General features: G+C 52.6%; 10 protein-coding genes, 2 long non-coding RNA genes and 1 pseudogene across 33 annotated transcripts in view; 7 read left to right on the top strand and 6 right to left on the bottom strand.

Moving 5' to 3' along the window:
• Nucleotides 1-50,738: 50,738 nt before the first annotated feature.
• Nucleotides 50,739-59,875, bottom strand: RIPK3 (receptor interacting serine/threonine kinase 3). Of its 5 annotated transcripts, none has more exons than XM_048820294.2 (13): nucleotides 59,785-59,875; nucleotides 58,805-58,952; nucleotides 57,960-58,290; nucleotides 57,590-57,750; nucleotides 57,329-57,378; nucleotides 55,262-55,432; nucleotides 54,965-55,047; nucleotides 54,186-54,351; nucleotides 53,305-53,396; nucleotides 52,740-52,809; nucleotides 52,054-52,145; nucleotides 51,653-51,680; nucleotides 50,739-51,112 (listed from the first exon to the last, which is right to left on the bottom strand). In XM_048820294.2, the coding sequence occupies exons 2-13, from the start codon at nucleotides 58,948-58,950 to the stop codon at nucleotides 51,009-51,011; spliced, it is 1,494 nt and encodes a 497-aa protein (XP_048676251.2). In that variant the 5' UTR covers nucleotides 58,951-58,952; nucleotides 59,785-59,875; the 3' UTR covers nucleotides 50,739-51,008. The 5 variants fall into 5 exon arrangements, with proteins under 5 accessions (XP_048676251.2, XP_048676249.2, XP_074975026.1 ...); XM_048820292.2 differs by having other exon boundaries at nucleotides 58,805-58,957; nucleotides 59,785-59,848; XM_075118925.1 differs by lacking the exon at nucleotides 51,653-51,680.
• Nucleotides 59,876-61,509: 1,634 nt separating this feature from the next.
• NFATC4 (nuclear factor of activated T cells 4) lies at nucleotides 61,510-85,277 on the bottom strand. Of its 4 annotated transcripts, none has more exons than XM_075118923.1 (10): nucleotides 84,847-85,277; nucleotides 68,874-69,804; nucleotides 67,798-67,960; nucleotides 65,974-66,173; nucleotides 65,064-65,236; nucleotides 64,486-64,626; nucleotides 64,152-64,207; nucleotides 63,752-63,878; nucleotides 62,905-63,450; nucleotides 61,510-62,437 (listed from the first exon to the last, which is right to left on the bottom strand). In XM_075118923.1, the coding sequence occupies exons 2-10, from the start codon at nucleotides 69,683-69,685 to the stop codon at nucleotides 62,370-62,372; spliced, it is 2,286 nt and encodes a 761-aa protein (XP_074975024.1). In that variant the 5' UTR covers nucleotides 69,686-69,804; nucleotides 84,847-85,277; the 3' UTR covers nucleotides 61,510-62,369. The 4 variants fall into 4 exon arrangements, with proteins under 4 accessions (XP_074975024.1, XP_074975025.1, XP_048676481.1 ...); XM_075118924.1 differs by lacking the exon at nucleotides 84,847-85,277 and adding an exon at nucleotides 79,855-79,938; XM_048820524.2 differs by lacking the exon at nucleotides 84,847-85,277 and adding an exon at nucleotides 72,358-72,638.
• On the top strand, nucleotides 75,747-85,873 carry LOC125622328 (ubiquitin carboxyl-terminal hydrolase CYLD-like). 3 transcript variants are annotated; one of them, XM_048820301.2, is made up of 15 exons: nucleotides 75,747-76,119; nucleotides 76,712-77,144; nucleotides 77,392-77,724; nucleotides 77,831-77,936; nucleotides 78,399-78,718; nucleotides 78,954-79,122; nucleotides 79,297-79,438; nucleotides 79,872-79,994; nucleotides 80,696-80,787; nucleotides 81,029-81,092; nucleotides 81,424-81,565; nucleotides 81,675-81,783; nucleotides 82,292-82,410; nucleotides 82,601-82,817; nucleotides 83,942-85,873. In XM_048820301.2, the coding sequence occupies exons 1-15, from the start codon at nucleotides 76,106-76,108 to the stop codon at nucleotides 84,124-84,126; spliced, it is 2,568 nt and encodes an 855-aa protein (XP_048676258.1). In that variant the 5' UTR covers nucleotides 75,747-76,105; the 3' UTR covers nucleotides 84,127-85,873. The 3 variants fall into 3 exon arrangements, with proteins under 3 accessions (XP_048676258.1, XP_048676261.1, XP_048676262.1); XM_048820304.2 differs by lacking the exon at nucleotides 77,392-77,724; XM_048820305.2 differs by lacking the exon at nucleotides 82,601-82,817 and having other exon boundaries at nucleotides 83,942-84,134.
• A 10,152-nt stretch (nucleotides 85,874-96,025) lies between these two features.
• On the top strand, nucleotides 96,026-123,285 carry KHNYN (KH and NYN domain containing). 8 transcript variants are annotated; one of them, XM_048819594.2, is made up of 9 exons: nucleotides 96,026-96,085; nucleotides 101,347-101,391; nucleotides 101,998-102,262; nucleotides 112,793-114,366; nucleotides 115,672-115,802; nucleotides 116,101-116,197; nucleotides 116,814-116,921; nucleotides 117,258-117,359; nucleotides 117,626-123,285. In XM_048819594.2, the coding sequence occupies exons 3-9, from the start codon at nucleotides 102,035-102,037 to the stop codon at nucleotides 117,945-117,947; spliced, it is 2,562 nt and encodes an 853-aa protein (XP_048675551.1). In that variant the 5' UTR covers nucleotides 96,026-96,085; nucleotides 101,347-101,391; nucleotides 101,998-102,034; the 3' UTR covers nucleotides 117,948-123,285. The 8 variants fall into 8 exon arrangements, with proteins under 8 accessions (XP_048675551.1, XP_048675545.1, XP_074975021.1 ...); XM_048819588.2 differs by having other exon boundaries at nucleotides 96,041-96,085; nucleotides 102,002-102,262; XM_075118920.1 differs by having other exon boundaries at nucleotides 96,048-96,085; nucleotides 101,344-101,391.
• Nucleotides 123,286-124,687: 1,402 nt separating this feature from the next.
• On the bottom strand, nucleotides 124,688-126,425 carry LOC125622053 (uncharacterized). Its single transcript, XM_048819615.2, has 2 exons — nucleotides 126,224-126,425; nucleotides 124,688-125,808 (listed from the first exon to the last, which is right to left on the bottom strand). The coding sequence occupies exon 2, from the start codon at nucleotides 125,791-125,793 to the stop codon at nucleotides 124,762-124,764; it is 1,032 nt and encodes a 343-aa protein (XP_048675572.2). The 5' UTR covers nucleotides 125,794-125,808; nucleotides 126,224-126,425; the 3' UTR covers nucleotides 124,688-124,761.
• A 43-nt stretch (nucleotides 126,426-126,468) lies between these two features.
• On the top strand, nucleotides 126,469-130,604 carry LOC142068845 (uncharacterized). 2 transcript variants are annotated; one of them, XR_012664766.1, is made up of 3 exons: nucleotides 126,469-126,927; nucleotides 127,989-128,647; nucleotides 128,783-130,604. It is a non-coding gene; the product is annotated as an uncharacterized LOC142068845 (long non-coding RNA). The 2 variants fall into 2 exon arrangements; XR_012664767.1 differs by lacking the exon at nucleotides 126,469-126,927 and adding an exon at nucleotides 126,940-127,230.
• Nucleotides 130,605-140,792: 10,188 nt separating this feature from the next.
• Nucleotides 140,793-145,108, top strand: LOC142068844 (uncharacterized). 2 transcript variants are annotated; one of them, XM_075118917.1, is made up of 3 exons: nucleotides 140,793-141,017; nucleotides 142,875-143,064; nucleotides 143,555-145,108. In XM_075118917.1, the coding sequence occupies exons 2-3, from the start codon at nucleotides 142,894-142,896 to the stop codon at nucleotides 144,593-144,595; spliced, it is 1,212 nt and encodes a 403-aa protein (XP_074975018.1). In that variant the 5' UTR covers nucleotides 140,793-141,017; nucleotides 142,875-142,893; the 3' UTR covers nucleotides 144,596-145,108. The 2 variants fall into 2 exon arrangements, with proteins under 2 accessions (XP_074975018.1, XP_074975017.1); XM_075118916.1 differs by lacking the exon at nucleotides 140,793-141,017 and having other exon boundaries at nucleotides 142,676-143,064.
• Nucleotides 145,109-157,350: 12,242 nt separating this feature from the next.
• On the top strand, nucleotides 157,351-161,171 carry LOC125622035 (rano class II histocompatibility antigen, A beta chain-like). The gene is made up of 6 exons (XM_048819596.2): nucleotides 157,351-157,606; nucleotides 158,220-158,486; nucleotides 158,805-159,074; nucleotides 159,168-159,455; nucleotides 159,909-160,013; nucleotides 160,354-161,171. The coding sequence occupies exons 1-6, from the start codon at nucleotides 157,537-157,539 to the stop codon at nucleotides 160,479-160,481; spliced, it is 1,128 nt and encodes a 375-aa protein (XP_048675553.2). The 5' UTR covers nucleotides 157,351-157,536; the 3' UTR covers nucleotides 160,482-161,171.
• Nucleotides 161,172-165,456: 4,285 nt separating this feature from the next.
• Nucleotides 165,457-171,498, top strand: LOC125622560 (HLA class I histocompatibility antigen, alpha chain F-like). Its single transcript, XM_075118534.1, is given in 7 exon segments — nucleotides 165,457-165,733; nucleotides 166,685-166,912; nucleotides 167,317-167,580; nucleotides 167,831-167,875; nucleotides 167,878-168,402; nucleotides 168,909-169,034; nucleotides 169,406-171,498. Coding segments are annotated over 7 exon segments (1,593 nt in total). The 3' UTR covers nucleotides 169,534-171,498.
• Nucleotides 171,499-176,180: 4,682 nt separating this feature from the next.
• Nucleotides 176,181-189,681, top strand: LOC142068842 (uncharacterized). Of its 3 annotated transcripts, XM_075118914.1 has the most exons (5): nucleotides 176,181-176,345; nucleotides 176,494-176,696; nucleotides 179,733-183,928; nucleotides 185,006-185,070; nucleotides 185,694-189,681. In XM_075118914.1, the coding sequence occupies exons 4-5, from the start codon at nucleotides 185,044-185,046 to the stop codon at nucleotides 186,741-186,743; spliced, it is 1,077 nt and encodes a 358-aa protein (XP_074975015.1). In that variant the 5' UTR covers nucleotides 176,181-176,345; nucleotides 176,494-176,696; nucleotides 179,733-183,928; nucleotides 185,006-185,043; the 3' UTR covers nucleotides 186,744-189,681. The 3 variants fall into 3 exon arrangements, with proteins under 3 accessions (XP_074975015.1, XP_074975016.1, XP_074975014.1); XM_075118915.1 differs by lacking the exon at nucleotides 179,733-183,928; XM_075118913.1 differs by having other exon boundaries at nucleotides 176,494-183,928.
• Nucleotides 188,982-197,617, bottom strand: LOC142068843 (uncharacterized). 2 transcript variants are annotated; one of them, XR_012664765.1, is made up of 3 exons: nucleotides 195,553-197,617; nucleotides 190,431-190,581; nucleotides 188,982-189,067 (listed from the first exon to the last, which is right to left on the bottom strand). It is a non-coding gene; the product is annotated as an uncharacterized LOC142068843 (long non-coding RNA). The 2 variants fall into 2 exon arrangements; XR_012664764.1 differs by lacking the exon at nucleotides 188,982-189,067 and adding an exon at nucleotides 189,143-189,224.
• Nucleotides 197,618-232,481: 34,864 nt separating this feature from the next.
• Nucleotides 232,482-239,404, bottom strand: LOC125622559 (mast cell protease 3-like; annotated as a pseudogene).
• Nucleotides 239,405-246,654: 7,250 nt separating this feature from the next.
• Nucleotides 246,655-251,626, bottom strand: part of LOC125622045 (duodenase-1-like) — a 6,457-nt gene continuing 1,485 nt past the window's right edge. Inside the window, exons 2-4 of the mRNA XM_048819608.2 lie at nucleotides 250,747-250,882; nucleotides 250,208-250,462; nucleotides 246,655-247,964 (exon numbers count right to left, since the gene is read on the bottom strand). Coding sequence (XP_048675565.2) covers nucleotides 247,818-247,964; nucleotides 250,208-250,462; nucleotides 250,747-250,882 — 538 coding nt within the window. The 3' untranslated portion in view covers nucleotides 246,655-247,817. The remainder of the gene's footprint in view (nucleotides 247,965-250,207; nucleotides 250,463-250,746; nucleotides 250,883-251,626) is intronic.

Genomic DNA, 251,626 nt, shown 5'->3' with positions numbered 1-251,626 from the left:
CACCTGCATCCCCCTTGTGTTTCACAGCACCATCACCGTGCTGCGGGGCCCCCACAACATTGCAATAGATGAACTGGGGAGGCGGAAGATCTGGGTTTGTCGCTGAGTCCCCCACTGAGAACACAATGATGAGACATTTCAAAATGACCTCACACTGCTGCAGGTACCACCCCCATCCCATCACCCCGCCCCCTGTGACCTCACACTGCTGCAGGTACCTCCCCCCTCCCATCACCCCGCCCCCTGTGACCTCACACTGCTGCAGGTACCACCCCCATCCCAACAACCCACCCACAGTGACCTCACGCTGCTGCAGGTACCTCCCCCCTCCCATCACCCCGCCCCCTGTGACCTCACACTGCTGCAGGTACCACCCCCATCCCAACAACCCACCCACAGTGACCTCACGCTGCTGCAGGTACCTCCCCCCTCCCATCACCCCGCCCCCTGTGACCTCACACTGCTGCAGGTACCACCCCCATCCCAACAACCCACCCACAGTGACCTCACGCTGCTGCAGGTACCTCCCCCCTCCCATCACCCCGCCCCCTGTGACCTCACACTGCTGCAGGTACCACCCCCATCCCAACAACCCACCCACAGTGACCTCACGCTGCTGCAGGTACCTCCCCCCTCCCATCACCCCATCCCAGTGAGCACGTGGCATCACAGTGTTGCACAGTTGTCATGGGGATGCCCCATCTAGTCCCATCTGGCCCCATCCCCTTGGGGCAGATCCATCCCCCAAGAGGAGTTTGATTTCCCTTCTCTATCTCCCCTATCAAAGCTGAGGCACAAGGCCGAGCTGACACAGGCTGTGGGCACCATCCCCCTGCCCCAGCGAAGGTGAGGAGGGGGCTGTGTGCTGCATGGTCTGCTGGGGCTGACTAGTACCAAGGCATTGCAGAAGGGTGGAGGGACGGATGATGGACATTGCAGAAGGGTGGAGGGATGGATGGAGGGATGATGGACATTGCAGAAGGGTGGAGGGATGGATGGAGGGATGATGGACATTGCAGAAGGGTGGACGGATGGATGGAGGGATGATGGACATTGCAGAAGGGTGGACGGATGGATGGAGGGAGGGATGGACATTGCAGAAGGGTGGACGGATGGAGGGAGGGAGGGATGATCTGGAGGATGGTGTGGATTGCACTCTCAGCAAATTTGCGGATGATACTAAACTGGGAGGAGTGCTAGATACGCTGGAGGGGAGGGATAGGATACAGAAGGACCTAGACAAATTGGAGGATTGGGCCAAAAGAAATCTGATGAGGTTCAATAAGGACAAGTGCAGGGTCCTGCACTTAGGATGGAAGAATCCAATGCACCGCTACAGACTAGGGACCGAATGGCTAGGCAGCAGTTCTGCGGAAAAGGACCTAGGGGTGACAGTGGACGAGAAGCTGGATATGAGTCAGCAGTGTGCCCTTGTTGCCAAGAAGGCCAATGGCATTTTGGGATGTATAAGTAGGGGCATAGCGAGCAGATCGAGGGACGTGATCGTTCCCCTCTATTCGACATTGGTGAGGCCTCATCTGGAGTACTGTGTCCAGTTTTGGGCCCCACACTTCAAGAAGGATGTGGATAAATTGGAGAGAGTCCAGCGAAGGGCAACAAAAATGATTAGGGGTCTGGAACACATGAGTTATGAGGAGAGGCTGAGGGAGCTGGGATTGTTTAGCCTGCAGAAGAGAAGAATGAGGGGGGATTTGATAGCTGCTTTCAACTACCTGAAAGGGGGTTCCAAAGAGGATGGCTCTAGACTGTTCTCAATGGTAGCAGATGACAGAACGAGGAGTAATGGTCTCAAGTTGCAGTGGGGGAGGTTTAGGTTGGATATTAGGAAAAACTTTTTCACTAAGAGGGTGGTGAAACACTGGAATGCGTTACCTAGGGAGGTGGTAGAATCTCCTTCCTTAGAGGTTTTTAAGGTCAGGCTTGACAAAGCCCTGGCTGGGATGATTTAACTGGGAATTGGTCCTGCTTTGAGCAGGGGGTTGGACTAGATGACCTTCAGGGGTCCCTTCCAACCCTGATATTCTATGATTCTATGATTCTATGACATTGCAGAAGGGTGGACAGATGGAGGGAGGGAGGGATGGATGGACATTGCAGAAGGGTGGAGTGATGGAGGGATGGATGATGGACATTGCACAAGGGTGGAGGGATGGAGGGAGGGATGGACATGGCAGAAGGGTGGACAGATGGATGGTGGACATTGCAGAAGGGTGGATGGATGGATGGACGGACATTGCAGAATGGTGGACAGATGGATTGATGGATGGAGGGATGGACATTGCAGAAGGGTGGACGGAGAGATGGATGGACATTGAAGAAGTGTGGATGGAGGGATGGATGTGGCAGATAAGAAGACAGACAGCTGGATATTGCAGACGAAAGTCGGACAGAGAGCTACTGATGTTCCAGAGAAATGAACAAACAGCAAGTTGAGCCTGCTGTGAGATCTCTCCCCCCCCCGTCAGAACTGTACTTGTCCCATCACCTGTCTGCCCCGCCGTGTTTGCTGGTTCATTCCATGCCCTGCTTTGTATGACCTCACAGAAAGTTACACAATTAATGTGTCACCTTCCCAGGCACGGAATGAACTTGCCAAGCCTTGAAACTGGGAGCTGTTGCTGTGGCGAGAGAGGATGGGTGGGCTTGTCCATAAGGCACTGGCAATGGGGCACAGTACCCCTGTGTTCCAGCCCCAGCTCTGTCACTTGGCCTGGGCTTTGCAAAGAGGTTGAAGCGTTAGATGCCTAAATCCCATTGGATTGAGTGAAGTGCCCAAATCCCTTGGGTGTCTGTGAAAATCCAGCTTCCACTGGGCTTGTTTCCCCATCAGTACAATGGGGATAAGACTCCATTGTGCGTTTGTCTCGGCTATGAATTGTGTGAGCTCTTGGGGCTAGGGACTGGCTCTCACAAAGTGACTGCCGCATCAGCACAATGGGGACCTGATCTCGGTCGGGGCTGGGCAGTGCCCAGCCCCAATCTCAGTTAGGGCCTCTAGGTGCTCTGTGTTGAAAATATGGCTAATAAAAATAACCATAACCTCCACTAGGTGGCTCTGGTGCCCTGGAAGTGACAGAACCAGAGATCGAAATGAAACAGGAAAATTAACGTTGAAAATATCAACTGTACAGGGCTCCTGGGTTCTATCCCAGCTTGGGGAGGGAAGTGGTGTCTAGTGGTTAGAGCAGGGGAGGCTGGGAGCCAGGATTCCTGTGTTTTCTTCTCAGTACGGGACAACATTTTTCTCTTGATTGTCAATGGCTTTTCCTTATGTCCAGGATGCTGGTCTGCGCTGCTGGGTCAAACCAAGATCCCTCTGAACTCTGTGAGATTCCTCTGTGTAGCTGAGAGTGAAAGGAGATTGAGAAGTATCCCAGCCAAGTTGTTGGAGTGCCCTAAACAATGGTGGCTGGGAGCCAGGACTCCTGGGTTCTATCCCAGATCTGGGAGGGGAATTCGGTCTAGTAGGTTAGAGGAGGGGGGCTGGGAGCCAGGACTCCTGGGTTCTATCCCAGATCTGGGAGGGGAGCAGGGTCTAGTGCCGGGGTGGCCAACCTGAGCCTAAGAAGGAGCCAGAATTTACCAATGTCCATTGTCAAAGAGCCACAGTAATACATCAGCAGCCCCCCATCAGCTCCCCGGCACCGGCAGCTCTGCCGATCAGCACCTCCCCCACCCTCCCCGCACCTCCCGATCAGCTGTTTCCTGGCGTGCAGGAGGCTCTGGGGCGAGGGGGAGGAGCAAGGGCACCACAGGCTCAGGGGAGGGGGCGGGAAGGGGTGGACTGGGGGCGGGGCCTGTGGCAGAGCCAGGGGTTGAGCAGTGAGCACCCCCCCGACACGTTGGGAAGTTGGCTCCTGTAGCTCCAGCCCTGGAGTCGGTGCCTGGACAAGGAGCCGCAGATTAACTTCTGAAGAGCCGCATGTGGCTCCGGAGCCCCAGGTTGGCCACCCCTGGGCTAGTGCTTAGAGCAGGGAGGCTGGGAGCCAGGACTCCTGGGTTCTACCCCAGCTCTAGGAGGGGAGGAGGGTCCAGTGGGTTAGAGCAGAAAGGTCTCAATCCCTGCTGCGCCCGTGTGATGGGGGCTGGGATGGGGCAGTATCTCCTCCCCTTTCCAGCACTGAGGGGGCAGACGGGCAGAGAGCTCCAGGCAGGGTGGTCACAGGCCAATCCAGACTTCTTACCCCCACAAGCAAGCAGAGGCTGCTGCATCAGGTGTGTTATTGCATTCCAAGCAGTATGTGGCCCATGGGAACAAGATTTCCATGAGGAACCAACATGAAACAATGAGGCTGGTCCAGCAAATCAGGCTATGTGGGAATTTTAAATGATGGGGCCCGGGGCCTTGGCCCTCCACGGGGCACTGGCTCCCAGCTGGCCCCAGGGCAGGGGACTGGCTGGCTCAGGGGTGTGGGGAATGGGACATGGGGCCAAGGCTGGAAGCGAGGAGGGCATCTGTGAGGTGCTCAGTGGGGTCTCTGCTGCCTTACCCACCACCTTCGACGTTTGGGCGGTGCAGGGTGTCCTTGGGGCTGAGCGGGTCGTCCTGCTGCCAGAGGGCCAGCAGCTGCGCCAAAACAAACCCTGGAGAACAGCTGCCCCAACCTGCCCATGTCCCTGAGGGATGTCCCATCCTGAGGGTCTGGGCCAGGGGGGCTGGACCCCTTTGAACCCCTGGCTGCACCCCAGAGGTCTTGCTGTTCTGGGGTCACCTCATTGAGAGCCTCCCCTCTGAGATCTTCCATTTTGGGGGTCATCCCACTGAAAGCCTCCCCCCTCCAGAGATCTCCTTGTTTTAGGGGTCACACCATTGGGGGCCCCCATCTCTGGCTCCCGCAGCCCATCTTTGGGGGCAATATAACCCAATGCTGAGCCTCCTGGCTCTCTTAGCTTGTATTCAGAGGGTTCCCTTCTGAGTCCTCCAAATCCTCCTCTCCCTTGACACCCCCAACTCCTCCCTAGGGGTCATCATCCCATGCTTACTTCGATCTCCAGCTATACCCCAGGTTCCCTAGCCCCACTCTGGGAGGAGTCACCCCAATTTCAGACCCTCTCCCTCCATTCTCAGATCCCTCCCCAAAATCCTGGCTCTGGGGGGGTATCACCCCATTCTTAGTGTGCTCCTGTCATAAATATAAAGGGAAGGGTAAACCCCTTTGAAATCCCTCCTGGCCAGGGGAAAGCTCCTCTCACCTGTAAAGGGTTAAGAAGCTAAAGGTAACCTCGCTGGCACCTGACCAAAATGACCAATGAGGAGACAAGATACTTTCAAAAGCTGGGAGGAGGGAGACAAACAAAGGGTCTGTGTCTGTCTGTGTGCTGCTCTTGCCAGGGACAGAACAGGAATGGAGTCTTAGAACTTTTAGTAAGTAATCTAGCTAGGTATGTGTTAGATTATGATTTCTTTAAATGGCTGAGAAAAGAATTGTGCTGAATAGAATAACTATTTCTGTCTGTGTATCTTTTTTGTAACTTAAGGTTTTGCCTAGAGGGGTTCTCTATGTTTTTGAATCTAATTACCCTGTAAGATATCTACCATCCTGATTTTACAGGGGGGATTTCTTTATTTCTATTTACTGCTATTTTTATTAAAAGTCTTCTTGTAAAACACTGAATGCTTTTTCATTGTTCTCAGATCCAAGGGTTTGGGTCTGTGGTCACCTATGCAAATTGGTGAGGCTTTTTATCCAACATTTCCCAAAAAAGGGGGGGTGCAAGTGTTGGGAGGATTGTTGATTGTTCTTAAGATCCAAGGGTCTGGGTCTGTAGTCACCTAGGCAAATTGGTGAGGCTTTTTACCAAACCTTGTCCAGGAAGTGGGGTGCAAGGTTTTGGGAAGTATTTTGGGGGGAAAGACGCGTCCAAACAGCTCTTCCCCAGTAACCAGTATTAGTTTGGTGGTGGTAGCGGCCATTCCAAGGATAACGGGTGTAATATTTTGTACCTTGGGGAAGTTTTGACCTAAGCTGGTAAAGATAAACTTAGGGGGTTTTTTCATGCAGGTCCCCACATCTGTACCCTAGAGTTCAGAGTGGGGGAGGAACCTTGACATGGTGGCACAGTGGTGGGATTAACCTGAAATCATTTGAGATCCAGTTGAGATTTTTTGAACTAGAAATACAGATTTTAAAAAGGAAATTTTTTTTTCTTTGGAAAGAAAGTCCAGAAAGCAGCTTTGAAACTGAAAGCAGCTTGGTTTCTCTCTGCTTTGTGGCCAAGCAGAGACAAAAGGGGATTATCTTGTGAATTGCAGGGTTTTTTTTGCCTGGAGGCAGGGTACTTAACTCCTGCAGGGAAATCTTCCAATCCAGAGGTTTTTTTTTCTTTTCTTCCTAAAAGTAAATAGGGGGTGTGTGTTCTACCCATTTGCTTTTTCTTTGGGCTGGGTAAGCAGGTTTCCAAGTAGTTGGAGGTTTTTTGCTTTAATTTGGGCCCAGAGCAGAGACAAGGGAATTGTCTTTTTCTGTAGGCTGACAATCACTATCAGAGAATAGGTATTCTATTGCAGCACAGCAAAATTTTACAGCCAAGTTTTGTTTGTTTATTTCTAAACCTCAGGTGTAAAGTTAGTTAAAAACAGAGAGGTTAGAATGACCAAATCCTCAGCTCGACTACAGCTGGAATTAGCCAAATTTCAGGCTGAGGAAAGACAAAGGGAACATGAAAGACAGATAGAACTCATGCGGCTGGAGAAGGAGGTACAGGAGGCTGCCCACAAGAGGGAAATGGAGGCAAGGAAGCATGTGGAGGAGGAGAAGGAAAAAGAGAGGAAGCATGTGGAGGAGGAGAAGGAAAAAGAGAGGAAGCATGTGGAGGAGGTGGAGAGGATAAAGGCCCAGCAGAATATACCAACAAACCCTAGCAATCCTTCTCCAGGTACCACTTCCCATCCCAGAAAGTTCCCCACCTACAAGGCAGGTGATGATACTGAGGCCTTCTTAGAAAACTTTGAAAGGGCCTGCCTTGGGTACAACATCTCTACTGACCAATACATGGTAGAGCTGAGGCCGCAGCTCAGTGGACCCTTAGCTGAGGTGGCAGCTGAAATGCCTAAAGAACACATGAACAAGTATGAACTGTTTAAATCCAAGGCGAGAGTCAGAATGGGGATAACACCCGAGCAGTCTCGTCGGAGGTTCAGAGCCCTAAGGTGGAAACCAGACATGTCATTTACCCGACATGCCTACCACATTGTGAAACATTGGGATGCCTGGATATCAGGAGCAAGTGTTGAATCTCCAGTAAATTTGCCCTTCCTAATGCAAATGGAACAATTCTTAGAGGGTGTTCCTGAGGAAATAGAAAGATACATCCTAGATGGGAAACCCAAAACTGTAATTGAGGCAGGAGAGATTGGAGCCAGATGGGTGGAGGTGGCAGAGAAGAAGAAAACTGGTCGCAGTTGGAGCGGAGACCAGAAGGGACCACCCCAGACCACACCCTATTACCGGGGGCCGCCCAAAGCCCCACCTACCTCCCAAAGAACCCTCCAGACCCCTTATCGTCCCACCACCCCGTTCTCCAGCAGCCCTCCTCGCCCCAGTGACCCGTCAGCTGGACGATGTTTTAAATGTAACGAGCTGGGGCATGTAAAGGCCAACTGCCCCAAGAACCCCAACAGATTACAGTTCATTGCACCGGAATCACACCAGAGGTCCACAGGCCCAGATACCTCCCAGATACCCTTGGAGCGGAGGGAAACTGTGAGTGTGGGCGGGAAGAAGGTCACCGCGTGGAGGGACACCGGAGCACAAGTGTCAGCTATCCATGCTTCCTTAGTGGACCCCAATTGAATCAACCCAGAGATCCAAGTGACGATTCAACCCTTCAAGTCCAACTCTTTCAATTTGCCTACAGCCAAGTTGCCTGTCCAGTACAAGGGCTGGTCAGGAATGTGGACTTTTGCAGTCTATGATGATTATCCCATCCCCATGCTGTTGGGGGAAGACTTGGCCAATCATGTGAAGCAGGCCAAGAGGGTGGGAATGGTCACCCGCAGCCAGGCTAAACAAGCCGTGAGGCCTAGCTCTGTTCCAGAAACTTCTATCAGGACCCAGTCAGAGGTGATGGACCTGGACCCCAGGCCAATGTCTGCAACAGCAGTAGTGGATCCAGTCCCAGAGACCCAGACGGAACCAGTCCCAGAACCGGAACCAGCCGAACAACCAACACCAGACCCCGTGTCAGCACTGAATCCAGTACTTGCAACCTCAACAACAGAGGGCCCCACCGAACCTGAACTGGCAGCAGCCGATAACCCGACCCAAGAGGCTCAGCCGGAGCCTGAATCCCAACATAGTGCACCAGCGGAGAGCGGTTCACAGTCAACAGAAACAGCTCCATCCCCTATATCGCTTCCAGAGGGACCAAGCCTAGGTCCACAATCCCATGAGGAACTGATGTCTCCAGCATCAAGGGAACAGTTCCAGACCGAACAGGAAGCAGATGAAAGCCTCCAGAGAGCTTGGACGGCGGCACGGAGCAACCCACCGCCTCTCAGCTCTTCTAATCGATCCAGGTTTGTTATAGAAAGAGGACTTTTATACAAGGAAACTCTTTCTGGTGGACACCAGGAAGACTGGCATCCTCAGAGACAGTTGGTAGTTCCAACTAAATACCGGGCCAAGCTCTTGAGCTTAGCCCATGATCACCCTAGTGGCCATGCTGGGGTGAACAGGACCAAAGACCGTTTGGGGGGGTCATTCCACTGGGAGGGAATGGGCAAGGATGTTTCTACCTATGTCCAGTCTTGTGAGGTGTGCCAAAGAGTGGGAAAACCCCAAGACCAGGTCAAAGCCCCTCTACAGCCACTCCCCATCATTGAAGTTCCATTTCAGCGAGTAGCTGTGGATATTCTGGGTCCTTTTCCGAAAAAGACACCCAGAGGAAAGCAGTACATACTGACTTTCATGGATTTTGCCACCCGATGGCCGGAAGCAGTAGCTCTGAGCAACACCAGGGCTATAAGTGTGTGCCAGGCACTAGCAGACATTTTTGCCAGGGTAGGTTGGCCCTCCGACATCCTCACAGATGCAGGGACTAATTTCCTGGCAGGAACTATGAAAAACCTTTGGGAAGCTCATGGGGTAAATCACTTGGTTGCCACTCCTTACCACCATCAAACAAATGGCATGGTGGAGAAGTTTAATGGAACTTTGGGGGCCATGATACGTAAATTTGTAAATGAGCACTCCAATGATTGGGACCTAGTGTTGCAGCAGTTGCTCTTTGCCTACAGAGCTGTACCACATCCCAGTTTAGGGTTTTCCCCATTTGAACTTGTATATGGCCGTGAGGTTAAGGGGCCATTGCAGTTGGTGAAGCAGCAATGGGAGGGATTTACACCTTCTCCAGGAACTAACATTCTGGACTTCGTAACCAACCTACAAAACACCCTCCGAACCTCTTTAGCCCTTGCTAGAGAAAACTTACAGGATGCTCAAAAAGAGCAAAAAGCCTGGTATGATAAGCATGCCAGAGAGCGTTCCTTCAAAGTAGGAGACCAGGTCATGGTCTTAAAGGCGCTCCAGGCCCATAAAATGGAAGCATCGTGGGAAGGGCCATTCATGGTCCAGGAGCGCCTGGGAGCTGTTAATTATCTCATAGCATTCCCCACCTCCAACCGAAAGCCTAAGGTGTACCATATTAATTCTCTAAAGCCCTTTTATTCCAGAGAATTAAAGGTTTGTCAGTTTACAGCCCAGGGAGGAGATGACGCTGAGTGGCCCAAAGGTGTTTACTACGAAGGGAAATGTGCTGGTGGTGTGGAAGAGGTGAACCTCTCCATGACCCTTGGGCGTATGCAGCGACAGCAGATCCAGGAGCTGTGCACTAGCTACGCGCCAACGTTCTCAGCCACCCCAGGACTGACTGAACGGGCATACCACTCCATTGACACAGGTAATGCTCACCCAATTAGGGTCCAACCTTACCGGGTGTCTCCTCAAGCTAAAACTGCTATAGAACGGGAGATCCAGGATATGTTACAGATGGGGGTAATCCGCCCCTCTGAAAGTGCATGGGCATCTCCAGTGGTTCTAGTTCCCAAACCAGATGGGGAAATACGTTTTTGCGTGGACTACCGTAAGCTAAATGCTGTAACTCGCCCAGACAACTATCCAATGCCACGCACAGATGAACTATTAGAGAAACTGGGACGGGCCCAGTTCATCTCTACCTTGGACTTAACCAAGGGGTACTGGCAGATACCGCTAGATGAATCTGCCAAGGAAAGGTCAGCCTTCATCACACATCTCGGGCTGTATGAATTTAATGTACTCCCTTTCGGGCTGCGAAATGCACCCGCCACTTTCCAAAGACTTGTAGATGGTCTCCTAGCAGGATTAGGAGAATATGCAGTCGCCTACCTTGACGACGTGGCCATATTTTCGGATTCCTGGGCAGACCACCTGGAACATCTACAAAAAGTCCTTGAGCGCATAAGGGAGGCAGGACTAACTGTTAAGGCTAAGAAGTGTCAAATAGGCCTAAACAGAGTGACTTACCTTGGACACCAGGTGGGTCAAGGAACTATCAGCCCCCTACAGGCCAAAGTGGATGCTATCCAAAAGTGGCCTGTCCCAAAGTCAAAGAAACAGGTTCAATCCTTCTTAGGCTTGGCCGGTTATTACAGACGCTTTGTACCGCACTACAGCCAAATCGCTGCCCCACTGACAGACCTAACCAAAAAGAAACAGCCAAATGCTGTTCAGTGGACCGGAAAGTGTCAGAAGGCCTTTAACAAGCTTAAAGCGACACTCATGTCTGACCCTGTACTAAGGGCCCCAGACTTTGACAAACCGTTCCTAGTAACCACAGATGCGTCCAAGCATGGTGTGGGAGCAGTTTTAATGCAGAAAGGACCTGATCAAGAATTCCACCCTGTAGTGTTTCTCAGCAAAAAACTGTCTGAGAGGGAAAGCAACTGGTCAGTCACTGAAAAAGAATGTTACGCCATTGTCTACGCTCTGGAAAAGCTACGCCCATATGTTTGGGGACGGCGTTTCCACCTGCAAACCGACCATGCTGCACTGAAGTGGCTTCACACCGTCAAAGAAACTAACAAAAAACTTCTTCGGTGGAGTTTAGCTCTCCAAGATTTTGATTTCGACATCCAACACATCTCAGGAGCTTCTAACAAAGTGGCTGATGCACTCTCCCGTGAAAGTTTCCCAGAGTCAACTGGTTAAAATCGTCCTTGAGATGTGGAAAATATTGTTAGTCTTTATGTACTTGGTAGTATATTTAGAGATGCATGTGTCCTATTAACTCTGTTTTTCCTAGAGCTCCAGGAAGAAATCCCAGCCAGTGTTTCACCCTAGCTGAGATTTGGGGGGCGTGTCATAAATATAAAGGGAAGGGTAAACCCCTTTGAAATCCCTCCTGGCCAGGGGAAAGCTCCTCTCACCTGTAAAGGGTTAAGAAGCTAAAGGTAACCTCGCTGGCACCTGACCAAAATGACCAATGAGGAGACAAGATACTTTCAAAAGCTGGGAGGAGGGAGACAAACAAAGGGTTTGTGTCTGTCTGTATGCTGCTCTTGCCAGAGACAGACCAGGAATGGAGTCTTAGAACTTTTAGTAAGTAATCTAGCTAGGTATGTGTTAGATTATGATTTCTTTAAATGGCTGAGAAAAGAATTGTGCTGAATAGAATAACTATTTCTGTCTGTGTATCTTTTTTGTAACTTAAGGTTTTGCCTAGAGGGGTTCTCTATGTTTTTGAATCTAATTACCCTGTAAGATATCTACCATCCTGATTTTACAGGGGGGATTTCTTTATTTCTATTTACTGCTATTTTTATTAAAAGTCTTCTTGTAAAACACTGAATGCTTTTTCATTGTTCTCAGATCCAAGGGTTTGGGTCTGTGGTCACCTATGCAAATTGGTGAGGCTTTTTATCCAACATTTCCCAAAAAAGGGGGGGTGCAAGTGTTGGGAGGATTGTTCATTGTTCTTAAGATCCAAGGGTCTGGGTCTGTAGTCACCTAGGCAAATTGGTGAGGCTTTTTACCAAACCTTGTCCAGGAAGTGGGGTGCAAGGTTTTGGGAAGTATTTTGGGGGGAAAGACGCGTCCAAACAGCTCTTCCCCAGTAACCAGTATTAGTTTGGTGGTGGTAGCGGCCATTCCAAGGATAACGGGTGTAATATTTTGTACCTTGGGGAAGTTTTGACCTAAGCTGGTAAAGATAAACTTAGGGGGTTTTTTCATGCAGGTCCCCACATCTGTACCCTAGAGTTCAGAGTGGGGGAGGAACCTTGACAGCTCCCTTATTTCCCCAGATCCTCCCCCTCTCTGTGCGGGGATGCCAGGAAACTTTTAAGATTCATGAGCCGGCCAGCGATGCTGCGGGAACATGACCAAGCCTTTAAACAGAAGCGAGCACTAGAAGTATTCGATCCATTACATGAGCAAGGCTTTCAGCCCGAATTAACACCGAAAGCATCGTATTCTGAAAAGCAACAAAGCAAAACCGTTATCAATGAAAGGCTGTTAATGGTTTTGTATCCATACAACATTGCAAATGTTTTTAAATGTACAAAATATGATTATTTTCCTACCATGACTGGCAAAAAGCTAAAACAATGCCATGGGCTCTCCCCACATCTGCAGACTCCAGAGCTGCACAGAGGAAGTCATGGGTAGCACCCGAGAAAACCGAGGCCACGACGTGGATCCGATAAAAAAACTTTGTGAAGTGAGATTTATATTGATGGGTAAGGCTAAGATTTTGTCATGGATATTTTTAGTAAAAGGCAGGAACAGGTCACGGACCTCTGTGAATTTTTCTCTATTGCCCGTGACTTTTACTAAAAATATCCGTGATCAAATGGGAAGGAACTGGGCAGCTGCAGGGTGGCTGGGAGCTCTGGGGCCCCCACCATGCATGGGGGCTCAGAGCTCCAGGGTCCTCCTGGCACCCGCAGCGGAGGGGAGCTGAAGAATCCCCCTGACCCCTCCCCAGCCGTGGGGAGTTGCGGGAGTCCCCCTGAACCCTCATGGTGCCCAGGGCTCTGGGGGTCTCCGTGCTTCTCCACAGCAGAGGGGAGCTGAGGGGATCACCCTGCCCTTCCCCCGTGGCGGTGGGCAGCTGCAGGGATCTGCCTGCCGCCACTGCGGTGTGGAGCTGCAGGCATTCCCCTGCCCGGCTGCGGCCGCAGTGAGCTGCGGAGCTCCCCCTGCCCCGCTGTGGTGGCCAGGGAGCTGTGGGGTTCCCTCTGCCCCACGACGGTGGCCAGGGGCTGCTAGGATCTCCCTACCCCATGGGGGTGACCGGGGAGCTGACGGGTACCCCTGCTGCCCATGGCAGCTGAGAGCTTGGGGGCCTGCTCCCTCAGGCAGCGGGGGTACCTTATAGCCCCCTGTCACTGCAGGAGGTGGTGGGACCCTGCAGCTCCCAGCCACTGGGGCTGAAGTCATGGAGATCTTTGGAAGTCATGGAGCCTGTGACTTCTGTGACCTCCATGACAAAATCGAAGCCTTATTGATGGGTCATGCCTCAAAAAGTGCCACAAATCGAGGGGCTGCCTGGGTGGGGACAGAAAATGGAAACCGGGGGAGGTTTTATGGCAGGCCGGGAGCTGTTTGGTTCAGGGATGGTTGAAGGGTTGGGGTGGAGCATGGGGTGGAGGTTCTGCCGCTCCTTGCATCCCTTTGCCAGGGGTGATCCATGTGTCTCCAGCCTAAGCGGGTGGTCCTGGGACAGCTGGTCGCCGGATCCACCTCTGGTCACTTGGTGGCTTCTGAGCAAGAACGTGCTGTGGATGAGGTGCCTCCTACTTGCTCGGCCATGCTAGAAGATCCTGGAGGCTGGAGAGCCTGGCTTACATTCGCACATTGAGCCAGCTCTGCAGAACGACTACCAGAGGTGGATGATGGAAGAGCCATGCGACAGCAATTTACAACTCCCTTCTGCTTATTCACAGGATGCTTTGTGATAACAGGGCCTACAAATTTACCCCAATTGTGAGCTTAACTGTGAAAAGTCAGTGGAAGTTCATAAGACGTCACAATAACATAGAACAGGTGGTTTCTGCGATTGGTAATAGAATTGGAGGTTCAATGACAGGTATTTTTAAGGGAAAAAAACTTGTAAAAACCAAGTGTTTTAAATTGTTGAAGGTTAAGTGGCTGAAACAGACTTCCACTGAAATGACTTCTTGGGTAACCCCCTCTTGTTAAGAGAATATCAGCTGAATTCAGGCTGAATCTCAAATCAACGGAACCAAGGGCTGTTGCAACATCTGGCTTTTTGAGATAGTATCCAATAGTTTCTGTAGTTGTTCGCTGCGTGTCGGACGGCACTGTGCTTGGGGTGGCCAAGTGTCTGGTTTTTGACCGGAATGCCCAGTCGAAAAGGGACCCTGGCGGCTCTGGTCAGCACCGCTGACCGGGCTGTTAAAAGTCCAGTTGGCGGCACAGCAGGGCTCAGGCAGGCTCCCTGCCTGCCCTGGCTCCGTGCATCTCCCGGAAGTGACCGGCATGTCCCTGCAGACCCTAGGCACGTGTGTGATAAGGGAAGCTCTGCGTGCTGCCCCTGCCCTGAGCGCCACCTCCGCAGCTCCCATTGGCCAGACATGCTGGCCGCTTCTGGGAGGAGCACGGAGCCAGGGCAGGCAGGGAGCCTGCCTTAGCCCTGCTGTGCCGCCACCCAGGAGCTGCCTGAGGTAAGCGCCACCTGGCGGGAGCCCGCACTCAGAACCCCCTGCACCAGGTCAGAACCCCCTTCTGCACCTTAACTCTCTCCCAGAGCTCGCACCCCCTCCTGCACCTCAACCCCCTGCCCCGTCCCTGAGCCCCCTCCCACACCCAGACTCCCTCCTGGAGCCTGCACCCAGACTTCCTCCTGCACCCCAACCCCCTGCCCCATCCCTGAGCCCCCTCCCACACCCAGACTCCCTCCTGGAGCCTTCACCCCTACCCCCTCCTGCACCCCAAACCCCTGCTCCATCTCTGAGACCCCTCCCACACCCAGACTCCCTCCTGGAGCCTGCACCCAGACTTCCTCCTGCACCCCAACCCCCTGCCCCATCCCTGAGCCCCCTCCCACACCCAGACTCCCTCCTGGAGCCTGCACCCACACCCCCTCCTGCACCCCAACCCCCTGCTCCATCTCTGAGACCCCTCCCACACCCAAACTCCCTCCTGGAGCTTGCACCCACCCCCACATGCCAACCCGCTACGCCAACCCAGAGCCCCCTTCTGTACCCTGAACCCCACATTTCTGGCCTCACCCTAGAGCCCATACCCCCAGCTGGAGCCTTCACCCCCTCCCACATCCCAACCCCCTGCCCCAGCCCAGTGAAAGTAAGTGAGCTTGGGGGAGAGTGAGCGATGGAGGCATGGGGGCTGGAGTGAGTGGGGGGCAGGGCCGCAAAGAAGGGTCATGGAAGGGGCAGGGCCTTGGGGAAGGGGCGGGGCAAGGGTGTTCAGTTTTGTGCAATTAGAAAGTCGGCAAGTCTAACAGCGCTAGGGACGCAGGTGAGATCCCGTGATGGGCCAAGTTGTCACAGTGGCCGAGTTGTCTTTACAAATGGTGGTGGTGAAACAGGTGGGCAGGGTCTACCATAGACTAAAAAAGTCTGGGATGTTTTACCATCTTTGGGTGTTGCAACGGGTTCATGCCAGCAAAAGCGATTCCAAAAGATCACCGGCTTGTTGCTTCTCTTTGAACAGCGGCCACACGCTTGAGGAAGAATGCGCCCAGGGCAGACAGTTTTCTCCAAGTCAGCAAGCTTACCCACTAGTGGGTTCAACTTCCATCCTCTGTGTGAATGCCCCACTTTAATTGTGTCAATGGTAAAGAGGGGGCGGGGGGACTTTTTCCATCTTTGCCCATTCTGGGCATACAGCCAAGGCAGGGATAACAGCTGGTTTGTTCTTAAATCTCTTACAACTATAGAAAAGCCGCAGTTTTCCATTTCATTTTAGCTACAAGGGAAGTGAGTTGTAAGTTCGTAAACTTTGTTCACATTTGAAAGGTTTAACTGTCATTTTTCTGTAATGTTGGATCAAGTTAAGATTTGTAAATCCCAATTTTAGGATAAGGAATTTGCCACCCTTAAAATATAGTCAAGTATTTTTCTCACCTTCCTCTAAATACTTCAACTGAAATCAGATTTTGGCTTTTGTAATTGTGGTTTTATGAACAAATTTCTGATCCTAGGGGGAACAGGTTCATAAAAGAGAGGGGTTGTATTGCGCTAACAGGGCCTACAAAGTTACCCGAATTGGGAGCTGAATTGGGAGAAGTGAGTGAAAGCTCATAAGATGTCGCAATAACCAATAGTAGCAAATGTTGATGGGGAAGGCACAAGGAAACCAGACTGAGAAACAGGATCAGTCTAAACCAAAAAGGCCACTTTGAGATAATCCAAGGACCTTGCTGAAATCATGCTTGTTAAAAAACAGATGACGTGAAGCCATAAATTAATGACCCAAAATTGGTCTGTTGGAGTTTAGGCCTAATTGGTGGACAACATTATAAGGGGATGGGCCATTCCACCCAACACTGCCCTTTTTGGGTCCTTAAAGAAAAAGATCTTTTGGGAGGAAAGCAGGAAAAGAAAGAACAAAAAAGGAAGAAGGAAAGAACAAATGGAGGTTACTGGAGTGAGCCTCACCATCATGGCTGCCACCCCACCCCACCCCACCCATCTCCTGGGACCCTAGATCTTCATTATCCTGAGAGACGTCCTGAGACCGGACCAGGCAGAGAGAGGGACCCAGATCATATCACCCCTCCCAGCTCCAGCTGAATCCCAAACCCCACCTGGGATCAAACGGGATCAGACTTTAACAACAGCAGCTCCAGCCAGTCTCAGCTCACTTCTCTTTCCCCCAAAGGACAGTTACTACCATAGAATCACAGAATATCAGGGTTGGAAGGGACCCCAGAAGGTCATCTAGTCCAACCCCCTGCTCGAAGCAGGACCAATTCCCAGTTAAATCATCCCAGCCAGGGCTTTGTCAAGCCTGACCTTAAAAACCTCTAAGGAAGGAGATTCTACCACCTCCCTAGGGAACGCATTCCAGTGTTTCACCACCCTCTTAGTGAAAAAGTTTTTCCTAATATCCAATCTAAACCTCCCCCACTGCAGCTTGAGACCATTACTCCTCGTTCTGTCATCTGATACCATTGAGAACAGTCTAGAGCCATCCTCTTTGGAACCCCCTTTCAGGTAGTTGAAAGCAGCTATCAAATCCCCCCTCATTCTTCTCTTCTGCAGGCTAAACAATCCCAGCTCCCTCAGCCTCTCCTCATAACTCATGTGTTCCAGACCCCTAATCATTTTTGTTGCCCTTCGCTGGACTCTCTCCAATTTATCCACATCCTTCTTGAAGTGTGGGGCCCAAAACTGGACACAGTACTCCAGATGAGGCCTCACCAATGTCGAATAGAGGGGAACGATCACGTCCCTCGATCTGCTCGCTATGCCCCTACTTATACATCCCAAAATGCCATTGGCCTTCTTGGCAACAAGGGCACACTGCTGACTCATATCCAGCTTCTCGTCCACTGTCACCCCTAGGTCCTTTTCCGCAGAACTGCTGCCTAGCCATTCGGTCCCTAGTCTGTAGCTGTGCATTGGGTTCTTCCGTACCAGCTTTGATGTTGTCTAAGAGTCTGTCAGACAAGGGGTTTTTCCTTCTGAAATCTCTCTCCAGCTACAGGGACAGGGAACAAGGGATGTTGTTATAATGAGAGCCTCACTTAATACTTTACATTTCAAAGGCTTTAACTGGTTTTCCTTATTTCTCTATCTTTAATCAAAGGTGAAAAGGATGTTCAATGGTGTGTTTGCCATGGTCCTAAGCAGGCTGAGATCTCTGTACACCAAACTCTGGACCTTACAAACACTGTTTAATGTTGGACAGTGGCTGAGTTATGCTAAAACTTTGGCTCATATAGTCCATCTAAATTAATACAACAGCTCCCAGCCCCATGCTGGAGCTAGGCAGGCGGACACGATCCTTGAGTGTATAAGCCAGGGGATATCAAGTTGGAACAGGGAGGTGGGGTCATCTTGGGATATTGTCTTGGTTGACCTATGACTGGAGACTGTGTCCCACTCTGATGTCCACATCTCCAACAGGAAGTTGGCAAATTGGAAAGAGCTACAAGAACAAGCTGCTATCTGGAGACCCTGCCTGGTGTGGGGAGCTCCAAGGAGATCGATCTCCTGAGGTTTTAGTAGGTTGCAGTGAGGCAGAGTGGCCTCCCTCCAAGCCTGAGAGAGAGGGACCATTACACATTCCTTGGTGGGCAGAGCCAAGCTCCCCCGAACCCCTGCTCTGGAAGCAAAGGGGCAGGAAAGGAAGTATAAAGAGAGGGCCGCCAGCTCAGGTGGTGCTGGGCTAAGGAAGGAGGTGGACGTCTCAAGCCCTCTGCAGGATCCCGGACCAGGCACCGAGCTGCACAATGCCCTGCCACTGGAGACGGCTGGGAGCCGCAAGGAATTGCTGGAGCTACTGTTGGCCAACAGGGAGCTTGAGCAGTGGGCCACCCTCCTGGCCCCCTATCTGATGTGGCCAGCCCAAGCGGTGTACTGTGGGCTCCAGGTTGAGGGGATCCAACACTACGGGCAGGTGAAAGTGATGACTCTTGATGTGCTCAACATCATGCCCAAAACCTTTTGACAGTGATTCCGGGGAAGGACCTACCCACCTGGCGCCCAGCCAAGGAGACGTCTGCAGCCTGAGTGGTGCTCTGCCGCCAAAGTTACAGAGCAAGTGGCCCTCGAACAATTTACCCACGTTCTCCCACCCCGGGGCAGGGCCTGGATCCTCTGCCACTGCCTGGCAATGATGAGTGTGGCAGTTTCCCTTATGGAGGATATTTTGGCCACAGAGACCCCTCTCAGGTCTAGAACCAGGACTGCAACACCGGGGATGATCCTCCCATAGGAAGAGAAGACTCGCAGTCAAAAGAACATCTCCTGGCCTGAGACAGCCCAAAGGGCGAGATATTGTCAAGCCTTGTCATGCAGCACCAGCATTTTGAGGAGCATTTGGAGGCCTTGACCTAGTTGGGATGTCCCCAAACCTGGGCCAGCCAGCGCAGTCTGAAAATTGGCCTGCACGCTCGGAACTTGGTCCCTGTTTCACCTGTGGCTGTTTCAGACACCTGCAACATGACTGTCCCATGGTGGACTGCAGCTTTGGAGAGGTCTGGATTGGGGAATCTCATGCCCCAAAACAACCCAACGGTAAGGTGACAATTCCCGTGGACATGGGCGGGCTACAGGTTGCCACCCTTGTCAACTCTGGCTGTGGGCAGAGTCTCGTCCATCAAGGGTTCGTCACTTCTGACCTGGCCCCTGGGGTTATTCGGCTCCTGTGCATTCACGAGGAAGTGAAGCCCTATTCCAGCACCCAGGTCACTATGATGATGAATGGGGTGATCCAGGCCATGTCGCTGGGCTTGGCACCAAGGTTGGCATACCTCGTCATCCTAGGGCGGGACTGGGGGGAGTTCACAGAAGTCCTGAGTGCTGCAAACGTTGGGACCCTCCCTGCTGGAGGGTGGCCTTCAAGGGAGATCCCCTCTACAGAGTGGAAAAGCTGCGTAAAGCCTCTGACCTGAATAACCTGCCAACCCACGTGACTGACCGCAACTTCCCTGATGAAGGGGTCACCCCCACGTCACCGGCTTGTGAAGGGGCCCCAGCTTTGGGAACTGACTTCAGCCAGGCTCAGCAGGAAGACACCACACTTAGCTGGGTGTACAAGCAGTTGGCCTGTGTCAACAAGGAAGTGACAGAACCCCAGTGGGTGACCCAGTACTCCCTTTTTGAATTGACAGGTGACCGCTTCTATCGCATCGACCATGACCCCCAGACCCAAGACACTCAGACCCAGTTGGTCATATTGCGGTGCCACCGACACCCAGGCCTAAAATTTCCCTATGATACCCCTGTGATGGCACATCTAGCGCACGAAAAGACCTTGGTCCAGGTCTTGACACGGTTCTCCTGGCTGGGGATACACTGGGACATAAAGGACTATAGCAACTCATGCCCTAAGTGTTAACTCACGGCACTGAGGGAAGTGCCAAAAGCCCTCCTCATCTCATTGCCGGTGATCAGGGTCCCATTCAGGAGGGTCGCTATGGATCTCATGGGGTCTCTCACAAAGAGTACCATGGGGTCCAAATATATCCTCATCATCCTTGATTATGCCACCTGGTTCCTGGAAGCAATCCCTCTGAAATATCACAGCCTGAACCATTGCTGGGAAACAAATTAAAGTCTTTCCCCAGGTGGGCCTCCCCAGGGAAATACTAAGGGATCATGGTGCAAATTTTACCTCAAGGCTGCTCCAACAGGTCTGTGATCTCTTACAGATGAAGAAGTTGCAGACATCTATTTACCACCCTGTCAGGGTTCTCTCCCCACTCTGAATTCTAGGGTACAGATGTGGGGACCCACATGAAAGACCCCCTAAGCTTATTCCTACCAGCTTAGGTTAAAACTTCCCAAAGGCAAAAATTCTTTGCCCTTGGGGGGTATGCTGCCACCACCAAGTGATTTAACAAAGAATCAGGGAAAGGACCACTTGGAGTTCCTATTTCCCCAAAATATCCCCTCAAGCCCTTACACCCCCTTTCCAGGGGAGGCTTGAGAATAATATCCTAACTAATTGGTTACAAAGTGATCACAGACCCAAACCCCTGCGTTTTAGGACAATAGAGAAATCAGTCAGGTTCTTAAAAGAAGGATTTTATTTTAAAAAAAAAGGTAAAAAAATCACCTTTGTAAAATCAGGATGGAAAATAACTTTACAGGGTAACAAAAGATTCAAACACACAGCAGAACGTCCTCTAGGCTCAGTTTCAAAGTTACAAAAAACAGGAATAAACCTCCCTCCAGCAAAGGAAAAATTCACAAGCAGAACAAAAGATAATCTAACACGCCTTGCCTGGCTTTTACTTACAATTTTTGTAATATGAGAGACTTTTAGGATGGTTTATAGGAGAAAGAGTTTTCTGACCTGATGCTTCTCTGCTTCACAAGAGAACACACAAAAAAGAAGCCCCCCGCGCCCCCCCCAGGTATGAAAGAATCTTCTTTCCCCATTGGTCCTTTTGGTCAGGTGCCAACCAGGTTATTTGAGCTTCTTAACCCCTTACAGGTAAGGAGGAATTCTAGGCTACCTTTAGCTGTATAATTATGACACACCCTGAGCCTGACAGGCTGGTAGAGTGGTTCAACCGAACCCTCAAAGACACGCTATGGAAGTTCACCCCAGGGGAACTTCGCCAGGGGTATCCGCTTATCCCACCCCTGTTGCTAGCCATTTGGGAGGTTCCACAGTCCTCGACCAAATTCCTTCCGTTTGAATTACCATGTGGTCACCAGCCACCTCGGTTGGGCATGTCCCTGCCTGTGGATGGCTGTGTAAGTGCAGGGCCTGCCAGAGGCTTGTAGCCTGACATCAGCATCACAGGGTGAGAGGCAGCCCAGGCTGGTGGGTTTGGAGGGCTCAGAGGTCCCACAGTCCAGGCTGCACCCTGTGGACCCTGTCACACCTCCCTCTGAGCCTGAGAGCAAGGGACCGCTCTGCCCTGGTGGGTGGAGTCAAGCAACCCCCATCATCCACGTGGGAAGCACAGGGGGCAGGACAGGAAGTATAGAGAGGCCCACCAGCTCAGGTGGTGCTGGGCTAAGGAAGGAGGTGGACGTCTCAAGCCCTCTGCAGGATCCCGGACCCGATGCCGAGCTGCACAGCGCCCTGCCTCTGGAGGCGGCTGGGAGTCATGAGGAATTGCTGGAGCTACCATTGGCTGACTGGGAGCTCGCTTCCAACAGAGCCGTGCAAAAGAGGCGGCAGGAAGCGGCCCACGGGAATCAGACTTTGGTCAGGTTATGTTGCTGGGAAGCAAGCGGCAGATTTCAGTTTCCCGGCTGACCCCGTGGCGGGACCACCTGCCACGAACAAGGCCCTGGGTTGGGATCCTGCAGTGGAGTAGAGTAGGGCCAGGTCCCCCTACCCACTTCTCCGCCAACCCCACAGCTGGGACTGATGACCACTCAGCTGGGCCCTGAAGGCCTGTCCCTAGACTGTTGGCTGCTGTCTGCTGAAGCCAGAAGGCTCTGAGCTCATTGCTTTGCCCTGCCCAGAGAGCCAGGAACTGGGCGCTCGCTATTGGCTGTGAAGAGACAGAGTGGCCTTCCTCTGGGCCCGAGAGGGAGGCAACCAGAAGTGACAGTAAGCTGGTACGCCCTGGTGCTGCATACTGGCAAGAGCCGGTGCACCGTAGCGGGGTGGATCGGCTTCCACAGGCGCAATTTAAAGGGCCTGCGGCTCCCACCAGCGGCTGGAGCCCCCGGCCCTTTAAATTGCTGCCAGAGCCCTGGGGTAGCGGCAGCGGGGCTGGGGTGATGATTTAAAGGGCCCTGGGTGGTAGCGGTGGCCAAGCCCTGGGCCCTTTAAATCGTCCCCGGAGCCCTGCCGCCACTTCCCCAGGGCTCCGGTGGGCTCTGGGGACGATTGAAAGGGCCCGGGGCGATAGTGGCGGGTGGAGTCCTGGGGAAGCAGCGGCGGGGCTCCGGGGATGATTGAAAGGGCCCGGGGCGGTGGTGGCGGGTGGAGTCCTGGGGAAGCGGCGGCGGGGCTCCGGGGACGATTGAAAGGCCCTGGGGCGGTAGAGGCGGCTGGAGCCCTGGGGAAGCGGCGGCAGGGCTCCGGGGACGATTGAAAGGGCCCGGGGCGGTAGTGGCGGCTGGAGTCCTGGGGAAGCGGCAGCATGGCTCCGGGGACGATTGAAAGGGCCCGGGGCGATAGTGGCGGCCGGAGTCCTGGGGAAGCGGCAGCGGGGCTCTGGGGACGATTGAAAGGGCCCGGGGCGGTCGTGGCGGGTGGAGTCCTGGGGAAGCGGCGGCGGGGCTCCGGGGATGATTGAAAGGGCCCGGGGCGGTAGTGGCGGCCGGAGTCCTGGGGAAGCGGTGGCGGGGCTCCTGGGACGATTGAAAGGGCCCGGGGCGATAGTGGTGGCCGGAGTCCTGGGGAAGCGCCGGCGGGGCTCCGGGGACGATTGAAAGGGCCCGGGGCGGTAGAGGCGCCCGGAGTCCTGGGGAAGCGCCGGCGGGGCTCTGGGGACAATTGAAAGGGTCCGGGGCGGTGGTGGCGGCCGGAGTCCTGGGGAAGCGCCGGCGGGGCTCCGGGGACGATTGAAAGGGCCCGGGGCGGTCGTGGCGGCCGGAGTCCTGGGGAAGCGGGGGGGGGGGGCTCCGGGGATGATTGAAAGGGCCCGGGGCGGTGGTGGTGGCCGGAGTCCTGGGGAAGCGGCGGCGGGGCTCTGGGGACAATTGAAAGGGCCCGGGGCGGTTGTGGCGGCCGGAGTCCTGGGGAAGCGGTGGCTGGGCTCCTGGGACGATTGAAAGGGCCTGGGGCGGTAGAGGCGGCCGGAGTCCTGGGGAAGCGGTGGCGGGGCTCCGGGGACGATTGAAAGGGCCCGGGGCGGTCGTGGGGGCCGGAGTCCTGGGGAAGCGGCGGCGGGGCTCCGGGGACGATTGAAAGGGCCCGGGGCGGTCGTGGCGGGTGGAGTCCTGGGGAAGCGGTGGCGGGGCTCCGGGGACGATTGAAAGGGCCCGGGGCGGTCGTGGCGGCCGGAGTCCTGGGGAAGCGGCAGCATGGCTCCGGGGACGATTGAAAGGGCCCGGGGCGGTGGTGGTGCCGGAGTCCTGGGGAAGCAGCAGCATGGCTCCGGGGACGATTGAAAGGGCCCGGGGCGGTGGTGGCGGGTGGAGTCCTGGGGAAGCGGTGGCGGGGCTCCGGGGACGATTGAAAGGGCCCGGGGCGGTTGTGGCGGCCGGAGTCCTGGGGAAGCGGTGGCTGGGCTCCTGGGACGATTGAAAGGGCCTGGGGCGGTAGAGGCGGCCGGAGTCCTGGGGAAGCGGTGGCGGGGCTCCGGGGACGATTGAAAGGGCCCGGGGCGGTCGTGGGGGCCGGAGTCCTGGGGAAGCGGCGGCGGGGCTCCGGGGACGATTGAAAGGGCCCGGGGCGGTCGTGGCGGGTGGAGTCCTGGGGAAGCGGCGGCGGGGCTCCGGGGACGATTGAAAGGGCCCGGGGCGGTCGTGGCGGCCGGAGTCCTGGGGAAGCGGCAGCATGGCTCCGGGGACGATTGAAAGGGCCCGGGGCGGTGGTGGCGGCCGGAGTCCTGGGGAAGCGGCAGCATGGCTCCGGGGACGATTGAAAGGGCCCGGGGCGGTGGTGGCGGGTGGAGTCCTGGGGAAGCGGCGGCGGGGCTCCGGGGACGATTGAAAGGGCCTGGGGCGGTCGTGGCGGGTGGAGTCCTGGGGAAGCGGCGGCGGGGCTCCGGGGACGATTGAAGGGGCCCGGGGCGGTCGTGGCGGCCGGAGTCCTGGGGAAGCGGCGGCCGGGCTCCGTGGACGATTGAAGGGTCCCGGGGCGGTCGTGGCGGCCGGAGTCCTGGGGAAGCGGCGGCGGGGCTCCAGGGACGATTGAAGGGGCCCGGGGCGGTAGTGGTGGCCGGAGTCCTGGGGAGGCGTGGTGGGGGCTCCGGGGACGATTGAAAGGGCCCGGGGCGGTGGTGGTGGCTGGAGTCCTGGGGAAGCGGCGGCAGGGCTCCGGGGACGATTGAAAGGGCCCGGGGCGGTCGTGGCGGCCGGAGTCCTGGGGAAGCGGCGGCGGGGCTCCGGGGACAATTGAAAGGGCCCGGGGTGGTCGTGGCGGCTGGAGTCCTGGGGAAGCGGCAGCATGGCTCCGGGGACGATTGAAAGGGCCCGGGGCGGTGGTGGCGGGTGGAGTCCTGGGGAAGCGGCGGCGGGGCTCCGGGGACGATTGAAAGGGCCTGGGGCGGTCGTGGCGGGTGGAGTCCTGGGGAAGCGCCGGCGGGGCTCCGGGGACGATTGAAGGGGCCTGGGGCGGTCGTGGCGGGTGGAGTCCTGGGGAAGCGGCGGCGGGGCTCCGGGGACGATTGAAGGGGCCCGGGGCGGTCGTGGCGGCCGGAGTCCTGGGGAAGCGGCGGCGGGGCTCCGTGGACGATTGAAGGGTCCCGGGGCGGTCGTGGCGGCCGGAGTCCTGGGGAAGCGGCGGCGGGGCTCCGGGGACGATTGAAGGGGCCCGGGGCGGTGGTGGCGGCCGGAGTCCTGGGGAAGCGGCGGCGGGGCTCCAGGGACGATTGAAGGGGCCCGGGGCGGTAGTGGTGGCCGGAGTCCTGGGGAGGCGTGGTGGGGGCTCCGGGGACGATTGAAAGGGCCCGGGGCGGTGGTGGCGGCTGGAATCCTGGGGAAGCGGCGGCAGGGCTCCGGGGACGATTGAAAGGGCCCGGGGCGGTCGTGGCGGCCGGAGTCCTGGGGAAGCGGCGGCAGGGCTCCGGGGACAATTGAAAGGGCCCGGGGTGGTTGTGGCGGCTGGAGTCCTGGGGAAGCGGTGGCGGGGCTCCGGGGACTATTGAAAGGGCCCGGGGCGGTGGTGGCGGGTGGAGTCCTGGGGAAGCGGCGTCGGGGCTCCGGGGACGATTGAAAGGGCCCGGGGCGGTCGTGGCAGGTGGAGTCCTGGGGAAGCGGCGTTGGGGCTCCGGGGACGATTGAAAGGGCCCGGGGCGGTGGTGGCGGCCGGAGTCCTGGGGAAGCGCTGGCGGGGCTCTGGGGACGATTGAAAGGGCCCGGGGCGGTCGTGGCGGGTGGAGTCCTGGGGAAGCGGGGCGGGGGCTCCGGGGACAATTGAAAGGGCCCGGGGCGGTGGTGGCGGCTGGAGTCCTGGGGAAGCGGCGGCGGCGCTCCTGGGACGATTGGAAGGGCCCGGGGCGGTCGTGGCGGGTGGAGTCCTGGGGAAGCGGCGGCAGGGCTCCGGGGACGATTGAAAGGGCCCGGGGCGGTGGTGGCGGCCGGAGTCCTGGGGAAGCGGGGGGGGGTCTCCTGGGACAATTGAAAGGGCCCGGGGCGGTGGTGGCGGCCGGAGTCCTGGGGAAGCGGGGGGGGTCTCCGGGGACAATTGAAAGGGCCCGGGGCGGTGGTGGCGGCCGGAGTCCTGGGGAAGCGGGGGGGGGGGGGGAGCTCCGGGGATGATTGAAAGGGCCCAAGGCGGTGGTGGTGGCCGGAGTCCTGGGGAAGCGGGGGGGGGACTCCGGGGACGATTGAAAGGGCCGAAGGCGGTGGTGGTGGCCGGAGTCCTGGGGAAGCGGGGCGGGGGCTCCGGGGACGATTGAAAGGGCCGAAGGCGGTGGTGGTGGCCGGAGTCCTGGGGAAGCGGGGCGGGGGCTCCGGGGACGATTGAAAGGGCTCAGGGCGGTGGTGGCGGCCGGAGTCCTGGGGAAGCGGGGGGGGGACTCCGGGGACGATTGAAAGGGCCGAAGGCGGTGGTGGTGGCCGGAGTCCTGGGGAAGCGGGGCGGGGGCTCCGGGGACGATTGAAAGGGCTCAGGGCGGTGGTGGCGGCCGGAGTCCTGGGGAAGCGGGGCGGGGGCTCCGGGGACGATTGAAAGGGCCCGGGGCGGTGGTGGCGGGTGGAGTCCTGGGTAAGCGGGGGGTGGGGGCTCCGGGGACGATTGAAAGGGCCCGGGGCGGTGGTGGTGGCCGGAGTCCTGGGGAAGCGGTGGCGGGGCTCCGGGAACGATTGAAAGGGCCCGGGGCGGTGGTGGTGGCCGGAGTCCTGGGGAAGCGGCAGCAGGGCTCCGGGAACGATTGAAAGGGCCCAGGGCGGTGGTGGCGGTCGGAGTCCTGGGGAAGCGGCGGCAGGGCTCCGGGGACGATTGAAGGGGCCCGGGGTGGTCGTGGTGGCCGGAGTCCTGGGGAAGCGGGTGGGGGGGCTCCGGGGACGATTGAAAGGGCCCAGGGCGGTGGTGGCGGTCGGAGTCCTGGGGAAGCGGCGGCAGGGCTCCGGGGACGATTGAAGGGGCCCGGGGTGGTCGTGGTGGCCGGAGTCCTGGGGAAGCGGGTGGGGGGGCTCCGGGGACGATTGAAAGGGCCCGGGGCGATAGTGGCGGCCGGAGTCCTGGGGAAGCGGGGCGGGGGCTCCGGGGACGATTGAAAGGGCCCGGGGCGGTGGTGGTGGCCGGAGTCCTGGGGAAGCGGCAGCAGGGCTCCGGGAACGATTGAAAGGGCCCAGGGCGGTGGTGGCGGTCGGAGTCCTGGGGAAGCGGCGGCAGGGCTCCGGGGACGATTGAAGGGGCCCGGGGTGGTCGTGGTGGCCGGAGTCCTGGGGAAGCGGGTGGGGGGGCTCCGGGGACGATTGAAAGGGCCCAGGTCTTCGGCCGCCGCTACCGCCCAGGGCCCTTTAAACCGCTGCCAGAGCCCCCAGCTGCCACTGTTACCCCGGGGAGGGGGAAAGAGGCACTTGCCGGTACAGGGGGGCCGGGGCTGGCTCTGACCTCCCCCAGCCCCACCCCTTCCGCCCGAGGCCCTGCCCCTTCCAGGGGCCAGAGCCGACCCCAGCCCGGCCCCAGCCCAGCCCCGTACCGGTAAGTCCCTAGACTTACTTTCACCCCTGGAGGCACCATTACATAGTCAAAGAGGGGACTCAACTCCCATCTGTAGCAACCTCCATGGGGAGGGAGTTTCTGAGAGCAGGGGGCTGTTCAACCTCGCTGGCCAAGGCAGGACAAGACCCGACGGCTGGGAGCTGCAGTCAGCAAAGTTCCAGCTGGGGCTAAGGTGCAAACTTTAAACACGGAGCCAGGGGACCAATTGACCGGAAGCTGTGGTGGAGACTCCATCCCGTGGAGACTTTCCGTCGCTCTAGACACCCCTAGCTCCGGCTGCAGTGTGGGGCTGGAGGCCAGTTGCTGGGTGGGTTCTGTGCTTTGCCGTGTTCAGGGCTCAAGCTGGAAGGTCACAATGTTCCCTCCCGGCCTTGAAATCTATGGGTCTGGAGAAGGTGCAGAATAGTACAGGGGCATTTCTGACACTGTTAGTTGTGGGGTGGGAGAGAAGCATTAGCCATGTCCCCCGCCAGGCTGGGTTGACTCCAGTGCTGGGAGGAACCCACTCCAATGTGGGGGCGGCTGTGCCCTGAAGATTCCCCTGGGGGCATGTTGGCTGCTGGCCCATCCAGGGTGGGGGTTCCTGGGCAGCAGGGCACGTGCTTCTGTGGTTCCCAGGCCCTACCCCCACTTGCCCTGCCTGGTCCCTATAACCCAGAGGCTCCGTGCCCATCCCTGGATGGCTCTGATGAGGCAGTTCTTGATCCTGGTCCTGCTCCCCATGGCCTATCTCCTGCCCCCCGGGTCTCGGGCTGGTGAGTGGGAAGCGGAGTCCTCACCCGGCAGGGGGAGTTGGGACAGCAGTGAGGGTCTCCACCCCGATCCTGCAGGGGCCAAGCAGCTGTAGGGAACCCTGCAGCCTCCCCAAGTGCGGCCGGGGCTCTCCCAGAGGCTCCTTTGTTCCACAGGCTCCTTTGGGACCCCACTGCCAAGCTGTGCCCCAGACAGGGAGGCTGGGCTCCTGGCAAAATCTCTGGCTGAGCCCTAGGGCCCTGATCTTGGTCAGGGTCTGTGCAGCGCCCATGCACTGCTGATCTATACACTGACTTGCATTGATTTAGTGACACCGATTTAAAACCCCCTATTTACTTAAACTGGTACACCTCTTTGTGTGGACACCCTGATGTGAACTGAAACATGGTTTATAGTATGAGGACTGGCTAACTCCACAGGGCCAGCTTTATATCAATATAAGTACATCCACATGGGGGTTTGAAGGGGTTTAAGTTAAATCTTGCCATCTGGCAGTCCCTATCTTCCTAGTCTGATTGTCCAGCATGGTTTTACCACCGTGACCAACCTGGATAGGAGCACTGGGTAGAGTGGGTGGGAAGTGATTTCTTATTTGACCATGGGAGATGTCAATTTGAAGTTGAAAATCCCAAACTGGATTATTTTCAGAGACTGAAAATCCCGACCCACAGGCCCCTGCTATTCCAGCCTGGGCTCCAATCCCCCGCAGCTCTGTCGGTGCCCCTCAATCCCGACTCGCAGACCCTGCTATCCGAGTCCTGAGCTACCCCACCCCCACAGCTCCAGCTGACATTCCCACCTGGTAGATGTCCTTGGTACTGATGTCAGCCCCCTATGGGGAAGGGAGCGAGTCCCTGGGCCATACCGAGATAGATGGGACCTTAGAAAAGAGCAAAACCAGCCCTGCAATGTCTACAGCACTTTGTGCATTTCCCATGGGCAGAGCAGGACTTAACCACTTGGGGCTGAAGACTCTACAGTTTGTGAGAGGGTTGGTAAATGTGTCACAAGTCGTTTCCCCTCTAGGGGGTACTGGTTCTGATCTGGCCCCAGGGTATGGGGGTTGGTGGCACAGGGAGGTGGGAATGGGACATGGGGCCTTTCCCTGCTAGATGAACTGGGGGAAGGGAATATAAGAATCTAAATCACTGCAACTCAAAATGGTCCTAACACTTGCAGCGCTGTATGAGGACAATTATTAGAATCCAATCTCATGCTTCAGGGCGTCCCCTGCAGGGGTCAGGCAGGAAGAGTTACCCTGTTGCCCCATTGGCTCCCTGTATTCTGGAATATTTTCACCTTCCTTTGAAGCATCAGGAATCATCCACAGCTGGAGATAGAATGGGGTGGACTAGGACTGTGAGGTGGGACTGAGAAACCTCTGTCCAGGTGCTGGGCCAGTGGGTCAGGCTGGCACACTCCGGGTCCAATGGATCATCATGTTTGACATGGGGAAGGAATTTTCCCCTCAGGTCAGATTGGCAGGGGACCTGAGTGGGTCACCTTCCTCTGTAGCATGCGGGGGCAAGTCACCTACTGGGATCATCTCTGACCAAATCAGTCCCCTGCTATTGTAGAGGGCTTGGGCATTGGTGCCCCTCAGGACCCCCTGTTCTCTGCTGGTGACCACAAGAGCTCAGCTAACTAACTAACTAAAACTATATATAAAAGGGCTGACACAAAGGTGTTATTGTGAGGCAAGGACCTCTGGATGCCAACTGGCAGAGGGCCCAGGAGTACAGAGATCTCCCCAAAATGTCATGAAAAGCCTAGCGCACTTATAATCATAACCCTTCTGAGATATAGAAAATAGGGGAAGAATTATGTAAATATGCAGAAAACTATGTCATGTCAGTCTGTAGCTAAAAACAGGTTAGTCAAAGGGAGTCTGTCTTGAGACAAACTCCTCCAGAAGGGGTCAGAGACCATGGGGAGACCATGTCATGCAGTCGGAGTCAGTTAGATATAGAAGATCTGCCTTATAGGGACAGACTCAAGGAGCTCAACCTATTTAACTTAACGGTTATGGGGAGACTTGATCACAGTCTATAAGCACCTACCTGGGGAATGAATATTTGATAACGGGCTCTTCAGTCTAGCAGCAAAAGGTCTAACACGAGCAGATGGCTGGAAGCTAAAGCTAGAGAAATTCAGACTGGAAATAAGGTGTACATTTTTAGCAGTTGAAACTAATTAATTAAGGGAACAATTTACTAAGGGTCATGGTGGATTCTCTATCACTGACAATTTCCAAATCAGGTTTGGATGTTTTTTTTAAAAGATCTGCTCAAGGAATTATTTTGGGGATGTTCTCTGACCTGAGTTATGGTCAACACGAGATGATCACAATGGTCCCTTGGAATTGGTGAATTCGCGTTGCTAATGAAGAGTGGGTGGAGACTTGAGAAGGAAACTAACAGAAGAGGTCAACAGCGCTGGTAGGGCTGCCTTGGGGTGAAGATCAAAGGTTGGTCTGATACATTGGGGGGTAGAGAGACACGCTGGCATCCTTCACCTGGGAAGTAAGCAGACAGCAAATTTGTGTCATGAAAAAGGTATTTCAAACGGGCCTGGTTGAAAATGCTGGAGATGATGTCGGGTGCGATAAGTGTCTCTACCCAGGAGGAGAACTTGTGAGTGAATGAGTGAAATGTGGTCTCTAGAAAGCATGTGATGATGTTTGTTTGACATATAGCCATTTGTCCCCGTCTCTCACGCTGCTTATTTGACTCTCTAGTCTTTCTTGAACACATTTCCTTCTGTTTTGTAATTGAACTCAACTGGTGTGCGTGACACAGGAGTGGGGGACTCAGGTAAAACAGGTGAACTGGGGATACACCATTCCTTTGGGTGCCCAAAGACTGACATTTCCGTGGGAATCCCATCATCAGGGGTTGGCGGTGGTAGGGAGCCAACAGGCAGTTGGTACAGGCAAGACCCCCTCTCTCCAGAGACGGGGGTAATGGGGTGACACACAGGCCTAAGCAACCCGAGAACCATCACATCTTAACATCTGTGCCCGATGAGGCCAGAAGGAACCATTATGACCAGTCTGAGCCCCACATAGCACAAGCTGGCGAATCCCCTGACCACCTGGGGTTCCATGCTCAACCCTGGAGCTAAATCTCTCCCCACTGGAGCCGGTTGAACATTTCCAATGAAAACATTGTCCCCAAAGGGAAACTACCCACCGTCGTCTCCACAGAGATCCCAACTCACAGGCCCTTCGTCACTCCCTCCTGCTTTCCTTCTTTTGCCTCCATTTTTTACCCTTCTACAGACCCCAGATCAAGGAGAAAACAAAAGAAATTCAATGCCAACAACTTGGTGAATGTTGAAAAAGCAGGTCTTTATTTATGCTTGACAAATGCATTGCATTTCGACAGCAGATTCAACCCCTCAATGATCCCAAAGCAGAATTCAGGCTGCAGATTATAATGAGAAAAGACAGATGAAGAAGAAGATGAAATGAAATCAGCTGCATTGCTAACTAGATTTGGAGAGAAGCAGGAGAACGGGAAGCAGATGAGCTGGGTTTGCAAGCTGGGAGGAGGGCACTGAGAAGTGGTAAGCATGGATTTTAAGGGACTGATTTGATCCTATCGATTTCCAGGAGGTCAATGCAAGACTCAACCCAAGAATCTCTCGCTCCTGCAGACACCCATTAAATCTCCACTAGGCACCACCCTACTCCTACAGGCACCTAAACACCTTTTAAAAGCTGGCCCCGTGTCTGCTATGTTTAGAAGAACTATACAAGATTTTGTCTGTTTTCTTTCAGACTGATTGGTGCCTCCTGGAATTGATAGGGATTGTCTGGCACGGGAAGGAAAATGAATATTGAAAAGCAGACGAACCCGACGTATGTGTGACTTTGAAACATTCAAAGAAATTGCTTTAAAAGGGGGGGACCCAATTAATTGGCTGTTTTAATTCAGGAATGCAGTGTTAAAAAGAAGAAAACCAAGAGCCTCAGATAAGCAAAGAATGAGAGAAAACATGGCTGTGCCATCTCGATGGAAGCAGCAGAGAAAGTAACAGACCAGAAATCTGAGAGCTGCAGCAAGTGTCCAGTAGAAAAGAAGAAGATTGTCCTCCAGTGAACCCCAACACCGGGTGTATAAACTGGGGTCGTCTTGGTGGACCTCAGAGCTTTGCTGAACTCACCAATGAAGCCCTGCCAGACATTTGGACAGACCATGTGTCCCGCATTCTCCTGGGCCAGGCTTACCAGGCTGGGAAGAAGCGGCGAGACTTCCTTTCGGAGGCTGTATCACTTGCTGTCTCTTTCATATCAGTGTCTGAAAGTTGCCCTGCTGTGTCTGCTCTTTTCATAGCACATCCTTGAGGAAATATGTCTTGAATTTTAACTACGCAATGCCATTAGCATGTTTCTCCTTCCTCAGCCCAAGTCAATGGCCTCAGAAAACCTCCCACAATAACTTTAAACAACTGCTTTTGTTAGTTTATACTTGTCCCTTTCAAACCCCACACTAGAAAGCCCGGGACCAAGTTAGTAGGACGCCTTCAGACCAAGTGCTTCAAGTCTTAAAGTCTGACAAATATATTGGAGAGACTGAAGAACGGATGATTATGAAAAAGGCTTGGTTGACACTACATAACGTGCTTTAGTATAACGACATCATTAAGCTGACTAAGTGTTTGGTCTATAGTATAAGTCTTGGGCCCCAACACTGGTCTGGCCATGGAGTGCCAGACTGCGTGTGCATTTTGGGTTCAGTACAACCCTAGGACATTTGGTGTATCTAAGCTTTGGTCTTTAAAGCTGATGATTATAACCCTTGTTGACTTTAGAAGTACTTTCCAGGGTGAAAATAGATCTGAGAAGAATTAAGCATTAAAATGAGAAAGCTAACGCTCCCTGGACTCAATAATACAGGGTAATCCTAATTAAATTTCATTCAGACATGGAAGGCAAATGCAGTTTGCTATATTTCAGGTTTCAAATCTACTCTGGCACCAGGGCAAATCCGTGGTATTGACCCCCGTTCTCACTTACAACACTGCAGGGATTATGCTGGTTTCCACTGAACTCTTGACTCTGAGGGAGCTCAAAGCAATTCTACGCTCTGAGTAACAATAACAATTGGAGAGAGAACATGCCATTCAATCACTGACATTACAGACGATACTTGGAAGAAGGTTTGGGAAAGGCTGTGAAGGAGGTGGATGAATGAGAATGGAGATGTGGCAGGGGGAGAAGTTTGGGCTGGCCATGTGTCCTCATCATTAAAGCTGGTTGAGATATTAGTTTTGAGGGAAAATTGCATTGTTTTGCAAAAGGAAAATATTCCCAGCAAGTGCTTTCCTTGAAAACAGGGTCATTTTTTTGGTCAGAAAATGAAAATGCTTGGCTACAAATAAAACATTTTTCAGTTTTCAGCAAATATATTTTTGGTTTTTTTGGCAGCTTTTTGCCAATAATTTTTCAGTTTGGGCATGTTTTTGCCAAATTTTTCACGTTTCAGCTCTTTTCTGTCCAATTTTCTGAGGTTTCAGCAGCTTTTAGTCAATTTTGTTGTTGTTTTGGTTTTCCAAGAGAGAATCCAAATTTTTCACAGGAAAATCAAACCCCATTTGCAGGCCAGCTGTAATAATAATAATAGGAAGGAAAAGACATTTAAAGAAACTGTCTACATTGCAAAGAAGATTTGGGTAAAGCTCGGAACACGAGGAAAAACAGGAGGAGGAACGGCAGGGATTCTGGGAGAAATTTTGGGCAGCTCGGGGAAAGATCTGAAGGGGCAGTACCAGGGCAAAGAAGCTCACATGCACGCATCCAGAATATCTTCATGGTGCCAGCATCCTCCATCCCCACAGATGCTCAAGCAGCCAGAGACAGAGGGATGTTGTCGGGTGGGTTCTTTCCTTTGGTGAACTGGGTGTTCCTGCAGAACAAGACTGGCTCCTGGCCTATGCCGAGGCGGTACTGCCAGATGTAGATGTTCTGCTTGCGCTCCAGGTTCACCTGGACTGACGCCTCTTCTCCTCGGGCTTCAGTGCAGTCCTCCTGCCATGTGTGGACATTTCTCCCACCATGCTTGAACTTGAGGGAGAACTGGAACTGGGCGATGAGCTTGGTGAGCTCCCCAGCCCCGCAGGAGAACTCAACGGAGATGCTCCATTTGTGCTTGATGCTGGACATGTACTGCGTGGTGAAGCCCACCTTGTGGGTGATCTTGTCAGACCAGGTGATGGGGGTGTCGGAGTTGCTCTGCAGGATCTTGATGCACTCCCAGCCAGCAGAGGAGATGCCCTTGGTGAGGGTCACCCTCCTGGGGAAGAAGTTCAGCACGTCAGGGTGGATGGAGTAGAAGGAATTCAGGCTGGCAGATCTCATCTCATTGTACAAGTAGAACTGAGCCCTCCACTTCTCGTCCACCTTGATCAGGGTTAGGAGGTTACCGATCCCAAAGTAGTAGAGCCCCTTTGTGCATTCGGGGTGCAGGACGATGTTTCTTTCACCTTCAGCTGTTCCCAAATCAGTCACCCACTGCATTTCACCCTGGTTTTGGAAAACCAGTCCTCCCATAGTGGTCCCCGTCGCAGCACCTGGGATGCAAGTCGAAGACCTGGGGTTTCTCATCTACGCTCAGGTCCTTCACCACCAGGTAGGAGCCGCCTTTGAGAATGTAGATATTAGGGTCCCCCACACAACCCATGTAGTGATCCCCACTCTGGCATGCAAGGTGCAGTCTCTGGATCTTGATGTTGTGCCTGTTCTCGAGGAACTCCTTCCGCAGGTAGCAGCCCAGGTCGGAGCAGATGATGTCTCCATTGTCATTGTCATTGCAGAAGATGTCTGTGCCTGGGGAGTCCTTCCAAGGGACCAGTGATCCAGTGACTGGCCTGGAGCCCTGGGGTGGGGACAAAGCGGAGGGAAGGGAGGGGAGCAGTTGGCAAAAGGATCAAGGCAATTTGAGAAGATCATGTGCACATGGGGTTGGACTAGGAGACATCAGGGAACTTCTTTGTGTCTATCAAGGGAAAAACTTTTCAGTGACACCAGGAGAGAATCCCTCAGGGCAACAATGACCTCTCTTCATTCACCCCAGTGGAGCTACGGCCGATATACACCAGCTGGGATCTGGCCTATTGATACCAATGGAGCTGTGGCCCATTCACACCAGCTGGAGGCTGGCCCAATGATACCAACGGAGCTAGGGACATTTGATATTAGCTCATCTGATCTTTTATGAATCTTTCATGCTTGAAGACCCCACAGTTGCAACAGCAACCAGGCACCTGGGACAGGAATGGGGAGATCTGGGAGGTGCCTGCAGTGATGTTTCCTAGATGTGCCCTGCAGCGCTATCTCCAGGGGGTGGCGTTGTCTTGAGGGAGGGAGGGAGAGGAGGGGAAAGCCCAGGGTCCTGCCCCGGGAGGATCCTGCCTCACACAGGATCCTAATTACCATTGTTGGTATATCTACCTTCAGCACATCTCCTCCGTCTCACCCCGTAAGGATGAAGGGCTGCCCTGTATGGAGATAAAGAGGTGAGGAAGTATCAATAGTTATCCTGATGCATAACTCTGTGCCCAGTAAGGGGTCCACGAATAAAGCTGAAAAGAAAACAATGCACCAAAGTTCCCTCAATCTGACCTGCAATCCCCTCAATACCAGCCCTGTGCCCACCCTCCCACTCTCCTCAGATGGTGCCCCTCATTCCAGACCTGCAGCCCCTGCTAGCCCAGCCCTGGGTTCCCCGACAGCTCTGCTGGTGCCCCTCACTTCTGACCCTCAGCTCCCTGCTAGCCAAGCCTGCCCCCCCACCCCACAGCTCTGCCAGTGCCCCTCAATCCTCACCTGCAGCCCCCTGCTAGCCCAGCCCCAGGCTGGCTGGTCATGGGGAAAATACTCACTGCTAGGAGTTGTGTTTGCAGTCACTGTCTCTGTCTGAGTATCTCCTGCTGGGGTGGATGGAGCTGGGGATTTCTGTATAAAGAGCAGTACAAAGAAATCATTGTATGAAATTGTAGTTTGTACTGACCTCACTCGTGGTTTTTATGTACCCTGAAAACTAGGCAAATATCTAGATGAGTTGATCTACCCCCTGCTGGAAGACCCCTGCGAATCCTCAGGGGTACACATACTTCTGGTTGAGAACTGCTGGGCTATATCAGTGGTTCTCAACCTTTCTTCATTTGTGGGCCCTTTGTCTGTATATACAGCGAAATTCTGGTCAGTCACTTTTTAGTCTGAGGCTTCTGTGGGCCCCCTTTGACATAGTTTGTCAACCACCAGGCCTCTGCAGACCACATGTTGAGAACCACTGGTCTACCTTGACCTGGGAAACAAGAGTCCCAACTCGGCCTCATACAAGCCGTGTTGTCAACTCTCATGATGTTGTCATGTGTCTCATGCAAATTAGTGTTTTCCTTAAAGCCCCAGCTCCTGGAGTCAAGTGGATCTGTGATGATTTCAGCCTTCATTCTTAAAGGAAAAGTAAGTTTCTAGCCCTTGCGGTTGTGGAGAAAGATTCAGAATGTGACCCCAGTGCACCCTAACGGCTCAAAAAGCAGAAGGCAAAGAAAAACCCCAGATCTATTATTTTTACATAATCTCATGTTTTTTGAATGTTTGGGGTAGGCAATATCGAATTGCTAAGTGTTCGAGGGCTTTCTCTTCACCCTCCCACTTCCCTGGTTCTTGTCACGCAGACAGCAAGCAGCAAAAGACCAGAAATCAGAAGCGCAGACAATGCGATGTTTCTTGGGGTTAGTTTCCAAGCAAGCATATTCCGAAGCCCTTCACACCAGTCAGACTTATCTCTATACGTGGATAGAGTCTATTCCCCAGAGTTTCCTTCCCAGGTCCGAGGCCACAGAGCATTTACCCCTTCCCGGCTCTGACGCTGCAGGCATTTACCCTGCATCCCCCTTCCCGGCTCTGATGCTGCAGAGTGTTTACCCTGCGTCCCCCTTCCCATCTCCAACGCTGCAGAGCATTTACCCCGCATCCCCCTTCCTGGCTCTGACACTGCAGAGCATTTACCCCGCATCCCTGTCATGGAGTCCCCGGGCGATGCTCTGGAACTGCTCCCCATGAAGCCAGTCAGGACTCTGGGGAAGTCTCCTTTCTGTGAGCAGACTGTCTGCAGGACACATGGCTCACACAGCTTCCACCTTCCTGGGTCTGACCTCGGAGCATTCAGCATCCTCTCTGCCCCTCCGTGCACTTCCCATAGCGAGTCTGCTCAGGCGGGGCTCCTGGGGAAGCCAGAGGATCCTGCCCCCCAACTTCGCAGTCAGACGTGACTCTCAGCCAGCCAGTAACACAGAGGTTTTTATTAGACGACAGGAACATGGTCTAAACCAGAGCTTATAGGTGCAGAGAAACCGGACCCCTCAGCTGGGTCCATTTTGGGGGGCAGTGAGCCAGACAACCACGTCTGCCCTTCACTCCATGTCTCCAGCCAGCCCCAAACTGAAACTCTCTCCAGCCCCTCCTCCCCTTGGATTTTGTCCCTTTCCCGGGCCAGGAGGTCACCTGACTCCTTTGTTCTCCAACCCTTTAGCTCTCATCTTGCAGGGGGGAAGGGCCCAGGCCATCCGTTGCCAGGAAACAGGGTGTCGGCCATTCTCTGTGTCCAGACCCCTGCACACACCTGCCCTCTAGGGCTCTGCAATGACCATACACCCTTACCCCACCACCTAGATACTTAAGAACTGCACAGGGGAAACTGAGGCACCCCCCCACTATTCAGAGGAAACATTAAGAACAGTCCCACTTCGTCACAGTCCTTCCCGGCTCCGATGCTGCAGAGTGTTTACCCTGCATCCCCCTTCCCGGCTCTGACTCCGCAGAGCATTCACCCCGTGTCCCCTTTCCCAGCTCCGACACTACAGAGTGTTTACCCTGCATCCCCCTTCCTGGCTCTGACTCCGCAGAGCATTTACCCCGCGTCCCCCTTCCCGGCTCCGATGCCACAGAGCCTTGTCTGTGTCCCTGTTCCCATGTCCCCCCCGTAACAAACATGATTCCAATTTCCTTTCCCCCCACTTCCTGTTTGACCCCAGTTTATATCGTAATATTCTCAGCTATACCTCAGTCAATCATTTTACTGAAATTTAACTAACTGTAAGAGTCAGAATGAGCTCTACCCTGACATCTGGTGGTGAGCTGTGGAAAAGGACATCAGGGGCTGATCTCGTTTGCTTGGGCACACCCACCCTGCCTAGCATGATGGGACTGCTTGCCCAAATGGTCACGTTGACTGCTGTGGGATCCCCAGTCTCTTTGTTATTGGGGCAGGAGTAATAAAGCTTTGCTATCCTGGTTATGTGAATCAAGGACAGTAGAACTGTACTTGGTATTTTATGACAGAGGGACTTGCCCTCAACTAAGTAGCACTCGCTAGGCAAGAGACATGGGTTCCAAAGACCTGTGACTTAAGAGAGGGTGGGATTAGGACTAGGCAGTGTGGGCTGTAAATGCCATGTTGATATGATAACTTCGTCTATTCTATGGTATAATAATAGAGCTAATTTTGACTCTATTAGGAGTCTTGTTATATGCTGTAGAGCTGGCATAATTGATTCCTAGTGCTAAGTATTAGACTTAGACTAGTGGTTCCCATGCTAACAGTGAAATCACTGAGAGCTGTGTTGGGAGGGGTCTGAAGATGTATTGATGAGTGGCTGGGGGCAAAGATTGCAGCAGAACCCCACAGAGAGGTATGGCATGGCAATTGGCTGTTGACCTGAGCAGTGGAGCATGTAAGATGCCCCTATATCTCCTTTCCCCCCCTTCTACCCAGGCTCGGAGGTTGTCATAAATATGAAGGGAAGGGTAACCACCTTTCTGTATACAGTGGTATAAAATCCCTCCTGGCCAGAGGCAACGTCCTGTTACCTGGAAAGGGTTAAGAAGCTCAGCTAACCTGGCTGGCAGCTGACCCAAAGGACCAATAAGGGGACAAGATACTTTCAAATCTTGGCGGGGGAGGGAAGGCTTTTGTTTGTGCTCTTTGTTTACGTGGTTGTTCTCTCTTGGGACTGAGAGAGGTCAGACAGAAATCCATCTTCTCCAACCCATCCTAATCCAAGTCTCCAATATTGCAACCAGTATAGGTAAACCAGGCAAGGCGGATTAGTTTGTCTTTTGTTTTATGTGAATTTTCCCTGTGTTAAGAAGGAGGTTTATTCCTGTTTTCTGTAACTTTAAGGTTTTGCCCAGAAGGGGATCCTCTGTGTTTTGAATCTGAATACCCTGTAAAGTATTTTCTCTCCTGATTTTACAGAGATGATTTTTACCTTTCTTTTTTTAAATAAAATCCTTCTTTTAAGAACCTGACTGATTTTTCCATTGTTCCAAGACCCAGGGGTTTGGGTCTTTGACCAGTTGGTTAGGATATTATTCTCAACCCTCCCCAGGAAAGGGGGTGTAGGGCTTGGGGGGATATTTTGGGGGACGATGTCTCCAAGTGGTCTCTTTCCCTGTTCTTCGTTTAAAACGCTTGGTGGTGTCAGCATACGGTTCAAGGACAAGGCAAAGTTTGTACCTTGGGGAAGTTTTTAACCTAAGCTGGAAAGAATAAGCTCAGAATTCAGAGTGAAGGAACCCTGACAGAGGTAAACTCTGCAGATGAACTTCTGAACTCTGGGGGTTGCACTGACCAAGGACAGAAACTGTGTGTGGGGGGGGGGGGGAGGGACTGTTGGGTTGCTGGACTTAAGACCCTAAGGGGAAAAGGACACTGCCAAGCTTACTTGGGGATGGGTCTTTTGCTCATGGTTTGTGTTATGAATCCTGTTTGTGGTGTTTCCCCACATAATGCCATATTGTTTCCCTCCTTTATTAAGAGGCTTTTGCTACACTCAGATACTGTGCTTGTGAGAGGGGAAGTATTGCCTCTTAGCCCTGGTCTACACTATGAGTTTAGGTCAAATTTAACAGTGTTAGGTCGATTTAACCCTGCACCCACCCGCACAATCAAGCCAGTTTAAAGGGCTCTTAAAATTGATTTCTTACTCCTCCCCAGTGAGGGGTTTAGCACTAAAATCGACCTTGCTGGGTCGAATTTGGTGTAGTGTGGATGCAATTTGACGGTATTGGCCTCTGGGAGCTATCCCAGAGTGCTCCATTGTGACTGCTCTGGGCAGCATTCTCAACTCAGATGCACTGGCCAGGTAGACAGGAAAAGCCCCAGGAACTTTTGAATTTCATTTCCTGTTTGGCCAGCATGGTGAGCTGATCATCACAGATGACCACGCAGAGCTCATCAGCACAGGTGACCATGGAGTCCCAGAATTGCAAAAGAGGTCCAGCATGGACCGAACGAGAGGTACTGGATCTGATCGCTGTATGGGGAGATGAATCCATGCAGGCAGAACTCCGTTCCAAAAGATGAAATGCCAATATATATGCCAAAATCTCCAAGGGCATGATGGACAGAGGCTACAACAATGCCAAATGAAAATTAAGGAGCTCAGGCAAGCCTACCAAAAAACAAAGGAGGCAAATGGTTGCTCCAGGTGAGAGCCCGATACCTGCTACTTCCATGATGAGCTGCATGCAATTCTAGGGGGGGACCCTACCACTACCCCACCACTGTCCATGGACACCTGTAAAGGGGGAGTCTCATGCAACAGGGATGAGGATTTTATGGATGATAATGAGGAGGAGGTTGAGGATAGCGCACGGCAGGCAAGCCGAGAATCCCTTCTCCCCGGCAGCCAGGAACTGTTCACCACCCTGGAGCCAATACCCTCCCAAGGTGGGCTCCCAGACCATGAAGCTGGAGAAGGCATCTCTGGTGAGTGTACCTTTGTAAATATAATACAGGGTTTAAAAGCAAGTGTGTTTAATGATTAATTTGCCCTGAAGACTTGGGATGCATTTGCGGCCAGTATAGCTGCTGGAAAAGTCTGTTAACATGTCTGGGGATGAAGCAGAAATCCTCCAGGGAGATCTCCATGAAGCTCTCCTGGAGGTACTCTAAAAGCCTTTGCAGAAGGTTTCTGGGGAGGGCAGCCTTATTCCGTCCTCCATGGTAGGACATTTTACCATGCCAAGCCAGTAGCAAGTAGTTTGGAATCATAGATTCATAGATTCATAGATATTTAGGCCAGAAGGGACCATTATGATCATCTAGTCTGACCTCCTGCACAATGCAGGCCACAGAATTTCACCCACCACTCCTAAAAAAGACCTCACATCTATATCTGTGCTATTGAAGTCCCCAAATTGTAGTTTGAAGACCTCAAGGAGCAGAGAATCCTCCAGCAAGTGACCCGTGCCCCATGCTACAGAGGAAGGCGAAAAACCTCCAGGGCCTTCCAATCTGCCCTGGAGGAAAATTCCTTCCCGACCCCAAATATGGCGATCAGCTAAACCCTGAGCATATGGGCAAGATTCATCAGCCAGATACTACAGAAAATTCCTTCCCGGGTAACTTGGATCTTACCATTGCAGAACAAAACATTGCAATGAATGGGCCTGGGCTTTGGTGGCATTCAAGCAACATCTGTTCTTTATCTCTCTGTGTTAGCCTCAGGAGAGTGATATCATTCATCATCACCTAGTAGAAATATGAGAAATTTGTTTAAGGGGACATTCAGAGATGCCTGTTCCTGCTGGGCTGTTTGCCTTTGGCTGAAAAGAAATCATCCCTGCTGTTAGCCATGTGGTGGGGGGAGGCCCATTCATGCTGAGCTGTTCGCATTTGGCTGACAGGGATCTTCCCTGATACTAGCCACGAGGTGGGTGGGGGAGGGAGGAGGGTGAAGCAATCATCCCAGAGAATTGGGTGGTGGGGGGGTAGGGTTGTGCTGCATATTCACCCTAAGACCACAGCCCCTCCTTTTAAATGGCCAACCCAACGGGCTTTGCTTGGTATGGGAAAGGAAAGTGCTGCTGTTTGAAACCATTCCCACATGTTATGAAGGTTGAAGAAGCCGAAAGCCTTTGCCTTACCCTGGCTGCCTGCAAGCAGAATTCTGTTGCCCAGCCAAACGTGTGTGATGTCTCACACCAAACCAGCAGGCACTCGATATAAGAGGCAAAATGTGACCCTGTACCAATGTGAATCGCTTGATTCAGTGTGAAATAGTCTTCCCTTTGTTCTCTAAAATGTATCTTTTTAAAATACTACTCTCCCTTTTTTTCCTCCCGCCGCTGAAAATGTTTCTACGCTCCCCCTATCATCTCCGTCCCAGAGGCTACCGCAGATAAGAAGGCGAAAAAAATGCACTCGTGATGACATGCTCTCAGAGCTCATGCAGTCCTCCCGCACTGAAATATCTCAGCAGAATGCATTGAGGCAAACAATGGCAGAGTCCAGGAAAGCGTTAAATGAACGCGATGAGAGGAGGGAGGAGTGCGATGAGAGGAGGCAGGATGCAATGCTGAGGCTACTGGGGGACCAAACTGACATGCTTAGGCATCTGGTGGAGCTGCAGAAAAGGCAGCAGGAGCATAGACCACCGCTGCAGCCCCTGTATAACTACCTGCCCTCCTCCCCAAGTTCCATATCCTCCTCATTCAGATGCCCAAGAACACGGGTGGGGGCGGGGGTAGGCTACGGGCACCCAGCCACTGCACCCCAGAGGATTGCCCAAGCAACAGAAGGCTGGCATTCAATAAGTTTTGAACTGTAGTGTGGCCTTGTCCTTCCTGCCGCCCCTCATCCACCACCCTACCTGGTGCTTCCCTCCTCACACTCCCCTCCTGGGCTACCTTGTGAGTTTTCCCCCTATTTGTGTGATAAATTAATAAAGAATGCATGATTTTGAAACAATAATGACTTTATTGCCTCTGAAAGTGGTGATCAAAGTGGGGAGGGCAGTTGACTTACAGGGAAGTGGAGTCAACCAAGGGGGTGGGTTTTCATCAAGGAGAAACAAACAGAACTGTCATACCACAGCCTGGCCAGTCATGAAACTGGTTTTCAAAGCTTCTCTGATATGCAGGGCGCCCAGCTGTGCTCTTCTAATCACCTTGGTGTCTGGATGTGTGGAATCGGCAGCCAGGCGATTTGCCTCAACCTCTCACCCCGTCATAAACGTCTCCCCCTTACTCTCACAGATATTATGGAGCACACAGCAAGCAGCAATAACATTGGTTTATTGGTTTCGCTGAGGTCTAAGCAAGTCAGTAAACTCGAGTCAGTAAACCGAGTCAGTAAACTGCGCCAGCGTGCTTTTAAACCTCCAAAGGCACATTCTACCACCATTCTGCACTTGCTCAGCCTGTAGTTGAACTGCTCCTTACTGCTGTCCAGGGTGCCTGTGTACGGCTTCATGAGCCATGGCATTAAGGGGTAAGCTGGGTCCCCAAGGATAACTATAAGCATTGCAACATCCCCAACAGTAATTTTCTGGTCTGGGAAGTAAGGAAGTAAGTCCCTTGCTGCAGCTGTTCAAACAGACCAGAGTTCCTGAAGATGCGAGCATCATGCACCTTTCCCAGCCATCCCATGTTGATGTTGGTGAAATGTCCCTTGTCATCCACCAGTGCTTGCAGCACCATGGAAAAGTACCCCTTGCGGTTTACGTACTGGATGCCAAGGTGGTCTGGTCCCAAGATAGGGATATGGGTTCCGTCTATGGCGCCACCACAGTTAGGGAATCCCGTTGCAGCAAAGCCATCCACTATGACCTGCACATTTCCCAGGGTCACTGCCCTTGGAAGCAGCAGCTCAGTGATTGTGCTGGCTGCTTGCATCACAGCAGCCCCCACAGTAGATTTACCCAGTGATGAGCTGCCAAAATCTTAACAACCGGTTCCCTCCTCACCCCACGAAGGGGTTGTGGACCGCCCCCACCCCCCCAGGACTCCTGCCACATCCAACCCCCTCCCCAGTCCCCTGACTACCCCCAGAACTGGCCAGGAGGGTCTCGTGGGCCACCGTAGTCGGTGCCCACTGTGCCCCACCCTTGCTAATAGCCATTGATGGACCTATCCTCCATTAACTTATCTAGTTCTTTTTTTTATAATTTTGGTCTTCACAACATCCTCTGGCAAAGAGTTCCACAGGTGTTGTGTGAAGAAATACTTCCTTCTGTTTGTTTTAAACCTGCTGCCTATTAATTTCATTTGGTGACCCCTAGTGTGATGTTATCTGATTAAAATATGACCATATAGATTATTGTTGCAACCACTGTTCTATATTTGCAGCAAATCTTGTACAAAGGTTGTTGAGTGAGGTATCTATGAAAAGTTATGATCTGCTGGTTATGAGTATGCTAGCTGTCTGCATGTATCATTTTTGTACGAGAAGTTATAAGTATTGGCTCTATACCTGGATTTCAAATGTTTGCTCCTGGGGTACCGCCCACAAGGTAGTGGCCATCTAGGAGGGACTGTTCAATTTAAGTGGTTCATCAAGAAACACTTGGTTGACAATGGACCATGGCAGATGCCCATCTACGTTGAGTGGACTGTCATGCAAACGTGCTGTCTGGAGTGTAGGTAATGGCTTCCTGCAATGACTGAGGGAAATTGGGCATGACCATGTGACTTGCCCACGTGACTCCAAACTCCATCTTGTTGCTGTAATTTCCCACAGTAAGAACAATGGGATGGCCTCCAAATGGCAAAAGCTATAAAAGGCCCTGGAACCACCTCCATTTTGTCTTCAATCCTACTTCTTACCTCTGGAGGAACTTTGCTACAAACTGAAGCTCTGAACAAAGGACTGAATGACCCATCCCAGCTGTGGATGTGTTCCAGAGACTTGACTTAGGCCAGCAGTTTATTCCATCACTGATACAAGCCTGAACCAAGAACTTTGCCATTACTGGATGTAATTGATTCCTTCAACCAACTTTAACTCTCACCTTTCTTTCTTTCTTTTTATAAATAAACCTTTAGATTTTAGAAACTAAAGGATTCTCATCAGCGTGATTTTTTTATAAGATCTAAGTTATAGATTGACCTGGGTGTGTGGCTGGTACTTTGGGATCAGAAGAACCTATTATTTGATGAGACTGGTTGTAAAGAACCACTCATCTCTGAATCCAGCGGTTCTGGTGGTGATAGAAGAACTAGAATGCCTGAGGAAACAGCCTTTATGTTTTCTTGTTAGCCAGTGCGGTGAAACAGTTTACTTTTGTGGCTGGTCTGGTCTATCTTATAAAAGAATAACCACCAGTTTTGGGTTGTGTTGGCCTTATTTCTCAGCAGTTCATCCTGAATTTGGCATCCTCAGTTGTGCCCCACTAAGACATGGTTACACCTAGTTCTTGTGTTATGAGAAGGAGTAAATAACACTTCCTTATTTACTTTCTCCTCACCAGTCATGATTTTATAGCCCTCTATCAGATCCCCACTTAGTCCTCTCTTTTCCAAGCTGAAATGTCCCAGTCTTATTAATCTCTTCTCATATGGCAGCTGTTCCATCCCCCTCATCATTTTTGTTGATAAACTTTTGTGATAAAGAACTACCAAATGTAAAAGGAACACAGTGTGACTCACAGTAAGAGATAGTCCTTGTCCCAAGCAGCTTACATGTTGAACAGACAAAAAAAAGGGAATGGTAGCAGGATTCAACATAAGGCAAAGTAGTCATCCCATGTGAAGATGGGCCCACCTGTTAACTCCATGAATTATTGTTTGCCTTCAGTCAAGGAACACCATGGTATTTAAAATGCAGCCAATTCTAGGCTGGAGTTCATCTGACTCTTCTAAAACAGGATGTGTGCAAAATGCATAACTGAATTTCCTGTTTAAAGCCAGTGATTCTCCTGATGATGCAGCTCTTGGAGAGAAAATCGAGACAACCTGCATCGCTCTGTGACTGTGCAATTAACAGCAAATTCCCAAGTGAGCTCTCCTCAGAATCAGAGAGATGCTGTTATGGCTCATTATTGCATCCTTTCTAGTGGTTCTCACATATACCTGTAATTTAATTCCTGCAGCCATGAGAGATGCCCAAGTATTCTTAGAGAAGTCTTAATGTCTCCTTTTTACTATCCAGGGATCCAGTCACAATTTGAACTTGTGGCATCTGATGGAGAAGTTAAAATGCTGAGGGACTCTCTCCGGATTTCCTGCAAAACCTCTGGATTCAGTTTAGGTGTTTATGGGATGACCTGGTACAGAAACATGCCTGGAAAGGGACTGGAGTGGCTCTCAACCATTAATCATTGGGCCGGAGGTACACAAAATTACACTGCTTCAGTGAAAGGCCAATTCACCATCTCCAGGGACAGTCCCAACAACCTGCTGTATTTGCACATGACTAACCGTAGACCTGAAGACACTGCTGAGTATTGCTGCATGTTGGACGCATTAAGCAGAAGGCAGTCGGCGCTTAGACAAGAATGGTTTTTACTGCAGAAGATTTCTGCTGGGGAAGCTGAAAGCCTGAACCATAGAAAATCCCAAAGGAAACCAGCTCAGAGAATCCACTCAGCTTCAACAATAGGAACAGGTTACCTGCTTCCATCCACTTCTTTCCCTGACTCTGGATCCTGGGATTCCTTCCCCTAGTGCCAGCGTTCCCCATTCCTCTTGTGGCAACCCTCATTCCTCCCACTCTATCCACTCTAAGTCTCCAAGAGACAACAGAAACCAAGGCCTCTCACCAGGCCTTGTAGGGACTCCTTCCAAAGGAGCTGATCTGTGCTTTAAAATAGGGGCAGAGGGAGGTCTTGGAAGATGCATGGGGATGTGTCCAACATGGGAGAGGGGATAGAGAGAACATGCAATGTGTTAGTGGGTTTCCTAAACCAGAGGGCAAGGACTGGGGGGCTTAGACATATTGGATGTGACCTGTGCAGGCATGCAGGCCTCGGTCTACCTAGTTACCCTCCATGGACTCACGTCCACGCTCTGCCCGGGTGGTGCTGCCTCACACCAGCTCCGATCCCTGGGCTGATCCAGGTCCATTCTCTCTCTCGCCCGGGGCAGATGTGGCATGGTGCAGCGCTGACCGAGTGGGTGGGGCCCATCCCCCTGCTGGAGGCTGAGCATCCTGTCAGGCTGGGCTCCAAGTGCAGCGTGGCCAGGTGGGGTCCGACTGGAGCGAATGCCACCACCGACAGGCTGCAGGAGGCGGTGAGGGACGGCACATGCAGAAAGCGGTGCCGGCATTACAATTAGGGCTGCCAATTTTGGTTGGACATATTTCTGGAGGTTTCATCTTCTGATATAATCTTTAATTCAAGATTAATCTTTAATTTCTGGTGACTCCAGGACAATCCTGGAGGGCTCGCAACCCTAATTATGACCCCACCACCATGCCGTGCGCCAGCAACCCCCATGAAATCAGCGTTCCAGGTAAATATCCCCCCCCCCCCCCCCCCCAGAGCCACCAGCCACAAGCTGCTCCAGGGCAAGGAGCTGATGGAAACCACCACGGCCGTGCCCCTCCCTTGCAGTACTGCCTCAAGAGGGGAGCCCCTGGTGCATCATGGGAGATGCAGCCTAGCCAGGGAGCCCAGCATCTAGGACGTCTCCAGAGAGGTATCTCCGGTGTTAGTGCCCTTGTGCAAGGCGTTGGTGGAAACGGGATGAAATTTAACATGGGCTCATGCACATAGGGATAAGAAACAAGAAAATTGCTGCTCTGAGCCGGGGGCTCATCAGCAGGAAGTGACAGAGGAGGAGGGAGACTTGGGTGTGTCAGTGGATTGCACAGTGTCCATGGGCCACAGATGGGATGTGGGCAGGAGAAAGGCCCATGTGATCCTGGGATGGAACAGTTCAGGTGTCTCCAGTAGAGAGAGGGACATATTAATGCCAGTGGAGAAGGCACCGGGCAGAGCTCAGCTGGAATCCGGTGCAGAGTTCTGGGCAGCCCTGTCCCAGAAAGAGGGATCCCGGCTGGAGCAGGTGCCAAGAAGGGCTGGTGGGACAATCGGGGAAATGGAGAGCTGGTCTCACGAGAGGGGAATTAAACACCTGGGCTAGATTAGCCTAAACCACAGGCTGAGTGGGGTCTGATTGCTCTATAAATATATCATGGGGGGAGCGGGGAGAACACCAGGGAGGGAGACGAGCTGTTGAAGCTAAAGGACAAATCAAATGGGGATAAATGGGGCAGGAATCAATGGAGGAGAAGGTTTGTAACCATCAGAGGGGGGAGGTTCTGGAACAACCTCCAATGGGAGCAGTTGGGGTGGGAGGGGAACAACCTAAGCAGGATACAGATGGAGCCTGATAAGTTTATGGATGGGATGATACAATGGGATAGCGAGAACTGGACTCCATGTCCCAGTAGGAGCCTCCCAGTGCTGTGTTCCCACAACAAGGAATAGGGGCATGAGGCACCCAAATTACAACTCCCATGATGCACTATGACCAGAAATGTTTCGGCTTTGATACTTGACATGTTTCAGGGAAAACGCTGAAAATGGAGAAAAGCCCCACGCCCACGTTTTATGAGCATTTCTACTGTTCGCCTTCCCTGGAGGGTCTTCAGGTGAACTCAACCCGAGGCTACCCAACGGACAGGACCCTGGGTGAAATCCTAGCCCCCTCCGTGTGGATGGGAGCTTTGCCTTTGACATTCATAGGGCCAGGGTCTCACTGGAGCTGAGGGAGAGTCCACGTTCCCGTCCCGCAGGAAATGGCAACATTTCAATCTTTGTTTTTGAAGAAAAGTTCATATTTCATCATTTTTGGCAGAATGGAAATTCCAAAGGCAGGTTTGACTCAGAAATGTCAAAACGTTTCATTGCAACATTTTCAATCGAAATGAAGCATGCTGAGATGTGAATAGATTGAAACATTTCCTTCCATGTGAACAAACTGGAGAGCAGCCAGAGGAGGGAAACAAGAACAAAAATTTGATCAGAGGTTTAGAACAGCGGACCTTGGGAGGAAAGGCGGAAAGAACTGGTCTAGAAAAGATGAAGCTGAAGGGGGGACATGATAACTGTCTTCCAATATGTTAAGGGCTGTTCTAAAGAGGACAGTGATCAAATGTTCTCCATGTTCACTGAAGACAGAACAAGAAGTAATGGGCTTAATCTGCAGCAAGGAAGATAAAACTTTCTAATTGTAAGGACAGTTAAGCTCTGGAACAGATTAACTCAGGAGGTCGTGGAGTTCCTGTCATTGGAGGTGTTCACACCCAGGTTGGACATAAACCTAGACTGTCCCTGACAGGTGTATTTGGTCCAGCCTCAGCGCAGAGGGTTAGACGACCTCTCAAGATCCCTTTCAGCCCGACATTTTTGATTCTAGGATTTTAGTTTCTTGAATTTACCCAAAATGCTTCATTTCAAGCAAGTTCAACATTAAGCTGCAGTTCCTTATCAGCGCATTGCCTTCTGGCAGGGGCATGCGCAGAAATTTAACTTTGACCCTTTTTGCGGGGGCACGGTCTGTATCCCCACTCCCCCGGCTCTGGCAGGAGCTCGCTGTCCTCCCCACAGCCCCGGGGCTAGGAGGATCTCACTCTCCCTGCCACCGTGGCCTGGGCCTGGAAGAGTTCTGTGCCTCCGATGATTGGAGGGCGGGGGGGAGGCGTGCCCCTGCTTGACCCTCTTGTGCACACCCCTGCCTTTTGGGAGTTGTACTTCAGGCCTCTATTTTCCCTTCTGTAGTCCCTGCCTGGACGCCATCTCCCACAATGCACTGAGTCTTGTGATTCCCATGGTGCTCCAAACAGCTCAATCAGAAGCAAATCCAAGTTGCGTTATAGGAGAAAAAAAAAACCAACTATTTCCCATGTTTATTCCCCCCACTGTTCCTTAGACGTTCTTGTCAACTGCTGGAAATGGCCCACCTTGATTATCACTACAAAACTCCCCCCCCCCGGCCCCCGCTCTTCTACTGGTATTAGCTCATCTTAAGTGATCACTCTCGTTACAGTGTGTATGGTAACACCCATTGTTTCATGTTCTCTATGGATATAAATCTCCCCACTGTATTTTCCACTGAATACATCCGATGAAGTGAGCTGTAGCTCACGAAAGCTTATGCTCAAATAAATTGGTTAGTCTCTAAGGTGCCACAAGTCCTCCTTTCCTTTTTGCAAATACAGACTAAGACGGCTGCTACTCTGAAACCTGTGACAGGAGATGTAGCCCTTCAGGGAGCCAAGTCCAGAGGAGAGAATTGACACTCGAACTACAACTCCCATAAACCAATGCACAGGTAGGAAAAAGCAGTTTAACATTTTGTTGAGCTGATTCCAAAGGAAATGTTTCAGATCATTTTTTAAAAAATGAAATATTCTGATTTGGGTGGAACAGACCCGAGATTAAATACTCCATTTTAATTTTCCCGATGGAAAATTAAAAATTTATGGCAAAATCAAAATTTTTCTGTGGAAAATTTCAATTTGGTGTAAACTGCCTTTTCCACAGGTACATCATTTTGCCCAGCTCTAGATTTCACTCTCCATTTCCAGGATGGTTCTGTTTGGCGGCCACGCCTGGGCCTTCGACAGCAGAGAGCATCTGTCCCACAGGCACTCTGAGATCTCCAGAGGACAGGCTGGGCTGGGCAAAGTCAGTCACTGCTGGGCTGGCATCATCCAGCTGCCTTCCTTCCTCCACTCACGACTCTCAGAAACCAGACGACTCATCCCAAAGCTGGGCTTGTTTTAGTCTCATTGTTGCTTTAATGCAGCAGCTACAAAAGTCCTCCGTGGCCAGAGATTCCAGCTCCCAGGGCTGTAATCCCCCCTGCCCCCCACTGCAAGGGGGGGTGGGGAGCTGGGAATGGGGAAGAGGACGGTGTGGGGCCGAGTTTCACAGTGCCCCTGCAGAGGGAAGTGGTGCGTACCGGGGGGAGGGGGTCCTCTGCTGGGGGCAGGGAGGGCTGGGGTGCTCCACACACATATCTAGAGATCAGAGATGAAGGAGCCATTATTTCTTCCTCCTCTTCTCTACTTGCACCTTGTTCACTTTCATGCTGTTGTTGTGGCCAATCTGTATTCCTGAGCAAGGACCAATGATATGTATGCAGCTACCTGTGGGAGAGAGGGAGACACAATAAAGTGAAGGGTAAGAAAGAAAGAAAAGCATTTGTGTGGAGAGAGAAGAGGGGGGCGTATGGGGGTGGATATGTAGAGACAGAGGGTGCACATAAGGATAGATAGTCAGATGAGATGGATGGATGGACGTGTATGGGGAAGGATGGATGGACAGATAAGATGGATGGATGCACGGATGGATGTGTAAGGGGATGGATGGATACACAAATGGATGGATGAGTGTGGATGGGGACGGATGGATAGATGCACAGATGGATGGGTGTGGATGGGGACGGATGGATCAGATGGATCGATGTGTGTGTGTGTATGGGGAAGGATGGACGGATGTATTCTCTCTTTCACTCTCTCAGAGGCTTAAAACCAAAGAATTGTTCTGGGGGCAACAAATAGAAGGGACCCCCACCCCTACCCCAAATATCTGGGGCCACCAGAGCCTTAGTGCTCATTTATGAGGGAGCAGGTTCCCCCTGGGGGCCAGCCAAGTACATTGCCGCTGTCCCGAGTGCGGGGGCTCACCTGAGAACCCATAGGCAGGTGGCTGAGACTGAAAGACAGATGGGGGAGGGGAATGGGTTAGTCAGCTGGGACGGGAACAAAGACCCTGCTCTTTCCCTCTGTGCCATTATCCCCATGATCCATTCTTTCCATTCCACAGTTCCCATCCCTTATACCCCTCCTCCTCCCCTTCATCTGCCCATAGCTCCCTCCCCCCCACACCATCCTCTTACATCCCCTCCCCTGCTCTCCCCATCTGTAGATCCCCCTCCCTCATTCCCTTCCAGCACCACCTCAGCTCCACCCCAACCTCCCGGCTCCCATCCTGATCCCATAATCCCCTATATTCCCATCCCCCTCTTCTCTCTATTGCCCTGCATCCCTAACCTCTCCCCCTTCCCCGGGTGGGGGCACCCCCTCACCGGTTGCTGGAATGAGAACATGGGTTGCTCCGGCCCCTGGGTGGGGAGAGGTGGTTGGGACTGGATGGAAAAGAAGGGCCTCGGCTCATTGTCTGGTAGGAAAGAAAAATTAGGGTTCACGAGCACTTCCCCTTTAAGGTTGGGATTTTTCACTGCCAGACTCTATCCCCACCAAGATGCATCCTCTTAGCCATCCCTGATGCACGCCCACTTGTTCACTGCCCTTGTGAACACTTTCTCTTTAAGGGAGGAGTTTCTCTCTGCCGGAGTTGGTTCCTCATAAAAACTTCCCCTTTAAGAGCAGAGTTCTTCACTGCCAGACTTTGGTCCTCATGAACACTTTTCCTTTTACTTTCTCTTAAAGGGGAGTTTCTCATTGTCAAACACAGGGACCCATTCCGCACTGTGGAACTTTCCCTTTAAGGGTGAAGTTTCTCACTGCCAGATGCCAAATGTCATGCACACTTTTCCTTCAAGTGGGCTTTTAAAGGGGAGTTTCTTAGTATTGGTCTCTGTCCCTCATCCTGTATTAATGGTAGTGAAAAGCTGCCACTTCGCAGTGAAATGAGGGTACTGCAATGGGGGGGGGGGGTAACATCCCATCTTAGGCCTGACCCCCTCCTCCTGGATTGCCCCCTCAGTCCTCCAGCCCGGCCTCCCCTCTCCCTGGATCTGCCCCATGGTACCTGGGGGTCTCAACTGTGATGAGATTGTCTTAGGGGAGCCAAATTCTCCATTATTGGGTCCTTCTGCTCCCTTGAAAGAGAAGAGAGAATCACATGGATCCTGCATGCTACGTCTCACTAGATCCCTACAGATATAAATTACAGGGACCCCTTGCCCGGCACTGAGACGCAGCCCTTCTGGGGTGGGGCATGGGAGCTGTTCATATGGGAACCCCTCGCCCAGTGCAGAGATGGGGCCCCTGTGCGGAGGGGTACAGGGGCTGGTTCTATGGGAACCCCTCACCTGGCACTGAGATGCAGCCCCTCTGGGGTGGGGTGCACCGGCTGCATAACAGCCACAGAGCAGCCCTGCCTGGGGATTGCTCACCCAGTGTTGAGGTGTAGCCAGCCCTGGGCATTAGGACTAGCACTGACTGCAAGGGGTGGTGCCCCCACATGGCTCCCTGCGGCACTGTGCCCCCTGATGCCACCCTTGGGCGCTGGGTGCCAGCACTGACTGCGAAAGGAGAACACGGGCACTCCTTGCTGAGCCCACCCCAGGGAGGGAGCGATGGCAGACATTTACCTGCCTGGGACCCATGCTGACACTGCAGGGCTGAGGGGTACCAGGTTCTTGCTGATGCTCCGTCTCCCTCATGCTTCTCCTGGGCACAGCTTCTGAGGGATATAAAACACCCCTCCGGGTCAGCTTACGGGAGCCCGTGCGCCCCTCTCCCCTTCTGCAAACATCCCAGACCCTCAGGCAGGGAAATTAGCCGCAACAGCCAGCTCAGGAAGTCGCACCACTCTGGAGGCGGGACTTCCTGTATTGGCACTCTGGGAATGGAATTTCCTCTATTGCCACCTGTTTTGGGTGGGACTTCCTGTGTTGACATTCTAGAGGCAGGACTTCTTGTGTTGGCACTTCCTGTCCTGCTACCTTGGAGGCAGGATTTTCTGTCATGTCACTCTGGAGGCGGGACTTTCTCCATTGTCACCATTTAGCATGTCAAAGCCTATCCTGTTACACTGGAAACACAACTTCCTGCCCAGTAACTCGGGAGGCAGGATTTCCCCTAATGCCACCATTTTGGGTGGAATTTCCTGTCCTGTGACACAGGAAGCAACACTTCCTGCCTTGCCACACTGGAGGTGAATCTTCCCCACAGCCACCTTGTTGGGCAGGACTTCCTATGTTGCCTCATGCCACATCAGAGACAGGACTTCTGGTTGCCACTCTTGAGCTGGGACTTCCTGCTCTGTCACATCAGAGGTGGGAATTCTCACACAGTCATAGCCGATGTGGAAGTCCATCTATGGACCTGTTGGAGGCGGGAATTCCTGCCCTTTTATCTTGGAGGTGGGATTTCCTGTCATGACACCAGAGTAGACTCCCTTGATACCCAGAATTTCACCAGCTGGTGCCTGATGCAGATAGTTTGGAAGGGGGACGGAAACCCCACTTACCGTTTTCTCTGGATGGATGATCCTCATAGCGAAGTGTGTGGAATTTCTCTGAGACCCCAAGGGAAGATGGAGGAGAGGCATGGAGATGGGAGCTCTCAGCCGCAGCGGGTGTAGGGACACTTACTGATGGTCTGGACTCATAGCTGGGAGAACTGGCCATCATCATCTGGGGTGACAATTTTGGGGTCAGGACTGGATAGACAGACAGATGGGTGCGTATGGGGATAGATGGATACATAGATAGATGGGTGCGTATGGGGATAGATGGATACATAGATAGATGGGTGCGTATGGGGATATCTATCTATCCCCATATACACCCATCTGCCTGTCTGTCTAATCTATCTATCCCCCAAACACTCCATCATCCATCCATCCATCTATCTCCAGGCACATCCATTCATCCATCCATTTATAGATATCCCCATACACACCCATCTATCTATCTATCTATCTAGATGGATGGATGGATGATGGGGTGTATGAGGGATAGATAGGATTAGACAGGCAGACAGATGTGTATGGAGATAGTGAGATAGTCTGATTTCTCTTCTGGTGCAGCACCACCCCCTTGTGGCAGGTGCTGAGAATATCAGGGATTGAATTACTTAAATCATGTGTTGGGAGATGGGAGATTTATCCTCAGCCCCTGGGTCTGGCTTGGAATTGGGGCTATTTAAGCCCTGGACGTCATATTCTGCTAGGATGGTGCTGCCACCTCGTGGCCAGCTGTGGTGATGCAGAGGATGGACTCAGAACCACAGCCGGCTGCGCCTCACCAGCACATCCTGGACCTGACGCACAGCCGGCACGATCCGGGACTTGTGGCAGGAGAAAATCTTCTCTGTCTTGTTGCTGCAGTCTGCAGGAGAAAGACAGGAGGGGTGAGGGATTCCACTGCAGTATGACACCCCCTAATGGTGGGGCATTGGGGCCAGCACAGACTGCCAGGGGAGAGCGCCCCCTCTTGAGCCCCTGACCCACTCCCTGCAGCCTGGTACCCCGTACTGAGCCCCGAGCCACCCCCTGCAGCACAGTGCCCCCATCAGCACTGACCGCACGGGAATGGACTTTACCTTTAAACGTGGGTCTTTCCCAGCTGTCATTGTGCCAACATCTCTTCATTAACTCTTTCATGTCCTCCAGGCCCTCCACTCCTGTGACCTCCTCCAGCTCCTCCAGGTCAGGTCTCTGGCCCCGGGGGATGTGCATTCGGAGCAGGGAGCTCATGCATTTTGGGAGGAGATCTGGACCGCGAAGACAAGGGGAACATAAGGGTCATACATAAACACTGCCCCCCAGTGGTGAGTCAGAGACATAACAGCTGTCACAGACACTGCCCCCCTGTGGTGAGTCAGAGACATAACAGCTGTCACAGACACTGCCCCCCTGTGCTGAGTCAGAGATATGATTATTAAGGCTACAATAGTGTCACCGAATCTGAGACTTCCATTGACCTCCGTAACATTTTTTGCCCTCAGGTTGGAGCTCCCAGCCAGCTCCGCCCTCGCAGCTCCCAGTCCCCAACCTGGTGCGGGGACCCCGCAGCTGCCCAGCCATGGCAGGGGGCTGGTGGGCCCTGCAGCTGCCCAGACGCCACGGGCGGCGGGGGGACCCCACGCAGCTGCCCAGCTGCAGCCACGGTGGCCACAGCTTGAGGACCCGGCAGCTACCAGCTGCGCAGGGCGAGGGGACCCCGCAGCAGCCCAGCCCCGCGGCAGAGGGACACCGAAGCTCCCATGCACCACATCGGTGGGGGACCCAGGAGCCCCAGCAGCCATGGGTGCTGAATCCACCTACCCTTTTGTCAGGGATATTTTTAGTGAAAGTCAGGGACAGGTCATGGGCTGCTGGGAATATTTGTTTATTATTGACCTGTCCCTGACTTTTAATAAAAATATCCGTGACAAAAACTTAGCCCTAATGATTATTTACTACAGGGGTCAGGAGTGGGGTAGGTCAGCTGGAATTTACCAGGAGCTTAAGGGAATTACCCTGAATCGCCTTTGATTTCAGGTGCCTAAATGTCACTGAGCTCCCAGCCATGTTTCGTAAAGCATCTCGCCACTGAGATCCCCTAGCCACACCCCCTCAGAGCCTCTGGGATTTGAACTCCCAGAGGTGGGCAGAGATTTTCAAATGGGCATAACTGGGCCTCTTCCCCCACTCTTTATAAGGAGCCTGTAAGAGGTAGTCCCTGTCGCAAAGATTTTACAGCCAAGAGAGACCAATTAAATCCCGTTTCATGGCTGGGGAAACTGAGGCAATAGATGGCTGAAGTAATTTGCCCCAGGCCGCACAGTTTAGCTGTGGATAGAACCCAGGAGTCCTGGGTCCCATCCCCCCTTGCTCCACTAGGCTCCACTCCTCTCCCAGAGCTGGGGATAGAATCCAGGAGTCCTGGCTCCCAACACCCCTGCTCTAACCCTCTAGGCCCCGTTCCCTTCCCTGAACTGGGGATAGAACCCAGGAGTCCTGCCCCCAGCACCCCCCTGCTTTAACCACTGGGCCCCCCTGCCCTCCCGGAACTCAGGATAGAAAACAGAATTGAACACCAGACTTTGAGGGAACAGCCCCCCCTACTGAGCCTCCTGCCCTGCTCCCTATACCACGGATTCCCCAGGTGGCACACTGTGGGTAGTGGGGCCAGCACTGCCTGCAAGGGGAGTGCCCTTCACATTAATGATAATTTCTTTTGAAATTCTTTGATGGAAAATATCATTTTCCCACTAACCCTATTATTCACCTACCCATCCAACTTCAGTCCTGTCTGTCCACCCCCATATTCTCCCCCCATCCCTTCCGTTCTAATAAACTATCCTTCTATCCAGCTATGTCTCTAGCCAACTACCCTTCCTTTTTCACACTTCTCCTCTCTTTTTATCCCACTGATACAGGGTTTATGGGTTATACCAACACAGGGTTTATGGCTATCACAGCTCACTGTCCTCTAGTGGACAGATTGAAAACTGCACCTGTATGAACCGTAAATCCTGTGCTGCTGGGATAGAAGGGATTCCCCTTCAGTTCAGAGGTGGTGTTTGTTTTGTTTCTATTCCCAGGAAACCCTGAGTAGCCCCTGAATCCCAAGACAAGCTTGGCTCAAAAGAAAGGTATAGTTAAAAGACAGGAATAGGACTCACTTGGGTAAGGCTGTTGACCGGTTAACACGGACCAGGTGAGGATGGCATAACTGCAGAGGCGAAAGAGGAGGCAGGTTGGGATCATGGGATGGGAGAGCGTGCCCTACACAGCTCCCTGCAGCACAGCGCCCCCTAATGTCGCTATGGGTCTTTGTGGTCAGGACTGACTGAAAGGGGAGAGCACCCCCTACTGAACCTCCTGCCTTGTTCCCTGCAGCACAGCACCCCCAGTGCCTCACTGGGGCATTGGGGTTCCTTTACCTGTATATGTCTGTGGCTGGCGTTGGCCTGTAGTTGATGTCTATGAGGGATTCGGGGGGCATGTACTCCAGGGTACCCCCATAGTCATCCTCATCCCTGGATCTGTCCGTTCCCTGCTTGGTCGTCAGTCGCTTGAACTTCGATAGTCCAAAGTCTGCCAACTGGTGGGGAAGAGAAAAAAGCATAGCTGGGGGGCAGGGAATGGGACACATGGCCTTTCTCCTCTAGGGGGCGCTAGCTGCTACGCAGCCCTAGGGCAAGGGAGTGGCTGGATCAGTGGGGTGGGGAATGGGACGCAGGGCCTTTCCCTTGTAGGGGTTGCCGGCTCTGACCCAGGATTGGCTGATGAGGAGGGGAGGGGTTTTCTCACCCGGACGTGCAGCTCCAAATTCAACAGGACATTGCTGGGTTTGAGGTCCAGGTGCAGTAATGGTGGGTGAAGCCCATGCAGGTAATTCATGCCCAGCGCCACCTGGTGGAGGAGGCGGAAGCGCAGGGGCCAGGGGACTGGCTGGACTCTCTCCAGCAAACTGGCCAGGCTGCCATTCTCCATGTACTCCATGACGATGCCCAGCCGGGGGCCACAGTCCCAGCCCTCCTCTTCCTCCTCATAGAGGCCGAAGAGCCGCAGGATGTAGATGAAGCGAGCTTTGTCCATGGCCCGGGCTTCTTCCAGGAGCTCTTCACGGCTGCAGGTATCACTGCGGGGTGGGTGGGGGGGTGGAGAGATGAACGAAGGATGGGGAAAGTTGAGAGTGGAGGAAGGAGGGAGGAAGTGAAAAGAAAGAAAGAAGGAGAAACAGAAGAAAATGGAGAGATGGGAGGAGGGAATGGGGGAGTGGAGGGACAGAGACTACAGAGGGCAGGAGGAAATGGAGGTATGGAAGGACAGAGATAGTGGAGAGAGGGAGATAATAGAGATGGAAGGATAGGAAGAGATAATGGGCTCCACTCCATGCAGGGAAGAGGAATAGGGAGGTATGGAAGGATAGAAAGAGGGAATGGAGAGATGGAAGGACAATAAGAGAGGAATGGACAGAAGGGTGAAGGAGAGATGGACAAAGAAACATGGTGAAAGGAACAGGAGAGAAGGGGGAATGAAGGGGAGAGGGGATGGGGAAAAGTAAAAAGAAGCACAGGAAGGAAGAGAAAAAAGAGAAAGAGAGTGAAGGAAAAAAGGCTAGAGAGAGATAGAGAGCGCCCCACCCCTCTTACCGGCTCAGTTTCTTCACGGCAATGGGGATGCGCCAGTCACGGTGCTGAGCCCGGTAGATGGTGCCGAACCCACCGGCGGCGATGAACTGCATCCCCTCCAGGCACTCCCGGGGGATCCGCTCCCGGAACTCCACCCACTCGGCCATCCCTGCGCTGGGACAGCGTGAGAGAACGCCCCTCCATCCCGACCCGCAGCCCCCCCATGCCCAGCCCGGGACCCCCCCCGCCCTGCTGGTGCCCCTCCCTCCCGACCCGCAGCCCCCCCATGCCCAGCCCGGGACCCCCCCCGCCCTGCTGGTGCCCCTCCCTCCCGACCCGCAGCCCCCCCATGCCCAGCCCGGGACCCCCCCCGCCCTGCTGGTGCCCCTCCATCCCGACCCGCAGCCCCCCCATGCCCAGCCCGGGACCCCCCCCGCCCTGCTGGTGCCCCTCCATCCCGACCCGCAGCCCCCCCATGCCCAGCCCGGGACCCCCCCCGCCCTGCTGGTGCCCCTCCCTCCGAACCCGCAGCCCCCCCCGCCCAGCCCGGGACCCCCCTGCCCTGCCGGTGCCCTCCCTCCCGACCCGCAGCCCCCCCATGCCCAGCCCCGGGACCCCCCCGCCCTGCCGGTGCCCTCCCTCCCGACCCGCAGCCCCCCCATGCCCAGCCCGGGGACCCCCCCCGCCCTGCCGCTGCCCCTCCCTCCCGACCCGCAGCCCCCCCATGCCCAGCCCGGGGACCCCCCTGCCCTCCCGGTGCCCCTCCCTCCCGACCCGCAGCCCCCCCATGCCCAGCCCCGGGACCCCCCGCCCTGCCGGTGCCCTCCCTCCCGACCCGCAGCCCCCCCATACCCAGCCCCGGGACCCCCCCGCCCTGCCGGTGCCCCTCCCTCCCGACCCGCAGCCCCTGCTAGCCCAGCCCTGCCCCGCATTCACTGGACCTCTCCCCTCCCTTCATTCCCGGTGCCTGCACGGGGGGACTCGCGCCCCTGTCCTCAGACCTGCAGCCCCCAGCACCGCTCCGAGCTTCCGCCTCCAGCCGCGGCGCGTTTCCCTTCGCCTGCGAGCTCGTCACTTCCCCCTCGGGCCTCCCACACCGCCCCTTGCCCCCCCCCGGCCCGTCCCGTCCCCTCCCCTCCCCCGCCTGCGGCGGGGCTGGCAGCGCTGCGGGAGGGGAAGAAAAGCCTAGGAGAGAGATTGGGAGGGAGGGAAGGTGTGTAGGGACAGACAGGCAGAGATTGGGAGGGAGGGAAGAAGGGAAGGTGTGTAGGGACACACCGGCCGAGATTGGGAGGGAGGGAAGGTGTGTTGGGACACACAGGTAGAGATTGGGAGGGAGGGAAGGTGTGTAGGGACAGACAGGTAGAGATTGGGAGGGAGGGAAGAAGGGAAGGTGTGTAGGGACACACAGGTAGTGATTGGGAGGGAGGGAAGGAAGGTGTGTAGGGACACACCGGCCGAGATTGGGAGGGAGGGAAGGTGTGTAGGGACAGACAGGCAGAGATTGGGAGGGAGGGAAGAAGGGAAGGTGTGTTGGGACACACAGGTAGTGATTGGGAGGGAGGGGAGGAAGGTGTGTAGGGACACAGGCAGATAAATGTGCTGTGCATGGGTGCAGAGAGACGAATTTGATCAATCAATTGATATTCTTTCCTTCTCCCTGTGTCCGGTCCTTCCTTCTAACTTGTCCCCACCCCATTTGTCCTGCCCCCCGACTCTGTTCCCAGTCTGGGATCCTAGTTGCACACATTAGTCACCCACCCAGACAGATCAGCCAGGAGCCCTGCTCAGACCCTGAGCCCCTGTCACCCTTGCACACACGTCGTCGTGTGTCGGTGATAAATTACTTCTTCCACCAGGCGCCAGGAGGGTCTCTCTGCTCCTGTATCGAACCGCCCCGCGTCCAGAGCAACCCACAGCAGCTAACCCCAAACAGGCCAGCAGTAATTATCCCGTGACTGTTATTCCGTATAATGGGCACTGGGGCAGCAGAGGGTGGGGGTGGAGAAGGGGCGGCTGTACTGTATAAGGGGCACTAGGGGGCAGCAGAGGGTGGGGGCGGGGAAGGGGAGGCTGTACTGTATAAGGGGCACTAGGGGGCAGCAGAGGGTGGGGATGGGGAAGGGGCGGCTGTACTGTATAAGGGGCACTAGGGGGCAGCAGAGGGTGGGGGTGGAGAAGGGGCGACTGTACTGTATAAGGGGCACTAGGGGGCAGCAGAGGGTGGGGGCGGGGAAGGGGAGGCTGTACTGTATAAGGGGCACTAGGGGGCAGCAGAGGGTGGGGATGGGGAAGGGGCGGCTGTACTGTATAAGGGGCACTAGGGGGCAGCAGAGGGTGGGGGTGGAGAAGGGGCGACTGTACTGTATAAGGGGCACTAGGGGGCAGCAGAGGGTGGGGGCGGGGAAGGGGAGGCTGTACTGTATAAGGGGCACTAGGGGGCAGCAGAGGGTGGGGATGGGGAAGGGGCGGCTGTACTGTATAAGGGGCACTAGGGGGCAGCAGAGGGTGGGGGTGGAGAAGGGGCGACTGTACTGTATAAGGGGCACTAGGGGGCAGCAGAGGGTGGGGACGGAGAAGGGGCGGCTGTACTGTATAATGGCCACTAGGGGCAGTATTGTCACCCCACTCCACCTTCCATCCCCCTTCCCCCCTTTCCCTCTCCCTCCCATCCCCACTTGCCCAGCCTGTGCCTTTACTCCCGCCCCCCCCCGAATCAGACACGCTTTTATTGTATTGAGCTGTTGTTTTTTTAATCAATTCATTTCATTACAAAACAAACCAAGATTCAAAGAAAAGGAGAAAAAATAAATGGTATAAAACTGGATATTATCACAGATACCCCTCTCCCCGTGCCCCCCAACAATACCACTGTAGTCATTAATGCCTTCTTGTCCCCATGGGGTGGGGGAGGGAAATTTAGGGAAGGGGCTTCCATGTGACACCATGGGGTGGAACCTCCTCCCCCACTCTATTGGAGAGTTACTTTACCCCATGGGGTGTGTGTGTGTGTGTTTCGTATACCCTGCAAAATCTGATGGCTCAAACTCCCCCCCACTTCCCCACCATTAGCCACATCTGCCCCCCACCCCCATTGCTGAATTGATGGGGCTGGGCTCACACAAAGGGGATAGGAATATCCCCCTTCCCCTGGTTGGGTATTTTTGCCTGATAGGAAAATAGCTCCAGGAGGGAGGCGGAGAATGGGGGTGTTATAGGCCGGGGGCCCCCTCACTCTGCATCTGGCATATGCTGTGAAGCCCAGATGGTAGGGGCATTTGGGGGAGGAGACCAGGGGGTAGGAGTGGGGACTTCAGAGTCATCCTTCCTGGATGTAGAAAGAAAGAGAACTAGGACAGGCGGTCAGAGAGCTAGGATGGATGGACGGAGCTGTGATCGACGGACAGAGAGCTTGGACAGACGGACAGAGAACTTGGATGGATGGATGATTGGAGGTGTGACTGATGGACATAGAGCTTGGACAGACAGACAGACGGACGGACAGAGAGTTTGGACAGATGGATGAACAGAAATGAGATGGACAGAGCTTGGATAGGCCAGGAAGGACCCAGGAGCAGCCAGGGTCTCAGCTCCCTCTGCCCTCACAGAGCGGCTCCGGGAAGTCACTCAGGTCCCGGCCAATGATCTCGGTCACTAGGAGAAAAGAGAGGGGAAACCAGAGTGAGGGCCAGACAGACCCTGAGCCAGACAGACCCTCGCCCTGGGGCTGGATCAGAGCCAGTGCACCCTGGAGGGGAAAGGCCCCGTGTCCCATTCCCTAGCCCATGAGCCAGGCTGTCCCTCGCCCTGGGGTAGGATCAGGGCCAGCGCCCCATAGAGGGGAAAGACCCTGATTCCCATTCTACATCCTGTGATCAAGCCAGGGGAGGGATAGCTCAGTGGTTTGAGCATTGGCCTGCTAAACCCGGGGTTGTGAGTTCAATCGTTGAGGGGGCCATTTGGGATCAGGGCAAAAATTGGGGATTTGTCCTGCTCTGAGCAGGGGGTTGGACTAGATGACCTCCTGAGGTCCCTTCCAACCCTGGTATTCTATAATTCAGTCATTCAGCTTTAGAGCCGGGTGGGAGCCAGCGCCCCCTAGAGGGGAAAAGTCCCGTTACCTTCCTCCAGCGTGATCCCCTGGACAGGCAGGCTGTCACGGAAAGCCGCCCGGTATCCGCTGCCCCTGGGTTTCTCCACCTCCTCAGTCTCCCCCGACTCTGGATCCCCCCAGTTGGGGGGCCCGGCTCCCTCTGACAGTGGTGGGGGGGTGAGCTGGGCAGAGGCTTGGAAGTGTGGGGGCCGGTAGCCCAACGGATGGAAGTGGGAGGGCACCGTCAGCCCAGCCCCCCCATACTGCTCCGTGTGTGGGTAGTGGTGGGAGGGCTCAGTGGCCAGGCAGCGGTGATAAGGGGGTGTCAAAGGGAGCAGTGGGGGCCCATCAGGGTATGGGGAGGGGCTCCCAAAGGCCGCAGGGGAGGGAGAGTAGCCAGCCCTGTAGGGGGAGTCATCACGGTAGCAGGGGAAGTGAGGGCGACTGGGAGAAATGTCCATGTCCCCAGGGCCCTCGGGGGGATAGGGGGGACTGCAAGGGGGCACTGGGGAGGAGGGGCCAGGGGGGAAGCTGCGGAGTGGGGAGGAGGGGGGTGGCTCCTCCTTGAAGATCACTGTGGGGATGGGGGGGAGGGGGAGAGGGAGGGAGAGAGAGAGAGAGAGTCAGAGACTGTGGGGGGAGGGAACTGCCCCAAATCCTTCCCATCAAACAGCATCCCTCCCCTCTTCTCCTGCTCTCTGCCTCCTGCTCCTTGTCTATTTGCCATCTTTGCCCCTCCCCCCAGCCCCCACTAACCATGAGACCAGGTGGGAATCACGCCCCCAATCGCTGCCTCCCCAACCTCTTCTCCTTCCTCCTCCCCCATCTCGTGCCCCTCTCCCCATTTACACGACTCCTCCCCCCGCCCCACTCACCAGGCAGGTATTTAAAGGTCTGCGTTGGGCTCCGTTTCCGCCGCCCATTGGAGACGTAGAAATAGACTTGGACAGGCCGGGCCACCTGTGGGTTGCTGTATTCTGGGACTGTGAGGGTCAGCGTGGTCTGGAGGGGGGGGGAGAGGGATTTCGGGTGAGGGGGGGCATCAAAATTCCCTCATCCTGGATGGGGCTGGAATTTGGAATCTGTTCCAGGAATCCAGATCCAGGGTCGATCCACTCCTGGATTTACTGCACCCCCACTCCACTCCCCCAGGGTCGATCCACTCCAGGATTTTCCCCATTCCCCACCCCGCTTCCACATGGGTGATCAGCTCCAGGACTTCCCCTGTCCCCCACCCTGTTCCCCCAGGGTGGATCCGCTCTGGGATTTTCTCACCTCGTTGCTCTTGAGCCGGTTGATACAGGCCTCCTCCTCCCATTGGAGCTTCCCATCTGAAAGGAGAGAGGTTATTGGAGAAGAGGCCATGGAGGAGTGGAGCAAGGGGGAAGGGAGGGGGGTAGGGAAGGTCCTGGGGGGGATCTCTCCAAGTGCAGGGAGCGGAGGCATTGTAGGTCCAAGCGTCTCTGGGCATAAGGGTGCACAGAAGGGACGGTGGAGAAGAGGGGATTGGGAGGGTACCAGTGGGGTGGGGGGAGGGATTGTGGCTCCCAGGGGGCTTCCCAAGTGCAGGGGGCAGGGAGGAGATGGTGGGGGTGGGGCTCACACTTACCGGGACCCCTCTCAATGAAGACGACCTTGGAGTCGGGCAGGAAGTTGGCGCCAGATAGCACCATCTCCTCGCCCCCACGCCCCGACCCCGTGCTGAGGCTGCATCTCTCCACCAGGGGGAGCTCCTGCGCCGAGCGCTGGGCTGGGGGCAGGAGAGGGTCAATGGTGAGTGCCCAGCCCCACGGACGGACACCCCCCACCCCACCCCGTGACCTCTAGTGGGGCCTGTAGTGGGCATGGACCGCATAGTCCTAGTTCGACCCACCACAGCCCCCAGCGGGGCCCATAGGTGGCACCAACCAATCGCCCTGGGCTGACCCACCACGGCCCCCAGCGGGGCCCATAGGTGGCACCAACCAATCGCCCTGGGCTGACCCACCACGGCCCCCAGCGGGGCCCATAGGTGGCATCAACCCCATAGCCCTGGGCTGACCCACCACGGCCCCCAGCGGGGCCCATAGGTGGCACCAACCAATCGCCCTGGGCTGACCCACCACGGCCCCCAGCGGGGCCCATAGGTGGCACCAACCCCATAGCCCTGGGCTAGCCCACAGCGCCCCTTGGCACCTGGGCACTCACAGCACTCGATGGGCACGGAGGCAGCTTGGATGGAGACGACCTTCCCATTGCCCTGTGGGACGTGGACCCTGAACACGAGCCGGACCCGGGTGTTCTTGCGCCCTATATCGGTCTCGCCCTTCCGCAGCTCGATGTCCGAGTTCCGCAGCTTCAGGATCCCCGCGCAATCAATGCTGGGGAAGGGAGGCAGGGTTAGGGGGCCCCCTGGAGTGTGGGGGGCAGGTCAGACCCTGGAATGGGGCCCTTGGGTCTGGAAAACCTAGAACCGGGTCCCTGTGTTGTTCGGATTGGACTCTGGGGTGCAGGTCAACCAGGAGAGGGAGAAAGCCCAGAGCTGGATCCCAGAGCTCCCTGGATTGGCCTTTGGGGTGCAGCTGCTGGATTCCCCACCCCACCCCCTGCCTCCCCGGACTGGACTCTGGGCCACAGCCTTTGGGGAAGGGAAAGGCCTGGAAGTGGATCTCTGTGCCCATCCGAACGGGTTCTGCTGTGTAGCCCCTGTGGAGATAGGAAGATTGGGAGCAGGATCCCTTTATACCCTGGAATGATCTCTGGAGGCACCTCCCATGCCCTGGAGGACGAGAAGACCTGGGCCTGGATCTCTGCATCCCCTGGATTAGACTTTGGGATGCTGCCTCCCCTGGGAATGAGGGGAAGATCTCGAACCAGATCCCCTGTGTCCCTGCAGTGGACTCCTGGTCCAATCTTCCCGGGGCAGGGTGGGGTGGGGGACACCAGAATTGGATTCCTTTGCCATTGGCATGGATTCTGGGTGGAGTCTAGAAGTGGCACTGCCCTGGGATGGGGAAAAAAATCCAGAAGGGGATCTCTGCTCCTTGTGGAATGGACTCTGGGTGGCACCGCCCTGGGATGGGGAGAAAATCTTGAAGCAGCTCCCCAGGGAACTCACTTGGCCGCCATGTTGTTCTCGGGCAGCAGGGACATCTCCAGCACCTTGGTGCTGCTGAGGATGGTCTCGTAGCTGGCGGTGGCCACCATCTTGCCGGTGATGCGGTGCACCTGGTAGAAGGCATGAGGCCGCAGGTTGCGCTCATCGGCTGTGCCGATGAACATCTGCAGGGTCAGTGGCTTCTCGTCATAGCCCAGGAGCTTGCCAGGAGGGAGGGGGAGAAGGGGAAGGACAGTCAGGAATCAGGGGCCCGATCTGCTCAGCCTGTGATCCACCAGCCAGGATTTCCCAAGGAGAAGTATGGGAGGGTGACATGAAAATCCTGGCCTGGATCCGTCCATGCAGAATAGAGAGGGGGGTTGGGGAAACCTGGACTGGATTAACCCCCCAGGGAATGGGGAGAGAGGGTGGGGGAAACACACACCAGGTGCCCCCTCCATGGGGAATAGGGAAGGAGTCTGGGGGAACCCAGACCGGATTCCTTTTGCTGTCGAGACAGGGATTTGGCTTTCCTGCCAAGGACCATGCCTGGACTGGATCCCAGGCAAATGCCCCTACCCCATGACTCAGTTTCCCACCCCTGAGGGAGCTTGGGTTCTCTCAGAGCCCCATCGTGTGCCTCGTCCCCCCCACAGCTCTCGGAGTCTGGATGCCAGCCCAGCCAGGGTGGGGCGACGCCAGCGGTTTGGTGGTCTCCCCCAGGGCGGGCCCAGCTGTTTCCAATCAGCAGACGGGATGCACAGCTGGACTCGATTTGGGTTGGAACAGAAACAAGGGGGAAAAATCCTTTCCCCCCCAGACCTGGGTGAAATGGAATGTTTGGGGGGGGGGAGGACTCATGGGGCAAGCTCCCCTGCACGAGTCCGAGATGGGAGGTGCTAACTGGGGTGAGGTTCCAGGATACAGGGGATCTCCCTTGCCTCCAGCCCCCAACACCCCCTCCACTCCCCTACCACCCTACCTCCTCCAGCCCCCACCCCTAAAGCCCCCCCACAAAATCACTCCCCTCCAACTTCTTCAAACCCCAGAGCCCCTCCTCTAAAAACCCTTCCCTTCCATCCCCAGAGCCGCTCCCCCACACGCCCCCACCCTCAACCCCTCCATCCTCCCCAACCCCTCCCCCACACTCTGTTTCTCTTTTGCATACTCTGCCTTTCACAAATTAAGACTGATCTTTGTGGGTGTGGGTGTGCGCGCACACCTGCTGCCCCCTGCTGGAAGGGCTGAGCCCTGCTGGGTGTGAGTGTGTGTCTGTGTACCCACACACGCATGCGCGGCCTGTCCCTGGTCTGGAGCGTGGGAAAGGGCACCCTTGCATGTGCACTCCCACCCCACCCCCGCAGCTCCAGCCGGCAGGCCGGGGGGGGGGGGCGGCCTGCAATGAGAGGGGGATGTGACCCCCTCCAGCCCTCCCCGCCCCCTGCAGATCCACTGTCACACAGAGCCCCTCACAAGCAGGCCGGTCTGGTGGGACCCAGCCGGAGCAGAGCCAGGACAGTGAAGGAGTGGAGCAGAAGGAAACGAAAAGGCGAAGGGCGCAGAGCAAGCGGCGAAGGACGCTAGCGGCTGAGGAGGCCGCTGTCCCCACCCATCCTGTCTCTGTCACCCCCATCCTGCTCCCCCCATCCCTGGGACCCACCTGCCATGGAACCCATTGCTCCGTAACCACCCACGCCACCATCCATAGTCATGAGAAACTTGGGGTCACAGCTTGGGGGATCCAATCCCTGTCACCCCCCACCCCAGCCCAGGGGCCACTGGAGACGCCTGGAGATGGGGCTAATGGGGTGAAATCCAGGGATGCCTCCAAGGAAGCTCAGGTACCTTCACCACAGGGTGACCTCCTGGGGCGGCCTTCACGGCACCCCGGCTGCCCTCGGTCTCGTAATGGGCCCGGTGGTGGGTCCGGGGCTGGACTTCGATCTTCAGCTCGTATTGTTCATACTGGCTGGGCAGGGGCCAGTCTAAGGGAGGCAGAGCGGATGACCTAGGGCAGAGAAGAAGACAGGTGTCCAAGGATGGCACCTTGGCCTCTAGGAGGCGCCGTGCTGCAGGAAGTGTGTGTGGTGGGGGGCTCGGCAGGGGGCCTCTGCCCTGGCCATCAGTGCTGGCACTAGGGGGCGCTGTGCCACAGAGAATAGGGGTTGGGGCTCCCCCCCCATTAAGTGCTGGCCCCAGTGCTGCAGGGGCTCAATAAGGGGGTGTGCTCCCCTCACTGTCAATGCTGGCCCCAATGCAGCGCTAGGGGGTGCCGTGTTGCTAGGGGTGGGGCAGGGGACATTGCACTGCAAAGAATAGGGTTGGGGACTCAGTAGGGGGCACCCTCCTCTCACTGCCAGTGCGAGGGGGCGGGCTGTGTTGTAGGGGCAGGGGGTAGGTCTAGGGTGGCTCAGCAGGGGACATTGTGCTGCAGGGAATGAGGCCGGGGGCTCCGTAGCGGGCGCTCTCCCCTCCCCGCACAGTGCGAGGGGGTGCTGTGCCACAGGGGCTCCCTAGGGGGCGCTCCCTACGCAGCCCAGGCTGCAGCATCCTGGGGTTTACCTTAAGAGGGAAGGTGCGGTGCCGCCAGGAGCCGTGTTTACGGCAGCTGCCACCGGGCGTGCTGAGCCGGGCTCTGGGATCTATAACAGGAGACATGGGCCCGTCTGCCGCGGGGCCAGCTTGACAGCTTGTTATTATACAATGGAACCGCTGCCAGCCGCAGCTGCAGCCCGGGGAGCAGCTGGCAAAATGGGACTGGCTGGCGCAGCAGGGTGGGGAATGGGGCCTTTCCCCTGTAGGGGGCGCCGGCTGGGATCCTGCCTGAGGGTGGGGACTGGCTGGGGCAGGCGAGTGGGGCCTTTCTCCTCTAGGGGGCACTGGCCGCACTGCAGTGGGCGGGGTCCTTCAGTAGCTGGTACCTGAAGATGGGGCTGTGGCCCCCGATCCTGGCCTTGGACCAGCCCAGTGGGGAGGGCACGGCCAGATAGTCCATCCCTTCCTTGCGGGCCGCCCCAAACCCCCCGTCGTCACCATTGCAGCATCCCTCCTCCTTCCGCGTCAGCGCCACCGTCTGCTCAGTGGAGGTCTTGCGGGCCTTCTGCGGGATGCTCTCAGCTGGGGGGTGCTGCCCGGCAGCCTCGTAGGGCGGCCCCTCCCCACCTGCCCCCTCCGCCCCCTCCCCGCCCCCCTCGTCGCCCAGGCTGCCGCGGCGGGAGAGGCAGGGCGAGGCCGAGGAGTGGGTCTCCGAGCTGGAGTAGCGCCGCTTGCCGCAGGGCGAGGCCGGGCGGGGTGCCAGGGCCACCCAGCCATCCTCAGCCCCCCGCCCGGCAGGGTACAGGCCCCAGGGCTCCTCCAGCCCGGCCCAGGGCTTGGGCGAACCACAGGGGGAGCTGAGGGCAAAGCGGGCGGCAGCTTCGTTCAGCTCCCGCTCCACGTCGTCACCGCCTGCCCCGTCATCGTCCGAGAAGAAGCTCCAGGGGGAGGCGCTGCCACTGCTGGCGGGGCTGGGGGTGAAGAAGCCGGAGGCCGGTGGGGCCTCCCGGTAGCTGCCGTGGGCTTCCAGGGGCAGGTAGTCGCGTGGGGAGCAGTCCCACTCGGCGCTGGGCGAAATGGTGGTGATCTGGATGCTGGGGCACTCCAGGACGCGGGCGTCAGCCCCCAGGCGCACCCACCGCGCCGGCTGGCTCTCGAAGGTGTCATCCCGTGCCGGGCGGGGCGGGGGGGAGTGCATGCCGGCCCGGGGGCCCCCGACCAGGCGGGGCGGGCAGGGGATGCCCAAGGGGGAGGCATAGGCCGGTGGGTCACCCAAGGCCAGGGTGCAACACGGAGGGAGGTCTTCAGCGTCAAGGTCTGTGGGGGGAGAGAGGAGGAGAGATGGACAGGGATGGTGGCAGGGCTCCTCCTGTCCACCAGGGGGCAGCAGACACACACACAGCAGGGCTCATCCTCTCCACCAGGGGGCAGCAGGGACACACACACAGCAGGGCTCATCCTCTCCACCAGGGGGCAGCAGACACACACACAGCAGGGCTCATCCTCTCCACCAGGGGGCAGCAGGGACACACACACAGCAGGGCTCATCCTCTCCACCAGGGGGCAGCAGGGACACACACACAGCAGGGCTCATCCTCTCCACCATGGGGGCAGCAGACACACACACACAGCAGGGCTCATCCTCTCCACCAGGGGGCAGCAAGGACGCGCACACAGCAGGGCTCATCCTCTCCACCAGGGGGCAGCAGGGACACACACACAGCAGGGCTCATCCTCTCCACCAGGGGGGCAGCAGGGACTTGCACACAGCAGGGCTCCTCCTCTCCACCAGGGGGCAGCAGGGACACACACACAGCAGGGCTCATCCTCTCCACCAGGGGGCAGCAGGGACACACACACAGCAGGGCTCATCCTCTCCACCAGGGGGCAGCAGGGACACACACACAGCAGGGCTCATCCTCTCCACCAGGGGGGCAGCAGGGACACGCAAACAGCAGGGCTCATCCTCTCCACCAGGGGGCAGCAGGGACGCGCACACAGCAGGGCTCATCCTCTCCACCAGGGGGCAGCAGGGACACACACACAGCAGGGCTCATCCTCTCCACCAGGGGGGCAGCAGGGACTTGCACACAGCAGGGCTCCTCCTCTCCACCAGGGGGCAGCAGGGACGCGCACACAGCAGGGCTCCTCCTCTCCACCAGGGGGCAGCAGGGACACGCAAACAGCAGGGTTCCTCCTGTCCACCAGGGGGCAGCAGGGACGCGCACACAGCAGGGCTCATCCTCTCCACCAGGGGGCAGCAGGGACACACACACAGCAGTAGTAAATTGTTGTCTCTCTCTCTAACACACCCACACAAACCAGCAGTAGTAGGCTGGGGTCTGTCTCTCTCTCTCTCCAGTAGAGGGCAGCAGCAACATAGTTTATCACACCACAAATGCCCTAGCGCAGCGGCAGTGACCCCTGTTCCCCCCTTGACAAGGCTGCACCCTGGAGGACGCCAGGTTCCCGTCCGGCCCAGGGCCGTGGCATTTCCATGGGGCCCCAGACAAGAGGGCCAGGAATCTTGCGGGCAGAAACGTCTGTGCTGAAAACCACCGGCAGGAAAGCCGCCTTCCCACGAAAACACAAAGAGTTGGAGAGACACAAAGCAACGTGATCTCAACCCAATTGCCAGCTCCGACACACACCTGCTTCTCATTTAAGGCCCCATCTCTGCCCCTTTCCTCGGGTGGGCCCTTGGCCGGGGGAGGGGTTCTGGGGCTGTGATGTCAGACACCTTCGCCCCAGCCATGTGTCCAGCAACACGGGAACCCCAAGAGCCCTGAGGCTGGGCTGCCTGGGACCTCCCCTGCACCCACAGCGCCCCCTGCTGGGGCTGGAGTAGCTAGGAGCTCCCCCCCAAAGCCAGCCCTCCTGCCCCACTCCCCAGAGCGCCCCCTGCTGGGACTGGAGTAGCTAGGAGCTCCCCCCCAAAGCCAGCCCTCCTGCCCTGCTCCCCACAGCGCCCCCTGCTGGGACTGGAGTAGCCAGGAGCCCCTCCCACTCCTCACATCACCCCCTGCTGGAAGGGTCTGGGGTCAGGGGGCTGCAGACCCCCCCCCCCCCAATGATCGGGGTCTGGAAACTTGATAAACTGGGCACCAGCTCTGGGGCCTGAGACTCTCCCCCACCCTGTGGAGTGGGGCAGCCTGGCCTGGGATGGGAGGGGGCCGACACATGAACCCAATTAAAGGCGCACTCGCCTCCACTGGCAAGGCCTGGGTCGCCATGGGAACGTGGGGCACAGGGCCAGGAATGGGGGCGGGGGGAGTACGAGTCTGAGGGCGCTAGTTAAAACTGTGTGTCAGACAGACGGATGGTGGGGCAGGACACACAGACAAACCACCATGTTCCTCACAGCCTGGGGGGATCTGTGTGTGTGTATGTTGCAGGACAGGGTTGGAGAGCATGGGACCTGATGGACAGACACCCGAGGGAATTCTCTTCCCACCCCCCATGGCTGGGCTGTTCCGGGGCTGCGAGCTTCCCCAGAGCAGTGCCCCAGCTGGATGGGACGTGCATGGGGGGGGGGGGTACTCTGGGGCTGCAAGCTTCCCCAGAGCAGTGCCCTGGCAGAACGGTCCGGGGCTGGGGCCGGCAGAGAGGCCACCCGTAGCCCTTGCCAGGCTCTTAGCATCCATCCCAGGGAGCTGCTCTTCCCATAACGTGAGAAACCAGAAGGGGTGTGTGTGTGTGTGTGTGTGTGTGTGGAAACCGAGCCCCCCCCTCCCCCTCATCCTTAATAGGACAAAACTTTCCATGCTCTTCCAGCCAGGGAAGAGCAGAAATCCTGCTGGCCCTTTAATACTCTCTCCCAGCCCACGCTGGCCCTTTAAGAGCAGCCCCCCCAAACCCCACATCCCTCACCTTCCAGAGACACCCCCATTCCCGGGGGGTCCTTCTCCTCTTCTCCAAAGATCAGCTTGAATTCCAGATCCTCGTCTTCGCAGCTGGCCGCCCCCATGAGAGAGGCTGGGTCGACTGGGGGGAGGGGAGCGTCCCCCAATAGGGTGGGATATATGGGAGGTCCTAGGGGGCGCCCCAATAAACCTTCACCCCCTTATTCCACCGGGGGGGGCAAGATCTTCCTTCTCTCCCTCCTTCCCTCGCCTCAATTTTCGACCTTTATTATAACGTCCCCAAAAAAAAAAAAGTTGTCCCAAACTTTTCCCCAAGCCCCGCCCACATTCCCCCTCCAAGCCCCGCCCCCCACTCCCGCCTTCCTGTGATTGGTCCCAGCCCCGCCCCCTCAGCCTGTCATATTTAAGGCCCCGCCCACAAACCTATTAAAGCTGGAAAAATAATAAATCCATTCCTGTCGTCCCTCCACCCCGTCTCCCTCCGGATGGAACAACCCGCCCCGTGCCGATTGGATGGTTGCCCGCAGAGCCCCGCCCTCCCCGGTAGAATGCATTTGGGTCGGGTCTCCCCCATCTGGAGATTTAAAGAGACAGAGTCTGATTTTGAAAAGGGAAGGAGAAGCCAAGTGCGATGGAAACCTTTCCCCTCTAGGGGGCGCCGGCTCCGTGCCGGCCCCAGAGCGGGGACTGGCTGGTTCCAGGGGGTGAGGAATAGAGCATGGGGCCTTTCCCCTCTGGGGGGCGCTGGTGACTGGCTGGCTAAGGGGGTGAGTAATGGGTCCTTTCCCCTCTAGGGGGCGCCAGCTCCGAGCCGGCCCCAGGGTCAGCAGGCGGCTGAAATCTCTGCAACCCATTCCCGTTCAGTCGGAGGATCCGCTCTGGTTTCTGCTCTGACCTGTGGCTGGGTGAAGCTGTCCAAAGAGGGGTGGTGGCCAAGTCCCCCCCCCCCTCCCCACCGTCGCCTGTGCAGACCTCGGGGTGGGCTGCTTGGAAAACCGGGAGCAACTTCCCCGTTGCAACTGGAATGGGCTTGCTGCAGCCCCCTCCCTTTGCCCCTGGAAATAGCCAGTGGGATGGAAGACCTCTGGTCTAGGAGGGTCCCCACCCAGATCTCCTGGTGCCCCTCACTCCTGACCCGCAGCCCCTGCGAGCTCAGCCCCGGAGGGGTTAATGTTTTCAGGTTCCCTTTGCCATGACCAGCGAGTAAATGACGTGGTTAAGAAAATCCAGAACAGCCCTGGTCTCCCTCGTTCTCATTAAACTAATGGAAACCAGGCCAAGCTTGGGGGGCTGGGATCGGGGCCAAACGTCGGGCCTGGCCCAGCCTGAATCGATATCCCAGCGTCTGGGCCGGCTGGGGCCCCTGGGGGGGATCAAAGGCCTCGCCCCCGAGCTGGGTGGGCAGTGCTGCCCTTGAACCCCACCCTTCACCAGCCCTGCATCTCAGAGATCCCCAACCCCTCCCCTGGCCCCTCTGCACCCCAACCCTGCAGCCCCCCCCGTCTTGCCAAACCCTGGCCCTCCAGCCCCACACTGTCCTTCCAGAACCCGACCTGAGCCTCTCCCCTACTTCCCACTCTGCCCCCACCATGCCCCCTTTCCGCTCCAGCTCTGTCCCCCAGCCTCCCCTCCCTTATAGCCCCGGCCTGAGCCTCTCTCCCCATCTCACCACCCCTTCTAGTACAGGTGCCTCGACCCCCCATTTCCTTTCAGACCCCTCCCCCAACTCCCTACTCTCCAACCCCCCACGTGCTCCTTCACTTCCCCTCCAGCTTCCCTTCCAGGCTCCCCTCCTGCCCCCACTTCTCCTCTACCCCCCCCCCCACCGCAGCTCTTCTCCCATCTGACTAACCCTCTCTAATCCAGTGGCCCCAACACCCCCACCCATTTCCCTGCAGACCCCCCCTCCCTTCCGCGCCCCGAACTCTCCCTCCTTACTCCTCCCCCAGTTCCTTTACCACCCCCCCGACCCCCCCCAGATGATTCGCACTCCCCCAGCCCTTCCCCCATGTCTGTGTGTCCCATTGACGTGGGTCTGGCTCCGCTCTCCAGTAGAAATCACGCTCCTGAGAGCTGGACTCTGACCCGAGACTGCGGAGACCCCCCCCCCCCCCCCCGCGGCCGGGTTCGCAGCCCGCCCGCGCCGATCCGTCCGCTTCCCCAGGGTGTGTCGGAGAAAGAAAGAAAAGGGGAAAGGACCAGAAAGGACAAATCTCAGCCTCAGAATGTCACCTGCCAACTTAGGTCCCCCATGTCCAGCAGGGGGCAGAGTGACAAACTCTCCCCCCCCCCCCCCCCCCCGCCACAAGCCTGCATGGAGTTATCAGCACCTGCCCCCCCACAGTGCCCATTGTACTGTACAGCCGCCCCCACCCTCTGCTGCCCCCTAGTGCCCATTATACAGTATAGCCGCCCCTTCCCCACCCCCATCCTCTGCTGCCCCCTAGTGCCCATTATACAGTACAGCCGCCCCTTCCCCGTCCCCACCCTCTGCTGCCCCCTAGTGCCCATTATACAGTACAGCCGCCCCTTCCCCGCCCCCACCCTCTGCTGCCCCAGGACAAAGCTTCCAGCTGGAGACCAAAGGGTTGTGTGGCGGGGTGAAGACCGGGGCATTTGGAGACCTGGACCACTGGCACTAAGGGGAGAGGGACAGAGCCAGGGCCAGCCAAGGGGACTTCAGGGTCCGCGCGGCTCCCAGGAGCCTTTATCTCAACCCTGGCCTTTGTGGGGGACCCAAGGTCAGGCCGACAAGGCGTGCCATGCGAAGCAGGGAGTATGTCTGCCATCGCTGCCGGTACCCCCTGGGTGTCCTGGGCTCACAAGGATCCCAGCCATGGTTCATCTGGGCTGGATCAGCTGAGCTGAGCCCCGCAGAGGAGAGGGGTGGCTGGTACTAAAGTTCCTGTCTCAGAGGCCATGGGGGTCCTGCTGGGGCCCCGGCCCAGTGAAGGGGTCACTCCCAGGAGACGGGTGCCTGGCAGGGTACAGTGCAGCCCTGTGGCTGGGCGACAGGGACAGGGGTGATACTGGGATTGGGAACGGGAGTTGTGGCTGCCATGGGATAGTCTGCGTCACCCGCAGGACCACCCAGTGCAGCTCCACGTCAGTGGGGCACAGGCGTGTGGGTCAGAGACTGTACATGGTCCATCAACTTGAGCCAGATCCACCCCCTGCCTTCTGTCATACACAGAGCAGGGCTGCTGCCCCCCAGAAGTGGGTGGAACAGACAGACAGAAACCCCCTTTTCGTAGTGTCAAACACTAGACCCCACTGCCATAAAGCCAGCCTGCTCTTTCTTTCTTTCTTTCTTTCTTTCCCCACCCCTCTCCACCCTCATTGGCTCCTCTCCCCTTCATCACACCCCTTTGATTCACACCCCCTTTCTCTCCAGCCCCACCCCCAGCCTCTGCCACTTCCTCTTTTGTTGTTTTCAGGGTTCCCACACGAGTCCCCCAAGGGGTGGGGGAGAGCTGGGACGCTCCTCGCCCACTCTCCCTGGCCCCACGGCCCCTGTTCTGGCAAGGCAGGGAGCGGGGGAACGAAGAAGACTTCCTGGAGGACGAGTGGCGAAGGAGGGGGAGGGCAGTTGCGGGCTTGAGGTTCTTCCCACCCGGCTGACTCTGTCTCCTTCCCTCTCTTTCTGAACTTTCTTTTCTCTCTCTCTCTCACTATCTCTCTCTCTCTCTTCCTCCATCCCTTGTGCTCCAGCTCGTCGGGGAAACCCCACCACGACTGATGATATCCGGACGGGGATGACGGGCGACAGGCGAGTCTCCGTCGGGTACCAGGGACATCCTTTCCCCCAGAGCAGGATGGGCCCCCGTGGCCCTTGCCCCCAGAGCAGGATGGGTCCCCGCAGCCCGTCCCCCTAGCAGGATCATAGACTCCCTTGGTGTTGGGGTCCTGAGTTTCCCCCATCCCAATGTTCCCCTCAGCCTGCCTGGTCTCTCCCACTCCCCGTCTCCTAGATCAACCTCCCCCCCGCGCCCGCCTGGTTCCCCCACTCCTGTTCCTATCCACGGGCTGCTCAGCCTGGTCTCTCCCCCCACCCATCGACCTCCCCCCACAGTCTGTTTTCCCCTGCCTCCCAGATGGGATTGACCCCTCAGCCCTGGCTGCCCCCAATTATCCCCTAAACCTGGTCTCCCCCACTGATATCCCCGCCCGCTTGGTCTCCCCCCTCCCCTCCAGGATACTGGTTTCTCCGGATCAGCTCCCCAGCTTGGTGTCCCCCATCCCCTCCTAATGCCCCCCTAACCTGCTATCCCTCTCTCCTGGGTGTGCCCCTCAGCCCAGTCTCCCCCGCTCTCCTCACGCAGCAGTCAGCCCCTCTCTGATCTCCTCTCTCCCACCTCCAGGTCTCACCCCCCCATCACCATGCGGCCACGCCGGTTCTTCATCTTGGTGCAGGATTTCTCTGGGGAAGGTGGGGGGCAGGTGCCCCGGGGCAGCCTCCTGAGCCAGGCGGGCGAGCCCCCCGCTCTGGACTGCCCCTTCTGGGCCAAGCTGCTGGACACGGAGGCCATGGTGCAGCTGCCGGCTCGGGCTGCACGGGAGCTGAGCAAAGAGCAAGCCGGGATGCTGCAGGCCGTGACCAATGGGGACGAGCGACTGGGGCTCTTCAGACAGGAGGGGCTGCTGCGCAGGCGGGGGGCCCTGCGCCCAGGGGACCGGGTCCGGGTCCAGATCACCTCGGCCTCCGGGGAAAAGGTCCGGGGTGTCCTGCGCTACCGGGGACCCATGGGAGACAGCAAGGAGCAGGCTGGAGTCATCTTTGGGGTGGAGCTGGTGGTGAGTGAAGGGGGAGCCTCTAGGGGGCACCAGCTCCAGTCAAGGATTGGCTGGACTGGGGGGAATGGAACATGACGTCTTACCCCCCTAGGGGGCACCAGCTCTGACCCGGGCCTGGTGGGCTAAAGGGGGTGGGGGATAGGACATGGGGCCTTTCCCCTCTAGGGCGCACCAGCTCCAATCTGGCCTCATGGTAGGGGACTGTATCAGGCATCCATGTCAACCCCCCTATTCTGTTCCTCTCCAGGGATCAGCGGCTGGGAAGGGTTTTACCGACGGCTCCTTCAGAGGCCAGAAGTTCTTCTCATGCCGGGAGAACTGCGGGGTTTTTGTGCCTGTGAGCCGGATTGAGCCGGATGAGGGGGCCGAGTGCAGCCCCCTGATAGCTCCCCGGGGCAGCCGCCGGGCATGCACCAGGCTCCAGCTGGCCACAGGGGACCCCCTCAAATCTTCTCCACCCCTGGAGCTCGGAGATCGGGTCTTCTTCAAGATGGGTGACAGCGCCCCTGGGGGCACTGTGTTTTTCTGCGACTATCTGCCCAAGAAGGAGATGGCTGGGGTCTTCGTGGGGATCTGCCTGGTGAGAGGGTGTTGACCCCCAACTTCCAGGGTGGGATCAGACAGCAAGATCCTTATTGAGAGGATCATAATTGGGGGCCCCTTTCCTGAATCCCCTTATTTTCCAGGATCAGCCTGTTGGCTCATGGGATGGCAAATTCAGTGGCCAATCGCTCTGCCACTTCCCCTCTCCGGAGCACGGGATCCTCCTGCCAATCACCAAAGTCCATAAAGGTAGGACCTACAGTAAACAGCAGGGGCGGGAGGCCCTCTGGGCTCGGCTTCATTGTACGGGGCGTTGGCCCTGCCCATGTCATGCGGTCGCTGAGATACAACAGCATTTCTTGGCCAACAAGATGGCTGCCCTCATGGCCTCTCTCCCAGCCATGCAATGGGACATAATGACATCCCTTCCAGACCCTCCGACTAGCTGTCCAAGATGGCTACCCTAATGGCGGTCACTTTCTGCCAGCCAAAATGGCCACCCCCCTGTAGCGGTCAATGCCTGTTGGCCAAGATGATCACCCCAGTGCCAGTCAGTGATCACTGGCCAAGCTGGCCTCCCCAGGGGTGGTCAAAGCCTGACAGCCAAGATGGCCATCCCAGTGGTGGTCAATACCTGATGGCCAAGATGGCCATCCAACAGGCCCCATCTGCTTAATGTCTGCCATGTTGTTTTGGTTCCTTTCCCTACAGAAAAGGCTGATGAAGGCCCCAAGGCCTTGAGTGATGACCCCTCCCTAAGGCTCCTCGATGACCCCCCATCCCCCTCCTCCATTCGGTATCCACCCAGGCCGGAATGGGGGTCCCCTCATGGCTCTCCCTCCTCCCTGTTGATGGGGGGCACTGAGGAGCAGGGGGAAGGGGAGAAGGAGGAAGGAGAGGAGGAGGAGCTGGCTTTTCCTCTGCTGGAAATCAACTCAATGGTGGAGGTGCACGACCCCCCCATCTACGGGGTGATCCGCTGGATTGGGGCGCCGCCGGATGTGGGGGAGACCATTGCAGGGCTGGAGCTGGTGAGACAATGGCAGACATCTTGCAGGGGACAGACATGGGGGTTTATGGGACCCCAACCCTGTCCTGAGTGGGGTCACCCCCATGGGGCAGGGTATGGGACTCCCATCCCATCTTTAGTAGGGTCAATCCATGGGAGGATTATAGGGCCCCCCAGCTGCCTCCCTCCTGGGGTCATCCCATGGGGAGCAATGGGACCCCTGGCCCCCTTGACACAGTCCCTGCCCCTCTCTCCAGGAGGAGCCGCTGCCCTCAGGCTGCACGGACGGGATCTACCGAGGGATGCGGTACTTCCAGTGCCCGCCCGGCAAGGCCCTCTTCGTCAAGCTACGCCACTGCCGGCCCGATGCCCGCTTCGGGGCTCCCCAGCCCCCTGAGAACCCCGTGCTGCGCTGCAACTCACTGGGTAAGTCCCTGGGGGCCTGGCAGGGGAGAGATGGAAGGTGGGGGGGCACGCCACTGCGGGGGGGCGGGCATTGGAGGGGGTGGGGACAGAGCTGAGGGGGGTGTCTCCCTATAGGGATGGGAGGGGCGGGCTAGTGATAGCGATCCCAGTCCAGGTCTGCCTCCCCTCCCACAGCTTTCAGGGTCTATGCCAGCGAGCGGGTGCCAGAGGACACCCCCCCAGGGCTGGGTGAAGAGGGGGGGCAGCGCCTGATGGGCTGGAAGAAAGGGATCCAGGGCCATTGCAACTCCTGCTACCTCGATGCCACCCTCTTCTGGTGAGTGACTTCCCCCCCACCCCCCGCCCTAACCACTAAGCCCCACTCCCCTCCCAGAGCCAGGGAGAGAACCCAGGAGTCCTGGCTCCCAGTCCCCGCCCCGGCTTTATTCCCTAGCCCCCACTCCCCTCCCAGAGCCAAGGAGAGAACCCAAGAGTCCTGGCTCCCAGCCCCCACCCACCTGCCTGCCTGTTCGTTGGCCGCTCTAACCACTGGGCCCCCTTCCCTCCCCTCCCAGAGCCAGGAATAGAACCCAAGAGTCCTGGCTCCCACCTCCCCCGCCCTCTAACCACTAGCCCCCATTCCCCTCCCCGCACTGTGGAGAGACCCCAGGAGTCCTGGCTCCCAGCCCCCTGCTCTAACCACTAGCCCCCACTCCCCTCCCAGAGCCAAAGAGAGAACCCAGGAGTCCTGACCTTCCTTGCCCCCACAGCATGTTTGCCTTCAGCTCCGTGCTGGACTCGCTGCTGCTGCGCCCCGCGGACAAGAACGATGGGGCGTCTTACGAGGAGACCCGGGACCTGCTGAGAACTGAGATCGTTAACCCCCTGCGCAAGTGCGAGCATGGGGGGCGGGTGTCTCTCCAGGGGGTGAGGGGTCCATGGAGGGGTGAGGGGGGGTCTCTCCAGGAGGCAGGTGGGTCTCTGGGGGTGAGGGGTCTATGGAGGGGTGAGGAGGGGTCTCTGGGGTTGAAGGGGGGTCTCTCCAGGATCCAGGGGGAGTCTCTGGGGGTGAACAGGGGTCTTTCCAAGGGCAGGGGGGTCTCTGGGGGTGAAGGGTCTGTGGAAGGGTGAGGGGGGTCTCTGGGGATGAAGGGGGTGTCTCTCCAGGGTGCAGGGGAGTCTCTGGGAGAGACAGGTCTATGGAAGGGTGTGTGGGGGTCTCTGGAGATGAAGGGGGTCTCTCCAGGGTGCAGGAGGGGTCTCTGGGGGTGAAAGGTCTGTGGAGAGGTTGGGGGGTCTCTGGGGGATGAGGGGGGTCTCTCCAGGGGGCAGGGGCTCTCTGGGGGTGGGGGTCTATGAAGGGGTGAGGGGGTCTCTGGGGGATGTGGGGGGTCTCTCCAGGGGGTAAGGGGGGTCTCTGTGGGTGAGGAGGTGTTTGGGGGAGGGAGGAAGGGAGGGGGTGTCTCTGGGAGAGGCTGGGGGTGTGGCAGGTTCTGTCCAGGGGGAGGGAGTCCCAGCGGGAGGGGGCTGAGGGGGAGGTATGTAGGCAGATTGCCAGTGGGGTAACCCCCCACCCCCCACCCCCCACCCCCAGACACGGCTACGTCTGCGCCACCAAGGTGATGTCCCTGCGGCGGGTCCTGGAGGCAGCTGGACACTCCCCAGGCTTCACCAGCGAGGAGAAAGGTGGGGTGGGGAGGGGAATGGGACAGGAGGAGCCGGGGTGCAGGGAAGGAGGTGGGGGAGAGTGGCGGGGGGAGGGGCAGGGTATATGGGGCGAAGAGGTTGGGGTGCAGAGGGAGGGGATGTGGGGAAGGGGCCACAGGGGAGGTTTGGGGGTGCAGGGGAAAGGGGTGGAGGGGCTGGGGGAGGGGGGCTGGGGGAGCAGGGGGTCCCCGCTCTCACCCATGCATTCCCCCCCCCCCAGACCCCGAGGAGTTCCTCACCCTGCTGTTCCGGGTGCTGAAGATGGAGCCCCTCTTTAAGATCCGGTAAGACTCCCCCAGCCCCTCATTCCCCTGTCTGGCCGGCTCCTCCCCCTCCCCATCTGCCTGACTGGCAGGGTCTCCCCTCCCTCCACCCCCCCCACCACTGTCTGCCAAACACCCGCTACCCCACTACCCCGCTTATCCCCCCCTACAATTCCTTCCAAAGTCCCCCTCCCAACCCCCCTTCCTCACACCCTCTCCATCTCCCCGCTACACATTCCCCTTCTACTCCTCCTCTGCCCCCCTCCTAACACCCCCCAGCTCCCCCCTTTCCCCCTCCACTCCCCCCGCTCTCTGCCCCCCACTAACCCCATCTATCTCTCCCCCCACCCAGGTCAGCGGACAAGGACCCCCAGGGCTGCATCTTCTACCAGATCTTCATGGAGGGTGGTGCAGGGGGGGCAGGCCGGGGGGTCCCCACAGTGCAGCAGCTGCTGGAGGGGTCACTGGTCGCCGGTGACCTCAAGTTCACTGAGGTGAGAGGTGGGGGACAGGGGGAGGAGCTGGGTGCTGGGGGGGGACTGGAGCCCCTATCCCCCCTTCCTGCCCCCCCCACTAACCCCTTCTTGCCCCTACCCCCGTCAGGCTCCCTCCTGCCTCATCCTGCAGATGCCCCGCAATGGCAAGGACTACAAGGCCTTCGCCACCATCCTGCCCAGCCTGGAGCTGGACCTCACTGACCTGCTGGAGGACAGTAAGGGGGGGGGCAGGGGGAGGGCTGGGGGGCGGTGGGTAGCGAGAGAAGGAGGGGACAGCCAGGAGGTGGGCAGGGGGCAGGAGATGTGAGGAATGTGGCAAGACGGGGGTGGATGGGGGGCAGTGAGGAAGGGGGAGGTTTGCGGGGAAGGGGAGGGGTCAGCAAGGAGGAGGGTGGCGGGGGGTGCGAGAGGGTTGGGGTCAGAAGAAGGTAATGGGGGAGGGGCACAGAAAGATGGACGGAGGGGCGGAAATGGGGGAGGGGCACAGAAAGATGGACGGAGGGGCGGAAGGGTCACAGGGAGGTGGGGGGAGTGGAGGGGTCAGAAGGAGGGGGTGTGGGAGGAGATGGTGGAGGAGGGGCAGGCAGCCGATGGGGGTGTTGGGGAGGGGGTAGCGGGAGGGGGCAGGGTGCAGGGAGGTGGTGGGGGAGGGGAAGCAGTGCGGAGGGGGTTTGGCCCTGGGGTGCTGGTGCTGTGACTGACCACCCCCCTCTGCTTTGACAGCCCCCCGGGAGTGCTGTATCTGCCAGGATCTGGCGCGGAGCGAATGCCCCGAGTGCTACGGGGACCCCAGCATCGGGGCAGGGAGCACCCGTCAGTACTGCACTGTCTGCTGGCAGCAGGTACTGCCTGCTGGCCACCAGGGGGAGACACGGCTATGGGGGTGGGGGGGCACTGGGGGCCAGAGGGGAGAAGGGGATGGAGGATGCAGGGAGTATTGGGGGGTGGGGGAGGCAGAGGTGGGTGTCTGGGGGAGGTGGGGGGGGTTCTGGGACATGCTGTTCCCTGTAATCACCCCCTCCCCCCACCCAGGTTCACCGTCACCGTGCCCGGCGCTCCCACCACCCCCGCGCCCTGCGCCTACCCCCAGAGCTGGAGCACCTGCCACCCCCACCAGGCCCCCTGCCCCGCCAGACTATGCAGCTCTACGCCGCCCTCTGCATCCAGACCAGCCACTATGTGGCCTTCGCCCGCCACGGTCCGCACCGCGGCCAATGGCTCTTCTTTGACAGCATGGCCGACCGCCAGGGTGAGCTGTGCGCCGGCCCTTTAAGGGCGGCGGGGGGGGAGGGGGGCGGTGTCGCTGCAGGGGGCGTGGCTGGGGGCTGCCCCTGGTGGGCACCCCAGGAATTGCAGCAGGGAGACTCCCGTCTTCCTTCCTTCTTTCCATCCATTTTCTCTCTCTCCCTTTTCTCCTTCCCTCTTTTTTTCTTTTCTCTCCTTTCTGTCCTTACCTCCATTTTCCTCCAGCTCTTCCCTCTTTTCCTTCTCTCATTTTCTCCTTCCTTCTTTTCTTCCATTCTCACCATTCTTTCCCCTTTTCCTTCTCTATTTCCATCTGTTTTTTCCTTCTCTCCCTTTTCTCCTTCCTGCTTTCCTCCACCTATTTTTTTGCTCTCTTCTCCTTCCCTCTTTCTCTCCATTTGCTCCTTCTCTTTTCAACTTCTCCTTCCTTTTCTTTTTTCTTTCTCTCATTTCCCTTTCCTCCTCTCTCTCCATTTTTTCCTTTTCCTTTTGTCTCTTTTTTCTTTTCTGTCTCATTTCTTCCCCCTTCCCCCTTATGAGTCCCTCTCCATTTTCTCTTCTCTTTCCCATTCTCCCTCTCTCCCCTTTATATTCTTCTCTCTCTCCATTTTCTCTTTCCCGTTCTTTCCTTTTCTATATTCTCTCCACTTTCTCCTTTTTCTGTTTTGCACTTGTCTTTCCCCTTCACTTTCCCCTTTTTCCGCTCCTTTTTCTTCCCCCCAATTTCTCCTCCTTTATATCCATCCTTCTCTTCACTTTTTCCTTCTCTCTCTTTCTAGCTTTTGTCACTCCTTATTTCTCCCTCTTTTGTTTCCAATTTTGTTTTTCCTCTCTCTCCTTTTTCTTATTCTCATCTTCTCTCTCCATTTCTCCATTCTCCTCTTCCCATTTTCTTTATCCATTCCTCTTGTCCCTCTTTCTCTGTTAATTTTCTCATTCCCTTTTTTGCTCCATTTTCTCATTCCCTTCTTCCTCTCTCCATTTTCTTGTTCCCATCTTCTCCCCCTTTCCATACCTTCCCTCCCTCCCTCCCGCCTCTATTTTATTCATTCTTTTTCTCTCCTTTTCCTCCTTCTCTCTTTCCCTCTCTCCTTTTTAACCCCTTCCTTCCCCCTTCTTCCTTTCCAGGTGGCCAGAATGGCTTCAACATCCCACGGGTCACACCTTGCCCGGAGGTGGCCGACTACCTGGAGATGAGCCCGGAGGAGCTCCAGGTGCTGGACCCCAAGTCCCTGCCCCCCTGCGCCCGACGCCTGCTCTGTGATGCCTACATGTGCCTCTACCACAGCCCCACCCTTGGGCTCTACAAATAGTCTCTCCCCTGGGGTAGAGGGATACGGTGACTGGGGAGAGGGCAACGAGACTCCATCAGCCCCAGGACTGCAGCCCAGTGAGGGGACTTTATTTGCACCATGAATGGGACACCTGTGCCTTTAAGAAGCGGCTGGGAACTACTTGGACCTATAGCTCAACCTTGGTATCCTTATGCCCCTTAAAGGGGCTGGATCAGAGCTGACGCCCCCTAAAGGGGAGAGGCCCTGTGCCCCATTCCCCTCCCTCCGAGCCAGCCGGTCCTCCATCCTGGGGCAAGATGGGAGCTGGCGCCCCCTAGAGGGGAAAGGCTCCATGTCCCGTTCCCCACCCCCTGAGCCAGCCAGTCCCACATCCTGGGTCCAGATGGGAGCCCCCCTATTCACCCACCTCCAGACAGGTGGTCTAATTTCTGGAGCAAGAGCAAGCACACGAGCTCTGAGTTTTTCTACACCCTGCTGGGGGGACAAGAGGGCCTGAACTCATGGGCCTCAGGGGCTGTCCCTGGTCCCCACTTCTTCTGCTGCTTCCCCCTGCCCCGCCCCCCGTGGCCTGTAGGTGGTGATGGCCCCATTGTGACACCTCCATTAAAAGCGGACAGGACTGAAAAATCCCATTGCCGCAGGCCTGAACCAAACCAGATTTAAGACTCATCCTTTGCAAACCTGCCTGAGTAAACTGGTGACGTATAGGATCACGGCGCCGAGGAGAACCGGACCTACCCGATCTTTATCTCAGCAGCTGGGCTGTGATGCCACTGTGCTGTAGAGGCTTGCCGCACCAAGCAGCCGCTGCAGACATCCTGGAGGGCTTCCAGGAGAGACGGGGGGCAGTGAGGACATCCCTGGACAAGGCCAGGGCTCTGCTGGAATCCGGGGTGCAATCCTGGGCCCCAACCGTTCCAGAAGGAGGGATTTAAACTGGAGCAGGCACTGAGAAGGGACGACCAGGGGAACGGAGAGTCGGGCTTACGCGAGGGGAGTGAAAGAGCTGGGCTTGTTTAGTCTACCAAAAAGCCAGCTGAGAGGAGATCTGTCTGCCGTCTATAAATACACCAGGCCGGGGGCGGGCTAAATACCAGGGAGGGTGAAGAGCTATTGAAGCTAAAGGACAATGTTGGCATGAGAACAAATGGCTGCAAACAGACCATCAACCAACTCCAGCTGGAAAGGAGGAGGAGGTTTCTCAGCACCAGAGGGGTGAGGGGCTGGAATGACCTCCAATAGGGGGTGTGGGGGCAAATAATCAAGTAGATTTAAGGTTGAGCTGGGGAAATGGATTAATGCAATTGTATGACGGGGAGGGAGCCTTGGAGCCAATCGTCCTCTGTTCCTAATGGTCATGCTTCAGTGTTCCAGACGGCCACTGGCAGGGGTCAGGAAGGGATTCCCCACCCGGTGTATGCTGGGAAGTTATTTTTGAATCACCTTCCTCGGAAGCCCCAGGGATGTCCACTTCTGGAGAGGGGCCATTGGACAGGGAGGGCAGAGGTCTGAGGTCTCCAAGCATCCTCTCTCTCAGGTGCTCTGGCTGGTTCTTGCTCCTGGGCCCAGAGTCTCGCTGGTCGCCGTATGTGGGGCAGGCAAGCAATTTTCCCCCAGCGCAGTTTGGCAGGGACCTGGGCGGGTTGCCTCCCTCTGCAGCATGTGGGTACAGGTAACTTGCCAAGATTAGCTGGATTCCATGGGGTGAGCGTTGGCATTGGACACTAATTGGATTAAACTCCCACTCTGGGTAGGCAAGCCCGAAGAGCGACTGACTTTGTGCCGATTCTGTTCCCAGAGTGGAATGTGATTCACCCCCCAGAGCTACTAGCTTCCCCGGCGTAGACCAGCCCTTAGTGATAAGGAAGGTCACGAGGAGTGGTAGCAAGTTTCACTACCCCCTGCCAGATTGATCCTGCCACGCCCCAAAAGACCTTCACTTTGTGTGGGCCTGCTACCGTCTCTGTGTCACGCCGAGGGTTTGGGATGTCAGGGCTGGTGCCAGAGAGAGCCCAGACCTTAGGCTGGGATCTAAGAGCGATATCCTGAGCTGGGGACCAGGATCAGGGTCCCAGTGCTGATGCCAGGGGCAAAGCTGGTGGCAAGGCCCAAGTACCGATGCTAGGGGTTGGGACTGGAGTCGCCCTTCCAGGCCCGGGCTGGGGTCAGCAGACTGAACCGAGAGACGGGTCCATCTCTGGCTGGCCTCCTTGCACAGCCACTTTCTGGAATGCCTCCTGGGTTCAAATAGGGCATCTGGGCCAATCAGGGACCAGGAGGAAGCTGTCACGCAGTCCGGCCCTCTGAGGCGGTACTTCCTGTGGTGGTGATCTTCCAGGGAAGGGTGCCCGTGGCATGGAGGTGTCAGCCACCCCTGCAGAACCTCACCCCTGAGCCTGCTGCTCTCCTAGAGCCAAGCCCCTGGGAAATCCTTCTGGGGATCCCCTCTGCCCAGGAGTGGGGTTTCAGGTGGCAAGGGTGGGACCTGGCTGTGCCAGCCCAATATGTGAGGAAGGTCTCCTCCCCGATGCTAGCGGCACCTCATCGGATTGGAAGGGAGCAGTGGCCCCACCCAGGGGAAAGATGGGGCACAGACCAGCTGATCACCCCAAGAAGACTGCAGAGGGGATGGGGCTGTGTAACCATCTGCCCTGTCTGCCCTGAGAAGACTTGCAGGAGCAGTGGGGAGCTGATAGGATTGGAGGGGGGGCAGGAGCTCGGGAAGGGTTGTGGGGAACAAGGGGCTGCTGCCGCTGGGGAGGGATCAGGAGAGCCCAGAGTGGGGAGGTAGGTAGGGCTTGGGGTGGAGGGTGGTGTGGGGAGCAGGTATATATAGACCAGCCAGCAGGGGGCACTCAGGGCAGTGGGGGTGGGTGGGATGAAGTGGCCATTTTCTGTGCCATTTTTATGAAGCAGGTGTGTGCCTCAGTTTCCCCCTGCACATTGCCTTGCTGCCTGGTGGGTGCACACCGGCTAACGCTGCTCCTGGCACAGGAAGTGCGGGCGGGGGGTGTCTCCTCACTCTCTGGGGGTCAGCAAAGAACAGCTTGGAACCAACCCAGCTTCCAGAGGGGGAGCAAGATTCCCCCAAGGACTGAACGATCGACATCCAGTCGCTGGAAACCCCGGCAGGCGGGATGTGGGGACTGAGCTGGGGAACAAAGGGGAGAAGGTGTCAGGCGGCTGGGGTGGGAGGGTGTGAGCTGGGTCTAAGGGCAAAGAGACAAAGAGCTAGACCTAAGGGAGGAGTCCATGACCACTGGTTTGGCTCATTGAACAGACTCAACCAGGGATGGACCATGTCTCAACCTATGTCTCTCTTTGCTAGCCCAAGGGCTTGCCGATGCTGTGGGCCGGGGAAAGGCTGCATTGGTCACTGGCCTCCAGTTGGTCCACTGCCAGGAGCCATGGAGAGAGATGGGGATTGCCAGTGCTGAAGAGTCTTGGAGGCCACTGTGGATCTGTGTGGATCCTGGGGCCCGGCACACTAAATTTCCCACATATTTGGTTTCAACACGCTCTGCTCCCTGCCTGTCTCACAGAGATACCGACTCAAGGGCCTTTCGTAGATCCCTGCTGCTTTCCTTCTTTCTCCTCCATTTCCCCCCTTTTATAGCCCCCAAAGAGAAACAAAGGAGAAAAGCAAGGAAATTCAATGCCAAAAACTTGGTGAACGCCAAAAAAAAATCGATGCTTTATTCAGGATTGACAAATGCATTGTGTTTCTGCAGCAGATTCGACCCCAAAATGATCCCAAAGCAGAATTCAGGCTGCAGGAGGATTCAATTTTTATCGTTAAATGTCAGTAAATGTTGATTGCACGATAATAATCAAAATCAACAGCTAGGCAAGGTAAGCAAAATGCTGTTGGAGCAATTACTAGACTTTGATTAAAGGCCGTTTACACCATATATTTGGCCATGTGCTGTTGTCAATTTGTGTTTTACCAGCTATAAAGCTTTAACTTTTTGAATCTCAATGTCCACTGTCATTAAATAATTATTGTCTGTCCTCCTCCACTGTCTGATCCCACTCAATTTCCCACAACTGTGAAAATGTAAATACATAATTTTTTTTAAAAAAAGGTTAAAGGCCATAATTTTGCACAACTGAAAATTTAAATTGATCAAAATGGAAGAAAATGTTTATAAACAAACATTGATCATACCTGTTGAAATTCAAAAAAAAAAGGCAAAAATCAAATTCTGCCACACCTAGCCGTAACTATAAAAGACCGAGAGGAGAATTAATTAAATTATCTGCGTTGCTAAGGATCGTGGGAGAGCTGCTTAGGAGAGGCAGATGAGCTGGGTGGGAAGGCAGGGAGGAAGGCATGGATTTCGAGGGATTGATTTGATCCCACAAATTTCTAGGAAGCCAACGCGACACTCAATCCAAGAGGCTCTGGCTTGGCTGACGCCCATGGGATGGTCACGGCATCGTCAGTGGGCTTTGTCTCCAAGAGGCTCAGGAGGATGAAGGCAGAGGGAGGGAGGAGGGTCAGGTGGGGTTAAGGCACAAGAGGACGGGCTCCTGGCCCAGGCTGAGGTGGTACTGCCATACAAAGCAGCTCTGTTTGGGTCTCACAGTCACCTGCAGCATCTCCTCGTTCTCCTGGGCTTCAGTCCAGTCCTCCTCCTGCTTCGTCTGGGATCCGCTCCTGCCGTACTGGGCTGACAGGGAGAACTGAGCCTAAGTGATGAGCCCAGTGATGGTGCCTGTCTCGAAAGAGCTGCTGGTGGCCACATCCCAGCTGCCCCCAATGCTGGACAGCTCCTGCTTGGTGGAACCCCCCTTGCAGATCATCTTCTCGGTCCAGGTGATGGACACATCAGCCACGTTGTCTTGATGCAGTCGCAGCTGCGGATGCTCCTGCCCCTGGTGAGGGTCAGGAGCTCTGGTCAGGAAGCTGAACAGGTTGGGGTGGGTGGAGAAGATTCCTCTTGTAAGGCTTGGGTCAGTCCTCACATTGGCTCCCCACTTCTCGTCCACCATGACCAGCGCCTTGTGGGAGTCCATGCGGAGGTAGCAGAGGCCCTGGTGGTGCTTGGGGTGAATGGGGTAGGGGGAGAGCTGGTGGGGCTGGCTCAGGTCCTTCTTGGGCAGGATGACGCCCTGCTCCAGACAGCAGACATAGAAGGTGTTGTGTGGCAGTGTATGAAGTGGTCTCCCTAGCAGTGCAGCGTCCCAACAGACGCACCCTGGTCCGTGCGCAGGTCCTCCACCACCCGGAAGGAGTTGCCCCAGCTGATGTAGACCTTGGAGTCTGTCTGAGAGCCCAGGTAGCGCTCGCTGAGCCGGTGCAAGGGGTGCAGGCTGTGAAGCTGGATCTACTGCCCTTCGTTGAGGCAGTTGGTGGTGAGGTAGCAGCTGAGGTGGTCCTTCTTAGGGACCAGCCTGGCCTTGGGGTGCTTGGGCCTGAGGCAGACACAGAAGAGGTCGGGGAGGCAGAGCCAGCAAGGGGACGGAGCCGGTCTGAGGAGGAGGAACCCCATGGCCCCATAGAGATGGGGGTGGGGGTGGGCCCCCTGGCCTGGGGCTGGAGGGACACCTCAGTAGCGCCAGAGGGGAATCCGGAATGACTCCCCCTGGGCTTTGGACAAAGGCCAGATCGAAAGTTGCTCTGAGCTCCCCAACCCCAGCAGCTGCCAAAAGTAAAGCAGAAGGGACCCACAATGCATCAAGGTTCTCCCTAGAGGGGGAAATAGGGGTAGTGGGGCAGAGCTGGTCAAATAGTGAAGCTCCCACCATGGGACTAAGGCGACCAGACCAACCTAGTAAGGCACAAAACAAGACCAAGTAACCCTGAGAAATGAACCAGGGCAACAGGTTGTGTGGGACCAAGGGTGGTCGTGGGCTTCAGAGACCCCTGAAATCGCAGATTCCCGAAGAGCTACTGAAGGCGCTTCAGAGGCCCCCCCTCCCCCCAAAGCCATAGAGTACTCACCATCCTTCTGGACATTTGGCACCTTTATAGGTCTTTCTGCATCATGGTCATTGTGGGTTAGTCAAGCCTTGGCGGGGGGCAGACAGACCTCCTAGGAGTCACTGCCATGAAGGGCTGCGGACAGACCTCATGGACCAAACAGGCCCACTACTGTCCTGAAGGACGTCTTGGGTCTCTCGGGCCCCTCGTAGGCTGCATGGACCCTCAGGTTCTTCACAGGCCTCAAGGCCATTTATAGTCCCATAGACCACTTGTTTCATGATGTTTTCAGGGGAAAATGTCTGTTTTGGAGAGACTAGCCCCAGTGGGGATGGGGAGGAAGAGACTGGGCACAGGGCCGAGGGCATCTCCATGGGCTTTCTGGCTCAAGAGTTGGGAGGAAGAGAAGGGTCAGGGTCTCTGGTGATGGAGCTATTCTGGCCTTGTCTCCACGGCCTGGAGCGAAGAATAATGTGGCAGTGGTTCATTATTTCTACAGCAGGAGTCCCCAGGCACGATCACAGCCCCACTGTGCTAAGTGCCGTACATACACATTGTGAGAGAAAGGCCCTGTCACAGAATATCAGGGGTGGAAGGGACCTCAAGAGGTCATCTAGTCCAACCCCCTGCTCAAAGCAGGGCCAATCCCCAACTCCCCAGACGGCACCCTCAAGCATTGAACTCACAACCCTGGGTTTAGCAGGCCAATGCTCAAACCACTGAGCTATCCCTCCCAAAGAGCTCACAGTCTATGTAGACCAGCCAGAGGGGAAACTGAGTCACACACAGGGGAAGTGACTTGCCCAAGACCTTGCCTGGCAGCAGAGCCAGGGCTAGAACCCAGGTGTCCTGATTGCCAGCCCAGAGCTCTACCCACTAGACAACACCGCAGGCCCCTGGAGAGAAATTGGGGACCATGGTGCACTATGTTCACTGGGCCCCACCTCCCACATTTTGCCCCAGTTACAGATCTTTTGGGGACCCCCTGAGTTTGGGGCCTGGTACAATTGCTTCCCATTTGTCCCCCTCTCGTCAGCCCTACGTGGGGCCTGTATCCTACAAACTCTGCCTTTCTCACACCCCACCCACCCCAATCTCCAAGCCCAGCCCCAGGACACTGTGTTTACACAATTCCTTTCTTCCACCCTGCCGGTCTTGCAACATCTGTTGCGTTGCCTCCACCACTTCCTGGCCCAGGGAGGGTTATGCTAGAGACGCCTGCTGGAGCAGCGGCCGTGTCTCCGAACCCTGCTGGGCTTCTGGGTCTTTATCTCTCTGAGGCTCTCGATATTTCCTGGCAGATCCACAAGTTTCTGGTTGTAAATTCTCCCTGACGTATGGCAGGAGAGCAGGAAAGGAGCATCTTGCCAGTGCTGAGCCGTCTCACGCAGGGACCAGCCAGTTGGGGCAGTGCCTGGCCATTGTCTTACAATTCTTCCGCCCCCCACCCCCGACCTCTCCTTGCTGTCTCCCTCAGGGTCTGAGGCTCGATGGCCAGGATCGTTCCACGGAAAGATGCTCCCGGCACCGGCATCTTCCGGAAGAGACACGGAGACTTCATGGTCCGCTCCGACCTGGGCTGCTACTTGCGGACAGAGCGTCTGGAGACCGGACGCAGCATCGAGATCCGGGGTCTGCACCCCTCATGCCAGGGCGGGGATCATTACCTGGGCTCCGAGAGGGACCCCGACATCTACATCATCAAGGGCGACTCCTACCGGGTGGTACAGGACCTGAGCACAGATGAAGGTGCTCAGGTCTACCAGCTGCATCCCAATTGCCGCCGCGGGGACCACTACATGAAACGCGCCGACTTCTTCTTCATTCTCTTCTTTGGCCAGGGGGTCGTGCGTGGTGTGTGCGATTTAAGCACAGACTCCAGGGGTGAAGACATCCCCCTACATCCCCAAAGCTGCCTGGGGCTCTACTACTTTGGCATCGGGAGCTACTGGGCGATGGTCACTGTGGACCAAAGATGGGGAGCTCAGTTCTACCTCTACAAGAGTTTTATCAACGCCAACTTGGCTGCAGTCTACTCCATCCACCCTGACCTGGTGAGTTTCCTTCCTGGGGGGCTGGCCCTGACCAGGGGCCCCTCCTTTGGAGGCTGGCAGTGCATCAAGACCCTCTCCAATGATTCGGACACCCCTATCACCTGGACTCACGCTGTGGCCCGGAAGGTGGGCTTCGCCAAGGAGAAGGTGGCCAGCGTCGGGCGCAACTGGATGGTGGGCACTTCCGCCTCACTCGGGGCCGGGGAGCTGACAGCAGCTGTTGTCAAGGCCCAGTTCTCCCTCTCGGCCGAGTACGGTGGGAGCAGTGTCAAGACGGAGAAGGAGGACTGGACTGAAGCCCGGGAGGAAGAGGAGACCTTCCAGGCTACCCTGGAGCCCAAACAGAGCCTCTACGTGTGGCAGTACCGCCTTGGCCTGGGCCAGGAGCCCATCTTGTTCTGCCGGGACATCAAGTTCACCAAAGACCCCACCCCGCCTGCCACCATCCCACTGCCCCAATTTTAAGACTATCTTGAGATGGACCAACCAGCATTGGCCAGGACATTCTTGTGCATCCATGTGGTACATCATCATCCTCCTGGTTATTGGGTCACAGCTAGGCACAGCTACCCAAGGTGGGTCTTTTAGCTCACGCACTAAGATCCCAAGGTTCAATCCCTGATGCCAATAACTCCCTGAGGGGCATGGTGGTTACACGGATTGAGCTTCTTTGACTTGCTCTTGTGTTAATGTCTGGAAATCAGCGATGTGGCTGGGGAGTCCAATGGTATTTGCTAGTAATAGGAAGGCTGTTGTGTTAGTCAGGCCACTGGAGTGGGGCTGGATTCAATCCCTGGCTAGGAGCAACTGTCTTCCATGAGTCTTTGGGTGGGTCAAATTCGGGAAACTGAGGTATCAAGTGATTTAAGGGTGAAAGTGATTTAGGCACCTCAGTCCCACTAAAAGCTTCCATGTGACCAAGTCACTGCTAAAAAATGGGGTTTGGCCCCTGAATCACTTTGAACAATTTGACCCTGTTTCCCCATCTGGACAATGGGGCCAGTAGCATTTCTGTACTGCACAAGGCATAGTGAGAATTGTAGGCATGACTGGGCATCCATTTTATGAATTCGCCGCAGTGCCTGTTAGATTTTAAATCTAGCAAAGTAGATTTGCCAGTTGGATGAATATATTCCATAGCAATTGAATTGAGGATAAAGCCCATTTTGTTGAGTCCAGGCAGCTTAAGTATTCAAATGCTAGGTTCTGCTATTTCCCAAATCAGGGCACTTGCTTATTCTTAACCAATCAACACGCTTATTAATTCACCAAGGGCCACACAGGTCATGGTAAATCCCTTAGATTTAGAAATCTCGGTCAGATACCCAGTAGGGACTGAACGCAAAATACACGTGCAATCAAGTGAAACAGACTAGCATTGGGCCCAGCTGTTATAGACTTATCCATAAGATTTCTTCCGACATTTACTTCTCATCATCAGTCGTCAATTCTATAGTATTTCTGCTATGTTTATCACCCTCCCAGGAGTACAGTGACTCTTGTCTTAAGGGACTTTGAGGAATTTTTCAAAGCTCTGCTCTAGTTCAAAAGGGGTGTTTTGGGGGTCAGTTTTTGGCCTGTGTTTAGGCTTTGTGATCACATTGGTCCCATCTGGCTTGGAATCCCTGCTCTTGGAAAGGCTGGGTTGGAAAGGGACTAATTTAAGTGATCAAAAGCAATTGCTTGATATTATTAAGTTTCCTCTGGCCAATTGACTTGGCTTTGTAAAGGTTTATCCACATATCACTGGTAAAAATCTAAACAACCAATTCTTGGGTCTGTCAGCAGGAAGAGGCTGGGCTCATCAGGGAATTTGCAGGTGCCGGTTTTTAAAGGCCACAACAAGAGGAACCCAATCTCTGAAATGAAATCTCATTGCGCCTTCTCAGCCCTGGGAACTCTACAGTAGAGGGCGTCTTTCCACACGGCTGGTCTAAATGTTGGTAGCACTTCTGCAGCTGCCTTTGTAGATTCTTCTGCTGAAGCCCTATAACCTTGGAGGAAGGGCGAGTAGGACCAATGGAGGGTGAGCTATCTCTGGGATCCCACAGGGCATCCTCAATTTTATACATCCTGATTTAAGGGCCATTGGAAACCAACCGGCTTCTGATTTCTACTGGACACTTGCTTCATAACCATCAGACTTTGGTTGTTTGCAGTGTAGATAAGAACATAAGAATGGCCACACTGGATCAGACCAATGGTCTGTCTAGCCTGGTATCCTTTCTTCCAACAGTGGCCAAAGCCAGGTGCTTCAGAGGGAATGAACAGAACAGGTCATGTTTGGTCCCAGGATATGTGAAAGAGGAGGTGGGTCAGATAACGCCTTTTATTGGACCAACTTCTTTTGATGAAAGAGAAGTTTCAGCTTCTGCACCAGCTCTGTGGAGCTCGAAAGCTTGTCTCCCTCATCGACAGAAGCTGGTCCAAAAAAGGTATCAACTCACCCACCTTGTCTCTCCCTCTCTCAGCTTTTAGCTGATTCCTTCTGCTGCTTCCATCTACGTCCAGTAGATGGTGATGGTGTCCAACAAGTATCTTCGATTCTTTCCTTAGAGGGTTTTTAAGTTGTTTTCATTTCAGTGACCGTATTTCCCTGTATTCACCCCAGCTATGAGTTGGGATCCTCCCCCCTATTTTAAGCATTGTCTGTTGATGCTTCGTTGATTTCAGTTCTTTTTCCTTCTCGCACCCAACGAACCCTCTTATGTCTAGGGTGCAAAAGTCCTTCTGAAAGCAAACACAATCCATTATAGTTCCCCGAAACGTAGTGGGCTTTTGGCTAGTTCTAATATCTTTCCTTTCGTACCCTTTGATCTGATGCAGACCAACGCACAGCTCCTAATTGGGGGTGAAAGATAACGGAGGAGCAAACAGATTATCCATGGGATATTTTCCCTAGATTCAGCCATCCTGCTCTTCCAGGACAGTCTTTCAACTTTAGCTGGGCTGAGGTGTCACAAGGCTAATGGTTGTTATGGTCTCTAGTTTCCAGCAGGGGTTCAGAACTAGCCTATTTTGCGGGGATCAGAGGGGAATAGCTTTTCTGCCCTTGAGGACCGAGAGGAACTAATTATTATTAGCCACATATTCTAGGCATACTTCTAACAGGATGTAACCCAAACTGTGGGACATTCAGATACTAACGTGATTCATACAAGTGACTGGCTAAGTATTGGATAACTGGGTTATCTGAGGTCTGCACTAGCTGATTTAATGGTCCCTTTAAATCCATGAATATAAGCACCTTTATGGTTTCCCGCTACCTGAAACCTGCATATGGGCCTTTAACTTCCAAATTCACCGGAGAAATGTCAGCAATTTGTCAGCTGTGAATAAAGGAACTTTGCACATTAACAAAGTGTTGTTTGGTATTGCACCGCCCCCCCCCCCCCCAGTTATATGATTTTGTGTGGATTTTTTTTTTAGGGGTAAGAATTGGGAATGAAAGAGGAAACTAAAGGGATTGGCAGTGAGGTGTAGTAGGTAGAGGACTGGACTGAGGGTCTGGACTCCTGGTTCTATCCCCAGCTCTGGGAGAGGAATTGGGTCTAGCGGTTAGAACAGCAGGGTCAGGAGCCAGGACTCTTCAATTCTTTCCCCAGCTCTGGGAGAGGAGTGGAGTTTAGTGTTAGAGCAGCAAGTCTGGGAGTCAGGACTCCTGGGTTCCATGCCACCTCTGGGAGGAGAGTGAGATTTAATGAGCTGTTCCCCAGCTGCCCCACCCCAGAGCTGGCTGCATTTCAGTGGGTGGGTGAACACTTCCTTGCAGATAGTCTACAAAGCCCGACAGTAGAAACGTGTCCATCTCACTACGGTCCCTTTGGGGCAGTTCACAAAGGGTTAAGAGAGGGCAGGGCTGGGGGAGGGATGAATGGAAGTTCATAGCCTGGCCCCGCCCTCAGGAAGCTGGAAGCCACTGGCTGGATCAGGTGCATAGGACAGGTGATTGGGACTCAGCACACAGCTCTGCCACGGAATTGCTATGAGACCTGGGGTAAGTCCTGTCCCCTCTCTACCTCAGTTTCCCCTTTCACCCTGTGTCTGTTCAGACTTTGAGCTCTTCGGGACAGGGACTGTGTCCGTGCGGCACCGGGCACAACGGGGGGGGGGGAGGGGGCTGATCTCAGTTGGGGTCCGTGCGGCACCGGGCACAACGGGGGGAGGAGGGGGCTGATCTCAGTTGGGGTCCGTGCAGCACCGGGCACAACGTGGGGGGGAGGGGGCTGATCTCAGTTGGGGTCCGTGCAGCACCGGGCACAAGGTGGGGGGGGAGGGGGCTGATCTCAGGTGGGGTCCGTGCGGCACCGGGCACAACGGGGGGGGGGAGGGGGCTGATCTCAGTTGGGGTCCGTGCGGCACCGGGCACAACGGGGGGGGGGAGGGGGCTGATCTCAGTTGGGGTCCGTGCAGCACCGGGCACAACGGGGGGCCTGATCTCTGCGGAGGGGCTCAGAAGATATGAGTCAGCCACACCTGGCAGGGGGGAGGCTGGAAGCCTCAGACTTTCCTCCCATTCATACAAAGAGCCAGCCGCACAAACCCACTTCCCCGGCCAGAGCCGGTCCCCGCCCCTGCCTCGCCCCGTGTCACAACCTGGAATTTCCCAGCTGGGCCGGGCAGTGGCGGGAGGGGGCCTCTAGGGGGGTGGGGAGAGCAGTGACAGCCAGAGAGGGTGTGTGGGGCCAGATAGATGGGCTGCATGGGACAGACAGAAACTGGGGCAGATGGATGGGTGTTTGTGGAGATGGATGGATGGAAAGAGAGATAGAGGGCTTGGGGATGGATAGACAGGGGGGCGGATGGATGGATAGATACATAAAGGGTGGATGGATGGAAAGATAAAGCGGTGGATGGATGGATGGAGAGATAGAGGGCTTGGGGATGGATAGACAGGGGGGCGGATGGATGGATAGATACATAAAGGGTGGATGGATGGACAGATAAAGCGGTGGATGGATGGATGGAGAGATAGAGGGCTTGGGGATGGATAGACGGGGACGGATGGATGGATAGATACATAAAGGGTGGATGGATGGACAGATAAAGCGGTGGATGGATGGATGGATGGGATAGAGAGATAGAGGGCTTGGGGATGGATGGATAGATACATAAGGGTGGATGGATGGACAGATAAAGCGGTGGATGGATGGATGGATGGATGGATGGGATAGAGAGATAGAGGGCTTGGGGATGGATGGATAGATACATAAAGGGTGGATGGATGGACAGATAAAGCGGTGGATGGATGGGATAGAGAGATAGAGGGCTTGGGGATGGATAGACGGGGCGGATGGATGGATAGATACATAAAGGGTGGATGGATGGACAGATAAAGCGGTGGATGGATGGATGGGATAGAGAGATAGAGGGCTTGGGGATGGATAGATGGGGGCGGGCGGATGGATGGATAGATAAAGCGGTGGATGGATGGATAGCAGGGTGGATGGATGAAAGGATAAAGGAGCATATGGATGGAGAGCTAGGGGGATGGATGGAGGGATGGGTTTGTGGATGGATGAACAGGCAGGCAGAGGCTGTATGGGCACAGCTAGCCATGGGGCCAGGGTGCAGAGGCCAGTGGAGGGGGCACAGGGCACCAGGCAGGGCAGAAGTAGACAAAGGGGGGCTCATGGCACCAGGCAGGGCAGAGGCCGATTGGAGGGGGGGCTCATGGCACTGGCAGGGGCAGAGGCTGGCGGAGAGAAGGGCACTGGGCAGGGGCAGGGGCTGGCTGAGGGGGGCACCAGGCAGGGCAGAGGCTGGTGGAGGTGGGCACATGGCACTGGGCAGAGGCAGGGGCTGGTGGAGGGGGGCACCGGGCAGGGGCAGGGGCCGGTGGAGGGGGGCACCGGGCGGGAGCAGGGGCAGGGGCAGGGGCCGGTGGAAGGGGAAACCGGGCAGGGGCAGGGGCAGGGACCGGGCCGGTGGAGGGGGGCACCGGGCGGGAGCAGGGGCAGGGGCAGGGGCCGGTGGAAGGGGAAACCGGGCAGGGGCAGGGGCAGGGGCTGGGACCGGGCCGGTGGAGGGGGAAACCGGGCGGGGGCAGGTCAGGGGCAGAGGCCGGCAGACACAAGGGCCGGGGGAAGTGAAACTTCGCAGCAGCTGGAGCCTCCCCCGCCCGCTCGGGGCCCCGCGGGGTGGAGCCGCCGTCAGCGCTTCCGCCTGGCAGCGTCGCCCGCAGCCTGCTCGGGGCAGCCCGGACCCGGGCTATGGTGAGTGCGATCCTGGGGGGGGGTCTGGGAGTCAGGACTCCTGGGTTCTATCCGCGGCTCCGGGAGGGGAGTGGGGGGGAGCGGATGGGGGGATGGGAGGCAGGACTCCTGGGTTCTATCCGCGCCTCTGGGAGGGAAGTGGAGTCTAGGGGGTAGAATGGGGGGAGGGGGCTGGGAGTCAGGACTCCTGGGTTCTGTCCCTGGCGCGGGGAGGGGAGTGGGGGGGAGCGGATGGAGATGGGGATGGGGACGGGAGGCAGGACCCCTGGGCTCTATCCCCAGGTCTGGGAGGGAAGTGGAATCTAGGGGGTAGAATGGGGGGAGGGGGCTGGGAGTCAGGACTCCTGGGTTCTGTCCCTGGCGCAGGGAGGGGAGTGGGGTCTAGGGGATAGAGCGCTGGGAACCAGGACTCCTGGGTTCTATTCCTGGTTCTGCTACGGGCCTGCTGGCTCACCTTGGGCAAATCCCTTCTCCTTGGGTGACTACATTTTCCCATCTGTACAATGGGGAAGACAATCCTGACCCTCTTGGAAGAGCCAGGGATTACGGGTCACACACCAAACTTGTACCCCCTTCATGCGCTCTGGTATCATTCATTATGAGCCATATTATCTTATTTATAATTCACTAGTAGCTATTTATAATTGCTATTATGCCTTGTATAATAATTTAATCATTGTGATTATTCCATTTATTTAGTCAGACTGGTTATATATCATTAGTTACCATTTCTAATTCAACATTATTATGGACTGTATATTTATTGTGAATATTATAATGGGTTTATTATGAGCAATTATTTATGTCATTAATTACTATTTCTAATGCATCGTTATTGTGTATTGTATATTAATTATTATTGATTAAGAATGAGCATATATTTTGTAGTTCATTAATTACTCTCTATAATGCATTGTATATTAATATGATTATTATTTATTTTAGATTTATTATATATTATTTGCAAAAAGAAAAGGAGGACTTGTGGCACCTTAGAGACTAACAAATTTATTTGAGCATGAGCTTTCGTGAGCTACAGCTCACTTCATCGGATGCATTCTGTGGAAAATACAGTGGGGAGATTTATATACATAGAGACCATGAAACAATGGGTGTTACCATACACACTGTAAGGAGAGTGATCACTTAAGGTGAGCTATTACCAGCAGGAGAGCCGGCGGGGGCGGGGGCGGGGGGGGAACCTTTTGTAGTGATAATCAAGGTGGGCCATTTCCAGCAGTTGACAAGAACATCTGAGGAACAGTGTGGGGTGGAGGGGGGGAATAAACATGGGGAAATAGTTTTACTTTGTGTAATGACCCATCCACTCCCAGTCTCTATTCAAGCCTAAATTAATTGTGTCCAATTTGCAAATGAATTCCAATTCAGCAGTCTCTCCTTGGAGTCTGTTTTCGAAGTTTTTTGTTGAAGAATAGTCACTTTTAGATCAGAAATCGAGTGACCAGAGAAACTGAAGTGTTCTTCGACTGGTTTATGAATGTTATAATTCTTGACATCTGATTTGTGTCCATTTATTCTTTTACGTAGAGACTGTCCAGTTTGACCAATGTACATGGCAGAGGGGCATTGCTGGCACATGATGGCATCTATCACATTGGTAGATGTGCAGGTGAACAAGCCTCTGATAGTGTGGCTGATTTGATTAGGCCCTATGATGGTGTCCCCTTACACTCTTACAACTACAATACTCACCTGCTGAAGTGAAGAAACAGATTGACAGAGCCAGAAGAGTACCCAGAAGTCACCTACTACAGGACAGGCCCAACAAACAAAGGAACAGAACGCCACTAACCATCACCTTCAGCCCCCAACTAAAACCTCTCCAACACATCATCAAGGATCTACAACCTATCCTGAAGACGACCCATCACTCTCACAGATCTTGGGAGACAGGCCAGTCCTTGCTTACAGACAGCCCCACAACCTGAAGCAAATACTCACCGGCAACCACACACCACACAACAAAAACACTAACCCAGGAACCTATCCTTGCAACAAAGCCCGTTGCCAACTGTGTCCACATATCTATTCAGGGGATACCATCATAGGGCCTAATCACATCAGCCACACTATCAGAGGCTCGTTCACCTGCACATCTACCAGTGTGATATATGCCATCATGTGCCAGCAATGTCCCTCTGCCATGTACATTGGTCAAACTGGACAGTCTCTACGTAAAAGAATAAATGGACACAAATCAGACGTCAAGAATTATAACATTCAAAAAACAGTCGGAGAACACTTGAATCTCTTTCGACCTAAAAGTTGCAATTCTTCAAAAAAAAAACTTCAAAAACAGACTCCAAGGAGAGACTGCTGAATTGGAATTCATTTGCAAACTGGACACAATTAATTTAGGCTTGAATAGAGACTGGGAGTGGATGGATCATTACACAAAGTAAAACTATTTCCCCATGTTTATTTCCCCCCCTCCACCCCCCACTGTCCCTCAGATGTTCTTGTCAACTGCTGGAAATGGCCCACCTTGATTATCACTACAAAAGGTCCCCCCCCCCCCCCCCCCCCCGCGCTCTCCTGCTGGTAATAGCTCACCTTAAGTGATCACTCTCCTTACAGTGTGTATGGTAACACCCATTGTTTCATGTTCTCTATGTATATAAATCTCCCCACTGTATTTTCCACTGAATGCATCCGATGAAGTGACCTGTAGCTCACGAAAGCTTATGCTCAAATAAATTGGTTAGTCTCTAAGGTGCCACAAGTCCTCCTTTTCTTTTTACGAATATAGATGAACACGGCTGCTACTCTGAAACCTATATATTATTTGTAATTCATTGGTATTACGTGCTGTAGATTAATTATTGTGATTATCACTGATTATTTACAATTCATTAGTTACTATTTATAATTCATCGTTACATACTGTATGTTAACTATTATGATTATTGGGTATTTATGATCAATTATGTATAATTTGGAATTAATAATTTAGTGTTATCTTGCAGTATTATTAACGTGTAATATCTCATCTATTAATTATTATATATATTTTTGTTAGCAGCGCCCAAAGACCCAAGCCAGCACTACAGAAACGTTTGAAACTCAGGTAGGAACACGCGTGCACAGTGATTCTGACCCGGGTTAAACCCACGCCTTTAGCTGGCTCCCAGAATAGCTGATCTGGGTGAGCTGGGAACCATCCGGAGCATGAAACGAAGATCAGAGCGTTTACACTGGAGTCGCTGGGCTGGTTTAGAGCTTGATCCAGAGTTTATTCCCCTTCCTGTCTGGGAAGAGTTGGTTGTGATGCTCGGGTCTGGCGCTCTTTGGTATTCAGACAAGGTGGGCGGTAGCTCAGCGGGGGTACATCGTCATGGCGGAGAGAGCCCAGCGGTCGGCGCTTGCCTTAGCCCAGTGCACTGTGGGAGCCAGAGTCTGTGTCCCTGTTTCCCACGGTCCTTTGCGCTGTGCCAAGCTTCTCCCAGTGCATTGTGGGAGCCCTCTTGGGGCATTATGGGGAGGCACTGCAAGACTAGGGGGTAGCCTGCGTCCCCAATGCAAAATCTAAGCCCCCCCCTCTTCCCCCGGCCAGCCAAGTCTCTTCACCTGCCTCTCACCCCTCCCCTGCCTGCCCAGCGCCCGCATTGCCCACCACCCGCACCCCCGTGAATTAACGATGACCCGTAATTAACCCCTCCACCCTGTGGCCCAGGCAGGCCGAGGTGGGCGCCGTGGCGCCAGGCGGCACCATGGAGATGGGCGCCGCGGCGATGGGGGCGCTGGACGAGTTCGCAGTCCCCGAGGAGGCCCAGGCAGCTGTCACAGAGCAGTGGCCCCGCATCGAGCGGCTCTTCGGCGTGGAGCTCAACGTGCTGGGGGTGCTGGACGCCAGGCAGGCCCCCCCCTGCGCCCCCATGAGCGCCAGGCAGAGCTGGCTGCAGCTGCAGGGCCCCCAGCAGGACCTGCAGAGAGCAAAGGTAACGGGGGGCTGCTGGGTTCTCCCCGACACACCCCCGCCTCTCCCCATGCCCCTGTCCCCCGACATACCTCCATCTCCTTGCGTGCCCGCTACCCCCACACTCCCGTCCCCCATTCCAGCCCCATCTCCCCCCACCTCCACGTCCCCCGACATACCCCCATCTCCCCGCATGCTTGCTACCCCCACACTCCCGTCCCCCATCCCCCATTCCAGCCCCATCTCCCCCCACCCCACGTCCCCCGACATACCCCTGATGCCCGCTACCCCCACACTCCCGTCCCCCATCTCCCCCCACCCCCACGTCCCCCGACATACCCCCATGCCCGCCACCCCCCACTCCCATCCCCCATCCCCAGACACACCCCCATCTCCGCATCCCCCGACACCCCCCATCTTCCTCCACCCCCACACTCCCATCCCCAATCCCCCAATAGCCCCCCACCCCTGCCACCCCCACACTCCCATCCCCCGACATACGTCCATCTCCCCCCACGCCCGCTGTCATAAATATAAAGGGAAGGGTAAACCCCTTTAAAATCCCTCCTGGCCAGAGGAAAAACCCTTTCACCTGTAAAGCGTTAAGAAGCTAGGATAACCTCGCTGGCACCTGACCACAATGACCAATGAGGAGACAAAAAGAAAAGGAGTACTTGTGGCACCTTAGAGACTAAAGATACTTTCAAAGCTGTGGGGGTGGGGGGAAACAAAGGGTTTGGGTCTGTCTGGGTGATGCTTTTGCCAGGGACAGAACAGGAATAGAGTCTGAGAACTTAGTAAGTAATCTAGCTAGAGATGCATTAGATTATGATTTCTTTAAATGGCTGAGAAAATAGCTGTGCTGAATGGAATTGATATTCCTGTTTTTGTGTCTTTTTGTAACTTAAGGTTTTGCCTAGAGGGATTCTCTATGTTTTGAATCTAATTACCCTGTAAGGTATTCACCATCCTGATTTTACAGAGGTGATTCTTTTACTTTTTCTTCCATTAAAATTCTTCTTAAGAACCGGATTGCTTTTTCCTTGTTCTTAAGATCCAAGGGTTTGGGTCTGTGGTCACCTGTGCAAATTGGTGAGGATTTTTATCAAACCTTCCCCAGGAAAGGGGGTGTAAGATTTGGGAGGATTTTGGGGGGAAAGATGTTTCCAAGCGGGCTCTTTCCCGGTTATATATTTATTAGATGCTTGGTGGTGGCAGCGATAAAGTCCAAGGGCAAAAGGTAAAATAGTTTGTATCTTGGGGAAGTTTTAACCTAAGCTGGTAAGAATAAGCTCAGGGGGTTTTCATGCAGGTCCCCACATCTGTACCCTAGAGTTCAGAGTGGGGAAGGAACCTTGACATGGTGGCAGAGTGGTGGGATTACCTTGAAATCATTTTGAGATCAATTTGAGATTTTTTGAATCAGAAGCACAGATTTGAAAAGGAAATATTTTTTTTTCCCTTTGGGCTGCTGGAAAGCAGGTTTTCAGCTGAAAGCAGTTAGAGGTTTTTTTGTCTCTGCTTGGGGGCCAGAGCAGAGACAACAGGGGATTGTCTTTGGTGAGCTGGAGTTTTCTCTACCTAAAGGCAGGGTAGTTAATCTTCTGCAGGGAAATTCACTAGTCTTCAGAGACTGGAAGAAGTTTTTGTTTTTTTTTTTACCTAAGAGCAACTGGAGGGGTTTTCTGTCTGTTTACCTGGAGACAAAGGTGTTAGGTTTTTTTTTTTAAGGATTTTTCTGTAGGCTGACAATCACTGTCAGAGAACATAGGTATCCGGTTAGAGCAGAGCAAAATTTTCTCAGCCATTTAAAGAAATCATAATCTAACACATACCTAGCTAGATTACTTACTAAGTTCTCAGACTCCATTCCTGTTCTGTCCCCGGCAAAAGCATCACCCAGACAGACCCAGACCCTTTGTTTCTCCCCACCTTCAGCTTTGAAAGTATCTTGTCTCCTCATTGGTCATTGTGGTCAGGTGCCAGCGAGGTTATCCTAGCTTCTTAACCCTTTACAGGTGAAAGGGTTTTTCCTCTGGCCAGGAGGGATTTTAAAGGTGTTTACGCTTCCCTTTATATTTATGACACCTGATATCCCCACACTCCCATCCCCCGATACACCCCTTGTCCTCCACTCCTAATCCACCCCCCCCACACCTCCCCATCCCCTCACACCCCCGCAGACCTCCATCCATCTCCTCAACCCGCCCATGCCTCCATTCCCCCATGCTCCTGTCTCACATCCCCCGAAACACTTACCCATCCCCTGACACCCTCATCCATTCCCCCAACCCCCGACATACACCCCCATCTCCCCATCCCCATAAACGCACACCCATCCTCAGACACTTCCCCATGCTCCCAACACACACACACATCCTCCCACACCCCCATTGCCCATGCCCTCTATCCCTCCTCTAATTATCTATCACCATAGACACCCTTCTAGCTAGATATATATTTTTCTATCCCCCATACACCTCTCCATCCGTCCACCTTTCATTCACCCCTTCATCCATCTATCCATCCCTCCACCCTTCCATCCACCCCCCCGTCCATCAATCTATCCGCCCATCCATCCATCCACGGCCCTCCACCCTGTCCATCCATCCATCCATTCATCCATCCATCCACGGCCCTCCACCCACCCACTGGGTCCATCCATCTATCCATCCATCCATGGCCCTCCACCGGGTCCATCCATCCACCCATCCATCCATCCATCCACGGCCCCCCACTGGGTCCATCCATCCATCCATCCATCCACGGCCCTCCACCCTGTCCATCCATCAATCCATCCATCCACGGCCCTCCACCCACCCAGTCCATCCATCTATCCATCCATCTATCCATCCATCCATCCACGGCCCTCCACTGTCTCCATCCATCCATCCATCCATCTATCTATCCATGGCCCTCCACCTACCCATCCACCCACCCTGTCCATCCATCTATCCATCCATCCATCCACAGCCCTCCACCCTGTCCATCCATCCATCCATTCATCCATCCATCTATCCACGGCCCTCCACCTACCCATCCACCCACCCTGTCCATCCATCTAACCATCCATCCATCCATCCATCCTTCCACAGCCCTCTACCCTGTCCATCCATCTATCCATCCATCCATCCATCCATCCTTCCACAGCCCTCCACCCTGTCCATCCATCTATCCATCCATCCATCCACAACCCTCCACCCTGTCCATGCATCCATCCATCCATGGCCCTCCACCCACCCATTCACCCACTCTGTCCATCCATCTGTCCATCCATCCACCCATCCATCCATCCATGGCCCTCCACCCACCCACCCTGTCCATCCATCCATCCATCCATCCATCCATGGCCCTCCACCCACCCTTCCACACACCCTGTCATCCATCCATCCACGGCCCTCCACCTACTCTGTCCATCCATCCATGGTGCTCCACCCATCCATCCACCCACCCTTCCACACACCCTGTCCATCCATCCATCTGTCTGTCCAGCCAAAACTCCTCTCCACTATTTCTAAGCTCTTTGTAAAATGGCCAACCTTTTCTGGCTTTTGTGCAGAAACATAAATCCACCTTCAGACTGTGTACAGTAGCAACCAGTGAGTGTGCGTATAACCGTAACACACTCACCGTGCGTGTGCATGTGTCCCAACCCCGCCTGTGTAAATATATCACATGTGGATACTAACCAACCATGGCCGTCGATACTGATCACAAACCAGCAGGGGTGCAGAGCACAGCACGATGTGTGTGTGTGTGGGATGTATCACAACCGTGAGTGTGAGATAACACTAACGGGGTTTAATACACATACAGCCCCCACCCCCCTTGTATCACAACCTTGCATGCGGGTGTGTTACAATTCCAAAGGGATTCAGTCCCTAAGGAATTTAACACCCCCGTCCCCAGTGTGTGTGTGTGTGTCCCAACACCTTGTGAGTAGGTTTCACACCATCTTGTGTGTATGACAACTCTGGGTGTAGCTCCACCAACATCCCGTGTGTAGTTCAACCTCATGACTTTGCTTCTCTCTGTGTTTACATTTGGTAGCTAACTCATATCATCTAAACCTCCCCACACCTGTCTCTGCCCTGAGTGAATTTCGATACACCCTGCATCTTCAAGATTGTCACTCACTCCCTGGGTTCTGCACCAGTTGTTCTAACATTGAGTTTCTGCCTCTTCCCACCATTCCTTGCCTCTGAAATCGATTGATGAATTTTTAACCAGTATTTATGCAGTCTGGACCCCACCATAGTCAATGGGGCCAGATCCCAGCTGGAGTCAATGGGTCGTATGTCCATTGGAGTCAATGGGGCCAGATCCCAGCTGGGGTCAATAAGCTGTCGCTCTATTGAAGTTGGTGTGAGCAGATCCCCAGTCGAGTGACACTGATTCACAGCCCATTGGGGATTTGGTCCTGTGTTTATATCCCTTTGTTCTTCAACGGTTCAAGAGTGTGGTAGCAACCTCAGAGCAAACTTAGGAACCAGGCACAGAGCCCAGACTGGCTGGGAGTTCTGTGCTTAGATGTCACCAATCGATTCTCAAGTGTGAACTCCTCAGGCACGATCACACCCTTAGCATGGAGTCACAGAGAGTTCCCCTAGGGTACCCCAATCTGTCTCAGCACCCGGGGAGCCTGCCTTTGTGACAGATGGTCCCTTACCCCAAGAATCACAGCAATATTCAGCTTCCTCCCAGCTGCAAAGAACTGGTCACTTATCCTAGGTCAATCGCATCTTAGAACTCATGCCAAAGACAACCCTTGTAGTCAATCCTATAATAGACTATATCCAGTTTTATTACATAGGAAAAGGAAACAAGGGTAAAGCAGGTAGACACATGCACACCAATGAGTTCCAGGCTAGGTATCAAAAAGTAATAGACATTTCGATAAGAAGCCAGCTCTATATGTCCTCCAGGGCTAGCCCAGGCCAAGCACTGGGGATCTTTTGCTTGTGCTTAGTAATCCTCACCCCACCATGTCTAAGCAGCATAAAGATACAGCTCCTCCTTTTTAGGGCTTTTTCTTCCCTTCCCCCTCTTCTGCTCTGAGCTGGAAACTCAGCTGACAGGAGGCACTGGCTTGCTTCATAAGGCGGGGAGAGCAAAGGGCAAAGTCTTGCAGTCTCTTTAACGTCCCGCGATTGTCTGGCAACGCCGGGACAGGAGGTTGCTGTTGGAGCCCAGCATTTTGCCCTAGTTCATGTCTCGCCCCTGCCCTCCTGCATTTTACAGCCATTCATGTCCCTGTCCTGGTGATTTACAGGGCAGATATGATCTCCCAAGCAGGGATACTGGTGTTATAAGTGAGATTAACACAGGCCGCGGCTCACAAGCATCCCCTAAAGTCTCCACACATTCCTAGAACCCTCATACTGATTTCACCAGGTAGGGTTGCCAATTTCGGTTGGACGTATTCCTGGAGGTTTCATCACATCACATAACCTTTCATTAAAGATTAATCTTTAATTCCTGGAAACTCCAGGACAATCCTGGCAGGCTAGCAAATTTATCACCAACACTAATGCACAGGGGAGCCAGATGGGTGCCCGCCCTCTATTTGTCAGTGTTCAGTTGAGGCCTGGGGACCTTGGCACGAGCTGGCACCTGGTCTGCCAGTGTCACTCTCTCTGGTTTGTTCTGAAAGGTGGGAGCCCCTACAGCAGGGGGTCTCAAACTGGGGGTTGGGACCCCTCAGGGGGTCGTGAAGTGATTACATGGGGGTCGCGAGCTGTCAGCCTCCACCCCAAACCCTGCTTTGCATCCAGCATTTATAATGGTGTTAAATATATGAAAAAGTGCTTTTAATTGATAAGGGGGGTCGCACTCAGAGGTGTCCTGTGTGAAAGTGGTCACCAGTACAAAAGTTTGAGAACCCTGCCCAACAGGGAGCTGACCTGCCATAACTCTCCGGCACCCTAGGAAGTGATTGTATTTCAGGACACACCCCTGACTGATTTTGCTTTCGATTCCACCCAAAGCGGCAGGGAATTTTTCTTCTGCTGCTGCGGGCGTGAAACCGACAGGGGGGGAAATTGCAGCCAAAATAACCATCTTCTCTCCCTCCCTCCCCACAGTCACGCCCACGTGCTGATCAGCTTGCACACAGTGGTTTAGGAAGTACACGCAGCTGGGGAAGCCCAGGGCTGGGCTAGCAGGGGGCTGCAGGTCAGGAGTGAGGGGCACCTGCAGAGCTGGGGGTGGGGGCTGTTAGGGGGCTTATTCCTTCACCCACTTACTTCCCTGGTCCTTCTCGCATGAAGAGAGAGCAACAATACCCGAAGTCCAAAGGTGCAAACAATTCGATGTTTATTGGGGTGAAGTTCCAGCAAGCATGATTCCAGTTTCCTTCCTTAGTGTCCTCCTTCCCAGCTCTGACACCACAGAGCCTTACACCTGTGTCTCTGTTCCCATTCCTGCCCTTAGCCAAACATGATTCCAACTTCCTTACTCCCATTCCCTGTTCCCATTTCCCCCTTTAGCAAAACATGATTCCAATTTTCTTACCCCCATTCCCTGTTCCCATCTCCCACACCCACCCACTTCCTCATTGACTACAGATTATATAGTAAAACTTGAGTTCTGCTTAGCTATACCTTAACCAATCATTTTCCTGAAATTTAACTAACCAATCCTAACATATTGTAACATGATTATGTAACCAATTATATCCCACCACCTTAATTAGGTTTCAGAGGAACAGCCGTGTTAGTCTGTATTCGCAAAAAGAAAAGGAGTACTTGTGGCACCTTAGAGACTAACCAATTTATTTGAGCATGAGCTTTCGTGAGCTACAGCTCACGAAGTGAGCTGTAGCTCACGAAAGCTCATGCTCAAATAAATTGGTTAGTCTCTAAGGTGCCACAAGTACTCCTTTTCTTTTCACCTTAATTAGTTTACACCCAGCAAAATTAATTATACAGCAGACAGGAACAATCACAGAACCAGACAGAGATTATACAGACAAACAATAGCAAAGTGGGAACTATAATGACAAGACAATACAGAAGTGAGGATTTCACATCCCAGCTATTGATAAGTGAGTTCTTGCCAGACAGGATGCTATCAAACTAAGTTTCCTTTTACATTTTCTAGGCACTTCCCTTTCTCTGGAGGTGATAGGAATACAATCCTGTCCTGATAGTGCCTAACAGCCCAATAGCACCGTATTTCAATGTGACTAGTTTGGAATGTGGGGATGTGACTGTTCGCTTCCCAGCTTATGGCTGCCTCTGCTGCTTAGCCAAAGGCCTTAGGCTAAGAACAGGGCCTCAGACTGTCACAGTAAGAGAAGGCCCTTACACCGGCAGACAGTGATTTTGATTCTTCTTTTATACCTCTATAACTAGCCAAGTGATAAGAATACACCTAAATTCTTAAAGTACAGGCCTTTGCAGACAGGCCTGAATATCTATATCCTAACACTCCACCCCTTTTTTTTCTTTTGGGATCCTCCTGCCCAGGTATCCCTGGAAAAGCATAGGACATATGGCGACACATTTCCTGATAGGGCCAGGCATCAAGGTGGAAGGTGTCGATATTCCATTTGTCCCACTGCCCCTTGTGTAGTATTGTGCCCTGCACCTTCTCTCGTACGGGCATACCACACCTATTCCAATTAGTGTTCCAGACTTCCCATTAGAGTGGGCCTGAGAAGGTTGGGTCCGGGTTGTCTAGTACACTGCAAGGTTTGGAGGGCTTATTACATTACTTATAGGTTATATCCCTATGCAGCGTAACACAAGTACAGTTAACAATTCAAAATCCACAGCAACACTGAGTCCTGACCACTGCAGTATGGTCCAACATCCGAGACACCCCCAAAACACTGCCTCTCCTCCTTCGATGGGGTCACGATCTTGTGTCCAGTTGCTGGCAGTTGCAACAAGCTGCCCCTGGAGGTTTTGCTTGCTTTTGTCCATATCATAAGTCCATTGAATGTTCACAGAGAAATGGGATATTGTCCAAACCAGCTTGACCACTTGGTATGGAATCAGGCAGTAAGCCCTGGCTTATTCACAGCAATAAGATTCACAGATCCATTTGTGCACCAAAGTCCATATAGCAGCATGTAGATGGGTGTAGTTTGGTTATGGGCTGGTGTAATTGTGCCCCCAGTAAGATGTACATTCCCAGCAAAACACCTTATACACAGTACACCCAATTGTCCACCCCTTCCATAGGCCATTGATTCTGCTCCTCCATAGTCATAGGAGAGGGGCACATCCAAACATCTTCTGTTGATTTACACTATTTTACACACCCCTCCATTGATTCCCAGTGAGCTCCTCCCCTTCTCATTATTTCCATAGGGCTTGTGGGGGCCACCTTACTTGCCATTCCATTTCCAGGTACCACGGTAGCTATTACACAGGTGCTGGCCTCCTAGTTGAGCATTTTGCATTCCCATACACATCTGCCCCCCCAAGGTCAGCCTTTTGAAGCCATCCCCCACCCACATCATGAGATTTTCTGTTCATTAAAACACAACAATGCTAGCAACAAGACAAACACCACAGACAAACAACACAAAACATAGATCCATGGTATTCTGAGTTATTCTTCCGCTGGCGCCAGCTTGCTTGTAGAGTGTCTGAAAAACAAAAGAAACAATTTCCACCCCCCTGGTGGGGACAGATTATTGCTTAATAATAATACCACTTTCTTTTACAAAAAGAAAAGGAGTACTTGTGGCACCTTAGAGACTAACCAATTTATTTGAGCATGAGCTTTTGTGAGCTACAGCTCACTTCATCAGATGTAGCTCACGAAAGCTCATGCTCAAATAAATTGGTTAGTCTCTAAGGTGCCACAAGTACTCCTTTTCTTTTTGCGAATACAGACTAACACGGCTGTTCCTCTGAAACTTTCTTTTACAAATTTCCTTGCTAATTGCAGGAAAAACAGAAGAATTACCTCCAGGCTGTCCTTATTTCGTTCTATAGTCAGGCTAGTGAATTACCTCACTCACTGGTCATTTATGAAATTCATGAGATGGTGTACCTCAGTTTCCCCTCTTGTACAACAGACCAAGTTTGCAATAGTTTCTCTGCTGTACCAAGCTTTAAGTTTATTCTCAGGTAATAGCTGAGACACAGCTTCAGATTTTAGCACTGTACACACACACACACACACACCCCTTAAGGTTAACCTGTCCCCCTTATTTTCAGGCTTGACTTGTTTTTTTCACCTCCCTTTCCTGGAGGGCCATAATCTGAGTCTTCTAGTAGCTTGTTTGCTGACCAGATGTATTCGTTATTTGCAGCTCCTTTGTGCCCATCAGCTAGGTAATTTGCATTTACACACAGAGGCTTACTAGCTTGCTTTTGGATCCAAAGCTGTTAGCAGTTTAGAGAGTGTCTTAAAAGGGAAACATTCCACTTCCACTAGAGTTCTGATTACTTTCCACTTTCATCTCCTGCTCCAAAACACACAGATCTGAAAAAGAAAGCACAACCTATTGTGGCTCCTTTTGGAGCCCTATTAGGATTTTAATGAAGTACCATGTTTTATTTGCATTTCTTTTACCCCTTCTCCAATAGACACTCCACACGTCCTGGGAAAATGCACATTCCTTCCATATAGTTTAACCTCCATAACGTCATATTAGCCAAATTAATTTTACACAAGGTGTAACTGCCTCCCCCATGCCCACAGAGTTTTCATGCACACCCACCAAAGCAACAATCTAATCCCCCGGAGCCACCCCAAGGCTCAGTGTTCCCATCATTCCTCCCCTTTTCCTTTTACCACACAAAATTCTCTTTTGCCTAACATTTCTTGCACTGTGATTACTCTTTTACACAACTGTACCCCGAATACCCTGCCATCTTGTACAACTAGACACAACCAGGGGCAGCCAAGTTAAGTTCCAGACAGCAGGGGGCTGTGGGTAGGGGTTGAGGGGCATCATCACACACCCTTTGTAGCCATTATTAATTGTGATAAGAGCAACTAGTGGGGTGTATGGAGATAGATAGATGGATAGATAGATAGGGAGCGTATGGATGCATGGATGGATAGATGGTAGAGATTGTCTGGACACAGTGATAGAGAGAGAGTGGGGGTCTGTATGAGGATAGATAGATACCTGTGATCGTGTAATTAAAACCTGTGTGGTGATGTATGTGTGGGAGGGAGCAGAGTTAAGATTACCCAGACATCTGCTATTCTGGCATTTCCTAACTTTTGAGTGCTGGGTTTTGCGTCTTAAAAAATATTCATTTAAATGCAGATTTTGTTTGTATACAAACATATAATTATGTATCAGGGCCCCACTGTTCTGGGCACTCCACAGACCCCAACCGAGATCAGGGCCGTATTGTGCCAGGCGCTCCACAGACTCCGACCAAGATCAGGGCCCTGTTGTGCAAGGTGTTGCACAGACAATCTTTGCCTCAAATAAAGCCCCAGCCCAGTGCTGAGTAGTACAGGGCTCATGATACACAGTGAGAAGTTCTCATTCCAGCCAGCAGAAGACACATTCTTGGAAGCCGGTGTCCCGCAATAGCCCGTTCTAACCCTGTCCCTGTGTTGTGTCCTCCAGGAGTATATCAAGGGGCTCTGCAGCCCGGAGTTGAGCGAGAAAGTCTGCTACCCTAAGGACATGCAGTGCGTCTTTGTGGGAGCTCAAGGTCTCTTCCTGGACTGTCTCACTAAGGGGACCTCTGCCAACCTGGTCCTGCTCAGCCCCGGCTCCCTGCTGGTCTCAGGCCTAGCTGAAGCCTTTGTGATGGCCCAGAGCCGCATCCAGGAGTTCGTGGAGAAATACCAGAAGGCACCACGGCTGCCGGAGGAGCAGGAGGCTCTGGTGAAGAAGGCCTTCCGGGAGCTGGTGGAGTCCCACGATGACAAGCATGCCATAGACCTTCTTATCCTGCCCACCCCACTCAAGGAGGAGCTGCTCAGCCTAGTGCGGGACATCCAGGAGGAAGTCGGGGAATGGACACCAAGAAATAGAGCATGGGTGCCACCAGGTATCAATCGGGACCAGCTGCAATGGTGGGAAGTGAAAGCGACAGGTGGGGCTAGGCACCAGGGCTTCTTTGACCTCAGTAGACCTCCAGACCAGACTAGGCATCAGGGCTCCAGGTCTGGCATCCCAGGCTGTCCTCAGGACCAGGAGAAGCTGGCGGAGGAGGCCTCTGAGAGGCCAGTGCTTTACAAGAGGTCATCGAAACCCGTCCCAGGTTTGGACGGCAGCCAGCAGGCTCAAGAAGACTTGATGTTCCCCGGCACCCAGGACTGGATGAGAGACGTGGAGGAAAGGGGGCCGGAGGAGAGCAGCCAGGAGGAGGAGGAGGAACAGTCGGCTGGGGCCCTGTCATCATCATGGACGGAGAAGGAGTTCAAGATCATGCTGAACTTCTTCAAGACCATGGGCTACGAGGAGCGGGTGGTGAAGAAGGTGCTATTGGAATGTGGTGTGCGGGAAGCCCCCTCAAAAATCCTGGACAGGGTCCAGATGGAACAGGCCTCCTCCTCCCAGCAGGGGCATGACCCTGCGCCCTTTCAGGAGTCCGGGGCAAGGGAGACGTCTTCTCCTCCTCCTCCGCCCCCAGAGACGACCCAAGATGAACACGAATACCTGCTGGAGGTCATCAAGTCAGCAGCGGCCAACTGTGGCCACTCACCCAGCGAGATCCCGGCTGAGATCTGGACAGGGGCCCCCTTGGCCGGCCTACTGAGAAGGCTCAATGAGAAAGCCAACCACCAAGAGGAGGCTGGGGTTAAAACTAGGCTGGAGGATAAAGGCAGCTGCAGAGATGGAGAGCCGGCCCTCTTGAATGGCAAGGAGTATCCCCAGGGTCAACATCACTGTGAGCCGGGGAGGAAAGGAGGGTCTCCTGTCCACAGAGGAGTCCGTGGCCCACCTCCCCTCCCAGAAGGCTCTGATTTCCCCATGGATGTGACCCCTGTAGCTTCCCCTGCATGGGCTGCCGAGGAGAGCCAGCCAGCTGAGGATATGTACCCAGTGCCAGCAGGCCCAGTGCCAATGGTGACCGGAGCCCAGCGGTTTAAGGAAGCCATCCGGACACCCTTCAAGCTCATCTTGGCCAACACGCCAGGGAAAAAGAACTTAAGGAGGGTCATTATCGATGGCAGCAATGTAGCCATGGTGTAAGTAGCCTGTGTTGCTGCGTCTTGCTCCGAGACCTAGGGCATGGTGCGTGGTGAGCCCAGCTAAGAAACCAGGATGCTTGGTCAGCTGAATACCTCTTAACCCTATTGACTTAGGTCTTTCAACTTGCCTGCAGGCCTCAATACACCTTAACTAGGCTTCAAGGCCTTTTCTTTCTTGTAGGCCTCAAGACCAGACTAGGCCCCAGCATTTTATGGTTGACTTGTCCATTGACCTCAGGACCAGAGTAGGCCTGGAGAATCTAGGCTTGATGTACCTTTAGGCATCAATATGCCTTAAGAGCAGCTAAGCTTCAAGACTGTAGGCTTGACTTTCCTGTAGGCCTCACTAGGCCTCAAAACCCAAACAGGCCCCAAGACTCTAGGCTTCACTTTCCTACAGGCCTCAAGATCAGATCAGGCCCCAGATCTCTATGTTTGATCTGCCCCATAGGTCCCAAGATCAGACTAAGATCCTAGACTTGGCATTCCTGTAGGCCTCAAGACTCTATGTTTGACTTGACCATAGACCTCAAAATCAATTTGGGCCGCAGGATTCTATGTTAGATTTTCCTGCCCTCAAGACCAACCTAGGCCCCAAGACCATAGGCTTGACTTGTCTGTAGGCCTTAGGGCCTAGTCTACTCTTGAGGTCACCACAGGAATGTCTTGAGGTCACCACAAGCTTAGAGTCCTGAGGGATAGTGTAGTCTTGAGGCCTATGCACAATCCAGTCTCAGGTTTCTGGAGCCTAGTCTAGTCTTGGAGCCTATCGGAACATCAAGCCTTTGATCTTGGGGCTTCATCTGGATTTGAGGTCTCCTAAGGCCCTATACTTGACTAGTCCATAGGCATCATTTGGCTTCAGGACCAAACCAGCCCCAATTCATAGAATCATGGAATATCAGGGTTGGAAGGGACCTCAGGAGGTCATCTAGTCCAACCCCCTGCTCAAAGCAGGACCAGTCCCCAACGAAATCATCCCAGCCAGGGCTTTGCCAAGCCTGACCTTAAAAACCTCTAAGGAAGGAGATTCCACCAGTTCCCTAGGTAACCCATTCCAGTACTTCACCATCCTCCTAGTGAAAAAGTTTTTCCTAATATCCAACCTAAACCTTCCCCACTGCAACTTGAGACCATTACTCCTTGTTCTTGCAATTCCTCTCCCGCATCTGGCGTAGAGCTCAGAATTCTAGGACTGTCCTATTGCATTGGCCCCTCTTCCCCTATTTGCCCAACGCTGTGCCAGGGGAACCCAGTGCCAGCACCTCCATGCCTCAACATCGCCTTCCGTCCCTCCTGTAGGCACGGCTTACACCAGTTCTTCTCCTGCCGGGGCATCGCTCTGGCTGTGCAGTATTTCTGGGACCGTGGGCACCGGGAGGTGACGGTCTTCGTGCCACAGTGGAGGATGGAGAAGGTTGCCAGGGTGGAAGGTAAGAAGGGAGGTGGGGTGATGATGGAGCTTTATCGCCCTGCATGACATTGCCCGGGCCTGCCACCTGGGGCCCTTCACCACCCCTGGCCCCCTGGGGCCCCTTGCTACCCTGCCATGAGCTTGCCCCCTGGGGCCCCTCGCTACTCTGCCATGAGCTTGCCCCCCGGGGCCTCTTGTTACCCCATACCACCCTGCCCCCTAGGGCTTGATGCTCACCCTCATAGATCCCACTTCCTAAAGCCCCACCCTGTCCTCCAGCCCCATGCTTGCTGACTCCATCTCCCCTCCTCCCCCAGAGAGACATTTCCTGACCCAGCTGCAGGACCTGAGCTTGCTGTCACTGACACCCTCACGCCAAGTGGCTGGGAAGCGCATCACATCCTACGATGACAGGTAAACCTGGGGCTCCCTCTCCGCCCCCCTCCTGATGTGGGGAGCCCTCCCACACTCTATGCTGCCCCTGCAGGAGCAGAGGACTCAGTGGAGCCACCGATGTGGTGCTGTCTGAGCCCAGCTGGCAGAGAGCTGAGGGGCCAGGCCTCGGAGGTCCACCCCCACTGGGCTTTCCAAGCTGCGAGGGGCTGCTACACCCCTATCTGGTCACATGAGGAACGAGGGGGTGGCTGTGAAGCAGAAAGTCCCTGCAGCTGGGGGTTAATTGAAGGCTGAGCTCCAGAGGTGGGGATGAAATAGCTCTGTGCGGCCTCTCAATCCTTACCCAGGGATCCCTGCCATCCCAGCTCTGGCATCCACCCCCCAGCTCCGTGGTGCCCCTCACTCCAGACCTGCAGCCTGCTTAGAGCAGGCAGACAGGGACCCCCTTATGCCCATCACCTCATTATCACACTGCTTCCCTATAGGGGACTATGGTTCCACTCCTGTGGTGCTGCCGCCACCTTGTGGTCAGTGTTGGGTACAGCCAGCATCTGGGACCCAGCTCTTAGCCTTGTCCTGGAACCCAGAGCAGGGCCTGGAGTGCTGGGGTCTCACTCTGCCCCCTTTGGGTTAGGTTCATGCTCAGGCTGGCAGAGGAGACTAACGGCGTCATCGTCACGAATGACCAGCTCCGGGACCTCATGCAGGAGTCCAAGAAATGGACCAGAATCATCAAAGAGAGGTGAGGGGGCCAGGGAATGGGACATGGGGCCTTTCCCCTCTAGGGGGTGCTGGTTCCCACCCAGCTCCTGGGCAGAGACTGGCTGGCTCAGGGAGTGGGGAATGGGACACAGGGCCTTTCCCCTCTAGGGGGCATCAAGTCTGATCCAGGCCCAGGGTAGGGGAACTGGCTAGCTCAGCAGGGTGGGAATGGGATCTTAGGCCTTTCCCCTCCAGCTCCAACCTGGCCCCAGAGCAGGAAACTAGCCGGCTCAGGGGGACAGAGAAGGGGACCTCCTCTCTATGGGGTGCTGGCTCTGATCCCGAATGGGATTCTAAACTTCTTCTTCCCTCTCAGACTGCTGCAGTTCACCTTCGTGGGGAACATCTTCATGGTTCCAGATGACCCGCTGGGCCGAGAGGGTCCCACCTTGGATGAATTCCTGCAGAAACCCCTCAGGTACCTAGTCGTGTGGGGAACCACCCCTCTCAGCCAAACCTCCTTCAGCTGAGAAGAAATGCCCCATGTGCCAAAATCCCTTTAAGGAGATGCTGATTCCTCCCCTTGAAGGCTGGCATTTTTGACTGCCAAATGCCTGCCTGCGCCCTGCTGGTCAGACTTGGGAACTGCATCCATGTCCCCTGCCAACCATCTGGGGGGTCAGGCTTGGGGCTGGGGGTGGCTGGGAGCTGATGCTAACTTTGCCTCAATGCTCCTCACTGCAGGCAGAAGCCTCCCACTTGCCACTCCTTTGCGGGGCATGGGGCTCCCTTTCCCGCCCCCAGCCGGCCAGCCTCCCAGACAGAGGTGCTGCAGCTGCGGGACAGGAAGCCCCCCGGGGAGCGGCGGCAGAGGAGACAGCTGCAGGAGGAAAAGGGAGAGGAGGCGGAGGTGGTACGGAAGCCGCGGGAGACTGAGCGGCTTCGGCAGGAGCTCTTGACGATCTTCACGGGTCAGGACCAGAAGGTGGACTTCGTCCTGCACAGAGAGCCCTGTAGCCGGGATCTGAACAAGCTCTCTGAAAACCTGCTGAGCCTCAACTTCTGAGACGCCCACGTCAGCCATTGCTGACCCCCTGGGGTCTACCCTCATCCTCCCACCAGCAGGGATTGCACCCACCAAAATCCCAGATGAACTTCATTAGCAGCAGTAAGCTATTAACCTCCTACCTGGACTAGCTCTTTACGTGACAACCTCCCATGGTGCATCATGAACAAGGGACTGAACCAATGACCTTCAGGACCAAAATCATGGACTTTGCCCCACGTAACTCCACTGGGTGGTAGCAGTAGGAAGCTGTTATCCTCTCATGTAAACAAGCTCCCCCCCAAGTTATCAGCAGGGCTTGAACCCACAGCTGTCAGTGCTAATAATCATTGAACACAGCCAACTGAGCTGCAGGAGTAAGCCCATTAGCTGGTAGCAGTAGCAGGTTGTTATCCTGTGTGAACCATCATGTTATATAGCAGCTGGGTCACCAGCTGGGATTGAAGCCACAACCTTAAGAGCCAACATCACAGATGGAGCTGCTGGAGTAACTCTCATTGTTTAGTAGCAGTAGTAGGTTGTTATCCTGTTCTGCGGACCACACATGTTGCAGGTGGGTTCCCCACTACGTCTCTCTCTACTCATCCCTCTGAAGTTGGGCCTGGCATCTGATCCAGGTGCCTCACAGTTAGGACTTCAGCAAATGCTGAAGGACCATTTATAGCTCATCTAGGGTGCCTTCTCAGAGAGAGACATCCAGCAGCCCTTCTTTGGCCTGGGGAGAGAGATTGCTGCACCTGTGGGAGAACCCACCCGAACTTGCCTCATCAACCGTCATGGAGAAGGGACAGACCATGGCGTATTTATTTTGGAAAACTGACCGCTATACCTGGAAGGTACGACCGAAGCCACCCATGGGAGAAGCATTGGCTGGTCCTTTTCCAAGCCAACTGTCTGTGGTGGCAATGGCTGCTTGAAGTTCACAGGACAACCAGGCAACGGTCTCCAAACCCAGCCAAGCTGGAGGCTCAGAGCCAGGCAGATGGAATGCAAGCAGGCATGGTCTTCTTCATCCTTCGTTGCAGTTGATGGACAAGGGGGAAGAGGGTGTCGGTGAGGAAAGAAAGATTGGAGGAGCCCAAGGTTGGGTCCATACTTCTCCACCCCACTTCTCCTCCTCTCACCTTGGCTTCTGCCCCCTCAGACCCAGCGGGCATGTCACTTCCCCACCCAGAATCCGTTCCACTGTGCCAGCCCAAGGAGCTCTACAAGGCTACTTCCAGCCATCATAGGATGCTGGCAATCATGTCCTCTTGCTGCTGTATGGAGATGTCCTATTCCAGGGGCCGGCAGGAAGTCCATGGCTCTGGCCTTCCCCTCTGGTCTGTGCTGTAAACCCACGACACATGGATGCTTCTCCAAGTCACCCTACACCCTAGATATACCTCTGCCTGGCTCCGGTGTCAATGAAGCAGAATCTGTTCCGAGTGCCTCCAAGCGATGGGTGCGTTGTGGACCTTAAAGCATGAGTCATAGAATCACAGAATCATAGAATATCAGGGTTGGAAGGGGCCTCAGGTGGTCATCTAGTCCAACCCCCTGCTCAAAGCAGGACCAATCCCCAATTAAATCATCCCAGCCAGGGCTTTGTCAAGCCTGACCTTAAAAACTTCTAAGGAAGGAGATTCTACCACCTCCCTAGGTAACGCATTCCAGTGTTTCACCACCCTCCTAGTGAAAAAGTTTTTCCTAATATCCAACCTAAACCTCCCCCACTGCAACTTGAGACCATTACTCCTTGTCCTGTCCTCTTCTACCACTGAGAATAGTCTAGAACCATCCTCTCTGGAACCACCTCTCAGGTAGTTGAAAGCAGCTATCAAATCCCCCCTCATTCTTCTCTTCTGCAGACTAAACAATCCCAGTTCCCTCAGCCTCTCCTCATAAGTCATGTGTTCCAGACCCCTAATCATTTTTGTTGCCCTTCGCTGGACTCCCTCCAATTTATCCACATCCTTCTTGTAGTGTGGGGCCCAAAACTGGACACAGTACTCCAGATGAGGCCTCACCAATGTCGAATAGAGGGGAACGATCACGTCCCTCGATCTGCTCGCTATGCCCCTACTTATACATCCCAAAATGCCATTGGCCTTCTTGGCAACAAGGGCACACTGCTGACTCATATCCAGCTTCTCGTCCACTGTCACCCCTAGGTCCTTTTCTGCAGAACTGCTGCCTAGCCATTCGGTCCCTAGTCTGTAGCTGTGCATTGGGTTCTTCCGTCCTAAGTGCAGGACCCTGACCTTATCCTTATTGAACCTCATCAGATTTCTTTTGGCCCAATCCTCCAATTTGTCTAGGTCCCTCTGTATCGTATCCCTGCCCTCCAGCATATCTACCACTCCTCCCAGTTTAGTACCATCCGCAAATTTGCTGAGAGTGTAATCCACACCATCCTCCAGATCATTTATGAAGATATTGAACAAAACCGGCCCCAGGACCGACCCCTGGGGCACTCCACTTGACACCGGCTGCCAACTAGACATGGAGCCATTGATCACTACCCGTTGAGCCCGACAATCTAGCCAACTTTCTACCCACCTTATAGTGCATTCATCCAGCCCATACTTCTTTAACTTGCTGACAAGAATACTGTGGGAGACCGTGTCGAAAGCTTTGCTAAAGTCAAGAAACAATACATCCACTGCTTTCCCTTCATCCACAGAACCAGTAATCTCATCATAGAAGGCGATTAGATTAGTCAGGCATGACCTTCCCTTGGTGAATCCATGCTGACTGTTCCTGATCACTTTCCTCTCATGTAAGTGCTTCAGGATTGATTCTTTGAGGACCTGCTCCATGATTTTTCCAGGGACTGAGGTGAGGCTGACTGGCCTGTAGTTCCCAGGATCCTCCTTCTTCCCTTTTTTAAAGATGGGCACTACATTAGCCTTTTTCCAGTCATCTGGGACTTTCCCCGTTCGCCACAAGTTTTCAAAGATAATGGCCAATGGCTCTGCAATCACAGCCGCCAATTCCTTTAGCACTCTCGGATGCAACTCGTCCGGCCCCATGGACTTGTGCATGTCCAGCTTTTCTAAATAGTCCCTAACCACCTCTTTCTCCACAGAGGGCTGGCCATCTATTCCCCATGTTGTTATGCCCAACGCAGCAGTCTGGGAGCTGACCTTGTTAGTGAAGACAGAGGCAAAAAAAGCATTGAGTACATTAGCTTTTTCCACATCCTCTGTCACTAGGTTGCCTCCCTCATTCATTAAGGGGCCCACACTTTCCTTGGCTTTCTTCTTGTTGCCAACATACCTGAAGAAACCCTTCTTGTTACTCTTGACATCTCTCGCTAGCTGCAGCTCCAGGTGCGATTTGGCCCTCCTGATTTCATTCCTACATGCCCGAGCAATATTTTTATACTCTTCCCTGGTCATATGTCCAACCTTCCACTTCTTGTAAGCTTCTTTTTTATGTTTAAGATCTGCTAGGATTTCACCGTTAAGCCAAGCTGGTCGCCTGCCATATTTACTATTCTTTCGACACATCGGGATGGTTTGTCCCTGTAACCTCAACAGGGATTCCTTGAAATACAGCCAGCTCTCCTGGACTCCTTTCCCCTTCATGTTAGTCCCCCAGGGGATCCTACCCATCCGTTCCCTGAGGGAGTCGAAGTCTGCTTTCCTGAAGTCCAGGGTCCGTATCCTGCTGCTTACCTTTCTTCCCTGTGTCAGGATCCTGAACTCAACCAACTCATGGTCACTGCCTCCCAGATTCCCATCCACTTTTGCTTCCCCTACTAATTCTTCCCGGTTTGTGAGCAGCAGGTCAAGAAAAGCTCCCCCCCAGTTGGCTCCTCTAGCACTTGCACCAAGAAATTGTCCCCTACGCTTTCCAAAAACTTCCTGGATTGTCTATGCACCGCTGTATTGCTCTCCCAGCAGATATCAGGAAAATTAAAGTCACCCATGAGAACCAGGGCGTGCGATATAGTAGCTTCTACGAGCTGCCGGAAGAAAGCCTCATCCACCTCATCCCCCTGGTCTGGTGGTCTATAGCAGACTCCCACCACTACATCACTCTTGTTGCTCACACTTCTAAACTTAATCCAGAGACACTCAGGTTTTTCTGCAGTTTCGTACCGGAGCTCTGAGCAGTCATACTGCTCCCTTACATACAGTGCTACTCCCCGACCTTTTCTGCCCTGCCTGTCCTTCCTGAACAGTTTATAACCATCCATGACAGTACTCCAGTCATGTGAGTTATCCCACCAAGTCTCTGTTATTCCAATCACGTCATAATTCCTTGACATCACCAGGACCTCCAGTTCTCCCTGCTTGTTTCCAAGGCTTTGTGCATTCGTATATAAGCACTTGAGATAACCTGCTGATCGCCTCTCATTCTCAGTATGAGGCAGGAGCCCTCCCCTCACAGACATTCCTACCTGTGCTTCCTCACGGTATCCCGCTTTCCCACTTACCTCAGGGCTTTGGTCTCCTTCCCCCGGTGAACCTCGTTTAAAGCCCTCCTCACTAGGTTAGCCAGCCTGCTCGCAAAGATGCTCTTCCCTCTCTTTGTAAGGTGGAGCCCGTCTCTGCCCAGCACTCCTCCTTCATGGAACACCATCCCATGGTCAAAGAATCCAAAGCCTTCTCTCCGACACCACCTGCGTAGCCATTCGTTGACTTCCACGATTCAACGATCTCTACCCAGGCCTTTTCCTTCCACGGGGAGGATGGACGAGAACACCACTTGCGCCTCAAACTCCTTTATCCTTCTTCCCAGAGCCACGTAGTACGCAGTGATCTGCTCAAGGTCATTCTTGGCAGTATCATTGGTGCCCACGTGGAGAAGAAGGAAGGGGTAGCGATCCGAGGGCTTGATGAGTCTCGGCAGTCTCTCCGTCACATTGCGAATCTTAGCCCCCGGCAAGCAGCAGACTTCACGGTCTGCTGGTTTGAGTCGCTATGGCCTGAGCTCAAAGACGCCCTGGCTGTAGGTCACCTCGGTCAGCTCCAGCCTTCTTCTGTCTTCTACCTCTTGCCCTCAGCCAGGCCAAAAATCTCGCTCAAGAGAGAGTCCCCTTCTTTGCTCTACCCATCTTTTCTGGAGTCCCAGTTCCCTCAGCTCCATGCGTGGAGATGATCTGACCCGCTTGGCACATCCTTCATTTTCCTGAAATCCAATGGCACTCTTCCAGCCATGTCTCCTGCATTCCCGTCCCCTAAGCCTTGTGTTCTCCATCTTTCTTGTCTTGTCTCTATCCCACCAAAGCTGAGGGCACGGCGGGTCATTACCCAGCCTTATCGACCTTTATACATTCAGTGGCTATTTATGTAAATATGTTTTTTGATAATGATGATAAATAAATGGCAGGGCCCGTCTGATAAAACTGCATTTTTGTCACCCCAAAATTCAGAGACTCCAAGAGGTTGTGGGATAGAATTCAGGATAACCACTGCTTATCGCTCCCCTCCCAGAGCTGGGGATAGAATCCAGGAGTCCTGACTCCTAATCCAGCACTGCAAATGTCAGACCACCCACATGTCCTGGATACTTCTACTCCATTGTAAATCTGGAGCAACACCATTGCAGTCAATTCCAGATGGACGCCGGAGGGCCCCCGAGATCAGAATCCAGCCCTTATCCCAATGCAGTTGGGAGTGACTCTGGATTGACCCTGAGGGAGCTGAAACCATACCAGGATAGGGCACCTAGGGGGTCTCAGTTTGAGCCCCTCCCCTCCTCAGGAGACAAACCCAGTGCCCCGGTCACAGATAGGACATTCTCTGTGTCCCTGGAGAGAGCCAGCGAGTAAGGGCTCCCCATGCCCCGTTGGTACATGGTTCCCAACCCACACCCTCCTCATGGGCCCTGCTTAGATGGGATGGAGATGCCTGAACATAGGGTGGGGGTAAGGGAGCTAAATGGCTGGGCGATGGGATAGATGGAGAAGTGAGAATGGAGATGGAGGGAGAGAGAGGCAAATTATTTGTGTTGGGGTAGATCCTAGAATACCCGGACTGAGATCAGGGCCCCTGCCATGCCAGGCGCTGCACAGACCCTTTGTGAGAAACAGTCCTTGCCCCAACGATCTTAGTCTCACTAGACAATAGGTGGGATCCTCACCCCATTTCACAGCCAGGGAAACCAAGTCACAGAGAAGAACATTCCCAAGTGTGTTGAAGGTTTGTGACTGGCTCTGGTGCTGAACGAGGTCATAGGAACAGCAGCACGACTTCCCCTAAAGATCCTTCCCCAGATCCCATGTGTCCCTCGCCCCCAAGCTCCCACTGCCATGACCCTGCCCCCAAATTGATCCCTGGTCTCCTCCAGGCTGCCCCCCCGCCCAAACACCGTTTCCATGGGGTCCTGCAGCGCAGTTATCACCTGGATCTGGAAGGTGGGGGGTCCCTGTTGGGCCAAACCCCATTTTTCCCCTGTACTCCCAGACCCCCCGCGACCCGGATAGTGCAGTGCCTGTCCCAGGGGTGCAATACCTGCTTGGGACACGAGGGAAGCTTGAAGAAAGAAAACCGTGTTGCTGGCCTTCAGGACTCCTGCGTTCTCTCCCTGGCTCTGGAGGGTGAGTCGAGTCAAGTGGTTGGGGGGTGGGGCTAGGAGTCAGGACTCCGGGGTTCTATCCCCAGCTCTGGGATGGGAGTGGGGTCTAGTGGTTAGAGCAGGGTGCTGGGAGCCACAACTCCGTGTCCTACCCTGACACATTCTGTGCCTCAATTTCCCCACCTTGGGAGGAGCGGGGTGGGGTCCCAAAGCCATCCAGAGACAGCTGCTGACAGTGCAATAGAACATTATTTATTCAGTGACAACGTTAACCTTTCCTCTACCGCCAGCCTCCATTCCCCAGTCAGATGCCAGCGTCTCCTGCGTCCGACCGGGGCAGTGGGAGGTTGGCAGGTGAGGCGGGGCTACGGGTCACCTTGAGGCAGCGGCAGAAGAGAACAGGCCGGTGCCCCAAGCCCAGGTGATACTGCCACCAGTAGAGCTTCTGCCGGGGCTGAAGAATGACCCGCAGCTCCTCTCCCTCTTCAGCCACGGCCTCCCACTCCTCCTGCTCCGTCCTGAGCCCCAGCCCCCCATATATGGGGGGCAGGGAGAACTGGGCCTGGAGCAAGGCCACAGAAAGGTCTGCAGGTGCCGGGGAACCGGCCGTGGAGAAGGTCCAGTTGGCCAATTTCTCTTCCACACGTCCCACCTTCCGGGTTATCTCATGGCTGCCGGGGAGCGGCCCGTCCGTCTCGTTCTGGATCAGCTTGACACATTCCCATGCCCCAAAGGTGCCCCTGTGGACCAGAGACAGGCCACCTGGGAGGAAGCTGGCCACGTCCGCGTGGACGGGGAGGACCTCCTGGTGCCCCGAGCTAGAGAAGACCTGGCTGTATAGCCCCCGCTGCTCGTCCACACCCAGGAAAGCCAGGTGGGTAGCGTCAAGAGCGTAGTAGTAGAGTCCGTGGCGGGACGCAGGCTCCAGGGGCATCTCCTCTGCTTCAGCCCCCGTGGTCAGGTCAGCCACAGACAGAACCACGCCGCGGGCCAGGAAGATGAGGGAGAAGCGGCCGCCCCACGAGGCATAGTGGTCGCCTCCGCGGCATGTGGGGTGCAGGGGGAGGGCATCGGGGCTGGGGGCGGCGCTCAGGTCTGTGGTTCGGTGGAACGCGTCCCCCCGGAGGATGCAGACGCAGGAGCCGGTGGTGTCGCCCACATAGTGTTCCCCACCCTGGCAGGCAGGGTGCAGGCCCCGGATCTCCACGGCCTCCGGGGAGTGGCACTCGGGCGCCTGGAGGAAGCAGCCCACGTCGGAGCGGACGATGAAGAAGCCGTGAGGCGTGGTGAAGACATCGGTGCCAGGGGAGTGTGCCCGTGGGGCGATCCCGGCCATGGGGGGGCTGAGCTCCTGGGGGGACACCAGAGGGGGAGAGTGGGGGGGGGGGTCCATATTGAAATGGGCTAGGCCGAGACCAGCCAGACCCTGGCGGTGTGGAGGGCAGGAAGGGCACCACCGCCCAGGGCACAGGGTGGGGGGAGAATCAGCTTGGTCCCTGAAAGGGAGGTTGGGGGAGGATGTCTGTGGGGGAGTCACACCAAGAAGGGCCAGGCCCTGGGTGTGTGTGGGAGGGGGAAGGAGGCCTGGGTCCCGGGTGGAAGCTGGCTCTGCACCGGGCACCACGGGTAACCAGCAGCCCAGCGCGGCCTCTGCTCCCCCTATCCCAGAAGGGGGGACCCCCCTGGAGAGGCCCCACTTGCAGAGCCCCCCGGGAAGGGGCGATGGGGCAGCCCGGAATGGGGTGGGGATGCTCCCCGGATCTCACCGGCGCTGGGAGTGGAGACGGGGCCGTGCGCCCCTCTCCAAGGCGCTGCGCTCCCGGGGCCGTGCGCCCCTCTCCAAGGCGCTGCGCCTCCAGCCGGCGATGATAACCCGCAGCCTTGCCCGGGCTGAGATCCGCCTGGCCCGCCCCCAAACGGGAAGTCGTAGCTAAAGGGGAGGGGAAGTCGCTGGCCGGCTCCTCCCAACTGCACAGCCATTAAAGGGGGGGGGGGGGGGGAACGCCTGGGTTCTCTCCTAGGCTGGGGGAGGGGATGGGCTAGTCAGTGGTTAGAACAGAGGAGGCTGGTGGCTAGGATGCCTGGGTTCTATCCTCTGCTCGGAGATGGGGGCGTGTCTAATAGTTGGAAGGGGGTGGCAGGACTCTTGGGTTCTTTTCCCTGCTTGGAGATGGGATGAAGAGTTTAGTAGTTAAAGGGAGGTCAGGACGCCTGGGTTCTCTCCCTGGCTCTGGGAGGGGAGTGGGATCTTGTGGTTGGAGTGTGTGTGTGTGTGTATGGGGGGCCTTTGGGACCGGGAATCCTGGGTTCTTTCCGCTGCTCAGAGGTGGGAGGGGGGCGTCTAATGGTGAGAGCAGGGAGGTCAGGGGTCTGGGAGGTAAGGCTTTTGGGGTTTCAGTCCTAGCTCTCCCCATCTGTATATGGATCCCTCCCCCTTGGTGGGTTGCCGGAGCTGGAATGAAGCTGGGAGGTAACTGGCCCAGAGTCTGCCATGCTTGCCCTAAATCTGTGCTGTTGCTGAAGGATCCCTAGGGCCCCTCAGCCCAGGGAGCCCACCTAGCTTGGCCTTTGAGAGTGGCACCCCCTTGTGGACAATTGTGGAATAACCTGCCCAGGGGAGCCACTTCCTCCTGCTCCCCCTATTGCTGGGCCATGCCCTCAATTGCAGACTTTCCTCCTGCCCCCTCACCCCAGGGCGTGGCTCCTCTGGCTTGCCGGGAGTGATCCAAGAACCTCTGATTGGCCGTTCAGCCTCTGTTAAATTCATGTGGTGGTGAGTTCCACAGGCTGTTCCATTCCCTATGGCTCTCAGGGTCCCATTCCTGCTGCCCCCTCCCCCACCAGCGCTGTCTCGTGATGACACCCTTCTAGCTACATGCTGGGGGCTCAGGATGGAGAAGGCAGGGCAGACATGAGGTGGAGGGGATGCAGAAGGCTCTCCGGGGACTAAGATGGGTTCCCTGCCTGGGCACCTCCCCCTTACCTGTGCCTTGTGTCCCTTGCCCTACCCCCCTTTATAGGGTGTGCCAGGCATTTGTTGCCCCCTGCTGGGGGCTCAGCCATGTGGGGGCACCAGGCCCCAAGAAGCTGGCCTGTCTGGGGGGGAAAGAGTAGCAAGTTTGGACCCTCTAGAAAGCCCCCACTTGGTCCCACAGTGGCTAGAAGGGCCGGGAGTGGGCAGAAGTCAATCAGGGCCCAACAGGCAGGATAAAAAGGGCCAGTCACGCCTGCTAGGGGCCAGTTCAGGTGGAGCAGGACGTAACTAGTTGAGGCTGAAGATTCTCCAGTTTGTGCGAGGGTCAGTGAAAGTGTCACAGGGCCTTTCCCCTCTAGGGCCGCTGGTTCCCATCCAGCCCCAGGGCTGGGGGGTTGGGGACTCAGGGAGGCGAGAACGGGACACGGGGCCTTTCCCCTCTACATGAATGGGTCAGGGATGCAGCTCAACATGCTCCTAGCACTTGCAGCCCCATATGAAGACAATTATTACCATCCCAGCTCCCTCATGCTTTCTTGTTTTTTACCCTTCTACAGACCCCCAAACCAAGGAGAAGACCAAGGAAAGTCAACCCCAACAGCCTGGTGAATGCTGGACAAATTCTTTGTGCTTCTGCAGCAGATTCGACCCTGGAACGATCCCAAAGCAGAATTCAGGCTGCGGGTTATAATGAGAGACGACGGAGAGAACAGGCAATGAAATCATCTGCCCTGGTGACGCGATTTGCAGAGAAGCTGGGGGAGGGGAAGTGGATGAGCCGGGTTTGCGAGCTGGGAGGAGGGCACTGGGAAGCGATAAGTATGGATTTGAAGGGGCTGATTTGATCCCATTGATACACTCCCAGCTGCTGGTTGAGGTGCCCTTGGTGAGGGTCAGCCCCCCGGGGAAGAAGGTCAGCACGTTGGGGTGGATGGAGAAGGAGATCTGTTGGTGGGCTCAGTAGTACATGTATATGAACATGAGCTCCACCCACCATTTCTCATCCACCTTCAGTACTGTTGGAAAGAAGTGGTAGGGGAGCATCCATCCCATGTTCATCTGTGCCCACGTCAAGGACAGAGCACACGACACGCTGCTCTCGGAAGATGATGTGGAACCCGGAAGCACAGTGCATGTAGTGGTCCCCGCCACAGCAGTTGGGATGCAGCTTATGGACCTTGGCCTCAGCATCTGTGCTGAAGTCCTTTACCACCTGGTAGGAGTCGCCCTTGATGATGTAGATGTTGGGGGGAATCGTCTTGTCACTCCCGTAGAGATCCCCATCCTGTCACGCAGGGTGCAGTCTCCGGATCTCTATACCAGTCCCGCTCTTTTGATTGTCTGTCCGCAGGTAGCAATCCAGGTCGGAGCAGATGATAAAGAAGCCCTTTTGATTATCGAAGATGTCGGTGCCTGGGGCGTCATTGTGAGGGACCAATGGTCCATCGGCAGGAGTCCAGCCCTGAGACGAGGAGAAGTGAGGGCAGGATGTTAGCTCATCTCATCCTTTGTGAACCTTTGATGCTTGAAGATCCCCAGTTCCAAGAGCAACCAGGCACCTGTCTGCAATGAAGTCTCCTAGATGTGCCCTGCAGACCAATCTCCAGGGGGTGGCGCAATCCTGAGGAAGGGGAAAGCCCAGCGTCCTGCCCCATGAGGATCCCACCTCACACGGGCTCCCACTTTCCACCATGGATCTATCCATCTGGGCCATGTCTCCTCTATCTCACCCCATAAGTGCGAAGGGCTGCCCTGCGTGGAGATAAAGAGGGGAGGAAATATAGACAGGATCCCAAGGACTAACTCTGTGCCCAGCCAGGAGTCCATGAATGGAGCTCAGAGGAAAACAACTCACCAAAGTTCCCTCACTCCCGACCCGCAACCCCCCAGCTATCCTAGCCCTGGGCTCAGTCCTCGCCACCAGCTCTGCCGTTGCCCCTCAGTCCCAACACACAGCCCCCTGCTAGCCCAGCCCTGGGGTCCCCCCACCCCAAAGTTCCAGCTGACACTCCCACCTGGTAGTTCCTCTCAGCTGATGACAGCTCCGCTTGGGGCCAGGAGCGAGTTCCTGGGCTGTACCGAGATGGATGGGACCTTAGAGAAGAGCAAAACCAGCCCTGCAATTCTCTGGATGTAAACGCTGACGGGGTCTGTGTAGAAGTAAAATTTTATATTTGTACTATAAGAATTAATGTATAGTTTAATCATCCTGCCAGCCACCCTTTTTGAACAGCAGAAAGGAAAGACCCTCTGGAACACTGTTTAAAAACGCATCTGACAGACTGCCAGTGTCTGTACTAATGTTAAGGCAAAAACCGACCAAAACAATCCTTATAACTAATTATGGTCACCCTTTTGTTTTAAAATAAGTTGTAATGTCTACTTTGGTTTCCTATGTGTATTATATAAATTAGCCACTTTCGTTAAATATACATTTCTTTGTTTTAAGGTTTAGTAAGTAAAAAACAGAATCTTGTATTGTGTCTACGTTAAAAAAATTAATTTTTTTTTAAAAGCCCGGGCCACAATGTGAACTGTTTTAATCACAAAATGTAGTCAGGTTTAATTTACAAACTACTGGATACCTTTAAAGGTCTCTGTAAAAAATGGTTTATGTAAATAAAAAATGTATGCATCAAAAAGAAAGGTGTAAAGGCCGTTGTTATAGCCAAATAATCAAAAAAAATAAAAATAAAAACCCTTCCCAACGCCATCAGCCCACATCCATAATGGAAGAAGGGCAAATTAATACCCTGAGGTAAAGGCTGGCACCACTAGAAAGAAAACAATTAACTGCATCAAAACCAAACCAAAATAACCCCCTCCAAGGTGTTTTGGAATGTTAACATCAAAAAATAACACCAATTAAAAAGTAACCGGTCAGAAACTGACACAGCAAAATTCATAAACTTCAGCGGCAAAAGAAGACTCCATAAGAGCAGGCTGCTTGGCCATGGGACTTTGGGTTTGTCTTGCCGCCACTCCAAAAGCATCGAATTGCAACCGACAGAGCCCGGCTCCCCTCTGTGATCTATCTGGCTGGCCACTAGATTGATCCAGACTCTAGACTGGCGGGGCTGTATGCCTAATATGTATGTGTATGTAATTAAAAAGCATCTACTAACTGTCGTATTCTCAATAAATACGGCGTGCTGCCTTCTCCCCTATAAAAATCCCGTGTGCTTCTTGTAAGTATAACATCTGTTTGCTTCCTCTCCAGTGGCTCCTCCCCCTTTCCACTGACTCCGCCTTCTCACCAGGCTCATCCTTCCTCCCTCATACTATGCCTCCCTTTTCCCCTGAGTGTTCCCTCCCCATCTCCCACTCTGGCTTCCACCCCCTCACCCTGCCCCTGTGGGCCAATCGAGCCCCTTCTCCGTGTTAAGGGGTCCCCAATTCTGTTCCCCCAAGCCCTGCTCTCTGATAGGGGCCACGGCTGCTTCACCAGAGGGTGGGATCCCTGCCAGACTCTTATCTGCGTGGCCTGTATTGCAGCCACCTGCTATCAGGCCGTCCTGTGCTTGCAACACTTTGTGTGTTTCCAGGGAGGAAAACAGGACATAACCGATTAGGGCTGAAGGTTCTGCCATCTGGGAGAGGGTCAGTGACTGTGTCATGGGGCCTTTCTCCTCGAGGGGGATCTGGCTCCGATCCAGCCCCAGTGCAGGGGGATGGGTGACTCAGGGAGGTGGGAATGGGACAGGAGGCCTTTGCCCTCTCGATGAACTGGGGGGATTGAAGGTAAGGAACTAAACCAGTGCAGCTCAACATGCTCATAACACTTGCAGCCCTGTATAAAGACTATTATTACCATCTAATCTCATGCTTCCGGGCTTCCCCTGCAGGGGTCAGGCAGGACGGGTTACCTCGATACCCCATTGGCTCCCTGGGATTTTTTTTCACTTTCCTCTGAAGTGTAGTGATCAGAGATAGTCACACCTGGAGACAGGACAGAGTGGGTCACAGCTCTGAGCTGCCTGGTTGGTGCTTGGGCTGGCATGCTCAGGAGCCAATTGATCATCAGAATCGAGGTGGGGAAGGAATCCCCCCCACACGTCAGATTGGCAGGTATCTGAGGTAGAGGGTCATCTTTCTCTTCAGTATGGGGCAGGTGCAGGGTTGCCAATCCTCCCGGTTTTGTCAGGAGTCTCCTGGGATTGGGCTCTATCTCCCGGAGGGTACTGAAGCCAAACCGGGAGATTTTGGGCTGCTAAAAGTCCAGCAGCACAGCAAAGCTAAGGCAGTCTCCCTATCTCCTAAGGCACACCCCAACCCCATGCCCCAGCCCTGTCCTGGAACCAGCACTCCAAACCCCCTGCTGCACCCCGACGCCCTGCCCTAGCCCTGAGCCCCCTCCGGCACCCAAACTCCCTCCCAGAGCCTGCACCCCGCACCCCCTCCTGCATCCCAACCCCCTGCCCCAGGCTCAGCCCAGAGCCCCCTCCTCCATTCCAAAACCCTCGGCCCCAGTCCAGAGCCTGCACCCCTTCCCGCACTCCAACCCCCTTCCAGTGCCCGGTGAAAGTGAGTGAGGGCATTCTCCATCCTCCCGGACGTTTAGGGGACTGGAGCCGATGGTTTTCTTCTGTGAACTGGACAACCCTGCAGAACAAGATGGGCTTGTGCCCTATGCTGAGGCGGTACTGCCGGATGTACAGGTTCTTTTTGGGCTCCAGGGTCACCTGGGCTGACTCCTCTTCTTCCTGGGCTTCGTTCCAGTCCTCCTGCTCCGTGCAGGCGCTTCTTCCACTGTACTCGGGCTTGAGGGAGAACTGGACCTGGGTGCTGAGCTTGAGCCCTGAGGGACATCTCAGCAGAGATCCTCCAGCTGTGCTTGATGCGGGACATATGCTGCTTGGCATAGCCCACCTTGCGTGTGACCTTGTCTGACCAGGTGATGGGAGATTCGGAGTCCTTCGGTTCTTGATGCACTTCCAGGCGCCGGTTGAGATGCCTGTTGTGAGAGTCAGCCCCCCCCGGGCAAGAAGTTCAGCACATTGGGGTGGATGGAGAAGGAGACTGAATCGGTGGAGCTCATGTCATTGTACTGGTGGAACTGAGTCCCCCCATTTCTGAACACCTTGGTCAGGGTTGGGAAGACGCTGAAGTCAAAGTAATAGAGCCCCTTGCAGCATTCAGGCCGAAGGGGAGTGTCGAACCCATTTTCACCTGTGCTCATGTCAAAGACACGGCACATAACCCCCCGCTCTAGGAAGATGATGCAGAAAAAGAAATCATAGTGCATGTAGTGGTCCCTGCTCACGGACCTTGGACTCAGCATCTGTGCTCAAGTCCTTCACAACCTGGTAGGATTCGCCCTCGATGATGTAGATGTTGGGGTGGGAGGGGTTCATCTTGTCACTCACGTAGTGATCCCCACCCTGGCATGCGGGGTGCAGTCCCCGGAACTTGATACCATCCCCCTTTTTAGATCCTCTGTCTGTCGGTAGCTGCCAAAACAAACAAAAATATTTCCTGAAAACAAAACTGGTTTATTGCTAGTCAAACATTTTCAGGTTTTGTAAAGAAAAATTTGACAGTTTTTGAGGGAAGAAGACGCTTTCTGGGAATATTTTCCTTTTGCAAAAAAAGAATCTAATTTCCTCTCAATAACAATGTTTCTAATGGCTTTAATGATGAGGACACACGGCCGGACCAAACTTCTCCCCCAGCCACTTCTGCTTTTTCCATTCTCCTTCATCCACCTCCTTCGCAGCAGTTCCCAAACTTCCTTCCAAATCTCATCGGTAGTGTAGGTGATTGAATGGCGTCTTCTCTCTCCTACTATTACTATTACTCACAGCCTTGAATTTGCTTTGGGCTTCCTCCATGTCAGTAGAAACAAGAGAACCCTGTGCACTCTTTTAAGTGAGAAGGGGGCGGGTGGGGGGTAAATAGTATGGATTTGCCAAGGTGCCAGAGTAGATCTGAAAGCTGAAATCTATCAAACTGGATTTTCCATCCTTGTTTTTAGGAAATTTAATTAGGATAACTCCTTATTATTGAGTCCAGGGAGCGTGAGCTTTCTCATTTTAATGCTAAGCTCTACTCAGGTCTGCTTTTACCCTGGACAGTACTGCTGCAGTCAACAAGGCATATAATCATCAGCTTTATAGATCAAAGATTAGATACAGAAAATGTCCTAGGAACGTACTGAACCCAGATTACACACGCAGTCTGGCACTCAATGGATGTAGATAGACCAGTGTTGAGGCCTATCACCTGTACCATACAAATCACACAGTCAGATTTCTTACTACATTTATTTATAACAATCAGTTCTTCAATATCTCAACTACATTTGTCACACTTTAAGTAATTCTCTGATGCACTTTGTCTGAAGGCATCCTACTAACCTGGTCCCTGCTCTTTCTAATGTGGAGGTTTGAAAGAGTTTAAACTATCAAAAGCAGTTGCTTAAAGTTATTGTTAGAGGTTCTCTTAGGCTATTGAGTTGGATGGATAAAGGAGAAACAGGCATATGACATTGCTTAGTTAAAATGGTTTAGATACAAAAAATCCTGCATCTTGCAGGGGGTTAGACTACCTGACCCTTGTGGTCCCTTCTCACCCTATGGTCCTATGAGTCTATGAAAAATCCAAGATGTTTTTCCTTGAGGTCTTGCTAAAAAGTGCAGGTGCAACAGGGGAACTTCCAGATACTGGGATTAAAGAAACACAGTCTCTGAAAGGAAGTCTCACCATCTTTTCTCAGCCTGATAAGCCCGGGATAGGCGAGAGCAGGACACATGGTTTGTCCAAGTGTCTGGCAGCACTTCTAAGTTCTCCAGCTTCACTGGTAGGCTCAGCAAAACTCTGAGGTCCAGCATGCTGATGCCAGTTGATATACCCTGTTTGTTGGAGGATGGTGTCTAAGGTCCAATAGAGAATAAGAGGATTACTTGCCAACAGCTCCCGGATTTCTATTACTTTCTCTGCTGCTTCCAGCACTATCCAGTAGATGGCGCTGGTGCATGAACATTCTGTCATTCTTTGCTTATCTGAGGCTCTTAATGTGTTCGTCATTCCAAACACTTCCGATCAAGTGAGCTGTAGCTCACGAAAGCTCATGCTCAAATAAATTGGTTAGTCTCTAAGGTGCCACAAGTCCTCCTTTTCTTTTTGCGAATACAGACTAACACGGCTGTCACTCTGAAAATTCCAAACACTGTATTTTTGCATTAACCCGGCCTATTAATTGGGTCCCCTCCTTTTCAAAAACAATTTATTTTAATGTTTCCAAGTCACACACATATTAATTTTCCTTCTTCTGCCAGACAAACCCTACCACTTCTGGGGGCAACAATCAGTGTCAAAAAACCCAGACACAATCTTGTATAGTTCCTCTAAATGTAGTGGACATGGGGCCAGCTTTGTCAAGGTATTTAGGTGCCCGAAGGTGCAAACTGGGTTTTTCATGAACATCGTGGGTGTCTGCAGGAGTGAGAGCTTCTTGGGTTGAGTCTTGCATTGGTCTCCTGAAAATCAGTGGGATCAGTTCAGTCCCTTCAAACCCATGCTTACCACTTCTCAGTGCCCTCCTCCCACCTTGCAAAACCGGCTCATGTGCTTCCCGTTCCCCAGCTTCTCTCCAAATCTCGTTACCAAAGCAGAGGACTTTATTACATCTTCTCTGAGTCTTCTCTCGTTATGACCTGCAGCCTCAGTTCTGCTTTGGGATTTTCTGGGGGATTGAATCTGCTGCCGGAATTCAGAGAATTTGTCGAGCCTGAATAAAGAATAAAATTTTCACTGTTCATCAAGTTGTTGGTATTGAACTTTCTTGGTTTTCTCCTTGATCTGGGATCTACAGATGGGTAAAAATGGAAACAAAAGAAGGAAATCAGGAGGGAGCCAGGAAAGGCCTGGGAGTTGGGGTTTCTGTGGAGACAAAGGGGGGAAATATTTGTGCGTCATAAGGCCAGAAGGGTATGATGGTTCTCAGGGTACTAAGGAAGGTGTATCACCTAGTTACTCTGTTACCCTTTGCCTCCAGAGAGAAGGGCTCTTGCTTGTACTAGCTGCTTATCAGCTGCCTACCACCACCAGTCCCTGATAATGGGATCCCCAGAGAAATCTCAGTCCTTTGGCACCCAAAAGAATGGTGCACCCCCGTTTACCATTTTTATCACAGTGCCTTAGAATCATAGAATCTCAGGGTTGGAAGGGACTTCTAGAGGTCATCTAGTCCAACCTCCTGCTCAGAGCAGGACCAATCCCCAATTTTTGCCCCAGATCCTTAAATTGCCCCCTCAAGGACTGAACTCACAACCCTGGGTTTAGCAGGCCAATGCTCAAAGCACTGAGCTATCCCTCCATTAGCTTGGGGTACCCACCGACCTTGTTTGAGGTGGAAAAAAGCTTAGCTATGCCATTTGGTTCCCTCTCTTCTTTTTCATATTTTAAGAGGCTACTGACACCCTTAAGGAAAAATCCAGTCTTTGCATCTACATGGGGCATCCTGCAGTGTGTGAAGAAGCCTACAGAGTCTGATCTTACTAATTCTCTATGTAAAACGTTGTGACATCATTCTTCAATTGCCCACATGTGGTATTCGTTCTGGGAATTAGCTAAACGTGTGAATGAAAGCCAGGATCTTAAACCTCCTGGATCTGTTAGTTCCAAGGCCAGTGAGAGTATTGTGTTTGTGTGTATTGAGGCATTGCACAAAGAGGATAGAGGGACGGTGGCGTGGTGCAACCATACCTTGGGCCTTTCCTGGTTTCCAGATGTTTGAGTTTTGCTCATCTCACCATTCTGGAAGTCGACGACAATACCACCAAGTGACCTTCATTTGGCATTAACATTTTTGTTTTGTTTTGCCATTGAACATCCTAGTTTTTTTGAACAGGAGAAGAGATCTTGTTGGTAGGAGTTAGCGATCAACTAAACTGTTGTACATATCATGCCCTGCAATTTGCATACTGAGCCAGCCATCCCCACATACATCAGCTGGGCCCCACAAGCCCTGTTTCTGCATACCTCCCCAGCCATGCCCCTGATCTTTTCACTGTAACCTGGCCCCCTTGCTACTACTGTACCCAGCTCTCCACCCATCAGTGCATTCAGGGAATGCTTCTCCCCGAAATCTTCCCCACTCCTATAACCTGACTCACATGCATTGCCTGGAGTGAAGGACAACTGTGTGACAGTGGCCTGGTGTTCCTGGTCATGTGTCACAATGGGTGGAGTTTGTGGCAGGGGTGGCAAGAGAAATCAGAGACCGGGTTTGTTCCAAAACACAGAGAGTTTTATGTTTGGGAGAAAGATCCCTGCCCAATAGACATACTCCATCTCCAAGCAACAGGGGTGTGTCAGAGCTCTTCTTAGTTCTGTGCAGCAAGTGGTCAGCCATGAACACTTTGATTTCCTGATTAACGTTCTTCCAACACTGATTAAGAGCTTTCGTGTTGTCACTGTTGCAGTGATTGAGAGGCTCAGACAAATCAGGGAAAACTATCCCAGTTCCTGGACCCCGATCCCTGACGCCGTCCGCATCTGCTCTCACATTGTGTGAGGTGAGTACCAGGAATTAGGCCGAGATCACACCAGCAATGCCAGAACGGGGAAGCCAGGGAGCATAGCCCCATCACTTTTAAAAGGAGTGGCGCAGGGGCAGGGCCTCGGGGGGAAGGGCTGGCACGGGGGCAGGGCCACGGTTCAGGCACTAGTGGACTCCCCGGTTTTAGGAAGCTTCCAGCGCTCCTGGATAACACCACAGTGTCTGATAGATCACAGCCTCTTAACTCACAGTTTAAGATGCTGCAGGGCAAGCAAAACATGATGCCAAAGCAGGCCAGCTTGGTCCACGCAGATCAGCCTGTTGTCAGGAATCCCCCTTTCATGAGCCAATCCTCCCTCTCCTGCAAGCTTCTGCCACCTTGTGACCCAGGAATTGGCCACAATACACGTTAGCTACCCTGATCAGTGCACGCATTTCTTTCCCCACTGCAGTCAAGGTGCGTGCATTCTCAGCTCCAGACCTCCACATTGTGCGGCTTTGGAAGCACTGTATCAATGTACCTCGAGATCAGGACGTAGGTTCTTCCACCTGCCGAGTAAAACACAGAGTTTCACACATAACCGATCCAAGGCTTCCCAACCCCCTGTCCTCATTGGTGACCCCCATCCACAGCCACAACCCTTCTCCCTATATCTGTGCCCTCCATCCTCTCCCTCCCCAACCACCCCCAAAGTCCCATGTCTCTGGATAGTCCCTACCAATTATAACAGCTGTTGTGGGGAATGGCTGAGGAGTGGTTTTCTGTGCTCACAGAAAACTTCCCCATAAAATAATCACATGTTGTAACAGAGTCAATTGGAACAAGCTACAGGAATCATAGAATCATAGAATATCAGGGTTGGAAGGGACCTCAGGAGGTCATCTAGTCCAACCCCCTGCTCAAAAGCAGGACCCATACCCAATTAAATCATCCCAGCCAGGGCTTTGTCAAGCCTGACCTTAAAAATTTCTAAGGAAGGAGATTCCACCACCTCCCTAGGCAACGCATTCCAGTGTTTCACCACCCTCCTAGTGAAAAAGTTTTTCCTAATATCCAACCTAAACCTCCCCCACTGCAACTTGAGACCATTACTCCTTGTCCTGTCCTCTTCCACCACTGAGAATAGTCTAGAACCATCCTCTCTGGAACCACCTCTCAGGTAGTTGAAAGCAGCTAATCAAATCCCCCCTCATTCTTCTCTTCTGCAGACTAAACAATCCCAGTTCCCTCAGCCTCTCCTCATAAGTCATGTATTCCAGACCCCTAATCATTTTTGTTGCCCTTCGCTGGACTCCAATTTATCCACATCCTTCTTGGATGTTGATGAGTGTATACACATACACATAGGAAACCATAGTAGACATTACAAGTAGACAACTTTCCTTGTATGTTGATGAGTGTGAATATATTGTAACTAAAATATGCTTCATGCAAAAGGTCTCTTGTGAGGTATCGTTAGAAAGCTTATAATCTACTGAGTGTGGTCATCCTGTTTGTATAAAGGTATCACTCTTGTATCTGAAACTAGAAATATGAAATATAACTCTGAGGGCCTATTGTAATTATTAATGGTGGCTTGGAATCTTGCTGGCTCCCATCAACCAGGACAATTGACTGTGGACGGCTCTGGTTGCAGGCAGGCCTTGCTGTGAGTCTGGCTGGGAGGAAGGAAGGCTGGGGGTCTCACAGGACATGTGACCATGTCACCTGAACTGGAACCCATCTTTAACCTGGTGTTTTTCCACTGAGAAGGAGGGGTGGGAACCCAGAGGGACAAAGGATTCCTGCCTTATGCAAAAGCTATATAAGTGGATGGAACAGAACAAAGGAAGCAGCCATCATGAGGAATCCCCTAACTACCACCTGAGCTGGAACAAAGGCTGTACCAGGGGAAAGGATGGTGCCCAGACTAGGAAGGCGTCCAGTCTGTGAAAGAAACCTATTGAAACATCTCTGAGGGTGAGATTTTATCTGTTTTCAGTTTTATTACTGTATTAGGCTTAGATTTGCATGTTCTATTTTATTTTGCTTGGCAATTCACTTTGTTCTGTCTGTTACTACTTGAAACCACTTAAATCCCTACTTTCTGTATTTAATAAAATCATTTTTAACTTATTAATTAACCCAGAGTATGTATTAATACTTGGGGGGGGGGGGACAGCTGTGCATATCTCTCTATCAGTGTTATAGAGGGTGAAGAATATATGAGTTTACCCGGATTTATTTGGGTTTAGACCCCATTGGGAGTTGGGCATCTGAGTGTTAAAGCCAGGAACACTTCTTAAATTGCTTTCAGTTAAGCCTGCAGCTTTGGGGCCCGTGGTTCAGACCCTGGGTCTGTGCTGGAGCAGACGGGCGTGTCTGGCTCAGCGAGACAGGGCGCTGGAGTCCCAGCTGGCAGGGAAAGCAGGGGCAGACGTAGTCTTGGCACATCAGTTGGCAGCCCCAAGGGGGTTTCTGTGACCCCACCCGTCACGGAGAGTCGTGCTAGTTGAGCCCCAACCCACTCAATCCTCCAGGCTCCAACCCAGGGCCTTTAGAGAGTCAGCAGCATTGACCCCTTGGGCAGGGTGGGGGGTGGGGGTTGTGGACCCTCTGCATTACCCTCCCAGCATCACTTCCCATCACTGCTCTCTCCGCTTCCAGCCCCGGACAAGGAAAAAGACAATATAAAAGGGAAACCAAACCTCAGCCCCAACCGGGCTCAACACACAGTCCCCGGTGTCTCAGCCAGGCTTCTCTGACTCCTTTTGCAGGAGCCTGCAGGGTAGGTCTGCTCCTCCCCAACCTCCCCCTTCTGAGCTGGGCTGCTCCCTTTTCAACCCTTCCTCCAGTTGCAGCTTGCTCTGCTGCGCTGGAGGGGCGGGCCTAGCTGGGCCCAATATAGTCTTTTAACCCTTCTGTCCCAGTGTGGGGTTTGTATATCAGATCCTCCTCCCCACCCCACATGCACACACACCCTCACTGCAGGGGGGCAGGAGTGAGCCAGGGTCTCCAGATGAATCCATTCCTGCTCGGGCTTCCCCTGCAGGGGGCCATACGGGGCCGTATCGCCCAGCGCAGACATAGCCACAGACCCTCGACTCTGCTTCAGCCACAGCTAAGCAGGAGGCACCTCGATCTCGGCACTTTCTCTCCCAGATGCAGAGTGACCAGATGCAGAGCTGGCTGTACCAGGGCCATCAGTTTGGGCTGAGACCACGTGGAACACCCCTGGTGAAGAGGAGGTGCTGGGGGTGGGGATTGGTTGTGGATAAGGGCAAAATAACTGAGTTTACAGGGTGGGGGGTACCTCTGTTGAACTTCCACCCTGTGCTGTTCCCCACCCTCCAATCACCCCTGTCCCTCAGAGCTCCCAGCCCCCTCTACAAGATCCCCCAGTTTCCATTCTCTTCCCTCCCACCCCACCGGGCGGCATCTCAATCATTCTGCGTTTGGGAAGTTGTGGCACTTTATGATGCTTGACCCATAAATACAATTTTCACCTTCAGGGAAATTGTTTGGGGACCCCTAGTCCCGGAACTGTGTCTTCAACTCAGGGGGTTGGGGGTTTTATTATCTGCTGCTTATTAAACCTGTGGAGGGACTTATCACCTTATCCTACTTGTGAGTCTTTTGGGCTTTACTGAACCCCATCAGCTGGTGCATTTAAGATATCGTGGTCACAGGTCATCAAGGGCCCCTGCAAAGTATGCATAGCCACGGGACACTAATTTTACATTTGCTATGTCAGGTCATGTGATGGGAAATTTATGGGTCTTATCAGCGTGGGTACTGGTGACCCTGAGAATACTGCTTTACCCTCTAATGTTATATTTATCTTTTGTTTAATATACTTACTATGTTGAATGTATTGTGTGTGTTTGTGTTATTTCTGGGGCGTGTCCAACTATCAGGCAAGTAAGTGGGGATTATCCTGTGCTTAGAATTTTTCTCCCAAGCTGCCCGGGTGATGCAGCCAGGAAGTAGTGACGGGGGAGGAGGCCCTGCCACATAAATTCAAAGGGGAAGAAAATACAAAAGTTACATCCTGCTGAGTGGGAAGCAGGATCCAGAACAACCCAAGCCTGTCCATCAAAACATGTAAGGAGATCGGTGCTGAAGGAGGTAACTGGGTGGATGGGGGGGAGGGGCACTACCTTTAAAAGCTCTTTATTAATAGTATTTTGATCTGTTGCTTTACAAAATATGATACTTAGGATGCTAATTCTGGCTGAAAGCCTTGTTCATGTAATGGAGCAAGCAGTTCTGCTGCTAGTATCTGTTGAAATGCTTGGTCATGTTCCCACAGCGTCTCTCGGTCACCTTGCTTTCAGAGCGACCCACCAGTCCAAAAATCTCTGCTCCCGAGCCGACTCCTCCCAGCTGCCTTCGGTTTCATTGCTGCTCCACCTTGGCAGGCCCGTGAATTTTAAAAGTTTCCTTATTTGTCCATAATGGCTCTCAATAGCTTGTAACCATTTTTGACCAAATCCCACTGACTGCAGACTCGTGAAATTTTACACTTGGCATGTTAATCAACTAAATATTGTGAAACAACATTTTCAATAGCTGTAACCCTAAGCTATTTGTTGGATTTGTTTTTAATCAAGGGCATGTCAATCTTTTATACAAATTGCTTAGTTTTAATACAATTATTCTTTCCCCATTTTCATATCACTACCATATCGGTTTTTACTTGCTAACAACATTTACTTCACACCACAGCTAGACAGAACTTTTGGATAAGAATAGGAGTACTTGTGGCACCTTAAGAATGTTAATGGTGAAGCTCCATTTATATATTCACTGATCTGTCCTGGTGCCCGGTTGGATTTTGCATCCATGTGAAAAAGAAAACACAAGCTATTGTGGGTCCTTGTTGGAGCCTCTTTGGGTTTTTAATTAAATACCATGTCTTATCGACAGTTGTTTTGTCCATTGCTATAAACACTCCATGTTTCATGGGAAGGCACCTTCCTTCCATAAAGCAACCCTTACCCTTTATGTGCCATAAAATCACGTTAGCCGATGTAAGGTCTGAATGAGCTCTCCCCTGACATCTAGTGGTGAGCTGGGGAAGAGGACTTCAGGAGCCAACTTTGTTTGCATGAACACACCTACCCTGCCTATGTGCTCAGCATGAGGGAGCTGCTTTGCCCAAATGATGACTTTTGGCTGGTGCTGGATCACAAGTCACTTTGTTATTGGGGGCAGGGGTACGAGAGGGTTGTTATCCTTGTTGTGCTAATCAAGGGCAGCAGAGCTGTACTTGTACCCTGTGTGACACTCTGTACCTCAAAGTAGCACTATGGAACCCCCATATTCACACTTTTCAGAGTAGCAGCCATGTTAGTCTGTATTCGCAAAAAGAAAAGGAGGACTTGTGGCACCTTAGAGACTAACCAATTTATTTGAGCATAAGCTTTCGTGAGCTACAGCTCACTTCATCGGATGCATAAAGCAGAAAATACAGTGAGGAGATTTATATACACACAGACCATGAAAAAATGGGTGTTTATCATACACATTGTAAGGAGAGTGATCACTTAAGATGAGCTATTACCAGCAGGAGAGCGGGGTGGGGGGAGAGAAAACCTTTTGAAGTGATAATCAAGGTGGGCCATTTCCAGCACATTTCCAGGAGTTAACAAGAACCTCTGAGGAACAGTGGGGGGGGGGGGGGGGGGGAGGAATAAACAAGGGGAAATAGTTTTACTTTGTATAATGACTCAACCACTCCCAGTCTCTATTCAAGCGTAAGTTAATTGTATCCAATTTGCAAATTAATTCCAATTCAGCAGTCTCTCGTTGGAGTCTGTTTTCGAAGTTTTTTTGTTGAAGAATAGTCACTTTTAGATGAGAAATCGAGTGACCAGAGAGACTGAAGTGTTCTCCGACTGGTTTATGAATGTTATAATTCTTGACATCTGATTTGTGTCCATTTATTCTTTTACGTAGAGACTGTCCAGTTTGACCAATGTACATGGCAGAGGGGCATTGCTGGCACATGACGGCATCTATCACATGTGCAGGTGAACGAGCATTCTTACAACTACAATACCCACCTGATGAAGTGAAGAAACAGACTGACAGAGCCAGAAGAGTACCCAGAAGTCACCTACTACAGGACAGACCGAACAAAGAAAATGTGAGGTTATGAAATATTGCTATATGTGGCCAAGAGTCCTGTGGCACCTTATAGACTAACAGATGTGTTGGAGCAGAAGCTTTGGTGGGTGAATCCCCACGTCGTCAGATGCATGTAGTGGAAATTTCCAGAGGCAGGTATAAATATGCCAGCAAGAATCAGGCTAGGGATAACAAGGTCAGTGCAATCAGGGAGGATGAGGCCCTCTTCTAGCAGTGGAGGTGTGAACACCAAGGGAGGAGAAACTGCTTTTGTAGTTGGCGAGCCAGTCACAGTCTGTGTTTAACCCTGGGCTGATGGTGTCCAATTTGCAAGTGAACTGAAGTTCAGCAGTTTCTCGTTGAAGTCTGGTCCTGAAGTTTTTTTGCTGCAGGATGGCTGCCTTGAAATCTGCTACTGTGTGCCCAGGGAGGTTGAAGTGTTCTCCTACAGGGTTTTGTATATTGCCATTCCTAACATCTGATTTGTGTCCATTTATCCTTTTACGTAGGGACTGTCCAGTCTGGCCAACGAACATGGCAGAGGGGCATTGCTGGCACATGATGGCGTAGATGACATTGGTGGACGTGCAGGTGAATGCACCGCCGTCGGCAGAAGCATTCTATGTCTAGGTCCAGACTGTCATTTCGACCCTCAGGAGGAGTCCATGTGGAGTCCATGTCTGGACCTATACATAGAGTGCTTCCGCCGACGTGCACAGGCAGAAATTGTGGAAAAAAACCATCACTTGCCTCATAATCCAAGTCGTGCAGAACGCAACGCCATCCACAGCCTCAGAAACAACCCTGACATTATAATCAATGAGGCTGATAAAGGGGGTGCTGTTGTCATCATGAACAGGTCTGACTACCAAAAGGAGGCTGCCAGACAACTCTCCAATACCAAATTCTACAGGCCACTTTCCTCAGATCCCACGGAGGAATACACTAAGAAACTGCACCATCTACTCAGGACACTCCCTTCACTAACCCAGGAACAAATCAACATACCCTTAGAGCCCCGACCGGGGTTATTCTATCTACTACCCAAGATCCAGAAACTCAGAAACCCTGGACGCCCCATTATCTCAGGCATTGGCACTCTCACTGAAGGACTGCCCAGATATGTGGACCCTCTATTCAGACCCTACGCCACCAGCACTCCCAGCTATCTCTGTGACGCCACTGATTTCCTGAGAAAACTACAATGCACTGGTGATCTTTCAGAAAACACCATCCTAGCCACCATGGATGTAGAGGCCCTCTACACAAACATCCCACACACAGATGGAATACAAGCTGTCAGGAACAGTATCCCTGATGATGCCACAGCACAACTGGTTGCTGAGCTCTGTGACTTTATCTTCACGCACAATTATTTCAAATTTGGTGACAATATATACCTCCAGACGAGTGGTCCCACTATGGGCACCCGCATGGCCCCACAATATGCCAACATTTTTATGGCTGACCTGGAACAATGCTTCCTCAGCTCTTGTCCACTCACGCCCCTTCTCTACCTACATTACATTGATGACCTATTCATCATCTAGACCCATGGGAAGGAAACCCTGGAAGAATTCCACCACAATTTCAACAGCTTCCACCCCACCATCAACCTCAGCCTGGACCAATCTACACGGGAGGTCCACTTCCTAGACACCATGGTGCAAATTAATGATGGTCACGTTAACAGCACCCTATTGTTAAGGAAAAGTTAGCATATGTGACTCCATTTTGGTTTGGGGCCCACCATTGTCTAAGAGCAAGCACATCATGTACCAGGAGGAGTGTTCCTTAGATACTGCATTCCTGGGAAACTCCCCCCCTTGTCTCCAGCCTGTCTCGACTCCCAGTTTCTGTTCTTTGTCTGTTCCTAACTCCCTGCCTCCTGGCCTTTTGCTGTGGGCCTCCCATCCTGATAAGAAAAGTTACTGATGCATTGCTTTAGGGCCATGCTGTGTAGTTGAAGTAATGGTTTAGCATGGGGAATGTACCTTGCAAGAATAGGTGGTAGATAAGGAAAGGGTTTGTCTATTGGCTAAGGTTTCCGATGCACGAGGGCAACATGGTTTGCTAAAAGGTATATAACCTTTGTATAACCTGCATTCGGGGTCCCCTTCTGACTAGCAGGGGGGCACCACGCTCGAGTGTAATAAACTTAATGTCTTTGGGAACTCTGCAGTTGTGGACTTTGTTCGTGTGCCTCAGCCTAGACTCGAACTGCGCGTGACCTATCAGGTATAATTCGCAACAGTTCGTGGCGACCCAGATGGGACTCTAGGCTCGCCCCGACGGGCGAGACCGCGCTCCTCCTCTCGGACAGCCCCAGCCGGCACAGGGTGAGTTCACCTTTGAGAACTCCGAGGAGCGGGGGTGTGAGCTGTCACTTAGGTGATAAGGTGGCACATTTGGTGTCCTTTTTCGTAGCCCATTATGGGTTCTGGGCAGAGTGTAAGTAAAGGGACCCCTTTGGCTGAAATTCTCGAGAATTGGAGGAATATTTTTGGTACCCATGGTTTAGGTTAAAAGAAAGCTGTAATCTTGTGCAAGGTTGAGTGCCCAGCACTAACAACTCAAAAACTTCTCGAATGGCCACCGGATGGGTCCTTTGCTGGGGAAAAATTAACAGCACTTAGGAAAAGGCTGGAAGACAAAGCTTCAGCCCAGATGGATTATTGGTATGTATGGGACAACTGGGCTTATGCGCGTGCCGAAGGATGTCCTCTTTCTTCCTCCTTCTCTTATTTGTCTCAGGGGTCTCCAGCCCTGCTCTGTGCTATGCCTGCTTCTGCCCCTCCTCCTGCTTATGCTCGGCTTTCTGATTTGTGTCTGTTGCCTCCTTGTTTGCCACCCCCCGACCTGTATAGGCCTGCTATTGACCCACCCGTTGCTCTGCAGGCTCCCCTTGTCAAGCAACCCCTTGTGAGCCATGATCAGGCTGGCAATGAGCAGATAATTTTCCCCCGTGTCCACCGGCCTTTCGGCCCGAATGATTTGGTTACTTGGCAACAGCAGATGCCCCGGCTTCGTGACGATCCGGAAAAGGTTCTGCAAACTATTCGGTCTGTATTTACCGCGTTCAATCCTACATGGGGAGATGTTCAGGTAATTCTGGACACTCTCTTTAACCCCGATGAAAAATATTCCATCCTGGATGCCAATCGGCGTTGGGACGGAGAAGATAATACCCAAACTCCGTGGCTCCTGACGGATCCCGATTAGAATCCCAATAGCAATAAAGGGATGGCCAGTTAAAGTGGCGGTAAAAATGGCCTTTTAGAGGCTATACGCAAAGTTGGCAGTAAAACAGCTAATTGGTCTAAAATTCGCGAATGCCAGCAGGAGCTCAGTGAGCACCTCTCTGCCTTTTTGGCCCCGTTGTCCAAACAGGTTCGTGTCTATGGGGGTGGTATAAACCCTGAGGCAGAGGAAAACCGGCCTATGATGGTCTCCTTTCATGTTGATCAGGCAACCTCAGACATAAAAAAATATTTTTCTAAGCATGTTCCCGACTGGCCAGGAAAACCCCTGCATGAGGTGGTTCGGCTGGCCACTTTTGTGTTTAATGGCAGGGACGAGGAGAAACCTAGAGAGAAACGAAAGCAAAAGAAGGAGGAAGTAAGTATGTTGGTGGCCGTATTGCAGGTTCCCTTCGGAAACCAACCTTGGCAGGGGCGCGGCAGTATAAGAGGAAGGGGGCGGGGACGCGGGACAGGAAGAGGTGAAGGCTGGGGGGGGAAATGAAAAATGGGAACTGTAATTATTGCAAACAACCAGGACACTGGAAAAGGGAGTGCCCCCTGCTTCCAAGAGGGGCTTCTTGGCAGGGTCAACCAAGAAGTGACTCTTCCCTCTCCCCTCAGGCCCCTCAGTGGTATCCCCCTAACGCTCCCCAGGACCTTGTTGACCCCCAGTGACTAGGGGCGGAGATTTTGGGAACCTTGGGAGAGTTGGAATGGGATTTGGGGTTACAGTCGCAAATTTATCTAAAAGTTGGGGAACAGCTTGTGCCTTTTTTAGTAGATACCGGGGCCACCCTCTCCACTTTAACTTTTGTTCCGGGCTCTCTTTCCGATACCAAAGTTTGGGTACAGGGTATAGAGGACAAATCTCTGCCCAGCTCCCCTATCCTACCCTATCCCTGTTGAGCATGGTTCTTTAAAGTTGTCACATAGATTTATTGTAATGCCAGAGGGCCCCGTGAACCTTCTCGGGCGGGATGTGCTGAGCAAACTGGGGGCGCACATATATTGCCCCCCCGAGGGGCTCCGCGTGTCTGTCCCGGACTCTGCTGTTGCTTCTCTTATGGCATCAGTTACCCCTGTTCCTGATGTCCCCTCTGAATTGTCCAGTGTTCCACACAGTTTGTGGAGCATGAATTCAACCGAGGTAGGCCTTCTTAAATCAGCCGTTCCAGTTAGTCTGGAAACAAGGGACGGACCGCCTCCCTCCATAAAAAAAATACCCCTTGCCGAGGGAGGCAGAAGAGGACATTTCACTTCTTATTGACAGCTATTTGACTCAGGGGGTTCTAGTCCCCTGCAGTTCGCCCTGTAATACTCCCATTCTTCCTGTAAGGAAGCCTAAACAGGGACCGGACGGGCGTCCAGTATATCGGTTTGTTCAGGATCTACGGCTATAAATGGTTATGTTATAGCCCCCCATCCAGTTGTCCCTGATCCAAGCACCATTCTAACACTGATTCCTCAGTCGGCCACTTGTTTTACTGTCGTGGATTTGCGTGCAGCATTTTTCAGTTCCCCTTGGCACCCCGATTCTCAATATTTGTTTGCATTCACCTGGAAGGGCCAGCAGCTAACGTGGACACGTCTTCCCCAAGGGTTTTCAGGATCCCCCACTATTTTTTCCCAGATTCTCACAGAGGATTTAAAAGATATTGTCTTGCCTAGTTCATCTGTCCTAGTTCAATATGTGGATTATTTGAGAATTGCTAACATAGTTCCTATTTTTAAGAAAGGGAAAAAAAGTGATCCAGGTAACTATAGGCCTGTTAGTTTGACATCTGTAGTATGCAAGGTCTTGGAAAAAATTTTGAAGGAGAAGGTAGTTAAGGACATTGAAGTCAATAGTAAATGGGACAAAATACAACATGGTTTTACAAAAGGTAGATCGTGCCAAACCAACCTGATCTCCTTCTTTGAGAAAGTAACAGATTTTTTAGACAAAGGAAATACAGTGGATCTAATTTACCTAGATTTCAGTAAGGCGTTTGATACCGTGCCACATGGGGAATTATTAGTTAAATTGGATAAGATGGGGATCCACAGGAAAATTGAAAGGTGGATAAGGAATTGGTAAAAGGGGAGACTACAGCAGGTCCTACTGAAAGGTGAACTGTCAGGCTGGAGGGAGGTTACCAGTGGAGTTCCTCAGGGATCGGTTTTGCGACCAATCTTATTTAATCTTTTTATTACTGATCTTGGCACAAAAAGTGGGAGTGTGCTAGTAAAGTTTGCGGATGACACAAAGCTAGGAGGTATTGTCAATTTAGAGAAGGACAGGGATATCCTACAGGAGGATCTGGATGACCTTGTAAACTGGAGTAATAGTAATAGGATGAAATTTAATAGTGAGAAGTGTAAGGTCATGCATTTAGGGATTAATAACAAGAATTTTAGTTATAAGCTGGGGACGCATCAATTAGAAGTATCAGAGGAGGAGAAGGACCTTGGAGTATTGGTTGATCATAGGATGACTATGAGCCGCCAATGTGATATGGCTGTGAAAAAAGCTAATGTGGTCTTGGGATGCATCAGGAGAGGTATTTCCAGTAGGGATAAGGAGGTTTTAATACCGTTATACAAGGCACTGGTGAGACCTCATCTGGAATATTGTGTGCAGTTCTGGTCTCCAATGTTTAAGAAGGATGAATTCAAACTGGAACAGGTACAGAGAAGGGCTACTAGGATGATCCGAGGAATGGAAAACTTGTCTTATGAAAGGAGACTCAAGGAGCTTGGCTTGTTTAGCCTAACTAAAAGAAGGTTGAGGGGAGATATGATTGCTCTCTATAAATATATCAGAGGGATAAATACCAGAGAGGGAGAGGAATTATTTAAGCTCAGTACCAATGTGGACACAAGAACAAATGGATATAAACTGGCCACCAGGAAGTTTAGACTTGAAATTAGATGAAGGTTTCTAACCATTAGAGGAGTGAAGTTTTGGAATAGCCTTCAAAGGGAAGCAGTGGGGGCAAAAGATCTATCTGGCTTTAAGATTAAACTTGATAAATTTATGGAGGAGATGGTATGATGGGATAACATGGTTTTGGTAATTAAATATTCATGGTAAATAGGCCCAATGGACTGTGATAGGATATTAGATGTGGTAGGATCTGAGTTACCCAGGAAAGAATTTTCTGTAGTATCTGGCTGGTGAATCTTGCCCATATGCTCAGGGTTTAGCTGATCGCCATATTTGGGGTCGGGAAGGAATTTTCCTCCAGGGCAGATTGGAAGAGGCCCTGGAGGTTTTTCGCCTTCCTCTGTAACATGGGGCATGGGTCTCTTGCTGGAAGATTCTCTGCTCCTTGAAGTCTTTAAACCACGATTTGAGGACTTCAATAGCTCAGACATAGGTGAGAGGTTTTTCACAGAAGTGGTGGGTGAAATTCTGTGGCCTGCGTTGTGCAGGACATCAGACTAGATGATCATAATGGTCCCTTCTGACCTAAATATCTATGAATCTATGAATTGCTGCCTCTGATTATAATGCATGTTTAATTGACTCTGTTGTTTTGCTTACTGCCCTAGCCAATAAGGGTCATCGTGCATCTCCATCCAAATTGCAGCTGTGCAAAGATCAGGTAATTTATTTAGGCTTTGTGATTCGGCCCGGAGAGCATTTACTCTCTCCTGACAAGGTGCAGGCAATCCGGGATTGCCCACGCCCGGTTACAAAAAAGCAGTTACGGGCTTTCCTGGGGCCTGCTGGGTTCTGTCAATCCTGGATAGTGGCCTTTGGGGAACTGGTCAAACCCCTAGTCCAGGCCACCACAACATCGACCCCCGATCCTGTCTCCTGGACCCTGGAAATGGAAGCCGCTTTTGAATCTACCAAGAAGGCTCTGATCTCTGCGCCCGCCTTGGGATTCCCGGATTACGGTAAACCATTTTCTCTTCTCACTCACGAACACCAGGGAGTGGCCAGTGGCATCCTTTTGCAATATCTGGGGGATCGCCCATGCCCCATAGCCTATTACTCAGTGCAGCTGGACCCTGTCATTCGGGGCCCTGTCTCCTGTGTACCATCGATTGCCGCTGCCATGGTTGAATGGTCGCGACCGATTGTTTTGGGGCACCCTCTGACTGTCTGGGTCCCTCACGAGGTTGAGGTTCTCTTAAAACAACATTCTACGCAGGCATTGTCTCCACAGCGGGCTCATAAATATGAACTAATCCTGCTGGCTGCTGACAACGTTACTTTTTGCTGCTGCAACGTCCTCAATCCAGCCACGACGCTACCCCTCCCGGAGGACGGTACCCCTCACCTCGTATGTCTGGATGTCGTCGCGCAGGATGGTACGCCTCGCCCGGATTTAGCTGACTCCCCTTTAACCAAGCTCGATTTACTCCTTTCCACCGATGGGTCCTTGTACTATTTAGATGGCCACCGGGTCTCGGGCTATTCGGTTACCTCTCAGGCAGACGTTATCGAGGCTGCCCCCCTACCACCTTCCTTCAGCGCCCAGGGTGCAGAGTTATACGCGCTGACCCGGGCTTGTTTGTTGTCTTCGGGAAGGACTGTTACTATCTACACAGACTCTAAGTACGCTTTTGGCGTTTGTCATGCTACGGGCCAGCTCTGGAAGCAACGAGGATTTTTAACCTCCTCAGGCACAAAAATCGCGAATGGCCCTCTCATTTCTGCCCTTTTGGAAGCCATTCAGGCCCCTCGCCAGGTGGCGGCGGTTCACGGTTATGCGCAAAGGCAGCCTAACTCTCTTGTATCCCAGGACAAGCATTAGCTGACTCAGCCGCGAAGGCTGCAGCTCTACAGCCCCTCCTGGTTTCGGCTTCCCTCCCCCTGGATCCGCCCTTCCTGCCTGCTGACTGGACGCTGTTGTCTGCTGACGTATCCCCGGAGGAGCTTCGAGACTGGAAACGCTGGGAGGGATCTGAGGGCCCCGACAAGGTTTGGCGAATCGGGAACAAACCTATTCTCCCCCGTCGTTATCTACTCCCAGCTGCTCATTATTTTCATGCCTTGGGTCATGCTGGTATCCAGGTGGCTGCTATACTAAAATCTTGGGTGGCACCCCATGTTTATCCAGCGGTGAAGCGGGCTCTCGGCTCCTGCCCTACTTGCCTGGCCTTCTCTGCTAAGACTTGGCTCGATGCCAATTCAAAGGGGGGAAAACCCTGGGCAAACTTCCTGTTTCAACGCTTGCAGATGGACTGTGCAGAAATGCCTAAAAGCTCAGGGTTTCACCATCTCCTTGTTATAATGGACCAACTTTCCGGATGGCCTGAAGCAATACCAACCAGAAAGGCAGACGCAAGATCTGTGGTAAAGTTTCTAATGAAAGATATTGTACCCAGGTTTGGTGTCCCTGAAGTCATCAATTCAGATCGGGGCTCACACTTTATTGCAAAGATTTTGGAGGAATTGTACCGGTGCTTGGGGATTATCCGACAATTACATACTCCATACCATCCCCAGTCTGCAGGTCAGGTGGAACGCATGAACTGAACAATAAAGACAATGGTAGCAAAGTTTGTAGGGAGACCCGACTTAAGTGGCCAGATGCCTTGCCTATAGTCTTGTGGCACATAAGACAAACCCCACACATGCCCCTAGGCCTGTCCCCGTTTGAGGTGTTGTTTGGGAGACCAGCTTTAGTCCTGGGAACTTATGTTCCTGCACATGCTAGCCTCTTGGATGGAGATGAAACTTTGGCCAGATACGTTGCCAGACTGCAAAAGGAGCTGACTGACAACCAGTCTGAAGCTCAATTGTTTCAAACTGCACCCTTAGGGTTGAAAGTAAAGGGTCCTGGATCCATCATAGCTATGTTAAGTTGGCGCTGGGACCCCCACCTGACCCTGACAAGCATTCGGACGAGCCACTTCACGAATGAACGCCACGACCAACCCATGGACTGAACTTTCCAGCTATTGGGACCTTTACAGCCCACCAGGACTTCTTGTGTTCCTGTTTATTAGACTTACATTGGTGCTGTTGTTTTTTGTATGGTACAGAGGAAGATGCCGACATTGGTATGGTTTACCTGGGGGTTCCTCTCCCTATTCCCAAGTCCAGGACAAGAATAAGAGGGCAATAGCTTTTTGAATTTAACCCGCACCATAAAACAGGGTGTAAATCGAACAGAGTGTTGGATTTGTATTCATATCCCCACAGATTTGGGTCAGGGGGTCGCGTTGGTAGGGGTACCTATCCCTCTTAATCGAACACTCCAAGCTAAGCTATGGGCAAACACTACATTTAACTGGAATGTTATGATCCAAAGATGGTCGATTGATATGGTGGCCCAAGGTAATTATGCTTTATGTGTGTCACGACGTAAGGGCAGGGAAAATACAGTTTTTGTGGGGAATTTTGTGGGGTGCAAGGACACCACCCAGATGAGCTCTGGTGTGGCAAGCCCCTCCACCTACTCTGGGGCCCCGTGGCCAGTCCCTGAGGGGGCTGGCTGGTATTGGTTATGCAATCACACAGCCTATAAGGTTCTCCCGGCAGGATGGTATGGTACATGTACCTTCGGGGCTATAGTACCCGCCGTGACAGTACACCAGACCCTGACCCGGGGAGAGATCCGCAATCTAGTATGGAGAAACCGACGAAGTATTCCTTTAAACCCTCTTTCTCAACGGCCCACAGGCTTTCACTCCTTTGTGCGATGGTTTCTGCCACGGTTAGGAGTAAGCGAGCTAGAAAAAGCCATCGTTAACATTCCAGCTGCTTTGGAATTAATGGCAAATGCCACTGCAGACGCCTTAGCTGCCCTTCAAATTGAAGTCACTCAGCTATCCCAAACTACACTGCAAAACCGCTTAGCCCTGGACTATCTCCTTGCAAACCAGGGCGGGGTTTGTGCTCTGGTTAACGCAAGCTGTTGTGTATTTGTAAATCAGCACCACAGGGTGGAAACTGACATCCACATCCTCATGCAGCAGGCAGCCCTATTCCACCACGCCAGCCTCGACAATACCAGCGCTGGGTTCCAGGAGGCCTGTAACTGGCTCACCTCATGGCTACCGGATGTGGGGGCTTGGGGACGGCGTATTTTGTATTTCATCCTTTTGGCTGTTATTGCTTTTGTGTTATTGTTTGTATGCCTACAATGTTACAGTCTATGCTGTCGGCAACTGCTAACCCTGCATCGCGTTACTCAGCCCCGATATAGCTGACTGACGTAGAAAAGAAAAGGGGGGACTGTTAAGGAAAAGTTAGCATATGTGACTCCATTTAGGTTTGGGGCCCACCATTGTCTAAGAGCAAGCACATCATGCACCAGGAGGAGTGTTCCTTAGATACTGCATTCCTGTGAACCCCCCCTTGTTTCCAGCCTGTCTCGACTCCCGGTTTCTGTTCTTTGTCTGTTCCTAACTCCCTGCCTCCTGGCCTTTTGCTGTGGGCCTCCCATCCTGATAAGAAAAGTTACTGATGCATTGCTTTAGGGCCACGTTGTGTAGTTGAAGTAATGGTTTAGCATGGGGAATTACCTAGCAGGAATAGGAGGTAGATAAGGAAAGGGTTTGTCTCTTGGCTAAGGTTTCCAATGCACGAGGGCAACATGCTTTGCTAAAAGGTAAAAAATCTTTGTATAACCTGCATTCGGGGTCCCCTTCTGACTAGCAGGGGGGCACCACGCTCGAGCGTAATAAACTTAATGTTTTTGGGAACTCTGCAGTTGTGGACTTTGGTTCGTGTGCTCAGCCTAGACTCGAACTGCACGTGACCTATCAGGTATAATTCACAACACTATACCAAAAACCCACCGACCGCTACACGTACCTTCATGCCTCCAGCTTCCATCCCAGACACACCACACGATCCATTGTCTACAGCTAAGCGCTGAGGTACAACCGCATTTGCTCCAGCCCCTCAGACAGAGACCATCACCTACAAGATCTTCACCAAGCATTCTCAAAACTATGATACCTGCACGAGGAAATAAGGAAACAGATCAACAGAGCCAGATGCGTACCCACAAGCCTCCTGCTGCAAGACAAGCCCAGGAAAGAAACCAACAGAACTCCACTGGCCATCACATACAGTCCTCAGCTAAAACCTCTCCAACGCATCATCAGTGATCTACAACCCATCCTGGACAACGATCCCCCACTTTCACAGGCCTTGGGAGGCAGGCCAGTCCTCCCCCACAGACAACCCGCCAACCTGAAGCATATTCTCGCCAGCAACTACACACCGCACCATAGTAACTCTAACTCAGGAACCAATCCATGCAACAAACCTCGATGCCAACTCTGCCCACATATCTACACCAGCAACACCATCACAGGACCTAACCCGATCAGCCACACCGTCACCGGTGCATTCACCTGCACGTCCACCAATGTCATCTACGCCATCATGTGCCAGCAATGCCCCTCTGCTATGTACATCGGCCAGACTGGACAGTCCCTACGTAAAAGGATAAATGGACACAAATCAGATATTAGGAATGGCAATATACAAAACCCTGTAGGAGAACACTTCAACCTCCCTGGGCACACAATAGCAGATTTCAAGGCAGCCATTCTGCAGCAAAAAAACTTCAGGACCAGACTTCAACGAGAAACTGCTGAACTTCAGTTCACTTGCAAATTGGACACCATCAGCTGAGGGTTAAACACAGACTGGGACTGGCTCGCCAGCTACAAAAGCAGTTTCTCCTCCCTTGGTGTTCACACCTCCACTGCTAGAAGAGGGCCTCATCCTCCCTGATTGCACTAGCCTCGTTATCCCTAGCCTGATTCTTGCTTGCATATTTATACCTGCCTCTGGAAATTTCCACTACATGAATCCGATGACGTGGGGATTGTTAGGATATAGATATTCAGGCCTGTCTGTAAAGGCCTATACTCTAAGAATTTAGGTGTATTCCTATCACTTGGCTAGTTAGAGGTATAAAAGAAAGAATCAAAATCACTGTCTGCCAGTGTAAGGGCCTTCTCTTACTGTGACAGTCTGAGGCCCTGTTCTTAGGCTAAGGCCTTTGGCTAAGCGACAGAGGCAGCCATAAGCTGGGAAGTGAATGGTCACATCCTCACATTCCAAACTAGTCACATTGAAATAAGGTGCTATTGGGCTGTTAGGAATTTAATCCTGTCCTTATTGTGCCTATCACCTCCAGAGAAAGGGAAGTGCCTAGAAGCTGTAAAAGGAAATTGAGGTTGATAGTTTTCTGTCCGGTAAGAATTCACTTATCAATAGACACAGCTAGGAAACTCTTATGTCTTTACAGATGTAGTTGTGAAATCCTCACTTCTGTATTGTTTTGTCATTATAGTTCCCACTTTGCTATTGTTTATTGGCATGGTCTCTGTCTGGTTCTGTGATTGCTTCTGTCTGCTGTATAATTAATTTTGCTGGGTGTAAACTAATTAAGGTGGTGGGATATAATTGGTTAGCTAATCCATGTTAGGATTGGTTAGTTAAATTTTAGTAGAATGATTGGTTAATGTATAGCTAAGAATATTACTATATAAATTAGGGGCAAACAGGAAGTAAGTTGGGATTCGAAAATAAGGAAAAAGGAACTTGTATTTAGCTTGCTGGAAGTTCACCCCAATAAACATCGAATTGTTTGCACCTTCGGACTTCGGGTATTGTTGCTCTCTGTTCATGCGAGAAGAACCAGGGAAGTGGGAGAGTGAAGGAATAAGCTCTCTAACAGGGATTCACCCACGAAAGCTTCTGCTCCAACACATCTGTTAGTCTATAAGGTGCCACAGGACTCTGCCGCTTTTACAGATCCAGACTAACACAGCTACCCCTCTGATCATTGCTGTATGTGTTACTGAAATATGTTGTGGGGTTCGGAACACCCACAACCAGACTTTCAGTTGCAACAAAAGAGTAGCCATCAATAGCCAAACGGGCATTAACAGCTAATCAACACCCAATCCACTATGCCAGAGACTTCTCAGAGAAGGCAGTGCCCTGGGTGCTGACTAACACACATCAAAGCAAGGATCTTTCTTACAGCTGGAAGAAAGTCTAAAAAGAGGGAGAGTGACATAATCACTTGGCCTCTCCCCCCTCCCCATCCCCTCAACACATGGAAGCACATCTGGAAGACAAACACTTTGAACTAGGGAAGTAAAAACCGTGTAAAAACAGTAACTGTGTTACCCATCAGAATTCTGTTGGTTACATGGTTAAACTCGGGGACATAAGAGTGCAGGAGTGTATGGGGGGGTGCCCCCATGTCCGGGGTCCCCGCTGTCAGCCCCATGGCAGAGGCTCTGCTGCCGGCAGGCATCCTGGCGCACCTGGGGTTCCGGCTACTGCTGCACCTGGCGCTCTGCTGCCATCCAGCATCCCTGCTTGCCCGGGGTCCTGGCTGCCAGCCTGTGAGCGAGGTTCTGGTTACCACCATGCCTGGGGCTCTACTACCACCTGGCATCCTGGCGTGCTTGGGATCCCGGCTGCTGGCCCCATGCTTGGGGATCCCGGCTGCCGGCCTATCCCTGGGGTTCCAGCTGCCACGGCACCTGGGACTGTCCTGCCACCCGGCATCGCGGTGCACACAGGATCCCGGCTGCCGGCCTCTCGCCCAGGGGCTCTGCTCAGGGGTGGCAGGTTTATATAATTTTTGGTGATGTCCAGAATGGGTCCAAGTCCTGCCCCTGGCAATGCTCTGGGAGGGAGTTTGGGTGCAGGAGGGGTGCGGGCTCTGGGGCAGAGTTTGGGTGCTGGGTGCAGGCTCTGGGCTGGGGCAGGGGGTTGGGGTGCGGGAGGGGGTGTGGAGCTGGGCCAGGGATGGGGAGTTTGGGGTGCAGCAGGCAGGATGCCCCGGGGCTGGGGCAGGGGGCCAGAGAGGAGGCCTCCCCCCATCCCTCTCGCCGCCGGCAGCAGCGAGCTCCAGGGGAGGGGGCTTCGCCCCGGCCCCCCCGCCCGACACTCACCCAAGCCCCCCCAGACTGCTGCTCAGGGAGGTCCAGCCAGGTCCAAGTGTGTGCGGGGGGCGGGCGGCTGCCATGCGCCTCCTCCCCCTCTCCCCCGCAGGCGCAGCCCCCGCCTCCGCCTGCCCCGGCGGCCGGGCAGGGAGCGCAGCGCGGAGCTGCAGGGGGCGGCAGGCGGGGCCGCGGGGGGGACCCGGCCCGTACGTCGGTGTAGCCGGGCCCCAGGTCCTGGTTTTGCTGGAGCCCGGCACCGCCGGTCCGCGCCTGTGACGCCCCTGGCGGCGGGGAAGGGAGTTGTCGCTGCTGAACTTCGCTGGGTTTCCCCGCGGGTGTTTCCTGCAGAGCTGCCGGCCCGTCCCCTCCCCTCCAGGACGATGGCTCCTTGGGCCAGGCTTGCCTTGGTCTCCTGCTGGATCCTGTCTCTCTGCTCTGCCACCTTGGCTGGTAGGTGACTCCTGCTCTGCCAGATGCGGGGTCCCATCCCCATCCCCATCCTCTCTTTCCCCAGGGCTGGGGGCTGCGGGGGCTGCAGGTCGCTGTCCCAGATGCCGGGGTCCCATCCCCATCCGGGTCTCTTTCCCCAGGGCTGGGGGCTTCAGGGGCCCCTTGGGTCGCTGTCCCAGAGGCCGGGGTCCCATCCCCATCCGGGTCTCTTTCCCCAGGGCTGGGGGCTGCAGGGCCCCCTCGGGTCGCTGACCCAGATACTGGGGTCCCATCCCCATCCGGGTCTCTTTCCCCAGGGCTGGGGGCTGCAGGGGCCCCTTGGGTCGCTGACCCAGATACTGGGGTCCCATCCCCATCCCAGTCTCTTTCCCCAGGGCTGGGGCCTGCAGGGTCCCCTTGGGTTGCTGTCCCAGATGCTGGGGTCCCATCCCCATCCCAGTCTCTTTCACAAGGGCTGGGGGCTGCAGGGTCCCCTTGGGTCGCTGTCTCAGATGTCTGGGTCCCATCCCCATCCCAGTCTCTTTCCCCAGGGCAGGGTGCTGCAGGGCCCCCTTGGGTTGCCGTCCCAGATGTCTGGGTCCCATTCCCATTGAAGTCTCTCTCCTTCCTACAGGGGTTCACCATCTCTCCCACCTCCAGCTCATCTCCCCCTGGGCGGCCCCTGGTCTGCCCAAGCGGCTGTATGTGGTGAGGATGAATGACCTGGTGCTCTCAACCTATGACAGCAACACCCGCAGGCTGGCTCCCCGCAGTGGCTACACCCCGGCCAACCAGGAGTTCTGGAGTGCAGGCAATGCTGCATGCATGGTCTGGGACTCCTGGGTAGAGATCAAGTACCAGGCCCTGGTGCAGGAGGTGAACACCAGTTCCCCACAGGCAGGTGAGTCCTTGAGCCCCAGCGCTTGGCTTTGGAAAGGGATGGGCAGGCAGCTCAAAGGAGGTAGGAGGGAGCTGGGGGAAGGGTACACCAGAGGGGAGTGACTTCCCTGATACCTAGTGTTTAGAGTGGGGGAGGGGGCTTGGATTCTGGACTCCTGGGTTCTCTCCCTGAGTGTAGGAGGCAGCAGAGTTTAGTGGGTTAGAGCAGGGCATGCTGGGAGTCAGGACTCCTGGGTTCTAGGCATGAGAACTTCTCCCCCACTCTGGCCCCAGGTGTCAGCTCTGTGCTCAGTCGCTCACGCAGCCATTCTGCCCCCAGAACCCTACCACATGCAGGTCCTGAAGACTTGTGAGCTGGACGATGCCACCGGTGCTGTCCGAGCCGTCACGAGATATTCCCTCAACGGGGAGGACGTGCTGCGGTACCAGTCCGACCACAACCGCTGGTTCTCGGAGCACCCGGCAGCCTGGCGAGTGGCGGAGTGCTGGAACCGTGAAGGGGAGACTTTCACTGTGTGGAACCTCATCCAGCCCCCGGATTGCAGGTTCTTTATCGAATCCGCTCTGCCTTTCATCGCTCAGAAGACAGGTGACAGCTTTGCCAGTGCTCCTCACTCCCAATCCGCAGTCCCCTGCTATCCTGTTACCTGTGACTAATAACCCTTTCTCACTCTTCCCCCAGCCCAGCCCACAGTGCGTGTGGCCCTTGTCCCAGGGACCCAGGACCGGCCACGCCGCCTCGTCTGCCACGTGACGGGGTTCTATCCCCGCAACATCGAGGTGATCTGGGAGCGGGGGGGCCAGGTGGTCCATGGGGAGCAGCTGACCAGTGGCATCCTGCCCAACGGGGACCTAACCTTCCAGATCCAGGTGTCCATCGAGCTGGGGCAGGAGGGGGTTGGCCCTGCAGAACATGTGTGTGTGGTGAGACACAGCAGCCTGGGGCGCGACCCGCTAAGGGTGACCTGGGGTGAGTATGGGGGAGGGGGAGAGCATGGGGAACAGTGGGGAGAAGCTGGAAATGGGGCACCTCCTACTGAGGGAAGGGGAATGGGGGAGGTGGACACAAAGGGTAGGGGGGAGGGGTGGGTGGAAAATGCAAAGAGGGAGTTTTGGGGGGCACCAGGGGATGGGTAGACAGAGAGAGGTACTAAGGGGAGGTGGAGAGAAGAAGTCTTTTGAGGGGCTCAGAGGGGAGGGGAAGAAGAGAAGGGATACTGAGGGCCTAACAGACCGGGAGGGGGAGGCAGAAAGAAGGATATCTAGTTGCAGGGCAGACACAAGGAGGGTGGTGACTGGTGGGGCAAACTGGCTGTGGGAGGGGTGATGCTAGCCCAGGGTTATTGGGCAGGGAGCGAGTGGGGAGCAGGGGTGCAGGAGCTTCGGTGGGCCCATGGCTCAGTCTGTCTCGGGGAATTTCCAGATCCCCAGGTCACAGGGCAGGCTGGTGTGCCGGCGATCATTGCTGGGTGCATCCTCGCTGCCTTGGGAGTCGTGGCCCTGGGCTGGTACCTGATGAGGAGGCCAGGTGAGTGATGCCCCCTGCACAGTGCTCCCTTCTAAGCTCCTGTCCCTCTCCCTGCAGCAAGGCTCCCCCTAGCACTGCCCTGGGGCCAGCATGAACCAGGAGGGGATGGTGCCCCCTGCTGAGTCCCCATCCTGCACTATGAGCCTGGCCCTGCTTAGCATGAGATTGCAGGGCCTCTGTGCTGAGCCCTGGATGGACATAGGGGTAATGGCTGTGGGAAGTTGCCCCAGCTGTGATCCCCATTGCCCCCCTCACACACCTTCGCTGCAGGGGGTCAGGACCAAGCCCCAGATGGCAGAGTCTCAAGATGAGTGAATTCCTGCTTTGGCTTCCCCTGCAGGGGCCCAGAAGGGGCCATATCGCCCGGCACAGACACAGCCAGGGACTCTCGACTCTGCTCCAGCCACAGCTAAGCCAGCAGGAAACTCCTTGTTCACAGCATCTTCTTGCCCAGATGCCACCGAGTGACCAGACTCAGAGCCGACTGTGCCAGGGCCATCGGATTTGACTGGAGCTACATGGAGCATCCCTGGTGAAGGGGATGTGCTGGGGGATCACATATCGCTCATTTAATGGATCAAGTACTTCTACTGCTCGCTTCTGTTCAAATGCTTAGTCATGTTCCCACAGCATATCTCTGTCAGCTTGCTTCCTGAGCGACACACCAGTTCCAGCCATCTTGGCTCCCCTGCCGGTTCCACCAAGCTGCCTTCAGTTTCACTGCTACTCCACCTTGGCAGGCTCATGCATTTTAAAAGTTTCCTTCTTTATCCACCATAAAACCTTTGAGTAATTTGTAACCATTTTTGACCAAACCCCACTGACTGCATGTGACGATGTGACGCAGCAGAGAGGGGGGAGTGTTGACCTGGGAATGTGCCCTGGTGATGGGAGACCTGAGAGCCTGTAACCTGAGCCAGGAGGGGGAGGGGAGGGGGAGGTAACACCTCTGCCCAGGAATGTGAACAGAGGCTGCAGAAGAGAGCCTGCTGGGGGGGAGTTAGTTTCGGTTGGTGCTGGGTGGAGGAACGCAGGGAACCCCAGGACTGGGGTCTAAGCTCCCTGCTCCCCCAGAAGGACTTGACTGAGGGGTCCTGGTTGTACCCACAACCTCTGTTTTGGACTGTGTTCCTGTTGTCCAATAAACCTTCTGTTTTACTGGCTGGCTGAGAGTCTCAGTGAATCCCAGGAAGAGGGGTGCCGGGCCTGGACTCCCGCACACTCCGTGACACTGCAGACTGGTGAAATTTTACACTTGGCATGTTAATCAACTAAATATTGTGAAACAATATTTTCAATAAAAAGAAAAGGAGGACTTGTGGCACCTTAGAGACTAACCAATTTATTTGAGCATGACCTTTCGTGAGCTACAGCTCACTTCATCGGATGCATTTATCTGATGAAGTGAGCTGTAGCTCACGAAAGCTTATGCTCAAATAAATTTGTTCGTCTCTAAGGTGCCACAAGTACTCCTTTTCTTTTTGCGAATACAGACTAACACAGCTGCTACTCTGAAATCTTTAAAAATAGAGATAGATAACATCCAATGTGTTGGATCACAATTCACTTTGTTATTGGTGCAGGGGTACTAAAGGGTTGTTATCCTTGTTGTGTGAATCAAGGGCAGCAGAACTGTGCGTGGCGTTCCCTGTGTGACACTCTGTACCTCAAAGTACTATGGAACCCCTATATTCACACTGTCATATAATTATGGTATGTGTCATACAAAGTATTCCTTGTGAGGTATCATTTCAAAAGTCTTGATCTGTTGAACATTAACATCTTGTTGGATTGTGTGTGCTATCATTGTGTGTGGAGTTATGAAGCATTGCTGTCACTGAAATATGTTGGAGGTTGGGAACACCCACAGCCAGCCTTTCAGTTACAACAAAGGAGTAGCCATCACCGGCCAGATGGGTGTTAATGGCTCATCAACACCCAATTCACTCTCCCAGAGTCTTCTCAGAGAAGGCATGTATGCCATGGGGGTGAACTAACCCAAATCACAGAAAAGATCTTTCCAGCAAGCTGGAAGAAGGTATAAAAGAGGGAGAATGACATCATCACTTGGCCTCTCTCTCTCCCTCCACTCCCATCTCAGCACCTGGAAGCATGTCTGGAAGACAAAGACTTTGAACTGGGGAAGTTTGGTCCCAGGTTGGAAGGATGTCCTAGCCTGTGTATTGAGGGAATGTAACCTGCTTGTACCATCTGTTAGGGTGCTTGGTTCAAATCTTGATTAGGGCATGGCTACACTGGAAACTTCAAAGCGCTGTCGCGGGAGCACTCCCGCAGCAGCGCTTTGAAGTGTAAGTGTGGTTGCGTGTGATGCATCTGAAGAAGTGGGTTTTTTACCCACGAAAGCTTATCATAGAATCATAGAATATCAGGGTTGGAAGGGACCCCAGAAGGTCATCTAGTCCAACCCCCTGCTCGAAGCAGGACCAGTTCCCAGTTAAATCATCCCAGCCAGGGCTTTGTCAAGCCTGACCTTAAAAACCTCTAAGGAAGGAGATTCTACCACCTCCCTAGGTAATGCATTCCAGTGTTTCACCACCCTCTTAGTGAAAAAGTTTTTCCTAATATCCAATCTAAACCTCCCCCACTGCAACTTGAGACCATTACTCCTCGTTCTGTCATCTGCTACCATTGAGAACAGTCTAGAGCCATCCTCTTTGGAACCCCCTTTCAGGTAGTTGAAAGCAGCTATCAAATCCCCCCTCATTCTTCTCTTCTGCAGGCTAAACAATCCCAGCTCCCTCAGCCTCTCCTCATAAATCATGTGTTCCAGACCCCTAATCATTTTTGTTGCCCTTCGCTGGACTCTCTCCAATTTATCCACATCCTTCTTGAAGTGTGGGGCCCAAAACTGGACACAGTACTCCAGATGAGGCCTCACCAATGTCGAATAGAGGGGAACGATCACGTCCCTCGATCTGCTCGCTATGCCCCTACTTATACATCCCAAAATGCCATTGGATTTCTTGGCAACAAGGGCACACTGCTGACTCATATCCAGCTTCTCGTCCACTGTCACCCCTAGGTCCTTTTCCGCAGAACTGCTGCCTAGCCATTCGGTCCCTAGTCTGTAGCTGTGCATTGGGTTCTTCCGTCCTAAGTGCAGGACCCTGCACTTATCCTTATTGAACCTCATCAGATTTCTGCCCAAATAAATCTGTTAGTCTTTAAGGTGCCACCGGACTCCTTGTTGTTTTTGTGGATACAGGCTAACACGGCTACCCCCGATACTAAAAGAGTGTGTTTTCATTAAAGTGCCTGGGGAAATCTCAGCTCAGGTTACAAAGGCTGGTGCATGTCCACTTCCTTTGACGAAGTGGTGAACTAGGTAATGAACTTACCCTGGCCAGGCCTCTGACCAATGCAAGATGGGACAGTTCTGGGGTGCAAGACTGGTGAGCTGGGGGAAACTGGCTGAAGCCTCTTTATTAATGGTTCATGAATGGCTGGGGATCATTCATGTACCTCAGCTGGGTGTGTCCCTGCCTGTGGATGGCTGTGTAAGTGCAGGGCCTGCCAGAGGCTTGCAGCCTGAAATCAGCATCACAGTGTGAGAGGCAGCCCAGGCTGGTGGGTTTGGAGGGCTCAGCAGTCCCACAGTCCAGGCTGCACCCCGGGGACCCCGTCACACCCTGACTAAGGACTCAATCTCAGCAAAACTGCACTCGTTAGGCAGGCGACATGGGTGCCAAAGCTCAGTGGAGTTGAGAGAGGGTGTGGACAAGTACTTGTACCTGGTGGTGTGGGTCCTCCCTAAGGGTGCTAGACATCATTTGACCCTTCCTGTTTCCACTGTATAATAACAGAGCTGATTGAGACTCAAGGGAGAGTCTTGTTGCAGACCAATAGAGCTGAAATCACTGATAACCAGGCCTAAGCATTAGACCTGCTTTGGGACAGTGTCTCTGATGCAAGAGACTTCTCAGCCTGCACTAGCCATGAGACTTCCCCACTAACAGCTGAAATCACTGAGAGCTGTGTTACGTGGTGGGACATCAATACATCCCAGAGGGTGCAGAGCAAAGCAGAGTGGTGAGTAGCTGTCAGGACAACTGAGGGAGGGATCAGCACAGCAGCTGGCGAAGTGGTGAGTGGCCGGCAGGGCGGACGGTGGAGCGGAGTGCAGTGGCGATCGACCAGCAGGCTGGCTGGTGGAGCACAGAGGTGAGTGGATGGCAGGGGAGCCGGCGGAGCAGAGCAGTGAGCAGCCAGCAGGGTGGCTAATACTGGAGCGAGCCCCTGGACAGCTGAGGAAGCAAGGTCCCCCCTGCCGCCAGGGTAGGAGGAGGACTCTGCAGAGGCACCTCTGAACTCTGCGTCTTCACTGACCGAGGACAACAACTGTGAGTGGGGTGCAGTGGAGGAAGAAGAGAGGGACACGTTAAAGGAACTTTTGGTTGCTGGACTTATGAACTGGAGGCAAAAGGACACTGCCCAACGTACTCTAGGGTGGGTGTTTTGCTCATGGTTTTATGCTTACAACTCCTGCTTGCAGCATTTTCCCAAGTTAATGCTGAGTTATCTTCCCCCTTTTTATTAAAAGCTTCTTTTCTACACTCAGACTCTGTTCTTGCAAAAGGGGAAATATTGCCTCTATAGGCAACCAATGGGTGGTGTGTAATTGTACATCCCAATTGTTTGTCTCACTCTATAAATTTCAGGGTATCTTGCCTTATCCTTTTGTGTGGCCTAGGGGACAGAAGAGACTCCTGCTGCTGACTGAGCTGCTCCTTGCCACTGGACACTCATATGTAAATGTACCTGTCGCCAGGGCGCTAGGACTGTGCCTTGAAGGCAATACGCTGGCCGAGTGCCTTTGTCACCAAACCATGCTTGTGGTCCTTCTGTATGAGCAGCAGCGAAGTCTGCTGAATGATCAGGCTGCACTATCTGCTATTAGGGTTGCCAACATTGTCTTTCAAAAATAAGGGACTGTTTTCTTGGCACCCCCCGTCCCACCCCTCCTCCTGATATCATTATTAATAATAATACTAAGCAGGACTCACCTACATTTGCCAGGAGTGTTTCTTGTTGCTTTTTGCAGCACTGACGGTGGTCTTGGTTGACAGGACCAGGCTCCGTACCTGTCTGGCTCCCCCCGGTGCAGCTGCAGCAGCCACCAACCAGCAGTGATGCTCCTGTGCTGGGGTCGTAGGCAGAGCCTCTGCGAGCGGGGAGGCTGGGTCTTGGGAGTACCCACCCCCCTGCCAGACAGATCCCCTTCCTGACCCTGGCCCTTCAGGGCAGCTCCAGGGCACACAGACCCCGTTCACTTTTCCTGCCAGAAAGAACCTGGGCCGGGAAAGCACATGGGGCTGCACTCAAAGGCTTGCACATGGCCCCATCTGCTTTCCCTGCGCAGCCCTGAAGGGTCCAGAGGGGAGTGGGAAGATGCACCCATGGGTACTGGCTCTCTGCTGCTGAAATGCAGGATAAGGGCTGTACCAGCCGGGGCGGGCCAATCACTGTGGGCACAGGAGGCCACGCCCCCTCTCCCTTGCTGCACGTGCTCCAAGCGGAGAACGCCTATAAAAGGAGGCAGCCCAGGCCAGGGGAGAGCGGGAGTGCGCTGTTGGCCCCTGCAGAGCCCCTGGTGGTAAAGCCCGGGGACCTGGACTGCCTGGCAGGCGACCCGCCAACTGCGGAGACCACCGTGGAAGCCGAGCCGCTGGCGATGAGGAAGCTGCCGAAACTACACCCCGGCCCCTAGAGTCGTTAGGCCTATAGACTGATTGTTCGCTTGCCTCAACCCGCCCCGGGGCTGCAGCCTGCTTGTTGCTTCGCCCTGACCTGGGGGCTAATTTCCCAGACTGACTGCTTTGCCGCCCCCGCCAGGAGGCTGCGGGGCCACAGGCTCTTTGATTGTTTTGCCTCTCAGAATCCAGGGGCTATCTGTTTAGGTGCCCCCGGCTGGGGGCCGGGCCACACTTGGCAGAAATCACCCACTTAACGGGGAAGCCTGACGACCGAGTGGCGGAGTGGGCCACTCCCATACTGGTGTCACAGAGCGTGGGGGAGTCAGGGCCCTGCACCCCCACTTCCTGCGATTCCCCGTGACTCTCAGCCAACCAGTAAAATGGAAGGTTTATTGGATGACAGGAACACAGTCCCAAACAGCTTGTAGGAACAACCGGGACCCCTCCGTCGAGTCCTTCTGGGGGGCAGGGAGCTTAGACCCCAGTTCTGGCACTCCCTCCGTTTCCCCAGCCAGCTCCAAACTGAAACCCCCTCCAGCCCTCTCACCCCGCCTCGTTCCTCCTCCAGCCTTTGTCCAGTTTCCTGGGCAGAAGGTGTCACCTGGTCCCAATCCCCATCCTGGGCTCTCATGTTACATGCTCAGGTATCTTCCCTCAAGGAAAGTCTCCCATCCCCCATGCAGACAGTCCCAGTAAAACTCCCCTGCAACATTCCCAGGTCAATACTCCCCACTCCCTGCTGCGTCACAGCTGGGCTGACAGGGGCGCCCCAACTCGACCATCAAGGCCCCGCCTGTCACAGCATCCAGGACTAATCGAGTATGGGACAGGCTATTTTCTATTTCAATAAGGGACGTCCCTTGTAATATGGGACAGCTGATAACCCTAGGCAGTGTTGATAACACCGAACCACCGAGCAGCTGGCAGAGCTCCAGCAGCCCGAACAACATTAGTGAGGCAACAACAGGCCAGCCTTCTACACTGGACACCACCCACAAAGTCATGTGTCCCGGCATAGTCCTGACCGATTGCAACAGTTGTGTGTTGGGTCACCTCTGACGACTAGCCTGCTGTGCTCACAGAGAGCAACCTCCCCCCCCCGGACACACACACACAAAGGACCCCACGTTATAATAGAGACAACTTGGAAACATCAACAGGAGTTATTCAGTCTTAATTGTGCTGGTGGGGAACGGGACTTCCTGTGGCGCAGTGAGCGGGGGGAAGGGACAGTTGATCTGTGCTTATTGAAGTTTGCTCAGCTTGTGGGTCTGGGTTCGCCCTCTGATGTTTCCTGTCAGAGCAGCAGAGAGCTCAGCAGTCAGCACAGGGATAGCTGTGCTCTCTGCTCCTCTGAGAGGACACACCAGAGGGCCTCTCCAGCTCTCTGGGTCCTGGCTTCCGGTCTCACCCTGTAAAGCTGCCGTCCTGTCCCCTCCAGGACGATGCCTCCTTGGGTCGCTGTTCCAGATGCTGGGGTCCCATTCCCATCCCAGTCTCTCTTCCCCAGGGCTGGGTGCTGCAGGGGCCCCTTGGGTTGTTGTCCTGTCTGGGTCCCATTCCCATCCCGGTGTCTCTCCTTCCTGCAGGGGTTCACCATGTCTCCCGCTTCCAGCTCATCTCCCCCTGGGCGGCCCCTGGTCTGCCCAAGCGGCTGCATGTGATGAGGGTGAATGACTTGGTGCTCTCAGCCTATGACAGCAACACCGGCAGGCTGGCTCCCTGCAACGGGTACAGCCTGGGAGACCAGTTCTGGAGCGAGAGCAAAGCTTGGTACCAGGCCTGGGACTCCTGGGTGGAGACCGAGTACCAGAGCCTGGTGAGGAAGATGAACACCAGCTCCCCAAGGGCAGGTGAGTCCCTGAGCCCCAACACTCAGCTTGGCTTAGAAAGGGAATGGGTGGGCACTTGAATTTAGGTTGGAGGGAGGTGGGGGAGAGGACACCAGAGGGGAGTGATTTCCCTAATACTTAGTGTGGGGGAGAGGGGATGGAATCCAGGACTCCTGGTTTCTATACATGGGAGAACTTCGCCCTGCCTCTCCTCCTCGTGGCAGCTCTGTGCTCAGCTGCTCAGTTCCTCACGCAGCCATTCTGCCCCCAGAGTCCTACTGCATGCAGATCCTGAAGACCTGTGAGCAGGACGATGCCATCCCCTCAACGGGGAGGACGTGCTGCAGTACCAGGCCGACCAAAGCTGCTGGTTCTCATGGCACCCGGCGGCCTGGCGAGCGGCAGAGCTCTGGAGCCGCGAAGGGGAGACGTTCGCTGTGTTGGAAGTCCACACACAGGAGCACTGCAGGTTCTTGATGAAGATCAAAATGCCTTTAATCGCTCATAAGACAGGTGACAGCTCTGCCAGTGTCCCACATTCCTGACCTGCAGTCGCCTGCTAGCCCAGCCCTACGATTAATAACCCTTTCTCACCCTCCCCCCAGCCCAGCCTCGTCTGCCACATGTTGGGGTTCTCTCCCCGTGACATCGAGGTGGCCTGGGAGTGGGGAGGTCAGGTGGCCCAGGGGGAGCAGCTGACCAGGGGAATCCGGCCAAATGGAGACCCCACTTTCCAGATCCAGGAATCCACTGAGCTGGGGCAGGAGGGGCTCGGCCCCACAGAGCACGTGTGTGTGGTGAGACACATCAGCCTGGGGGGTGCCCCCCTGAGGGTGACCTGGGGTGAGTACTGGAGGGAAATCCATGGGGAGCAGTGGGGACAGATTGGGAATGTGGTACCTCCTACTGAGGGAAGTGGAATGGGGAAGGTGGACACAAGGGGTGGGGGAAAGAGAAGTGCAGAGGGGCAGTTTTAGGGTGCACCAGGGGATGGGGAGACAGAGTTACTCGGAAAGGGGGAGGTAGAGAGGGATTATAGGGGGCACAGAGGGTAAGGGAAGGCAGAGGGAGATACTGGGAGGGTCAGAGGGAAGGGGAAACGAGAGGGGGTTCTGGGAGGTCTCAGAGGGGAGGGGAAAGTAGGGGGCTCTAGGGGCTCTCAGACAGGGAGGGGAAGACAGAGAAGGGGGGTGTCTAGCAGTAGGGAAGACACATGGGGGATGGGTGGCTAGGAGGGGCAGTCCAACTGGGGGATGGAGGCACTAGCCCAGAGCTATCGGACAGGTAGTGGTGGGGGCAGGCCCCAGGGGATGTGAGAGGTAAAAAGTTTTGGGGGCCTCATGGCTCAGTTTGTCTCAGGGCTTTTCCAGATTCCCAGCCCACAAGCCGGCCTGGTGTCCTGGTGATTGTTCCTGTCTGCATCCTCGCTGCCCTGGGAATAGGGACCCTGGGCTGGTACCTGAGGAGGAGGCAAGGTGAGTGACACCCCCGGAAGCACAGTACCCCCCGCTCCCCGAGTCCTCGCCCCGCTCCCTGCAGCACAGCACTCCCTAGAGCCACATTGGGGTACTGGAGTCAGCACTGACCAGTGGGGGAGGGCGCCCCCTGCTGAACCCCGACCCTGCAGCACTTGGTCTCCCAAGGCAGCCTGGCCGTGCTTAGCATGAGATCCCAGGGGCTCTGTGCTGAGCCCTGGATGGACATAGGGGTAATGGCTGTGAGAAGCTGCCCCCCATGTGATCCCCATTGTTCCCACCACACACACCCTCACTGCAGAGGGGCAGGAGCAAGGCCCAGGTGGCAGGGTCTCCAGATGAGTCAATGCCTACTTTGGCTTCCCCTGCAGGGGCCTGTAAGGGGCCGTATCGCCTGGCGCAGACACAGCCATGGACCATCGACTCTGCTCCAGCCACAGCTAGGACAGCAGGAGGTGCATCGTCCACAGCACTGTCTCTCCCGGATGCCACCGAGTGACCAGACATGGAGCTGTCCGTGCAATGGCTATCAGCTCGGACTGGAGCCACATGGAGCATCCCTGGAAAAGGGGATGTGCTGGGGGGTCGTGGATAAGGCCAAAATCCCTGAGGTACATTGTAGGGTGTACCTTTGCTGAACCTCCATCCTATGCTCCTCCCCTCCAGTCACCACTGTACCCATAGCTCCCCCCTCCCCAAAACACCCCCCATTTTCCATTCTCTGTCCCCACTCAGGCATCACCTCCATTTTTCTCCATTTGGGAATTTGTGGCTGTTATATAGGTCTGTTTGTTCACCTGGGATAGAATTTTGGTCGGGGGTTGTAACCATGATTGTGAAGCTCACTCCAGCAGCCTCCTGTTGCTAACTACTGACAGTAGAAGGTCATAGTCCTGGTAATACTGTTCAGGATGCTCAGTGCTTCTGTCCTTGGAGCTCCAGTTATCACTACTAACAGCAGATCAGGCAGCCTGCAAATTCAGTGGGCTTTGATGTTACTCATAAAGAAAGACCACAGGCACCATTCGGTGACAAAGGCACTCAGCCAGGTGTATTGCCCTCAAGGCACAGTCCTAGCACCCTGGCTCTGTGGTTACAGGTACATTAACACATGAGTGCTCAGTGGCAAGGAGGGGCTCAGTCAGTAGTGGGAGTCTCTACTGTCCCCTAGGCCACACAAAGGGTAAAGGTGAGGTACCCCAACATTTATAGACTGAGACAAACAACGGGGATGTACAATTTATGTACCACCTGACGTGTTTCATGACATCTCTTTATTACCTCTTCTTGTTCCTGTTATCTTGGACACAACATCCCTATTCATTGTTCTTTCAAACCATCTTATCTTGTGCTAGATGGGGATGTATCTGGGCTAGTCTTAAAATGTAATTACATAAATATCTAATGCTTAATACGCTAGCAACAACTCTGCAAAGTTCATGTTCTGGACAGTGAACTTGTAAGCATCTGCCTTAGTACGTGGCCTGACTTTGGTTCACAGCCTCTGGTTCAGGCCTCAGGCCTTGCACCAGGCCCAGTACTCCACGCTCGCTCTTTCTCTACTGTTCTTCTTTTTCTTCTTTAGATTTTTCTCACCAAATCTCTTTCTTGAAGGACTGTGACTGATTAAAATATGACCATATAGATCATTGTTGCAACCACTGTTATATATTTGCAGAACATATTGTACAAAGGTTGTTGAGTGAGGTGTCTATGAATAGGTTATGATTATGCTATCTGTATGCATGTATCATTTTTGTATGTGAAGTTATAAGCATTTGAATATTCACCAGCTTTATGGTAATTGTCTGACCCATTCTTTGCAGTTCACCCTAATTTAGTGACCATAGCTAGCCAGCACTGTGATCCTGGTCACAGCCAAATAGGCCATGTAAGATATCTGCAAAAATGTTAGAATTTGCCAGATATGATAATCTTGTTCATATGTTTGTATCACCTTTGTATTATGAGATATAGATAAGTAGGTATGTCTGTATTTCAAACTTATGCTATGACACCCCCAGACAGTTTGGCATCAGCACTGCCTAGCCTGCTTCATGGTCCATTGAGGACCATCAGCTACACAACTGACCCATTGAGAGAAGGCAGACACGCCTTGTGACTCAGCAAGGCCTGCAGGGAGATGCCTATGGACAGAACTCTGAGGCTTCCCAGCCACGTGCGGGGCAGCTTGTGTTGGAAACAAAGGAAGCAGAGGCCGCATGGCAAGAGACTAAACAGTGCAGCTGCATCTTCTCCACTTTGTCTTCAGCCCTGCTTCGTACCGCTGGAGGAACCTTGCTACAAAATTAAGCTCTGAACAAAGGCCTGAATGACCCATCCCAGCTGTGGATGTTCTCCAGAGACTTGACTTCGGCCAGCAGTTTAGTCCATCACTGCTACAAGCCTGAACCAAGAACTTTGCCATTACTGGATGTAATTTTTCCTTTAACCAATTTTAACTCTCACCTTTCTTTCTTTCTTTTTTTATAAATAAACCTTTAGATTTTAGATACTAAAGGATTGGCAACAGCGTGATTTTTTTGGGTAAGATCTAAGTTATAGATTGACCTGGGAGTATGGCTGGTACTTTGGGATCAGAAGAACCTATTATTTGATGAGTCTGGTTGTAAAGAACCACTCATCTCTGAATCCAGTGGTTTTGGTGTTGATAGAAGAACTAGAATGCCTGAGGAAACAGCCTTTATGTTTTCTTGTTAGCCAGTGTGGTGAAACAGGAGTTTACTTTTGTGGCTGGTCTGGTCTATCTTATAAAAGAATAACCACCAGCTTTGGGTTGCGTTTGCCCTATTTCTCAGCAGTTCGTCCTGAATTTGGCATCCTCCATTGTGACCCACTAAGGCACGGTTACAAGGACACCAAAAGGGCAGCGTTGGGCAGAATGGCCCATCCCCTTATTATTTTGTTCACCAATTAGGCCTAAATTTCAACACATCAGTTTTAACTTCCGGCTCCATGTCATCTGGCTTTAACAAGTATGATTTCTCAGCATGGTCCTTGGATTATATCAAAGTAACCTTTTTAGTTTAGACTGATCCAATTTTTCTGTCTGGTTTCCCTGTGCCTTGCACATCAACATTTGCTATTATTGGTCATTACAACATCGTATGAACTTTCACTCACTTCTTACAATTAAACTCAAAATTAGGGTAAATTTGCAGGCCCTGTTAGTGCAACACAGTCCCGCTCTTTTATGAACCCGTTCCACCTAGGATCAGACATTTGTTCATAAAACCACAGTTACAAAACCAAAATCTGATTTCAGTTTAAGCATTTAGAGGAAAGGAGTTCTATTTTAAACATGGTAAATTCCTTGTCCTTAAATTGGGATTTACAAATCTTAACTTAATCCAATTGTGATGAAGTGGGGATTTTACCTTGTTACGCTGTATGTGAGTCTTACTATTGAGCCTATGTGAGGTTTATTGTTTTGCAAGAATAATGTGTGCCTCAGTTTCCCTGTGTGCTACACCAATACCTCAGTAGGAATAGGGATGTGTGACTTTGGCTAAGACCTCTGGGGCAGGTGAGGCTGTTCTAGCTGTCTGCTATGACCGGTGCCCTTCGTAACCTGAGACCTAGGAGAGGGATGCAACCAGGTGACTCTTTGCCTGGGAAGCAAGAGAAAGACAAGGAGGAGGAACAATGGCGGTGTTGGAGGTTGGGTCTCTGTAAGCTAGCAGTCTGCTTGGGGGGGCTGGAGGGGGGAGTCCAGGCCGCCTGGCTCAGGATTCCCCAAGATGGACTTGGCTGAAAGTCACTGATTTCTGTGCTAACAAGTTCTGTCCTACGCCATGTTCCTGTCGACTAATAAACCTTCTGTTTTACCGTCTGGCTGAGTCACGTCTGACTGCGGAGTTGGGGGGCAGGACCCTCTGGCTTCCCCAGGAGCCTCGCCTGGGCAGACTGGCTGTGGGAAGTGCACGGTGGGGCAGGGGAGGCTGAATGCTCCGAGGTTAGACTCAGGAAGGCCGAAGCTGTGTGAGTTTCTTGCCCTGGAGACAGGCTGCTCTGAGAGAGGAGGCTCCCCCAGAGTCCTGACTAGCTTTGTAGGGAGCAGTTCCAGAGCATTGCCCGGGGACTCCGTGACACCAATATTATAAAAAAATGACAGTAAAACCTTTCAGATATTAACACAGCTTTTGAACTTAGAACTCACTTCGTTTGTAGCTAAAGTGAAAGTGATAGCTGCTGTTTTATAGTTGTAAGATGTTTAAGGACAAGCCAGCTCTTATAATTGCCTTGGCTATAAGCCCAGAATGGCCAAAGATGGAAAAATTTCCCCCTTCTTTTACTGTTTACACAGTGAAAGCGGGACATTTACACAAAGCCTGAACATTGTATGCACCAGTGAATAAACTTGCTCACTGGGAGAGAAAAATTAGTCTTAATGCCATTCTTCCTCAAGCGTGTTGCCACCTTTAAAAAGAAGCAACAAAATGATGTTCTTTTGAAATCACTTTTGCTTTCCTGAACCAGCTGCAACACCCAAGGATGGTCAATAATCCCAGACATTTTTAGTCCGTGACAGATCCTGACCACCTGGTTTACCACCAACATTTGTGAAGACAACATGGCCTCTTGTCACAACTTGGCCCGTCATAGGATCCAACCTGTGACCCTAGAACTGTGCTGTCCTACACGCAGAGAAGAACAACAAAAATTTTTGGACACTATCACAAAAATTCGGGTGTTGGTTCTGTTGATCTGAGATTAAATTCACAGTCAATGCTGTCACATCCCTGAATTAAAATGGTATTCTATTAAGAAGAGGGGGTTACCCAAGATGTTATTTCAATGAAAGTTGTTTTAGCCACTTAATCTTCAACAATTTAAAATGCTTCATCTTTTACCTTTTTTGTTTTTACTTAAAAATATCCTGTCATTACACCTTCCACACTATTACCAAGCACAGAAACCACCTGTTATATGTTATTGTGACATCTTATGAACTTTCACTAACATTTTGGAGTTAAACTCACAATTGGGGTAAATCTGTAGACCCTATTACGACTGCCTACTGTAATTTTCACTGCATACATCTGAAGAAGTGGGTCAGAGCCCACGAAAGCTTATGCTCCAATAAATTTGTTAGTCTTTAAGGTGCCACAAGGACTCCTCATTTTATTATGACAACGAACCCTGGGAATAAGCCTAAGAGAGTTGAAAATTGCTGTAGCATGGCTCTTCGAACGTCCACCTCTGGTAGTCGTTCTGCAGAGCTGGCTCAATGTGCGAATGTAAGCCAGGCTTTCCAGCCTCCGGGATCTTCAGCTCCAAGGGACAGTGAGAACATTTATTGAGGCACTGCTTGAAGAGGATAGAGGGATGGTGTCATGGGGAAACCTTACCTGGGCCATTCCTGGTTTCTAGAAGTTTGAGTTTTGCTCATCTCATTGTTCTGCCATGGGAGGAAAATGCCACTTCAGGCTGCATGAATGGGTTTTTGAATGTGCCATGAATGGGTTTTTTTTTTCCATTGAATATCCTAGTTTTTTTTACTAGGAAAAGAGATGTTGTTGGTAGGAGCTAGTGGTCAACGAGGCCATTGTATATCATGTCCTGCAACTCGCATACTGAGCCAGGCCCCCGCCCTCCCCCATCAGCTGGGCCCTACCAGCCCTGTTTCAGCCTCCCCAGCCATGCCCCTGACCCTTTCACTGCGTCCCCTCCTCCAACCTGGCCCCCTTCCTATTACTGTGAGCCAGGATCTCCTGCCCCACCCCTCCTCCTGATATTATCATTATCATTCTTATTACGAATACAGATACTAAGCAGGACTCACCTACATTCACCGGGGTCTTTCTTGCTGCTTTTTGCAACACTGACGACGGTCTCAGCTGCCAGGACCAGGCTCCCTGCCTGCCTTGCTCCCCCACGCTGCAGCAGCCACCGACCAGCAGTGATGCTCCTCTGCTGGGGATGCTGGCAGAGACTCTGCGAGCGGGGAGGCTGCACCCCTGGAGTGCTGACCACCCTGCCAGACACAGCCCCTTCCCAACCCTGGCCCTTCAGCGCAGCTCCAGGGCACATGACCCCATCCACTTGCCCTGCTAGACAGAGCCTGCACAGGGAAAGCAGACAGGGCCGTGCTCAAGGGCTGGAGTAAGCAGGGGGCCCTGTCCAGCAGGAGGTCAGTACTCATGGGTGCATCTTTCCACTTTCTTCCCAACCCTGGCCCTTGAGTGTAGCCCCGTTTGATTTCCCTGCACAGCACTGAAGATCCAGGAGGGCAGTGGAAAGATGCACCCGTGAGTACTGGCCCCCTGCTTTTGAAATATGGGACAAAAGGCATCCTGTACTGACTGAGTATGGGACAGACCTTTCTATTTGAATAAGGGACGTCCCATGTAACGCAGGAGTGTAGGCAACCCTAGCCAGTGTTGATAACACCGGAGCTTCGGGCTCAGAAGAACTGAGCAGCAGAAACAGCTCCTGCAGCCTGAATTGCATTACTGAGGAAGTGACATTCCAGCCTTAGAACCATAGAATCTCAGGGTTGGAAGGGACCTCAGGAGGTCATCTAGTCCAACCCCCTGCTCAAAGCAGGATGAATCCCCAATTTTTGCCCCAGATCCCTAAATGGCCCCCTCAAGGATTGAACTCACAACCCTGGGTTTAGCCGGCTAATGCTCAAACCACTGAGCTATCCCTCCCCCCTTCTGCAGTATCAGAGGGGCAGCCGTGTTAGTCTGTATCCACAAAAACAAGGAGGAGTCCGGTGGCACCTTAAAGACTAAAAGATTTATTTGGTCATAAGCTTTTGTGGATAAAAAACCCACTTCAGATGCATGGAGTGAAAATTACCAGCCATCCACCCTTAACAACACCACCCACAACGCTCTGTGTCTCTTGATAGTTCCCACCCGATGTAACAGCTGCTATTTGGAGCCGCTGAGGACTATTCTGCTGCACTAACACAAACCCTCCCCATAAAGGAAACACACATTATAACAGAGACGACTGGGAACAAGCTACGGGAGTTATTCAGTATTTATTGTGCCAGTGGGGATCGAGGCTTCCTGTGACACAGTGAGCAGGGCGGGGAAGGTACGTGTGATTTGTCTTTATTGAATTTTGCTCAGACTGGGAGTCTGGGTTTCCCCTCTCATGTTTCCTGTCAGAGCAACAGAGAGCTCAGCACAGGGAGGGGTGGCCATGCCCTCTCCAGCTCTCTGGGTCTTGGCCCCAGGCCTCACCCTGTAGAGCTGCCATCCTGTCCTACCCAGGGCGATGGCTCCTTGGGCTAAACCTTCTGGCTCCTGTATCTCTTCTCTGTCACCTTGGCTGGTAAGTGACCTGTGTTCTCCTGGACAGCCTGGGTCCCATTCCCTATCCCAGTCTTTCCCCCACAAGGCTGAGTGCTACAGGGCCCCATCGGGTCGCTGTTCCAGATGCCTGGGTCCCATTCCCATCCTGGTCTCTCTTCTTCCTCCAGGGGTTCACCAGGCCTCCTATTTCCAGCTCATCTCCCCGCAGAAGGGCCCCGGTCTGCCCAAGCACCTGCATGTGATGAGGGTGAATGACTTGGTGCTCTCAACCTATGACAACAACACCGGCAGGCTGGCTCCCCGTAATGGCTACACCCTGGGCAACCAGGACAGCCAGCAGTTCTGGAGAGCATGCAGCGCTCTCTGCCTGGTCAGTGACTCCTGGGTGGAGACCAAGTACCAGGCCCTGGTGTGGGAGGTGAATTCCAGCTCCCCAAGACAGTGAGTCCATGGGCCCCAGTACTCAGCTTGGCTCAGAAAAGGGATGGGTGGGTGGCTCAAAGGAGGTAGGAGGGAGCTGGGGGAGGGGACACCAGAAGGGAGCGACTTCCCTGATATATAGTGGTTAGGCTTGGTGGGGGAGAGGGCTGGGAGCCTGGATTCCTGGGTTCTGTCTCTGGGTATGGGATGGGCTACGGAAACTGGCAAAGTTAAAAGTATGCACAAAGCTATAAAAATGTTTGGAAAACTGTCTGTGAGTTTATTTTCACAAACAAACTTCAGTACTTCTTCAGGACTGGAAGGTTTCTTAAGTCGTCTTGAAAAAGCCTGAAGCTCACTCCACAAATCTGTAGCATCAATGTCTTTTGAATTTTCATGAGTCAATGCTGACTCTAGTTTTATACACAAGTTTCTTATCTGTTTTGCTGTTTCCTTTTGCAAGCTGTGGATATCATATAGAAAGCCAAATACTGACTCTAGCTGCTGCATCTGTTGAAATCTTTCGTCAACTGAGTGAATAGCAGTATCAAGGACTGCGAAGTAGAAATTCACTTTGAACCTTTGTTTTGAGTTCTGAATGGGTGTGTCTCATCCTTCATACAAAATCTGCTGTTTCTTTTGCCGAATGCGAACTGGCTCTGGTTCAAATTCTGTTGGAAAGTCTATTTCTTCAGCAAGCTCAATCTACCAGTGTTCTTTTGAACTCTTCATCTCTTCTGAATTCCTCCAGAATATTTTTAGTTTGCTGCAGTTTTTGAATAGCAGAATGTATGTTCAAGTTCTTTTCCTGAAGCTGCTTACTAGTGAGGTTAATCTCGAAAAGGATATTATATCACAAAATGAGTGAAGTCACAAATTTGAACTTGGAAAGGCCATTTGCAAGAGCTTCTGCATCTGAATGTGCTGTATTGCCAGATGATCCAGTAAAGGTAGTAACATCAGAAATTTTAATTAGGGCATCATAAATGTTTCCCAAGTTCATAGTGAAGAGGCTTCAAAGCATCAATGTGACTCTCTCATCTTGTCTGACTAAGTGGTTTTACAGTTAGAGGATTCACATGGTGAGACAGAATCTCCCAACGGCGTGTTGAGCCTGAGAAAAAGACATAAACATGTTGCACCGGGTCAAAGAAACTGCTTGCCTCCAAACAGCATCTAGCAGCATCATTGACAACCAAATTCAGAGAATGCGCACTGCAAGGAATGAAAAAGGCCCTAGGATTGATTTCCGTCATTCTCCTTTGCACACCATTGTCTTTACCCTTCAGATTACTCCCATTATCATAGCCTTGGCCACGTAAGTTTTCAACAGATAATGACATTGTTTCAGTCATAAATGCTCCAGTCATCTCTTTCAGCGGTACAAAACCCAAAAAATGTTCTTTTATGAGCACTTCTACATTATCTTCATCTGCAGACTTTTCCATATCCACAAAACGAATGATCATCTTCCTTTGTTCAATGCGACTCACACCTGTTGTACAGCCCAGTGTTATTGAAAAGCATTTTGCAGAATGGGCAGCGTCTACAATTTTCTTTTTAATGGCATTTGCTAGGATTTGAATCACTTCATTCTGCATATTTTTTCCTAAATAATGAACCTGTGTTTCACAATCAGTTATTTTATGTAGATGCTCCTCCATGACTGGATCAAACAAAGCGAGGTATTCAATGAATTTTAAAAAGTTTCCATTACCTGGAGTATGTCATTTTTCATTTCTGCCGTGGCTGTGGAATGCTAAATTTTGCCCACTGAGAACTCTCAGTAAAGCAATCAGAAGCTCTAATATTTGTTGCCAATATTCTTCTTTTTCCTTGATCACTCGTAAATTTTCTTCATCGATAGTTTTTCCTCTTTTCAATTGTATTCAAGTTCTTTCCAATTTTGAAAACATTCCAAATGTTCTGTACTTTGTTTTAAGCCTTTCATTTATGATACTCAGCTCCTGAGGGTTTTCTTTTTCCTCTTTCTGCCATGGGGCATTTGAATATTGTTATGTACTGTGCTCCCGACTGCAAGCATGATCGCGTTGAGGATGGCTGATGCACTCATCACATGGTTGGAGATTTACACCACATTGCAGCCATCCCAACACTTCTTTTCACTGCTTAAAGGTTCACTGATTAGTAACATACACTCACTCACCTATTAAAACAGTTAGTTACAGCACTTACGTGGAAACAAAATGACCTTTTTCGACATTATAACCCGATACTAGTTGTTTGGAAAGTAATCCCCTTCCTCACAGTTACCTGCTTGGAGTGCAACATCATCACTTTCATAGCCTACTATGTGTTAACGTGGTTACTTTTCTTTTATGGACCTTATTTATTACTTGTGAACCAGTTATAACAAAGAAAAGTTCATAATTATACAGCCCGATAATAACACTAAGGTTTAATAATGCTTAAAGATACTCACATTTTGGATTTATAATGCTGAAAGACATTATTCTTTATTCTTTGGCACCAAGAAACACAATTTCCACAGTATTCGCTTGATTCTTAACCATCTACCTGCGTCGTGTATTAAAATGACCATTTGACATGTATCAACTCATGATATCGCCGCTCTGCAGGAATTTCCAGCTATGCAACCTTGAGGTATAGTCGAGTTAGGTGTCACTAGCATTGCAGCTCTTGCCGCTGGTGGATGTGTTTCATTATGGCTGAGTTATTGCTTGTCAAAATTGCGGAGAGGGTCATCTTGGCCCTCTGTCTCAAACTGAAAAAAAAAATCAATAAAACATTATTTATTTTGGCAGTAAATAAAAGATTTGACATATTAATAAATTCTCAGAAATGTAGAGAAATGAATTATAATTCATATTCCCTCCATATGTGCAAGGCAATTGAAATAATGATATCTTTGTTATTTTATTTGTATTTTTTTCATCCTTTTCTTTTTTTTTTCCATTTGACTTTTTTCCTCGAACTTGGCGCCCCATTTAACTTGGCACCCTAGGCGACCGCCTAGTTCACCTATATGGACGGTCCGCCCCTGACAAGATCACCCACAAGGTGCCTAGCAGTAGATGTGCAGCATCAAGCACAACGGGAGCATCTCCACTGAGATGTCCCTCAGGGCCAGAGAGTTCACCAAGCTCATCACCCAGTTCCAGTTCTCCGTCCAGGCTGAGTTTGGCAGGAAAAGCGTCTACCCGGAGCAGGAGGACTGGATGATGCGTGGGAGGAAGAGGTGTTTGTGATGGTTCCTTCTCCCCTCCCCGACCCGGGGTGCCACTTGGATCTGGAGTACCACTGAGCCCGCCTGACCCACCAGCCTGAGATCCCTTTCACACTGGACTGCTGTGACAGGCTCTCAAGCCTCCTCCAGCCCACATACAGGTGCAGTCTCACACAGATGCTGAGATCAGCTCTGCATGGGAAGGCTCAGCTAAGGCACCTCCCAGTTGCCAAGGAACGCACTCTCCTCTGGAGTGTGAACCCAAAATTATACCATCTTGCGTTGCACAGAGAAAGCTCATGAAATTCGCCCCCTACCCTCAATGTGGAGGAAGATATGCAACAGCTTTTTGCCCCCCAGTTATGATTTCCACACACTGGTTTTTAGACAAAACACAGAGATATTGGAGGGAGTCCAAAGGAAAGCAAAAAAAATGACCAAAGGTTTAGAAAACCTGACCTATGAGGAAAGGTGAAAAAAAACTGGACAGGTTTGTCTTCAGAGCTCGGGGATCAATGGTTCTCCAAGTCCACGGAAGATAGGACAAGAAGGAATGGACTTCCTCTGTGGCAAGGGAGATTTTGGTTAGATAGCAGAAAAATCTTGCTAACTCTAAGGGAAACTAAGCTCTGGAACAGGCGACCCAGGGAGCCCGTGCAATCCCCACCATTGGAGGATTTTAAAACTGGGTTGGTCAAACACCTGTCAGGGATGGTCAAGGTTTACTTGGATCTGCCTCAGTACCGGAGGCTGGACTAGGTGACCTCTCGAGGAGCAGTACAGCCCCACATTTCTGATTCTATTCAGTGAAATCTATTCTGAGATGAAATACTCTGAGCCTCCTTCCTCTTCATACCTGTTATCTGGACCCGGCTGGGCAGGGAGCCAGGGAGATATGGGACTTTGCACCCAGCAAATAAAGCCAGTTCCAAGAAGTTCCAAAGTATTAGGAGTAAAAGGAAATAATTCACCAGGTCAGGTGGGGATAGGAGAAGAGACGGGTTTGCTGACAAAGGTGTGGATTTTAAATGGCTCTTCTGGTGCCCATCAATCCCAAGCCACAGCTCTCTGCTTCCCAGAACTGGGCTCCTCCATACACAGCTCTGCTGATGCCTCAAAATCCCAGTCTACAATCCCCTGCTATCCCAGGCTTGGGCTCATCCCCTGCTCTCCAAACAGCTCCGTTTGTGCACCCTTATGTCAGACTTTGGGAACGGTTGTTTCCATTTATGATATGTCTGTGTGTATAGTGACGCACCTTTCACAGTCAGGGTGCCTGGGAGATGTCCCTGCTCAGATGCTTGGCTTGTCAATCAGGCCAGAGTGCTAACAGCCTGCTACAGATGAGAGGGTTTTATCCTCGACTCCCACCCACCAGTGTGTTAGCATGGAGATGCAAAGCCTTTGAGAGTTGAAGCCCTGGGCCCAGTGGGAAGCAAAGTCCTGAGCCCTGGTTTATAAGCTAAGCAATGAGCGATGGATCCAGCAGCCCTGTATGGTAGACAAGAGCCAGGGCTGAGGGGCTTCTCTTGGTACCTCTGGAATGACCTGTTCCCCTCCAACCAGCCTGAAGAACTGAGCATGGACTCATCCTCCAGGTTTGCTCTGCTACCCTGTTGGATGTTTCTTTCTCTGCTCAGCTCATCATTTTCTAAGGGACTCAGAGCAGGAAGTTTCCCTGGGCAAACCCAGAGGCACAGCCTTAGAGCATAATAGGAACAAAGTGCGTTTATGCAAACCCTGCGGCGTGATCCCTGAAGAGCCAGGGATCCCTGGACAAGAGCATTTCCTTGTGGGTGCAACAGTGAAGGCGGGATCCCAGCCTAATTCCCTTTGCTGCAACCCACCATGCCTGCCTTGGCAAGCTCAGGGTCCCCCTCAAATCCCCTGAAATCAATTGGAGTCTTTCCCCTGGCTGAAGACCCTACTCCACAAATCACAAAGGCAGTGTTATTTTAACCCCACTCAGAAGAGGGTGCAACAGAGGCTGAGAAGGGAGATGGGAGGTGGCTTGTCCAAGCTCACACAGAGTGTGTCTATGCTGAAGAATGGTCCAGGCCCAATGTGTCAACCCACAAAGCCCTCTGACACATGCCTGTCCCCGCTTTGAACACAGGAGGGCTTCCTTGCTCAGAGATGTGGGTCTGAGCCAATGTGACTGTACCCGGCCCCCTGGCAGCAAGGACATGAATGAAGCTTTCTTGCCAGGCTCATGTTTGTATGGTCCACCAATGCTATCCCACAATCCCCTGGGCCTGTGCATCCTGGGCCTTCTGTTTCCTGTCTTCCCACTCACCTCCTGGTTCAAATACAGCTGATGATGTTTAACCCTTCTTTTCCATGTGGGTTGCTCAACTTCAAACATACCTTGGCCTAGCCTGTTGGGAAACTGAGCCAGTGCCCCTCATCCATTGGCTGCCCCCTGGCCAGACACTCCAGGGTTTTGGTCAACATGGGGCGGGGGGCGGGGAGGGGCAGCAAGGTCCAGGATTTCAGCGAGACACAAGAAACCAGCATGTTCGTGAAAGCTCAGCAAGGAGCCTGGATCCACTGGACGGTTCTCAGGGCTGGGAGCAGCTGAAGCACCTCAAGACCACCTGCTGCAAAGGGGAGGATGGGAATGGTGTATCCGGGAGCACCCCGGCTACCTGACCCTTGCACCAGCAATTCCACTGCTGCTGGGAACCGCATCCAGACCAGAGTCATTCATGACTTTCTGCTGAGCCAGGCTGGACCTGGGCACCCAGAGGCAGAGGCAGTGGAGACAGGGACACCACCAGAGCAGATCATGCAGTCACCAGAGCAGACCCCTTGGCAGACCCTGGTGCTGCTGCCAGCACCAGGTTAGCCAACACGGATGGAGTATCCAGGGGCATCCTGGGCCCATATCTGAGGAACTGTCTGGGGATGAGCTTGGGAGGCAGCAGCCCAACAAGACCCAGAGCTGTAGATGGAGCTGGAGCCATGACCCCTCTGACACCACGTGGAGTCAAAGCTGGATTCCAACACGGAAGAAAATGAAACCAGCAGCTGGTGTCAACCATTCCTAGGTCAGCCGCGTCACAGCTGCCTTGGAAACTGCCGCAGAAATGTCGACCAGCATCCCGAAGCGTCGCTGCCTGACTTCTGCAGTAGCAGTGAAGCACGGATCCGGTGCTGGATCCAGGGCGCAGGGAGGGGCCTGCAGGCCCGAAAGCGCTTAGTGGATGAGTTGGCAGCGTAAGGGCACTACCGACCAAGTGCTGCAGGATGGACAGAGAAGATGTCCCACAATGCACCATGACCCAAGCCCTGGAGCGGTTACAGCTAGCAAGGGGGCCCCTGGGATATGCCCCAGAAGCCACAGCATCAGAGATGTGTGAGCACATCACCAGCGTGGACACACTGCCCCAGATACAGGGTGGGTACCAGTGCAGAGTGGAGGCTTGTAGGCAAGTTTGGAAAGCATGGTCTGGCAGGCAGGGTACATGGACCTGGCACATGATGCAGTGCAGACATACCCTTAGACTAGAGAAGAAATGAGGTGGGGAAGGAAAAGGACACATGGGGCAGGGGGTTTGATAGCAAGACACCAAATCTCCCATCCTAGGGTGGGGTCAGGACTCAGCCACAGCTGGGGGAGGTGGTAATGTTGTCTGGGTCCCTCTCTGGCCCAGGACTGCCTGGGTGCTGGTGGCTCATTAAACACTGTCCCTGCCCTAGAGAGACTGTCTGGGTGTCAGCTCCCTGCAGGCTGGGGAGAGGGGGAATTGCACTCCGGGAACCCAGGGAAGAAAAGGGTGTGTTGGTGACGCCCAGAGAGGCAGGTCAGGGGAAGGGGGCGGGAATGCCCAGCTCTGCCTGATATAACCTGGTCTCTTTGTGAGCATCTCATGTTGCAGAGGATCCTCAACAGAAACCCCCAGCTCCATCCACCCTAGAGGGAGACTCCCCGACAGGGACAGGGACAGTGACTGCAAACACAACTCCTACCTGTGAGTATCTTCCTTATGACCAGCCAGCCCAGGGTTGGGAAAGCAGAGGCTGCGGTTTGGGATTGAGGGGTACCGGCAGAGTTGTGGGAGGAGGGGGGAGCTCCTCCTCCCCCAGTGGTCAGCTAGTTACATGCAGAGTTGCCAATTTAGTCCTTTTCCAACTAATTGTTCTAACTGGAAAAAAATCCATTCAGTTGTTGGTTGGAAATTCGAATTGAAATTGAACCATATATCTATAAATGTATATGTATATATATTATATGTATAAAATGTATATAAAAATCATCATACATTCAAGTGCTGGTGTTTATTTGTGTTTTTTGATGGTTAAAATGTGGTGACAAGAGTTAGTGCCAAATCACCTTGCCAATGAAAACTTAAGGAACTTGCTTGTAGCAACCAGGCAGTCACAGGAAGCTTAACTCCTTTTTTGATTGAAATTTTGTGAAAGCTTATGCATATATAGAAGGAATTAATATAATTTCTCATTCTTTCAACAGCTAGATTAGTATGTTTTAGTGACTTTGCTCCAGAATGCTTGATTTGTGACTAGGAAACATATAAATATATGTTTCCTAGAAGGACAAGATATTTAGAAAACCTTATTTGCCAAGGTTGTTATCTTGCACCATCACTGTCTCAAAGAGTTTCTGTACTTTAAAAAAAAATTATATTAAAATTAATTTTTCAAAAGTAAATTTAAATTAAATACACTTTAAAAAATATTTTTGTTTTGCTTTTACTGTGGTGCTATACAGCCCATCTTCACCCCCATGATCTCATCCCTTGGCCCTCAGCCCACTGTAAATTCAACAGCCCCTCTAATTTCAATTCCCAGGGAAAACACTGAGCCCAATTCTGGGCTAGCAGGGGGCTGCAGGTTGGAACTGAGGGGCACCGGCAGAGCTGGCGGGGAGAGGGGAGCCAAGGACTGGGATAGCAGGGGGTTGTGGGTTGAGATTGAGGGAACTTTGGTGCACTGTTTTCTTTTGAGCTCTGTTCATGGACTCCTGGCTGGGCACAGAGTTATATGTCAGGATCTTGTTCTTGTTTCCTCACCTCTTTATCTCCACACAGGGCAGCCCTTTGTACTTACTGGGTGAGACAGAGGAGACATGGCCCAGTCAGATAGATCAACGGTGGTAAGTGGGAACCCAGGTGAAGCAGGATTCTCCCAAGGCAGGACCCTGGGCTTTCCCCTCCCCTTCCCCTCTCAAGAAAATTCCCCGCCGCCCCCCAAAGATAGTGTTGCAGGCCCAGGGCACATCTAGGAGACTTCACTGCAGATACTTCCCAGGGCTGCCCAATTCCTTTCCCAGGTGCCTGGTTGCTCTTGGAACCAGGGGTGGGGGGGTCTTCAAGCATCAAACATTCACAAAAGATTAGATGAGCTAAGGTCAAAGGGCCGCAGCTCCACTGGAAGCGGTGGACCAGACCCCAGCTGGCATATACTGGCAGTAGCTCCATTGGTGTCACTAGGCCAGATCTCCAGCTGGCTTTAATGGGCCATAGTGTCACTGGTGTCAATGGGCCATACTCCCGCTGGTGTATGTCGGCCGTAGCTCCACTGGGGTGAGAGAAGAGGGGTCATTGTTGCCCTGAGGGATTCACTCCTGGTGTCACTGAAAAGTTTTTCCCTTGATAGAAACAGAGAAGTCTCCTGACGTCTCCCAGTCCAACCCCATGTGCACATGGTCTTCTCAAGCTGCCTTGATCCTTTTGCCAACTGCACCCTTCCCTTCCCTCCACTTTGTCCCCACCCCAGGGCTCCAGGCCAGTCAGTGGATCATTGGTCCCTCGGAAGGACTCCCCGGGCACAGACATCTTTCGCAACCTCAGTGGAGACTGCATCGTCCGTTCTGACCTGGGATGCTACCTGCAGACGACTGAGTTCCTTGAGAAGGGGCACAACATCAAGATCCAGGGCCTACACCCTGCGTGCCTGGGTGGGGATCACTATGTGGGCAGCAGGCAGGACCCCAATATCTACATCATCAAAGGCAGTTCCTACCGGGTGGTGCAGGACCTAAGTACAGATAAGGGAGCTCAGGTCTTTGAGCTGCATCCCAGGTGCCGCGGTGGGGACCACTACGGGAGGGTTTGTTGGACCTTCTTCATCATTTTCCAAAACCAGGGTGTAATCCGCAGCGTGAAAAATTTGAGGACAGCTGAAGGTGAAAATAATGTTGTCCTGCCCCCTGAATACTGCAAGGGGCTCTACTACTTCGGGATCGATCATTTCCTAACCCTGATCAAGATGGATGAGAAGTGGGGTGCTCAGTTCTTCCTGTACCCAGACATGAGATTTGACAAGCTGGACTCCTTCTACTCCATCCACCCCAAAGTGCTGAACTTCTTCCCTGGGGGCTTGACGCTCACCAAGGGCACCTCAACCGGTGGCTGGGAGTGCATCAAGACCCTGCACAATGACTCCGACTCCCCCATCATCTGGTCCGACAAGGTCACCCGCAAGGTGGGCTATGCCAAGCAGAAGATGTCCAGCATTGAGCACAACTGGAGCATCTCCACTGAGATGTCTATTGGGGCCGGAGAGCTCACCAAGCTCATCACCCAGGTCCAGTTCTCCCTCAGGGCCGAGTACGGCGGGAGAAGCGTTTGCACAGAGCAGGAGGACTGGAACGAAGCCCGAGAAGAAGAGGAGTCAATCCAGGTGACCCTGGAGCCCCAAAAGAACCTGTACATCTGGCAGTACTGCCTCGGCATAGGTCAGAAGCCTGTCCTGTTCTGCAGGGACCTCCAGTTCACCAAAGAAAACAACCCACCCGACCGCATCCCGCTGCCTCCAGTCCCCTAAGTGCTCATGAGGATGGAGAATACAGCACCATGATGCTAATCTGGTTGTGTGCATGTGAGTTTCTTTGTCCTGTTATTGCTCCTTCAGATCTTTCCCTGAGCTGCCCAAAATTTCTCCCATCCCATCCCAACTGTTTCTCCTCCTGGTTTTCCTCCTGTTCCCAGCTGTACCCAAATCTTGTTTGCAATGAAGATGGTTTAATTAAACTTCCTTTCCTTCCTATTATTATTATTACAGCTGGTCAGAAAATGGTGTTTGATTTTCTTGTGGAAAATTTAGACTTTCTATTGAAAAACAAAAAATTGACTAAAACCTGTTGAAACCCCAGAAAATTGGGCAGAAAAGCGCTGACAACTGAAAACATTTGCAAAAACATGCCAAAAACTGAAAAGTTATTGGCAAAAAGCTGCCAAAACAAACACAAATTTGCTGAAAACTGAATTTTTTTTTACTTGTAGCCAAGCATTTTCAGGTTTTCTGACCAAAAAATGACAGTTTTTGATGGAAACTAACACTTGCTGTGAATATATATATATATATATATACATTTAATCCAATTTTCCCTCAAATCTAATGTTTCAACCAGCGTTCATTATGACAATACACAACCTGCCCAAACTTCTCTCCCCACCCCTTCTGCTTTTTCCGTTCTCTTTCATCCACCTGCTTCACAGCCTTCCCCAAACCTCCTGCCAAATCTTGTCTGTAATGTCAGTGATTGAATGGTGTGTTCTCTCTCCAACTGTTACTGCTACTCACAGCCTAGAATTTGCTTTGGGGTCCCTCAGAGTCAAGAGTCCAGTGGAAACCAGAGGAATCCCTGAAGTGTTGTAAGTGAGAATGGGGGTCAATACTTTGGATTTGCCCTGGTGCCAGAGTAGATATGAAAGTTGAAATCTAGCATATTGCATTTGCTGTCCATGTCTGAATGAAATTTTATTAGGATAACCCCGTATTATTGAGTCCAGGGAGCATTAGCATTCTCATTTTAATGCTAAGCTCTTGTCAGGTCTACTTCTACCATGGTCAGTACTGCTGCAGTCAACATAGTATATAATCATCAGTTTTATGGATCAAATGTCCTACGGATGTACGGAACTCAAAATATATTCCATGGCCATAGATAGACCAGTGTTGGGGCCCAGGACTTATACCATAGACCAGTCACTTAGTCAGCTTAATGACTTCACCTCTGGAAGAGCCGATAGCTAGGTCGGAGGGAGCTCTCACCAACATAGCAGTGTCTACACAGGGGGTTAAGGTCAGTATAACTACATTGTTTGGGGTGTGGATTTTTTTCACACCCCTGAGTGATGTAGTTACAACAAAGCAAGTATGTAGTGTAGACCAAGCCTTATTTATAATCATCAGTTCTTCAGTCTCTCCAATATATTTGTCAGGCTTTAAGTGACTCTCTGAAGCACTTGGTCTGAAGGCATCCTACTAACCTGGTCCCGGGCTTTCTAGTGTGGGGTTTCAAAGGGACAAGTATAAACTAACAAAAGCAGCTGTTTAAAGTTATTGTGGGAGGTTCTCTGGGGCCATTGACTTGGGCTGAGGAAGGAGAAACATGCTAATGGCATGGCGTAGTTAAAATCCAAGACATATTTCCTTGAGGATGTGCTACGAAGAGAGCAGACACAGCAGGGCAACTTTCAGACACTGATATGAAAGAGACAGCAAGCGATACAGCCTCCGAAAGGAAGTCTCGCCTCTTCTTCCCAGCCTGGTAAGCCTGGCCCAGGAGAATGGGGACAGATAGCTCAGTGGTTTGAGCATTGGCCTGCTAAACCCAGGGCTGTGAGTTCAATCCTTGAGGGGGCCATTTAGGGATCTGAGGCAAAAATTGGGGATTGGTCCTGCTTTGGGGGGAGGGATAGCTCAGTGGTTTGAGCATTGGCCTGCTAAACCCAGGGTAGTGAGTTCAAACCTTGAGGGGCCCATTTGGGATCTGGGGCAAAAATTGGGGATTGGTCCTGCTTTGAGCAGGGGGTTGGACTAGATGACCTCCTGAGGTCCCTTCCAACCCTGATATTCTATGATTCTATGAATGCAGGACACGTGGTCTGTCCAAGTGTCTGGCAGGGTATGATTGGTGAGTTCAGCAAAGCTCTGAGGTCCACCAAGATGACCCCAGTTTATACACCCGGCATTGGGGTTCACTGGAGGACAATCTTCTTCTTTTCTACTGGACACTTGCTGCAGCTCTCGGATTTCTGGTCTGGTACTTTCTCTGTGGCTTCCATCGAGATGGCACTGCCATATTTTCTCTCATTCTTTGCTTATCTGAGGCTCTTGGTTTTCTTCTTTTTAACACTGCATTCCTGAATTAAAACAGCCAATTAATTGGGTCCCCCCCTTTTAAACCAATTTCTTTGAACGTGTCAAAGTCACACATACGTCGGGTGCGTCTGCCTTTCAATATTCATTTTCCTTCCCGTGCCAGACAATCCCTATCAATTCCAGGAGGCACCAATCAGTCTGAAAGAAAACAGGCACAAGCTTGTAGAGTTCTTCTACACGTAGCAGACACGGGGCCAGCTTTTAAAAGGTGTTTAGGTGCCTGAAGGTATGGGGTGGTGTCTAGTGGGAATTTTACGAATGCCAGGTGTGTCTGTAGGAGCAAGAGCTTCCTGAGTTGAGTCTTGCATTGGCCTCCTGGAAATCAATGGGACCAAATCCGTCCCTTCAAATCTGTGCTTACACCTTTCCAGTGCCCTCCTCCCAGCTTGGAAACCTGGCTCAGCCGCTTCCCATTCCCCAGCTTCTCTCCAAATCTAGTTACCAAGGCAGATGATTTCATTATGTTTTCTCTCTGTTTTCTCTCATTATTACCTACAGCCTGAATTCTGATTTGGGATCGTTTAGGGGTTAAATTTTCTGCCAAAATGCAAACAAATTGTGAAGCCTAAATAAAGAATCTATTTTTCAGCATTCACTAAGTTGTGGGGTTGAATTTCCTTTGTTTTCTCCTTGGTTTGGGGTCTATAGAAGGGTAAAAATGGAGGTGAAAGCAGCAACGCAGGAGGAAGCCAGGAAGGGACGGGGAGCTTGGGATCTCTGTGGAGATGATGGTGGGAAACCTAAAATAAACAGGGACATTGGGGGAAATGTTGATACTGTGAAAAACTGATAAATGAGTTTGGGGAGAGGAACAAAGAGGCATCACAGGCCTAAGACTCTTCATGGGCATGAGGCTCTTCACCATTGGGGAATTAAGATTAACTGGGACCCTTGTCACAAAGAACTTTTGGGCCCCCTGTGATGCTCTGTACCTTGGGGGAACGCCCTACAACCCCATGTTCATCATTATAATATGATTGTGTGATCATTATAATATGATCAGTGCAAAATTTGTCATGTTGGGTGTCTTCGGAAGGCTCATGATGCACTGAGCATGGTTGTTATAGTAATCGTTGTTATAGTGATGTTATAGGTTGTAATTTCATGTATATAGTTATGAGGCTGAGAATGTGTCCTCACGGCTTAAAACAAGCCCAGGCAAAAACTCTCCAAGAACAGAGAGACAGTTCACACCGCATCAGGGCATGTATGGGACAAACCCAACCCAGCCTCACAGGAACAAAGGACTCTGGCCTAGGCGGCAACCAAGGATCTGTTGGACTCTTGATTGAGTCACCCCCCCTTCCTTTGGTCAGTCTGGGACTGCAATGAGGTAATGCTCACCTGACTCTGAAGTTGGGGGGCAAAGCCAAGAGGGAAGAAAGGACATGATAAAAGGGAGAGACGTTTGCCATGCTCTTCCTGTCTCTTCCACCTCCATGAGTGCCCAGTGGCAAGGAGGGGCTCAGTCAGCAGCGGGAGTCTCTGCTGTCCCCTAGGCCACACAAAGGGTTAATGTGAGGTACCCCGACATTTATAGACTGAGACAAACAACAGGGATACACAATTGATGTACCAACTTACATGTTTCATGACATCTGTTTGTTACCTCTCCTTGTTCCTAATATCTCAGACACAACATCCCTATTCATTGTTCTTTCAAACCATCTTATCTTGTGCTAGATGGGGATGTAGAAGTGCTAGCCTTAAAATATATTTACATAAATATCTAATGCCTAATATGCTAGCAAAAACTCTGCCAAGTTCGTATCTAAGAATCTGCTTTAATACATGGCCTGACTGGTTCACAGCCTCTGATTCCGTCCTCAGGTCTTGTACCAGGCTCAGTGCTCCAGGCTCGCTCTTTTTCTACTGTTCTTCTTAATCTTTTTCTCACAAAATCTCTTTCTTGACGGACCCCTGTAGCCAGACAGCCAGCCCCCCCGCCGCTCAGACCAGCATTGCTGGACACACAGGAGGAAGCCGGAACAGGGCACTTAACATATATTCCAGCACAGCCTTTGAAGCTGTGAAAGCACAGGTGTGCTGCTACAATGTGCCTCTGGGAACAGATACAAGGATTAAGCTCACAGCAGGCAGAGGCCCTGTGACAGACATGGCTATAAAGCCCCTACTAAATAGCGTGATGCACACACACCAACATCCTAGGTGGGAAAATATTTACCCTGATAAAAGAAATGTCCAGTAGTCGAAACTTATTGTTTCTCTCCCTTGCAAGTGTAAACTACTCTTGCGAAAGCTGGCGTCACCCCGACAGACCAGCCTCAATTTGGCATAAGAAAGGAGAAAGAGAATAAAGGAGTACAGAGGTATAAGTAGGGGACCTACAGCACCATGATTTTTGAGTGCTTTTCACTATCTATCTGCTGGTCAGATAAGTGACAGCCTCCCAAGGCTTCTGCAGCTAAGAGAATCCCTACGCCTTGTCCCTTATTCGTCTTTCCGCGGAATTGAGTGACCGATCCTGGCTTGGCACCGCTGGAATCGAGAGATGCAAGGAGGGTAAGAAGCACCCACACCTGATCTCCTATCTTTAGTGTACACATATTTTGAAATAGAGCTCTATACTTTGTTTTCTTTCTTTGGGATTCAGAGGAACAGCCGTGTTAGTCTGTATTCGCAAAAAGAAAAGGAGTACTTGTGGCACCTTAGAGACTAACCAATTTATTTGAGCATGAGCTTTCGTGAGCTACAGCTCACTTCATCAGATGTTTACCGTGGAAACTGCAGCAGACTTTATATACACACAGAGAATATGAAACAATACCTCCTCCCACCCCACTGTCCTGCTGGTAATAGCTTATCTAAAGTGATCAACAGGTGGGCCATTTCCAGCACAAATCCAGGTTTTCTCACCCTCCACCCCCCCACACAAATTCACTCTCCTGCTGGTGCTAGCCCATCCAAAGTGACAACTCTTTACATAATCAAGTCGGGCTATTTCCTGCATAGATCCAGGTTTTCTCACATCCCCCCCACCCCCATACACACACAAACGCAAGGTAGCCTGTTTCCTCTTGTTTTTTCCTACCCCCCCCCCCAGATGTTCTGGTTTAACTTGGATTTAAACTTGGAGAGTGGTCAGTTTAGATGAGCTATTACCAGCAGGAGAGTGAGTTTGTGTGTGTATGGGGGTGGGGGGGATGTGAGAAAACCTGGATCTATGCAGGAAATAGCCCGACTTGATTATGTAAAGAGTTGTCACTTTGGATGGGCTAGCACCAGCAGGAGAGTGAATTTGTGTGGGGGGGTGGAGGGTGAGAAAACCTGGATTTGTGCTGGAAATGGCCCACCTGTTGATCACTTTAGATAAGCTATTACCAGCAGGACAGTGGGGTGGGAGGAGGTATTGTTTCATATTCTCTGTGTGTATATAAAGTCTGCTGCAGTTTCCACGGTAAACATCTGATGAAGTGAGCTGTAGCTCACGAAAGCTCATGCTCAAATAAATTGGTTAGTCTCTAAGGTGCCACAAGTCCTCCTTTTCTTTCTTTGGGATTGTGGCTTCAGTTTTGTAACTTGTTTGTGTGTGTAACATCTCTACATTTAAATAAGTAGGCACTAGCAATTTTGTAACCACATGATTAGAATCTAGCTTAATAAATTTTGGTAACCATTTGTGCATAAGCCTGACTTGTTTTCTCTGGTTTACTGTAAAGCAGCCAGCACAATTAAAGAACCTCAGCCGTTTTGGCTCTAAAGCCTGGCCATTAGGTGAGAGTACTAAGAGCCTAGCGTTGAGTTGTGCCGCCTCCACGGGGCAAACTCTTGGGGCACCTGTCAGTCAATCCTGGCTGCCCGCTGCGAAGGAGCTCTGAGCTCTAGCAGTTAAAGTCACGGGTGTGGAGAGGCTCTTAGTGCTGCCATTGGGGCACCTGTCAGTCAGTACTGGCTGCCCGCTGCGAAGGAGCTCTGAGGTCTAGCAGTTAAAGTCACGGGTGGTTAGGACCTTGGGGCATCCGTCAGCCTAGCCCGGGCTGCCCGCCGCGAAGGGACAGTGCGTCCTAGCGGTTAAAGTCACGGATGGTATAAACGGGCATAGCTGGCACCTCACCAAACATCCTTGGCCGTCGGCTAACAACCCCAAAGGGCAGTGATGGGTGGAATGGCCCATCCCCTTATTATTTTGTCCATCAATTAGGCCTAAATTCCAACACACCAATTCTGGCTCATTAACTTCTGGCTCCATGTCATCTGGTTTTAACAAGGGGGGAGAATACTTTGTTATATTTTAAGTATGGGAAATTCCTTATCCTAAAATTGGGATTTACAAATCTTAACTTGATCCAACATTACAAAAAATGACAGTTAAACCTTTCAAATGTGAACAAAGCTTACGAACTTACAACTCACTTCCTTTGTAGCTAAAATGAAACTGAAAACTGCTGCTGTTATATGGTTGTAAGATGTTTAAGGACAAGCCAGCTTTTATCACTGCCTTGGCTGTACGTCTAGAATGGGCAAAGGTGGAAAAACTTCCCCCCTCTTTTACCATTTACACAGCTAAAGCTAGGTTTTTACAGAAAGCATGAACATTGTATGCACTAGGCCAGTGGTTCTCAAACTCCATTGTACCTTAACCCCCATCTGACAACAAAAAAACTACACGACTCCAGGAGGGGGGACCAAAGCCTGAGCCCCCCCGAACCGCACTGCCCTGGGGGGGGGGAGAAAAGCCTGAGCCCCACTGCTCCAGGCAAGGGGGGGCCAAAGCTGAAGCACAAGGGCTTTAGGCCCAGGCAGGGGTCCTGTAAGCTGAGCTTTGGTGCTCAGGGCTGAAGCCCTCGAGCTTTGGCTTCGGCCCTGGTTGGTGGGGCTCAGGCTTTGGCCCCAGGCCCCAGCAAGTCTAAGGCCATATCTACACTACCCGCCAGATTGGCGGGTAGTGATCCATCTACTGGGGATCGATTTATCGCGTCTAGTGTAGAAGCGATAAATTGATCCCCGATCCGGAACTCCACCATGGCGAGAGGAGTCGATGGGGGAGTGGCGGCCGTTGATCCCGCGCCGCGAGGATGCGAAGAAAGTGATTCTAAGTCGATCTAAGATACGTCAACTTCAGCTATGCTATTCTCGTAGCTGAAGTTGCGTATCTTATATCGATCCCCCCCCCAGTGTAGACCAGGACTAAGACAGCCCTGGCGACTCCATTAAAAAGTTGGAGAACCACTGCACTAGTGGATAAGCTTGCTCACTTGGAGGACTCAAGTGTGTTGCCACCTTTCAAAAGAAGCAACAAAATGATGATCTTTTGTAACCGCTTTTGCTGTCATGAACCCGTTCCAACAGCCAAAGGTTGTAAAACATCCCAGACATTTTTAGTCCGTGACAGATCCTGACCACCTGGTTTACCACCAACATTTGTGAAGACAACATGGACACTTGTCGCAACTTGGCCTGTCATGGGATCTCACCTGGGACCCTAAAACTATGCTGAACTACATGCACAGAACAACAAAAATTATTGGACACTATCACCAAAAGTTGGGTGTTGCAACAGCCTGTTGATGAGATTAAATTCACAGCCAATGCAGTCACAGCCCTGAATTAAAATGGAATTCTATTAACAAGAGAGGGTTACCGAAGACATTATTTCAGTGAAAGTCTGTTTTAGCCACTTAACCTTCAAAACTTTAAAATGCTTCATCTTTTACCTTTTTCGTTTTTACTTAAAAATACCCTGTCATTACACCTTCCACACTATTACCAATCATAGAAACCACCTGTTATATGTTATTGTGATGTCTTACGAACTTTCACTCACATTTTAGAGTTAAACTTGCAATTGGGGTAAATCTGCAGACCCTATTATGACAAGATATTCTGTGAATAAACCTAAGGGAGTTGTAAATTGCTGTAGCATGGTTCTTCCATTGTCCACCTCTGGTAGTCATTCTGCAGAGCTGGCTAAATGTTCGAATGTAAGCCAGGCTCTCCAGCCTCCTGGATCTTCTAGTTCCAAAGGACAGTGGGAATATGTATTTAGGCAGTACTTGAAGATGGTAGAGGGATAGCAGGATAGGGAAACCTTACCTGGACCATTCCTGGTTTCTAGAAGTTTGAGTTTTGCTCATCTCATTGTTCTGCCATGGGACGAAAATGCCACTTCACGCTGCGTGAACATGTTTTTTTTTTTTTTGTCATTGAATATCCTAGTTTTTTTACTAGGAAAAGAGATGTTGTTGGTAGGAGCTAGTGGTCAACGAGGCCATTGTATATCGTGTCCTACAACTTGCATACTGAGCCAGCCCCCCCCCCCCCATCAGCTGGGCCCTACCAGCCCTGTTTCAGCCTCCCCAGCCTTGCCCCTGATCCTTTCCCTGCGTCCCCTCCTCCAACCTGGCTCCCTTCCTATTAATGTGAGCCAGGATCTCCTGCCCCACCCCTCCTCCTGATATTATCATTATCATTCTTATTACTAATACAAATACCAAGCAGGACTCACCTACATTCACCAGGAGTGCAGCCCCCCCGTTCGCAGAGTCTCTGCCAGCGCCCCCAGCAGAGGAGCATCACTGCTGGTCGATGGCTGCTGCAGGGTGGGAGAGCGAGGCAGGCAGGGAGCCTGGTCCTGGCAGCTGAGACCATTAGTGCTGGTCTGTGCTCACATTGTAACCAATTAGTTAGTATATTATTCTCAAGCCTCCCCAGAAACGAGGGTGAAGAGATGAACGCCAGCTCACCAAAGGCATGTGAGTCCCTGAGCCCCTGCATGTGGCTCAGCTCAGAAAGGGGATGGATGGGCAGCTCAAAGGAGGTAGAGGGAGCTGGGAAAGGGGACACCAGAGGGGAGTGACTTCCCTGATACCTAGTGGTTAGGGCCAGTGGGGAAAGAGGCTGGGAGCCAGGACTCCTAGGTTCTGTCCCCCTCTCTGGAAAAGGAATGGGGTCTGGAGGGTCTGTCCCGCTCTGCCTCCTGGTGGCAACTCCATGCTCACTCAGCCATTCTGCCCCCAGAACCCTACTACATGCAGGTCCTGAAGACCTGTGAGCTGGACGATGCCACCAGTGCTGTCCGAGCCATCACCAGATATTCTCTCAACGGGGAGGACGTGCTGTGGTACCAGTCCGACCAGAACCACTGATTCTCGGTGCACCCAGCGGCCTGGCGAGTGGGTGAAGCACTGGAACCGTGACGGGGAGTCTTTAGCTTTTATGAACCTCCTCATACCGCAACAATGCAGGTTCTGAATCGAGAGCTCTGTGCCATTCACCACTCAGAAGACAGGTGACAACTCTGCTGGTGCCCCTCATTCCTGACCTGCAGCCCCCTGCTATTCCATTCCCTGTGACTAATAACCCTTTCTCGCCCTCCCCCCAGCCGAGCCCACAGTCTGTGTGGCCCTTGTCCCAGGGACCCAGGACTGGCCGCGCCACCTCGTCTGCCATGTGACAGGGTTCTATCCCTGCGATATCGAGTTGACCTGGGAGCTGTCTCTCTGCTCCATCACCTTGGCCGGTAAGTGACCCTTGTTCTCCCGGATACTTGCATCTCATTCCCCATCCCAGTCTCTTTCTTCCAGGGCTTTGTGCTGCAGGGCCCCCTTGGGTTGCTGTCCCAGATGTCTGGGTCCCATTCCCATTGAAGTCTCTCTCCTTCCTACAGGGGTTCACCATCTCTCCTATCTCCAGCTCATCTCCCCCGATGCAGCTCCCGGTTTGCCCAAGCGGCTGCATGTGGAAAGGGTGAATGGCCTGGTGCTCTCAGCCTGTGTCAGCAACACCGGCAGGCTAGATCCCTGAACTGGTTACACCCTGGATGACTGAGAGACCCACCAGTTTTGGAGAGCAGGTAGCTCTAAGTGCCTGGCCTGGGACTCCTGGGTGGAGATCAAATACCAGGGCCTGGTGCGAGAGATGAACGCCAGCTCCCCAAAGGCAGGTGAGTCCCCAGACCCAGCACTTGACTCAGCTTGGGAAGGGGTTGTCAAAGGAGGTAGGTGGGAGCTGGGGGAGGGGACACAAGAGAGAAGTGGTTTCCCTGATACCTAGTGGCTAGGACCGGTGTGGGAGGGGACTGGGAGTCAGGACTCCTGGATTTTATCCCCATCTCTGGGAGGAGTGTGGGGTCTAGTAGCTTAGAGGAGAAGGCTCACCCCCTTCTCTGCCTCTTGGTGGCAATTCCCTACTCAGTTTCGTATGCACCCACTTTGCCCCCAGACATGCAGGTCCTGCACAGCTGTGAATTGGATGATGACATCGGTGACATCTGAGCGTCACCTGATGTTCCCTGAATGGGGAGGACGTGCTGCAGCACTAGACGGGTCAGAACGGCTGGTTCTCAGTTCACCTGACAGCCTGGCATGTGGCAGAGCGCTAGAAACGTGAAGGGGAGACATTCGGTTTGATACACCTCCTCGCTCCTCAGCAATGCAGGTTCTGGATTGAGAGCTCTGCGTCATTCATCACTGTCCCTCAACCAGTGATGAGCTGCCAAAATCTTAACAACGGGTTCCCTCCTCACCCCACGAGGGGGTCGTTGCCAACCCCCGCCCCCCGGGACTCGTACCCCATCCAACCTCCCCATGTTCCTTGACGCCCCGCCAGGACCTCTGCCCCATCCACCCCCCTCCCCTGTCCCCTGACTGCCCCCAGAACCAGGCAGGAGGGTCTCGTGGGCCACCGTAGTGCGTGCCCACCCCACCCCTAAGAGCCAGAGGGACCTGCCGGGGAGCGAGGTGGGGAGTCCCGGGGGTGCTTACCTGGGGCAGCTCCCAGGAAGCATCCGGCAGGTCCCTCTGGCTCCTATGGGCAGGGGAGCGTAGCTGGTGGGGGAGCAGGGGGAGCGGCCGCTCCCCCACTGATCACATCAAAAGTGGCACCTTAGGCGCCGACTCCCTGGGTGCTCCAGGACTGGAGCACCCACAGGGGAAATTTGGTGGGTGCAGAGCCCCCACCGGCAGCTCCCTGCCCTGCGCCCGGCCCCAGCCCCAGCTCACCTCCGCTCCGCCTCCTCCCCGAACGCACCGCCCCGCTCTGCTTCTCCGCCCCCACCCCACCGGCTTCTCACGGATCAGCTGTTTGGCGGGAAGCCGGGGAGGGCTGAGAAGCAGGGGGCGGCTTCCCGCTCAGGCCGAGGGTGGCGGAGGTGAGCTGGGGCGGGGAGCGGTTCCCCTGCGCGCCACCCCCGGGTTACCTGCTGCAGCGCGGGCAGCCCTCCTCGCGCCCCCCCGCCCCAGCTTACCTCCGCCTCCCTGGGCCTGAGTGCGAAGCCACCACCTGCTTCTCAGCCTGCCCCGGCTTCCCGCGCTAACAGTTGATTCGCGGGAAGCCTGGGGTGGGGGGGCGGAGAAGCAGAGCGGGGCAGCGCGTTCAGGGGAGGAGGCGGAGCGGAGGTGAGCTGGGGTGGGGGGTCGCAGAGAAGCCGGGGGGGGGGGGCAGCGCGTTCAGGGGAGGAGGCGGAGCGGAGGTGAGCTGGGGTGGGGGGTCGCAGAGAAGCCGGGGGGGGAGGCACGTTCAGGGGAGGAGGTGGAGCGGAGGTGAGCTGGGGTCAGGGGTGGGGCGGGGAGCTGCCGGTGGGTGCTCTGCGCCCACCAAATTTTCCCCTTGGGTGCTCCAGGGTTGGAGCACCCAAGGAGTCGGCGCCTAAGGCGCCACTTTTGGCCGGTTAAATTTCGAAGCCCTTTTAGAACCGGTTCTCCCTCGCGGAACAACCGGTTCTAAAAGGGCTTCTAAATTGTACAACCGGTTCTAGTGAAGCGGTCCAGCTCACCACTGCCCTCAACCCAACCCGCAGCCCCCTGCTATGCCATTCCCTGTGACTAAAAAACGTTCCTCGCACTCCCAACAGCCCAGCCCACAGTGCCTGAGGGAGCAGTTGATCAGCGGCATCCTGCCAAATGGAGACCCCACCTTCCAGATCTAGGTGGCCACTGAACTGGGGCCAAAGGGGTTCGGCCCCACAGAGCACGTGTGTGTAGTCAGACACAGCAGCCAAGGGGGCAACCCTCTGAGGGTGACCTGGGGTGAGACCTGGGGCGGGCAGAGCGGAGGGAGCACTGGGAAGAGGCTGGGAATGGGGCACCTCCGATTGAGGGGAGGAAGATGGGGGAAGTGGACATGGGGGGGAGGATGAGGGAGGTGGGAAATGCAGAGGGGCAGTTTTGAGGGGTACCAGGGGATGGGTAGACAGAGAGAGGTACTAGGGGGCAGGTGGAGGTGGAGATGGGTTTTGGTTGGCTCCGAGGAGGGGGGAGGGAGAGGGGCATTCTGGGGGGCTCAGAGAGGAGGCAAAACCAGAAAGTGGGGTTCTGGGGGCTTAGAGGGCAGAGAAAAACAGAGTGGGACACTGTGGGGCTCAGAGGGGAGGGAAAGCAGAGATGAGATTTTGTGGGGCTCACAGACAGGGAGGGGGAGGCAGAGAAGGGGGTGTCTAGCTGCAGGGCAGACACATGGGTGTGGCTGTAAGGGGCAGATGGACTGGGGGGAGGGGGATGCTATCCCAGGCCTATTGGGCAGAAAACAGGGTGGGGGCAGTCCCCAGGGGAGGGGCGGGGCGCACGGACTGTGAGGGGCCCAGGGTTCAGTCTGTCTCCGGACATTTCCAGATTCTGAAATCCCAGGCCAGGCTGGTTTCCCAATGATCGTTGCTGGCTGCATCCTGGCTGTGCTGGGAGTTGGGGCCTTGGGCTGGTTCCTGAGGAAGAGGCAGGCTGAGTGATGCCCCCTGCAGTACAGCGCCCCCCTCCTGAGCCCCTGCCCCCTCCCTGCAGCACAGCGCCGCCTAGTGCCCCTCCTGAGCCCCACCCTGCTCCCTCCATGCAGCACAGCGCCGCCTAGTGCCCCTCCTGAGCCCCTGCACCCTCCCTGCAGCACAGCGCCGCCTAGTGCCCCTCCTGAGCCCCACCCTGCTCCCTACAGCACAGCGCCGCCTAGTGCCCCTCCTGAGCCCCTGCCCCCTCCCTGCAGCACAGCGCCGCCTAGTGCCCCTCCTGAGCCCCTGCCCCCTCCCTGCAGCACAGCGCCGCCTAGTGCCCCTCCTGAGCCCCACCCTGCTCCCTGCAGCACAGCGCCGCCTAGTGCCCCTCCTGAGCCCCACCCTGCTCCCTGCAGCACAGCGCCGCCTAGTGCCCCTCCTGAGCCCCACCCTGCTCCCTACAGCACAGCGCCACCTAGTGCCCCTCCTGAGCCCCACCCTGCTCCCTGCAGCACAGCGCCGCCTAGTGCCCCTCCTGAGCCCCTGCCCCCTCCCTGCAGCACAGCGCCACCTAGTGCCCCTCCTGAGCCCCCACCCTGCTCCCTGCAGCACAGCGCCGCCTAGTGCCCCTCCTGAGCCCCTGCCCCCTCCCTGCAGCACAGCGCCGCCTAGTGCCCCTCCTGAGCCCCACCCTGCTCCCTGCAGCACAGCGCCACCTAGTGCCCCTCCTGAGCCCCTGCCCCCTCCCTGCAGCACAGCGCCACCTAGTGCCCCTCCTGAGCCCCCACCCTGCTCCCTGCAGCACAGCACCACCTAGTGCCCCTCCTGAGCGCCCACCCTGCTCCCTGCAGCACAGCGCCACCTAGTGCCCCTCCTGAGCCCCACCCTGCTCCCTGCAGCACAGCGCCACCTAGTGCCCCTCCTGAGCCCCACCCTGCTCCCTGCAGCACAGCGCCACCTAGTGCCCCTCCTGAGCCCCACCCTGCTCCCTGCAGCACAGCGCCGCCTAGTGCCCCTCCTGAGCCCCCACCCTGCTCCCTCCCTGCAGCACAGCGCCGCCTAGTGCCCCTCCTGAGCCCCACCCTGCTCCCTGCAGCACAGCGCCACCTAGTGCCCCTCCTGAGCCCCACCCTGCTCCCTGCAGCACAGCGCCGCCTAGTGCCCCTCCTGAGCCCCACCCTGCTCCCTACAGCACAGCGCCGCCTAGTGCCCCTCCTGAGCCCCCACCCTGCTCCCTGCAGCACAGCGCCACCTAGTGCCCCTCCTGAGCCCCTGCCCCCTCCCTGCAGCACAGCGCCACCTAGTGCCCCTCCTGAGCCCCTGCCCCCTCCCTGCAGCACAGCGCCACCTAGTGCCCCTCCTGAGCCCCACCCTGCTCCCTGCAGCACAGCGCCGCCTAGTGCCCCTCCTGGGCCCCTGCCCCCTCCCTGCAGCACAGCGCCACCTAGTGCCCCTCCTGAGCCCCCACCCTGCTCCCTGCAGCACAGCGCCACCTAGTGCCCCTCCTGAGCCCCACCCTGCTCCCTACAGCACAGCGCCACCTAGTGCCCCTCCTGAGCCCCACCCTGCTCCCTGCAGCACAGCGCCACCTAGTGCCCCTCCTGAGCCCCTGCCCCCTCCCTGCAGCACAGCGCCACCTAGTGCCCCTCCTGAGCCCCACCCTGCTCCCTGCAGCACAGCGCCGCCTAGTGCCCCTCCTGAGCCCCCACCCTGCTCCCTCCCTGCAGCACAGCGCCGCCTAGTGCCCCTCCTGAGCCCCACCCTGCTCCCTGCAGCACAGCGCCACCTAGTGCCCCTCCTGAGCCCCACCCTGCTCCCTGCAGCACAGCGCCGCCTAGTGCCCCTCCTGAGCCCCCACCCTGCTCCCTGCAGCACAGCGCCACCTAGTGCCCCTCCTGAGCCCCCACCCTGCTCCCTGCAGCACAGCGCCACCTAGTGCCCCTCCTGAGCCCCTGCCCCCTCCCTGCAGCATAGCGCCACCTAGTGCCCCTCCTGAGCCCCACCCTGCTCCCTATAGCACAGCGCCACCTAGTGCCCCTCCTGAGCCCCCACCCTGCTCCCTGCAGCACAGCGCCGCCTAGTGCCCCTCCTGAGCCCCACCGTGCTCCCTGCAGCACAGCGCCACCTAGTGCCCCTCCTGAGCCCCACCCTGCTCCCTGCAGCACAGCGCCGCCTAGTGCCCCTCCTGAGCCCCACCCTGCTCCCTACAGCACAGCGCCACCTAGTGCCCCTCCTGAGCCCCACCCTGCTCCCTGCAGCACAGCGCCGCCTAGTGCCCCTCCTGAGCCCCTGCCCCCTCCCTGCAGCACAGCGCCACCTAGTGCCCCTCCTGAGCCCCCACCCTGCTCCCTGCAGCACAGCGCCGCCTAGTGCCCCTCCTGAGCCCCTGCCCCCTCCCTGCAGCACAGCGCCGCCTAGTGCCCCTCCTGAGCCCCACCCTGCTCCCTGCAGCACAGCGCCACCTAGTGCCCCTCCTGAGCCCCTGCCCCCTCCCTGCAGCACAGCGCCACCTAGTGCCCCTCCTGAGCCCCCACCCTGCTCCCTGCAGCACAGCGCCACCTAGTGCCCCTCCTGAGCGCCCACCCTGCTCCCTGCAGCACAGCGCCACCTAGTGCCCCTCCTGAGCCCCACCCTGCTCCCTGCAGCACAGCGCCACCTAGTGCCCCTCCTGAGCCCCACCCTGCTCCCTGCAGCACAGCGCCACCTAGTGCCCCTCCTGAGCCCCACCCTGCTCCCTGCAGCACAGCGCCACCTAGTGCCCCTCCTGAGCCCCACCCTGCTCCCTGCAGCAGAGCGCCACCTAGCACTGCACTGGGAAAGCACTCCCTGCTGAGCTCCTACCCTGCAGCACTTGGTCCCCTAGCTAAGTACCAAGCCAGCCTGACCCTGCTTAGTATGAGATCCCAGGGGCTCTGTGCTGAGGCCTGGCACAGGATTCGTGGGTAGTGGGTATGGGAAGCAACCCACCAATCCGATCCCCATTGCCCTGTAGTAGGCACTTGGTGAGCTGGGTGGCCTGGTGGTTAGCAGCGTCTCAGCTGTGGGTGCTAGTGGTAGGGGTTGGGGAGCTCAGACCTGCTCACTCCTCCAGGATCCAAACCAGGGCCCTAGGAAGGTCAGCAGCAGTGACCATTGGGGAGCATTGTGGACCCTCTGCGTTACTCTCCCTGGGTCATTTCCTACCACGTGTCTCTCCGCTGCCCGCTCCAGATAAGAAGAAAGAAAATATAAAAGGGAAACCAAACCTCAGCTTCAGCTGAGCTCAGCATACAGACCCTGCTGCCTGAGGGAGGCGTCTCTGCCCCATGCCCCAGCCCCACCCCACCCCTTTTCCCAAGCCCCCACCCCACCTCTTTCTGCCCAGCTCCATCCCCTCCCCTGAGCACGCCCTGTACCCATTCCTCCCCTCCCCCCAGCACTTCCTGCACACTGCAGAACAGGAGGCCCTGGGGGGGAGGAGGGGAGGAGTTGATTGGCTGGGCTGCCGGCAGGCAGGAGGCTCTGGCTGGAGACTGGGGAGCTCACTGCCGGTGGGTGCTGAGCACCCATTAATTGTTTTCTGGGGGTGTTCCAGTCCTGTACTAATTGGTTTGTGCATATGTTGTTTAATTAACTAGTGGCAACAGCTGATTTCCTTTGTTTTCTTTCTCAGCTCTTCCCTGGAGGGGGGGGGTGAAAGGGCTTCAGGGTAGCCCCAAAGGGAGGAATTCCCATGTGCGCCTTCCTGGGTCCAAAGGGGTTTTTTTGCACTTGGGTGGTGACAGCATCTACCCATCCAAGGTCAGAGAGAAGCTGTTACCCTGGGAGTTTAATAGCAGCCTGGAGTGGCCAGTATTAATTTTTAGAATCTTTGCAGGCCCCCACCTTCTGCATTCGAAGTGCCAGAGTGGGGAATCAGCCTTGACAGCAGGGCAGCCCTTCATACTTACAGGGTGAGACGGAGGAGACGTGGCCCATTCAGATAGATCAACAGTGTTAAGTGGGATCCCGTGTGAGGCAGGATCCTCCCAAGGCAGGACCCTGGTCTTTGCCTTCCTCTCCTTCCCTCAGGACAATGCCACACTCTGGAGATAGGGCTGCAGGGCACATCTAGGAGATTTCAATGCAGACACCTCCGAGGGCTGCCCCATTTCTGTACCAGGTGCCTGGTCACTGTTGGAACTGAGGAGTCTTCAAGCATCAAAAATTCACGTAAGATCAGATGAGCTAGGGTGAAATGTCTCTAGCTCCATTGGTGTCAAAGGGCCAGATCTCCAGCTGGTGTATATTGGTCATAGCTCCACTGGGGTGAGTGAAGAGGGGTTGTGGTTGCCCTTAGGGATTCACTCCTGGTATTACTGAAAATGTTTTCCTTGATAGAAACAGAGAAGTCCCCTGATGTCTCCCAGTCCAGCCCCATGTTCACATGATCTTCTCAAACTGCCTTGATCCTTTTGCCAACTGCTCCACTCCCTCTGTCTCCTCTGTGTCCCCATACCAGGCCTACAGGCCAGTCCATGGATCACTGGTCCCTCGGAAGGACTCCCTAGGCACAGACATCTTCCGCAACAACAATGGAGACTACATCGTCCACTCTGACCTGGGCTGCTACCTGCAGACGGAGCTCCTTGACAACATCAAGATCCAGAGATTGCATCCCTTGTGCCAGGGAGGGGACCACTACCTGGGCTGTGTAGAGGACCCCAATGCCTACATCATCAAGGGCAGCTCCTACCGGGTGGTGAAGGACCTGAGCATGGATGAGGAGGCCAAGGTCTATGAGCTGCATCCCAGCTGCTGTGGTGGAGACACTACTTGAAGTGTGGTGGGAAGTTCATCATCATCTTCCAGGATTGGGGCATAGTCCGCAGTGTGGAGGATTTGGGCACAGATGAAGGTGGGTTTGACTCCTGCTTGGCCCCCGAGTGCTGTGAGGGGCTCTACTACTTCGGGATCCAGGAATTCCTAACCCTGATCAAGGTGGATGAGAAGTGGGGGGGCTCAGTTCTTCCTGGACCAGGACATGAGCTCCGCTGCCAGCCTGATCTCCTTCTATTCCATCTACCCGGATGTGCTCAGCTTCTTCCCCGCGGGGGGCTGACCTTCACCAAAGGAATCGCCTGTGGGGCTGGGAGTGCATCAAGACCCTGCAGAATGACACCGACTCCCCTATCGCCTGGTCTGGCATGGTCACCCGCAAGGTGGCTGCGCCCTGCAGTACATGTCCAGCATCGAGCACAATTGGAGTGTTTCTGCTGAGATGTCCTGTGGGCTGGAGAGATCACCAAGCTCACCACCCAGTTCCAGTTCTCCCTCAAGGATAATTATGGCAGAAAAAGCATCTACACATGGCAGGAGGACTGGACTGAAGCCCGAGGAGAAGAGGAGTCAGTCCAGGTGAACATGGAGAACAAGCAGAACCTCTACATCTGGCAGTACCACCTCAGCATAGGCCAGGAGACTGTTTTGGTCTGTAGGAACATCCAGTTCACCAAAGAAAACAACCCACCCGACCGCATCCCTCTGTCTCTGGTCGCCTGAGCATCTGTGAGGATGGAGGATGCCAGCACCATGATGATATTCTGGATGTGTGCATGTGAGCTTCTTTGCCCTGGTACTGCCCCTTCAGATCTTTTCCCGAGTTGCCCAAAGTTTCTCCCAGAATCACCAACATTCCTCCTCCTGTTTTTACTCCCGTTCCCAGCTTTACCCAAATCTTGTTTGCAATGTAGACGGTTTCATTAAATGTCCTTTCCTTCCTATTATTATTATTACAGCTGGCCTGCAAATGAGGTTTGATTTTCCTGTGCAAAATTTGGATTCTCTATTGAAAAACCAAAACAACAACAAAATTGACTAAAAGCTGCTGAAACCTGAAAAATTTGGCAAAAATGTGTCAAGAACTGAAAAAAATATTGGCAAAATGGTTTCAAAACAATATATATATGCATATATTTCATGAAAACTGAAATATGTTTTATTTGCAGCCAAGCGTTTTCAGGTTTTCTGACCCAAAAAATGACCCTGTTTTCAAGGGAAGTCAACGCTTGCTGGGAATATTTTTTTTGTGTAAAACAATCCAATTTTCCCTCGTAATCAATATTTCAGCCAGCTTTAATGATGAGGACACACAGCTAGCCCAAACTTCTCCCCACTCCACTTCTGCTTTTTCCATTCTCCTTCATCCACCTCCTTCTCAGTGCCCACCTCCCAGCCCGCACACTCAGCTCATCCACGTCCTAATTCCCAGCTTGTCTCCAAACCACGTTACCAAGGCAGATGACTTCATTGCATTTCCCTGTCTTCTCTCATTATAACCTGCTGCCTGAATTCTGCTTTGGGATCATTTTGGGATCAAATCTGCTGCCGAAATGCAAAATATTTGTCAAGCCTGAATAAAGAATCGATTTTGTAGCATTCACCAAGTTGTTTACATTGAATTTCTTGGTTTTCTCCTTGGTTTGGGGTCTATAGAAGGGTAAAAAATGGATGCAAAAGAAGGAAGGCAGGAAGGAGGTGGGATGTGCCTAGGAGTTGGAGTCTCTGTGGAGATGATGGTGGGAAACTAGAAAAGAACCATGAAAACTGGGGGGAAAGTTGATACTGTAAAAAAATGAGAAATGAGCTCTGGGAGAGGAATAAATGAAAGAGGCTTTACAAGCCTCTTGGTCTTCAGAGGCCTCCTGGGTCCCATAGGCCTCTCGCTCCTCACAGGCCTTCCAGCGCTGAGGGACCTCAGAGTCTTCCAGTCTCAGCATCCTCTCGGGCCTGCTGGGGTCCACGGGGCCAGCCACACTCAACACCAGGCCTGAGGCCTCACAACCCATGATGAACCATGGCACAAGAGGCGACATCAGGGCAGGGCTCAGAGGTCATATTTCTCCTCCCATGGGCCACACAATCAGCTTACAGCAGTGGGTTCCCCGGAAAGGAGCATTTCCTTGTGGGTGCAGCAGTGAAGGCGGGATCCCAGCCCAGTTTCCTTTGCTCTAGCCCACACTGCCTGCCTTGGCAAGCCAAGGGGGCCCTCCCACCCCCATGAAATCAACTGGCCTCTTTCCCCTGGCTGCACATCAGGCCCGACAGTGACAAGGGCAGTATTATTTTAACCCCCTTCTGGACACGGGGCAGCTGCCTCACCCAAGGGGTGGGTCTGAGCCCACATCCTTCTGCAGCACGTGATGCAACACACACACCTGGCAGAGGCCGTGGCTGAAGCTTTCTTGCCAGGCTCATATTTGAGTAGTCCACCAATGCTATCCCACAATCCTCTGGGCTTGCATCCCCCAGACCTTCTCTCTCCCATCTTCCCACTCACCTCCCAAGAGCCAGAAATGACCTCCTGGTTCACATACAGCCACTCATTGTTTAGCCCTTTATTTCCATGGGGACTGCTAGACTTCAAACACAGCTCAGCCCAGCGGGCTGGAAAACTAAACCTCTGCCCCTCCCACTCCAGCCACCCGCTGGCCAGGCGCATCAGGATTCTGTTCTGCATGTGGGGTAAAATCAGCAAGGTCCATGACTTTGGCAGGAGCACAAATAACCAGCATATCCATGACAGCTCAGCAAGTTGTATTGTTTGGGTGGAAAGGGCAGAGCTCAGGGGTGAAGCCAGAGAACATATCCACTTTGTCTGCGGTGCAAAAGGAGGTGAGAGGCAGACCAGATGAAAGTCCCTGGGTAAAGATAAAAGGGACACAAACAGGGGCGATGTCATGGTAGGGGGCCTACAATAGATCAAATGAAGGAGAGAAAGTGGAGGAGGCATTTCTGAAAAAAGGAACAGCAAGCTGCAAAATGCAAGAACTGGTAGTAATGGGGGATTGTATCTACCCAGATATCTGTTGGAAAAGTCATACGGCAAAAAACAAACATAAGAACATAAGAAAAGCCATACTGCATCAGACCAAAGGTCCATCTAGCCCAGTATCCTGTCTTCCGACAGTGGCCAATGCCAGGTGCCCCAGAGGGAATGAACAGAACAGGTAATCATCACGTGATCCATCCCTTGTCGCCCATTCCCAGCTTCTGGCAAGCAGAGACTAGGGACACCATCCCTGCCCATCCTGGCTAATAGCCATTGATGGATCTATCCTCCATGAATTTATCTAGTATTTTTTGAACCCTGTTATAGTCTTGGCCTTCACAACGTCCTCTGGGAAAGAGTTTCACAGGTTGACTGTGCGTTGTGTGAAGAAATACTTCCTTTTGTTTGTTTTAAATCATCTGCCTATTAATTTCATTTGGTGACCCCTAGTTCTTGTGTTATGAGAAGGAGTAAATAACACTTCTTTATTCACTTTCTCCGCACCAGTTATGATTTTATAGACCTCTATCATATCCCCCCCTTAGTCGTTTCTTTTCCAAGCTGAAGAGTCCCAATCTTGTTACTCTCTCCTCATACAGAAGCTGTTCCATACCCCTCATCATTTTTGTTGCCCTTCTCTGAACCTTTTCCAATTCCAGTACATCTTTTCCGAGATGGGGCGAACACATCTGCACACAGGATTCAAGATGTGGGCATACCATGGATTTAGATAGAGGCAATATGGTATTTTCTGTCTTATCATCTGTCCCTTTCCTAATGATTCCCAACATTCTGTTTGCTTTTTTGGCTGCCACTGCATATTGAGTGGCTGTTTTCACACTATTCAATATGTTCTTGGAATGTACTGGGGCAACTTTTGGTTTGAGAAAGTGGAGGAAGCACTGAGGAGACAGCCATTTTAGACTTGATTTTGACTTACAGGGAGGAACTGGTTGCGAATCTGAAAGTGGAAAGCAATTTGGGTGAAAGTGACCATGAAATGTTGAGGTTTTGTGAGTCTAAGGAATGGAAGGAGTGAGAGCAACAGAATAAGGAAAGTGGACTTCCACAGAGCAGAGATGAACAAACTCAGAGAACTGGTAGGTGAGGTCTGATGGTAAGAAAGCATACAGGCAAACGTAGTGCAGGAGAGCTGGCAGATTCTCAAGGAGACAATATTAAAGGCATAAAATCATAGAATCATAGAAGATTGGGGTTGGAAGAGGCCTCAGCAGGCTCAAAGCAGGACCAACCCCAAATCTTCCCAGCCAGGGCTTTGTCATGCTGGGCCTTAAAAACCTCTAAGGATGGTGATTCCACCACCTCCCTTGGTAACCCATCCCAGTGCTTCACCACACTCCTAGTGAAATATTTTTGCATAACTGCAGAGTAATCCATTGTGAAGGAAAGATAGGAAGAACAGTATAAGGCCAATGTGGCTCCATCTGGAGCTCTTTAATAACCTGAAAGTTAAAAAGGAATCCTGCAAAAGTTATAAATGGGGCCAAATTGCCAAGCAGGAGTAGAAAAGAAGCAGAAACACGTGGGGACAAAATCAGAAAGGGTATTGCACACAACGACACACCTAGCATGGGACAGAAAAAGTAATCAGGAAAGGTTCTTGACATTCATTAGGAGGAAGAGAAAGAAGAAGAAAAGTGTAGGTCCTCTGCTTAGCAAGGAAGGAGAGCTAATAACTAGACACATCAAGAAAGCTGAGGTGTTTAATGATTATTTTGCTTCAATCTTCACTAAAATGGCCAATGGTGACCAACTGCTGAACACAGTTAATATTAACAACCGGGGGAAGGAACGCAGACAAAACTAGGGAAAGAAGAGATTAAAGAACATTTAGATAAGTTAGATGTACTGAAGTCAGCAGGGCCTGATGAAATTTACATAAGCATATTTAAAGGGGGGGGAATAGCTCAGTGGTTTGAGCACTGGCCTGCTAAACCCAGGGTTGTGAGTTCAATCCTTAAGGGGGCCATTTGGGATCTGGGGTAAAAATTGGGGATTGATCCCGCTTTGAGCAGGGGATTGGACTAGATAACTTTCTGAGGTCTCTTCCAACCATGATATTCTATGATTTATTTTTGAGAACTTACATAGGACAGGTGAGGTCCCAGCTGACCATAGAAGAGCAAACATGATACCTATCTATAAAAAGGGGAAGAAAGATGACGAAGGGAATTATAGACCAATCAGTCTAACTTCAATACCTGGAAAGATACTGGAACAAATTATTAACCTACTAGCTTGTAAGCAAAGCGCCTCATGGCTAATAGGATTATAAGGAATAGCCAGCATGGATTTGTCAAGAAGAAACCAGGCCCAGCCAACCTGATTTCTTTGTTGAAAAGGGTTACAGACCTAGTAGAGAGGAGGAAGCAGGGGATATATCTTGATTTTAGTAAGGCTTTCATTACAGTGTGCACAGTAAAATTTGGAGACTGTTGAAAAACCAAAACCAAAAAAATTGACTAAAAGCTGCTGAAACCCCAGAAAATTGGGCATAAAAATGCTGAAAACTGAATAATAGGCAAAAATGTGCCAAAAACTGAAAAAAGTTTGGCAAAATGGTATCAAAACAAAAATATATACGCTGAAACCTGAAAAATGTTTTATTTGTAGCCAGGTTTTTGAGGAAAGCCGACTCTTGTTATGAATATTTCCCTTTTGCAAAACTATGCAGTTTTCCCTCAAAATCAATATCTCAACCAGGTTTAATGATGAGAAAACATGGCCGGCCCAAGCTTCTCCCTCCACCACTTCTGCTTTTTTCCATTCTCCTTCATTCACCTCCTTCACAGCCTTTCCCAAACCTCCCTCCAAATCTCACCTGTAATGTCAGTGATTGAATGGCTTGTTCTTTCTCCAATTGTTACTGTTAGTTACAGCCTAGAATTTGCTTTGGGTTCCCTCACAGTCAAGAGTTCAGTAGAAACCAGAGGAATCCCTGAAACGTTGTAAGTGAGAACGGGGGTCAATACTATGGATTTGCCAAGGTGCCAGAGTAGATTTGAAAGCTGAAATCTAGCAAACTGGATTTGCAGTCCACGTTTGAATGAAATTTAATGAGGATAACCCCAAATTATTGAGTCCAAGGAGCATTAGTGTTCTCATTTTAATGCTAAACTCTTCTCTGGTCTAATTCTACTCTGGACAGTACTTCTACAATTAACAAGGTATATAATCATCAGCTTTACAGATCAAAGATTAGATAAACCAACTAGCCTAGGGATGTACCAAACTCAGAAAAATCACAGTCTTGCATTCAATGGCCATAGAGAGGCCAGTGTTAGGGACCAGCACTTATGCCATGGACCAAACAACCAGTCACATTTCTTACTTCGTTTATTTATAGTCATCAGTTCTTCCGTATCTTGGATATATATCCCACCATTGAAGTAGTTCTCTACTGCACTTTGTCTGTAGGCACTCTAGTAATGTGGTCCTTACTGTTTCTAGTGTTTGGTTTAAACGGGACTAGTTTAACTAACAAAAGCAATTGCTTAAAGTTCTTGTAGGAGATTCTCTTAGGCCATTGACTTGGATGGACAAAGCAGAAACATGCAAATGGCCTTGCTTGGTTAAAATCCAAGATGTGGTTCCTTGGGGTCATGCTAGAAAGTGCAGATGCAGCAGGGGATCTTTCAGACACTGCAATTAAATGCAATCTCTGAAAGGAAGTTTCACCACTTCTTCTCAGCCTGGGAAGCCTGAGACAGGAGAGAGCAGGACACGTGGCTTATCTGGTGTCTGGTAGAACTTCTCGGTTCCCTAGCTTCACTGGTGGCTTCAAGAAAACTCTGAAGTTCATCATGCTGATGCTGTTTTTGGAGTCATTGGAGGATGGCAATCCTCTTATTTTCTATTGGACACTTATCAAGACTCACAGATTTCCGGTCTTACTTTCTCTGCTGCTTCCATCACTAGCCAGTAGATGGCAATGGAGCATCATTCTCTGTCATTCTTCATTTATCAGAGGCTTAAATAAATTGGTTAGTCTCTAAGGTGCCACAAGTCCTCCTTTTCTTTTTGCGGATACAGACTAACACAGCCGCTACTCTGAAACCTGTCTTTATAGTTTAGTCATTTCTAACATTGCATTTCTATATTAAACCAGCCTATTAATTGGGTCTCCCCACCCTTTTGAAGCAATTTCTTTTCATGTTTCAAAGTCACACGCACATTTGGTGCCTCTGCCTTTCAATATTCGTTTTTCTTCTTGGGGCAGACAATTCCCATCACTTCCAAGGGGGCAACAATCAGTTTGAAAGAAAACAAACGCAACCTTGTATAGTTCCTCTAAATGTAGTGGACGCGAGGCCAGCTTTTAAAAGGGATTTAGGTGTCTGAAGGAGTGTGATTCCTAGCTTGGTGCTGCTGTGGTGGGAGCCATGGTTCGACTAAGACTCAGATCAGCTTGTGGTGGGATCTCGGCCCCTTGATACTTCTCAGCTGCCCCCCTCCCCTGTTGTGTGGCCTGGGGAGAGGGACGTGGGTCAGGGTGACCAGATTTCCCCTCCCCCGCATCTGTGACAGCACCGCTTCTCACAGACATCCGAACTGAGAGCAGGGGCATAAAGACATATTAGGAAACTATACCAAATGATCATTATAAATAGCTGACAATGCTGTGTTAGATAGACGAGAGCTTTGAAATGCAAACCTGTATTGTTAGAGAATTAGTGGTAAATACTAATTGTGTTTATGTGTTTACCTATATCTTGTTAGAGGTTAACAATATTACCAGAAGGTTCCTGTCCATGACTATATTCTATTGAGTCAGAGATCAAAAGGGAATATTAACATTTAGATGAAACTTGGGTGTCAGAATATCATTGTCTATATTTCTCTTCGAAGTTTGTAGTAAACTGTCTATGAACTGCTTAATGGAGAATTACCTGATGCTGATGTATGCAACTAATTGCGTGTACACTTAGGAAATAGGAGGTTTTACTTCAAAGCCACAATGATCACCTAGTATCACCCAGCTGTCAAGAGGCTGTCAGTAGCCTTCCAGAGATCTATGAAAAGAACTCTAGGACCTGATTCTCTTATCTCAGACCTTCTCAAGCTTTGTCAGGGGACATTTGAGTTGCAAGACTGAGGTCTCCAGCTCCTGCCTGGATCATCCTGATATTGGACATGAACTACCTACGTGGACTATAACCTATAACCTATATAATTCTGTTTGCAACTCTAAAGCTCAACATCTCTACTATGATATTGACCTAAGGACTCTATTCATATCTATATGAGTAACGATCTTTTAACCAATGCACTCTCTCTTTTCTTTTTTAATAAATGTTAGTGTAGTTAATATGGTAGTGTAAGTGTAGTTAATATGAACTGGATGTAAGCGTGTATATGGGTAAGATCTGAAATATTCATTGATGTGGTGGGATGATGTGTCCAATCCTTTGGGATTGGTAGACCTTTATATCAGTCTTTAATGAGGCTATTGAGGATCTTGAGGGATAATGGTAGCATGACAAATGGGAATGAGGATATGGAGGTAGATATTACCATATCTGAGGTAGAAGTGAAACTCAAACAGCTTAATGGGACTAAATCGGGGGGCCCAGATAATCTTCATCCAAGAATATAAAAGGAACTGGCACATGAAATTGCAAGCCCATTAGCAAGGATTTTTAATGAATCTGTAAACTCAGGGGTTGTACCGTATGACTGGAGAATTGCTAACATAGTTCCTATTTTTAAGAAAGGAAAAAAAAGTGATCCGGGTAACTACAGGCCTGTTAGTTTGACATCTGTAGTATGCAAGGTCTTGGAAAAACTTTTGAAGGAGAAAGTAGTTAAGGACATTGAGGTCAATGGTAACTGGGACAAAATGCAACAAGGTTTTACAAAAGGTAGATCGTGCCAAACCAGCCTGATCTCCTTCTTTGAGAAAGTAACAGATTTTTTAGACAAAGGAAATGCAGTGGATCTAATTTACTTCGATTTCAGTAAGGCGTTTGATACCGTGCCACATGGGGAATTATTAGTTAAATTGGAAAAGATGGGGATCAATATGAAAATTGAAAGGTGGATAAGGAATTGGTTAAAGGGGAGACTACAGCAGGTCCTGCTGAAAGGTGAACTGTCAGGCTGGAGGGAGGTTACCAGTGGAGTTCCTCAGGGATCGGTTTTGCGACCAATCTTATTTAATCTTTTTATTACTGACCTTGGCACAAAAAGTGGGAGTGTGCTAATAAAGTTTGCGGATGACAGAAAGCTGGGAGGTATTGCCAATTTAGAGAAGGACAGGGATATCCTACAGGAGGATCTGGATGACCTTGTAAACTGGAGTAATAGTAATAGGATGAAATTTAATAATGAGAAGTGTAAGGTCATGCATTTAGGGATTAATAACAAGAATTTTAGTTGTAAGCTGGGTATGCATCAATTAGAAGTAACAGAGGAGGAGAAGGATCTTGGAGTATTGGTTGATCACAGGATGACTATGAGCCGCCAATGTGATATGGCTGTGAAATGCGGTCTTGGGATGCGTCAGGCGAGGTATTTCCAGTGGAGATAAGGAGGTGTTAGTACTGTTATACAAGGCACTGGTGAGACCTCATCTGGAATATTGTGTGCAGTTCTGGTCTCCCATGTTCAAGAAGGATGAATTCAAACTGGAACAGGTACAGAGAAGGGCTACTAGGATGATCCGAGGAATGGAAAACCTGTCTTATGAAAGGAGACTCAAGGAGCTTGGCTTGTTTAGCCTAACCAAAAGAAGGCTGAGGGGAGATATGATTGCTCTCTATAAATATATCAGCGGGATAAATACCAGGGAGGGAGAGGAATTATACCTGACAGGTTACGTGCAGTTCGAGTCTAGGCTGAGGTACACGAACAAAGTCCACAACTGCAGAGTTCCCAAAGATATTAAATTTATTACGCTCGAGCGTGGTGCCCCCCTGCTAGTCAGAAGGGGACCCCGAATGCAGGCTATCCAAAGGTTATATACCTTTTAGCAAAGCATGTTGCCCTCGTGCATTGGAAACCTTAGTCAATAGACAAACACTTCCCTTATCTACCACCTATCCTTGCTAGGTACATTCCCTGTGCTAAACTATTACTTCAACTACACAGCATGGCCCTAAAGCAATGCACCAATAGCCTTTCTTATCAGGATGGAAGGCCCACATCAAGTCCAGGAAGCAAGGAGTTAGGAACAGACAAAGAACAGAAACTGGGAGTCGAGACAGGCTGGAAACAAGGGGGGGGTTCACAGGAATGCAGTATCTAAGGAACACTCCTCCTGGTGCATGATGTGCTTGCTCTTAGACAATGGTGGGCCCAAAACCAAAATGGAGTCACATATGCTAACTTTTCCTTAACAGTCCCCCCTTTTCTTTTCTACGTCAGTCAGCGATATCGGGGCTGAGTAACGCGATGCAGGGTTAGCAGTTGCCGACAGCATAGACTATAACGTTGTAGGCATACAAACAATAACACAAAAGCAATAACAGCCAAAAGGATGAAATACAAAATACGCCGTCCCCAAGCCCCCACATCCGGTAGCCATGAGGTGAGCCAGTTACAGGCCTCCTGGAACCCAGCGCTGGTATTGTCGAGGCTGGCGTGGTGGAATAGGGCTGCCTGCTGCATGAGGATGTGGATGTCAGTTTCCACCCTGTGGTGCTGATTTACAAATACACAACAGCTTGAGTTAACCAGAGCACAAACCCCGCCCTGGTTTACAAGGAGATAGTCCAGGGCTAGGCGGTTTTGCAGTGTAGTTTGGGATAGCTGATTTAGTTCAATTTGAAGGGCAGCTAAGGCGTCTGCAGTGGCATTTGCCATTAATTCCAAAGCAGCGGGAATGTTAACGATGGCTTTTTCTAGCTCGCTTACTCCTAACCATGGCAGAAACCATCGCACAAAGGAGTGAAAGCCTGTGGGCCGTTGAGAAAGAGGGTTTAAAGGAATACTTTGTCAGTTTCTCCATACTAGATTGCGGATCTCTTCCCGGGTCAGGGTCTGGTGTACTGTCACGGCGGGTACTATAGCCCCGAAGGTACATGTACCACGCCATCCTGCCAGGAGAACCTTATGGGCTGTGTGATTGCATAACCAATACCAGCCAGACCCCTCGGGGACCGGCCACGGGGCCCCAGAGTAGGTGGAAGGGCCTGCCACACCAGAGCTCATCTGGGTGGTGTCCTTGCACCCCACAAAATTCCCCACAAAAACTGTATTTTCCCTGCCCTTACGTCGTGACACACATAAAGCATAATTACCTTGAGCCACCATATCAATCGACCATCTTTGGATTGTAACATTCCAGTTAAATGTAGTGTTTGCCCATAGCTTAGCTTGGAGTGTTCGATTAAGAGGGATAGGTACCCCTACCAACGGGACCCCCTGACCCAAATCTGTGGGGGTATGAATACAAATCCAACACTGCGTTCGATTTACACCCTGTTTTATGGCGCGGGTTAAATTCAAAAAGCTATTGCCCTCTTATTCTTGTCCTGGACTTGGGAATAGGGAGAGGACCCCCCAGGCAAACCATACCAATGTCGGCATCTTCCTCTATGCCATACAAAAAACAACACCGCGAAAGTAAGTCCAATAAACAGGAACAGAAGAAGTCTTGGTGGGTTGTAAAGGTCTCAATAGCTGGAAAGCTCAGTCCCTGGGTTGGTCGTGGCGTTCATTTGTGAAGTGGCTCGTCCGATGGCTTGTCAGGGTCAGGTGGGGGTCCCAGCGCCAACTTAACGTAGCTATGATGGATCCAGGAACCTTTACCTGCAAAGGAGTGGTGGCAGATGGTGGGAGTAATGTTCTTGGCTGTAAGGTGTTTTTGGTATTTATCATCCGGAAGACAATTAGGGAGGACAGTGCATTCTGATGGTACTTGCCCACAAGCACAGATTCCAGCCCTTGGAATAAACTCACCCCACTACTTTACTCCACATTTTTAAGAATACATCTCGCAGCTCCCTCCCTGCCAATGTACAATGCTCCGTCTTCGCCACTAAGGCCAAGTCTCAGTGTCTTTTTCAGTCAGGAATCCTTGGATCTTGGTGGTTTCAGCAGAGCAGGCGTTCCTTCTTCTCTCTTGGAACAGGCATGGTTTTGCATTATAAAGGGGAGAGGTTACTAGCACATCACCCTGTAGTGCTTTGGTTTCTTTAGCAAATACTGAATGCAGGTTAGCTCTGTCAGTGGACAAGGGAGAGGTTACTTGCACTTCACCTTGTCCTTTCCCCTGCTGACCAAAAGGAGGAAAAAAAAAACCTAGAAGGGGGGACAGGCTGATCAGTAGTCGAAATGAAGTCATCTCGAGGCGGAGGGGTCTTTTTGCAGTAAGAAGCATGGGTCCAGGCAGTCAGTCCTTGGCACTTCACAGCGGTGTTGGTAGTTAGCAGGACTTAATAAGGGCTTTTCCAGCGTGGGGCCAGAGCAGTCTTTCGCTGATGGACCTTTATGTAGACTGGGTTTTATCGAGTGGCAGGGTTGTTCAGGATCTTTGGATAGTGCTTTTTTTACCAGTGTGTAAACAGACTTAACATATTTTATTAGCACCTGACAGTGTTTTGCAGCTTTTACGGCTGCTTGGGCACATTCAAGCCCCCTCTCTTTCTTGGCTGTTAGCCAAGTCTTAGCTGGGAGCAGTGTCCTTGGGCGGGCAAGTGTCTTGTCTTTGGACCAAGCCTGCCAGCTACAGCATTGAGTTAACTCGTCCTCTATTTTTTCCCCCCCTTTTTGGCTTCTGTTAACTTACAAAGGAACCTTTTACTTTTTACTCACACATTTTTGTTTAAAAACGAACACATATACATTGCCCATTATACAGCACTTTAGTCTTATTGTTCAATGTATGCCACATACACCCTTCTAGGAAAATGACTTTATTACAGAGCTTTGGAGCAACAAGCCAGGACAAGCACACCCACTTTTGAGGAGTCCACTTGGTACAACCTCTGGTGTCCAATAGCTTTCCTCCCTCCCCAGCCCTCTGGTGAGAAATCTGAGGTAGCCAGAAGGATCCCAGGTGTAATATGGGGAGTGGGTTAACCTTTCATGTCCTTGCTTCCCAAGACTGTTGGTGTGCGAATTTTAACAACAATTTTTTTTAATTAAAAGATCTGGCCAATGAAATTTCTTCTTCTTACTTAAGCAAATGTATTCAACTTTAGTTTATCACATTTTCCTGATATTATCCAAACACTTTGTATTCTGAGTTGAATAAAACAAGTATCTGCATTTTGATTTAACTTTTCTATTTAGTTTTAAACTAAACTGTCTTATGAAAAATTAAACACAGCAATTTTGGCCACAAGACAAATGCTACAAGACAGGACATAGAACACAGAACAGAATTTCTATTGTGCCAGTAAATTCATGATATGTTGAATTGCTTTTCAGCTGGCATCAGTTTTCTCTGATTTTTTGAAAGACAAAAAGAACAGATCTACCCCTTCTGGGCAGTCAGTCATTGCTTAAAATATTTTCTTTTTATACAAATACCCTTGTTAATTTGCAGGCAAAACAGAGGAATTACACAATTTTTTCTGTATTTGTTTCATAGGCAGCCCAGGTTTCAGTGGCTTCTACTTTATCAGTTAGGTAATTTACATTAAAACAGATGCTTTCCGGCTTGCTTTTGGATCCAAAGCTATCCACAGCTTAAAGATTTTTACTTTAAAAAGGGCACAATAAACTTTACCAGACTTTTGATTGCCTTTTACTTTTAACTTTTGCTGTCAAACACACAGTGACCTGAAAAGGAAGACACCACCTATTGTAGCCCCTTGGAGCCTAATAAGATATTAATTAAGTAGCACTGTATAATTGCATTCCTTTGGAAAAGGGCCCATTTTTCTTCAAAATGGCTGCAAAGAAACCAAGAATTCTTTTTCTTTCTAGTATTTCACAAAGTTCAACTGTTTAATTCCCTTCAGCAACTACAGAGTTAACTTCTCACTTTCCTTTCTTAAATCACTTGCTTATTTCCCAAAACGACACCCAATCAACTCAGATTTTATCATTCCAAGTATTATTCCGGGATTTACATTTCCCCATTCCTGTAATTATTTACTCCTCTTTTTTCACTACGCCCTCCAAGTTTCCAACCTGTTTTCCAATCTCTCTATCTGTTGCCTGCCCGCTTGGGCCCGATCCTGTTTTTCTCTCTGAACTGTCCCTTTCATGAGCACCAGCTTTGTCCCACTACCAATTTAACAAGGAGGGTGGCCTTCTTAACTAGCCCCCAGCCCTCCTGGTCTCTTCTTTTAAATATTCTCACTCACAAGGGCTACCCGAGTCCTCCCCCGTGAGGCTTGTCACCTTTAATTATGCAATTCTTAACATGTAATACCAACTGTGCCAAACAAAGCAAATGTAAAATATTAAGGGCAAAAGAGATAGATTGTGTGCATCCTGCAGGGTTCTCCCCATCTTCACTTTTCTATTAATACTGTGACAGATTTTCATTACCAATTGGCCTGTGCCTCAGTTGATCAGACTAAGACCACAGGATCATAGCGCGGAGATGAAGAGAACACACCATGTGACTGAATTTAAAGCATTAATTAATAAAATAATAAAATAACAGCACTGAAGGGGAAAAAAAACGTTAATGCTGTTGCCAAGTGACTAAATCATTTGGGCCAAAGGGACGGTGGACACGGGGGAAAACAATTTGTTCATTGCCAGCCGCATCATGACTGACAAGAGCCTGCTGGACGAGGGGAGCTTGCAAAGCAACCGGCGGGTCAATAGTGGGCCTGTACGGGTTGGGGGGTGGCAAGCAAGGAGGTGACGGGCATAAGTCAGAAAGCCGAGGATAAGCCGGAGGAGGGGCAGAAGCAGGCATAGCACAGAGTGGGGCTGGAGACCTCTGAGATGAATAAGAAAAGGAGGAGGAAAGAGGACGTCCTTTCGCACGCGCATAAGCCCAGTTGTCCCATACATACCAATAATTCATCTGGGCTGGAGCTTTGTCCTCCAGCCTTTTCCTAAGTGCTGTTAATTTTTCCCCAGTAAAGGACCCATCGGGTGGCCATTCGAAAGGTGTTTGAGTTGTTAGTGCTGGCCACTCAACCTTGCACAAGATTACAGCTTTCTTTTTACCTAACCCATGGGTACCAGAAATATTCCTCCAGTTCTCAAGAATTTCAGCCAAAGGGGTCCCCTTACTTACATTCTGCCCAGAACCCATAATGGGCTACCAAAAAGGACACCAAATGTGCCACCTTATCGCCTAAGCGACGGCTCACACTCCAGCTCCTCGGAGTTCTCAAAGGTGAACTCACTCTGTGCCGGCTGGAGCTGTCCGAGAGGAGGAGTGCGGTCTCGCTCGTCGGGGCGAGCCTAGAGTCCCATCTGGGTCACCAAGAACTGTTGCGAATTATACCTGATAGGTCACGCGCAGTTGGAGTCTAGGCTGAGGCACACGAACAAAGTCCACAACTGCAGAGTTCCCAAAGACATTAAATTTATTACGCTTGAGCATGGTGCTCCCCTGCTAATCAGAAGGGGACCCCGAATGCAGGTTATACAAAGATTATATATCTTTTAGCAAAGCATGTTGCCCTCGTGCATCGGAAACCTTAGCCAATAGACAAACCCTCTCCTTATCTACCACCTATCCTTGCTAGGTACTTTCCTCATGCTAAACCATTACTTCAGCTACACAACGTGGCCCTAAAGCAATGCATCAGTAACTTTGCTTATCAGAATGGGAGGCCCACATCAAGGCCAGGAGGCAGGGAGTTAGGAACAGACAAAGAACAGAAACCAGGAGTCGAGACAGGCTGGAAAAAGGGGGGTAGGTTTCACAGTATCTAAGGAACACTCCTCCTGGTGCATGATGTGCTTGCTCTTAGACAATGGTGGGCCCCAAACCAAAATGGAGTCACATATGCTAACTTTTCCTTAACAGGAGGGAGAGGAATTATTTAAACTCAGTATTTAAGTTCAGGGGGAGGGATAGCTCAGTGGTTTGAGCATTGGCCTGCTAAACCCAGGGTTGTGAGTTCAATCCTTGAGGGGGCCATTTAGGGATCTGGGGCAAAAATTGGGCTGCTTTGAGCAGGGGGTTGGACTAGATGATCTCCTGAGGTCCCTTCCAACCCTGACATTCTATGACTTTACCAATGTGGACACAAGAACAAATGGATATAAACTGGCCATCGGGAAGTTTAGACTTGAAACTAGATGAAGGTTTCTAACCATCAGAGGAGTGAAGTTCTGGAACAGCCTTCCAAGAGAAGCAGTGGGGGCAAAAGACCTATCTGGCTTCAAGATTAAACTCGATAATTTTATGGAGGAGATGGTATGATGGGATAACATGATTTTGGCAATTAATTGATCTTTAACTCTTCATGGTAAATAGGCCCAATGGCCTGTGATGGGATGTTAGATGGGGTGGGATCTGAGTTTCTAAAGAGAATTCTTTCCTGGGTATCTGGCTAGTGAGTCTTGCGCACATGCTCAGGGTTCAGCTGATCGCCATATTTGGGGTCAGGAAGGAATTTTCCTCCAGGGCAGATTGGAAGAGGCCCTGGGTTTTTTTCACCTTCCTCTGCAGTATGGGGCACGGGTCACTTGCTGGAGGATTCTCTGCACCTTCAAGTCTTTAAACCATGGTTTGAGGACTTCGATAGCTCAGACATAGGTGAGAGGTTTATCACAGGAGTGGGTGGGTGAGATTGTGTAGCCTGCATTGTGCAGGAGGTTCAGTCTAGATGATCATAATGGTCCCTTCTGACCTTAATATCTACGATTAACAAGATTTTTAATAATCTTCATCATATCTGACGTGGCTGGTTGGCTGGGAGCCCAGGGATGGGGTGCTTTAAGGGAGCTGTGTTTGGCTTCTGGGTAACCTTAGCTCAGTGGTTTGAGCATTGGCCTGCTAAACCCAGGGTTGTGAGTTCAATCCTTGAGGGGGCCATTTAGGGATCTGGGGCAAAAATTGGGGATTGGTCCTGCTTCAAGCAGGGGGTTGGACTAGATGACCTCCTGAGGTTCCTTCCAACCCTAACCTTCTATGATTCTAAGCTGTTTTGTTGCAGGCTGGATGAATCTAAGTATTAGAATAACCACCAGTTTTGGGGATCATCTGCCCCATTCTTTGCAGTTTGTTCCAATGGAGAAATCTCAGTATGCCCTCCCCCCTAGGCACTACCATCAGAGTATAAAAGAGGGGTCACAGAGGGGGTGTCTTTGGCTGAGGGGGGAGTCCCCCCCACTGAGCTGAGCCCATTGTCACGGGCATACATGCGTTCATGTACCGGTAGCATGTATAGGGCACTAATACTGTGCTTTGTGGGCAATAAACCTGGCCGAGTGCCTTCACTACTGAACCGAGTCTGGGGTCTTCTTGGGTAGTTCGATTGAAGTCTGCTGTATTGGATACCTGGCCAGAACGAGTGCAGCAGACAAAGAGAACACACATGCAGCCAACAACAGACAACACTGGTGACCCCAACTGCTGATCTGGTAAGTAGGTGAATTGTCCCCTGCAGGAATCATGATCTAATATGGTAGAAAGCTTTATCACCTCCCTGAAAATCCCCATGGAGTTTGATGAGATATGGATGCAATGGGTTGCCAGCAAAGGACATCCATATGAATTTAAGAAAGATAGTGGGGAAGAAACATAGAATTGAATCTGTATAGCTAGGGCAGAGACAGTAGCCTTGGAAAATAAGAGTAAATTCTGATTGGAGGGAAATGTCATGGCAGACTCGACTCGTCTTTTGTTCATTTCTCTCGCACGTCAGTAGCTTTCTGTCCGTCTTTCCTCTGCTATATCCAGCTGTCTCTCTTCTAATCTTCCACATCCATCCATCAATCCCTCCATCCATCCTGTATCAACATCTATCCATCATCAATCCTGTGATGTTGCACTCTATATGATTTTAGGAAAATATGCTAATGAGTGTGAATATAATGTAACTGGAACATGCTTCATGCAGAAGGTCTCCTGTAAGGTATCATTACAAAGCTTATAATCTGCTGAGTGTTGTCATCCTATTTGTATGTATGTATCATTCTTGTATCTGAAACTAGAAATATGAAATATAACGCTGATGGCCTATTGTAGTTATGCAAAGTGTGGGCCATTAATGGTGGTTTGGAATCTTGCTGGCTCCCATCAACCAGGACAATTGACTGTGGATGGCTCTGTTTGCAGGCAGGCCTTCTTGTGAGTCTGGCTGGGAGGAAGGAAGGCTGGGGGGTCTCACAGGACATGTGACCATGTCACCTGGTATTGAAATCCATCTTAAACATGCTGCTTTTCCATTTCCGGGCGGTGGGAGGGACCCAGAGAGGCAAAAGATTTCCGCCTTGTGCCAAAGCCATATAAGGGGGTGGAACAGAACAAAATGGGCTGCAATCATGAGAAATCCCCTAGCTACCACCTGAGCTGGAACAAGGGCTGTGCTGGGGAAAGGATTGGGCCCAGACTAGGAAGGCGTCCAGTCTGCGATAGAAGCTTATTGAAACATCTGAGGGTGAGGTTTTATCTGTATTCAGTTTTCTCACTGTACTAGGCTTAGACTTGCGGGTTTTGTTTTATTTTGCTGGGTAATTCACTTTTTTCTGTCTGTTACTACTTGGAACCACTTCAATCCTACTTTTTGTATTTAATAAAATTGCTTTTTACTTATTAATTCACCCAGAGTATGTATTAATACCTGGGGGGCAAACAGCTGTGCATACCTCTCTATCAGTGTTATAGAGGGCGAACAATTTATGAGTTTACCCTGTATAAGTTTATACAGGGTAAAACGAATTTATTTGGGGTTTAGACCTCATTGGGAGTTGAGCATCTGAGTGTTAGAGATAAGAACACTTCTTAAGCCGTTTTCAGTTAAGCCTGCAGCTTTTGGGGGATGGTTCAGATCTGGGCCTGAGTTTGCAGCAGGCAAGCGTGTCTGGCTCAAACCAGGTGAGGCACTGAAGTCCCAAGCTGCCAGGGGAAACAGACTTAGAAGTAGTCTCAGCACATCAGTTGGCAGTTCCCAAGGGGGTTTCTGTGAGCCAACCTGTCACAAATCCATCCATCCTTCCGCAATATCAGTCCCTCCATACATCCTTCTTCAATATCCATCTAACTGTCTTCTCATCTACTATGTCCATCCATTCATTGTTCTCCAGTATCTATTCATGATCATCCATTCTTCTTCAATATCAGTCTGTCTATCCTCTTGCAATATACATCCATCTGTCTATCCATTCTTCTGCATTATCCATCCATCTATCCATCCTGCTATCTTCTTATCTGCCATGTCCATCCGTTCATTGTTCCGTAGTATCTATCCATCATCTCTCCGTCCATCCTTCTGCAATATCTGTAAGTCTTCTCATCTACCTTTTCTATCCATCCATTCACAATATCCATCCATCCAGCTCTCCATCCACCCTTCGGAAATAGCCATCCATCTGTTGCCTTTCATTTGATTTAAAGTCAATTTTGTAGTGGGGTATTACAACACTGTGGGTTTGGCTCTAGTGGCTACAGTTTCAAGCTCACAGAGTGAAAGTCACCTCTGCTACCTGCATCAGATTTAGAGTCTCTATGAACACGTAAGGACCAAGGGTCATGACCACACATTGACAAGGACAAGATTCAGTCTATTTTAAACGTTTGATTAAAGTTGCAGTTAAAATTATCATTACCCAAGCATACAGAGATCCTATAAAACCTATGCAGAAGCTTCAAATATAGATATACTCACATCCTTAAGGATATTCTCACCCATGGGTACATCTTTCCCCATAATCTTGTGGGATAGGGTCATTCTTTGGTCGCTTACTCATGCCAAGCATTTCTTAAGGTTATGGCCTAGTATGGCTAAGCTAAAATTTTACAGGCTATAGACCTTGCTTTTGAGCCCTCTTTACTTAGACACCTAATACCTAATTATACCCTCTATCTACTGATCAATGTTATACTTCTATAAACCTACACCTTCACTCTATTCATCATACAGAGATTATATATAGCATAACGTTAATTAATAATAACACCACACAATAAATGAGTAATAAACTAAAATCATTGGCTACACATCCATCCATCCATCCATCCATCCATCCATCCATCCACCCATATGCAATAGCCAGCCAGCCATGCCTCTGCAATACCCATCTATATCTCCAGTCAGGCTGGAGGAGATGGATGCTCCTCTCTAAGGCTTCATCTTTTGCAGAGTTTTCTTGATCCAGCACACGTATTTGGAGAGCCTGGTAAAGACACTAGGAGTTGACCAGTCACCACTGCCATGGGATATTATGCCATGGGCCTTCCCATCACAGCCCAGGGGACCCCCAGAGTCACCCTGAGAAGCAAACATCAGGTGCAGGGTTACTGATGTCCAAGCAAAGGGCAGGCTGCATTCTGTATTCACGGTCCTGAAATCCAGCTCTGTACCCCACTTCCTTGGGACTCACGGTCAAGTCACTCCCAGGACGTGCCCAGGGCTCCCACTCCACGGTCCAGGGATGCAGCAGACCCCTGTCCCTGATTTCTCGGACTTTCCAAGTTCCAGTTTCTGATTTCTAGCATCCATCCCCAATTTCTTTAAGCTGCTCGGTTCCCATCCCTGATTCTGAATCCTGATTTCTAGCATCTGGTTGACTCCTGCCCTCAATTACTAGGAACTCCTGTTGATTTCTCAGATCCACCCCTGGGTTCTTAGAATCATAGAATCATAGAATATCAGGGTTGGAAGGGACCCCAGAAGGTCATCTAGTCCAACCCCCTGCTCAAAAGCAGGACCAATTCCCAGTTAAATCATCCCAGCCAGGGCTCTGTCAAGCCTGACCTTAAAAACCTCTAAGGAAGGAGATTCTACCACCTCCCTAGGTAACGCATTCCAGTGTTTCACCACCCTCTTAGTGAAAAAGTTTTTCCTAATATCCAATCTAAACCTCCCCCACTGCAACTTGAGACCATTACTCCTCGTTCTGTCATCTGCTACCATTGAGAACAGTCTAGAGCCATCCTCTTTGGAACCCCCTTTCAGGTAGTTGAAAGCAGCTATCAAATCCCCCCTCATTCTTCTCTTCTGCAGGCTAAACAATCCCAGCTCCCTCAGCCTCTCCTCATAACTCATGTGTTCCAGTCCCCTAATCATTTTTGTTGCCCTTCGCTGGACTCTCTCCAATTTATCCACATCCTTCTTGAAGTGTGGGGCCCAAAACTGGACACAGTACTCCAGATGAGGCCTCACCAATGTCGAATAGAGGGGAACGATCACGTCCCTCGATCTGCTCGCTATGCCCCTACTTATACATCCCAAAATGCCATTGGCCTTCTTGGCAACAAGGGCACACTGCTGACTCATATCCAGCTTCTCATCCACTGTCACCCCTAGGTCCTTTTCCGCAGAACTGCTGCCTAGCCATTCGGTCCCTAGTCTGTAGCTGTGCATTGGGTTCTTCCGTCCTAAGTGCAGGACCCTGCACTTATCCTTATTGAACCTCATCAGATTTCTTTTGGCCCAATCCTCCAATTTGTCTAGGTCTTTCTGTATCCTATCCCTCCCCTCCAGCGTATCTACCACTCCTCCCAGTTTAGTATCATCCGCAAATTTGCTAAGAGTGCAATCCACACCATCCTCCAGATCGTTTTCTTCATTCACCAATTCCCATAATATCTCTCCTAGGATCCAGCTGATTCCCAAACCTGATTTCTAGGATCTGTCCCTCACTATTAAGATCCTTCCCTGATTTAAGGGATGTGGCTGACTTTTGTCCTTGATTTCTAGAACATTTCAAGCATCCAGCCGATTTCTGTCCCTGATTTCTATGATCTAGCCTGTTCCTGTCCCAAATTATTCAGATCCATTCCTCGTTTGAAAGATCTGACTGGTTCCTGTCCCTGATTTCCAGATTCCATTCCTGATTCCTAGGATCTGGCCAGTTCCAGTTCCTGATTGCCAGGATCTGCCTGGCTCACCATGGAGCCTGACTCTCCCCATTCTGCCCAGCCCTGTCAGTCTCCTGTTCTAGCAGCACCTTGCCCCAGGTGCCGCGTGCCCCTGTCCCAAACTTACCAGGAATGGCGACTTCCTCTCCTGGGGGTCCTCCATGCACAGCATCCTGGACGGTTCATAGTGCAGATAGGGCCGAGAAAGACACATTTTTTGCCCACGACCATCAGTGCCACCTCCTGCAGGGCCAGGGAGGGCTTGTCGTTTGTTTTGACACTAGTCTGGCCCTAGCCAGCCACGCTGCACACTGCCCCCTTCTTCACCTTCTTCTGGGACAGGGAGATGGTGCCCACAGTCTGGGTCAGCTTGGCCTTGTCCCTCAGCTGTGATGGGAGAGAGAGAGAAGAGAAATCAAACTCCTCTTGGGGGCTGCATCCTGTAATAGCAGTGGTCAGTTCTAAAGGCCCTGGAAGGAATTAAACACTGAAGAAGGCTGAATGTCACAACACTCCACTGATGCTGGCAGCTAGAGGACAGGGAGTGAAAGTAACAAGCAAACATGGCAGAGGTGACATACTACAGCAATGGGTAACACTGTCAGTTGTTGCAGGGGGTGGTGGGGAGGGAGGGAGGGAGGGATGGAGACTTGCATATGCACAGGGAGAGAGGGAGCGATGGATGGCAGGATGGAGAGATCGAACGGTGTGGATGGACATGGAGGATGTAGGAGAAAGAGATCCTGAGACATGAGGCCTGCTATAAGGGGCCTGGTGTAAAATCTAAGGCCTGAACTAAAGTCAGGCCCTGCTGAGATAAAGTAAAATTTGCAAGATTCAGGCAACAAGCAAAAGTGAAGCCCTGTAACTAAGCAGATGCCTGCTTGCAGGTTCACTATCCGATACATGAACTTGCCAAGGACAGGGCTGGGGTGGCAAAATCACAAGCACTCCTAGGCACTAAGTATTCATGTAAACACATTTCAGAAAGATCGTGCCAGAACACCCCTCGTAAAAGTTAAACACACTGCCTGCGAGCTAGGGAGACACTGACCCCTGCTAAAGATAAGGTCAAGATGACAGCATGATGGATAGAGGTGTTTTGATCGAACCAACAGGTACATGGTAAAGCCACGTCAGAGGGGCAATACATAACTTGTTTGTGTCAGTGTATAAAAGTGGGGGGTCACAGAGGGAGTGTGGAGTCTGGCTGAGGGAGGAGCGACCCTCACTGAGCTGAGTCCATTGTCACGGGAGTACATGTATTCGTGTACCTGTTGCCTGTATACGGCACTAATACCATGCTTTGTCGGCAATAAACCTGGCTGAGTATGTGAAGTGTGGGGCAAATCTGCTCATGTTTGTTATCCACTTTCCCTTGATGAAGTGGTGAACCAATTAATAAATCTGCATTGCTCGTCTTGAGCTGTGCAAGACAGTATGTTCCTGGGGTACAGTGCTGGGAGCTGGGGGGATCTGGCTCTGGTGCCTTGCATTGCTCGTCTTGAGCTGTGCAAGACAGTATGTTCCTGGGGTACAGTGCTGGGAGCTGGGGGGATCTGGCTCTGGTGCCTTTCTCTGTGTGATTCATGAGTGGCTCTGGGAGCACTCATGCCGTCTAGCTGGGGGTGGGGCGCCACATGCGGTTGTGCTGAGTGATCACAGCGCCTGGAGGGGATTGCTGCTGGTCACTAGCAAAGCACTGTGAGAGACAGCCCAGGCTGGAGAGAGTTAAGGGGGCACAGCGGTCCCAGAGTCCCAGGCTGCACCTTGGGGATTGCGTCACACCCACCACAGGGGCTGGGTGGGGCGGGGAGATCAAGGTTGGCTGGGTCACGCCCCCCTGTAGCGTTCATACAAGGTTCAGGCACTCGGCAACATTCAGGGCACACCCGGAGTGTTGTGTAGGAGCTGTGCACACACAGCTCCTCTCAAGGGCATGAACCTTGGAATCTCGCCCAGAGGACATGAACCGTGGGAAGCCTCCCAGGACTGGGCTCAAGGCCCGAGAGCAAGGAATGCAGTAGCTAGAAATTGGTAAATAAGAATGTTAAACAAAGCCAGTGTATTCCTTTTATCTGTTGGAGAATGTAATGCGCGGGGGGAGAGAAAGAATAAAGCTAAGCTGGGACCACACCTATCTGGGACCCACCTTGTGCCCCTGGCAGCCATGCACTGCTGGACACCACGCACATCTGCAGCGCAGCTGCGGGAGGTTGCTCAGCAGCTAACAGAGTCTGAGCTCTCACCCTGGCTTGGTGTTACTGTGGTGGGAGCCATGGTTTGACCAAGATTCAGCTCAGCTTTTGGTGGGAATCTGGCCCCTTGATCCTTCTCAATGCTTCCGCCACCCCCGCAGCGTGGGTGTGAGATGGGGTAAGAGACTTGGGTCAGGGAGACTAGACCCTCCCCCCCTTCTGTGACAGCAGTGCTTCCCACAGACACCCAGACTAGGGACAGGGGCAGAAACAGTGAATCTGATTCTCAAACCCCCTGAGCCAGCCAGCCTTGGATGGGTGTTGGTGCCCCTTAGAGGGGAAAGCCCCCCCGACCCATTTCCCACCACCCTGGAGCCAGCCATTCCTCGTCCTGGGGCTTTATTGGAGCTGATGCCCCCTAGAGGGGAAAGGCCCCATATCCATTTCCCACCCATCCTCACATGAAGTGTAGCTGTGTAGCAAGAGGCTGGATCCCATGGGGAACTGTTCCCATTGCACTGGGTTGGGGGCTGAGTGGACTTCAGTATGTACGTGCTCCTGGCCATATGTTTTTTGGGGGGCCATTGCATGTTTGACTCTTATGAAAATCTCCCCATATTCCCCAGTTGGGAGGTGCTGGGTGCTGAGCTTCCATGGGACTGAGCCCAGCACTTGACAGGATGGGCTGCGGTTGTAAAGGGATGTCAGGGTGTTAGGATCCTACTGAATATCAATGGGATTTTGATAACTCACTCCTGCAGGAGGCTTCGAACATCCCAGCCGGGCTGTCTGCGATAGCGGCGACCAGTTCTAAAGGCCCTGAAAGGAATTATATACCCATGGAGACTGAACATCACTAGGCTCCAGCAGCTGGAGGACTGGGAGTGAAATTAACAAGAAAACCCAGTGAAGGTGAAGGTGCCAGAAGAGCTGAGCAATGATTAACCCATTCAGGGAGTGGGTGGGTGGTGCGCGTGTGGGGGAGGGAGGGAGAGATAGATAGAAAGGGTGGGTGGATATGGAGGGTGCAGTTAAAAGACAGATCCTGAGATAGGAGGCCTGCTAGAAGGGCTGATGTTGCAAAAACACAAGCACTCCTAGGCACTAAGCAGTCATGTAAACACATGCCAGAACATCCTTATACAAGGGAAACACACTCCCTGAAGGTGACACAAAGACACACCGACCCCATCTAAAGATACGGTCAGGATGACAGGGTGATGGATAGAGATGTTTTGAGTGAACCAACATGTACAAGGTAAAGGGTGGTAACTGACCACGTCAGAGGGGCAATTTGTTTGTATCAGTGTATAAAAGGCGGGATCACAGAAGGGGTGTCCCCCCCCCCTCAGCGAGCTGAGCCCATTGTCAGCAATAAATCTGGCCGAGCGTCTTCGCCACTGAACCGAGTCTGTGGCCTTCTTGGGGACTTGGATTGAAGTCTGCTGTACGGGCTATCTGGCCAGAGCCAGCAAAGCACACACAGAAAACACACATGCAGCCAACAACTGACAACACTGGTGACCCCGACTGCTGATCTGGTAAGTAGGTGATCTGTCCTCTGTAGGAATCACATTATAATATAACAGAAAGCTACAAACTAGAAACCACCTTATCCCCTCCCTGCGAATCCGCACAGAGTTTGATGAGATATGGATGCACTGGGTTGCCAGCAAAGAAAGTCCATATTAATTTTAAAAAGATAGTAGGGAAGAAACATAGAATGGAATCTGTACGGCTAGGGCAGAGACTGTAGCGTTGGAAAATAATAAGAGTAAGTTCTGCCTGGAGGGAGATCTCTCAGCAGGCTCGACTGGTTGTTCATTTCTCTGTCCATCTTTCCTTTGCAATATCCAGCTGTTCGTCTTCTTATCTCCCACATCCATCCCTCCCTCCCTCCCTGCCTCCCTCCCTACATCCTGCTTCAACATCTATCCATCATTCATTCATCCCTCCTCTTACAATATCTATCCATCATCCATCCTTCTGCAATATCCATCTGTCTGCCTTCTCGTCTGCCATCCATCCATGGTTCCGCAGTATCTATCCATCATCTGTTCACCCATCCTTCCGCAATATCCAGCAGTCTTCTCATCTACTACCATTTTTATCCATCCATCCCCAATATCCATCCATCCAGCTCTCCATCTACCCTTTGGAAATAGTCATCCATCTGTAGCCTTTTTATTTTACTTCAAGTGAATTTTGTACTGTAGTGTAACATCACCATTAGTTTGGCTCTAGTGGCTACAGTTTCAAGCTCACAGAGTGAAAGTCACCTCTGCTACTTGCTTCAGATTTAGAGTCTCTAGGATCACATAAAGACCAATGGTAGTGACCACACACACATTTCACAAGGGCAAGGTCTAGTCTGTTTTACAAGTTTGATAAAGTTACAGTTAAAGTTATGATTACCCAAGCATGTAGAAATTCTATAGAGACCTAGGCACACATTACATATATAGTTACACTCCGATTCTTAATGATATTCTTAAGGTCTGATAGCTGGCTGGCCAAACGGTCATCAGTAGAGGGATGGTTCATGCTGGGGTTTCCCACAGGGAACTCAATTTTCCTAATCTGAGCTCCCTCTTCTTATAATGTGATTCTGACTTCCTCATTAGCATTTAGGCACGTACTGCAGCCTGTGGTTAGGGCGTGTGTTAGAAAAATATCACTACCAGGAATCTTGTAAGTAAAAAATTACTTTTAATGTTAATTTTTCGCAATATCACCCCTGGGTACATCCTTTCCTTTAATCTTGTGGCATAAGGTCATTCTTTCGTCAGTTACTTATGTCAAGCATTTCTTAAGCCTATGGCCTAGTGTGACTAAACTACTATCTTACAGGCCTCAGCCTGTAGGCCTTGCATTTCAGCCCCACTTATTTAGATACCTAATACCAAATTATCACTTCTAACTACTGATCAATCTTATATTTCTGTAATCCTACAGTTTAATTCTATTCAGCATAGAAAGATTATGTACGGCATAACGTGTTAGTTAATCATAACATCACAGAATAAATGAGCAATCAACTAAAATCATTGGCTACACATCCATCCATCTGTCCATCCATCCATCCATCTGCAATAGCCAGCTATCTCTCCAGTCACACTAGAGATGGATGCTCCCCTCTAAGGATTCAGATTGCACACAGTTTTCTTGACCCAGCACATGTATTTGTAGAGCCTGTTATGGAAGTAGTTCAATGACCCAGAAACTTCTGACAACGATGGTGCTAAATATCACTGAGGCTGGAAAGGTATTGCAGTGGGATCTGGCTTGTTCAGAAATTCAGGATTTCCTGAATGACCAGCTCACGGCCATTTGGAGCGATCTGGAGCATCAGGCTTGGCCCACTGCCCTTAGAGATACTTCAGGAGTATCATCTAATCTGTGGCCATGGAGACGTACTTGGAGATTTTCTGGGTGGAAGTGCAGACATTCGCAGTGCTCCTTCCACGTATACGGATCAATTGAAGAGATGTGGGGCCCCCACATACCAAATCCTGCCGGGTCCGTGGGAAGGATGCATGTGGGATTGAATAATTCACTGAGACATTTGGGAAATTAAACTACCTGGTATGACCAACCGATTTATAGTCCGTGCTCCTGAAATAATACTCAATATTTGGGTAGGGATAGGGAGTCAATGGGCGCTCTGGCCTTTAGAACCCCCACAGCTTCAGTGTGTACAAAAGCTGAAGCCAGGGGAAGTTGTCACTGTTCATGACAACGTCTGCTGGGAAGATATGGGACAAGGAACTACCCTGACAGGACACCTGCAATAGCCAGCTATCTCTCCAGTCACACTAGAGATGGATGCTCCCCTCTAAGGATTCAGATTGCACACAGTTTTCTTGACCCAGCACATGTATTTGTAGAGCCTGTTATGGAAGTAGTTCAATGACCCAGAAACTTCTGACAACGATGGTGCTAAATATCACTGAGGCTGGAAAGGTATTGCAGTGGGATCTGGCTTGTTCAGAAATTCAGGATTTCCTGAATGACCAGCTCACGGCCATTTGGAGCGATCTGGAGCATCAGGCTTGGCCCACTGCCCTTAGAGATACTTCAGGAGTATCATCTAATCTGTGGCCATGGAGACGTACTTGGAGATTTTCTGGGTGGAAGTGCAGACATTCGCAGTGCTCCTTCCACGTATACGGATCAATTGAAGAGATGTGGGGCCCCCACATACCAAATCCTGCCGGGTCCGTGGGAAGGATGCATGTGGGATTGAATAATTCACTGAGACATTTGGGAAATTAAACTACCTGGTATGACCAACCGATTTATAGTCCGTGCTCCTGAAATAATACTCAATATTTGGGTAGGGATAGGGAGTCAATGGGCGCTCTGGCCTTTAGAACCCCCACAGCTTCAGTGTGTACAAAAGCTGAAGCCAGGGGAAGTTGTCACTGTTCATGACAACGTCTGCTGGGAAGATATGGGACAAGGAACTACCCTGACAGGACACCTGCTCTTCCAAGCTAATAACAGTTGTGTGTATGGTAAGGCCACCACTTTGCAAGACATACATTTTAATCTCACCACGGCTGCAGGCAATCATATCATGGATGGCCTGTGGATAGAACCCTACAATCAGCCCTTAGGTTTCAGATTCCCTTTAATTGGACTGCCTAGTACCTGACCGGTTCCAAAATTTGCTTTCATTCCTACCAGAGGCCTGGGAAATCTCTGAATTACAAGGTCAAATTCATATGCTTCAAAATATATATCAGATTGAAAAATATGCCTTTCATACAGCCTATAAAGTGTCTATGTTATGTACTAATTATGAGGCATTGTGCTATGTAACTAAGGCTGTAAAAGAACCCCATCATATTATTACAATGGAAATGTTAATGCTTTTATTGCTGTTGTTTAGTTTAGGATTATGTTATTGTTGTAAAGGACGTAATAATAATCACACCTTCCATGTTCATACTAACTAGGCGTTGTCATTGCATCCAACCGAAGCCCCTGGGGCTGAGTCATTTGATCTAGAACCAGAAATACAAGTTTTGATAAAAAGGGAGGTTTGAGACTGAGAGTCGTGCTAGAAGCACAAACGAGGGGCGTGTGGAAGTAAAAAAGGGATAAAGGGGATTTGGAGGCAGACATCTTAGTTTTCTTAGGAATAGAGCAAGAGTCAGGCTAGCTCTAACTCTAATAACACGAGACTTTAAGGCAGGGCCTGGGCGAGTGGGAAGCGAGGGGGAAACCTGTAAGAGGTGCTGTTTTGACCTTGTGTTAGATAAGAATGGAACTTAGACCGTCGCAGGAACTGCTGAGAAAAAGTAAGATCTCAGGAAGGAACATGTATAAACAAGACGCAGCAGTTGATCATTATTGTATGTAACAAAAGGTATAAATGCTTGCCCTAATTGTTTATCAGGCGGAGACCTGCCTAGGAAGGGGGAATCCCTGTCCGTGCGCTCTCTCCCCCTTGCAATTGCTTGAGAATAAATTGTCTCTGACTTGTTGCAAACAACCTAAGAGTGAAGATTGCGTTTTTCTTCCACACTGGTAAACACACTAAAAGTTGTCCAGTCACTACTGCCATGGGAGACGATGTCTGTGGCCTTCCCATCACAGACCAGGGGCCCTCCGGAATCACCCTGAGACTTAAAAAGGAGGCGCGGGGTTACTGATGTCCAAGCAAAGGGCAGGCTGCATTCTGTATTCACAGTCCTAAAATCCGGCTCTGTACCTCGCTTTCTGAGGACTCACAATCAAGTCACTCCCAGGATGTGCCCAGGACTCCCACCCCATGATCCAGGGACCCAGATGATCCCCATTCCTGATTCCTAGGATCTGCCCAGTTCCGGTGTCTGATTTCTAGCATCCTTCCCCAATTTCTTTAACCTGCTCAGTTCCCATCCCTGATTCCAAATCCTGATTTCCAGCATTTGGCTGACTCGTGCCCTTGATTTCTAGGATCTCATGCTGATTTCTCCTGGGTTTCTACTGATCCACCCTGGGTTTTTGATTCTGCAATACCCCTCTCTGACTCCTAGGATCCGTCTGATTCCCAACCATGATTTCTAGGATCTCTCCCTGACTGTTAAATTCCATCCCTGATTTCCAGGATGTGGCTAATTCTTCTCTCTGATTTCTAGAGATTGTTGAATATCCAGCCAATTTCTGTCCTTGATTTCTGTGATCTAGCCAGTTCCTGTCCCAAATTATTAGGATCCATTCCTCATTTGAAAGAACTGCCTGGTTCTTGTCCCCGATTCCTAGCCTCTAATCCTTATTCCTAGGATCTGGCCAATTCTGATTCCTGGTTCCCAGGATCTGCCTGGCTCACCATGGATCCTGACTCTCCCCATTCTGCCCAGCCCTGTCGGTCTCCTGTTCTAGCAACACATTGTCTGGGGCACTGCGTGCCCCTGTCTCACGCTTACCAGGAATGGTGCCTTCCTCTCCTGGGGATCCCCCACGCACAGCATCCTGGATGGGATATAATGGAGGTAGGGCTGAGACAGATACATGCACCTGGTCGTGATCATCAGTTCCACCTCCTGCAGGGTTGGGGAGGGCTGGGTTTTTGTCTTGATACTGATCTGGCCCCAGCCAGCCACACTGCATACATCCCCCTTCTTCACCTTCTTCTGGGACAGAAGGATGGTGCCCACAGTCTGGGTCAGCTCAGCCTTGTCCCTGCACGGTGATGGGAGAGAGAGAGAAGGGAAAGCAAACTCCTTTTGGGGGATTGATCAGTCATGGAGGGATGGGGCTAGATGGCACCAGGTGGGGCATCCCCATGAAAACTGTGCAAATCTGTGATGTCATATGCCCACTGGGGGCTTGGTGATGGGATGGAGTGATACCTGCAGTATGTGTGAGGTCACTGAGGGTGGGGTGATGGAATGGGTGTGGTACCTGCCACAGTGTGAGGTCACTGGGGGCAGGGTGATGGGATGGGGTGGTACCTGCCACAGTGTGTGGTAACTTGGGGTGGGTGGATGGAATGAAAGTGGTACCTGAAGGAGTTTGAGGTCACTGGGGTCAGAGTGATGGGATGGGGACAGTATCTGCCACAGTGTGAGGTCAAGGGGGTGGGATGATGGGATGAGGGCCATACCTGAAGCAGTGTGAATTCACTGGGGCGGGGATGGCATTACGCCACATATTCTTCATAGTAATATTATGATATGAGTATGGCATAATTATGATATCTTTTGTGCAAGATAAGGCATGTGAGATAACATTGGAAAGATTATGATTTACGAAACATGATTATCATATTTGGATAGTGAGAGGTGTTAGCAGGAAGGATGAGTATGCATGTATCAGTTTTGGATCTGAAGTTAGGATTATTATCTATGCACCTATTACAAATGTGTTTACACCTGGGGAACACCCACTAGACAGAATGCAGTCAGTCTAGATTGCTGGCAGGCAAGGGGAATTAGGAAGAATACTATATCTTAGAAGTTGCTAATCTCTTCCTAGGCAAGCCTTCCTGGGGATGCTACAAACAGCCTTTATGTTATGCCTGCAAGGTCATGTGATCAAGCCACCTGGTCATGGATTCCATGATAATATTAGTATTTTTCCACTGACCAGGGGTGGGAATCACACTGGAAGACAAAGGATTCCCACCATATGTAAAACCTATTTAAGGCAGGTGAAATAGGCATGGTTCGTTCTTCACTGAATCCCCCCCCTCAAGATGACTGCTGTAAACATCTAAGAAACAAAGACTGAATGTGGGGGAGGGGAGGGGAGCAGGGGGGAGCAGGATTGAGTCCAGGCAAGAAGTTGGCTAGCCTGTGAATGAAATATCTGAAGGTTTAAGCTGTAGGCAAGTGCAACTGGCCTTCAAGAATCTCATCAATCTGCCTAAAACAACATTTAGGATGGGAATTTGCTACTTGTAACCAGTTTCTTTAGTATATTAAGCTTAGATTGCATATTTGTCTTATTTGCTAAGTAATCTGCTTTGATCTGTTTGCTATCCCTTATAATCACTTCAAATCTATATTTTGTAGTTAATAAACTTGTTTTGTCTAAAACCAGTGTGTGTGTGTGGAAATTATAATTTATAAATTATAAAGCTGTGCAATCTGTCTCCACATTGAGGGAGGGGGCGAATTTCATGAACTTATGCTGGGCAGCGCAAGATGGTACAGTCTTGGGTTTAGCATCTAGAGGAGAGTGTGCACTTGAGTACTGGGTAATTCCTTAGCTGAGCCGTCCCATGCAGGGCTGCAGCTGGGTGTGTCCCTTCCTGTATGTATGCTGGAGGGGGCTTGGGAGCCTATCACAGCAGTACAGTATAAAGGGGGCCCAGACTGGTGGGTCAGGCTGGTTCAGTGGTACCCCAGTTCGAAGCGGCACCCCAGGGGGAAGCCGTCACAGTGGGGTAATGGAATGAGGGTGGTCCCTGCAGCAAGATGAGGTCACTGGGGGCAGGATGATGTAAATGGGGCTGTACCTGCAGCAGCATGAGGTCATTGTATTCTGGATGGGGGATCTGGCGACATACCCAATCTTCTGCCTCCCTGGTTCATCTGTTGCAATGAGTTGGGCCCCCAGCAGCATGGAGGAAACCAGGGGAAACAAGTAGTGGAGACAGGCCAATACTGTAGATACGGTCTTCAGTCAGTAACCTCGCTAAAGTGGGTGTGTGTAGATGCTGCCTTGTACTCAGGCTCAATGTTCAGAAGTCAGTGCTCCAGGGGTGCCGGCTTTGACCTGGTCCCTGGGAAGGGGGCTGGCTGGCTCAGGGGCAGGGGCTCTTGCATTCCTTTCCCAAAGTTGCAGTTGCAATGAGCCGCCGTCACCACCACATCCTCCCCGATGAGGAACCCTCCACACGTTTCCTCCCTTTGCTTCTCTCTCTATTTTCACAAAGGCCATGTAGGGTCTGGCGTGAGGCCAGGCTTCCCGTGCCCAATGCTCTCCCCTGGCAGAGACGCCAAGAGAAGGAGTTAGTTCAGGCCCCCAATCCAGCCAGCTGCTGAACCCCTCCCCTGATCGAGATCAGGGCCTCATTGTCCTCGGCGCGGCACAGACCCCGACGAGACCAGGGCCCCTGTTGTGCCGAGTGCTGTGCGGACACCGCCTAGGATCAGGCCCCCATCGTGCCAGACACAGGACGGATCCTCATCCCCATTTCACACACTGGGAAATCCAGGCACAGTGGGAAAGTGACTCACTCCAGATCACGGGTGCAGAGTGGGGTAGAATTAGAAAATGAACCCAGGAGTCCTGATGCTCGACTCCCGCACAGCCACCCACTCTAACCACTAGAACCCACTCCCCTTCCAGATCCGGACACTGAACCCAGGAGTCCTGGCTCCCAGCCCCCTGCTCTAACCACACAGGCTGCACCGCTCTGCATTTCCTGTCTAGGAGTTGGCCGTTCACATCAGCCCTTACTGAGTTTCTCTTTGTCACCTCCCTCTTAGGCAATTTATTATGGTAGCATCAAGCCCCGCCTCTCCCCCTCCCCCTTTAGCTCCCTGCCCACCTGCCCCCAGACTCCACAGCTCCCCAGCTGGATCCTGGGCACACACCAATGCCCCCAGACCCCATGGCTCTGGGGCACCTCAGCTTTGTCCTGGGCACACACACACTGACAACCGCCCCCGGCCCTGAGGCTCGCCAGTTCTGCAAACGCTGTTAGCCCTGGGCCCAATGGCACTCCAGCTGGGTGCTGGGGACAGACCACTGGCCCTGGTGGAAGCGTCTGACTCTGGGGAGGAGCCCAGGTTTGCAGACAGGTCCGATAGTGCCAGGCTCCGTTCCCTGTGAGGCCGGCGTTGCCTAGCCTCTCCTGTACTCGCCAGCCTGAGCCCCAGGGGGGCAGGGGAAAGATCATGGGGAGCAGAAGCAGCATCCTCAGAGGGAGTTGGGGGAAGTTGACGATGCATCTGCCTCTGGGGTCAGTTATAGGACTGGCCGGGGAAAAAGAAAGGGAGGGGCTGGGCCCCCCCCAGGCGACTCTTGGCTCAGGGTAAACCACAGTATCTGGATCCTGCCGGGAAGGAGTTCACACATAGGATAAGGCACCCACCAGCCACCCTGCAGAGCTAGCAGAAAGCAAACCCTTGGGATATGCATATCTGGGCCCCTGCTCCCCTGGGACAGTGCACATCTGGGGCCCTAGAGCCTCTGGGGATGTGCACATATGAAGCCCTGTACCCCTGGAGGCTCTGGGGTCCTGAAAACCCTGGAGACTGAGCAGATATGGGGCCCTGAACCCCTGGGGGGCTGTGCACATGTGGCTTCCTGAACTCCTGGGACTGTGCACATCTGGGTCCTCTTACCCTCAGGGCTATGCATATCTGGGACCCTACACCCCAGGAGGCTGTACACTTTGGGTGGCCCTGCACACCCTGGGGTTATGTACTTCTTGGGCTCTGCATCCCTGGGCCTGTGCACATTGGGTGCTGTTGTCAGGGGCCATGCATATCTGGGGTCCTGAACTCCCAGGGGGCTGTGCACAATGGGGCCACTATGCCCCTCCCCCCCCAATCACCAGCCTGAGCCCTGGGGAGCAGGTGTATGAGAGACATTGTCATGGCCCAGCTGGGGAGGGGGCATCTGCCTGGGTGGCAAGTTACAGGCCTGGCTGGGCACCGGGGATGCAAGGAAGGAAACCTCAGGTCATATGCTATGGGGTGTGGGTGGGGGACCTGCTGTCTCAGCACTTGGACCCTCCTCTCACCACATCAGCTGGTTGGGAGGGTGGTAAAGGGGAGCTGCCATCTGGGGCCCCTCAGCCCCTGAGTCCATTCTGGTGGGGCCATGGGCATCGCAGGGCTGCGCTCACCTAGGCAGTGCCCTGCTGTGTGCGGGGAAGTGGCTCAGCTGCTAAGAGGAAGGGTCCAGTCTGAGACCTTTGCTGTGGTTAACTCAGCCTCATCTCAACGTCTCTCTGCACGGGGAGGGCTCCTGTGTCTGGCTGGGGCCTTCACCAGTCACAGGCTCACAGACTTGCTTGCCCGCTCTCCTGCAAAGCAACGCCACCCCCCCTCCCTCCTTGCTTACCAGTGAAGGAGCTGGAGGAAGGTTCCTCTGAGGTCTGGAGGCTTCCTAAGCTGAGGATGTGACACACCCTAGCACTGGCCCAGCCTGGAGTGGTTGCACATCTGAGGCAGAGCTGAGCCCTGAAGCAGCTTGCATTGATACACCCCACCCCCTGGTCTGTTCACATGCCTGTTGGGGCATGTGGCTACGATGAGACATCCGCTGAACCGGCTTTGTTGGCCTCTTCCTCCAGGCACCTGGGCTGGAGCAGAGATGGGGGTGTGGGGGACACCTCAGTGTGATGTTTCCACCCACCAAATGGTCTTCGGCCATCTCTGTTCCCGGAAACGCCTGGTGCAAGATAAAAGATCTGGCCCAACTGGGTGACACCCCCCACAGCTGAGCCACCGGCGCCCTGCCCAGCTGGGGGTTGCCCATTCTGGGGCCAAGCACAGCTGGGGACACACCTAGATGGGACCCCCATTGTGCCCCTGGCACCTGTGTACTGCTGGGTACCGTGCACATCTGGAATGAAGCTGGGGGAAGTGGTTCAGAAGCTAACAACAGAGTCTGAGCTCTCGCCCCGCTTTGGTGGGAGCTATGGTTTGACCAACAGTCAGCTCAGCTTCTGGTGGGAACCTGGCCCCTTGATCCTTACCAATTGCCCCTCCCCTGCAGTGCGGATGTGAGCTGGATGGAGGGACGTGGGTCAGGGAGACCAGATACCCCCTTCTGTGACACCACTGCTTCCCACAGATACCTGGACTGGGGACCGGGGCAAAAACAATTAATCTGATTCTCAGCCTCCCTGAGCCAGCCAGTCTTGGATGGGAGAGTCAGCACTCCGAGAGGGGAAAGGCCCCATGTCCCATTCCCTATGCTGCTGAGTCAGCCAGTCCCCATCCTAGGGCTTTATTGGAACTAAGGAGGAGAAAGGCCCCATGTCCATTTCCCACCCACCCTCACATGAAGGCTGGCTGTGTAGGGTGAGGCTGGATCTCATGAGGAGCTGCTCCCATTGCACTGGGTGAGGGGCTGAGTGGACTCCACTGTGTACCTGCAGCTGGCCATATGTCCTCGTGGGGGGAGGGGGAGATTGCTTGTTCAGTGCTTCTGAATATGTCCCCATAATCCCCCATTGAGAGATGCTGGGCGCTGAGCTTATGTGGGATTGGGCCCCAGGAATTGACAGGATGGGTGGGGAATTGTAAAGGGGGGGGGTCAGGGTGCTAGGGGCCCAACTCTCACTGAAAGTCAATGGGATTTAGACATCTCACTCCTGCAGGTGGCTTTGCACATGCCGGCCTGGCTGTCTATGATAGCGCTGGCTGGTTCTAAAGGCCCTGGAAGGAATTAAACACCGACAAAGGCTGAATGTCACTAGACTCCATTGATGCCGGCAGACAGAAGACAGAATGAAATTAACAAGCAAACATGGCGGAGGTGAAGGAACCAACAAAGCTGAGATATTACAGCCATGGGTAACACAGTCAGGGGATGGATGGAGAGGGTGTGTGGGGAGGGAGGGATGGAGACTTCCATATGTGTAGGGAGAAGGAGGGACGGATGGCAGGATGGATTGATAGATGGGGTGGATGGACATGAAGGGTGTAGTCAAAAAAGAGATCCTGAGACATGAGGCCTGCTATAAGGAGCCTGGTGTTAGACCTCAGGCCTGAATTTAAGTCAGGCCCTGCTGAGATAAAGTAAAGTTAGTAAGAGTCAGGCAATGAGGAAATGAGGAGGACCTGTAACTAAGCAGATGCCTGCTTGCAGGTTCCCCATCCGACACATGAACTTGCCAAGACCAGGGCTGTCATTGCAAAAACACAAGCACTCCTAGGCACTAAGTGTTCACACAAACACATTTCAGAAGGATCGTGCCAGAACATCCTAATACAAGGTAAACACCCCCCATACAAGTTAAACACACTCCCTGAAGATGATACAGGGACACACCGACCCCTCCTAAAGATAAGGTCAGGATGACAGGGTGATGGATAGAGATGTTTTGAGCAAACCACCAAGTACAAGGTAAAGGGTGGTAACTAACCACGTCAGAGGGGCAATACATAATTTGTTTGTGTCGGTGTATAAAAGAGGGGTCACAGAGCGGGTGTCCCTGTTCAGCTGAGTGGGGAGTAGAAAGTCCCTCATGGAGTCGAGTCCATAGTCTTGGGCATACAGGTACTGAGTGTACCTCTAGTACGTATATGGCACTAATACTGTGCTTTGTTGGCAATAAACCTGGCTGAGCGCCTTTGCCACTGAACCGAGTCTGGGGTCTTCTTGGACAGTTTGATAGAAATCTGCTGTACGGGCTACCTGGCTAGAGCTGGTGCAGCACACACAGAAAACACACACACAGCCAACGGATGACAACACTGGTGACCCCCGACCACTCATCTGGTAAGTAGGTGAGCTGCCCTCTGTAGGAATCATGATCTAACATGGCAGAAAGCTACGAGCTAGGGAACCCCCTTCTCTGCTCCGTGCAAATCCTTACAGAGTTTGATGGGATATGGAAGCACTGGGATATCAGCAAAGGGAGTCCATATGAATTTTTAAAAGATAGTGGGGAAGAAACATAGAATGGAATCTGTAAGGCAAGGGCAGAGACTGCAGACTTGGAAAATAATAAGAGTAAGTTCTGACTGGAGGGAGATCTCACAGCAGGCTCAACTGGTTGTTTGTTCATTTCTCTGGAACACCAGGAGCTCTCTGCCCATCTTTCCTCTCAATATTCAGCTGTCTGTCTTCTTATCTGCCACATCCATCCACCCGATCTTCTTCAACATCTATTCATAATCAATCCAGTCATCCTTTTGCAAATCACCCCTCCATCAATCCTTCTGCAATGTCCATCTGTCCATGTTCTTGCAATATCCATCCATCCATCCATTCATTCTTCTGCAACATGCATCTGTCTTCTCATTTGCCATGTCCATCTGTCCAATATTCTGCAGTATCCATCTATCATCTATCACCCACGGGTACATCTTTTCCTATAACCTTGTGGCATAGGGTCATTCTTTGTTCACTTACTTATGTCAAGCATTTCTTAAGCCTGTGGCGTAGTATGGCTCAGCTAAAATGTTACAGGCCTCAGCCTGTAGGCCTTGTATTTAAGCCCTCCTTACCTAGTCTTTTAGATACGTAATACATAACTATTCCCTCTAACTACTGATCCATCTTATCCTTCTATTTACCATAACGTAACTCTATTTACCATACAGAGGTTATATATGACATCACATGTTAATTGATCATACCATGACACAATAAATGACCAATCAACTAAAATCATTGGCTACACATCCATCTATCCATGCCTCTGCAATACCCAGCAAGCCAACCATGCCTCTGCAATACCCAGCTCTCTCTCCACCCACGCTGGAGGAGATGGATGCTCCCCTCTAAGGCTTCAGCTTGTGCAGAGTTTTCTTGATCTGCGGGACGTATTTGGAGACCTCGGTGAACATCAGGGGTGCTGAACCATGAAGTTTGCCCTAGGAGACAATGCCATAGGCCTTCCCATCACAGACCAGGGGCCCCTGGAGTCGCCCTGAGAAACAAACACAAGGTGTGGGGTTACTGATGTCCAAGCAAAGGGTGGGCTGCTTTCTCTATTCACTGTCCTGAAATCCACCTCCATACCCCGCTTCCTGGGGATTCACGGTCAAGTCACTCCCAGGTCTTCTCCCACCCCCAGGGTTCCCACCCCACGGGCCAGGGATCCAGCTGGCCCCTATCCCTGATTCATAGGATCTGGTCAGTTCCTGTGTCTGATTTCTAGCATCCATCCCCAATTTCTTTAACTTGCTCAATTTCCATCCCTGATTCCTGACTCTGATTTCCAGCGTCTGGTTGACTCCTGCCTCTTATTTCTAGGATCTCCTGCTGATTTCTCGGAACCACTCCTGGTTCTTGATTCAGGAATCCCCCTCTCTGTCTTCTAGGATCCAGTTGATTCCCAACTGTGATTTCTAGAATCTGTCTCTCACTATTAAGATCCATCCCGGATTTCTAGAATGTGGCTGGTTTTTGTCCCTGATTTACAGAACATGTTGAACATCCAGCTGATTTCTGTCCCTGATTTCTATGATCTTGCCAGTTCCTGTCCCAAATTATAGGGATCCAGTCCTCATTTAAAAGACCTGCCAACTTCTTGTCCCTGCTTTCTAGCCTCCATGCCTGATTCCTAGGATCTGGCCTGTTTTGGTCCCTAATTTCTACCCTCCATCCTTGAGTCCTAGGATCTAGGAACCCCTGTTCCACACTCACCTGGAATGACGCCTTCCTCTTCTGGGGGTCCCCCACGCACAGCATCCTGGATGGGGCATAGTGCGGAAAAGCCTGAGACAGACACAGGCCCTTTCTCATGACCTTCAGTTCCACCTCCTGCAGGGTTGGGGAGGCTGGGCATTTTCCTCAGTACTAGCCAGGCCCCAGCCGGCCACGCTGCACACAGCCCCCTCCTTCGCCTCCCTCTGGGACAGGGGGATGGTGCCGCAGTCTCAGTCAGATTGGCCTTGTGCCTCAGCTATGATGGGGGAGAGAGAGAACGGAAATCAAACTCCTCTTGGGGGATGGATCTTGTCCTAGGGGGATGGGGCCAGATGGGAGCAAGTGGGGCAAGCCCTTAACAACTGTGCAGCACTGTGATGCCATGTGCTCTGTGGGGCGGGGGGATGGGATAGGGCAGTAATTGCAGCCGTGTGAGGTCATGGGGGCAGGGGGATGGGATGGGGGAGGTACCGGCAGCACTGTGAGGTCAGTGGGGGTGTAGTGATGGGATGGGGATGGTACCTGTAGCAATGTGAGGTCAGTGGGGGTGTAGTGATGGGATGGGGATGGTACCTGCAGCACTGTGAGGTCAGTGGGGGTGTAGTGATGGGATGGGGATGGTACCTGCAGCACTGTGAGGTCAGTGGGGGTGTAGTGATGGGATGGGAATGGTACCTGCAGCACTGTGAGGTCAGTGGGGGTGTAGTGATGGGATGGGGGAGGTACCTGCAGCACTGTGAGGTCAGTGGGGGTGTAGTGATGGGATGGGGGAGGTACCTGCAGCACTGTGAGGTCAGTGGGGGTGTAGTGATGGGATGGGGATGGTACCTGCAGCACTGTGAGGTCAGTGGGGGTGTAGTGATGGGATGGGGATGGTACCTGCAGCACTGTGAGGTCAGTGGGGGTGTAGTGATGGGATGGGGGAGGTACCTGCAGCACTGTGAGGTCAGTGGGGGTGTAGTGATGGGATGGGGATGGTACCTGCAGCACTGTGAGGTCAGTGGGGGTGTAGTGATGGGATGGGGATGGTACCTGTAGCAATGTGAGGTCATGGGGGGTGGTGTGATGGGATGGTACCTTTAGCAGTCTGACATCACTCGGAGCAGGGAGATGCAAAGGCATGGTACCTGCAGTAGCATTATGTCATTTTCATCTGTCTCGTCATTGTGTTCTGGGTGGGGGATTTAGGGAGAATGGGGCCAGATCCCAGCTGGGGCAATGGGACATAGCTCCATTGAGGTCAATGGGGCCAGGTCCCAGCTGGGGTCAGTGGGGCGTAGCAGTGCAATAACCCACAGTGTAACTCTCAGCAGTTAGGGGTCTCCCCTCCCAAGCGGTGGGAGAACCCCCGGTGTTTGTTACACGGCTGGAGACAGACTCTTTTTAACAAGAATTGCCCTGAATACAGAGAAGGAAACACCGTGGGAAGGTTTCTATCATGTCGATGCTGAGCTGTTTGTACAGCGGCAGAGGTGATGGCCAGCGGGGACCATCAGACCATCTCCTCTGCCCGCACCCCCAGGCCAGAGCGCCCAGCCCAGGGGATCTGAATGACGTTGCCTAGGAATTGGCCATTCGAATCCCTTCGGTGGCTGGGCCAGTGTCAGGCTCGGAGACGCTGCTGCCAAGGCCTGGGCTGGATTCTCCATCCCTGGTGACGTGTAAGTCAAGCCGGGACATTTCTCTAATAGCTCTCCTGTAGTTCGAGCTGGGATTAGCTCAGGGCTGTCCCAAGGCCAGGGCTACGCAGAGGTCAGACAGGACGAGCACCGTGGGCCCTTCTGGCCTTGGAATGGATGAATCTATCAAAGGAATGTGGCTTTTCTATTGCAGCAGGTCGGGGTGGAGGGACCCAGAGCATCTGCGGGCAGCTCTGGGAATCTCTCTCATGCCTCTGGCTCAGACGAATCTGGTCTTTGTCCAGACAGTGACAAACAGAGCACTGCCCCTGTTACCAGACAGAGAGAGCCAGATGGAGGGACAAGAAGCAATGGTCTCAAGTTGCAGGGGGGGGAGGTCTAGGTTGGATATTAGAAAACACTATTTCACTAGGAGGGTGGTGAAGCACTGGGCCTAGCGCCTGCCCCAGACGACATGGGTCAGGCGGGAATTCAGTGCTGGAGAAGTTTGTATCAGATCTGTCCTGATTCCAGAAAACACAGGATGGGAATTGAAATTAACAAGCGGTGTGGTTGAGGGGCTGTGGGGCCATGGTGTGTGGGACGGCCTGACTGGGCTGTTGTGAGCTGGGAAGCTGTGTGGCCAAGTAGCCAGAGCAAAGGCCTGCACCTCAGGACACCTGTGTTCTGTTCCCGGCCTAGCTGCTGCGTGACCTTCGGCGAGTCCTGGCCCCTTTCTGTGCCTCAGTTTACCCATCTGGGGCTAATGATCCTGACCACCCTTTGTAAAGAGCTTTGAGATCTCCTGGAGGGACGAGCTAGGAGCCCAGATTCTCAAAAGTATTCAGGCTCCCGGTGATTTCAATGGGAGTTAGGCACCCAAACACCTCTGAGGATCTGGGCCTAGATGTTTTTATTTAGCACCAGTTTTGTGTATGGCTCAACCCAGCACCTGCATCCTGCCCACTGCCCCATTATCCTCCCCCAACCCTGTATCATCCACACACACAACATCCAGTCTACAGGCCAGCAATGGAAAAGGCCTTGCAAATTGTTCAGAGAAAACATTTTTTATTTAGAAAAATGGCTTTTTTTCTCTTCAAATGCCATTTGTTTTTCAAACAAGCGTCCGTTTTCAATATTTTCCAAATATTTGGAAATAGACAATTCTTTCTTTTGCCCCAGTGTATCTCAGCGATGCTTTCTGGGTTCCCCTCCTTTGGGTTTTTCCAACCTCCTGTCAGTATCACAATAATAAATAATAAATAATTAAATACTTGTGGGGTGGGGAGAGGAAAAAAGAAAAAAAAATGCTGAAAACAAACAGAAGTTGGGTCCAGCTCAAAATGTGTGAAACAAAATCACAGAAATTTCACACAACCATTTCAATGTGCTATTGTCATGGGCTGTTTAATTCGACTAGCCACTCTTCATGGTCATAGGTTGGCCATCAAAGTCACATGGCCCCATTCCTGCTCTCTGCTTGGGAGACAGAATGTTTTTAAGCCAGCCAAGGACATGCTGCAGCTTGGAATTTTGATGGTGGAAAACCCTTGAGGAATGGATTAGGTGTACAAATGATCAGCATTTGTAGAGGTCCTATACAATTCAGCAGAGAAAATACAACCCTTGCTCCAGAATCCCCTTAGCTGATGTAAAACCCTGTGCACATGTGGGAATTCGAATGACTCAGGAGGAAAGGTTGTCACCAAATTTTGTTCTGGGGTAATGGGGCATGTGGATCGGACAGACACAACATAAACACAGAGATCCGGGGACAGGAGCGAGTCAGACGCAAAGTAAAAAGCCAGGCAGACATAGCCTGGAAGCACAGGAATGTGGCCCTGAGAAAAAGCTAAGAGAAGAACCATTTGGGCACAGAGTCTTGGCTTCAGAGGCAGGCTCTGTACAGTGAATAGAGGAGCTGTCTGCTGCTGTTTGATTCCAGCTGTGTTCAGGGAAACGGGACTTTGGATATTTCTTGTAAATAAACTAGATCGCATCAGAGGAAATACCAGACTCCATTGTCAATTTCTGCTCCCAACCGGAACACACATAGGGTCCCAAACATTGACTCGACACTTGGGGAGACAATATAACAAAATTTAAACATTGATGGGGTATTTCTAGCTACAAAAGGATTTCAGGACTGAGCCACTCGCAGCATTTCTCTAACACTAGAAACAAATACTCTGATCTAAAGCACCTCAGGGTTCCACTCAGGCACATTGCCCATTATGGTGAAATTGGCCCTTTAAAGGGGAGCATCTCCTTTAACTCAGTTTCTGCAGAGTTTTGTTGATCCAGGGGATGAATTTGGAGATTCTTGTGTATATGCTGGGGGGTCGCCCATCCGGATCTCCATTGGAAATGATGCCCTGGACCACCCCGTCGCACACCAATGGCCCACCGGAATCACCCTGCCAATAAGAAGAAGAACATCAGTGACTGATATTACCCAGCCCAGCCTGTCCTGCGGAGATCTCAGATTGCATGTGGGACAGGTGCTCTCTGCAGCTGAAGGCCCAGCCCTTCCTGCCAAACAGAACCAGCCTGGAAATGGGTCGGCAGAGAGGGAAATCTAGAGCTGCACAGAATGTGGAAAAGGCAGTTTCTACAAAATTGAAATTTTCCACAGAAAACAATCAATTTTAAATTTTTGCTTTAGGAAAATTGAAAGGAAATATTTCATTTCGGGTCAGTTCCACCTGAATCAGAATATTTTACCTTTTAAAAAATGCCCTGAAACATTTAGTTTGGAATGAGTTCAACAAGGTGTAAAACTGCTTTCTCCTAACCATGCATTGGCTTGTGGGAGTTGTCCTTCAGGTCTTCATTCTCTCCTAAGAACTTGGCTCCCTGGAGCAGTACGTCTCCCATAATGCAACTCAGATTTGCTTCTGACTGAGCTGTTTGAGGCATCATGGGAATCACATGACTCAGTGCATTGTGGGAGACATAGTCCAGGCAGGGGCTACCTCAGGGAAAATAGAGGCCTGAACTACAGCTCCCAGAAGGCAATGTGCTGCTAAGGAACTGCAGCCCCTTCAGCCTCATCTTCTCTAGCCTAAACATGCCCAATTCTTTTAGCTTTTCCTCCTACATACGGTTTTCTAAACCTCTGATCATATTTTTTTGTTCTTGTTTCTCTCCTCTGGACTCTCTCCAGTTTGTTCACATGGAAGGAAACGTTTCAATCTATTCACGTCTGAGCATGTTTCATTTCCATTTAAAATGTTGCAATGAAACATTTTGACATTTCTGAGTCAAACCAGCTTTTGGAATTTCTGTTCTGCCAAAAATGTTGAAATCTCAACTTTTCCTCAAAAACAACTTTTCTTCGAAAACAAAGATTGAAATGTTGCCATTTCCTGAGAGATGGGAACACTGATTCTCCCTCAGCTCCAGTGCCAACCTGGCCCTACGGACATCATCAGCAAAGCTCCCATCCACATGTATGGGGCCAGGATTTCACCCAGGGTCCTATCTGTTGGGTGGCCTCAGGGTTGAGTTCACCAGTAGAGCCTCGAGTGAAGGTGAAGAGTAGAGATGGTCAGAACATGTGGTAGGGAAGGGGGGTTTCCCCTTTTTCATCAACACTTTTTCTGGAACATTTTGCTAAAAACGCAAAGCCTAACCATGTCTAATCATGGGAGGTGTATTTCAGGTGTCTCGTGCCCTTATGGGAACACAGGACTGGAAGGGCCCTACTGGGTCATGAAGTGCAGTTTCTGCTATTACAGGCAGTCCTGTCATATCATCCCATCCATGAACTTATCAAGCTCTGTCTGCATCCTTGTTAGGTTGTACCCCTCGCCCAAAGGCTCCTGTTGGAGCTTTTTCCAGAACTTCCCCCCTCTGGTAGTTAGAAACTTTCTCCTCATCTCCAGCTTCCATTGATCCCTGCCACATTTGTCCCCATTTGATTCACCCTTTAGCTTCAACAGCTCGTCTCCCTGCCTGGTGTAGTCATCCCCGCCCCAGACCGATGTATTTATAGAGCAAACAGACCCCTCTCAGCCTATCTTCTATGCTGAGCTAGCCCAGGTATTTTATTCCTTTCTCCTCAGACCGGTTCTCCATTCCCCTGATCGTCCCACCAGCCCTTCTCAACACCTGCTCCAGCTGAGATTCCTCTTTCCGGAACAGGGCTGCCCAGAACTCTGCACCGGATTCCAGCTGAGCTCTCCCCAGAGCCTTCTCCGCTGGCATTAAACCCTCCCTCTCTACTGGAGACACCTGACCTGCTCAATCCCAGGATCACATGGGCCTTTCTTCTGGCCTCATCCTGATGGTGGCCCATGGTCACCCTGTGATTGACTCACACACCCATTTCTCCCTCCCTGTCTGTCACTTCCAGCTGAGAAGTCCCCGGCTCAGAGCAGCAATTCTTGTTTCTTGACACTACATGCATGAGGCCATGTTAAATTTCAGCCCATTTGTACCAGCACCTTGCACAAGGGCACTAACGCTGGAGATACCTCTCCACAGTCACCCTTCGTGCTGGGCTCCCCAGCTGGGCTGCATCTCCCATGATGCACGATGGGCTCCCCTCTTGGTGCAGTGGAGCATGGGAGGGGCACGTCCATGGTGGTTTTCACCAGCTCCTTCCCCTGGAGCAGCTTGCTGCACCCCCAGTGGCTCTGGGCTGGGGGGTATTTACCTGGAAGGCTGATTTCTTGGCGTGGGGGCTGCCGGCACACAGCATGGTGGTGGGGTCGTAATGCCGGTACCGCTCTCCGCACAGCCCGTCCGACACCACCTCCTGCTCCGCCTCCTGCAGCCTGTCGGTGGTGGTGTTCACTCCGGTCCGACCCCACCCGGCCACGCTGCACTCGGAGCCTGGGCTGACGTGGTGATCAGCCTCCGGCAGGGGGATGGGCATCACCCACTCGGTCAGCTCCGCACTGCGCCACAGCTGCCATGGGGAGGAGAGAGAGAGAATGGACCCGGATCAGCGCCGGGACTGGGGCTGGGAAGGGGCAGCACCACCCGGCCAGAGCATGGATGTGAGTCCAGGGAGTGAGTGTGAGGTCACTGGGGGAGGGATGATGGGACGGGAGTGCTACCTTCAGCAGTGTGAGGTCACTGGGGGAGGGATGATGGGATGGGGGTGGTACCTGCAGCAGTGCGAGGTCACTGGGGGCCGGCTGATGGGATGGGGGTGGTACCCTAGCAGAATGAGGTCACTGGTGGTGGTACCTTCAGCAGCATGATGTCATTATCAAAGTTCTCATTGCTGAAGTCAGGGTGCTGGATCCAGCGACGGGCCCGGATCCGTTGCCAGTTCTGTCCTGGCTTCTTGAAGTCTTGGACTCCCAGGTAGACATAGATGTTGCTGGAAAAACCAAGGGGAAAATATGGGGGCGTTAGTGCCCATTGGATATTGGGGTGGGGCCATCACAGACCCTCTGGAAGGGACACCAGCCCAGCTCCTGGCCTGTGCAGATTTCTACCCACAGTTTTGCAACTGAGTAACATAGAGACCATCTTATGCACCTACATGTGGATGGACTTCCTCCTTCTCCATTCTGGTTGGCTAAAGAGACCCAAAAGACTGACCAATGGACTATTCTCCTATGCAGGGTGACCCATTGTCCAGTTCTTGTGTCCAAGGTTCAAGAAAGATGTTGATAAATTGGAGAGGGGTCAGAGAAGAGCCGCAAGAATGATCAGAAGATTGGAAAACACACCTTATACTGAGAAACTCAAGATCAATTGATTTCAAATTAAGAGGGACTATAGAGATTCTAGGGGAACAGCCGTGTTAGTCTGTATTCGCAAAAAGAAAAGGAGTACTTGTGGCACCTTAGAGACTAACCAATTTATTTGAGCATGAGCTTTCGTGAGCTACAGCTCACTTCGCTGTAGCTCACGAAAGCTCATGCTCAAATAAATTGGTTAGTCTCTAAGGTGCCACAAGTACTCCTTTTCTTTTTATAGAGATTCTGTTTGATTTCTTTCTCAATGATTATTTTGTGGTGTGAGTTTTTAACAGGGACTGTAACTAACGTAACCACTTACCAAAGTTCATCATGGATTCTCCATCACTGGCAATTTTTAGTCACGCTTAGATTTTTTT

Source organism: Caretta caretta, chromosome 13 (genome assembly GCF_965140235.1).
Source record: "Caretta caretta isolate rCarCar2 chromosome 13, rCarCar1.hap1, whole genome shotgun sequence".
In the NCBI taxonomy this organism is placed as follows: Eukaryota; Metazoa; Chordata; order Testudines; family Cheloniidae; genus Caretta; species Caretta caretta.
The sequence above is the reverse complement of the archived record's forward strand: the minus strand, read 5'-3'. Positions and strand labels throughout refer to the sequence as shown.

Coding starts and splice junctions, on each gene's coding strand:
- LOC125622328 (XM_048820301.2), top strand. Junction 79,995..80,695: donor ATCGTTAACCCCCTGCGCAA/GTGCGAGCATGG, acceptor CCCCACCCCCAG/ACACGGCTACGTCTGCGCCA. Junction 82,411..82,600: donor GCACTGTCTGCTGGCAGCAG/GTACTGCCTGCT, acceptor CCCCCCACCCAG/GTTCACCGTCACCGTGCCCG.
- LOC125622053 (XM_048819615.2), bottom strand. CDS start 125,793: ATGGCCGGGATCGCCCCACGGGCACACTCCCCTGGCACCGATGTCTTC.
- LOC142068844 (XM_075118917.1), top strand. CDS start 142,894: ATGTACATGGCAGAGGGGCATTGCTGGCACATGACGGCATCTATCACA. Junction 143,065..143,554: donor ACAGACCGAACAAAGAAAAT/GTGAGGTTATGA, acceptor CCTTTTACGTAG/GGACTGTCCAGTCTGGCCAA.
- RIPK3 (XM_048820294.2), bottom strand. CDS start 58,950: ATGGCCGAGTGGGTGGAGTTCCGGGAGCGGATCCCCCGGGAGTGCCTG. Junction 55,048..55,261: donor GGAAAGACCCACGTTTAAAG/GTAAAGTCCATT, acceptor TTTCTCCTGCAG/ACTGCAGCAACAAGACAGAG. Junction 52,810..53,304: donor TCAGCATGGGTCCCAGGCAG/GTAAATGTCTGC, acceptor TTCTCTTTCAAG/GGAGCAGAAGGACCCAATAA.
- KHNYN (XM_075118918.1), top strand. Junction 102,263..112,792: donor AGGACCTGCAGAGAGCAAAG/GTAACGGGGGGC, acceptor TGTGTCCTCCAG/GAGTATATCAAGGGGCTCTG. Junction 114,367..115,671: donor GGCAGCAATGTAGCCATGGT/GTAAGTAGCCTG, acceptor TCCCTCCTGTAG/GCACGGCTTACACCAGTTCT.
- NFATC4 (XM_048820524.2), bottom strand. CDS start 72,454: ATGGGGGCGGCCAGCTGCGAAGACGAGGATCTGGAATTCAAGCTGATC. Junction 69,805..72,357: donor AATGGGGGTGTCTCTGGAAG/GTGAGGGATGTG, acceptor CTCCCCCCACAG/ACCTTGACGCTGAAGACCTC. Junction 62,438..62,904: donor GGGGATCACGCTGGAGGAAG/GTAACGGGACTT, acceptor CTTTTCTCCTAG/TGACCGAGATCATTGGCCGG.
- LOC142068842 (XM_075118915.1), top strand. CDS start 185,044: ATGGCCCAGTCAGATAGATCAACGGTG. Junction 185,071..185,693: donor AGTCAGATAGATCAACGGTG/GTAAGTGGGAAC, acceptor TCCCCACCCCAG/GGCTCCAGGCCAGTCAGTGG.
- LOC125622035 (XM_048819596.2), top strand. CDS start 157,537: ATGGCTCCTTGGGCCAGGCTTGCCTTGGTCTCCTGCTGGATCCTGTCT. Junction 157,607..158,219: donor CTGCTCTGCCACCTTGGCTG/GTAGGTGACTCC, acceptor TCCTTCCTACAG/GGGTTCACCATCTCTCCCAC. Junction 160,014..160,353: donor GTACCTGATGAGGAGGCCAG/GTGAGTGATGCC, acceptor CTTCCCCTGCAG/GGGCCCAGAAGGGGCCATAT.